Source organism: Talpa europaea (assembly GCF_964194135.1).
Source record: "Talpa europaea genome assembly, chromosome: 1".
Taxonomy (NCBI): domain Eukaryota; kingdom Metazoa; phylum Chordata; class Mammalia; order Eulipotyphla; family Talpidae; genus Talpa; species Talpa europaea.
In genome coordinates, this window is record NC_140073.1 from 146441393 (window position 1) to 146729750 (window position 288358).

The 288358-nt window shown below is 40.9% G+C and overlaps 1 protein-coding gene across 1 annotated transcript; it reads right to left on the reverse strand.

Annotated features, from left to right (window-relative positions):
* Window positions 1-33892: 33892 nt before the first annotated feature.
* EPHA4 (EPH receptor A4) lies at window positions 33893-175796 on the reverse strand (the record flags this gene model as incomplete). The annotated part of the gene is made up of 17 exons (XM_084250467.1): window positions 33893-34007; window positions 34338-34493; window positions 37669-37862; window positions 41304-41453; window positions 43324-43533; window positions 43951-44012; window positions 48336-48521; window positions 48760-48873; window positions 50562-50620; window positions 60428-60539; window positions 62673-62832; window positions 63838-63962; window positions 90579-90917; window positions 105911-106066; window positions 167783-168446; window positions 172559-172626; window positions 175706-175796. 17 exons carry the CDS (start codon window positions 175794-175796, stop codon window positions 33893-33895), a joined length of 2961 nt encoding a protein of 986 aa, XP_084106593.1.
* Between the last annotated feature and the right edge of the window lie 112562 nt (window positions 175797-288358).

Genomic DNA, 288358 nt, shown 5'->3' on the forward strand with positions numbered 1-288358 from the left:
ACAATTAATGACTGAAAATCTGTCTTGTACTCATCACCCCTAGGATTAGAACACCATTTTATCAAAAATAGAAGGGCTTACTATTTGTTGTGTCCTGAGTTGTAGAAAAGGAGTTTTAACTCCAAACAGTCAGGTCTGAATTAGCGGCCTGTAGTGATTCCACACATCTCATCCAGAGAGTCTCAGCCACAGCCCAGGAATTCAAGTACACGTGGAAGTGGGAACTCGGCTTGTCTCAACATCAATAAACGTGTCTTTATTATGAAAGACAAGACTTGTTTGCCAGACCTGTAAGGAAAACATATCTGTTTTGTGTACTGCATAAAACGAGTCCATGGACAGTGTCAGCAAGCGATGGCCTTTCATGCTGGAAAGAAAGACTTAATAAGTCCGAGGCTGTTGGCCCGGCAAAGGTTACCTGATTTTACCAAGTGCTCTCAGATGCTGCCTCCAAAAGATTACCTGGTTTTCATCCACCAGTGATTGTCCCTCTTTTAGCTGGTCCTGAAACCTATTTAAACTTTGCCAGTCACATTTCTGGGGATTGATACCAAATCAAGACTGGCTGATTGACGCTGATTTGAAGTTTATACAACGCAGGAAGAATGCATAAATTTTCCATGTGATTTTTTTTTTTTTTTTAGAAATACATCTGACCCTGCATATGTTCATTTGTAAGTGAAAGCCTGAGGTTTATTTATTTATGTTTGTCAGTTCCTTAAAGAGACAGAGAGGAGAGAGAGGGAAGCTGATTGCCTTTTCAGCATGATTTCATAAACCAGTCTAAATGGAGCAAAATGAGTTGTTTCAAAAAAACCAAAATGTTTACGTCCCTCAACTATCTTGGTAAGCTTAGTTGGCTGATAGAGAGAAAAAAAATAATTTAATTAGGAAAAGGAACTAGGAAATTACATTAATTTGGTGATTTAAGTATGAAAATTAAGGGAAAAAAACAAGTATACATCAGCCAGATGCATTTTTCTATTCATGAAATATAGTATTTTCTTGTTTTCCCTTTTGGCATTCTGGAGAGTTTACAGGGGCTAAGAAGGAAGGCCTGATCTTGTTAGAAGCTATGTAGCCACACTGAGTTCATTCTTCCCACACTCTTACTCTAGACATTCTCCACTTTAAAATGCAACCGTCTGCAATTTATGTCTTTTATTTGAGGCATGAAAAAGCAGACACCATACCCTGGAACTTAAGATAGCAATCCGTTTGCTCCTGTCGGCCAGTATAGTAGTGTCATGGTCTTCAGAGCACAAAAGTCTAAATTCTGTAGGAACTTGGGTCAGAAGTTTTCTGCTATGAAGCAGGAAAAGTGATTCCCAGCAAAGAAAGCTTCTGAAGCTTGATTTGGACTTTGGTGAACTGTTATGTAATATCTGGGGCACACTCTAGGTTCTGAGTTTGAGGATGATGGGGGGGGTGTATTTAATTTTTGCAGTTTTAGATAGGAAGAAGACAAAATTTTTATCCAATCCTGCCTTCTCCATACTACAAGTCCATAGATCTTGTGCTTTACTCCCTGTGATTTAAAGCAAATCCAGGAGGGTTGCTTCGTTAGTCATGAAAAAACTAAGACTTCTTACTGGAGGTGCGCAGAAAAAGCAGCAAGAATGTAGTAAATAGAGTAATGATTGAAATAGGAAGACTCAAAACAAGAATAACTTAAATTTTTCCCTTATCCCAACTTAAAATAATGAAGAATAAACACCAGAGGCAGATTTCTCATAAAAACAAACATACTCAAGTTTCTGATTCCTCACTGGCAGACCCCTCCAAAGTCAATATTTACCTTCAGTAATAATTTCAAATTGTTTCCCTTTAAGAGAGTCCTCAAAATTGTATCAACTTCAAGCTTCTAACTCAGACCCACCCCAGTGAACGCCTTCTCTAAGTTCCCTCATACAGCTCCTGCTCACTTCCAAACTGAACTTGGATGTAAACGTTGAATGTGAAATTTGGTATTTGATGTGCAAAAGAAAAGTGAGTGTCTGATTAACTGGACCCCCACCCTCACCCTGTTCCACAGAGAACATGGGCGATGGCTCATATTTGAGTATTTCTCACTTAGTTATGAAGCAGCACTTTAAAACAGTTTGATTGAGGGCCTCTCCTGGTGGCGCAGCGGTTGAGCGCTGGGCTGCGAAGCTGCCCACAGCCTCTGGCACCGCCGGTTCGTTCCCCGGCCGCTGGCAAGGGTCCCACCAAAAAAAAAAACAAAAACAAAACAGTTTGATTGATAAATAGTGTCTATAGAAAAGAGTACACACACCTGGAGTGGATAATTCGGTGGATTATAGAATTTGGAGGCATCGGCACAACCACAACCCACATCCAAGGAGACAGCATGGCCAGCTTGCAGAGAGCCTCCTGTGCTCATTTATTTGAAAAATTTCTTTTTTGAAAAACTTCAAACCTTCCAAAAATGAAAGAGAAAACCTCTGCCCCCCTTTTCATTAGATTCATCGGTTGCTAATATTTGATCATTTACTTGCTTTTGTAGCTCCCGTTCCCCCTGGTTTTATCATTTGAAAAGTATCAAAACATCTCACTCCAACAAATGCCATGTATTTCCTGTGGGTAGGACAATCTCCTATATAAGACCAAAACTATGATGGTAATAAATTAATGGTTGATTCAGTGCTATCATCTAATAACAAATCCATACTCAAATTTCCTTGTTGTGCCCCAGATTTCCTTCATAGTTTTCTTTCCTTTCATGTCTTCTTGTTGTCTGATAACTCCAGCTAAAACCTCCAACACTAAATGAAACAGAGGTGGTGGCAGTGGGTATCATTGTCTCGTTCCTGATCTTTAAGGGGAAGCTTTCAGTTTTTCACCAATTAGAATTATATCGGGGCCCTCCCTGGTAGTGCAAGGGGTTAAGCACCACACTATGGAGCAATCCACAGCCTCTGCAGTGTGAGTTTGATCCCCAGCTGGCCAGGGAGCAACCCACATGGGAAGCAGACCTCTCCTGACTCACTTGCTGCTCTCCTCAACAGTGTTCTTCAGTCAATCTGACTATTCTGTTCACCACTCTATCCCTGGAGAATCCTCTCATCCCCCCGTATCTCTGGCCTATACCCCAGCTCTTGTATGCATAAATAAATAAATCTTTTTAAAAATACTTTAAAAGAATTATATTGGTTGAGGTCTCGTGATATTTGTCCTTTATTACGTTAAGTTTCTTCTGTTTCCATCTTGTTTAGAGTTTTTATCATGAATATGTGCTTAATCTTATAAAATACTTTCTCTTCATCTACTAATGTTATTACGTATTTTAACCTTTTGTATTGGCATAATTATGCTATGTGTATTAAGCCATCTTTGAATAGCTAGAATACCTCCCATTTGATTATGATGTATAATTACTGTAGTGTATTATTGAATTTGATTTGCTAGGATTTTGAGAATTTTGCATCAATATTCATCAGTGATAATGGTCTACAAATTTCTTGTGCTATCTTTATCTGGTTTTGGTATTTGGGTAAAGTTGGCATCATAAACTGTTGTGGGAGCATGACTTTTTCTTGGATTTTTTCGAAAAAATTGAGTAAGATGAGCATATGTTATCCCTTTAAAGTTTGAGTTTGATAGAATTTGCTTGTAAAGCCATCTGGCTCTGGGTTTTGTTTTGGAGAAGAGTACTTATTACTGTTTCAATTTCCATGATTGTGATAAGTTTGCTCAACTCCCCTGTTTCCTCCTTGTTTAGTCTTGGAAATCCATATTGTCATAGAAATTTGTTCCATTTCTTCAAGGTAATCAAATTTATTGGCATATGGTACATAGTAATCTCTTATAATTACCATGCCATCTGTGGTGATTTCTCCTCTTTCATTTCTAATTCTGTTATTAATGTTTTCTCCCTTCTTTCCTTTGTTAGCCTCGTTTCAGATTTATCAATTTTGTTTATATTTTCGAAGAACCAATTCTACCTGGGCGCCCTGTCAAGCTGACCTGTAACATTAGCCATCATCAACCAAGTCTACTCCCTTGTCAATTGGACATACATTTCCTTACACACCTCCTTAGACTATTCTCGCTCTTTAAATAAAAATGGTAACAGCATCATAATTCTGCCTGACACAATAGACCTCTGTAATAAAACATTCTACCTCCATCCCCACAAAAGGAAGTATAGCCCTTGAAGAAACATTAGCTTCATGGTTCATTGGTAAGCTCTTTTTAATTCTGAATTCATTAACTTTCAATGTTATATATATTATTTCCTTCCTTCTATTAACATTAGATCTTGGTTGTTAATACTATTAAGATCATATTTTATGCAATGCTTAATAATAATAAAGTAAATATTAATAATAAATACCTATATGATCGTAAGATTTTTACGATTTTTATGATTTTGGTTTTCTTTTCTACTGATTTATTTTTTAGACAAACCAAATTTATACTTTTAGGAACTTTATTTTCAATCAATATTGTTAAAAGGAATCACTCTTGCAAATGAAAAATAGAAAATAATTTCTTATAAATTTTAACTTTGAGAGAGATCTTTGTGCTATTGTAACTCTAAGGGTAGACATTAAGAGAATTGTCTAGGTTGTGACAATGTTGGGGTAAATTTTTCTTAAGTTATTTTGAAGTATAAAATTTAGTACATTTAGAGCTGATTAGTTTTGAAAAACAATTCTTCTAAAATGATTTAACTCTCCATACAAATCAGCTTTGTTTAAGTCTGGATGCAACTTTAAGTGCAAATTTATACAATGGCATCTTAATGTCTCTCCTGACATTCTGAGTAGCTTGTGGCAGTCATACAAGAAACTGAAAATGGTTTCACAGTTTTTATAGAATTCAAATGCCTGTGCATTATATCATGTATCTTTAGTTACAAGGAAACTTGAATCTCAAAATTGTTTTCTTATTATTACTTGGTAAAGTAGAGCTTCATAAGAAAACAGTATTCTTTTCCATCAAATGTGATCATCTTTAAATTTAAATTCTAGTGTAAGCTCGTGGATATTTGTTTTACAACAGTGCAGTCATTTTCAAAGACAAAGATTCTAAGCTCCTGGAAAAATCCTAATGACTCGTGATGTGATGTGCTTTATTGCAATATCCATGCACACACTGCTATTTTGTAGTAATTTACTGACAGCTTACTGCCTGGGTTCCAGGAGTCCCTGCCTTGGCTGTATATAATCAAAATGCCTCTTCTGTGCAGTGCATCATTCCCTGGGGGCAGCGGGTGCCCTGCACGCCCCAGCATACACGTGCACTGGGCACACAAGCCGCACTTGCCCTCCGTGCCCATCTGTCAGTCCACGCCTGCTACCAACTGGCCTGTCTCTGCTCACATGCATGCACTTTAATCCATTATGCTTCAAAGACAACACGAAGAAGTGTTTTAAGACAGAACAGCAGAGCATCGTCAAACTCAAGTCTCTCTGACAGTGGCGCCCCGCGGGGCCACCTGTGCCACACACCCACAAAGCCACGGAAACCCAGGTGAGGAAATCATCCTGAGGAAGGTCAGAGGCGCCTGTCCACACACCAAGCCTGCAGCAGGGGCCGGGAGCTGGCCGGGAGCTGGCCAGGGGACTGGGTGGGGCAGAAGCCAGCTGCCAGGGAGCACTCGGGAGATTCTCACCCTCCAGGCGCGTCACCGTGACCTTGAAGGTGACCAAAAACCAGTTTAGTAACTGCTGTCACCGGGCCTTCCCCTCTGGGCCTGAGAGGGCCCAGGAATTTCCCTTTTCGACAAGCTCCTCGGTGATGCTGAAGCAAAACTGAATCTTGAGAACCACCGCCTCGGGGGACACTGCGCCCCGTTTGCTGCATAGCCCATGTTGATCAAGAGAACATAAATGTAGATTTTTGGTGAAACCTTCCAATTTTTAAAACCTATTTTCTTGAAAGTTTCAAAACACCAAAGAAAACATACTTGAATTGAATTTGACCTGAGTGTTCTTCGTTAATAGCTCACCCACTAGGAAGTCATGCTAAGTTAGGTGGTGGTCACACTCCGGCCCTAATGTGCAAAAGTTCAGTAGGAAATTGGGTCAGGGATACAATTTTTAAAACCTGGAAGAAGAGCTGCATTACTACCCCTGGACATCAGGGAGAAACAAAACATGAGTACTTGCGTGCCGCATGGATACTTCAGGATGACATTATCAAATTTAAAGGAAAACACATGCCACAAATTAGGTAATGAATTGCCTACTGGGGGCGGGAGCTGCAAAGCAAGATAGAAATAGATTCTTTCAGCTTATTTTCATCTGAAATGCGAAATACTTCTTTCACATTAAGCCATCTCTCTCCAACACCTTCATCTTCCTTTCTACCCACCCCCAAACCCCTTTTCACAAATACCATAAAATTGGCTGCATAAATCCAATATTCAACAATTATAATTAGGATAGGGAAAAAGGAATGAAGGCATCTTTTTTCATAAAGTGAAAAACTACAGCTGAATTCATTTTACTTAGCAGCAATTAAAACACATTTGTGAATTTATAAATATTTTGTAGCATGGTTCTGCAAGTGTTTCTAATTTGAGCAATGACAGGTGTTTGTTGTTTAAAATAAATAGCAATCCTGGGGTCTTTTACTTAGGATTCAAAATATGTCACTGTGGAAGAACAGAACTGAATACCACCTGAATTTTCTGCCAAAACAAGTTGCGATGTGGTACCCTGTTTAGCTAATTCTGACAAATGTCAAAGGAGCAAGTGAAGAAGCCCCTACTATGTGCCAGTTTCTCTTTCACCTACCTGCATTTGACCTTCTGAAAAATTCTGAGATGCAGATCTTAGTAGCCCATGCTGTGGATGTGGAAACGGAGCTCAGAACTGATAAATGACTTAGGCAAAACTATATTGCCAAGAGATAGCAGAGATCAAATCAGAACACAACCTGAATCTGGGTGGTGGCTGGTGCTGACCATGACTTCTGTGTTCTCCTACCACAGCTCAGCCACACACCTGCAGGAGATACCACACAGTGCAATGCCTGTCTGATAACACAGTTTGGGGGACATGGAAACTGTGGGTTCAAGTGAACAATGATCCAAAATGAGTGTCCTTCTATCCTTATTTTTAGGAAACAATTGAAAGATGATATCTTAGACTCTGGGGGGCCTCCCTGGTGGTGCAAGGGGATAAACGTCAGCACAAGTTCAATCCCCAGCCAGGAAGGTGACCCACATGATGCAGCAGACCTCTCCTGTCTTCCCCACTACTCCCCTCAGCAATGTATTTTACTCAATCCACCTGTTCTGCTTCCCACTCTGTTTCTGGTGAGTCCTCCTACCTCCTGCACCTCTGGCCTGTACCCCAGTTCTTTTATGCATAAATAAATCTTTAAAAAAATAAATCCTAGACTGTGAATCAGACTGTCTGTATTCAGCCCTATCTCTGCCACTTAGTAGTTTATGACATTGGGCAGGTTGGCTGGCCCTAAAAGCTTGTCCACCCCCCGGCTCCCCACCAGGTAAGATGTGAATGATAATAGCACTTAACCCATAGGCCTGGACTGAAAGCAAAATTTGATGAGTGTGATTCACTGAACACTCTACTTGATACATTGTAAATCTTCAATAAAACTTAGATCCTGTCATGTTTAATTTAAGGGGATCTTTGAGAGTGCCTCCAACCCCAAATATCTTCGCTACCCAAGAGCCACATGTGAAACCACAACAGGACAAATGAGGATATCACTAACACCTACTCTCCTTATAAGAGTCAATTCAGGGCCTCCCCGGTGGCGCAGCTGTTGAGCGCTGGGTTGCGAAGCTGCCCGCAGCCTCTGTAGCGCCGGTTCGATCCCGGCTGCTCCCCGGCCACCTGAGGAGGGTCCCACATGGCGCGCAGACCTCTCCTGCCGCCCGCTGCTCCCCTCAGCAGTGTACTTCGGTCCTTCTGCCTGCTCTGCTCCCTGCTCTGGCTCTGGTGAATTCTCTCACCCTCCCACGCTTCTGAATGTACACAGTGCTTGTATAAATAAATCTTTAAAAAAAAAAAAAAAGAGTCAATTCAGGTGTGGTTTCACCCAGGAAACTTACCCAAACTTCCCATACACCTTTGCCCAGCATTCTATCAGATTACACACTACGGTAAACCATTTTACATTATATTACGATGCTTATTTATTAGGTTTTTGCCCTACTTAGGCAGTGTGCTCCCTGAGGACAGAACTTCTTTCTGTGCCTCTTACCTTTGTGTGTATTTAGGAGTGCTGTCTCTCGCCCCACCCCCTGCACAGGTGTTACTCTGCAAAGCATCCCCTCTGACTACAAGGCATTTCTGGGAATCTCCACCAGTGTCCCTCTGGTAAGCAGCATGGTCCTACTAAGGTCTGCGGACACACCTGCCTCCCACTATGTGCTACTTCCCCTGTCCACAGAGGTGATCACCTTTTGTGTGAGGCACCATTGAAACACGCTCACTACCAAAAACTGAGCAGTGGTTCATGAACACATGGGAAAGGGGTCTCCTTTCTCTATCTTTTGCTTTGTTCTAGCATTTCCCCAAGTGGTGATAGAATAGGAATGGTAGACAAATGAGAGCAGTGTGCCTTAGGTGAAGCCAATACAGGCAGAGAATTAACAAACAATAAAATAGACTAAAAGTTGATCTGTTTTATACTCACTGGTAATTCTAACAATGATGAATGACTCCTCCCTGAAAAGCATCTTTGATTGACCTGAATACTAAGCAAGAACTCAAGTTTGATTAATAATGATGATGATAATAACAATGACAATAATAATGTAGGCTTCAAATTAGCAAGCTTCATTGCAGATCCTTTAAACACAGTATTCTACCTGTGTTGATTGAGGAAACTCCCAATTACACAGTAAGTCTCCAAACACACAGACAACTACAATAATTTCATTTGAAGAGAAAGCAGGGGTGTGGTATCAGTTCAGCTCACTTTGAGTGCATTGTATGTCTTCAATCCTCTGACTATCATATATTCCCACTGTTTTTTAACCAGGAGTTTCAGAATAATGACAGCATGGTCATTGTAAAGATGATGAGAAAGGGCTTGAGTTATATTAGCAATGTCGTTCTCTATGATCCCTGGTGTTTGACATTTAAAAACAATGAAATGGAGTGCAAATTGGGACTTTTTCTTGGTAGATGAACACTTCAATTCAGCTAGTAAATAGTTTATGAATTTTAATAACAATATCATTGAATGGAAATTTCTTTATAAATTATTTTTCAATTTAAGAATGAATCAAGAAAGTTGCTATTATTTTCATACGATTATTACTGAAAGAAATGTGTTGCGTTCACAAAGGATATATTCCAAGAGTCAAATATATTAGGTTCACCATGAAAAGTAGTGCTCCTGGATTGTGACACTTGGCAAGGAATGACCCTTCAGATACGACTGAAAATGGGTGGAGGGTGAGTGAAGCATGTGCACATCTGGACGTGCGAAGTTGTACTCCCTAAATTATACAGTTGTGTAAATGACTAACAAATTAATAATTTAAAAAGTCCACAGCATGAGCTCATATAAACAATGGATTTCAGATAACAGTCATCTCTCAATATTGGTTCTCAAATCATAACAAATACTTCTCACTGATGTAATATATTTATAATAGAGGAAAGGGAAGGGAAATATAGGACATTTCTATATCTATTCCATTATTATGTAAATCTAAAACATTGTGAGTAACATTCATTTAAAAAAGGTATTACCAAAAATCAAAAATCCATCCACAGTACAGAATATACATACAAATATATTACTGAAATACAGCTCATAAAATATGACCTAAGACTAAAATCCAGACCAGAGGCAACAAAGTCTAAGCTTTGTGGAGGTACAAGTTGAAACCCTGTTTCTAGGTCAAGCTTGGGCTGCTCCTGGCTCCCCTACACCGGCAACCTCCACCTCCAAGGTTTTTCAGGCTCTAGAGCAAAAGCTCCTGGGAAGCCTGCTGCACAGGTTCTTCCACACATCATATATGTGAGCACAAAGCCTTCCAAGCAGCTTAGCCTCAAGCTGGGACCCCTCCACCTTTGCAACCAGGTCAAGTGAAGGGCCAGAATAGAGCTGGTACATGCTCATGTTAAATGGATAAATGCAAGATGGAGATGCATGAAATGAAACCACACCGATGTGATTGTGTTTAACTACATCTATTTTCCTCTTAGCTGCATGGGAAAAAGAAAAGGAGGGTGGCTGGTGTCCAAGAGGTAGCCCGAGGGTTGAGCTGGTGCTGGGTCCTGGGGAAGCTTGGGCCTGGCCGGAGCCTGAGTGGGGTCGAGTTTCACGCTCTGCCATGAGCCAGTTGAGCAACAAGGAGAGTCCCTTTGTTGTTGCTTTTCTGTTTCCATAGCGCGTTGGGTTTCATGCTTTGCAACCATTAATTATTTATTCCACAAGGCACTCTGGAGAGATCTTACAGACTAGAAACATGCAGAGCAAGATCGAGTGCCTTGCCAGGCCTCTGGAGCACTTGAGTGAGGGCGAGGCTGTCTGACCTGATGGTTTCCACGTCTGCGCTGGGTCCCTGGGGCCCTTTTCTGCTCAGGATGAAGAAGCCCTATCTTCCAGAAGCCATTCAAAAAGTTGAATCCACTCACTTGTACTTAATCATAATTGAAGGCTTTCAGGAAAAATGGCTTTAGCCTTTAGAAACTCATTTAGAGGCTATAAGGAAAAAAAGAAGCAGCTGAGTATTAAATGTTGAGTCTTTATCAAGTGGTGACCAGTGAAGAAGTGAATTTTTTTTTTGACCCCACCATTTTAAACCCTATAGATATTTGGTGCATTGATCTAGCAATGGTTCAAACAGAGCTCTGCAGAGAGGTATTCAGGTAAGACTTCAGAGCTCCATGGAGAAGAATGACAATAGTGGGGTCACCTGGGGGTCTGGACCATAATACCACCTGCTGCCCCCATCATGCAGCCTGCACCCCCACCTCACACTCAGGGGTTTCCAGGAGGGCTCTGAAGCACCTTGGTATCCTGGTAAGGACACTTACCAGGTGGGCAGCCACCAGTCACCCACCTCACTTCTACAAACTGACCAAGAACAATTCTAAGAAAAGGCCATAAGCAGAGTCTGCGATGCACTGTCATCTAAAAGGCCACCAGGCAATTCCCATCGCGTCTTCCATTCTCTACTTCCTCAGCCACCTCCACAATTTCAGGGCTTCCAGTTTCCTGTCCTCACGTCAGTTTTTTCCCTTCTGAACTCTGTCATCACCACATCTGGCGCAGCCTCCCAGAGCTTCTTTGACTCTCAAATCTTTCACTCTTTTACTTGGAATTTACAGTCTTTTATCAGTCACATTCCCTCTACTCACATTTCCCCCCCGCAGGACTTTTTCCTTCTTTCTCTAATAGGGATCCAATTGTCTGGCAGCACTACCCTCCCACAACCCTTACCAGCCATGACAATGTTTTTCTTCTGTCCCATAGCCCCTGAGTCCTGTTCATGGCAATGTTTCCCTTGACCTGCTTGGTCACTTCTGCACAATTTTTCCTCAATTTTTTATTCTTAAAACCCCTTTGTGTCTTATCTAGCAGGCAGCAGCATCAGCCTCCCCTCTGTATATTCATCCAACATGTGTCCAATCAAGCCTCCATGTTCATGAGAAATGTTAGCACTCAGCTCATTGCCTTTGTTGCCCAAATTAATCTTGTCCTGTCATCACTGTTGGCACCTTCAACACCTCACAAAATAATCCACCATGACACTAGTCTCTTATTTCCAGCAATCTTTCCTTCAGCTCACCTTAGCCATCAACTCTTAGGACTTTGACAATCTAGACTACGGAATCCTGAAGCCATAATTATGTCACTTTTGTTATCTTGATTTTAACCATTGTATTCTCAGATGGTCAGCTGGATATTTCTAGTTCACATATGAACACCCCTCCCACCCATGATTCTTTGACTTTCATCGGCACTTCTTGTCTACTGACTTTTAATAGAATGGATCAATTTCCCAAACAAGCTCATATTCCTCCAAACTCAGATTCCATAGATCGCTTACTTTGTCTGCATTAGAATCAGAAGGTGAACAATTATTTCTGGCTCAGACTCTCTGGTAAAATTGTAGTCAAGATCCCAGTCAGGGGCCTCCCCGATGGTGCAGCGGTTGAGCGCTGGGCTGCGAAGCTGCCCGCAGCCTCTGCAGCGCTGGTTCGATCTCGGCCACCAGTGAGGGTCCCACATGGCACACAGACCTCTCCTGCTGCCCACTGCTCCCCTCAGCAGTGTGTTTCTTAGTCAGTCTGCCTGTTCTGTTCCCCACTCTGGCTCTGGTGAATCCTCTCACCCTCCCACACTTCTGACTGTACCCAGGGCTTGTATAAATAAATAAATAAATCTTTTTAAAATTAATTATAATAATAATTAAAAAAACCCAGTCAGTCTGTTTTTGGTAGAATTGTGCTGTCAATGAATTAAGATATTTATAAAAATATATAAATGTTTAATAAATGCTATGACAAATGATTGCAGTACCCAAACAAACGTATTTCCACATGTGTTCCTGGGATGGACCAATTGCCAAGCTATACAACAGCTGTTATTTTTTAATATATTAAAGCCATATTCATTGTAATTCTTAGCTCTTCTCAGTATTGTTGCTCAATTCTCTAAGTTACTTGAAATAAGGAGCCATGTCATGGTTTAGACAATGTTATTTTCTATATTTTTACTATAATATTGAAGTAACATTGATTTACAACACTGTCTAATTATCTAGGAGGATAAGTCCACAGCTCTTCAGGTATATGTTTTTTTTTTTTTTATAAAAACAGAAACAAAATGTCAAAATAAATCAAAATGGGTAAAACCTAAAAAAAAAAAAAATGAAAGTCCCAGCCAGGACTAGAGTCATTTGAAGGCTTGATCCGGCCTGTAAAATCTGCTTCCCAGATGGCACACTCACATGACTGCTGGTAATAGTCTTCAGTCCCTCCCTGTGTTTGCCTCTCCATTGGGTTGCTTGAGTGTCTTCAAAACGTAGCTGGCTTCTCCCAGAAGTTTGGGATCCAAGAGCAAGAGCAAGCAGAAAGCAAAAATATCTTTTATGTCAGTCTTAGAAATGACATGATAACACTACCACCATATTCTATTAGAAAACTAGTCACTAATTCCAGTGCACACTCAAAAGAAGGAAAATTATACTCCACCTTTTAAAAGCAGAGTTTATATACACCTTTAGTACCATTGTACTCTTATACAGATAAGGAAATTGATGTATATAGAGGACAAACAGCTTGTTTGTGGCCACACAGTCTCAAACATGAAAGGGTTCTATTTCTTGCTTCTGTAAAATTCTGATTGGTGAGTTCTTCTCCAAGAAGTAACTCAAAGACCCAGTATCCTTCCATTTAATGTCTCCACCATCTTCAATATATAGCTTCCAAGGCTAACCTTTTTCCCCACTTCAAGCTCCAGAAAAGAATATAGAGACTCAAACATGGAGAGTATGCAGTGATCAGTCTTAAGAGTGATCGAACATGTTTTTTGTCTACATTCCACTGGCTCGAACTCAATCACAGCACAAATTCCTTCAAGGAACTTGCAGTGTGTGATCTAGCTGGAAAGAGGAACTGAGTCTGATAACACACTCATGGGTTCTGCCACACACAAGTCCCATGCTAATGCCAGTAGCTGCTAGATGTGACAATACGCATATGTGTGTGTTAGTAGGGAAAGGTGACAGATGAAGGAGCAGGTGCTTCCACAAATAGAATTTTTGTGGCTTTTTAGGTTTAAATGAGAGAACCACAATGCCTTCAACATTGCTTGCATGCTTTTTGGTTGGTCTATTGATTATTCACTTACTTGATTAGAACCACCACTAGATACACATATTCATTCCATTATACCTCTAAAAATAAATTTTTAGGTCTCACTAGCTCACAACTTGTAGTAACAGATGAAACATCATTGTGGATACAAGATTCAATTGGACCTTTATTTCAGAACTATCTAGGCAACAGATACAATCTCACACTCCCTGTATGGAACAACTATGTCTATGGCTAAAGAATATGAATCTATACTGATGTTCCTTGTTCGGGAGTTAAGCACCCCTGAAAGTCTCCTGGGTATCTCTTAGATTCCTTAGGGGTAGTGGGATCTGATGTACACTGAGCACTAACTATGTGCCTACTCCAGTTCTCCAACATCTTATCAAGACAACTGGCAACTGATGATAGGTAAGAGGTCTCAGGAGAACTGATGGACCATGCTTAGCATGGAAGGTATTCTAGACCCTGGGAGTGTTGACACTGTGCTAGGTGTAAGGCAGTATTTGGACCCTGGCTCTTATAAATATTTCATGAATGTGTGTGCTTTATTCTCATGCTTTACCACTAATGGTAGATTATGATTATAATGTTCAGGAAAAATGTACTGGCTTCCTCTTCCCTTATGACAGGAGACCATGTCTCTATTCATTGATGGTAGTCTAAGTCATGAAACTTGCTTTGACCTCATAGTAGCTGAAATATACTGCCCTACTCCTTGACCTTGAACTTGGCCATGTAACTTGTTTTTTCCACTAGGATATTAGTGCATATGTTGTGTGCAGAAGCTCCAAATGTATATGGAATTTTAGGGTGGTTTGTTTGCACATTTTATGTGCCAACAGTCATATTTCTTTTGTCTCAAAACCAGTCCCTTTGGCTGAACCAGGAAGTTAGATAAAAATTCATCTATTCCAGTATTTTTATAATTCTTGTGTCCTCTTTAGAAACTCCAAGACCAAGTCACCCAAAATGAAACCAGGACTGGAATTCAGTTTAGAACACAAATCGAGTATCTTGGCATATTTAACTAATAGCAGCCTGCTAGTGTTACTCATGAGTCACTTTGTAGAATTTCTTTAAAAGACATTGAGAAATAAAAACCTCAAAAGAAGATTTCTCTATCATCTTAAAAATTCAATCTTAACATTTCCTTTCAGAGAGAAGTGATATAAAGTTTTCTCTATTCAATTAGGTTCTCAAGAATCACAGATCTTTCACATAAGTTAACTCACCCAACAAAGAGTAGTATATTTGCTGGCAAATATTTTACAAAGAGGGCATTTGTTTCAGAAATAAACATTTAATTTGGATGAATTTTAATAGCCACCGTGCTTGATTCTGATGAAAATGTTTACTAGTAACATCTCTGCTTTGGAACCATTTGTCTCTATTATTTTGACAGAAACAAAATTTGGTTGGTTGTTATTTGGGATGCGAAATGGTTTTGTAAGCATTTCAGCTTGATGCCCAGGCAGGCAGTCACAATAATTCTTCCCCAAATAATTGGGAACCACCATTTTTCTATTCATTACTTCAATAAGAAAAGTTTAACCAGTGAAAAGATTTGCAAAACACTGCACCATAAAAATCCTGAAATAAATTGTAACAAAAGTTAATACACTCTAAATATTTTTGCAAACGTTTGGGTAATCTTTTCTTTCTATAAATACTTGTCTACATAATAAAGGAAATGAAAAGTCAAAAAAGAAAAGTATGTTGTCTCATTTAGAGTTAGGAACAGTAAATATTATTGAATTCAACAGAACTTTGTTTTGTGCTTTATGCGTTCCACATAAGGTAGAGAAGTAGAGTGGAATTTCATGCCAACATATTAAGCAACATAAAAGTGACTTATGTAATTAAATCATTTTTTAATCATCAAGATTGAAAATAAGAGAAAACAACTTCTGAAGAAGTCCAGGGTCAATCAGCTAAATAAACGAAACTCATTCCGTCAACTAGCATTGATTGGATTTTAGCAAGATGAAATTGACTTTGCTCCAACTCCACCCACTTCACAAACTAATTAAAAAAGCACATCAGCAACATCTTCAATCAGCTAAGGAAGATAAGTGTGCTTCAAAGCAATCAACTACAAAACTCTGTCAAGAATAGCAATCGATCCTCAAAGAACTTAGGAGAGCTTTCTGAAAGTTATTCACATCACTCAGAAGAACAAAAACTCAGAGCCATGTGCTTGTAATTTGGGGAGACCTTTTTGGACAATGTGGTTGAGTTATAAGAGAATCACACAGCAGCAGGACATATATTAGCATCCCCACTTCGCTCAACTCCGTCCACCTAAATTCCATCAGGAAAGAGTCATAACAATGCTTGGATCAGAAGGGCTTGAAGGGTCATTGAGCAAATCATTTAAAATGTCTAAAAATGTACAAGCTCTTACAGTCCTTAAATGGAAGAGGATTATTAGATTACCTTTTGCAAGGAACCCTGGCCATGGATCAGTAAAAAGACCTTGCCTTGTGTGTGTCTCATCCTCTTTACCATCCAAACACCACAGAACATTTTGTTCATTTTTAAATAGAGGAATGAATACAAGAAGCACTTTGAATTCACTTAAGGCAAAAGGCTTTTTTTCTTCTTCTAAGTGTTTTCATACTCAAAGTCCTGGAAATCTAATTTCTTAATGAACCGTACATAACAATTTAAGGTTCTCTTCTATTGACAATCCTAGGTAAAAGATTCAAGAAAAATCTGAAAATAGAAATTTCATTACCTTAACTCTTGGATGAAAAAGTAGAAGAGGGAAAAAGTGGGGAGTGAGAGAGAGAGAGAGAGCGTGCGAGAGAGAGCGAGAATGATCCAGGAAACTACCCTTATGTTTATGGTGTCACATGTTTAGTTCAACCTAATTGACAATCAATGTTAGACCCTCTGTCTGTGTGTCTTGTCTGTCTCTCTCTCTCTCCCCCCAATGTCTTTATTTTTATTATTTCTAGTCACTCTTTAATTAGAATTATGATTACGTCATATGTGTGAAAATATTTTTAAATATTTCAAGAAATAGCAAACTTCTATGAGATCAGTGATTGTGGGGATACATATTGTGGGGATACATGACTCAGTGATTGTGGGGATACATATTGAGATAATTAGGAAACTCAGGTAACAGGAGACATTCTACAAGCTTCAGAACAAGAGTCATATATCAGCAAGATTATAACTGCTATACAAGTTTCAGTAAATACTAGTCCTATCTACTAAACAGCAGTGCTGCCATTTTTTCAGTGTCTGGGCATCAACTTCTTTGCATTGAGAAACTCATACCTAGAAATTGATAAACTTAAAGTGATCACTGTATTTTAGGGCTTTAAGATATTAGAGATAAAGAACTCAAAGTCCTGGTTTTAGACTATGGAGTCCCCAGTGACTGTCTCACAATCACAAAGCTCTTGGTAGTATAGTTCAGTCTAGATCTAGTATCCCCTAAACTGTGCAATAGTTTTTTTTTTGTTTGTTTGTTTGTTTTTTTACAACATCAAGCAGAAATCGCCTATTACACTAAGTAGGTTTTCTATCACATTAGTCTGCAGCTGGGAAAAAAATCAATTTCCAGCCATCAACCAGAGAATTAAAAGTCTTACTTAAGATGTGAGATGTTACTAGCATGAAAACACAAATTTCCTTTCCATTTCACTCCTCAATCAAGACATTTGGGCAGATAACAATAATGATAGGCAACTTATCGCAAAAGAACTCCTGAAACAAATGGAAAGCAATACTTTCACAGGTCTGTTTTGTGGAACTGCCACAGGAAATCAACCCGTGAACCATGTTCCTCTCAGTTCTGATTCACTCTGTCAAGAGCATAAAGATGTTACAGGAAGAACATCATCTTTGGTGGCAGACGGATGGCGCAAATCTCAGCACAGCCATTTTTCAAGAAGTTAAAACTTGGGCAAGTGCTGGGTCTATTTAATTCTTGGTTTTACAGCTCTAGCTGTAAAACAGGAGTAATAAATAATACTTGCAGCCTGGTTGTTGTGCCAATTAAATAAGAAATTTGTGTATAAGTGATAACTCACCAGCCTCACCTACCTGTGGTTATAAAATAGTTCCTTTTTCTTTTCTCGTTCAATTATTAACTGAACTCTTTTGAGCCAATTCCTGACACAGCCCCCTCAACATTTTCTGAGTCTTTTCCCTATCCTGCCTCCACTGCAGTTGAGAACAGATCTTTCAGATTCTTTCCCTCGGGTTTTCTTGATGCTGATGACAACCCCATGATAAAACTGCTCTTTAGAGCAGCTGCTTTTCACTGCAAATCCCATTGTTTCTCCCTAGTCAAATTTCATGAACTTATTGTTCATGCAAATTTTCCACATCACAATTGGGAAAGGATTAGGGAGGGTGAAATTTATCTTAAGTGAGGTTTAGGGATGCAGGGAATAACTCAGAACAGCTGCCATCCCACATGCCCAATTTTACCTTAGATTTCCTTATGAAACCAACACCCAGTCTACCTCCAAATCTGCCTCCTTGGTCAGGGCCCACTAATTCTCACCTCTGCAATGCTCCTATGCTTATAGTCCAGAACCCATTTCAGTTCCCAACTTTACATCATAGAAAAGAAGTCCTCCCCACTAATCCAAAAGCCAACTCACATCCAACTCTAGAACTCCTTCTTCCAAGATGCTTGAGAGTGATTAACCTTCTGTCTAGGGGAAACTGTCCATCCATCCTGTGTGGTCTGGCTTGATGACTCATACAGGGCATTCCTATGCGGTAAGGTAGGGATTTTCTTTGTATTACTCACTCCCCCCCTTTTATTTTACTAGACCCTGTGTGTGTATGTGTGTGTGTGTGTGTGTGTGTTATAGAGTCTTACCAGTGAGATAAGGTCTAGGCAGGAGATACCATTCATCCCTTCAAACAGTGTGGTAATTGTAGCTCTATTTACAATAATCAAGTTATGGAAACAACCTAAATGCTCAACAACAGATAAGTGGATTGAGAAGATGTAGTAGATACACACAATGGAATACTACTCAGCCATTAAAACAGATAAAATTTGTGACAACATGGATAGAACTGGAAGGGATTATGCTCAGTGAAATAAGTCAGAAAGAGAAAGACAAATACCATAAATACTCATATGTTAAAAATAATGAAATGCAGCAAAGGGACAGACAAAACTAAAGCAAAACAAATTCTAGAAATCTGATTCTAGAATTGAGGCTACCAAAGAGGGAGGGTAGGTTGTGGCAAGCAAAGGAAGAGAGGCCTAGTGGGCTATGGTGGAGGACTGTTGGTGTTTTGTTGGGAGGGATGGTGTGTTAACATATATTTGAAGATGGTGAACTTATACCCCTACATCAAATCCAGTATTATAAATCAAAGTTACCTCATTAAAAATTAATACCATTTTAAAAAGAAATGCAAAAATAAAGAAAATCAATAAGGGTCTGCATTGCTAAAGTCATTAACAATGTAAGCTCAGGTAATATGTGAGAAGCCACCCAGTTCAGAGTAACAGGATGACAAGACCTGACTCAGGGTGTTGCTGGGTGTACAGACATTCACTAGGTGGGTATAAGGAGAGCAAGTATCACACATAAAACTGAGGTGCCAGGAAGGCACAGAGCAGTTTCTCTATGATCCAGGCAGAGCCCTGGAGCCCTCGGTGGCATTTTCAGGCTTTTATTGAGCTTTTACCAGGTATGCGGCAGGCAGGGGTGCTGGGGGTGCTGGGAGGCTGGCAGGCTTTGCTCCTTCTGGATTCTCTGGCATTTTCATCCTTCCCCTCGCTCTCTCTGCTCTATTCTGGTTCCTTCTCTGCTGGGTCCCCATGAGCAGTCCTTATATGCCCCGTCTCAGGCCAGGTGTGCCCACCTACGCATGCCCACACCCACTCCAGGTGCCCGCCAGCGGGCATGCATGTAGGACCGTAGTAGGGCTCCATCATTTATGCTAATGGGGAGAGGATGGAAAAGGCTGATACTTTTTCACTTACCCTACAAAACTCCAAGGCATAAAAATGTTTTGGTGCATTTGAAAAAATGTAAGTCTATTTGAACCTTGGAAAAATGACACTGGTACTCTAACTCGGATTCTTCCTGTGTGGATTAGAATTAATAAAAATGCCTTTTTAGTAGAGGCAAGGCAGCTGCTTTGAGCTCAAGTAAAGGACTCCTCCGCACCATTCTTGGTGCTTGCCATAGGCTCCATGGATATGCTTTTCATAATAACATCCAAAAATATGGGTCAAATGGACTTAAACAATAAAGGTAACTTCTGGGCTTTTGATATGAAAAGCTCTGGAGTAAGCCAACTCTCAGCATGGCTCAATCTGTGAGTGGAAAGCTGGTAAATGTTTAACAACCAGCTCTTGGGTGGAGACATTGGAGGAGCAGGAAAAGAAAGAGGAGGAAATGGCAAAGGAGGGAAAAAAGAGGCTGCCCTGGTTTCTAGTGTTTGCAGATTTCCCAGGTGTAAATCCTCCCACAGTGGACAATTGCAGGCTACCTACGCGAAGTTCACCAGCTGACAAGAGTCCTGGAAATTTAACAATCAGCTCTGGAGAGCTGGGTGGTTCTAGGGGCTGCAGTGCTCACTGGGTTCCGCTCTGTTTCTTTTCTTTTCTTTTTTTTTTTTTAATAGATCTGTTTTTTTTTTTTTAAGATTTTATTTATTTACTTATACAAGCACTGGGTACAGTCAGAAGCGCGGGAGGGTGAGAGAATTCACCAGAGCCAGAGCAGGGAGCAGAGCAGGCAGAAGGCCCAATGTACACTGCTGAGGGGAGCAGTGGGCAGCAGGGGAGGTCTGCGCACCATGTGGGACCCTTCTCCGGTGGCCGGGGAGCAGCTGGGGATCGAACCGGTGCTGCAGAGGCTGTGGGCAGCTTCGCCACCCAGCACTCAACCGCTGCGCCACCAGGGAGGCCCAGGTTCTGCTCTGTTTCTTTGAGATTCTCTTCCTGACGAGTGTTAACCTTCAACCTGAACATAACTTTTCCATGGTCCTGGCATGGCTGCCAGAAGAATTGGTACCTTTTGTTCATGTGGGGACTGGGTAGGATTCTAGAAAGAGTGCTTTCAGCACCATGGAAAAGAAGTCATCACTTTCACTCTAATTGGACCGCCTCTGAAACAGTCATTTTGTCTAAGGTTTATTCAGGTTCTGCTACAACAGGGTCATGATGGTGGGGACATGGGTCATTCCTGATGAAATGACATAGAGAGGACATGGTCCTCAACTAACTCCATTATGTGCTATAAGGAAAGGAACACAAGCAAAGTGAATGTTGGGTGAGATACAAGCATATGCCCGAGACACGGTCTGGGAGTTGATAACATGACGAGGAAGATGCTAAGACCATGGGTGGGGAAGGTCACTGGAAAATTCGTCTTCCAACATCAGATGTCAATTCATGTTTAAAAAGCAACTACTGGGCCTCCCCTGGTTGGTAGCGGTTGAGCGCTGGGCTGCGAGGCTGCCCTCAGCCTCTGCAATGCCAGTTCGTTCCCCAGCCATTGGCGAGGGCCTCACAAAAAATAAATAAATAAATAAATAAATAAATAAATAAATAAATAAATAAATAAATAAATAAATAAATAAATAAATAAATAAATAAATAAAAAGCAACCACTGGCATTGTGGCTGACTCCTTCAGGGGAAGATGGGTATTATGTGAGCTCAGGTTTAACTTCAAGTGTTTTATCAACAACCAGTACCTAACTTACAAGAGGCAATTTTATAAGGATTCTTTTCATTTTACAAATGAGAATTTGTTTTGATTCTCTAAGTTCCTGGTCATTTTGAGGAGGGGAAAAAAAATGAACTCAATTAAACCTTAACTGAATGGTAAATGAGGTGGTGATTCTTTCATGTCATCTACAAAATAATGCATAAGCATGAAGAACCTGCAGGGCAATTAGTCCTCTGAGATATTCTAATATTTCAGTAATTCACAGGAATAAATTCTGAGCAATTTAAAGAATAAGACCTCTAATAATTGCAATGTTTTCTTGCCCATATTAAAAAAAAAATGTGCATGCATGTCTTGCTGCCTTTTTCTATCAAGTATTTCTTGAACTTCTTTGCAACTTTTCAGCCCCTCACATTTGCCTCTGGCTGATTTTAAATTATGCTAATTGGAAGAGGGAAAAATGCTGGTAATGGAATAAAATGGAATGCTATTTCTTATAGCATCTGGCGCAATCTGAGCCATTAAAAAGTGCATCTTATGGAATAGGGATCTGAATAAGCAATGCCAGTCTGATTACAAACAACATGGGTCTCATTAGAATACGTCAATCTGATTGCTAGGTAGTGATACACTGTAGATTACTGGGCCATAATTGCCTCTTACATATTATGTGTATAATATATAGTTTCTCTGGATGCATGTTAAAGCCACTTTCTCTCATGGCTATCTTTTCCAACTCTACACAAAGCAATGTCTATGTTCTACTAAGTTGATTTTAACTGGGTCCTTAGGTCCTAATTCTATTTTCTTCTAAGTATTCATCAAGTTTTCTGCAGCAGTGCTGTAAACAAAGAATTATGTCCAGGGCGATTGCCAGAAACAAGATATGTCAGGGGTCTATTACCCATTCGACTAGGAGCAGTCAGTGGCTCAAGGCACTTCCTCCAAAGGAAAAGGGTAAAATAACTGAGGCCAAAGACCTCCATATTGCTACAAGTCTTAATTACGTTGTTGATTTAAGTGGATCATGCATTTTTTCATTGTCAAAATCCATTTGATTCCTTACTATGACCCGAAGAATTCAGATATCTTAGTGCAGGTCGTGATGTTGGCTCACACTGTTCTGTTTATGAATTCAACCCCCACCTTGTCATGGGCTCTGAAATCAAGAACTGACTTTCATAGTTTCCAAGTCAGGCTCCCCACCTGCCATGCACCATCCCCAGACAGTATTGCAGCTACTGGCCCTCTAATAGACAAAAGGCAAGTCCCCAAGCAGTGGCAAACCTAGAGAAGAACATGGAATATGCCTTGCACTTGAGGAGGGGCGTTGTGGTTAGGAGACAGGAATTTGAGCTAAAAGTTGTGCAACAGGAGGAGCATCTACTCACCTCTCTCTCCTCCTATTTTCTCATCTGAAACCCCAACGATTACATGTTCCAAATGTGTTCCAAAGAACTTTCACTCCATGGGGATTTTATCAGGGTTTCATTTTCAGATATATTTAAAAATGCTAGAGTCTTTAATATCCCAATGTATTTTATGGATCTCCAGGTGGAGATCAATCTTATTTGGCCATAGAACCCTTCCCCTCCCAATCTACCAGCCACTGAACATCTAATCAGCCTGTTTTGTTACCTAAGTTCTTAACCACTCTCCATGGTTTTACATTTGCATGGCATTCCTCATTCACGTGGTCAAACAGGCACAGGTACCTATCATGGTTTCTGCTCCTTTCCATTAAGTTTATCACACTAAATTTTCACAAGATCCTGACAAGCTAGGGAACAGTTACTCCATTTTAAGGGTGAGCAAACTGAGTTCCAGGGAGGTTAAGGGATTTGCCCAAGGTCACATAGGCAGTGAGCAGCCCAGGCAGGATTCATTTTAAGTTTCTGTCCTTTTTAATTACATCAGCTCAGCCTCTATTTAACTGTATTTTTCTCTTGTCTTTGGACCCTTTTTTTTTTTTTTGTTTCTATTTGCTTAATGACTAGTCTCTCTGTCACAGACTGTCATCAAAGGGAAGAATGGCTTTTGAGAAGTGCTGTATGTGGCTTTTATACCTGCCACATGAAAATGGCAATTAAAGAAAATCACTACTTACTCCCCACTGTTTATCAGATGGTGGTACCTAAGTTATGATAGTGATGATTAGTTATAATAGATTACATGCTACTTTTAGTGAGAAGTAGACTTTGAAAATTAATTCTCACAAAACATAGAATGTATGATAAATATCAGGCTTAAGTTATAGTTTGCTTCACTACAGCTTCCCCAAAATAATAAACCTAGCAAATAAGTAAAAAATAATCCACCTGGAAATGGAACAAGGAAGCAGCCTTTAAGGAAGTATCCACTAACATATTGACCTGTTCATGATGGCATGTAGCCTCATCTTCAGTCTGAAATGTACCCGCCTCACAAATTATCTACTCAGGTAGGATGAAAAACTTGATCTATGATATGTGTGGATGGTATAGAGGTTACCAGAACATTGCTAGAGTCTAGCTGCTTGTGTTTAAATCCCAAACTCCAGCACTTATGAGGGGGGTGGTTGTGGACTAGTTGTCTAGCCAATCTATGCCTTAGTGTCTTTGTCCATAAAATGGGCACAAAAGTATTTCTATCATAGGCTGCTATGAGTATTTAAATAACTATAGTGCTTAGTACACATCTAGCTGTAATTAAGTGTTCAAAAATATTTAAAGGAATGAAAAACCATGCCTGGGCTTCCGGTCCAATTCAATTCTTAGGATATCTCATAAAAGATTTCAAGGTCTTACCCACTGGGCAAATGTCAAGGAGCTATGGTTGTGGGGTTCTGTGCATCCTAGTTGTATCTGTATTCAGAGGAAAAATAGTTTCAAATCTCTTTCCTGGGGTTAGGGTTTGTTCTATGTGCCTACCCTTCTCCCAACTATGAGAGACTGAGTGACTAAGGCAATTTAAATTTAAATTTCAAAAGGCAGGTGATTTTTGTGTAAACATTTGGCTAGAATATATGGAGAGTTCTAGCTGAAAAAAATTAAAAAGACAAGGTGAGAATGCAAGTAGAGCAAGTCTAAGAATTACTCAAGCTCCTTTGTGTCTTTGGGAAATGATCATAGGCTGCCTTTGTGGAGGGTCAAACAAAGCTTGCAGATGCATTGGATTTTACCTGACCTCCCCTAGGAACATGCTGTTCCTCTGCACAGATGGTCCTTGACCTTTGGCAGTTTGACTTGCAAAATTTTCAGCTTACAATGGGTTTATCAGAACACAATTTCATAAATCAAGGAAAATCTGTGTTTGTGGTAGAGACTAGCAAGGTGTTCAACAGTTTTCACTCTTCTTCCTCCAAAAGAGCTGCATTTCATTCCAGCCTCTAACTAGTTAGGGTTAGGCTGTATAGTTGGATTTTGACCCATGAGATAAGGGGAGAAGCATAAGCTCTTCTCAAGCTATTCATGAAGACTTCAACACGATTGTGCACATTCTCATCCCCTTGGGGGTGGGCATGGGCATCTCACAGGAAGGAAAGAACTTGGTCTGCCTGGAATGTTGCCAAATCTAGACCACCTGGTACTTCACCATTTTGTGATATGAGCTAGAAATAAACCTTTACTGTGCTGAACACTCAGAATATGGGTTGACTTATTGTAGAGATGAGTTTTCATTATTGCAAGTTATACAAAATTCCATGTTACATTACACTGAAATCAATCTGATATCATTGTTCAGATTATATGGAGCAATTTTGGGATCACTCTATGAGCAAATTCTAAAAAAGGTAGGGAAAAATGTTCCTGGTGATGTAATGAAGTGATGATTAATTTTGTGTTGACCAGACTGGCCATGAGTTGCCCAAATTCATTCTTTCTGGGTGCATCCATGAGGGTGCTTCTGGATGAGATTAGCATGTGAATCAATAAACTCAGCAAATGTGGGTGGCATCAATATAATCTGTTGAGACCCTGAATAGCACAGCAAACTGGGATGGAGGGATTTTTTTCCTTTTCCCTGCCTCCCAGTTGAGCTGGGAGACTCATCTCCTGCCTTCCAAGTGGGATTTATGCCACTGGCTGGGCTGGCCTCTCAGAACATTGAACTTGGATTGAATAACACCACTGGCTTCCCTTAGTCTCCAGCTTGCAGATTTTGGGACCTCTCAGCCTCCATAATTGTGTGAGCCAATTTTTCATATCTCCTATTGATTGTGTTTCTCTGGAGAATCCTGGCAAATACAGTTGACTTTCTATCTTGCTAAACAAGGGGGGAAGAAAAGGCCAGAGTTAGTCTTTTTCAGATCACAAATGCTGTCCATTATCCTACACAATAATGAAGCTAATCCTAGAGAGATGCTTTAGAAAGAAATAATACCAAATAACTAAATGTAACAGATGGTTTTCACTTCAAAGTCTGTATTTTAAAGTGTCCTGGTGATGTGAAGTACAGAGTACGTATGCCCTGGGTCCTTTAATTAATTAATTAGGTCTTGAGTCTGATTTTCAATTAGCAGGGATTTAATCAATATATATAGTTTACTTACTAAAACTTTCCCCATCAAAACATACATATGCGTACAATCATTAATATTTGCACTGTTTTAGGGACACTCCTGGACCCCTGGGAGCACCAATGCACCCTCAGGGATCCAAGGGTCACAGATTAGAAGCCTGTTCTAAGGTGCTGAGAATGGGTAGCAGGTCAGTTGGATCAGCGAAAATGTTAGGATTCAGAAACCTGGTATGTTAAGGAAGACAGCTTAAATCTCTAAAAGTTTCCATATGAGAATAGCTGGGAATAGCTACTATTTGTTGACATGTGGCTAGCTGCTAGACACTGGGCTAACATGATGTAGGGAGCTTAAAAAGGCTCTTAGCATTGTCATTGCCATTTTCCAAGTTAAAAAAAAATGGGCACAGGGATTTATGAGACATGCCATAGATTGTACCAGCAGTAAGTGGTGGAGTCAGGATTCCAGCCAGGTTCATGGTCTTAGTAACAATGGGATACATGATCTCACAGAATCTAAGTCAGATTTGCTAATGTGTGTTCTCAAAGGCAAGGATCATCCAGAAGTCAATGCTTTTGATCCTCTAAATAAGTGTGCTCAAATAGAATGTTTCATTTTGTATTATTTAATCAAATGACAACTAACAACTCATTAACTGAAAAACACCATACATATGGTAAAAATTCGTGAACAGAAACAACTAGATTCAAGTTTCATATACAGCAACTACTTTATTATTTTCAAATGCAAACTCTTTGCATTTAGTTTGCTATTTTACAATTTTACAAACTAGGTATAAAAGACCATAAATAAATGACATAAGTTATGTGTACCTAAAGTTCATGAAGGGAAGAAAAATACCTTGACAAATTAAAACAAAATAGAAAATCTATGTCTAACTCAAGAGATCATTCAAATTTTGGAACATGTATAAACCAAGCAATGTTCTGTTAATTTCTTTTTCAGTATGAACTAAATTATAATATGCCTTATACATTCTAATTTTAACCACAGTCTTTGCATATTCCAACATACTTGGAGTGATACAAAAAATAAATGCACTCTTCAGTGTGTATCAATGCTTGATGTTGTTTGGAGAATGTTAAATAAGTGAAAATATTGCTTCTAGAACTTTCCTTTACTGGTCAGAATTTAAGTTTCTTCAGACAAAGGTTGAGGCTATAAGCGTGTATGGATTAATACACGTGCCCTTCACAGATCAAAGACAAGTCATCTCAAAACACACACACCAGCCATGTGGCGAGCACGACCTGTCTTAAAAATAATGTTTTTAAACACACCAGAACATTTCATTCATAAGATTGTTAAAAATAATTTGGGGCCAGCAGACACATGGTGAAGCTACTTGGTTTGGAACAGCTGAATGCTCCCTTAGGAAGATCTGAGCACGAAGCAGCCTCTCGGCTCAGCAGGCCACACTCACTCGTGGGGCTCCATGCAGCCCCGGAAGCCGGCGGCCTGCCCTGACCTCTGGAGAAAGGTGATCCACTCAGAGGTTCACCGTCACTTCTTCATACACATTTGTTCAGGCATCAATGCATAGGCACATCCCTTTAAAAATATATTAAAGTCCCCAAAAAGGGGTGAATTAACTTTGTCACTCTGGCATAGTTCTAAGAATACAATGCCATACACCCTGTCAGAATGTAATAAATATTTACTGAATTTTTCTACTGAATTCAACAACATAGTGTTCAGAATCTTTTTTTTCCCCATTGTTCCCTGATTTGATGTCATAGCTTATATAAATGGCCACAGTGGCAGCAACCATTCCTTAGAATAATCAAGGCAGCCACTCCGATTATGAAAAATGGCAGTATGTTGGCTGGAGTTTGGTATACCTACCCTCTCAAAACTGAATTTTCACACATCAGACCTCAGATTCTAGAAGGCGGATGCAACGTGCTCAAGGTCGTACACTCTAGAAGGGCCCAAGGAGTTAACTTCATATTAATAACTGTAGGACATTCCGCATGAACTGGGAACCTGAAATCGCTTGAGGCCATTTAATCCCAACTATGCCAACCTCAAGAGTCACTGGCATGTATTTTTCTGTGACATTGGGAGACAAAGTATTAATCCAGGACACAGCACCACAAAGCTGACACACATGTCTATGTTCATCTCTGGAAGTTTATGAATTGCATATATTTGTTCGCATTCAACAAGTCCATTTATGCAGGAAAACAAAGGCTACTTGTATTCCATTTGGAGTTACCAGACACATTCCATCCCCCCCACCCCCTCCATCAAGGAACTGGTGATCCAGATGAGGAGTTCCATGGGAATTTGTGATTTGGATGATGGGCTGTCACCTGAATGGGTTCATATTCTAAAATTACTTCACCACTAAGGTGAAAATGCCTCTGTTCAAAGCTGTAGGATTACTCGTTAAGGTTAGTGTGGCAGCTACAAATACACTTCTAGATACAAGACGTGGAACGTTTCGGGGTTGCCTTACCAAGGGGACGGGCACGGTCTCCAGGCCCACTAGCTCATGCGACTCTTCACCTCAGAACTGGCAGGAAACCAGAACCCTCAGGTGCAGCATTCCACAACATTCACAGGCAGTTCTAAGCAGGAGGTTATCCACACACGCACACACAGACGCACGCGTGTACACACACACTCACACCTATATACACACATCAAAAGAGATAGTCAGCTCATATTTAGTCTAGGAAAAAAATATATTTATATCACTGCAATGGCACACCCTGGGTAAAATGTTACTTCAGCAATGCATATCATAGGCAGCTCATGGGAACTGGCTTTGTTTGGTGGGTGGCACCTGACCTGGCGTCCATAGTAAAACCTGTAGCCTTTGGGCACCTGCTGCCACACCAATGCAGCAGTGACGTACAGGAAGGAGATATGGAAATACAGATAAATAAAACCACAAGGAGTTTGGGAACAAGGGCTCTGCAGAGCTGGTGCTTCGAGACAGTACATTCCTCAGTGCAACTGGAGAACAGAGGCTGAAGCGTGAGCGTTCGCTATTTCTTTCACTGGGAAAGGGGTCTGAAAGTCACACATGGACTCTTTTCAGGTCTGAGGGTTGCTTCATCAGTGTCTTTGCTCCAGAACTGGCATAGCAGAAGCAGAAGAAACACATCTCGAAGACGTGCGGAGGGTGTGTTCAGTATTCTTCTGTGGGCTTTGTCATCAACAGGAAGGGCTGTGAGGTCAAGAGAGCAGAATCGACTCCCTGCAGAGAAAAGAATAAGGCTTTAGACAAAACATCGGTCTAAATGGGCCACCTCAGAGGTTATTCACCTCAGAAACTGGTCTGGCTTAGGGAGAAATAGTTCAGGAAGATGGTGGATTATTAGTATCCTCCTCTGAGAAATGACAACTATAGTAACAAAAAAAGTGTTAATTATAACAACTCTGAGAAAGTTACTATTCTCATCCTTATGATACGGACGAGGACACTGAAGTATCAAGCGGCTAAGCAATGTGTTCAAGGTCATGCATTCAGCAGAAGCAAGTCTGCCATGTTGCTTTTACCACTATGGCAACAGCCTCTCTTAAAATGAAAATTCTGACTTGCAGTGGTGGTTGAGGTTGTGCAAGATGAAGGGCTTAGAGTTGGTGAAAGGACGTCAAAGGTAAATTGTACCACAAAGTCCTTGATTCTAACCTCCACTCATTTCAAAGAGGGAAATTGTATATTTGGGGAACAAATCTGGAAATATCACAGCCATCAACACTCAACAGTGAGGAATGAAAAAGAAAAGCCACTGTTAATGAAGGGAAGTTTGTAATAGTAAAGGATTCACAGGTTATCTGAAGGTAACAGGAAGGATGCCAGGGCAGGGGCACAGTGAGAGGCATGGTCGGGCAAGGAGGGAGGCTGGGGGGGGCACAAGCCCCCCAATAGCACAGCAAAAACTAATCAACCACATTTGCCCATGAGCCTGGGAATCCATGAAGCGGGCATGATGCCATGGAATCAACATGATGCTCTCACTGGTCAAGTAACTAAGCCAAAGAAGCAATTTTTTTTTTTCATTTTCGACAACTGACCCTCACAGTGGCCTGTCTGACTATCCATAGTTCCCCCTACACTAGCTGCATTTGGCAATTGGCATTGAGTGTAGAGCAGGGCTGAGACCAAAATGCACCTTGGCTTGTGTGCATGCAGGCGTTTTTATTGCATGAAGGAGATAGATAAAATTTAATTTATTTGAGGCAAATGACCACTATTTAAACTTATAAATAAATCCACTTTTGTCTATTTGGAGACACAGAAATAAAGTTTTCCTTAAGATTACTCAGAAATGACTGTGTAAGCAATTTAAAATTGTAAACGTAAGGGTGTAACCACGAGCGTCTTCAAGAAGCCACTTGTCAACATCACTCATTTTGACAATCACGGAAAAATAAAAGGGATTAGATGGACATATTTTTGCAACTACATCTTCCCTGGGGATCAGGAAGTCCAACAGATACAGAGATTTCATCAGGCAGGTGTGTGCTTATATGAAATAAGTACATGAATGTGACCTGGAGACCCCAAGGGAATACAACCAGCATCACGTGGAGGATACACAAACTTTATTGAAGGTGATTTTCCTAGGCTGCTAGAGATTCTACTCCTTGAGAGGTGTCTCAAAAATACATTTGTCCCCTTTCATTCTGTCAACCCCCTTCTTCATTAATTCCCTAAATAACTGCATATATATGTGTATATATATATGTGTGTGTGTGTGTGCATATATGTATATGTATATGTATATGTATATGTATATGTATATGTATATGTATATGTATATGTATATGTATATGTATATGTAATATCATGTGGGAATTTGGGGACTTAGTACATATGTGAAAATGACTGTATACTTGAGGAGAGGTATAGACCTGTGGAGGCTGTTGATACTAAAAAGAGTAGAGAAATAGAAAATCCGTTGCTCCTTTGAATTCAGGCAGCACCTTTACATTAGGGCCTGGTCAACAACCAGAAAAAAAGTATGTGGGGAGCCATGTGGGGTTCAGGGGACAAAGTATGGCTCCTTGAGTCAGCCATGAAGGCATCAGAGAGTCTCCACCAGCTGGGCTCTCCTGGGTCATGAAGTCTTATTTGTACATTTCACTCTTTCCTCTTACACGGTAACAATTTCAGGAGTGAGTGCATTGGTCTCCTGCCTTTTATGGATCCACCTTCATCCCCAAACCCACAAACATCCATTTAAAGTGAGGAGGCTTCATCGGCTTGGCTTCCTACCACTGAACTTCACTTCACCTCACTCAGGCATGTTGCAATAAACCATTTGGGTTCACAAGTGAGAGATGGGTGAGTAAGACTTGGGAAACCTTGAGGGAAGAGTATACCTTTCTTCTGGGAAGCTCAGTGTGTTCTGCAGAAGAGATTTCATACCCTAATACAACAATGCCATGCCTTAGGAGAGGTGCCATTCAAGTGTCATTATCTGTAATTTACAGGTGGAGGGATTGAGTTACAAAGAACCATGGAGTGAATTTCTCAGTGTCAACATTGCAGTTGGGTTTAGAGTCCATAGCTGACTGGATGGGTGCCAGAGTCTGGCCCCACACCCTGGAAGGGATGTGACTTTCTATTGTCCTCACATTTCTCCTCTAGTCACAGAAATTTATGGAGGCAGGGAGTTAACACGTTTGCTGCTATTTGGTATTCGAAACTCGAAAGTCCTTTTCTTGACCATTCCATTGCATGTACTTTATCTTACGTTTGTGTTAAAATTAAATTCTGAAGACACTCAAACTTGTTATGAAATAAGATTTCATAGTCCACCTTTCATAGGGTCCTTGCTGGACTATCTCACATACAGATACCTGCTGAGCAGTACAGACATGACTCCAGCACAGTAAACAGCATTAACCAGTTGGGATATCTTAGAATTGTCACTTTCTCTCTTTTGAAATGTTTTTGTGTTGAGTATGTTCAATGCTTAGGAAAATGCCTCAGGTTTTAAGTTGTTGACTATAGGAAAGCAATACTTTTAATTATTCAGAGTACATTCTGTCACAATATACAAAGTATTGCCATACTGATACTTTATTTGGACTGTGGAGATTAAAAACAAAGTATTCCTTGGCTTTGCTGAAAATATGGACATATTTTAAAAAGCCAGCCCCCCCCCAAAAAAAAAAACCCACACCACATTTCTCCACTTTTAACACAAATATACAAATTCCCCAGACTTGAGCAAAAGAGGTGATAAAACAAAAATGGTTGCAGTAGCTTAAAAACCAAATTTCACATTCTTTCTGAGCAGAAAAGCTTTTACAACTAATGCTGCAAAAAGGTTTTTACTAACTGTCATGATTTGACAGCATCAAATTTAACATTCTCTATAGGAAATAGCTTTTAGGATAAAACCAAGGGGGCTAAAAAGGTCACTAAAATCAGCCAAGCTTTTGTTGCAAGGGGATAAAAATGAAATTGTTTAAAAAGTTAAAATTTGTCCAGTCACAAAATTTCGGCCATTTATTTCTAGGAATAAACAAAGGCATTTCATTCATTAGTTTCAAGAAGAAAATTCCAGAATTAAAATGAAGCATCTAAGGTTAATGGGGATTGAAAAGCTTGTTTTTGCTGCAGGTCACTTTCTGATCACAAGGAAGTCAGGGTGAGGGCCATGCCTCACCATTGACATCGAGATAAACCCCCCCTCCCCAGCTGACCCTGTTTGATAGGTACAGGGGCTACTAGAGCAGGCCAGAACTTTCCCACTGGTTACTGAGACCACGGGGAAAGAACTTCCAGTGCTTCTCAATGGAAGAAGTGTCTCCAATGGTGAGGCACCTGCAAGCTCCAAGGTTAGAAGTTACCACCTGGCACTGAGGAGGTGCTCAGTAAGTGTTTGTGACTTGACTGAGTGGCACAATCAGGAATGGTCTCAGTGCTCTCTTCCCAAACCTGACCTCAGATGGTTCCTAATTCCCTCCTCTTGGGAGAAGAGCACAGACGCCATACTGTTTTCAGCCACCTGTCCCTCCATCAAGAGAGGACTGAAATCTTGAAAGAACCAGACTACCTGACAGGTGAGAAAGACTATTCCTGAGCAGTGTATCACGTAATATCAAGTTAAAAAAAAAGTTCTTAATGAAGAAAGACCCATAGTGGATTCTCTTGACTTACCATGTCGATTTGGTTTTGTTTCTTCAAAGGAGGAAAGTATGAAAGTTCCCTATTCAAGATTGTCACAGTCCACTATCCATCAGGTAGTTAGGGTAAGTTTGTAGAGTCTCCAAGTAAGACATTCTATGGCACAGCCAGGCCCAAAGAAGCAGACCGCGTCTGTCCAGTGAGGGGTTGGTGCTCGAGTTGGGTACTAGTAGTATTAGTGTGGTTTGCTCCACTTTCCTTTCCTTTCCAGCCCCTAATGTCTTCCTGATCCACCAGGCGGCCCTGAAGGAACAACACTGATGAGCTAGGTGGCCCCACCTTGGTCTCCCCCATGGTATGAACCAAGCCTTAAAAGCTACAACGGAGTCCTTCAAAAATGTTCCTGGACACAGTCTTCATTCCAGTGAAAGAAGGTTGATGGTTAGTTTATGCCACAAATCAAAGAGTATGGTTGTAATTCCAAATGGAGAGATGCTCCAAGGACATCTCAGCGAAGCCCAGTGTCCGGCAGCAAGAACGGCATCAACGCCAAGGTGGTGTTCTAGTCCTATAGGTACACGTATTTTACACACGGGTGATGGGTGGAAGTACTTCTGAGAAACAATTTGTTCCAGGTCGAATTCCAATGACACTTGTCATTTCTGTAAGCCCCACGGGTTCAGCAATCTGTACACCAAGCCACGCTGCAGATTTTTTTTTTCCTTTAATTTCAGAGGGCGAAGACGAAGTAAAAAAAGTGCAGTTCTTCAATTAAAGTGCATGGATGAGGTAAACTAATTTCAAGAGTTTTGAGTTTATTCAGTACTGGCTCAGACAGGAACCATCCTGCCGTGTATCTGCTGCATTTGGGTTCTCATTGCCTGGACATTGCTCAAAATCTTATTCTGGTGTGTGACGGCCGTGATGCCAATTCTTGCCAGGTCACTGCAGGTTGGGAGTGAGAACAGAGGGAGAGAACAGTTATGGGGCTGAGCCTCTCTTTTCTGGGCTTCATGCAGACACACATTTGAATCAGCCACAATTAATACGGCACAACAGGCAGGTGTATTAAAATGTTTCATTAAGCAATTTAATGCAACAATGTAGGTGCTTTATAGAGGCTGTGTAAAATTATACTCAATCAAAATGAAAGGCATTCCGTGTTTTTTTTTTATTTTAATGAGTAGGATGATTATGCAGCTCAAAGCAAAAAATAAAAGGAAAATACTATTAAATCTAGATTTACCCTTTCGTGTTACATCGCTGAGTACTTACTCCTGGTTCATGTGCACCACAGCCTCTAGCGTGGTATAACCAGCAGCCGTGAAGTTATCCTTATACCGGTCCATTTTAATGGCCTGGAGCCAATCACCCACTGATACCACGGCAGAGAATTCAGGCGAGCTTGGATCCAGCAAGGCAGTGTTAGGTCTGAAAATGGAATGGGAAAGTGTAGACAGATAAGAACTACTGTTGAGAGAGCAAGACTCAAGTCAGATTGCCTGGGACACACAGGGGGAGCTGTAACAGCAAGAGCAGGCGTTGGCTGAAAACCCATCATTAAATATTATCACATCGTGTTTTTTGCCCCTAATTTCACAAAGCTGCTAAGGCAGATGTCAATCCCCCTATTTGTTCTAATTCCATTGCCCGCATTTGCTTTATGTGGACCTCTCAGGGCACAAATGATCACAGTGGGTCTTTTGAACATCCTAGCCTGGGGTAAAGATTGGGGTGCCCTAGTAGCTGGAACCTGTTCAGACTTTGCAGAAAGAGTCCCATCCCTGCCAGCACTGAATATTGCAGACTTTACTCCGGCAACTATGGAAACCCTAGTGAAGTATGAGTGAGCCCGTAATCTGCCAGACTTGATGGAAGCAGAGAAAACAGCAAGAGTTCAAGTCCTGCATGCTTCTAGCCAGGTCTGCAGGCAGGCTCAGTGCATTCAAACAAACTTGGGACAGCAGGGAGTTAATCCCCTCTTTAATCAGCCCATGTCTGACCAGCACGTGTGCCAAGACCGGCAGGAAGAATGGCTACTTTGATCAGTGTTTGGACTGTGGAATGTGCTTCTCATATTCCCTTGCTGGCGCGCCTAAATAATCATTTCAACAAATTCTAAGCACTTCTTATTAACTTATTTATTAGTTTATGCATTTCTTAGGCCAGGTGTTTTATATTAGGTCACCGTTAAGCCCAATTCTAATTCAAGGCAGGAATTCTGTCATTCTACGCATACTGATATATAATAAATCATCTATTTATGGAAAGCATTTATTAAAGAATGATGCTCATTGTCATTATCAATGATGCTCATTGTCATTATCTACTCCAGAAGCAGAAGGTAAACCTTCAGGGCACATTTTTTATCACCTCGGTTGTAACTACTTGTATAGCAACATTGCTAGAAACTGAAGTTATATTCTCCTGAGCAATTTTTCCCTCTTAAAATTTAAAGAATGGGGTTGATCTTAACACGTTGACCCAATTTTCATCCTGAGACTATGATACTTGAAAATAAACATTTCAATTAGATTTATATCATCACTAGTAAACTTTCACCCAAAGAAACCTTTTCTGGTAAAAACAAAATACAGTCAATGTAATGGCTCAATTAGTATTCCATATAGCAGAATTAATCCAATTTCTTTTTTTTTTCATTTAACCTAAATTAGTCTGATTTAATTTCATCCTTTTTATGTTAATATTTTAACCAAAACTTGTTTTATCAAATAATTTTGTGTCTGGATAATAACTTGATTTTGTGACCTCTTTCTATGTCCATTATTTCAAATAATGCAATTTCTGAGTAAAATTCTGCAGAATTTTGTAGCAAGAATAATCAAGATTTAATTATTTACCCATTGTTAACAACAACTATCACCATCTAGAATTGTAAATACTAGTTGATGGTAGAGATTTACCAGTAATCCTTATTATTAGACAAATACCAATCAGTTGCATTTACCTCTATCTGTAAGCCAAAAGCATTAATAGGGTGTCACGTAGCACCTAGGTAGCTGACAAGGTCAAAACGACCTTTGGATGAAAATATCCTCAACTCAATTCCAATTAACTCTAAGGGTCATTCTTCAAGCTTGCTCTGGATGTCTCTGTATTCTTGATGGAACACCATGACATGTCCCTAATTTTGTGCTGAGTTGCATACCATGTTATACTACATCCCATTATCAGTAAGCAGTAATAAGCATCAAAGCTACTTAAGCACCAGCAGTGAGAAAAATTCAGAATTGAAAAATGTGTATCCAATAACTCAATTTGTTCTGCAGGTCGGTGCAAAGTACACATTATGCAATAGTAGCTGCTGAGCAGCTTTCTAACAGGGAAAGCACCAAGTACCAAAGAACTGGCCTTGGGGAACTTCAGAGTTGATTTGGAAATGGATATGTAAAAACTGGAGGAGGTTTACCTTGGAATAGAAAGAAGCCAGCTACACCTAGAAAGGGGGCTTTAAGAGTCATCTATTTTCACCCTCTTGGAAAACAGAATAACAATAAAGAGCCCCAAAATGTTAGCTGAATTTTTAAGGTCATATAGCTACCAAGTAGCAGGAGTAAGATGTGAATTCAGCCTATTGAGGTTTCAGGAGAGTTTGACCATCAAATTCTCTGTTGAGTGGTGAATGTTAAGGTTCTGCAAATCTTTGCTATGTACTCTATATTCTTTTTCATATATTGGAACAAGTATATTCCTTCTTCAGTGACCTGTAGGCTAAGTTGCAGGAGAAAGAACGGAATGGTATTGCTCAAGATGGGAAGGGCATGGATATCATGGGAAAATGTCTTCCTAATTTTAACTCAGAGTCACGATAAAAGAAAAAAGCCTTTGAGCAGCTCTGCTTTCGAGATGAGTAGATCTCATGCAGGTCTGATTCAGCTAGCCTTATTGTACCTGTCTTTTTAAATAATTTCAGAAGGGGCTGGTATCTAGGGATCCTGAAACTTACACCCAGTGTCTATGTAGAAAAGTTCCTATTGAAGTCTAGGGCTTGCCGTATCTCTGTCTTCCTTTTGGACTGATACGTTTCTTCATTTTGCCCTTTCAAACGAAATAACTACCTCTTTTACAAGTGGTTCTGTGCCTTTGGTTTAAAAACCCTTCTCAAACATTCATCTGCACTTGATCAGTTTCCATCTTGGCCCTGTTTCCTTCTACTCTTGAAAGACTTGAAAGAAAATAGAAACTTTAAGAGCTGAAACCAAATGAATCTCTTAATACAATTAACACTTTATAAGTCACCTTTCCCTTTTAAAAGATAGCCTTTAGTAACCTGAATATCTCACAAAAGTGCATTTCATCCCTTTTCTTAACAATCAAGTCCAGCATCATAAAACATGTTTTTGGCTATTTCTTTCTGTCCCCAACCAGTTTCTTTTCATAGTACTACACAGAACCCAATCTTGGGCTTTTCAAAGTGGCAAATACGACTACCATAAATACTCTGCTAATTGAGAAAGAAGCCACCCAAGTTGTAGAGAGCTATGATGTGGCCTCTGACTAAAAGGCAGGAATTAAAGTGAGCTCCGCTTGCCTGCCATCTCCAATACAGCCTTTCATCCATCACTATTAAGCAAGCATGGCTGACCTGGAGCTCTCGGTCCCCGTTCTCTTCAAGCTGTTGGGGTTGCGGATGAGTTTGTCCAACATGTTGACAATCTGCCCAAATTTAGGCCTGTCACTTCTCTCCTTCTGCCAGCAGTCTAGCATCAGCTGGTGGAGTGCAATGGGGCAGTCCATTGGCGGGGGTAGCCGATAGCCTTCCTCGATGGCTTTAATCACCTATCGAAGAAAACAGAAAGGTATGTGAAGCTGCCAGGCAAGCTGTTGCTAGAGGTTTGCCCCCACAGGCTGCATGTTCCCTGTACGCTAAGCTGCCAGCAGGCTGGAGCATGGGAACTCCTCCAACCCCTGCAGAGACGCCAGAGCTGGACCTCAGTTTCGCTGGCAGCAGGGAAGGGGAGCCAGGTGTTGCTCTGAGGTGTTGTCAGATGGCAGGCTCTGCCAGTCTGAGCCTGCAACTGAAGATGTGTCAATCTTCATGGTGGCGAGAACCCAATTAGGTCAGCAACCTGGTGCTGGTGTGGTCTCAGAGATCACACAGTCGTGATCTTCCATGTTCTGCTATTTAGCATCAGCGAACATTCTTAGTGAAAGAAACCCAATCCTAGTGCTCAAGACCTTCCTTAGGAAGCAGGTAACAGCTGCTTCTGAGCTGGAAGCCACTTGACAGCATTGCAATTCCCCTTTTTCTGACAACTGTGGACACTTTGACCAAGTGTCTTCTTGGTCAGCAGTGGAGCTCACCTCCAGACCTCTCAATCCAGTGACACTGCCTGTCTCTGAAAAAGCACCTGCTTGGCCTCTCAGGATACCTAGCCATTTATACTTTTGAAGAACAAAATAAATGAATATAGCAACTTTTAATCTTTTGCTTGGTCTCGGTTGGCTGTTAATTAACCCTGCTCAAAGATTTAAATAAACAGACTTAAAACATTATTAGTAAAAAAATTTAGTAAATATTTTAGGTATTTATATTTCAAAGGGGCCACTTATACATCTAAGAAAGAAGTTCCAATGATAGATAATAAATGCTGTATTGTCCAGAAGTTTCCCTGCTTAATAAAACATAAGTAACTCATTTGCTTGTCTTTCTCCTAATTCTAATTTTTAAAACCTATTTTCACAGGTATTACAATACTTTTATTCTTGGATTTTCTCTAAATCCCTCTTCTTCAAGTGTGAATCCTATAATGTAATATGGGAGGACATGCCAAATGTAAAAAGGAGAATGACCTCATCATTTCTTGACATTCAAGTTTTGTTTATGGGTATCTATGAGATTCTGGAGATGCTTTTGTTTGGGGATTTTTAAAAGTTTCTTCTTTAATATCAGTTCCTTTTCCCTTTCTTAACCAAATGGTAATTGCTGGGGAGATAGCCAGTGACTGCAGTAACCTCCAGCCAGGTGGATTCACTTACTGATCAACAGTTGACCTTCAAAAAGCAAATAGGTGAATTGGGTCTAGTTTTCACGTACCAGAATGACTCGTCCTTTTGACCAGCTACTGTCTACTGTCTCTCCATCATCTCGTGATCTATTTAATCCTCTGATCATTTTGTTCTCATGTATCTCTGCCACTGTTCTATTGTATTAGTATTATCTAACCCTTCTATAGGACACTTCTCTATGCTCTCTTACTGAGCATTTTTCTATTTCTTTCTGACAATTTTACTGGGTCAGTTTGATCCCTTCTTTTGTCTTTCCAGGTACATGGTGTTGACTCTAGACTTGCTGAAAAATTTTACATAGAGTTGATGAAAATGCGAGCAAAACTGGGCTGATGCCAGGGTAACACAATTTGTTATCATCCCTCAGGCGGCTTAATACTTTTTCCTTAGTTTCCTACCCAATGCCAGCTTGGAAGGAGCCTTGTGGGCTAACAAAGCATATTTTTTCAGTTTATTGATCAATGTTTGGGGGAGGGGGGGAGGCGAGCATTAAAACAAACAAAAACTTGTTAAGTTTGACATATTTTCAACAGTTACTTTAACTCCATTCACCATATGCCAAATTGATGCTATTCGTGAAATTCTCCAGTTACATTTCTATTGATTCCTGTCCTACAGAGCCCAGCACAGAGACAAACGCTCATGAACTATAGATCAATATTATTTGTGGGGGAGAAATGCCTTCAGATACTTTCTCATAGATAAAGCCAGGCGACTGAAAGTTTAAGACAACAAAAATTATCTTCGAGTAATATAGAAACTGTCAAAATTATGTCTGAAAATACTTAAGGCAGGAAAACTGACATCTTTATTTTACTCTTACAACACTTGGCCACGAGTCTTAACTGAAATAAAGAAAAATCTAAGTATGTAAGAATTAAATAAGTAAATGCATGTACTCCTTGCTTATTTACTTTGCTTGTCATTGTCCATCTGAGTGTCTCTAACCTGAAACCAAATGTGGCTGCAAGAAGTTACGTGAAGTTGTCTACACAGTGTAGTTACACCCAACAACAGATCACACCTCTTTCACTTTACAACCTTCTTCCAGGCTGTAATTATCTATCAATTATGTCTTTCCTCCCATCGGCTGTGAACCTTCCTTTATAATTTACAGTTACTGCAATGGCAATACTACCTTTCCTCCTAATATGATTAGAGAATTCTTTTTGGTCCACTAGACATGGAGTATAGAAGCTTCTCTATGGCTCTCAACATTCTTTTATTAATAAAACAACCAGCATCCTAATTCTTAAAGGTGCCTGGTTCTTCATCATCAAGGCATCAGCAAGGTCTCTTCACAACTTCTTGCTGTTTCAAGCCAGATGATCAAATAAGTCTACATCAGAAAAAAAATTTTAAAGAAAATGTTTTCTGAAAAATAATTTTTACTGATAAACTGGAGATCCTGCATTTGTAAACACTATGCTAATATTCTAGTTCACATATTAAATTAAAAAATTAGGACAGCCCAAGTGGCCATTTGATTTTGATCTGAGTTCTAATCCTTCTAAAACTAACTAAAATCTTTCCAAAATTAGCTCATAAGAGTTCTAGGAAGACACTCTGGTCTAGGGTTTTTTCCATCTCACTGGAGATGTTTGTAATTAAATTCTATTACTCTGGAATCTTATTGGTGTCATTATTGAATGCTTTTCTGAAATTGCAGGCATTGTGGATACTCCCTTATGAAGTGGTCCAGATGGTACATTTAAAGGGATGTGCATAATTTACAAAGGGTCATTTAGTGAAGCTTTACTTTAGAGTTCTCAGGGGCAAGCTCTAATTACAGCAATGCCAGCCTTAAAACATTCCCTAGTTTTCTTCTAGTAAGCCTTTCATGTCAATTTTATCATAAGTGAAATTTGTTTTTTTTAATTTCATTGCATTTTCTTAAAATTCAAAATTTAGTTTTGTTTCAGTATGAGTTTGAAAGTGCACCAGGTAAAAACACTATTCCAATCACTAATCTATCAGCCTGTGCATCTAACTATCTTCCTATCTCCCTCTCTAAACTATACCATTTAGACCATGTAATTTTGGTCCTTGAAATCCAGGACTATAGGTTTAACTAGATTCTTAGACACATCTGTGCTAAGGAGCTGATGTTTAATGCATCATTTCAAGCTCACTCCTCACTCCATCATACACTAATGTGAGACATCCTGAATCTCAATGTAGAGACATATATTTCAGAACAAAAAGACTTACGTCTTGATTGGACATATCCCAATAGGGTCTCTCTCCATACGACATCACTTCCCACATAACGATTCCATAGCTCCATACATCACTTGCTGATGTGAATTTACGATAGGCAATTGCTTCTGGCGCAGTCCACCGGATGGGAATCTTGCCACCCTAGGAACGTTTAAGCCATAAGTTATTCCCTAAGTACAAGAGTGATGTGCCATTTTAGTTTCTGAATGTTATTGCTATTTGCCAAGCAGGACGACAGTCTTCCTGAGACAGCTCTCCAAACAATAATGAGGTTTGTTTATTTTACAATGCAGTCTCCCAGGTTGAGTGTTCTTTTCACATGTTTTCTTTAGTCACAGGGAAGTGAAGAAGTCATCTGCTCAGTCATTTTTTTATAAAAAGAAAAAAAATTACCTGTTATCTGAACTCTGCTTAAGGCAGTATTGTAGAAGTAAGGCAACCTTGGGTTTTACAAATATGTACGTTAATACATGTATATCAATGGAGGTGCAGCTGATAGTCATTTGACTTGTTTTCTTTCACCCAGAAACACAAAGGCAATACTTAATATTGCTTCAGAAATCATGAACTAAGGAAGTTAAATATGAAAATTTCGATCCAATCCTCTGCCACCTCACCTTGTATGGCATGAGAATCATGCCTGGTAGAGCAAGAATAGACTCAGTAGTCATAGAGGAAGCTAAATAATACCAGATGCTGGATTCAGTATTGACTTTAATGGAGTAAGGGCAGGACTTTGGATATTATTTACTTTTTAAAAACAACACCAGCAAAAATGGGAAAGCAATTGAATGTTACCCAGGAAAAGTCTTAAGCATCTTCTGTGTTTGTATGTTTGCTTCCAATGCCTTGTTTGAATATGCTTATGTGCAAGGTGTTTTTAATCAAGTTTCAAATTTTCCTTGGGATCCACCTGGGGAAATTTTAATTTAACTTGAATTCAGATCCTTAAGCAGTTCAAGAGGACTATTTAAAAGTTTCTTTGAATTATAAGGACTACTTAACAGGACAACAAATGGATGGAAATGGCAGTGATCACAATTGGTGCCGTTTAAAAGCCCAGTAAATGATTTGTCTGCCTATTACAGGACACTTGGGCTGCCTTCTGCCTTCCTTAAATATTTGGCTAAGGCTTTATATATGTAAATGTATCATTCCAGAAATCTCCCTTAACTGTCTTCTCTTCAACTAGTAGGGAAAAATAAAGGATCTTTAGCATTCCCAAAGATGCATCCTTTCCTAAATGAATGGACATGGAATTCAAAAGAGGATGTGTAAGAATCAAAACCAGAGTCCAAGAAACTAAACACTATAAGAAGAAGGAAAAAAATAATAATAAAACACAGCCAACAGGAAACTCCAATGCTAAGACTGCCAGAAACAAATGGTCAAGTCAAGGAGAAAAATGGCTGGTAGCTGCTTCATGTTGATTTTAGCAGTGTCAACTCTAATGGCTAATATCAGTTATGATTCTCCATTAGTATCTTAATTCAGATTGTCCAGTTTAGATAGCATAGCCATTAATGGCATTCTGCTAACTCTTAACTGTGCCCTAATCCCAGCTTATCTGCCAGATATAAAATGAAGCTCGTCACATACCAGAAAACCTGGCATAGTGCAAATGTTTCATAAATCCTTATATACATCCTCAGATTCAGTAGTCAACCAAGGAGCAACATTGTTGCATCTCATTTAAAATAAGGCCTTTAAAAAAAAATAATAGAAAGGAACCAAACAGAAAATATAAAACAGGAAGGAAGAGAAAGAACCAAGAACAGCAAGAGAGAAGACAGATTCAAAGTGAAAAAAATTCAGTAAGTCAAGTTTTAGTTTGAAGACGTTGGAAAGTGATCACACATCCAGAGCCTGGATAAAATCACTTAGAAATACAAATTACAAATGCTACATAGATGAAGGGTGAGGAAATTGGTAAAATCATAAAAGGCTTAAGCATGAAAATGAGAAGAGAGGAATACTTTCATCAGAGTCAAATCCAGAGAATCTTCCTTACCCTGGTGGTGTAAGCAGCTTCTGGATCGTCTTCAAGCACTCGGGACATGCCGAAATCAGATACTTTGCAGACCAAGTTGCTATTTACCAGAATGTTCCGTGCAGCCAGATCTCGATGCACATAGCTCATATCCGATAAATACTTCATCCCAGACCCAATGCCACGAAGCATGCCCACCAGCTGAATGACGGTGAACCTGCCGTCATTCTTCTGCAGAGAAGGGAACAGGCAGGTCTTATTAGCATCAGGCCAAATTGATTTTCCCTGCACATTCATTACTTGGATCTTTTTCGATATCTGTATCCGGTATGCAATGAAACTCAATATTATTTCCGGGCTTTTCTGACCAAAGTCACTAATTCATTAGTGGTGTGTGTTCTTGGAGCAGGGTGTGCTTCCTGGGATAAATGGACATTATCCAGCAATAATGAATCCATAGCTCCAACAGCCTCTTGCTACAGATCCCACCCTTACTGAATGTGGGTTACTAAGTCACATGCTTCCCTGTTTGTCCTCTTCCTTTCCCCCAATTAAAAAAAGTCCATAATAGGCAGAGTCTAAATTTTCTAAACCCAACAGCCTTGGGTTTAATAGAAAATTTGACTTTAATACAAAGTAGGCACATACCCTGAGGAATGCATCCAAGGAGCCATTCTCCATGTACTCGGTTATGATCATTACTGGTTTACCTAGAGTTTCCAGAAAGAAAAACACAAACCCTTGATGAGCACTGCAGTTAATGAGATAAAAATGGGCTGCGCACAATTTTACTGCCAAGACACCTGTCTTGTGTGATCTAATTTAATTAAAACAAGCCAAGCTTATGCCTCAGCTGTGGGGAGCTAGCGATGAAATATTAAAAGGACGAGTAGGTTTAAATTCCATCTGGAAGGTTAACCCTTTGGGTGGCTTGTTGACAAGGTCTTTAACTAAAGTGGCCTCTCGTACCCAGGGGTACATGAATGGATAATTGCTCTCTCAAGCAAAAGGGAAGGAAGATAAACAGGCAGGCCTGTTTAAAGGCGAAAAAAAAAAATCACTAGGCTAATTCATGAATTTTGTCCCTAGAAGAGACACTTGTGTGCTGATTACAGTGTCCGTGGACGGAAAAACTTTGTTACGAAATTTAGAGAAACCCCAGTTTCAGGCCTCAGTACTTGGGCTGGATGCTCCCTGCTCATGTTAAAGCTCAGACAAGAATAATGTCAACTTCATTCCCACTGGTCTTGCTCAGGACCAGGGCTGGATCCCTCCTTCCCTGTTTTCTCATCTATAAATGAACTTATTTTGCTTCTTTAAAGTTCCAACCTCATCAGCAACACAACCACCACAGCGAATTTCCAGAAAGTTATTTCATCTGAGACACTCATTGAAATCCCACACTAGAAACTTCTTACTCTCCTCCTCCTCTTTTCAGCCAAGGGATCAAAAAGATTTTAAGGTATGGGGGAAGGGAAACAACACTTTCATTTCACTTTACTTTTCTTTGTGAGGACCTCAGGAAATAAGACCCACCTTTTAGTTTCTTAATGGATGGCAATGGACTCAAGATCTGAATTCCTTATTTCCGGGAGGGGTGGGGGTATGACATAAATCCTCAATATTTTACTAAGGGAAGGGCTAAAGTAAAAAGGCCATAAAAGATTCCCTGAGAGGAAAATAAAATGTCTGATAAATCAAAAAATATTCACTTTCTTTGCTGTACTTATGGACCAGACAGAGAAAACGGACTAAGGTATGTACCTTCTGGAAAGTCCCCATAGTTATTCTAAACAGATTCTTCCCACCCAGGAGACCCTTTCAGAATAGACTGTTTCTGAGCAGATGAGGGTACAAGTCTTTATTTCGGAGGCAAACATTTGGGAAAACAGAAGTCTTTCATTCTCATGAAGCCCAATGTATCAATTTGTTCTTTAATTGCATTTTTGGTACCTTGTCTGAGAACTCTTTCTGAGGCAAAAATTCTGGATTAGGAAATAATACCATAGAGATTTTATTTTCAAGTGATGAGTGAGAGTTGGCAGAAGCAGCAGGAACCACTGTGTAGACCAAAGAATGAGTAAAACAAACCACTTGCAGCTTTGGCTGGAGGGGGTGGTCTCTGAACACCTTTCCATCCTCCATCAATAGAAATAGGAAGCTCTTAGCTCTCCAATTCATTACCCTCTCCATCTGCGACCACAGTCATCCCAGGAACAAATGCATCTAAATGAGTTTTAATTAACCCACCTCAATCAAAAGCTACTTTGTCAACTAATGAGAAAGGGTGACCCTTGGCAGTAGATGAACGCCTCCTTGCTTCTCACCAGATCCCCCTGGAGGTGGGTGGAAGAGAGTAAAAGACGCACAAGAGTGGGGCTGGGGGAGAGGACTTATGGTCTCCCTGCCAATCTCAAAAGTTACTCAAGTGGCTGCAGGTAATGCATCCACCCAATTCATTCCACCTCTTCACCCTCACGCTTTCCGAGTTGGAGTGTGGGCACATCCTCACCAATTTTCTACATTCCTCTTTCTGTTTATTCAAAGTGTTCATTTGTCAGAATTGTTAGAAGCTGTACAGGAGAAATAAAGATGGATGTCTCCATGAGCAGAAGGGCTGATAAAACGGGCTCAGGCTGGGCTCGCGGGTGGTGGCGGGGGCTTCTTCCCGGGAACAGGCAGGGAGGCAGTGGGGAGGGGCAGGTGGGGGAAGGGAACAGGTTCTCTGGTGGAAATTTTAAATCATTTTAATTCAGTGACAACTGCATTATGCAAATGCATCCAGTCGTTTATAACAGTTACAGCTGTAATAGCTACGGGTTTTAGAGGCACGGTGGGACTTTAATACAAAGATCCCCTGTTTCTTCTCCCTTCTGCTGAGGTGCTATGAAAATCACTGTCTGAGGCAGGAAAAACACCCCAAGCTGAACAGAGCCTCTTTTTGAGAAAATGGACCTGCAGAAGTATTTAAAGGGAATGTTATCTTTTAATTAAAGAAGGGAAGGGATCTGGGCAGCCCTGAGGCCACAGGCAACAGAAAAATATCCTGTCTGTACAACTAATCTTAAAAAGCAAATGAAGCTATTCTATGCTAATTATAGCCTTCACCTTAGATGGAAAATTACATATCCTAACCACCAAGCTTTCTTATTTGAAGGATTCTGAAGATGGGGGAAGATGCATTTCTTAAGACATCATAATACCAGTTAACACTTAAGAGGTTTTATTTTTTCTAATTTGCCAAGCTTTGTACTAAACACACTCAATATTTCATCTAAATAACTCTGTAAGGAAAGTTTTATTTTAGCTCTATTTTTCAGATGAGGAAACCAAAAGACTGAGCAACCAGTCAAGGGCACGTCCTTGACAGGGGGGCTGTAAGGTGGCACGCCACAGGTTCTCTAAGTGTGGCCCCCAGAACTGCAGCTCAGTAACCTGTTTGGAAAAGGAAACCCCTGGGGCCCATCCACCTGCCAAATCAAACCCTTGATGACTTTGCCCAGAGCACTGTTCTAACAAGTTTTCCAAAATTCTGATGTATGTTTGAGTTTGAGGATCACTGAATCTGTGAGCACAATAGGCATTAAACAGCATGGGTTTGCACTCTGTGATTTTTTTTTTTTCAATAAATAACCAGCTGGGCCTCCATTTCCACAGGTTCCACATCCTTGGATGTCAGCTGGCGGAAATGGGGAACGTGAAGCTCACAGACATGGAGGCTGGACTCTAAAAGACTTGAGCATCCACAGAGCTTGGTGGGGATGGAGGATCCTGGATCCTGAAACAATAGCTAGTGGATCCCAAAGATGACTGACATAATTTTGGGTGGAGTCAAAAGTTATGCACAGATTTGCAACCAGGGATGGGTGCACTCACCCTTAGGATTAGTTTTTAGTAAACTTCACATTTTCTCTTCTTAAAGATTCTGCATAGCAGATCCTTGATTAATGCTGCTTTAGTCAATAAACTTTTATTATAACCAACATTGATATGAAAGAAAATCCCAGCGTACTTTGTACAACATATCACTCAAGGACTTGCTTTTATTAAGAGTTGCTCAGCTTAAAGATAGCAGTCTCAAAGAAACTATGGAGGATATCAAGGGATGACTTGCAGGTGTCTTAGTGACCTGCTCCCTGCACTCTGCCAGCCTCATGTCCAATGTCTACTCTTGAACTATCTGCTGCATCCTTTACTCCCTGGAGCAGATGCTCTAGTTCTTGACTGAAGATGCTTATTACAGGTACCTTCAGTCCAATAAGAGGCACTGTGGCCATGCTGAAGACAGAGCCTCAGGCCAGGTTCACAGGCTCTTTGACCTGCAGCACTGCAGTAGGTACTATAGCTTCTGGAACAGAGCCCCTTCAACAGCATCCACTTCAGCTGTACTGTCCATGCAACACTTTATAAGCTGATCTTAGCCTTACAGATGCATTCAGGGTTTGCTTCACAAAATGCATCTGTTGAGCTGTGTCATATTTTAACTGAAGCGCGGTTCACAGGCTCAGCGAGTGCTAATGGACTAAAAGTGGAAGGTTCACCAGGTGTTACCATAAATAGATGCTGAACTGCAACAGTCATAAATCAGGCAGAGCAGACAAGCATATCCCCTGATATAATAAAGATCCCCAAGATTTTCTCCCTGAGTCTGGAAGTGAGGCTTCAAACAAGATGTGGTGAGGTTTAGTTGTATACGAAAAGTACTTAAAATTTATTTTGCTTACCATCTGCTTGAGCCTACCCTGTGACAATCCGTTTGGTCTAACAAAGATTTGAAAGATGGTGAGGCAAGCCCCAAATCTGCAATATTAATTTCCCTAAAATCTCACACAAGCTGTCTTGGAAATCAGGTATCACCCTAAACCATAGACCCATTTAGAGCTGACTACAAGATTAATGACTTGTCCTATACTGATTTTCTCCTATTAGCAATCAGTGGGTCTGCTCCATCTGTCATTTCCCTGGAAAGAAAATGTGTGTTCAATTTGCCAGTAACTTCTTACTTGGCTTTGCAAAGAGAGGGACCCACGTACATTTGGTGACGACGCCTTCCAAGTGAATTATGTTCGGATGGTCAAACTGCCCCATGATGCTGGCCTCGCTCAGGAAGTCCCTCCTCTGTTTGTCGGTATAGCCAGCTTTCAGAGTCTTGATGGCCACACAGATCTCTCTCTTGCCAGGTACTTTGAGACGTCCACTACACACTTCCCCAAATTCACCTTTTGGAGAGAAAAAGGATCTACTATGGACCAGAGACATTCAAGATCAAAAAGTAAAAGCTAACCCTTGGGAGCTTCTACTGTGCTATGCATGGCACTAGCATTTTAGATAGTTCAAAGAAATTTCACGCAATAGCTATGTACATACATGCAATACAATCCTATGCATGTAAATAATCCACATCTACAGACTGAAAATCCACGAATAAGCTTATTAGATAGACACTCAGACACCTACCGACTCCTATGACTTTTTCAATCTTAATGCAGGAGGCGTCGATTTCTTTGGCAAATTCTCGAACTGCTTGGTTGGGGTCTTCATATGTAAAAGGATCCACATAAGTTCTGACACCTAAGTAATAGACAGAAGGGGGTTGGCTGGCTGAACACTTCTCAGGAATCATGAATAAGCTTAAGTTGTCTGGAACTAAACCTACTCAACCTAGGGAAAGTTCTCTTAGCATAAGAAAAATATTTAGCATTGACATACGAAAATGGTTAAATGCTTGCTCTGCTTTTCATTAGTGGGTAAACAAAGAATTGTTAGCTACTTAAGAGGCTTCGGCTCCTTCCTAAAATGTCTTTCACACTGTAGGAATGAAATTTTAAAAACAACCCTTCCCATGGAGGAAAGGTGAATCTCTATGAGGAAATTTGAAATGTGTTAGCTGAATATCGTCCTCACGTCCTAGCCACCATCTCCGGCTAACCACCCTTAGGGAAGACAACAGGAAATTTCATTTTCAGTTGGCTATTTGTCTGTGGTGTTGCCTTTTGCCCAATATCTAAACCAATTAAGTATGTGATGAAAAATCAGGCAACTGATTTTTAAATCAGCTAATCATTTAAGTATATATGGTGTGGATCTCCACTTTCATTCAATTTTGAAAAGATACCTAGAATTGTATATAAGTACATATGCTTGTATATATTGTATGTAAGTATATGCTGTAAGTAAAGATTTGGAAGCTCCCCCTGGAAACCTCAGCTAGGGAAAATGCTGTAGCTTCATAGCGAATAGTTAGAAAATCAAAGACATATAGTTCAATCATGTACCAGTTCCTTGCAAACTTAACTTAGAATGCGAGATCTGAGGCAGCCTAGACATGTCCTGGACAAGATGCATTAGTAATTACCAGGTACTTTCTACAGCCTCTCTCTTCTTGAGCTGCTGGGACTTTGGGGCACTGATAGGGTAGGACACTAGCTGGTCCATTTCTTTTGATACTTTATGTGCATCGGTCTTGTCCTCATCTTAAAAAAATACATTATACTTGCTTTTAAAAATATGTACTGCAGGCACGTTAAAAAGCACGGTTTTAGAAATGAGGTGCACAAGTGGGAAGTGGTCAGATGCTCATAGCCTTCATCATTTTATATGTTCTAGCCAAGAAAATCTTTCTCTAGATTTCCTTCTTACCCTAGTTTCCCTCTTCTTTTGACCTCCCTGAGCTTACAGGGCAGTGACTAACCACTTGTTATTAAATGGAAATTAGTTAAAACTAAATAAAAGTTAAAATTCACTGCTTTGTTCATACTACAACACTTCTAAGGTTCAATTAACATTTCAGGCTGTGAGCTAGCACACTGGATGGGAACTATCGGACACGGCCATAATCTCAAACAGTTCTAGCAAACGATGGGAAGGAGCATCATTGGCCACTGTCCACGAAATAGTCTTTTATCTTGTTGAAGTTAGTCTATCTAATTCTTTTCTTCAAAAAAGAATTATAAGAAAAAATCACCTGTTAAAACATGCCACCAAACTACAAAAAATGAGTCAGTGAAACCAATTATCATTTCAGGGTAGAGGGCATACTAAGGGAAAAGGAAGAATCTGAAGGAAATGTCTCTCTAGCCTTACTTTAAATAATCCCAAACCGATTTTATATTGACACCCATGAAATGCATTTTTGGGACAATTTCATTAAAATAAATATGCAGTATTTATTAATAGCCGCATGACAGTTAGACATTTCTAAACTGAAAACACAAGACACACTCTAAAAATAAAATTATGTTTAAATCCATTCTTTGTACCTTGGTTCAGATGTTTCTCTTCATCTGCTTCTTGTTTTGCTTTACTGTATTTACTCCGTCTATTAAAACAATTTTTAAAAGGAAAATTATTTTCAGAAGCTTTACAAGCCATAAGACAAGTTCTTTGCTATGCTGATATAAGTCAGGCAGCTATGCTGTGCCCAATTCACAGAGGAGAAAATGGAGGTTGATAAAATAAGGTGAATGACTTGTTGCCTTTACTTGTTGCACAGTACTCAGAGTCTCTTCTCTTAACTAAGATATTAAACTGGGTTGAAAAGACAAACATTTTATAATTGTTGTATTTTCAAATCCTTAAAAGAAATACATCTAAGATTATTGGCTAGTTTTCCCATTTATATTCTGCATTAAAATGCTTCCAAAGGTGAATTCTGGATGAATCAAAAGGCAATAATGTTCAGGCTGCAGTAGCTAATAATCAGTCTTGTTGCTAAGCCACAATAAACACTCCTACAAAAAAAGTCATTATCATATTACATGATATTCTTAAAACAACAGCTTGGTAGTTATTGGTTTCAGCTGCTGCATACAAATTCCTAAATTATTAATGAAAATTTAAAAAGTAAATATTTGTTTTGTACTGGATTACATTATTACATAGGACTTGGTAGAAAATTTGCAAGTGTGAAAATGAGAAGTTTCCATTTGTAGACTAATTCTCTTTGCAAAAAATGGTGGATGGTCAGTTAGCATTCTGCTCTGAGATCCTAGTGGACTGGGCTCTGACTTCGTTATGAAAGCCTTTGGGAATCCGAAATCCTGATACGCTGAATGCACATACATGTGCACGCACACAGAGTACACATAGCGATTGACCATTGAAAAGCTGCTGGGGTTATGGGCGCAAACCCCCACACAGTTGAAAACTGAAGTGTCACTAGTCTCTATCCATGAGTTTATATCTGCTGATTCTGCATCCACAGATGTAATCACTGACATCAATAGTTGGCTGAACTTGTGAACGTAGGACCCGCAGAGAGAAAAAAAGCTGTATATATGTGGTATAAGTGGACCAACTCAGTTCAAACCTGTGTTGTTCAAGGATCAACTATCTCTCTCTCTCTCTCTCTCTCTCTCTCTCTCTCTCTCTCTCTCATACACACACACTCACACACACACAAATGAAACAGGAAAACCAAGCACAGTTCTCTAAAGTTTGGGATTGAAACCAAATTATATGTCCAATTATGTTTCTGTGGGAAATGTATAATTTACATTGGCTTATACTCATTTTGTCTTTTCTTAGCATCTTAAAGATGAGCTACGTCAAGACTCCTACACATGAGGAAACTGAAGCTCTGAGGCGAGGGAAGACTCCCTGAGGACCACAGTGTGACCGTGCAGTGGGTCCCATCGAAGAGCAGGATGACCATGGAAAAGAGGGGACAGCCGAGCACTCAAAGGAACCATGTGGTGAGATGGTCCAGTCACAGTCACATGCTCCTGGCTTCTCCCCCACATTCCTCTCCTAACTGTCAGCAGTGCAGGAACCAGCTCAGCAATCCAATCCTAGAGCCTACAGATGTTCCTCCGTGTGTATAATTCCCTTGCAAATAATAATACCTTGCACTTTTACACTGCAGTTAACTTTTCAAAATGCTCTCATCACATATATTATCTCCTCCCTTCACTGTTTGCAAAGCAGGAACCAACTTTGTAAACACAGCCCTGGTTAGTACTGTTAAAGGCAAAGTGCATGAAATTCAGTCCCAAATAATAGCTTGCATTTTACTTCGCATTTTACTTTTCATTTAACTTTTCAAAGGGCCTTCATGTCTATTAATTTAATTGCATCTTTACAACAGCCTGTGAAAGCAACCACACAGACACACACTAAGTTCCATTGTTCAGAGGAGGAAACAGAGGCAGGGGCACTCTGAGCCAGTCCAGGGATGTGTCTGCCTGGACCCGGCTTACTCTCTCGCATGCCTCTCATAGAGGGGATGTAGCTACAGGATGATCTCTGGTATGAGTGAATTATAAGTAATATTAGATTTTATATCAATCAATTCACTGCAGGTGGAGCCTACTACTTCTAAAACCATTGCTTCAAAGAAACGAACCCGGTTTAAACACCCAGAAACAACATGTTTCTACAAAAGATGTAATCCCTTCCCATCCTCTTTTCCCTCCTTTTAAATGAAAGGGGGTAGATCCAGAATGACTAAAACAACATTTTATTTGACAACATTTATTTGACAACATTTTATGTCATTTTATGTCAGGGAAACACGTGGCCAGGTCCCAAGGGTGTTATAGGTCCTGCTAGCCTGGGAGATTATATTTTATCAGAGGTCCTAAAAGCATTATCTAAAATTACTAGTATATCTTTTAAACCACTTTAGATGTCCAATGCTGATGTGAATTTCCTTCCTCTTGTTATAGAGCAACCCCGATATTAAAACGGGCTCCTGGCTGTGGGTCCTCACCCGCGCTTTAAAGGGACTTATGAATACTCTACTACACACACACACAAAAGGTTAATAAAAGGTTTATTTACAAGAGAAAAGGAAATAAGGAAAATGTACAACTCAGGGAAAAAATAGGGAAATAAAGTCTTTAATGCGTCCTACCCGATCCGATGACCTGGAAACCCAAAGTCACTCTCAGAGCTGGCCGGACGCTGCGAGATGGCGGAGAGCCAAAATGGGGTCCCCCAAAGCCCACGTGTCTGCCTTTTCTATCCACCTGGCTGCTTAACCCCACCCTCAGATCCCAGCCACCTTCCTTTGGTGGGGATGGGATTTGGAGTTCCCAGTGTCTTTGACTTTGACCTAGGGTGGGGGTGGAGTCCACAAAGTCTATATGGAATTAGCTTTGGGACATCCTTTTCCCCCTAACACTCTAAGAAAGAAACAAATGTAGAGTCTGCAGAGTCAGAGAGCTTTGGTTTCAACTTTAAATTGTCAGCGAGTGAGTCAAAGCCTGTAGTATAAACCAAGAGAAACTCAGGTCTCCGGGTGCGGGGAGAGAGGGCTTCTGCTTTGCATCAAGCACCTTGGGTGCAGGCCTCCTTCATTCCTGGCTGGCCTGCCCAGCCCACCCTCAGACTAACTTAGCAGGAGGAGTGAAATGAGCGCCATGTATTTCTAAAGAAATGTCTTTCCTTGGAGTCTTATTTTGGAGGAGAGGGCCCTATCCGAGACCAAGGATGCTGAAAAAGAAACAGCTCTCAACTGCAACTGTTCAAAGGCTAATTGCAGCCTGGTAGGTTTTAAATAACACCTTGAGGGCTAAAATGCCTGAGTCCTGCTCAGCCTTTGTCACCTGATGACCCAGTCTCCTTGCCTAGGGTAGGACAAGGTCCATGTTATTGTCCCAGGAAAGAAAGCCCATTGAAGCTTAATCGCTGGCCAGCCAGCCTGGAGGGTGCCACACAGCCTAAGGCGTTCTCACTCTTGATTGGTAGCCCTGGCACATCACAGAGTGACAGAAGGAAACCTTAGTGGGGGATTTGCTAATTACTGAGAGGTGGGCCAGCTGATGAAGGAAGCAGGGAGGGGCTTGTCAGCAAATGTTCCAGAAGGACACAGGGAACCTTTCAAGGGCAGGAGGGATGGAATAGGGGCCCCTCTTCCCGGGATCCTTTGAAGCAGTGGGAGCCAGCCCTCCCCTCTGTGAAAGGGAGGCCAGGCAGGGGATTAACCCAAATTACTGCACAGCAGCAGGAGCCCCCAACCTGCCCTCCCGACCTTGGCGTTCTTCCTGGCATGACTTGACCACCCAATAAACAAACAATCCACGCAGGGGGAGCGTGGCAGGGCCCGGTGCAACCTTCCTTTTATTAAAATACGAACTTCCCTGATCAGTGGATAGATTTGATTTGATGTGGCTCACTGCTCCAAAACTAATTAGTAAAAGATAAGTAATATATTCAGCTGAAGTGCAGAGTCCAGGAGGTAAAGTGAGATAATAACCAGCATGACTTTAGCAGGATCCATTCCAGTACCCACAGCACCGCCCGTGAAGATTCATAGACATCATCTTTCTTTCTCCCCTAGCTTAAGCTGTCATTGTTCTCACACCAAATGATGTCTAAATGTTCTCCACGCGCAACATTTTGCAATGGTTGGAATTGAACCATACGATTGCATGAAAGTTGTTTAGAAATGTTCCCTCTGTACCATCTGCCCCCTAATTGTATGAATTTACATGACTTCATCAGAGCCAATTTAGGCTACCATTTAAGTGTATTCATTCTTATGGGATCATAATATTCCAATTAGGACACCAGGGAAGACAGCATAGACCGTGTGGTAACTGTTTTAACATTATAAAAAGAGTCAGCACCAAAGTAGAAAATCTTAACCTTCACAAGGAGGCACAACCAACTTGAAAAAGTCTGACTTTATATTGTGCATTAGACTTGCACCTTCATTCACAGATTACCACATCACCAGGACGGCACTGCTGGTGATGCCATTTGGGGTCGTTTCTAAAACTGTCGACATTCGTTTTTGACATTGGTCAGTTTTTACTGTTCAGGAGTCGTGTACCTTCTCCATGCCATTGGAAGTCAGGAGAACTCCAGGTCGCCTGCCTGATCTGGTGACTGACTCTCTGTGTGAACTGCTTTTGCTGATCATTTCACCTTCTCTCCATGTCTCCAGTCCCTAATACGTAGGATGGCACATCGGTACGTTTCCTAATCCTGAGCTATCTGCATCGCTCCTTCACAAATTTTGACACAGTCACCTCATTTTCTCCCCTAAAGTCAAGTCACTGTTTTTCTTTAATTCAGGTGAAAGGGGTGCTTTACCACCCTTACACAAATGGAAACCCAGTACCGCCAGCAGCTGCCAGCAATTGGTGTAAAAGCTGCTCCCGCGTCGTTGTCAGGTAATACCTGTCTCTGAACCTCAAACTGTCCATCAGAAAAGAGAGGCTCTTTGTATTCTAGTTCTTTCTGAGAAGTGTTTATCACACTAAAAGGATAAAAAAAAAAATTGGGGGAAGACACATTAACTTAAAGCAACGTGAATGAAAACTATGGAGATAACCTGATGAAATCAATAAAGGGGGGGCACAAGAGAAATTAACAGTCCCAATCACTAGTTTGAAGGTTATGACCTCACATTGCATTGTATGATGTCATCGCTGACAGTCTTCTCCAAATTGACTTTACAAAGCAATAAAGTGGCCACCTATTGGAGATCACACGCACCCAGAGGAAAAGGAGACTTAGAGGTGCGAGACTGAGACCACGTGAGCAAGTGCTTTGGGGTAAGATCTCCAGGGACAGCTTCACCCAGGTACCTTAAACAGCTCGGGTATTGAGTATAGGTATGTGCTCTGAAAGCTCACATAATTCTGAAATTACATGCCAGTGGCAAGGAAGACACTGATCAAATATGCCTATAAAAAGGCAAATTAATTGGCTTAACATTATGTGGGTGGCTAAAACTTTTAGACTTACTTTTATAAAGTTTATTTATTTATTTATACAAGAACCAGGGTACAGGCCAGATGCATGGGAGGGTGCGATGATTCACCAGAGACAGAGCGGGGAACAGAACAGGCAAATTAACTGAAATACACCACTGAGGGGAGCAGCGGGCAAGACAGGAGAGGTCTGCCGCGCCATGTGGAACCCTCGTCCGCCGGCAGGATCGAACCGGCGCTGCAGAGGCTGTGGACAGCCTCACAGCACTGCGCTCAACTGCCTGAGCCACCAGGGGAGGCCCAAAACTTTTAGACTTTTAAAAATATATCCCAAGTCTCCCATGCAAGTATTAACCCAGCCTGACCCTGCTTAGCTTCCGAGATCAGATGAGATCAGGCGTGTTAAAAATACATCCAAGTCAGGCCTCCCCTGGTGGCACAGGCGGTTGAGCTCTGCGCTATGAAGCTGCCTGCAGTCTCTGCAGCACTAATTCGATCCTGCCAGCCTGCGAGGGTCCCACATGGTGCGGCAGACCTCTCCTGTCTCACCTGCTGCTCCCCCTCAGCAGTGTATTTCAGTTAATTTGCCTGTTCTGTTCCCCACTCTGTCTCTGGTGAATCCTCTCACCATCCCGTGCATCTGGCCTGTACCCCGTTTCTTTTGTGAATGAATAAATAAATCTAAAATAAAAAAAAAAAATACATCCAAGTCAATGTTCTTTGTATAAGGTATCCTTTTCCGTAGATATAGTTTACAAATTTTAGTAGCCTGCATCTTTCCTTGAGATTGATACATATTTACACATTCAAATTGGCCAAAAGAAAAGAGTGTGTCTGCTCACTGGAAAAAAAAAAATTCCAGCTTGCCTAAAGCTTAGGCTCCCCAGTATAAAGTGAATATAATGAAATCAATGAAACAATAGCTATAAAAAAATTCCAGCAAGATACCAGCTGTGAGCCTGAGGCCATTTCCTCTTCCTTAAAAGACAAATTAGCATCCAACAGACTTTGTCTTTAAGGTAATCAGAAATACTGAAACTTTGCTCGTGGTGTGGGGTCCCTGTCCATCTACTTCTTTAAAAATCCTCCCTTGCAGCTGGATTCACTGGAAGGGAATCATCACCCAATAAAGGGTCCTATACCCCACTTCTTACATGCATATATAAATAAAATAAATCTTTAAAAGGAAATTAAAAAGAAATAAAAATTCTCCCATGCCAGTTGGATTCAGCAGAAGGGAATCATCACCCAATAAAGGATCCATTTCTAGGATCCATTCTGCCATCTGTGCTCAGTGGCACCGAGAGAAGAGCCCCGTTTTCCAGGACATAATGTTTTATCTGTTGCTTTCTTGGTCTGCTGGCCAGTATGGCAAGATTATTTGGGGTAGAGGGGTACGATTTGCCACCTTTCATTTGTACTCTTGCTGAACCAGACTTCTGTCCTTCCTATCTGTCGCCTCTCTTCACCTGCTCTTGTCCCACTGAAACATGCGCAGTCCAACATGACAGCACACAGGCTGCACACAGAGAAGAATCAGCTGAGTGTGCATCGGCCGCTGCAGAGCCCGCCAGCTACCTGGCTCAGGCAGCCTTTCCCATGACAGCTTTATGGCCGACACTAAGGAAGAATCAATAGAAGGGCAAGGGGTTGACATTTCATTTTCTAAAAAGTGATCCATTGAGGACCAATCACCAAGCCGTGTTTATCAGCCTTGGGAAGTGACATTTTTTTTTTAATGGGGGAGAAAGGACAGGAATCATCGCTGGGTAACTTGACAGGCTCAATTCTCTAAGGTGGGGACTCATAATTGGAAATCCGATGCATCCTGCTATCAATCCTGCCTTAAATAATAAAGTGATCAATAAAAGCAGAAAGGAAATTAAGTCATCTAGCTTGCGATGCTACTTTCTATAGCTATGGCTTTTAATAAACTTGTCTTCGTGCATTACATTTTCATGTGCTTTCCTTCCTTTTCTTCAAAGCAGAACATCCAAAAGAAATTTATGATGTGGCGACTTATTTCTAATTACTCCAGTCTGACTACTGTATTTAAGGTGACTTAAAAATCAAGAAAGAAAGTGAGTCAGAAGGAAAGCTGGACTGGAAGCAGAGAGTGTTGCCCAAGAGAAGGGGGAGTCCCAGGACAAACGACCTTTATGAACAAGGATTCTTAGTGTGGCTTTAGCACCCACTATGTGAGCCTGGGCTGGAGGCAACTGAGTTTTTGAGGTGAAGGTAATTAATATTTCCCTCTCATTGCAGACTTTTAAAAATCTGTATTTTTCAATAAGAAAGGTATCTCTCAACACTAAAATTTCCAAATGCAGAAATCCATGATAATGAAAACAAAAGCCTATGTATTTTTTTTAGCAGATCCTCAAATAAGGTTTTGTTCAACACTGCTGAACATTATAATGAAAATATCAGTGAGCAGGAAAAAAAAAAAAAAAAACAATTGTTGAAGGAAATCATGTCATTGAGGGCCTTGATTTCATTACACACCATTTCATTTAAAGGTAGCTTCAAAATCTAAATAAAATACGTAAATAAAAAATAAATAAAATTTATTCTTGGTTTACCAATTATATAATCCAGTAAATTCTTTTTTTTTTTTTTTTACTTAAACAACTCACAGTTTCAAGAAACTATCGCCATTTAATGAGGACTTCCTATAATTTCTATCTACTCCCTCATCCTATTCCCTGCTCCGCACTACTTAATGCATAAAGCACCACATGTATTTATGCGCCTGGGAAATATAACACACAAAGTCAAATTGTTATGGACAAGAAAGAGGTCTGTTTTGATTTGAGTTCCAAAATCAAATGTCAGAACAGGAAAGAACACTGGGAATTCAGATTCTATTCAGGACAACATGAAGTTTCCAAAGGTTGAGATATACTTATCATTTGGGGTGCAGCGGGCATCGGTATGTCCCTATATGTGCATATTACAGCAACAGGGATGACTTTGGGGTAGATTGAACTCCATCAAGATAGAACTCACTGCTCCAATCAAACACACCTATTTATCAACTTTACACCAAAAACAATGAAGACAATGACAAAGGTGGATGTCCACATACAATGAGGGGGTTCTAGACCGTGTTAAGGCAATCATACCATAGCTGACATTGATACACCAGGACATTTTGGAGAAAGAATGGAGGCATGATATTAATACATGTGACAACTGGGACCATGCAGGTAAATTAAATCGTCATCTGCCTAATTATAACACAAACTGAAGGGAGAGCAGGGTGACTTGTTCACTCAGTGGTCTGAGCCAGAGGCACTCTGTGATAGCTCTGAAATCTCCACCAGGAGAGACAGGCAGAGAGAATGCAGCAGACTGTGGTCTACAGGCAAGTGGCTCTGGAGGTCCAGGCCGAGACCCACTTCTACGGCAAAGTTACCAGCCCCATAAGTACCACTCTTCCCCGAGCACCACTTTCTCTTCCATAACATCAAGAAGTCTACATTTAAGAGCATCATTTTGACATCCTCAGGTTCTGCTTTTTTACCCAAAAGTCCCACCTTGTGAAGTAGCTAGTGGTAGAGGAGAGGGAGGTAAGAGGAGCAGATCCCCATGTATGAGAAAGGAGGACCTGGACATGGTCACACAGGAAGGTGGGCACCCAGTGCTGCCTGCTGCCCCCTGGGCATCCAGCTTCCCATCCCTCATCTTCTGGTGTCTCCCTACAGGGTTAATTAAGTATATAGAGGAAACGAGCAAACAAAAATACTTGGCTCTTAGAACTTTGCAGCCAAGCCATTTTTAGTTCTTGCTCTCTTCTAGATGGTTCTTCACACATCAAGTTCAACTGTAAACTCTCAGAATGCACAATCTGCTGTTTTAGAGTCATCTCCATGAGCTCCAAGCTCACAGTGTTCTTATCGGGTAGCCCCTAGAAATGCTGGCGCCATTCCTGAGGCACCGACATCCCTTTAGTATTAACCAGTGTCATACAGAAGCACCTACTGTGTGCAGGCTTATCTATTTGCCTATCAAAATTCTCCTAATCATACCTTATGATTCATATTTTGTAAGAGACAAAAACTCAAGGAGCTTCAGTCAGAGAGTTGACAAAGGGCAGCACTTGAATTTGGGCCTGGTTTTTGTGGGTTTTTTTTTTTTTTTTTTGCCTTTGGCAATAAGTTGAAGCTACACATAAATGTAACACCTTAAGGCTTAAAGAATCTAGAAGTCTCCCATTAACTGGCTTTTCAGCTTGGTTTCCTGGATTAGCTGGGTGTTTCCAGGTCTCTCAGCTAGGAGGGCTGCCACCAGGTTACAGCCTGCAGCCCCAGGAGGCCTGTGAGGAGATCAAAGCAGAAAGGGGTCGGGCAATGCAAATGTGTTTATGATGCTAATCAAAAGCCTTGCTTTGTGTGGAGGAGACAAAAAGCTGCCTCATAAAAAATGGGGGAGGGGGGGTGGTGAGGAGCTGAAGTGCTTACCTCCTGCTGATGACAAAGGCTGCAATGAGAATAACCACCAGCACCACACTTCCAGAGACAGACACCAGCAGGACAGTCGAGTTGGCCCCATCCCCGATTATACGGGAAGGCACTGCAGAAACAAGAGAAAGAAGCATCACCGCTGGGGAGGGCTTGGGAGCTAAAGCTTCTGCCTGGTCCAAACTTTCAAGTATCTGAAATCATTTGGACGTGCCTTAGAAGCAACATTTTCTAAGACAGGCTTAAGGAGACACAGTCATTGTTTTTCATAGTCAGGGTAAGAGCTTCAAACAGAAGACTCATTACATTTTGACAAACATCATCACTCCTTGTGGACTTCTAGTGAGTCCAAGCCTGAACCGCGACGGTGAGGGAAATCAGACATGGGGGACTGTCATGTCCAGCATGCAGCAAATCTTTATTGTCGTAGTGCTCATTATATACTATTTTAATTGTAGCAGGTGTAACATCAAAGCATACCACATAATGATAACATGTATGAATGATTAGTCTATTTTCTTACTATTATCTATTTACTTCAGACAGTAGGATACCAGGCGGTTAGTTCTCAAACACATAATCTTATCGCCTCCTAGCCTGAGCCTGGGAAGTTCGCTCATTATTTGTTGTTGTCAATTTGTGGAGATGTACACAGCTCACTTCCAGGCTCTCAACACCAAGTCCTGTCACCCAGAGGTTTTCCTCCGAGACGCATGTGTTTTCACATGCCTTAGGGACTCAGGTCAAGGCCCTTCTGCTTACTGCGCAGGATCTCTCCATTTTATTATTCTCAGGCTCTGGAGATGTAGAAGCCCGACTCCACGCAGGTCACTTTCCAGGCTCTCAACACCAAGTCCTGTCACTCAGAGGTTTTCCTCTGAGACGCATGTGTTTTCACATGCCTTAGAGACTCGGGTCAAGGCCCTTTTGCTCACTACGCAGGGTGGCCGCCTCCAACAACTCCTGCTTTTCCTTTCTGCTCTCAGCCCCTAGCTCTTTCTTCACAAACTGATGCATCCTTAGTGACAAAGGCAGGTGGAAATTTCAGGAAGGACAGACCCTTCTGAATGTCCCTCTCCCCTACCCCCTGGAATCTATCAGCAACAAGCTTATTATTATCCAGTTCAAAAGTCACTTCCTCTTGTCACCTTCCTAGTGACAAAAGATGTCAGCCCCCCTCCGATTCAATACTAAAGTACTTTCTCTTCTGTTTTTTCATTCTTGTTTTATTTAATATTTTATGAATAAAATTCCTTGCTAGAATTGATGTCAAGATCCCTGTCCCTCCCCTTATTAAGTAGGCTCAATTTGGTTGGTTAATTATCAAGTGGATATATTTTATGTAAACCTTTGATTGTGTCAACCAGGTGATTCAACCCTCAAGTTAAAAATTGATGGATTTGTCCCAAAAATTTCTTTTAAAAAACTGATCTTGATTTAAACAGATTCCTAGAAATAGAGGAAATTTAAAGAAAAAAAAAAAAGAGGTTTCTTCTTTAATCTTCCCAGGAAGAAAATTCCCTATCTTCATGTAAGCTAGCTGTGCAACTTTCCCTTGGTCTAGCAATCCCATTTTTCATGGTTTCCAGAATGCTCAGAACAAAAGAAAAATATACAATGTTTTTCAATCATATTTGAAAGACAAGTCAGCTACTATTATGAAAAATATTCTTTTCTAAAAGTGTTACGTTTCTTTAAGTTACAGACACTGGCTATCTAATTTCAAACAACATTCTCTGCAACAACATGCTTGCCTCACCAGAAAGGACAGACAGCTCCTTGGATTGCACTGCAAATGGGGTTTACCCCAGATTATGAAAATAGCCTCATGTAGGGGCAGGATGACAAGGGCAGGTTTTCTATGATCTGAGCAGAGGTAAAGGAGAGAGTCCTGGAGCCCTCAGTGGCTTTTGCAGGCTTTTATTGGGATTTACCAGGTGCTGGGGGGCCGAGAGGCTGGCAGGCCTCCCAGCCCCCAGCAAGTCTTCACTCTTTCTGGGCTCTCCGGCCTTCTCTGGTGGTCTCTGCTTCTCTTTCGCTCTCTCTTTTGCTCTCATTCTCTGTGCTTCTGCTGGCATCTCCAGTCTTGGGCCAGGTGAATCCTATCTACATATGCCCACGCCCTACTCCTGGTGCCCACCATCAGGCATGCATTCAGGACCGCTGATCCATCATCAACCTTAATGGTGGGAGGGCAGAAAAGGCTGATGCTTTTTCACTTACCCTACACCTCAGAACTCCTTACCTGTGTTGGTGGTGACTTCCAGGGGCTCGCTGAAGTCCCCATAGCCAGCTGCTGTCCTGGCTCGGACATGGAAGACATAGGAAGTCAGGGGGTTCAGCCCTTTGATGTCCGTGTTCCTGGCAGCTGTGCGGACTATTCGGTAGCTTCGCTCATTCTGATCCTGGGTGATTGGAAAGGCACAGTGAGGAAGGAGGCTGGAAAAACCCTCCACCTACTTAAGGTACCAAGGAGCTCAGCCAGTCTACTCAAAAGTTGAAATGAAGAGGAGATGGATAAACTCTAGATCTTATTTTCATCAGCATTTTCAGTACTATGCTACTCAAGATGTCGACAGAAATTCAGAGTTCGGGTATTCATGTTGACACTTACTATATGCAGATTTTTGCTCATAATCTTTTCTTTAAAAAAAAAAAGAACATTAAATAATAGTTGGTGGTTTTCTTTATTCCACACCCAGTAATTTAGTAGAAATTAACTGTAAGAAGGTCCCTTGTCTTTTTCTATTTTATGTCTAAAAACGTCAAAAACATTGTAATCTGGTTTCAATGAGGAAAAAAAAAAAAAAAACCCTGTCCCTTTTCTGTGTTTAATAAGGAAGCCAACAAGTGATTATCTTTAAAAAGAGAGAGAAGACAATTGTTCATTTTCTAGACAACCTTGAATGCAAATAGCTCTCTTCAGAATTCTGTCCTTTAAGAGAGACAAGTTATTTGTAAAAATAATGTCTTTCTATAACTTTAAGAGCTGAAGAATGTAATTTTCCTTCCCTGATTTTCTATTAAAAGTCATGAAAACCCACACCTTGACTCTGAATAGCAGTAATCTACTTAAACAGATCATTATTTCTACTTTTATGAGTCACGCTGCCTGATAGGAGGCTTATAGATTAGAACTTCTTAGCTATCTTGATTTCCATTACTAGAAAGAAAAAAAAAAAAGAAGGCATTTTTTCATATTTTTTCAGGATAACCGACTTAAAACATAAAATTGGACTTGATTGCAAGACATAAAACATTGCTTTTCAGATTTACTGGTATCCCAGGATTTAAAACTGGTTACAGATTAGAAACAAAAATGAAGGGAAGGGATGAGGAAGGGAGACAGAGAGGGAAGGAATAAAGAAAGGTGGCGGGTAGGGGAGGGGCCTTGCTCACTCAGGCAATACCTTCTCATAATACTTGACTTCATACTCCAAGATCACCCCATTGGGTCGGTCTGGTTCCAGCCAAGCCAGAGCAACACTGTATCTTGTGACTTCTTTTGCCTGGACCAAGGCAATGGATGATGGTGCTATTGGGAGAAATAAACAAAAAAAAAAAAGACATTTCCTTTTAGGGGAAAAAATGGTGGTATCAGTCAATCATTTCATCTTCTTAAGAAAATTGTCACTGCCTTGTCTTCCCAACTCCTATTTGGCTCCTCCCTAGTACACAAGCATACCATTCTTAATGGTTCCCTCTAGTACCCTTGTGTATACAGTTTGTCTTAGAAAGTAAAAGACTGGAAGATTCACATCCCACCCCAGTACCTGGAACCAGGCTGTCAGCATAGACAACAGTTTCTGACTGTTGGGGCTTGAAAGCCCTGGGAAGATCTTTCAAGCTCGGTAAAACTACCTCTAATCCAATCCATATAAGATCTGGGGTGTAGGCCAGAGGTGTGTGTGCCAGGTGGGGGTGAGAGGATTCACCAGAGACAGAGTGGAGAGCAGAACAGGTGGATCTACTGAAATACACTGCTGAGGGGAGCAGTGGGCGAGACAGGAGAGGTCTGCTGCGCCATGTGGGTCAGCCCCCTAGGTGGGAGCTGCAGTGGCTGCAGATAACTTCATAGTGCTGAGACTTAACCCATTGCGCCACCAGGGAGGCCAGAAGCACTGTTTGAACACAGAAAAATTTTCCAGTTTGAACACAACCATGCAAATAACGAAGAATGCAATGGTGTCTCGCTAGATATATAGGGTGTTTTGCAACATTTTCCAAATGTTGAAATGTTGCTTTTGGCTGTTAAGTAGCAAGCTTTCTTTCCAATGAGAAAACACAAAAGTACGCCTCCATTGGGTGTGTAATCAGGCAGGGTCAGGTGGGGGGGTACGTATTTGAGATTTAGAAAGCCCAGCAGCCTGGTGCTTGCTTCTCCACTGTGGTGGCCACGTCTCCAGCCGGCTGTCATCCAGTTCTGCTGTGACTGACAATGGTGCAAATGTGCCATCTCCAGGGAACAGAGGGAACATTCATGAAATCTGTAATCATATAGAGCAAAGCTGGCCTGCAGAACTAGAGATTAGGGGTCTTTCTAAAGTGAATGTGGATAGTTTTTTTGTTTCTAAATTGCAGGAATATGTGAAAACAAATGTCAAAAAGGGCTACTGAGGAACAACACCACAGCATTGCATCCTCCTGTATTTCTCCAACATGCACATGACAGCTAAACCCTGATGCAGAGGAAAGAAGAGACAAAGTAGTATAAATTGTCACTGAATATGGAAGGGGTCTAGCTTCAGACCCACTTGATCATCACTTTATCATATCTGACAGAGCCTGAAGGCAAGGAGAGCAACTAGGCACACAGATCTGCTTGGGGAAGCTTCCAGCTGAAGCCAATTCTCACTGGGAGACTCTCCTGGAGCAGCCATTTGACAGCCTGGGAACTCTGTTAAGGATTCCTAGAGATCACACACACACATGCGCGCACACACTTTCACACACACACATACACACTATACCCCCCCAATGATCCCTAGAGATATCACACACACACACACACACACACACACACACACACACTATACCTCCCACCCTAAAACTGTTCCAGATTGGATCTCAGGCATAAACATAAGTGAAAGATACAGCGGATACACATGTCTGCCATCAAAGGCAACCCAAGGTTAGTAACACCACGTAGATGAACAGAGCTGCGTGCAGCAGACATATGGAAGCCACTGAACATCTGAAGAAAATGAGAACCGGAAATGTGCTCATTAGGTGTATTAAGACCTCCCCACCCAGTGTGTGCGCAACACACCACACACACACACACACACACACACACGCCCCACTTTTTCCTTTTGTGACTGGCTGACACAGAGTCAGAGTCCAACAAAATGCAAGGGGTGACTTTGGTAGCAAGGAGGCTGGCAGCTGGACTGGCTATGAAAAGCTATTTCCCTCCAAGTAATAAATACATTGCCTAACTGCACTTTAGCATACACTCCACAGAAAGGTGCTCTTTAAACTCTGATGTTCAGGGTTGGAAAATGAAATAGAAATGTGAGGCTGTTAGAAAGAGGGCAGGAGGGAGGAAAATCATAAAGTGATAAAATGAACTTTCTCTCTGAAATAGTCCAGGTCAGAACATCTTCATGGGTAGATTTCTCGGGAGGGGATGGCCTGGCCACCTGGGTGTGTGTGGATAACTTAGTCATTTCTCTGGGAGGCCTTCCTAACCTGCTGCAGGTGGGAATGAATCTGACTCCACTGTGAAAGCTGAAGCCTTGGTATCCCTGCACCTCTCCAAAGGCAACAGGCGCAGGCCTCCCTGGTGGCCCAAGGGGTTAAGCACAGCACTGTGAAGCTAACCACGGCATCTGCAGCATGAGTTTGATCACTGGCCTGGGAGGTGATCCACATGGCACAGCAGACCTCTCCTGTCCTGCCCTCTGCTCCCCTCAGCAGTGTATTTCAGTCAATCCGCCTGTTCTGTTGCCTACTCTGTCTGTGGTGAATCCTCTTACCCCCTGCACCACTGGCCTGTACCCCAGTTCTTGTACGCATAAATAAATAAAACTAAAAATAAACAAAGGCAACAGGCGCTCGACCAAAATTCTTGAACAATCTCTGGCAGGGCATGAACAATACAATCATGGTAACTAATCATGGAAACTAATAGAACATTCCTAGAGCAGGACCACTCAGAAAATCCTTGTGCACACATATGGAAATGAACCAACAGAGTATACTGACCCAGCTGTCATAAACCTGGAGGAAAATAGAATTGCTACAATTCAGAGAGAGCATGAGTCTGGACTGTCAAGTCCAGAATTGTTTGCTCCCATTCTTGTGATGCTGTTCTGGTGTCTCCAGCCACTTGTGATTCTGTTTCCAGGAATCTGTCACCCCAGATCACCGTCTTCCAAAACACCTCTTATGTCACACCTCTGTCCCCTTGATGCCTCCTTACTGAGGACCAAGCTCTCTAGCCAGTACGACAAATGCCCCACAGCCTGGCCCCTTTTCCTGCTCCTGTTTGGGTCTCATGCCTCCTCCTAAGTGGGTCTTGCCTTCAGCCAAACCAATCACGCTTTGTATTTTCCTTCTTCTCTGTCTCTCCTGGGTGTTTTCTCATTGTCTCCTACACTCTGTCTTCTTTCACAAGCCTCTACCCCCAATACCACCCAAGAACTAAGGTCAACATTTCTATATCTCAAAGTTAAACTTTCATTTCATTGATTACAATGATTGTGTATTGCAGGTATATATGTACATGCCTTAATTCATTTTTAATTTTATTTTGGAAAAAACAATAAACAGACAGAAAACAAGCCAATTAAAATAGTTACCACCATTCATTACACACACCCCCTTTGTTCCTACCCCAAAAGCTCCCAAGCTTCCATCTTCTGATGTCACCCATATAATTGCTGCCACATCCCTCCACAACTTGTGTTAGGATTTAGGTAGTATCTTCTTAAATCCACACTGTATATTTACTGGAAGAGTTATATTTAAAAAGAAACTTCCATGGTATAAGTGAAACCCTGTTATCACTTGGAGCTAAAGGCAGGTAACCATAAAAGGCAGGAAAACAATATATAAATAAAACATGGCTATCAGTTTTGGCTGGACACCTTTGCTTCCTCACTCCGCTTTGCCGAAAAGAAAGATTAGCCAGTACTGGAAAAGCATTATTTGGGCACCAACATGAGATTAATCAGAGAAACTGAGAGAGAAAATGCACCAAACTTCACAGGACAATTCAACATTATGTTCCATCTGGGCCTACCCTAAAAATAGTCTCTGATGCCACCATTGGTTATATTTCATCTTTGGTGAAACCATCAAACCCTACTCAATTTAGAAAAGTTTTGGATTCTGAGTCCCAATACCCCAAGGCTCTGTCCTTTGCTAACAGAATAAAAAGAGATAATAGACTGATAAAACAACAGCTGGAACTTTAATCCAAAATCTATGGTTCAACAGAAACTTTCACAAAAGAAGACTTGTAATCATGGTGCAATGTGTGGCCAATGTAAAAACATCAAGGAGATAAAAAGGTCCTGCTTGCTCTCAGTTCTCTACTTTACATTCTGGAACCTTGTAGAGACATGACTTCAGAAGTGACTCATCCATTCAATGTATACCAATGGAACAAGGCAAAGATGAGAAAGGACAAATAAATCTGAATCAAATATGTATGGTCCGTGTTGTTATTAAATATCACTTTATCTAGGACTGATCACAAAAATCTGCAAAGAGCTGATGAGACTCAACAACAACAAAGAAAATAATCCTGTCAAAAAATGGGCAGAAGAGCTAAAAAGAAACTTCTCTGAAGAGGAAATGCAAATGGCCAACAGGCATATGAAAAAATGTTCAACATCACTTGTCATCAGGGAAATGCAAATCAAAACTACCATGAGATACCATCTTACACCAGTGAGAATGGCACATATTAAAAAAACTAGCAACAACAAATGTTGACGAGGGTGTGGAGAAAAAGGAACTCTTCTGCACTGTTGGTGGGAGTGCAAACTGGTCCAACCACTATGGAGAGCTGTGTGGAGATTTCTGGACCTACTAAACATAGAGCTTCCATATGATCCAGCAGTTCCACTCCTAGGTATTTACCCAAAGGACACAGAAACATCAATTCCAAAGAGCACCTGCACCCCTATGTTTATAGCAGCACTGTTTACAATAGCTAAGCTTTGGAAACAACCCAAATGCCCAAAAATAGATGACTGGATCAAGAAGATGTGGCACATATATACCATGGAATATTACTCAGCATTCAAAAAAGATAAACACATGCAATTTGCAGCAACATGGATGGCGCTGGAAGGGATCATGCTCAGCGAAATAAGCCAGAAAGAAAAAGAAAAATACCGGATGGTCTCACTCATAGCAGGAATCTAGAAAACTTAAATAAGGGACCAGGAAAAAGAATAACTATAAGAAAATGAAAATCAAAATCAACAAAAAACTATGAACCAGAGACACTCTATGGGAGGTGGGCGGTGGGGAGGGGAGGGATTGGGGTCAAAATAATGGGATTGCAATTGTATGGGGAATATAAAAATAAAATTTATTTTTAAAAAGTTCACACACAAAAATAAATAAATAAATACCACTTTATCCCTCAACATCTTTTTTTAAAAGATTTATTTATTTATTTATTTATTTGTGTGGAAGAACTTGGGGTACTGGCCAGAGGTATAGGGGGCTGAGAGAATTCACCAGAGACAGGGTGGGGAACAGAACAGGCAGATCTACTGAAATACACTGCCGAGGGGAGCAGTGGGTGAGACAGGAGAGGTCTGCTGCGCCATGTGGGTCACCTCCCTGCCTGGGGATCAAACTAGCGCTGCAGTAGTGGTGGATAGCTTCATAGTGCTGACATTTAACCCCTTGTGCCACCAGGGAGACCCCTAGGCCTTAACATCTTCTTAACTGGAAAAATATGGAGACACTTTTAGAGTTGCCTAATAGAGATGGCACACTTTAATGGAACCAGAGTGCCCATTTCTAGATCTCAAGAAGAGACAACCTTGCTAACCTGCTTCTAGATCCAAATTTTCTCATGGAAATGCAGAGAAGGAAGAGGTGGTGCTTTCTCATCAGACCATGCGTGTAAACAAAATACACCTGATGAAGAGTCAGAGGCGAGGCCAGAAGGAAGCAGCGGGCTGATGAAACAAGGCATCTGAGATGGACAAACATTGCAATCTACCCACAGACTTCCCTCATGAAAGAGATGCTTAGGAACGTTATGTGTCCTGGACAGAAACAGGCATTCTTTAATAGCTACAATTTTAGAATAACACACAGTTAGGAAGGCGCATTGATAGTAATATGATTAGGCAAAAATGACTGATGGGGTCAAAGTCACAAAGGCAAGAACTACTAATGGCAAGATTGGTTTGTTCAATCAGTGCTTAAATATCAAATGTTCAGAGCACAATTTGCAATGACCAATAGAAATGCACTTCCTTGTCCTGAGATACTGGTATCTGAGACTACCTTTCCTATTATTCTCAAAGGGATGTCAGTAGTTTTTTTTTTTGATTATTATTTTATAGAGGCATGCTTATTTCTTTATTTATTTGTTTTGTTTGTTTGTTCTGTTTACACATGCACTGGGTACAGTCAGAAGCGCGGGAGGGTGAGAGAATTCACCAGAGCCAGAGCGGGGAGCAGAGCAGGCAGAAGGACCGAAGTACACTGCTGAGGGGAGCAGCGGGCGGCAGGAGAGGTCTGCGTGCCATGTGGGACCCTCCTCTGGTGGCCGGGGAGCAGCCGGGGATCGAACCGGCGCCGCAGAGGCCGCGGGCAGCTTCGCAACCCAGCGCTCAACCGCTGCGCCACTGGGAAGGCCCCGATGTCAGTAGTTTTTTAATCCAAAACATGTCCTCCACTCCCTCTTCTTTTTATTCACAAATCAGTCCAACACATATGTTCAACCATTCAACAAATATTCTTTAAGCTGTTGCTTGAGGAATTTGCAATCTAAATTAAAACACAATAGGCATTTATGATTAAAAAGTTAAACAAAACTTAGCTGAATAAAACAATACCTAGGACCAGAAGCCAGAAGCAGAGGGAGCGCATGTGGATTGCAGAAAGAAACATGGAGGGATTTGAAGCAAGGCTGGGAAAGCATGACCAAGATTTTCAGGGGCAGGCATGAGCCAGGAAGGAGAAAAGATGGCTAAGCAGAGGTGAAATGATGTATATATGACTGGAATTTTCAGGAGATCACTAACACCCTCTAGGTGTGGGGGCAGAGGGGACATTCAGGACACAGGAAATAGAGTGAAGATGAGAAATATTTGATCTACATACTTAAAGTACTCTTCACTTTACTAATTTAGTGGCGAGGGGGAAGTCAATGAATTTTGAAAGGATTTTGGATAAAAGTCCAGGTTTGACATTTATTATTTGCCACCTTGGATAAGTAGTCATAGCTTCTTGCCTCAGTTTCCTCATTTGTAAAACACTCGCCACTGTCCAGATACCTACATTGTAAACTATTAGAGTGTATGCTCCACACGTTAGGGCCCTCACTCATCTCTAGTCTTCACTAAGTCATAACCACATCAGGCGCATGATACAAAGACATTCAGTAAATTTGCCCAATGAAGGACTTTCCTGGTGGTGCAGCGGTTGAGCCCTGGGCTGCGAAGCTGCCCACAGCCTCTGCAGCACCAGTTCAATCCCTGGCTGCCTGTGAGGGTCCCAGATGGCGCACAGACCTCTCCTGCCGCCTGCTGCTCCCCTCAGCAGTGTATTTTGTCAGTCTGCCTGTTCGGTTGCCCACTCTAGCTCTGGTGAATTCTCTCACCCTCCTGCACTTCTGACTGTACCCAGTGCTTGCATAAATAAATACATAAATCTTTTTTTTTTAAAAAAAAGGATATGAACTAATTAAAAAATTGTCCAATGAAAAATTTGAACTAAATGTTAAAGTAGATCCAAAAAACATCTCTTTAGGTAGTAAAATGTTTTCTAAATATAGACTACCAGAAGTCAGTCATCCCTAAATACAACTTTTTCTCTGCACCTGTTTCAGATGACCTTTTGTGGGTCTGGTTTTCCTATTTAGGTTAACTTAGGTATTGACAATTAGGAGCAAAGCAAATGGCAATTCTAATTATAAATGGAGTCTCTGTTTTCTAAGCGATAAGAGGAGTTTCCAAACTTTTTTCAAATACACAGGTTCTAAAATGTCATTCAAAAATAAGTTAACATTAAAAGTAGTTTTCCCTGCACCTGTTACAGACAACAATTTGAAGGAATGCTCTTTTGCTTGATGAAGGTGTTGACAATCTGCTCAATACTTCTTGCATCTATGGGACATATGTAAACAGTTCTCCTCACTTCCCTCCCTCAAAGCTACAGCAATGCTGAGATTTTCCCAAAATCTTAATCCTAAATCCAAAAAGGGTCTGAAGCATCTCCCTTGTTTTGAGACTAGAATTACCCTCCAGTGATGCACTAACCTGAACAAAATCAGATGTTGCCAGGAGAAACCATTGGGACATGCCTGAAAGGCCACCAAAAGGAGAGCATCAAAGTTGAGGGTAAGAGTCAAGAACATTCTACTGTCAGGGTAAGGACACGCAGCAAGATTAATGCACATGGAACAGACATCCTCTTTCCATACATCTATTGCAAACAAGTCAAATGGTCATAAAATATCAGTTGTTTTTAAAAATGGAACTAAATCCAAAGAGGATGAAAGGAAAATGCAGCAAAACTTGGCAGCTGAAGTCATGTGAGCTTGCTTCTATGGCACCAAGAAAAATTCACCGCCCCCAAATAATTCTGTATTAGAAATTCCACACCTCCCTGAGAAATGCAGACTGCTTTCTAAACAGGATCCCCGCTTGCTCTGTACCTGTGGTACATTTGGTTTGAGAGCAGACTACAATGCGTCCGGGAGGCACATGTGGGTTTTATCTCTGCGTATGTTTTTGATAAACAGAAACAGCACAGCTTAGGACCTCTCTTGTGACTCTCTAACATGGGTATGTTTCACAAGGAAGAATTACAGGAGAGGCTTTGATGTCAAACAGAGGTGGCTCCTTTTAAGAAAATGGCAAATTTAACTTTCTTTGGCTCAAAGCTCAGCAGTTCTCCATGCTCCCCACCGATGCGAATGCTGCAATTTTCTTTTATTCACTTCCTCAATGACTTGCCATTAAACACCTACAAGTCATTTTATTGCAGCAGTTTGGGGCTTGGTGACACCCCAGACAGGCTAGAGAGGAGAAAAGGAAGAGAGAAAAGAAAGGAAGGGAGGATTCGCTACAAACCTTCACTTGTGGGTTAGAAAATTGCTTTCTTGGGTCCATTGTCATAGGCAATGAATTAAAAACAGTTTGGGGTTACTTGCAAGGGGATAACTGAAACCGACTGACTGAATTTCACGACTGGCTCAAATTAGGGGAGTGGAGCGGAGGGAGTAAGGCAGGAAATAAACAGATGCAATGAAAGGTCTCCAGCCGGTGGGCAAGAGAAAATGAAAACAGCCCCTTAGGAAAGTTAAGAAACCTGAAGCCCTGCACATCAGGGGTACACAATGCCCAGTGTCTGGAGGGAAGATGACTTCTTAACCACAGCAAGCTTCCTCTCCCTCCCAGGCCCTGAATTTAAAGAGATGATGTTTACTCAAGGGGTCTCTCATTGATAAGAAAAAATAAACCCACAGTTTATATATATCTCTGCTTAATGCAAATAGCATATTTAAATTTAATTACTTGGAACTTAAGGTGGTTTTGTTCCCTTTTTTCTTTCTCATTTCTACACCACAGCTCTGATTTGCTCTTTATCAAAGGTTTGTGCATTTTAAAATGCTGTCAAGCATCAAAATTAAATGCTTCAGAGCACTAATGATATCCTTGTGATTAAGGTTTTTGCCTTCACATGGATGCGAAGCGCTCCAGCACTGATATTAATTGCTTTCTTCCACATCCCACCGAAGAGAAGGAAGGATTTCTCCTCTGGGCTAAGCACTACCTGTGACTTCAAATCACTGAGCATTTCTTTTTTACTGTTATCATTGTATGGTCTTACAGTTACTCATGTTCTTTCATATATTTATAATTGCACTTGTACCACACTCAATAACCAGGTGAGCCCTTTACTTTTTTTTTTTTAGCTAAAATCATTAAAAAGACTCAATTTCCATCCACCTCCCTGGGTTCATCATTACCCATGCGGTACATGTATCAACTCTGCACCCACAACTTCTAGGGGTTGCAGCCTTCACCCACATAAGCATGTATTCTCATGGCAGAGATGAGAAATTATTTTTTAAACAAATAAAGACATAGAAAAATTTAATTATTCTAAAATTGATATGGAAATATTTTCCTATTCAACAAGACATCAAACCAGATTCCCAATTAAAAGCTTCAGAAGACTGAACTAAATGAAGTTCATTTATATTTAAATATGGAAATATTAATATTAATTAAACTTATAGTTAAAATGTATGAGGAATATTCTTCCCCCATAAAGTGATTTTCAAGGTCAGTACAGTCTATTTAAGCAAATACTATAAAATAAAACAGGGCAAAACAACACTTAGCAAAGGCCCCAGCAGGCACTGCTACTGATTTTTAGATTCTTCTTTAGGAACATTACTGAGGCTTTAACTGAGTAATTCAAGAGGAAAACTGCAAAGCATTTAATTCAGACTATTACTTTGCTTATTTTTCCAGAAAAATGGGTGGCAGATTCTTTAGACAAATTCTTTAGAGAGCTCCTGAACATATTTGCAATAACGAACTGTGATGCTATTCTTAGACTTCATGTTAAGTGTCTGCACAAGGAAGTTGAAGATGTTGGAATGGGCTTCTATGGATAAATGTCCAAAATCGTGAGCTCCCCTCTTATAGGAGCTCTTTCCGGAGTGGAGCTGCCCAGCCAGAGACTAAATTCCGCATACCCCTTGGCAGGTAGGCTGGTCCTTGTGACTGAGTCCTGGGCACAGGGATGTCAGTTGAGGTGGTTAGTCCTCTCTTAGATCTGAGGTGTAAATAGCTCCCTGAGGCCCCTTGTCCTCTCTAACCTACAAGCTATCAGTTTGGAGTTGGTGCACAAACCCTCATGGAAACCCTACACCAACCCTCCTCTCATCACCATCCACTGAATGAGAAAATTGTTTTCTATTGCATTATCCGACTAGCTGACATTTGGGGTTATAGCTGGTATCCCATTCAGGTAAAAATTCAACAAACAACAGTCACTTTCATATATAAAGATCCTCATATACTAACGAACTAAAACAAGAAGTAGAAGATTGAGCTGTGGTTTATAGATGAATCATCTAAAACCAAACAATGCAATTACAAAGTAAAACAATAGTATTTGAGGTTAAGGAAGGGATTGGGGGCACAGAGGAAGCTTCTAGAAATTTGATAATGTTCCATTTCTGGACCTGCTTTATGGTCACACAGGTGGTGTTTGCTTTGCAATAATCCCTTACCTATCACTGGAGTCTTGTCCATTCATTCTTTATTTCACAATAAAGAGGTTAAAAAAGCAAAATGTGAACTAAAAAACATTGAGAAGGAAGCACATAAATTATTTTATTTTTTATTTTTTTTAAAGATTTATTTATTCATGCATTCAAGAACCGGGGTACAGGTCAGATGGGAGGATTCACCAGAGACAGAGCGGGAAACAGAACAGGCAGACTGACTGAAATACACTGCTGAGGGGAGCAGCAGGAGAGACAGGAGAGGTCTAGCACACCTTGTGGATATCTCCCCGGCTGGGCAGGACAGAACCCATGCTGCAGAGGCTGCGGACAGCTTCACAGTGCTGCGCTCAACTGCCTGCGCCACCAGGGTGGCCCGCATTTAAATTATTTTAAATAACCTTTAGTTAAACCCCTGGGTATAGACCTAAAGGTGTCATGAAAGGTCTAAATTTTGGCAAATTAGGGTTTTCCTAACTATTTAATCCTATGGTTAATACTTGAACCATACAGCAACTGCTGCTCTCTACAGTAAAAAAAAAAAAACTTATTTCTTAAATGCCTGTTTCTACTTTTTAAAATAATTCACTATCTTGAATTAGCATCACTGCATGCATCTCCTTGCCACCCATTGTGACAAACAAGGGAGCAGACAGTTCATCCAGAAACCAAGGACTTTGTCCACAGTATTGACTGGGAAGGACACAGGGCACCAGAGTGTCTCTGCTGCAGTTCAAGTGTGACTTCTGTTTCGTCTGAGAGCTGCTTATTTTACTTTCTATTTGCTTACTAAGAAATTTGTTGGCAGGTTCTAACAAGGATAGCCCCATACTTGCCAACAGAAACATGGCAGGATTCAGTGTGCCTTTCCTATGAAGCAAAAATGCCAATTCAAAGCAAACAGGAAGACAAGTATTTTCACTGGAAGGCAATCAATAAGAATTTGACTGAACAAGACAACTGTTTTGATGATAAGAAAATGAAGTTAGCAACAACAGAAAAATCGAATATTTTTTTTCTCCTGAATGCCTCTAGGATGATGAAAATTCCCGTCATGTCTCAGTGTATAGAAATGTGTCTAGTCTAAATGTCTTAGTTGAAATTACTTTCCGTGTGTCATGGCGAGTAAGGACCAAGAACGATTGGGTAAGGGAACCCTTCTAGTAACAGACTACGTTCTCCAAAATTACTCTGGAATATAAGGAGAATGGCGAAAGGCAAAGATTCTATTCTACTGAGCAGAAATACAACAAAAAGAGTGGGGAAAAATTAGCTACTGTGAATCAAGGCTCTGTTTCTTTAGCTGTCAACTCCACCAGAGAGCTTCAGTCCTTCCAAATCTGGAAAATCAAAGTTATGCTGTGGGCTTGGGGTTCTCTTTGTTCCTCAGACAGCTGCTAATCGTCCTGCTGTGTTAGAAACCAATGAGACAATGCTGTCACATTTAGCTTCCTGACATCCCCAGCATCTAGATCAGTCCCCAATTAAAGATGTATTAATCACAAAGACTCTAAAAGCCAGGATGATAGATGCACCCAGTAAATCTCTGCTCCTGCCTTTCGCTTCCACATGCAGGTCCCTGCATTTACAGGCAGAAATGCTTAAAAGCCTGCTCTAGAAACTGACCAATAAAAAACCCTGTTCATTACTTTATAGCAGATGCTTGACAATTTCCTAGCCCTGCAAAGCTTTTCAGAAAGAGGTAAGACATTGATCATTCTGCTAAAAGAGCCTGTCTGTTTCAATAAATAGATCCGCTGTGCCTGTTGTCATCTGGACTTTTTAAATGTGATAACTAATTCAAGAGTGTGGCTTTGCCGCTTGCTATAGGGACACGCAAGGCATATGTGGGTCTTTTGTTTGTTTTTTGTTTGTTTGTTTAAAAGCCAGAAAATAAATCTAGGAAACTTCAGGGAACAATGTATTAATTATACCAATATTAATCTCTCCTGAGCCAGACCAATCACTCACAAGTCATTGTCCCCAGTGAGAATGCATAAACGATACCTTTTTTCCTAGATTCAGGTACTGGGAATAAAAGAAAAGACTATGTAGTGGAAGAAGCCCCTTGAATTCCATGCTTTGAAATTTTAAAAGGGTCTCAAAGTTATTTTTACACATCGGCATTCCATCCACAGCATCTGTTATGAAAAATTGAGCTGGTAATCCACCTCAAAGCAAAACAACAAACAAAACAAAAAGAAAACCAAACAGCCTGACTCATGTTATCACAGAGGCCCCCAATCCAATTTTTTTCTCCTTTATATATAATTTTCATAGGGGTCATCTAATCCCTATAATACAAAGCCAAGAGACACCATTCTGAGTTATTGGAAAGCTTTAGAAATTAGATTTCTATTGTACATAGCTGAGGCTAATGGAACCCATCCAGGACAAGTACAATATTTGTCAGGTGCCAGGCTGGTGCCAGCTCAAGGCACAGAATGTTTGGCCTTCCCTGGTGTCTGAGTATATGATGAATAACTCCACCCCCATCCCCATCTCCATGACGGTCCACCATCTTCCAAGATGAGAGACTGGGAAGTCAATTAGTGTCACTTATGATGTGGACACCTGTCGACTTAGACCTGGACTGAGACCAATTCCATTAACATAGCCACTGAACGGCTGCCAGCTGGTCAAGCCATGGATCACTTACGATGTAGACCAAATTCAAGGAGGTGACCTCGAGACTGAAAGTTCCAGAGCCCATTATTCATCTCCAGAGCCATCCAATCTCCCATCATATATATCGTTGGAACAGGATGCCTGTTTTTCCTAATGGTCATTTGAAGAAACCACATGGACTACTCAAAAGAAGAAGAAAAAAAAGTCATGGCGATCCTCAGTTGAGGCTTGAACTCCTTAAACAATGTCTCTTCACTAGTCTTCGTCATTTTTATCTCGGAGACTACTTTTTAGTTCCTCCTCTTTCTTCAACTGCACTTTCAAACACATAGGCAGAACAGAGGGAAAACACAGAAATGGAAAATATCTGACAAAGAAAAAACTGGAGCATAAAATTATAGGCTACAGATTGTCCCTGACAGGATGAGATAGGCAGAAGAGACATTTCAGTACAATTTTGGTTGCAAATCGACATGTTTCTGTGCTATTCGGAATTTTTCCAAATCCAAATATTGCTTGGCTTTACCAACAATAGCTAGAAGCTGAGAAATGAGGGTCAGGGATGATAACGTGGAATGTGAGAAGTAAGAAATGTGTGTGTGAGTGAGAGAGAGAAAGAGAGCACACAATAATTCTGGATAATAATTCTGGGTCCAGTCCTGAAACCTCCATCGTGTTCCCAGTCTAGCTTACTACATGGGAAACTGGGAAAGGTCTGAGAACAGAGAAGCAAAGGATCTAGAAGGCAACATCCATGAGCCATACAAATGGCTACTGGAGAATGCCTTCTTATTGTCAAATCTTTCCTGTCCAGTTTCTTGCTTGCCATGTAGACAGACACAATGCACACATGCGCACACATACACACACAGACTGGTAAGTGGAGAGAAGAGAAAGAGACCTTTAGATTAAATGACAAATAGCACATTTTGAAAACGCTGCGTGTACAAATGGTCACCACATGCTATGTTCTCAAAAACTGTGCCCGTGAAAGGACATTCTTACAGTCCTCAGATGTGAAACTCTATCTGATATTTTCATCCTTCTTTTAAAGGCTCTGATAGAGGTTAGCAAAAGGCATATAATTTATGAGAAAGGTTTTTAAGCTTGGCAATTTGCAACCTAGAATTATTTTTTTTTTTAATTTTGGGGTATCATCCAGAAACCAAATTGTATGTGCCAAATAATTTAAAGTCCTATAGGCATTGTAAGATTAAGGCTGAAACAACTGAGCCATTAAATTTTAAAATGTCTCTAACTGGATCTGTGCTTGAGAATTCAAGATGACTTTTGTAGTCATAAAGAATAACAACAAGGGTATTAGGAAAGCTATAACTGCTGCAGGACCTGATATTTTGTTTTTAAACAAGAAGGTTCATCTCACTAGGGTGTCCCCTTAACAGAACTTGCTGAAGTGTGAAATTTGGAATCACTAACTCCACCCAGGATTCAATCTGTAAATACCAGAAGGTCCTCATTAGAGCAACATTTCACCTGGAAATAGTCCCTCAGCATGGTCTTTAAGGAGGTAAATGGAGCAGGGCTCCAAGACACTACAGGAAGTTTGATGGAAGGGATTTTGTATGTTCTGAAAGACAAGAGGATGTGGGGGAGAGAAAGAGAGAAAGCCACCACCCAACAAAGAACACGTACACTCAAGTGCTATCCATGAAAGAGTTAGTAGTGTGAGATTCTCAAGGTTTTCTCATCTATCCTTTATTCCAAGCTGAACACTTCCATGTTATATAAAGATCTCTTAAATCACAGCCAGCCTCTCAAAGTCACATCTGAATTAGTAACCTAATCTGAATTGGTGTCTATAATGAGGTCTATAAATACAAAGTGTGCTTTTTAACTCTTTGTGGTTACAAGAAGATACTCTAATTTCAAGGGGTGGAATTCTTTTACATTTGTACTCGCTTTCAGCAGAAAAGACAGCTACAAGAACCCTCTGACATACTGTAATGACACCCTTAACCTATTTTAAATGGGGAGAAATGAGGTAGTGTTAGCTTCCAAAATTCCCAAGTCTTCGAAAGCATTCTTCTGGAAGTTTCATAAAATCATGTGCTCTTAGAGTCGTGTAGAATCAGGATCAGATTCAATAGATTTCAATACAGGCAAGGGCTCTATCAGCCACTCTTAGAATCATCTACAATTTTCAGATGAAAAAAACAAAACAAAAAACCTCCTTGATTATCTTGGAGAGGGAAGGAACACTTCATGCAGCTTTCAGCAAGTTACATTTTCAAAGTCCCTGGCCTGTTTGTATATGTGCCCCTAGATTTGATAAAGGAAACAGCTCTCATCCACCTTCACACTTATTATGCTCAAAAAACACACTTATTATGCTAAAAAAAATAAAATAGGGTGTAATTCAGGAGGCAGATTTACAGCCTGCAGTATGTTATCTAGATAAACACAAACTCTCCAGGGAGCCACTGTGAGCTTCCCCTTTCAGTGTTTGTTCTAATGAATGACTCTTCCCCAAGCTTGTCACACACAGTGCCTGGGTGGTAGGTCCCTATTGAACACCCACTGAGAAGTTGAAGCTACAGATTTAAATCTTATTTGCAAATACACATCACCCACAAAAGGTTCCTAGATCAGCATTTTATTTTAATTATCTTCCCCACAGTCTTCATCAAAGAGCTACTTTTAAAAGTCAGGATCAAGCTACCTCAGGAATTCAGGTACATAGATTAGCCTTTGGAAGATGCCAGACAAGAAAGAGTGAGTTGCTTCTCTCCCTTTCTTCCAAGAGCAATAGCAAAAGAGAACAAATCTTTCAAATTACCTCATTTTACCCATAATATATTTTGGGTAGATTATGTTTTAGAAAGTGGTCCCTGTCCTTTGTCATACAGAAAAGTAAAGATGGTTTGGGAGTGATGCTACAGAGTTCCTTTGGGAAGGGCTGGCCAACTGATCATAACAGAGGAAGAAGGAATATGATTTGAGTTGTTTTTGGTCAGGCATCTGTATTGGTGGCCATTTTGCTGACGGTTGTGGCCATTTTGCTAACTCTTCAGTTAGATTCCCACAGCATTCTGGGTACCGTCCTTGACAGATGGGACCAAATCACCACTAATGTCCCAGTGAAAAGCTTGGTACCCAGCAGACCTGTGATCACAAAAGTACCCTTGCATCATCTCTCTTTTTTGGTTATTATTGTTTTGGACCAGCCTATGGGAAGGTTTTCATTCTTCTGGCACAGGCAGAGGAAGAAATGGAAAATATTTGTGTTGGGAGGTAATGGGTAGCCACTGGGAGAAGATTCAAATAAAAGAGAGATTTTTAATACATGATGGATAGTGTTTGAGCATCCTTGACATATTAAAATATAAAACTTAGGGCCTCCCCAGTGGCGCAGTGGGTTGAACGCAGCTCTGTGAATCTGTCTGCAGCCTCTGCAGCATGGGTTCGATTCCCGGCCCAGTCAGGGAGATTCCCACATGGTGCGGCAAATCTATCCTGTCTCACCTGCTGCTCCCCTCAGCAGTGGATTTCAACCGAAATCTGCCTGTTCTATTCCCCACTCTGTCTCTGGTGGATCCTCTCACCGTCCCGCACCTCTGGCCTGTACCCCAGCTCTTGTGTAAAAATAAATAAATCTTAAAAAAAAAACTTAAAAAAAATAGGTCCTCAAAAGTCTATCTGAAGACAACATACAGAATGTCTTTTAATGTATACCCACATGATAATGCGTATGAATGCTAAGATTCAGAGAAGGCTCTGTGTGTTGGGGTGACATGGACAGGCGTTTTAATTAGACCCTACAGATTTAAGATCTCTCAATACAGGATTAGCCCTGCTGCATGGCTCTTACTTTTTCTGATGTTTCAAGGGAAAAAAAAACTCTTTAAAGACAGCAGCAGGAGGTTAATAGAAGCTTTAATAAAGTTTCTCTGGATCTTTTGATGGATGCTCAATTGCAAACTGGACTCCAGAGTCTCTTATGGCTCCTCAGAGGGGAGAGTAATTAATTTAGCCAGTTGGAGTGACAATAGACAATTGAGAAGCCCATCGAAAACCCTTGCTAGTCCCGCACTGTTCATTTCTCATCTCTGTCGGGCACTTATTTTTCAAATCTCTGGCTGGCTTCTCCAGAGGGTGTGCAAGTTGGCAGTAGTGTCCAAAGCCACACAATGAAACACGAATCAGAATTAGACTGTTAAGTGTTCAGGGCGAATGCTGGTGAATGGATTTCTCTTTTCACAGATGAACATATCTGCTTATTTATGCAGGAAAAAAGGGAATGAAGTCAGGAAAAATCATGTTCTCTGTCCTGGGTATATAAATAAAACTTTCATTTTCTTAGAGTGAAATATTCACATTTAAAAAAAATGCAACTCAATTTTTACTTATAAGCAATAATTACCACTAGGCTCTATAGACATTCTATTTGTCTCTGCTGCTCAGTCAACCTTGAAGTTGGATAATTTAGTAGGTTCTTTTGGAAGGCTTTTATATTTTTCTCCTCACTAGGACTGGGGGCACCCGCCCTGAATACAAATTTATGGTCCTGGAGCCAGACTCAAAGAGACTGGGCCCTGTCTCTGCTGGTTTATTTTATCCTCAATTATGGATCATCATTAGGGAGTGTGCTTAATAATAGTAGGGGTGGTAACAATATTGCATAAAAAGGAAATTATTTTTAGTATACATGAGAAGCGAGAGACTTCAAAAAAAAAATTGTGCTGCAGGTTTTAAAAATATACATTTCCTTGGCGTTATGAATTAAACCGTGGCTGGATCAGAGCTGTTAATGAGAAAACCAGTCTGGCTCCTCTGAAGCTCATTGTGTGCTCATTCAGGCTGATAACAACCCAGGCGCGGAAGGGACTGTCCACCCAGCCCCGCAGCAGAGGGTCCCTGTGGCATCCCCGCCACTAAGGATGTGCAAAGGACCTCTCAGCAAGACCTCTCAGTGCAGTTGCTTTCCCATTTAATGGATTTAAAATGAGTCTTCGGAAAGATTTCTGACATGGATTTCACGGACTTCATCATGTGTTTTCCTTTCAATTTCTTAGGAGTAAGAAAAACTGGTATGATTTCCTTGAGAGCCAAGGCAAAGAGGAAATCTCTAAGCCTGGACAACATAAAAATGTACTAGCACAGAGCAAATGATGATGTAAAAAGAAAATGACTGCCCGCACCTTGGAACCACACAATATTTTTTTAAAAATGCAGATTTTGTAAAGAACCAGAATACTTGCTTCATCAGAACAGTCAAACACAGTCTACATTTTACACTTAAACCCATGTGATGCTGGGGAAAGGTCGAGATAGAGGACAGACAAGGTTGATTGCAATTTTACTTATTTTTGTGAACACTTTGTGTCATAGTCAAAAATCTCTAAAATTAAAGGAGGCGCCTTGCCTATATCTCCAAATTGTTTCAAATGTGAGAGTAACCCAAACGCTAATCCACCCCCATCCCCAGCTGGGGCAGATCCAGACAAATGATACCAGCATTTCGATGCCATATCTGCCCTCTTTCTGACTGGTTCTCTTTCTTGAGTTAGTGCCCCAGAGCAGCGGAGATTGGCAACCTTTGTAAAGAGCCAGATGGTTAATATGTTCAGTTTGTGGACCATTCACTCCCTTGAAGCTACTCGACTCTACTGTGTCTGGTGAAAACCGTCTTTGACAATAGAGAAGGGAGACGGTTCCAAGAAAACTTACTGATTGACACTGAAATTCTATATGATTTCCGCATGTCACAAAATATTACTCTCTTTTGATTATTTTCAACACTTTAGAGACAGAAAAACCATTTCTAGAAGGATGTACAACCCATGAGGGATCAAGATTGGGTCCTCAGGGGCCTCCCTGGTGGCGCAGCGGTTGAGCGCTGGGTTGCGAAGCTGCCCGCAGCCTCTGCGGCGCCGGTTCGATCCCCGGCTGCTCTCCGGCCACCAGAGGAGGGTCCCACATGGCGTGCAGACCTCTCCTGCCGCCCGCTGCTCCCCTCAGCAGTGTACTTCGGTCCTTCTGCCTGCTCTGCTCCCCGCTCTGGCTCTGGTGAATTCTCTCGCCCTCCCGTGCTTCTGACTGTACCCAGTGCATGTATAAACAAAACAAACAAACAAATAAATAAATAAATAAAACATGCCTCTATAAAAAAAAAAAAAAAGATTGGGTCCTCAGGCCATAGTTTGCCAACCCTTGCTCCAGGGCACTAAAAGCTAAAAGTCAGACTTTTGTGTCTCAAAAAGACCAACAGATTTTCTCTCTCCTTCATTTTCAAAGTTACAGAAATCTCGGTCCTGGCCATCACTATCTTGGGTTTAATATCTCATCATGAGTCTCAAAATCATAAGGAGTGATTCTGCTTGTTGCTTTGAGCTTGACTCTCATCTCAGACCCAGCCCAGGGTTGCCCCTTACTCATCAGTATAGACTAGAACCACTGTTATATGACCTTGGATTTCAAGACCTTTCATGTCAGGCCAAACTAGACATCCTAGTGCCTTCAGTTTCTTCCTGTTTCTTTCTACTCTTAGGCATAAGCACCCCATTAGTCTCCTTACTTGACAACTGCATTCATTTCTATCTAGGCAAAGGCAGAATTTTATAGATTGAAGTTAAAGAAGTTTGCAGAGCCCTTTCCTAAGCTCTGTTCTTCTTTTTTTTTTTAAAGATTTATTTATTTATTTGTTTATTTACTTACTTACTTATTTATACAAGCACTGGGTACAGTCAGAAGCGCAGAAGGGTGAGAGAATTCACTGGAGCCAGAGGATATAGCGGAGCAGGCAGATTTACTGAAATACACTGCTGAGGGGAGCAGCGGGCGGCAGGAGAGGTCTGCGCACCATGTGGGACCCTCGCCGGTGGCCGGGGATTGAACTGGTGCTGCAGAGGCTGCGGGCAGCTTCTCAGCCCAGCGCTCAACCGCTGTGCCACCAGGGGAGGCCCCTAAGCCCTGTTCTTAATTTGCTATTTGTAATTCTGTAGGTTTTTTATTTTCAAATAGCATAAAAATTGTCTAAGTTTCAGACCCCATAAAACCCGGCGCCACCATGCCTACAGGACATTACCTAACTCAGTGGCTCTGAGAGTCTTCCCTATCCCCCACCATCTCCCTGAAGCTTTCCTCTTATTGTCTAGGAGACAGGTAGCAATTATACCCAGTGGGGATGAGAATTCCCACTGTTCTCCATTATCCCACTCAAATAACATAATATGTCTAATTAAAAGATGGCAGAGAAAGAAAGAACGGGAACTTTCCCAGTTGAGTAATAAGACACAAACCCTCTTGTACTAGGTTATTTTCTTTTCTCTCCTCATTATTTTAATGTTATTAAATTTATCACTAGTTGGTAAAGAGTTCACTCATTTGTTTCTACTGTAAATAAATGTGTTAATCAACAAACAGGTATTGACTATCTGTAAGGAACTGCACAGCAACATTGTAAAGAAATGGCACGTTGCTGTCGGTGAGGTATTTTCTCCAAGCTTCCGAGAGGACAAGACCGATCTAGCAGATAGCACCAGCTCACTGAGAGCAAGGCAACTGGGACAGGATTCTTCATCAGGGCCCTAGGGGGGTCTTCTCTTAGTGCCTGCCCTCTGAGAACAGAGCTGGAAATGTTATGTTCCGAGCATGGAGAAGTGGAATCAATTGAAGACAGGTGGGCCATGGAAACTTTAGAAAATGGGGCATTGCTATGAAGTCACAAGATCTGTTTTTCATACACATCACTAGAGTAGAGGTCCTCAATCGTGGTGCAAAGAACATTCTGATCCAGACAACTCCTGGGGGTTTTAGCTGCCTCCCTGTCCCTTGCCAGTCAACTACACACTGCGGCACTCTTACTGGCCCAGCTGTGACCACCAAAAATGCCTCCAGATATCGCCATGTGTATGGGGAGGGACATGGAACGAAGATACTCAAGGTGCCTCTAACTTCCTGTTATTCCCTCCAAACTAAATGCTTCGATAGGGTGGGGGGTAGTAAGGGTGGAGAGACAGGATTCAGATTCATTCTCATAATTCCGCTGAAGCTTTTCAAAAACATTTTTTCCCCAGAAAAAATTGACACTGACATGGGCTCAAAAGGCAAGTCCTTTTTAAAAAAAGGCTTCAGCAGAAGCTCAGGTCTGAACAGCACAGGAAATAAGTCCTGCTTCTTCTTGATCACTGTCCAGGGCTTATTCCTGAAATCATACAGTTTCAGAATTATAAAAGACCTTAGAGATTAGCTAGGTTTAAATAATGATGTCATCCATGAAATATTTGAACTCCTCCAAACTCAAAAGTGTTATAGATGTTAGTCCATAGGGCACTAGAGTTGTATCACATGTAAAAGGAAAATCCAGAAGAGCTATATTTGCCCTGGTACCATTTGGGGTTTGCAGAGATCACCGTGCTCAGGGGTCTACAATAATTTAAAGCAAACAAAACAACTTAATGTGGGGCTCACCCCCATAGCTGGAAGATGGGTGTGGGGATCTAGGGGTGCAAAGTAAAAACCAAGGCAGTGCTATTAAGATCTACTGCTGGCTGCCATCAAAGTACTTTTTGCAAAAATATTCAGAGTTTTGTTGCTTGACCAGAAAAATCGTGTTTCATTCATACAGTGTTTCTCTCTCCTAGTGACACATCCTGGACTCATTTGCCTGAGATGGTCCACTTCAGTAAAAGTAAACCAAAGGAAAACCGTCTAGGAAATAAACCACCCAAATCACCCGGGAGCCTGTTTACTCGTTTTTCATAAACATCAAACCATCTCCTCCTAAACAAAAGACAGAAAGCCGCTGGAGGGTGGGAGTGGAGGAAGGGAAATAGGAGATTTCAAGATGAATGTCTCTTTGCCCGTTTTGGAATGCAATGTCAAAAGGTAACTATAGGGGCCTCCCTGGTGGCGCAAGGGGTTAAGCACCGCACTACTAAGCAATCCGCAGCCTCTGCAGCATCAGTTCGATCCCTGGCTAGCCATGGAGCTACCCACAGGGCACAGCAGACCTCTCCTGTTTCGCTTGCTGCTCCCCTCAGCAATGTACTTTGGTCAGTCTGCCTGTTCTGTTCCCCACTCTGTCTCTGGTGGGGAACCCCCTGCATCTCTGGCCTGTACCCCAGCTCGTGTATGCATAAATAAATATTTTTTTAAAAAAAGGTAACTGTATGGAAAAGTTCCATATTCCTGGTTTGATGTTTTCTTACAGCGCCCCCACCCTCACACTCTTCCTGCCTCTTTCACCTCTCTCAGCAGACGGGAGGTGGGGGTGGCTGATCTCAGGAAGAGAATTTGGGAGACATACTTGTCCTCAGATCACACCTCTCTGCTCCCCCCCATCTATCTGCACTGGCCATCCATTTGGGCAAACTTATCAGCACAGGCTTTTCAATTTAGGGAGCCTGCAGTCAACCAGCAGGGCGCCACTGATGACACAGGAGTGTCACTAGAACCAGCCCTTTTGGCCATCCATATAAAATTCACATCCTTCACTCAGCTGCAGAGAAATAACCTGACATTCTGGTTTCTCCTTTGTCCTCTTCTTTGTGTCAGTGGTTTTGCACTCAGGAGTGTTCAAGGAAAAAGGTTGTTACTAGCCTCATTAAGACACCCCAGGACTGGGCCTCCCTTGAGGCGCAAGGGGTTAAGACACAACCTATGAAGCTTACTACAGCCACTGCAGCACAAGTTCGATCCCCGGCCAGGGAGCAACCCACATGGTGCAGCAGACCTCTCCTGTCTTGCCCGCTGCTCCCGTTAGCAGTATATTTCAGTCAGTCTGCCTGTTCCCCACTGTCTCTGGTGAACCCTCTGACCCCTCACACCTCTGGCCTGTACCCCTGTTCTTGTATGCATAAATAAATAAATCTTCAAAAAAAAAAAGACATCGAAGGACAGTAAGATTTCGCTCAGAATAGTTTCAACAATGCTTGTGAGAACACCAGTCTTGACTTCATTCCACACCTGCATGATCAAAACCCAGCTCAACCTCCACCCCCTGCTAAGCTTCTGGAGGCCTCTGGGAGGGAGGAAGCCAAGGGGATGCAGGCATGTCCCTGGCTTCTAGCATTGGCGCTGATATCCACTCGGTGAGTCATTTCCTCCTTCTGGAGCTGCGTTCTCATCTGTGGACGACTCAGAGGTGGTGATGATAAAACCAGGAATTTTTGGTTTTGTGTGTGTTTGTTTGTTGTTAAATACATTACTGATGAGAGAAGGATCCCTATGAAAACACTGTAAAAATGGAGAGTGGCTGAATTCATGCTCTTCAGGTAGTAAATACCAGCGTTCATTTGTTCTGTGCATTCCTTATAGAGGGAGATAGCATTGCCTATAAAGGTCCCAAAGGAATTTAATTTAATGAAATGATAGGAACAACTGCAATTAGAATATAATTGTGTATATGTAAATATGCTTAGGGGAGCTTTGATAGAGTTTATGGTTGCTACATTCACCCAGAATTTTGGCCTACATTATTAATTTGCACTACTATGAAGAAAGGGTTTGTTAATCAAAGATAAACTATCCCAATGATTTTGAATTAGTGAACTCCAAATTGTGGCAGGATAATGAGGCGATGCTGTGCTCATATACCACTCTGCTAAGCGAAAGCTTTCTGGCTGGCCACATAGGAGGTCTCCTTATTGAAAGATTTATTTTTAATTTTGAACAGCTTCCCAGCATTACCCTTCATGAAAATTAAAATAAGAAGCTGGAATTTTGTCCTATTCAGCAAACCTCCTGGCATGGCTGCTCCCCATGGCAGAGAAAACCTCATGTTTAGAGGAATTCCCTGTTCACCTTTCTCCTAGATCTGCAAGAATTACACCCATGTTTTTAATAAAACATTGACTTTTTCCCTCCCTCTCCAGACTGTATTTGCATACTCTCTTCCCTTGGAGAGATTCTGGCCTGTCTTCTTTGCATGCCTTGTGCCTTCTGACCTGGTAGGGGTTGACCTAACCCCTTGGCTCAAATCCTTAAGGATACAGAGAGTCATAGGTATCTACCGACCAAATAGCTGGGAGCTAAACTCCCATAGAGAATGACTTCACCTTGCACAGCTGAAGCCTCAATGCAGTTAAGAACACAAAGTAGCCATGTTTTAAGAATAACTGAAAAGTGACATCAGACCAAACATGTGGCTGACAGTCTTACCACCCAGGTTCCCCAGTGAGTACAAAGATGTCTCCCTAACTCAGGGACACCGGGTAGCACCAATGGGGTCCCCAAGATTTGTGCCCATTCTTTCTGAAACTTTTACTGCATTCTTTCGAAGAGAATTTTAAAAAGCTGCCAATCACAGATTATAGGTGATATTATCAAAACCTACTCAATCAGGGCCTCCCCTGGTGGCGCAGGCAGTTGAGTGCAGCACTGTGAAGCTGTCTGCAGCCCAGCCTGCCGGGGGAGAATCCCACATGGCGCAGCAAACATCTCCTGTCTCGCCCGCTGCTCCCCTCAGCAATGTGCTTCAGTGGATCTGCCTGTTCTGTTCCCTACTCTGTCTCTGGTGAATCCTCTCACCCTCCCACACATCTGGCCTGTACCCCAGTTCTTGTATGCATGAATAAACAAATCTTTAAAAAAAATAAAAACTTACCATAAAAAAAAAACAACCTACTAAATCATCTTAGTTTTTGTCAAAAAATACAGCCAATCACCACCAATGGCGTACACAACCAGAAAGTACACAATTACAAGACAATTACAAGACACAAGAATAAACAAATGATCTATTTACACCACAAGTTTTAAAAGATGGGCCACATTTGTGTGATTGAAGCTCCATTCTGGTAAGATTTGCCTTTCTAGCTCCAGGTCAAGATCTCCACCAAGTCTCACCTTTTTTATTTATTCAATAAAGTTCAGGGGAAAGTGAAAAAAATAATGAGCTTTGGATCAGGACACTGGAATACTTTTCACTGTAGGATCAATTAGTACAGATATATTTTTCTTAACTATTGAGTGCACTTACTGAAACATTCATTTAAGAGAAAAGTGCAGGAAGAGGTGATAGGATTGCTGGCAACTTATAATTCTTTTCCGGTGAAGTTTGTTGTTCTTAAGAGCTACAGTGCTTTTGTTCTGCTCCTCTTTTACTCTCCAGAAATAAATAAGAGGGAGTCTGCAATGTGAAAACTGTGACAAAAATCTCAGATTGAAAATTAGCAAGAGTAAACGTGGAAGCTTTCTGCAAAGAACGAGACTGAGTCAGATCCAGACACAGAGCTCAAAAAGTCAGACTCCACAGATCCAGAATCTGTATTTTATTATTATTTTTTAATTTACTTATTGTTATTGAAGTACCATTGTTTCACATCCTTGCCAGTGTTTTGACAGTAAAAAGCAGGTAGTTAAGTCTTCCTAACAGTTACGCATAAACTCAGCAGAAACACATCTTGAACAGAAAATGATTTCCTAGCCTGCCTGAGAAGAGAAAAATGGTATAGGAAATGAGGTAAATTAGCTCTCTCTCCCACATGTCAATTATGGATTCAATTATGAAAGTGGTTGCAAAACTACTATGTGTTTAGAAGAAAACTGTGTCAACCACACAGATAAAAGCTGTCCATGGGACCCAGCCACTGTTCACATGGTGATGACACAGATCCATGTCGATTACTTTCTAAATTTTAAAATTAATATAACAACATCAAAGCTGTAGCTGCTAATACTTCTGTTGGAAAAAAATAGCTAAGACCAGTATAACCCTCTGTAATAGTAAAGATTTAGTTCATTATCCTAAATGATCTATAAATGTGCAAATGTCCCACAATGCAACTTGTGGTAAATGGTGGCAGGGATCCCCAGCAAGAGCCCAGCGTGAGTGACCCAGCTCACAAGACTCCAGCCTAGCCCTGTCTTGGTCCTCATTTCATTTCCACAACTTAGCACAAGGACGTGCCATATGCAGTGTGCAAAAAAATACTTGCTGAATGAATAAATGTCCTTCTAAGTATCTTCTGTATTATAACACAACTCACGGGTTTATAATTAGATCCCAAAAGTTCTACTTTGGTTGTAGAACGTTAATATCATTCAGGGGTAGCAACTTAAGCCCCTCCTCCCCACCCTTAGACCATACAATAAAGTGGATCAGATTCCTACCTGCTTGGTTGGTCGTCACGGTGACAGACACAGACTGGTCCGGGCTCGGGTTATACTTGGACACTCCATTCACTGCCCAGATTTCAAAAGTGTAGTTGGTATGAGCGAGGAGGTCAGTGATGGAGACCTTGGTGGACTTCAGGCCATTCTGCTGTGGGGTGTAGTGGACGCCGCTTCCACAGGGCCGGCACTTGCTGGAATCCCCAGCTCCACACTTCTTGCAAACCACGTTGTAGGAAATGTCCTGGCGGCCACCTGTGTTCTGAGGACTGCTCCACTCCAAGTTCACCGATGTCTCGTTGACATTTGAAATCAAGTTGAGGGGAGCGGAGGGTGGGCCTGGAAACAGAAAAGCAACAACAATATTTTCACACCGAGAACGGACACCAACCCCTTGGGCTCTCTGAGCATGCGTTTGTCTCTGAAGCTTTGGGAGGTCAGGTGGACCCACTTGGCGAAGAAAGCACAAAGCAAAACACGGTATCAGAAAGATCTCTTGAAAGGACAATGAGATAGAAGCTGGGAAAAGTGTCATCCTCTCTGCTCTGCAAACAAACGCTGTGATGTGAAATCTCCACAAATGGGCCCCGAGTCCAGGCTTTCTCTCTGAAGTGGCAGGAAAATATAACTTATCTAGTTTCCATCTTACTATCTCGAAAAAATGGGTACTTGAATGTGATTCTAGTTCCCAGGGCTGTTGTGGGACTCTGGCAAATTAACAGTTAGGCACCACTTTTAAAAATAAATGATGACTCCTAAGTATACCATGTCATCAATATGGAATAAAATTAACTGAATTGTATAGCTACGCCTCTTCAGTTCAGCATGGCAGTTGAGGGTTAATTTGTTTGTGGGCAATTAAATAGGAACTGGTTTAACCTGGTTGCAGACAGGAGGGGAGAAGACAGTTGGGAGATCTCAACGCTGAGCAGAACTAGAACAAGGCTCCCGGGCCCCTCGCCTGCCCTTTGGCTGATGGTGGCTGATGAGCCCTTGCAAAGAAGTTCATTCCCACTGACACCTGAGCTTCTGAAACATACATGGTGGTGGCGGGGATTGCAAAACAGAACAAATGATTGAGAACAACAGAGTAGTTGGTTTAAAAAATAATACTAAAACCTAGTTATTAATAAATAGCTGATGAAGCATTACTAATGATTATTAATAATGACAACCCTGATGAATAAGAGCCATAATGGACCCTCACTTGCTTCTTGCTGCAGATGACTAGCGTTGATGAACCAAGAACTGTGGCCCAGACTGCCTTCCAGGAAAAGGCTCAGGGTGGTAGGAAAGGGAAGGAATTTTCCTGTTCTGAGTTGGCTCCGAAGGTTTCAAGGACATCCGGCACTCTCTAATGGGAAATATTTACTCAATGTGACAGTGGGAAAGTTCTCTTTTCCTTCCTCTTTCCCACTTTGTCTTACAATAAAAGAGACAAGTTGGGCCTCCCTGGTAGCACAGGTTTTAAAGTCTTAGAGCTATCAAGCTAGCGCCAGCCACTGTGGCATGAGTTTGCTGCCCGGCCAGGGAGCTGACCCACATGGTGCAGCAGACCTCTCCTGTCTCCCCTGCTGCTCCCCTCAGCAGTGTATTTCAGCAGATCTGCCTGTTCTGCTCCCCACTCTGTCTCTGGTGAATCCTCTCACCCCCCAAAACCTCTGCCTGCACCCCAATTCTTGTATGCATAAAGAAATAAAAATAAATCTTAAAAGAAGAGAAGTTTTAATGAAATTTTTGAGGTTTCTTGCTCATTGTATCTATTCTACATCTATTTTGTGTTTTTTTTTTTTTTTTGTAATGATGACTTTGAAGGAAATTTGCTCATGAGCCTCAAGAAAAGGAAGTTAACTGGATGCCTGCATGCACTTGGGAGAGGCGCTAGTTAGTCAATCAGAATGATGTACTGCTCCAAAGTCGAGAGAGACTTGGAAAGAGTAACCTACAGAGGAGTCATATTCAATGTTTATCACAACTCCTATGGCGAAAGACCAAAGGATCTTGGTGGTCACAATGACTAAGGGTAATTTCACTTGCCTCTTCTTTTTATGCAACTGAATTGAAGACTTTATTTGAGGAGGTTAAGCAGGGCCTCCTTATTTGCCCCCATGACTAATTACCAACAAGTCTCTTAGTATTAAGATGTGCTCTTCATTGCATTAATTTTAAAGGAAGAAATATGCTATAAAATTTGCCTTGAAGGTAAGATTCCCTCAAAACAGCCTCAGAAAGGAAGCATGAATGCTTCTCCTGTGTAGATATCACATTTGTGTTCATAGTCCTTATCCCAGAGAGATGACAATGGGGTGAAATAAGTTGATTTTGAATAAAAGAGTAGTTATTTAAAATCACAGAATCCTAGAGCAGATAAGATGATTTAGATCACTTAGTCAAATATCCTCATTTTAAAGATGAGGAAATTGAGACCCAGAAAGTGGATTTGATAAAATTTCATGCAACCTAGTGACAGAATCTGACTGAAATCCAGACTATGGACTCCCCTCTGGAGTTATTTCCACGCCTGCATGAAAGGTGCATAGTAGCAACAAATCAGTAGTTTCAAAGTTCAAGACATAAAGATAGGAAAAGGGGGTGTATCTTCAATCCCGTTGGAATTCTATAGACTTTTGCCACCGTTACGAGTCCACAGCTGAAGCCGAACGACAACCACTTGTTTACACAATGGACCAGTCCTGGTTCTTACTTCGCTGTGACTTCTGGGGTTAAATAAGAGTAACTCTTAAATCCATTAACCTCCTTGCCAAGGTTCCTAGTCCATTTTCACATGGGAAAATGCAACACAATGAATCAAGAGCTTGCAGAAGCAAAAAGTCAGTAATTAGTATGTAGGACTGGGCATGGCAGTGTCTAAACAGAGAAGAAATGGAGCAGAAAACTAAATGGTCACTGGACTCAAGATATAACACTGCCACGTGAAAAAAAAAAATACAAAAAGGCTGCAGAATTTCACAATGAAGAGTTGGCATGAAAACACATGGTCATCTAGGTGAGTCCTGTGAAGACCCTGGGGTAGTCAAAAGGGAAGGCAGAGGAACAGGTAAGTCCAAGTTCAATGCTGCCTCCATCAATGGTTGGGTGGATTATACTGTTTTGCTGCCACAATAAGCAAGTGTTGCTATAAAGCTATCCATGGCACTGCAGCATGAGTTTGATCCCCAGTCAGGGAGCTACCCACATGGTGCAGCAGACCTCTCCTGCCTCACCCACTGCTCCCCTCAGCAGTGTGTTTCAGTAGATCTGCCTGCTCTGCTCCCCACTCTGTCTCTAGTGAATCCTCTCACTCCCCGCCCCTCTGGCCTACACCCCAGCTCTTGTAGGCATAAATAAATAAAAATATATCTTTTTTTAGAAAATGCTTTAGAAAGAGTGGGGTGTAGGGAGGACTATCCAAATAATTATTCTCTATTCAAATAATTATTGAGTGTCTAATATTTGCAACTGGCTCTAGGTGGGAACAGCAGAGGGGGGAAAATTTCTGATTCATTTTGAAACGTCTCTGGGTGAGAGAAGGAAGGGACAGGGATGCAAATGAGAAAGGAGAGAGTAATGGAAGCAAAATGTGTGTTATGTGAGCATCAGAGGCTATAAGGGCACATGCTCTGCTCTTTCTGGTTTTTACAGTTTCATAACCAGCCAGTATGGCTGGAGATTGTAAAATGGGGGCCTATCACTTAAAATTTTGTTATTTGGGATTGATTATGATTGCTTTTCCCATTTTGACTTCATATGCTGATTGATTCAAGCATGAGGCTATGGAAAACCTTATCTCTGCAGAAAGTTAATTTTTAACATTTTCAAAGTGTTGGTTGACATTTTCCTTGTGGTCCTTATGCACGTCTTAATATTAAAAAATTAGTTTTTAATTACACTTTTCCTTTTAACTTGATATCAAAATTAAGACAGTGTTAAATATAAATCCATCAAACACAAAGGATATTTAAACAAAAACAAATGTCCTTCCTTTTCATATTTTGGTTTTATTTGTAAAACCCTCTTGAAAGTAATATATAAGTCCACTGGATTCTATGCATCCAATAAAGGGTCTGCGTATTAAACTATCTTAAAGTGACACTACCAGAACTGAAAGTCAAATGCAATATTTAATTTATGAACCCTTAAGAGCAGCATGCAACAAATATTTCTCTGTGAAAGACCCCATAGTCAAATATCTTAGATGTTATGGATCATTTGGTGTCTGTTGCAATTCTGCACTGTGTCTCAAAACAGCCAAAGACAATAGTGAAACAATTGGGTGTGGCTGTGCTCCAAGAAAAAATTTTTTGCAAGAATAGTTGGTAACAGAATTTGGCCTCAGGTCAGAGTTTACCAGTCCTGCTGCTGCAGGCTGGTAATTTGATGGGTGTAACAACCACCCTTAGCAGAAAGGTGATCACCAAATTTCTCATTAATTTTTTAACCTAATTCTAGGGACTTCTAGTTCTCCCTGAACTGACCTTGGTCCAAGGTGCCCTGATTTACACATTTACCATTTACAAAAGCCCAGATAACTTTGGCATCTAGTGCTCTAGTTACCTTCATTGACAAAGAAGGAATAAAATGTATGAAATATTAGGGCCTATTTCCTGAGTTCTCATTGCTATAGTGAAATGGGCACTGAATTTCTTGCTGCTGTGGATAAATTTAATGAACATCCATTCGCTTCACTGGTGTGAAATACTTTCTGTATTGCACAGCAGGTACCGGTGAAAGGTGCGAATAATGGGTAATTATTATTTTCTAGTGGAATGTCAACTTGCATTCAGTTGACAGGAGTTTGACAGCATGAAGTCCCAAAGAAACTATAGCCAAATTACAAGTGAAGCAAAGGACGATCATATCACATCATATCATAAAATATCATATCATGTAATATCATAAAAGGAATCTTGATCTTCCTTAACCTCTCATGTGTTCTCCAGTGGGAAAAGACATGTGTGCAGAAATGAACCATACACTATCACTATCTAGGAGAAATTAAGTAAATGTGGCATTGAAGAAGGGCCATGGAAGCATTAAAGGAAATTCCAGTAACTTCACAATTCTTAATTCTTCCCTTCCATGTAGAGATTAAAACCTAATTCCTGAGTAGTTTACAGTACATGCTTGTCTTATATGGGGATTTAATAGTTGCCTCATTTAGGACAACCTGATGTTTACGTTTTCACAGGACTTTGTATGAGTCTTAATAATGTCATTCAAAAAGCGTCAGCCAACAGTGAACTGACATCCTAAGAACCTCCAATGTGAAGGAAGAATTTACTAAAAACCATTCCATGGACCCACCCCTCCCCTCAAGCCTGAAGAGAACATGTCATGTTCTTATAGGAAGGCACTGGGACTTAAACAAAAGATGGTCACCAGCTGCTGATGAAATTTGCAAACTGGATTTGCAAGTGGGTTTTGTTCTGCAAAAGGGTTTAAATCCATATGAACACATGGTATAATGTGCCCCATAAACATGAAACATCTATTTCTTTTTTTTAATTAATGAATTAACATTTTTATATCTTTTTAAATATTTTGACAGTACAGGTTTTCTCCTCTTAGGTGAGGTCATCGTAGCTCTCCCCCCATCAAAGCACCCATATTTCTCCTAGCAACTGGAATTCAAGTACTAAAACTTGAATTGTTTAAAACTTACATGTTAGCAAAACTGACAATGTAACTGAAGACCAGGGAGCTCTGGCTAGAATTTTCTCCCTCTTCTCTTTCAATGTCTCTTCCTTATCCCTTCGATCTCACCTCCTCATTCCTGACTACTCAAGCAAGTGCAACCTCCCCCACTTAGAGTTATCCTATCACCTAGTCCTTTATTTTGTGCTTCTAATGTGGGTTGTAACTTATCTTGATTATTATTTATATTCCCAATAGGACAGAAGATGCACAGGAACAGGAATCCTCTCTGTCCTGGTTTCTGAGACTAAACTTTGAATAAGTCAAAGTCCACATTCACTAAGTCCCTGAATAAGTCCATTACAATCCTTCCCAAACATGGTCCAGCCCAGGCTTAGAAGCATCACTGCCACAGCGCTGTGCACATGTCCAAAGCTGACCCCCCCTTAAAGGCAATCACATGGTAAAAGACTAAAAAAAAATTCAAGTCTGGCACTAAGGCTGGGAGATTGTTGATGGGAAACCAAAATAGCTGGGCTGTTATAGAGAGCGGTTTCAGAGTTATCACAGACTTTTAAGACTTAACCGATTTTTAATCACCATTTTCAAATTCAATGTCTGCGCTATGAAATGAATTCCGAATGTGGAAAGAAGCAATCCCCAGGAGCAAGGGTAGAAACGTAACTCTTAAGTGATCAATTTCTTTAAGCACCGCTGTCACCTTGCTAAAATGGCAAGGCAACCCGCACAAGACACCGTGGGTCTCAAGTTCCATCTCATAAGGCTTCATTAATCATGTACAACTTTCGGACTGTCAATAATACTTCAGTGCCTTAGCCGATCAACCCTCCGACCCTTCACATAAGCCTCCGTTAATCTCTCTCCAGCTGAAAGACAGGTTAGAAGGCAGAGTAAACAGTTAGGGTGTGTAAGTTTTGACTGAAGGAAAGCCCATGCATCCCCCTGACAGTTGTATATGTTGCTACCACTAATTGCTTTCTCTCAGCCTCCCTGCTGGGGATTAGTTTACATAAAGACTGCTGCTCGGGGACACCTATTCCCAGATATATGGACAGCACATAACCTTTTATCAAGGAAGTCTATGTAAGTTTTAACAATGAATGGAGCCAAAGCAGAACTGCCCATTACTAAAAAACAGAAGCCTCTAGATGGACCAATCGTTTATCATGAAAAATTCTTGGCTCCCTGTACAGGTAACTCCCTGCTTGAATTCTGCTACTGTCTAGTTTTCTGGTTTATTCTCTTTTGTCTTTTCTTTACGGGATTAACTGGGGTTTTGGTTCCTTTAAGATAGCCAATGTGTGACTGAATTACTTTATAAAGCCAATGCCCCATTATCCAGGAAGAAGCCACCACTGAAAGACTGAGAAAAGTAGTATTTTCTTCAAATTATATTACTTTATATTGAGGTCACATGCTTTACAACTGTAGATGACATAGGGGCATATAGGTTCACACCTCTTCAGATGTGTATAATCATACCACACCATCACCCAAGGAGCCATCATCCCTCACCTCGTCCATCAAGGCCCCTCCACACTTGCTCCCCACTCCCCTCCCTCCCTCTCTGGAGCCTCCTTCTGCAGTCAGAATTCCAGGGTTGCTTTGGGTTTAGTTTCGCCTGTTCCTTTGTTTTGTTTCTTTATATTCCACATGTGAATGAAATCATCTGGTATTTTGTCTTTCTCCTTTCTATTATTTTTCTATTATTTTGCTTAGACCATATGTATGTATGTGTATATGTGTGTTTTATGTATATGTGTGTATATATATATATATATATATATATATAAAATCATGAGAATTTTGCTTTAGAATTAGCTAGGCTATGAATTCATGGACATGCTTACACGGAACTTTTTCACTCTTTATCTTATTTAATCCCCATACTAAAAACCTGTCAGAAAAGCATTTATTACCTGCAGCAATCTGATGACCAAAAACTAAGAAAAGTTAAGCAGCTCACCCAAATTCATAGAGACATGTTCAAAGTACCAATCAGAAATCATGACTGCAAGGTGAAGATGACCCCTGTCACATATATACATACTATTAGGAGAAAAAAATAAAACCAAACTACTAATTCTTTATGGAACCATCTGGAAAGTTCCCAATTTTCTCTGATCTCCCCAGAGTTACACTTCTCAGAGCTTCCCTGTCCATGCTGAAGGTGACTGCCTTGGCTTCCTGAAGGGTGTTCTTGTTCTGTTAAGAGTTTCTTCTCTGCCTGGTTCTTGCCTTCCACATGAGAGGGCAACTAAGGATTTCTGTTGAATGTTTGTTCTTTCGTTATCAAGGGTAAGGGTGGGACAATTATTTCTAGGCAATAGGACTCTTCCCTCAGTTCATTTTTTTTCTGAGCTGTAGTTAGCATGTAGAACAAGAGTCAACTATGAGAGGAAATCAAAATGCTGATAGCAAAGCAGGAATCCAGTTCCCGGGGGATCTCAGGGAAGTGTCTATCTAATTGACCCTGTTTCATAGTCACATGCTGTGCACAACCTCTGTATGACTTCCATGAAAAGTGTCAAAAATGCTATCCAGAAATGACAGCCCTTGGCTGATAACAAGCCACTCTTAATTATTCATGGTGGTAGGAAAATTGTAATAAACTGGCTAAATGGCTTTGGCAGATTTTTCCAGTCTTTCACTTAGGCATACATGAATGTTCCCCAAACCTATGCACTGTCCAGCTGAATGCACATGGCACTGTTAATCCAGGTGAAAAGTCTACATTGAGCTGCTTATTCATGTGATATGAGAAGTAGGTTGAAGGTCAAAGAGGAAGGCAACACAGCATTGTTGTAGAACATGGACGTCTGTGAGATGATACCTGATTAAATATCCTGAAGCTTTTAAGAAAAATTTACAAACAACCAAATAGCAAGATCGATTCCTCTGGGACATAATGCCTTCCATTAAGCACACCTGGGATCTTTCCTCTCTCTCCTTAATTGTCTTTGGACAAGAATCCTGCACTTGCATTCTCCAGAGTACTTTGCCCTGTTAATAGTCAAAACACTGACAGGTAACCAGTAGGAAGACACAAGCATGTGGTGTACTCACTGGCCAATGCCAGGCCTTGAACCACTGAGATCTGTGCAGAAACAGCCTGGCAATGGACTGGATGGAAGGCTGAATCTGAATCATCTTCTGTCTTTGGTGACTTTGATCAGTTTGTACAGTCCGGAGGACAAGCACATGAATCAGCTTATCCTCTGGCTCACAGGCAACTGCACCATATGTTCTGAACTGAAAACCATGCCATGTAATGTGGTGATGGGGGAGTTGGTGTCTCAATTTGAGTTTTTATTCTATGACCAGTGGAATGCAATATGTGGTAAAAGGCATGAAATAACACATTCCCCGGGAAATCTTGAATTCACGAATTTTCATAAAAATAGATTCACAAAAGTCACTGACTGCATGGATGATCAATGTGAAATGGCTAGAGATCAGCCAATGGGTCTTCAGGAACACTTTCATCAATAAATCAGGGGAACCTTTGGTCTTTGTTCTTACGCTTCCGCTAACCTAGTGTTTCTCCAGAGTTAACTGTGCTCCCATTGATCAATTTCATGCAATGTCCTCCCGCTCTCCATTATACTGCGAGTTACTTGCAGCTCTAAAGCAAAACGAAATATGCTTTTGGATAGAAAAAAAGTGCAGTTCAGTTGAAACTGAAGGCTGCCTTTCATCCTATGGTTTATACATCAAAGCCTCATTCCAGACATCCTTCCCCAAATCCCTTCGTCGGACTATTAAGCATGTAAATCTTTGGGGTAAAGAATTGAACTGAACATCAGTGGCACCTTCAAGGGTTTGTTTGAAAATGGATATAAGATTTCCAAAATTAAAGAACTTAAAAAAAAAAAAAAAAGCTTCTCTCTGCTCATGACCTTGGAAACAAGGAAGGAAGATGTTATTTTAATTTGCATTCAAATTTTAACAACACAGTCACACGGCACCACTGGGATCTGCTTAGGGTTCCACTGAAGATTGCTCATCATTTCATTAGGGTTCATTATGTTGATAACTGTCAGAAAGCATTAGAAGCAAGGACTCTGAGTAATAGAACTGAGATGGTAATTTTAAAACAGTGCACTTTCTGGAGGAAATACAGTGGGCCCCTAAATTCAATTAGAAAAGGTAAATGTAAAGATCCAATAAGTGTTTGGTTTGTTTTTTTTTTTTTTTTTGGCTGTTTAGAGCTAGGCTATTTCACTGTCTCAATAACCTAAAACCTGCCGAAATCTTTCTTAAGTCAGGACCTTCCGTCAAAGATTTTGGTAAATTTGCCCTCATTAGCTCTAAGCTCCTTCAGGATAAATTGTCTTAAAAGCTGCAATTTTGGAATATTTTAGGCCGTGTCTAAGTATCAATCAATCAGTCTTTGTTTGTTTGGCGCAGCTGAGTGAATTATTCAAGGCCGTTTACTGGGAGACAGATTTGTGAAGGTCCTTCAAGTTGGCAATCTAAAATAATAATCTCTTATTTACAGAGTGCTCCCAATCACCAGGCTCTAATAAGTCTCATCAAACAAGTTAAATAAAGTACCTAAAAGCGCGAGGACAGATTTTCAATTGAAAAACACAGAAACCCTGCTGGTAATGCTGTTCAGAAGTAAAGGTGGCAAAATAACAAATTAGCTATTTCTTTCTCCACACACCAAGTCAATTTACTACCTTTTTACGATATTTTTTCCTGACACATTTTGAAACACAACCAGGGGTTGGGAAGGACCTTAAATACAGTCTTGGTTCAACCTCCCAGTGGGGGGCACAGCGAGGTGGGGGGAGAGAAGACTTTTCTCACTTTATTCATTGAACCAGCTCTAAGGACTAAAGGGATCAAGGGCTTTCTGCACAAACATGTGTGACTTCTCCCAGCTGCTGGCTGCCAGCTATGTACCTATGGCAGGGAAAAGAGCCTGCTAGTGAGGGAGATCTGGAGGGGGGCTGGGTTATCTGCAGCGGTAAAGGACATTAATTTCATTAATAAAAATCACGTTGAGATTTCTCCTAAGAAATGACTCATGAAAGAAAAATCCCCTCCTCTGCTTAAATGACATCCTTGTGTGTACAGACTCCGTCTGGCTTTGACAGTGTCACCCAAAATCCTGTTGCCTTTCTTCACTGACCCCAGGTGTCTGAGGTGACAATTTACATTTACACATCCTGGCAGCAACCTAGTGGGGACTCTGGAAGAAAATACAAACAAATAAAGCTACACAGTGAGGGTATTTGGTTATGTGGCTGCAAGTTAGGTTGGATTTCCTTGATCTTGTAGACAAACGAATAGTCAATTTCCATGAAGGGAGAATGTTGAGAACCCTCGGCATATCTTTCCAGAGTCACCACTGAGCTGAAGAATAGTTCTGAAAGTTACAGGCCTGGCCTGCTAACTGATGGACAGGCTCCTGCTGTCCATCAGGGACACTCGAAGCCCTCATTTTCTACAGTGGTGCATCATAAGCGGCATTTGGGAACTTTCTGGAAACACAGACTCACAAACCTGAACTCCCTGCTCTCCCTCCCCCCCAGGTGATTTCCATGCACAGTAACGTTCAAGAAGCACTTTTCTCATTGTCCATTCTAACACATATGGATAATTTTCCTATCCCACAGGCAGTTAACCTAACCAAAGGCTCCATCCAAAGTCCTCCTAAAGAAACAGTTTATTTACCATCAAACTCTCTGAAGTCCTCAAGCATTGTGGCCAGTGTGAAGAATTTCTTAGGTGGTTCCTCCTAAATTAGCCCATGCTGCTTGTATTCACCTGGTCTAATCGTTCTCCAAGTGAACAAAAACCTGATTTTACAAGTCAGTGGAGCAGAGTCTCTCTTTGGCTAGAAGAATGAGTCTCGGAGAGTGTGTTTTATTTCTTCATTAGTGTGCCGTCACAGTGAGCGATCACTAAACGCAGGGCTGCATAAGAATGCTGGGGTTAAAGACAGCATAATGAACAAAGAAGGCCCCTCATTATCATGGCTGTCAGCACAAGGGAATTGGGTTTGTCACCTGGCTTAACCAACTGGTAAGAACTGATTAGAGGCTGGAATCACTTTGAAAGGATCCCTGATGTTTATGTTCTTTTCCATCCCCACAGCTTGTCAAGAGAATCCGATAAGGCTGGGGGTGGGGGGTGGGCTTCATTCTTTGGGTTATCTGAACAAGAGGTCCTTTGAGAAACAGCCACTGTCTTCTCTGTGGAAATGCCTTTTGCAGGGCTATCCACTAGAATTTTCTTCAATGATGGAAATATTTCATAGCTGTGTTGTCCAGCATGTCACCACTAAACCCATGTGGCTACTGAAGTCTTAAAATATGGCATGTGTCAATGAAATTGAATTTTAAATTTAATGGTAGTGACTTTATAGTTCAATAGGCAAATACGCCTTTGCTGCTAGGCTGGACAGCCACAGCTGTCAGGGAGAAATCTACAGGGAGAACCAGAGAGTAGAACAAATTCTAATTCTACTGCTTAACTTACTATTCACCAAGTATAGTCACCTCCCTGATATCCCTATCTCAAAGGAGGTCTCTTAAGAGTTGTATGAGGTTAATATTTATTATGTTTAAGAAATGCAGCTAAAAATTCAAGAGTAGTCTCAACCATGGCTGTATGGTAGAAGGTGGTTGGACTTTTGAAAATATTGAAGGCCGAGTCCTGCTCCCAAATATTCCAGGGTGTACAGCACTATTGATAATTGACTTGTGCAGTCAAGGGAAGCAAATCATGTCAGAGAGGGAGGAACATGCCCTGGTAATCGGTCCCAGAGGTAGTTGGGAGAGGAAGTAAAAAGCTGGGGATAAAAGAAGAGAACAAATATGTATTTGATCCCTACCCTGCACCAGACCGTTATCAGTATTTTGTTACTCATTTCTTGAAACAATGCCAGAGTTAGATAATGGAACTTGCCAAAGGTTAGATAATGGGACTTGCCTTTTACAGATGAGGAAACTGGGCTTGGATAGGTTGGACTGCCTGTCAAGTTTACAGTCTTGCCATCAGTATAATCAAGTGTTAAAGGCCAGTATTGCACAAGAGCTTGAGTTAATAAAGTACAAGAGAAGCAGTTCCATGGGACCGGACCAGGAGAAAAGGCCTCTCATACTGCTTTTGTCTTCTCCTCATGGATCTTTTATAAGTAGCACCAAAAGCCACCCAACTTCCTGTGTTAACACTGTCAAAAAACACTGCTAAGGGCAATTACTTAAATTTTTAAACTTTCTGGTCCCCCCATATGCTAAAACAATGCTTCCTTTTCCCCCTGGGCACCCTTAGGAGACACTCATTCCTCCAGACACATGAAGCTCCAAGGGCCGGGCCACTGCACTGACACACATCATGTCAGTTCCAGTAACTCAGGTGTGTAGAGGCCTCTGGGGTGTCCCTGAGCTCCCGTGTAAAGAGCTGCAGTGATGAGGCCTGTGGTCCATGGTTCCCTGGAATGCTGGACAACAAATCATAATCACTGCAAGGAATAGCAGGTCACCTTGCCAAAGATGAATTTTAGGAAATTTTGCAGCTCTAGCCAGCCTCTCGGCGCTGTCAGCCCACGCTGACGCCCCTGGAGTTTGCCATGATGCCTTAATTCCCATAACTGGAAAATGCCTGGAACTGAATGTGGATAGGGAAAGAGAGATTATTATCAAACTAGTCACACAAAATGGAAAATAGGATGGGAATATTTAGATTGGGAAAGAAAAAGGGTGAGAATTAAGCATGTCAAAGAACACGGCATCCAGAGAAAGTTCTTAGTCCCTGGAAAGAACAGAAAAAGAAGACAAAGAAGTCTTTGTCCATTTAGGCTGCCACCCAAGACTGGCCCTAGTGTACTCCTTAACTCACCTGGGGGGTGGGGGGTCAGGCGAGAGAGTCTCCTAGCAGATACTTAAGTCAGTCTTCTGGCTGTGCAGCCTGATCTCCAAGTGGGGGTGAAGTGTTAAGCGTGTACCTTAATATCTCTGAGCTGGCAGTTACCTGTGCTATAAACTGAAGATAATTCTCACTTATAGGCTTGTTATAATAGGAAATCATGTGATAAGGTTTATTGCAAGTACCTAATATAGTACCAGGATATAATTACATCACAGTTATTGTTATAATTGTTGCCATCTCTGGTTATGAAGGAAACAAATGTAGGTTAGAGCTGAAATCTCTCTCCCCACTCCTCTTTTTTTTTTTTAAAGATTTATTTATTTATTCATACAAGCACTGGGTATAGTCAGAAGCGCCAGGGGATGAGAGAATTCACCAGAGCCAGAGCGGGGAGCAGAGCAGGCAGAGGGACCGAAGTACACTGCTGAGGGGAGCAGCGGGCGGCAGGAGAGGTCTGCACGCCATGCGGGACCCTCCTCCAGTGACCGGGGAGCAGCTGGGGATCGAACCAGCTCTGCAGAGGCTGCGGGCAGCTTTTTGCAACCCAGCGCTCAACCACTGCACCACCAGGGGAGGCCCTCCCCACTCCTCTTAAAGGTAGTATTGACTGGGCAAGACAATGGTCTCGGAGTTGCCTCATCTGAAGTTATCTCTGGTGATCCTGTACTTCTAAATCATGTACCACATTGTAACCCAATGCCCAATGTTGCCTCAAATTAAAAAAAAAAAAAAGGAAGGAAATCATCTCTGCCCTAACCACAAAATATTTCTATTTGGCTTCAGGTAGGAGAAGACAGAATTTACGATAGGGAGCAAAATTTTATGCCATAATGTAGCCAATACTAAACTACATTTAGTAACTTCATTTTCCATAGCATGTAAAAAATGAAGTTGATGAATACGGACAACAATGAGAAAGGTGCTCTTGTTAAGTCCATTGGACAGATGTGGAGAATGAGACATAAGCAGATAAACAGTCACTCAGCTTCTAAAGGGGTGGGGTAGAAAACAAGCCCCAAACTGGAAAGTCTGTGAGCCTGGCCATTGGGCAGGGCCTCCACACACAGACTCACTGGTGGACACACAGGCAGAATAGCTGGGCCCACTGTCCCTTCTTCTGCTCCAGGTCACAGCCATGCAGGGGCTGTGAGCAGAGGGACACATATAAGACCAGAAGCATGCCAAGGAATGCTGTCCACATAAAGTATGAGAAAAGGTTTTTCTACGCCCCTGCATACCAGGGTGCCAACCCCAGCCACTCATAGCCCAGCCTTTACTAAGTGTCTATCATTAAGCAAGCATTTATTAGGATCCGGGCCCAGGTGTTACAAATACAAAACTATGAAGAAAGAAGGAAGGGGGTAATGACAGCACAAGCTATGACCTCAGTGCCCAGAACTGAAACCACTTGCCCACACGTGAGCCCATCCTCGGGACTTTGCCCTCTACCTGTTTCCCCTGCAGCTGTCAAGCTTCCCCCAGAGTCCTCGAGGAGACGGTGAAACCATTTATAAATTCCAATCTCAGCTCTAATTACACTGTCAGACAAGCACTGAATGCTCAATCTTAGCTCCACAGAGTAGTCTGTTGGCAGCTGTGCCTTCTGAAGGCAACCAGAACAGCAAGATCCTTTCTTTTCATAAGCATTTCCCCTGCTATGATTGAGAAAAGATGCAAGTTTGATCTCATTTGCCCCCTGCGTGGTTATCCTGGGAGAAGACCTGGCAGCACCCTGCTAGGTGGAAATGAAAGCTGTTGGCACTGCAGAAATGAGGGACGAGGATACAACTTACGGGTGCAGGGCATCGAGGCAGCATCATTGTCAGCTCTGAAAAAGCCACGGTCACAGGTGCATGATGTGGCTCCTTCCCAGACAGAGTAGCTGTGGGGCGGGCACTTGGCACAGGTGGCATCTGTGGAGAGGGCCTTGTAATATCCGATTTTGCAGGCTAAAGGAAAGAAGAAAAAACAAATCCATGTAAATCACTGCTCACACTGCAGAGCAAACCGCAAAGAAGAGAGACTTTTCTGCTACTCCCCAGTGACCATCTGGCTGCAGATGCAGATAAAGCAACCAAAAACATTAATTGATTCCTTAAAATGTCATTCTGAAAATGTCATCAACATTCCTGTTCAGGTGGAAAGGAGCGCTATGGAAGAAATGTCCTTAAAACTGGTAGAATCAGGTAAAATGGGTGCTCAAGTGTTTCAGGGCATGTGCCAGGTAGCCTGCATGCATGTGTGCTGTTGTTTAATCCCCACCATGCCCCTTTTCCATCCATGTTTCCAGCCTTACTTAGAAACTAGGAATACTAGGGCTTTTGATTTGCAAATTGCTAGTTGTGTACATTTGCAAATGCCAGGGTCCAGCTTTGACCCCAAGTCAAAGCCTGACCCCCAAGCTTGTACTCTTCACCACTTGCTATGCAATCTGAGCACATGGTCTTGAACCAACCAATTGGAAGAGTGTCCAAGTGCTAAGAAAAAATCGGTTGGTGATTAGATCCCAATTACAGCTACCGAGAGGCTCAAAGTAAAAGGCCGACAAAAGAAAGCAAGCATAAAAGAAGAGTTGATAAGACAAGAAATTTCATGGCAAAGGACAATAAAGTATGTATAGTAGAGTCTGGAATTCAACAGGTTAAGGCCATTTTTTTTAAGATCTGCAGATACAATTTGTGACATGTTCTCCATGACTTGACCTTACAAACCCCTCACTGACACCTAGGCCTGCTTGTACTAATGTGGACTCAACACTTCTGTGAATCCCCCCCCCCCCCCGACACACACAAAAACAACTAATTGAGACTGGCTGGCTCCACCATTTTTTTTTTTTATCTCCCACACCCTTCAGGGTCAACTCCTAAGACAACCACAACCGGAAATAAAAATTGACCAGCACCATCAGTCATAAACCCGCATAGACAAGACCATAAAAAATAGTTATTTCATAAGAGTGAAGGTGAAAAAAAAAAAATGACAGTTCAGTTACCCACAATCTTTTCAGTATGATTCACTCTCAAGTCTCTCCATTTATCATTTCCATAGGATGTTTCTATGCCATTAAGAATACCAGATGCAGAAGGACCCACCACCCAATCACCAAGAGACCACCCAAGCTGGCAATCCAGACCTTATGCAAATGAGAGGGGAAAAAAATTCTACAAAACTGCTCTATTCTTTGGGGAGATAGGGTGCCATCCCTCTGCTGTTACTCATCCATCAAGCATCTGTACTGGCTTCCAGTTGAAGTCTGTTCCACCCTCTTGCACATCCTGTTGGTATTTTCTTAATCACACTCTCTAAAGACAGGCGGAAAGGGAGTTCAGCAGAAGCTCCAGAAAAGCACCCAGTTACTTCTACCATTATTAACTAAAGTTGTTTATGGAATTTCCTTTAACGAGCTCAGACTTTATGATGTGTGGAGCACCGACAATAAAAGCACTCGGAGATCTATCTCTCCCTTATTTGCTTTCGTCTTTTCACTGGACCGGAGCATCTTAGAATAACAAGCTGCTCCAATGACTGTGATTTACGTGCCTCCAGTTTATACATATCATATCATTAGAGAAGGTTCAACATCCAAGCCACTTTTTGATCACACTTTAGATAGCCCCAGATTTGCAATGAGAATCTGAAGCCCTGGCTATGGCAGGAAGAAACACTGAGGGCCAAGCACGTCTTTCCATGGCAACACAAAGCTTCCCTGAGCCAGGACACAGCCCACTGGATCCACCTGTCACTGAGTCCTTCACAGCTGACCAAGGAAACTTGTGGAGACCTGGCAGCTTGGTGTGAGGACTGCCAAGAAGGCACGAATAGCTCTGGGGTTTTCATATCTGAAAGTAAGAGCATAATGTTCTATGCTCACGACTGACCACTGATGACCTCCATTTCATCAGGTGTCAACATCGAAAAGCTTGCAGGGGAAGGTTGGCTTTATGATTGATTCACTGCAATATGAGAGGACTTTCTAATGCTCGTCAGGAAACAAAGATGGGGGAGGTTTTGACTTTTCTCCTCAACTTCTAATCGGATAAGACTATATCCAGTTCAAGAATTACAGTCATATTCACACAAATCAAATTACAGGATGTTGTGAATTCCTTAAAGTTCAAAAGATTTTTTATATACACCTTCTGTTGGTGTATATATAGGGCACACACATATATGTTAATTTAAGGGAAAAATGAATTTGCGATTCGACACTTTTTCTACTTTTCTTTAAAGCTGCTACTAAAATGTGACCAAAAGGAAAATGTGAATTCATTTGGAGACTACAAAGTTCTAGACCTATTTGGAAAATTGAGGGTGGCTGTTCTTTAAAAACACTGTTTTAACTCTCTTTTCCTCTAGCTTTTAGTGCAAGCAGAAAACGCTAAATTGTCATTGTGCTATTTTCGGCAACGCCTGCTACCCTTCTTAACACATTCTTTTGTCTTCAACTACAGGAAGACCATGTTATTAATATTTCAGGATTTCTTAGAAAGGATCTCTTGAAATATAGTAGCGGTTTTTCATGCACACAGCCACTTTGCTGCCTACACACATAAATGACCTACAAAATTAATGGTTCAGTCCATTCGCGTGCTCTGCGTGGGTCACAGCCCTCCAGCACCTGGTGCATGTGTGAGTGAGCCCCACAATTATTCACCATGGACTTCCCCTTCCAGCTTTCTCTGCACCACTCACTCCACACACATCCCATGAAAGGCGTATTTAGTATATAGCAAGCAATGACACGTGATTTCCCAACATTCTCTTTCAGGTAGGAACTATTACACTCTATTTTTGAATGACAATGACTTGATAAGCAAGTTTGCAGAAAGACAAAGTGCACACTCAAGATTCTTCCTCCTGTCCCCTTACTGGTGAGGGGCCACTCCACAGGGACAGAATGAGGGAGCGCCTCCCTTGGGCTTTCAGATATGCCACTGTGGCTAGATTAGAATTCATTTCCTTTGTGTCACCTTGATTAGACTTTCTTTCTGCTGACTTTAAATAAAAGAGGAAGCTAAATGAGGACAAGGAGGAGGAAAATCTTTTTTCTGTCTCGGTTCACTGACTCCTAGAATGAGGTTGCACTTCAGGATAGAAGCAAAAAAGATGGATAGGAAACACCTAATTGTTTTTATAAGCATCTTTTAAAACTAATTTATAAAAATAGCTAATTATAGCAATTTCAAGTATTCATTGAGCATTTTATTGTGTTTGCAAGCATTATTTCCAACAACCCTGGATGTCTGTTGCAAAAAAACAAAACAAACAACAAAACTATTCCCATTGGCAAATGAAGAACAGAGGGTTTTATTTACCACATCCAAGAAAACAGGTGAATCAGCCTTTCATTCCGGCCCTTTGTCTTCTAGAAGTTGTACGTAGTTTCATAGGGTTAAGATTGATGTTCACCAAAAATGGGTCACTGGTATAGCAGAGCAGTGGGCAAGCATCTGATGCTGGTGCCCTTCAGTCTGTGACCCACTTTCTAGTTTAAGGCCCTTCAATGCAGCGTTGTCCAATAAGATAACTGTACTTGCCATATAGGCAGCTACTGACCATGTGAGACATGGTATGTTCAAGTGAAGATAGATTACAAGTGTAAACTACACAAGGGATTTCAAAGACTTAGAACCGAAAAAGGTAAAGAATCCTATCAATAATCTTGATATTGATTACATATTGAAGCAGTAATATCTTGAACATAAGGAATTAAATAAAATGTATCATTAAACCTAATTTCACATTTTTTTATTTTACCTTTTTTTAAATGTGACTATTAAAAAACTTAAACTTATAGATGTGACTTATATTTCTACTGGATAGTGCTACTCTAGAATCAATGCTACTCTAGATTATTGATTCTCCTGTCCACTGTGTATATGCATGTATACACGGGCAGACAGACACTCTTGCAAATGCTGGTTGGTACTGATAGCAGGGAGGGATATATTGCGATCACTCCCAAGAAGTTTTTTTTCAAAACTTACTCTGAGCTCACCTCAAGGAATCTTGACACACTTCATTTAAGTACCACTCTCAGCCAACTAACTAATTTGAAAAACCTAATTTGAGCTAAAGTACTAACAAATAGACATTAATGAGTTAAAAATTAACTTCCTAGGTAACAAATTTGCATTTTTATATGGAGTCTCCGGAAGGTCAAAGCTGAAATTCAAGCCAGTGGCTCTCTTGGGGGAGCTTGAATCATTTATGCCAACTGGTCCAGAGGGAACATTTGACTCTGGGAGACCTGCAAGTTCCTCCAACCTCTTGCTGTGGGCGTGAAGTTAGACACACACTTCCAAACACCATCTCCAGGGAGCTCTGCCTTTGGGGTACTGGATATGTAGCAAGTTACCTGTGCTTATGAACCTATTTTAGAAGCATCACCCTCCCTAAAAGGCTACAATCAAATTAGTTCTCTCATTAATTGTTCACTTACTATTTATTACAGTAAGTCATTATTCAACTTCATTGGTAGGATCTTGGAAACTGTGTCTTTAAGTGAAACGATGTCACAAAACCAATTTTACCACCAGTTAACTGATAAAAACGAATGTTAATTTCCCACAATATACTTCTGGTCACAAAAACATCACCAAACTTCTAAATAAGACCCAAAACACTTCTAATATGAAACAATCATTTGGTGGTCATTCATTTGTGACCTTCTTAATCTCATTCAAGGTCATGGAGGACTGGAACCTATGCTGGCAACTTGGGGTGCAAGACGGGACCCACCCCCCTACAGGAAGCTCTTTTATCACAAGGAACATCTCTCTCTCTCTCTTTCTCTCTCTCTCTCACTCACACACACACACACACACACACCCCCTGGGGCTGTAAAATGTCCCCAGAAAACCCACGCCAACATGGGGAGAGGGCACAATTCCACACAGTGGACTTGGGTTGGAGGCTCAATGGTTTTTCTCTCATTAACATTATAAGGAAATGACACCGGACAGAAAAGTGGTACTAGAGGAGCTGTTGTAAATTAATAATTAAAAATAAAATCATGAGAAAATAATCCATAAAAGAAAATTTCGGATCTGAGGGTTTTGTAAAAATGTGTAAACCACAGCTATCTTTTTTTTAAAAAGATTTATTTACTTATACAAGAACCGGGGTGGGCCTCCCCTGGTGGCGCAGCGGTTGATCACTGGGTTGTGAAGCTGCCCGCAGCCTCTGCAGCACCGGTTCGATCCCCGGCCACCGGGCGAGAGTCCCACATGGCGCTGCAGACCTCTCCTGCCGCCCGCTGCTCCCCTCAGCAGTGTACTTCTTCATCAGTCTGCCTGTTCTGCTCCCTGCTCTGGCTCTGGTGAATTCTCTCACCCTCCCACGCTTCTGATTGTACCCAGTGCTTGTATAAATAAATAAATAAATCTTAAAAAAAAAGAACCGGAGTACAGGCCAGATGTGCAGGAGGGTGAGAGAATTCACCAGAGACAGAGTGGGGAACAGAACAGGCAGACAGACCAAAGACACTGCTGAGGGGAGCAGCGGGTGTGGCAGGAGAGGTCCGCCGCGCCATGTGGGACCCTCGCTGGCCGGCTGGGATGGAACCAGCGCTGCAAAGGCTGTGGACAGTTTCACAGTGCGGCACTCAACCACCTGCACCACCAGGGGAGGCCCAAACCCCAGCTATCTTGGGGGACACTGTGATCATTATTGGATTCCCCACAGTAGGGATGGGAAACCAAGGCTGAGAGGGCCATGGAGTCCCGAGGCAAAGTCAGATTCCTAGTGTGGGTGGTGCTGTTTGAGCTACTGTACTCCTAGAAACCCCTCTGGCTTCTGGAACCTAGAGGTGAAGAGAGACAATTGTCACAAGGCAATGGGGCTCTCTTTTGGGGGCTCTCTGAGTCATTCTGCTCCCAAACAGCAAAGTTTGAAGAAACACTGGTAAATCCACATTGTCCCACTCATCTGTATTCTGCAGCTGAAATGTTTCGCAGATAACAGAAAGTCATTTTTTTTTTTAAGATTTATTTATTTATGCATACAAGAACTGCGGTACAGGCCAGAGGTGCGGGGGGTGAGAGGATTCACCAGAATCAGAGCGGGGAACAGAACAGGCAGACTGACTGAAAATACTGCTGAGGGGAGCGGCGGGTAAGACAGGAGAGGTCTGCTGTGCCATGTGGATTGCTCCCTGGCCGGCCTGGGATTGAACTTGTGCTGTAGAGGCTCCAGATAGCTTCACAGTGCTGAAGTGCTTAACCCCTTGCGCCACCAGGAGGCCCAACAGAAAGTCAGATTTTTGAAAGGAGCTTAAAGATATAACATTCCTATAAAGAGCCAGATTATTAAATAGCTTAGGCTTTGCAGACAAAGAGGAAGACCAAGGATATTACATAGTTCCTGACACAGCAATATAAAAATCTAACAAATTTTTATACTTTTTTTAATTGATGGAATTCAAAGTATGATAGTAAATACTATTTATAAAGGTAATACAGATTGACCTGTGAGAAGAATTCTTATCCGGAAGGAAAACATTTCACTCAAATGGGTTTTAAAGAAAACTGAATCTATTGGAAAAACCATCTATAAAAAACATGGTCAGCTTTCAGACCATCCAAAAACAGATGGCAGGCCCAAGAGCCACACTTTGCTGAAATACTTTGCCAACACTTGATCTACTTCCAAGATACTCATTTTTGAGATGAATGATTTGTCCATGTTTCCTTCCTTCTAGAGCTTGCCAGGATCAAGTCTGGAATCCAGGTTCCTTGATCTGTTACCCTGCAGTGTCTTCCTGAATTTTCCAAAGACAAAGGTTAACAAAGAACACTTTCTTACCAACGTACAAAAGAATCAACTTTGTATTAATTATTTACTAGGGAACTGGTTCCACTACACACTATTTTCAGCAAATTTACTTTTAAATTCATAGTATTGATAAAATGATGTAGCTGGATTTGAGGGAGACTTTGCTTAAACACTTCACATTTCTGCCATAAACACGATGATTAATTTTAATTTTACATTGTCTTAGGGTTTTTCTTTTGGGGAATCTTAAGCTTAAATTGTTTTCATCTATGAAATTAAAAAAAAGATAATAACTCCAATTTTTTGGTTTATGAGCCACAAAGATCACAGAACAAATGAAATAGCAGAGAAATGCTTTGTATTTACAACCGCTATACACCAGTCCTGCCTGACCTGTCTAGCAATGGGATGAGTTTACTCCCAAACCCAACTCAAGGGGCTGCATAGGCAGAAGTGTTTATGTGCTTTGAAAGCTATAGCTGGTGTCTGAGGTCATTCAGCGTGGCCTCAGCTCTAGTTTGGGACAAAGCAGGGCCATTTAAGTGACAATAAGCTGGGTTGCAGCTTGGAATGCCCAGCTTCTGTTCTCAGCAGCATTCATTCTGAGTTTAGCAAGCATCAGAAGGACTTGGAGAACTTGTTTAGAAACCAATTACTGGGCCCCAATCAAAATTTAGGATTTTTTTGATGGGGTCTGAGAATTTGCAGTTCTGAGAAATTTCCAGGTTGACAACAGTGCTCTGTCCTAGGGAGCCCACTTTGAGAGCCATAACCCAGCAAATAATAAACAGACCTTAAGTAAAACTGTCAAAGAGCAGTTTGGCTCAAATTAGCTAAAACCATCTAATTCTCCTCTTAGTGCTCAATGCTACAGGGAATTAAAGCTGAGCCTAATTATTTCAGGGGAAGAATAATTGGTTTTGGAGTCAGGAGATGGCATGCCGGAAATTTGAAATATTTGAAAGATAAAGAACGATGACTTCCTTGAAAATTTAAATTATTCTTCCAACCTTTATAATGACACCTTGTAATAACCCCCACCATTAAGAACTGATCTTGTTGTAGATAAAAATGAATTAATCCAGGGCCTCCCCTGGTGGTGCAGGCAGTTGAGCACTGTGCTGCGAAGCTGTCCGCAGCCTCTGCATCGCCTGTTCGATCCCGGTCGTTCCGCGAGGGTCCCCCATGGTGCATCAGACCTCTCCTGCCTTGCCCGCTGCTCCCCTCAGCAGTGTATTTCGTCAGTCTGCCTGTTCTGCCCCCCACTCTGTCTCATGGGTCCTCTCACCCTCCCCCTCATCTGGCCTGTACCCTGGTTCTTGTATAAAATAAATAAAATAAATCCTTTAAAAAAATGAATTAATCCAAAAGAAAGACAAATGGAAATAGACACACACACACACACACACACACACACACACAGCATTGTGAAGATAAGGTTGCCAGGCAAAGTCCAAAGGAAACTTAGCTAAACAAGTGCTGTCTCGGAAAGTAGTCAATCCCGGATGCCAGTGCTGTGACCTGACCACCATCACTGTCCCCCAGCACTGCCGTCAAAGCTATTCAGGGCGCAATTAATCCTCACTTGTTTGATTTGAAAACACCCTTCTTCTGTTATCTGTAAGTTCAGAGTGGTAACACCAGGTCTTTCAAAATTATTAAAGAAACTCGATTATGTGGGGATTTTAAAAATACACTCTGGGGGAAATATTTTCCAAAAGATCATTGTAAAACTAGAAATGCAAGTTTATCTCATTCATATCTCAAGGTGGGATTCTTCTTGGAAACAACTGAGTAACATGTAAACCGTAAGTACACTTGTGACGCCTCCGATGCCAGTCACTGTTCATTGTCAGTATCCTCACCATGCTATTTTGAAATGGATTTAGGGGTGATGAAGAGACAGAAAGGGTCAAAGAGAAGGAAAATGCTTCATTTCAGTTACCTTAATCAAGTTCATAAAAAATATGTTGGAAATCCTTTTAAAGTTTAGGGTGTTTAGGACAGAGATGTTTCATGATCAGTAACAGCAAAAGGAAAGGAAGACAAAGGCAAAAAATAAACTAGAAACAAATCATTGCTCCTCTTCTGCCTAACATCCATACTCCCTGTCTGATTTCCTTTCATGCCGCATGGAATTTATAACAGACGGCGGGGACTTGATGGGACAGGCCAGAACTCCCACCCAGAATCGTATAGAACCGAATCTGGATCTGAGCCTGACATTTATTAGACGTGTGAGCCAGAAGAAAACGCTTAACTGCTCCGACTTCTGTTTTCTCTTCTGCAGAGCTGATGTGGAATTAAATGAGATGGTACATGTGGGGGCGAACTGGAGCCCAGTGCCTGGTCCACATCAGCTACTCACTTGACAGGCCACTTGTTATTACTACAGCTTGATCCAAGTGGCTATAAGAGATGAGTTTAGTGCAGATAATCCAAGCACTAAACTTCATCCATTTTTTAAAATTCATTTTTCACATCATTTTTCATTTTTAAACAATGTTTGCTTCCCCTCCCTCCCGAGGTAGTAGTCCCCACAGAATTTCCTTCACCAATGCACCCGTGCACCATCACCACAGTCCCCTGTGCTCCTCCCTCCCTCCCTTTGGTCCCTCTTCCTCCCCTACAGGATGTCTCTCCATCCATTTTTTTAAAAGATTTATTTATTTATATAAGAGCTGGGGTACAAGTCAGAGGTGGAGGAGGGTGAGAGGATTCACTAGAGGCAGAGTGGGGTACAGAACAGGCAGACTGACTGAAATACACTGCTGAGGGGAACAGCGGGAGAGACAGGAGAGGTCTGTGCCATGTGGGTATCTCCCTGCCTGGCCGGGAATTGAACCCGCACTGTAGAGGTTGAGGATAGCTTCACAGTGCTGTGCTCAAACTGCTGCGCCACCGGGGAAGCTCTCCATCCATTTTTTAAGAAAAAAATAGAACTAAATAATTCTAAAATACTATAAGATCACTTACTCATCATTGCTTTATTTTTCTCTTACCATGATAAAGAAAATCTTGGATTGAATTCTGGCTCAGAGCATGTGTAGTTCATTTAGTGACCATAGCAAGATAGGTATCAGGTAAAAAAATTATCTTTATTTAAAAAATATGTAAACACATTTTTGAAATGAAATAAATTATTGGGTGGGGTTTTTGAGGTTTCCCCTTCCCACCACTAGTTTCTGATCCAGACCATTTCTTCACCAAGCCACACTTTCTTCTCTGCACTCCACGTCCTTCCATTGTTCCACTCACACCTTCAAGTTAGCTTTCATAACAATAGACAAAGAGAAAAATGACAGAAAAATCTATGCCAAAAATTGACTTGCTCTTTCAAGAATAGAATGCAGTGGGATCCCACAAATAGGTGGGGTGATTCTAAAATGTCAGATGGAGACAATTTTCACATAAGATGCAGAAAAGTCCTTTAAAGCAAGTTCACAGAGAGGCTGATTAATTTACATCAACTCCATAAAAATTATTGAACACAAACAAGAACACAATGGAGAAATAAATAACTTATTATTTCCCAGCTTGCTTGGAAAACAGAGAATGTAATTATTTGAGGAGCTGTTTCTATTTGGTGAGTTTGGAGGGGGTTAGCTTGGACAGCAGAAATCCCAAAGCTGACAAAGTGAACTGAAAATGGAGGAGAAGCTAGTAAATTAGTAGCCTCATCTACTAGCTCCAATTCTTGCACATCTGCAAGAATTTGAGTTATTAGGAATTGCTAGAAACTGCTTAAGTAAGAGCAGCCCTCCCAGAATAGGGATGGGGGTGGAGGTGAAGATTGTTGTGGTGAAGATTGTTGTTTTAACCTTTGTAGCACCAATCCTTCAGTCAGTAAACCTGGGTTCTCTCTCATGGACTCTGTTAAAGACTCCAACAGAGACAGACTGAACGATATGGCAAGGAAGGGCTGCTGTGTTCACAAAAAGACAGTCCATTCTGGTCTGAAGTCAGAGGTGGTTACCAGGTTATTTTGAAAAAGCAAGGTTAGAAAGTTTTACTTAGTTTCATTCATTACAGGGTTTTTTTAATTTTTATTTCTGAATAGAAGAACTGGGGTGTAGGCCAGAAGTTTGGGGGGGTGGTGGTGAGAGGATTTACCAAAGACAGAGTGGGGAGCAGAACAGGTGGATCTACTGAAATACACTGCTGAGGGGGGCAGCGGGCAAGACAGATGAGATCTGCTGCATCATATGAGGGATAGCTGCCTGGCTGGGGATTGAACTCACGGCATAGCAATGATAACGCTGAGACTTAACTCTTAGGCCACCATTGAGGCCCCTACACTTGTTTCTAAGATGAGGGTAAATATGAATTGGTAATAAATCACAACAAAGAACCATTAGAAACAAGTAAGTCCATTATTTCTATTTGATAAGAGGGAGCAATTTTAAAACCAAAGGCAGCACAGCAAACTGTAATACAACAATTGTTTTTTAATAACGATTTCTTATTCCTACTCTAACCGTTGTTCTTATTCTTCCACTTAGGATATTGAAAATTTGTTATTAAAAATAAACCATGGTTTTAACACTGCCTGGAAAAACAATTCGGGGAAACAATCTCAACCCCAGAGTACTAATACTTTGGGCCAATTTTTTACACTATCTAATATCTAAATTTCACTTATCAATGTCCAGGACTTCCTGTGGAAAACACTGAGATTAAAGAAATATTCGTTTGATTTTTTTCAATGTATCAGCCCTATGGAGGATACAAATTAGAGCAGATGAACCAGAAATTAACTGAATGTTTGCAAGGCTGTCACAAACTTACACGTATTTGTTTCTAAAATGGTAAAGTTTATATAGAAAAAGAAACAAGTGAAAGTCAAGTCAAAAATGACCACAATATAAAGAGGAAGAAAGTAAGAACAACAAAAGACTTTAGATGAGCTAAAAATTGACAGTGTTTAATCATGGTTTGAAAACAAAACCCTCAAATCACCGAACCCCTGCCTTGAATTTAAATACAAAATGACTGAACATACAGGGGAGTACTTTTGAAAGATTTAATTAAGGGCTGTCCTTAATGAACTGCCAGTCCTCACCATGAACAGAACATCTTCCCAGAGATGGCAAATCAGACGCCATTACCACAGAACTTGATGACCTCTGACATTTCAGAGTAGGGCAGGTTTATGGATGAGCAGCTACTGTTTCCTTCACCTTCTGATATTTGGGGTACATGATGTCCAGTAGCTCATTCCATGTCCACTGACTACAAATAATAGGTCATAGCACTTAGTAACGGAAGCAGCTCTTCTTCTCTATCCTCACACTACACCTCCTCCATCTGAATATAATACTTGAGTCTGTGCAATTAGAGTTATTACCCTCAAACCTTATCCTTTAGGAAGAATGTACATTTACTCATTCATCTGGCCATTCGTGTTTTAGCAAATATTGATTATGCCTTTACATAATAATAAGAGGACTAATGCTAGTATTTATTGAGCAGATACTCAGTGGCAACAGGCTGAGAAACATGAAATTTCTGGAAGTGAGCAGACCATGCAGACCTCTGACATCTTACTGTAGGAGAGCTTTCCAGCAGCAGTGCCTGCAAGCTTTTTTTTTTTTAAGATTTATTTTTATTTATACACGAACTGGGGTATAGTCCAGAAGCATGGGAGGGTGAGAGGATTCACCAGAGACAGAGCGGGGAGCAGAACAGGCAGACAGACCGAAGACACTGCTGAGGATAGCAGCGGGTGAGGCAGGAGAGGTCTGCTGCACCATGTGGGTATGTCCCTGGCCAGCCAGGAATCGAACCCATGCTGCAAAAGCTGAGGACAACTTCACAGGGTTGCACTCAACCTGCCGAGCCACCAGGGAGACCCGCCTGCAAGCTTTTAAGGGAACTTCCTGGTGCCACTTGGCAATGGCATCTAAAGGGAGACCCCCCCCCCAAGTGAAATATTCCTAAAGGAAAACAGTGTAGTAGGGAGCTGAGTCCACCCAGAAGTTAAAATAAGAGCTAGTGATTGACAACCGGAGCAAATCACCGTGAGGTCAAGAGGGAAATCTACCCAGTTGATTGCAATGGAACCCATATTAGGGAGCCTGCAGCCCAACTAAAGCAAGGGGTCTCATAAACTCTGTGTACACCCCACACTTGCTCAGTATCTCCACTTAACAAATAATGGTTGTAAGGAACACTGTAAAGATAGAATGAAATATGTGTCAATGCAGGGCCAGACCAAGAGAAACACGTGTTCAATAATTATTTGATTAACTCCGGCAGCGTGGCTAGTCATTGTCATCCAAATGACTTTATAGCCTGCGTTGTCACAAATCATGATTTATGCGGCTGAAATGACTGCAGTAATAACTGCTCAGGGCCCTGCTTCCTTTTTTGTTATGTTGATGGGCCTGAGGATCTCAACCAAAAAAAAGACTGCCTTCCCCAATGGTGCAGCCATTAGAAAGCATTAGGATTCTCTGCTGAGGTTTTTGTTCACTGTTTAGCTTTTGAAAAAGATGGTATTAAGAATTTTTGAAAAGAGAATTTTAAAATTCTGAATACTCACGATAAAAAATAAGTGTTTTATGTTTAAAGGATGTGATCAGGTGGAAACATCATGTTCTGGTGTTTTATGTAGTGGATTAATGATTTTATCTATCTGGCAGAATGTATTAGTAAATGTGTTTGATTGCCCCAGTGCTGTCTGACGAGAACAAAATAAAAATGCCCCAGGAGCTCCCTGAAGACACCTACTCTACACCAAGTGAAATTTATGGAAAACTTGCACCAGCTGCTTCAGATAGTCTAGAAGCAATCTTAGGAGACTCCAGTCCCTTCAAATAACACTGATGACTTTTTATTATGTAAAATATTGTTACTACCAACCCATCCCTCCTCCTGTGGACTCAGTTACACTCCTGATACAGGGGATTTGCTGATTTAGGCAATACATTCTGCAAGTGTTAGGCTGACAGATAATGGTTTGAAGAAATGGCTAGCTGGGGGCCTCCCTGGTGGCGCAGGGGTTAAAGACAGCCTACCAAGCTATCTGCCACAGAAGTGTGAGTTTGATCCCTGGCTGGGGAGCTGACCCACATGGTGCAGCAGACCTCTCCTGCCTCTCTGCTGCTCCCCTAAGCAGTGTATTTCAGTAGACCTGCCTGTTCAGCGTCCCACTCTCTCTAATAAATCCTCTCACCCCCTGTACCTCTGGCTTACACCCCAGTCCTTATATGCATAAATAAATAAATCTTTTATAAAAAATGGCTAACTGGACCATGCAGGGTGACACAGAGACGCCAAATGCACCTGCCTCAAGAAACTTGACCGAGCACCTTGATAGGCACCAGCTTCCTGCAGCACCACGGGGATAGGAGGAAAGCTGGCGAGGGGGCTGTGCCTTCCCAGATCTGAAACCCAAGGCGCTGAGACCCCCCTGCTGCCTCTTTCCTGGTGTGTCCCCGCCGAGTCCACCATGGCAAGGCGGGGCGGCCCCACCCCCAGGACGCTGGGCGGCTCTCCAGTGGAAAGGGCCTTGGCAACCACAGCCTCTCTGTCATCAGGCTGAATTCATGGGAAAGGGCAAGTTGCCAAAAGTGCTCGCAGGTGAATTCCTGCTCCCTTTCAAGTGCATCTGACTTACACTGATGACTTCTAAGTGTGTTTATCTTTTGCTGGAAAGGATTATCAGTTAGGTCAGTCAATCATTTCCAGGTATAAATTATAAATCACACACGGAAATATCAAGGGGAAATATCAAGTCAAAAACTGCTCGTTTGTCTGTATCTCATCCTAAATATCAAACAGGCGCAATCATGGTGATTATTGATGTTAATAAGAACAGGAACAAGAGCCTGATGCTGACAGGTTCCCACAGTGCTGGCTCCTGCAGGAAGAAAGAGTGAAGCCATGGCCCCGCGGACCAGGTGGAGGGGCTGGCAGGGGGAGCCCACTGATTACGGAAACAGGAGAGCAAGTCTGGCTCATCCTCAAACACCAAAGAACTGCCCATCATTAACATACCCTGCATTCGTGTCGGACTTGCACAAATATTTACTCACCCAAAAGAAACTTCTAGACCAATCTACACAAATGCTTGAAGTTGGCATGGAAAGTTGAAAACTTTTTCAAGGATTCTATTTACAGGATGACCCAGCCTTGTTGAAAATGGTTTAATCTCACTATTAATTGCTCTTCCTTTATATTCTTCACAAAACAGTTGAAAACCATTCATGGGCCTCCCCTGGTGGTGCAGGTGGTTGAGCGCAGCGCTATGAAGCTGTCTGCAGCCTCTGCAGCGCTGGTTCGATCCTGGCCAGCCGGTGAGGGTCCCACAAGGCACCTCAGACCTCTCCTGTCTTGCCCACTGCTCCCCTCAGCAGTGTGTTTCCATCAGTCTGCCTGTTCTGTTCCCTGCTCTGGCTCTGGTGAATCTTCTCACCCTCCCGCTTATCTGGCCTGTACCCCGGTTCTTGCATAAGTAAAATAAATCTTTAAAAAAAGAAAAAAGAAAAGAAAATCATTTCTTCCAGCCGAGCATCAAAAATACATCCCCTTTGTGTTCGGGGAACTGAGACAACACGAAGACCTGCCTTTTATTTATGAGGATAGGAAGCATTCTTTCTCGACCCCCCAGGCAGAATCTGTCTGAAAGAGACTTAAATTTGAAGAAAAAAAAATAGATGTAGTCATAAATCCTTCCCCCAGAAAAAAAAAAATAGCATTAAGAAAATTGGCAGGTGGATGATCATCTCTGTGACCAAAATGAAGCCTTTTGCCTCGGGGCTATGTCAAGGTTGCACCTGGCATGTCAAAAAACATAGGCAAGACTCTATTCTGTGCATATGAACAAATACAGGAAGTGAATCCAAGAGGCCGCCCTGGCGGGGGAGGACCAGGACCCAGGCTCCACACTTGCCAGCTGAAGCCTGCTGGGCCTCTGTCTCCTCTGAGGACATCAATGCTGTATCCGCCCTGCTATTCAATACTAGCCCGACCCGGCAGACTCAATGATTCTAAAATAACAGAACCCCAAAGTGATGTGATTTGGTTCAAATGCTAGTGAGCAGATTGGTCCCCGGCCTTTGTCCTCCCTCCAGGACCGCTGAGGGTGGATCTCAGAGCCTGGAGCTTCTCTGTGTCACTGACCAGCTGCAGAACCACAGGTGAGGCCACAGCTACGGGCTCACAGCACAAACCTTTTACCCCCATGAAGTCATAGCTTCCAATTCTTTCTTGGACTTTATGGAGACTGCATGCTCCTCACTCTGCTCTTTTTGCCACTTACTGAAATCATGAAACGAAGGAAAGAAATGTCTTTTGTCTGGTGTCAAGACCCACTCGCTGCACAGGGCTGCTGAGTGTGCATCCACTGGTCTTTGGGAAATGACTGACGAGGTCTGAGCCTTAGACGAGCAGCCAAGCTAGGGGTGGGATGTGATTCCACAGAACAAAACCAGGGATCTGAGACAGTGTGAAGGGGGAGTGGAGTAGGAACAAGGATGCAAGAGCAGGTGGTGAGGAGAGGCCCCTCCTAGGTGACTAGTCAGGCCCTGAGCTAAGAAGGGGTCAGCCAACATCAAGATTTACCTGGGAAAAGCATTTCAAGGAAAAGACAGCTTAAAGGCCCTGTGTTGAGCAGGTTTTAGACAGAAAGGGCAGTGCTGTCCCTGGGGTGTGCTTGACAGGCATGCAAGATGGAATCAAGATGGCCTGGAGCTCACTGCAGAGACTGGATTTCACTCTTATTGTGGCAATGTTATTTGCTAGTTTTTCCCAAAAAGATCATTCTGGCTACTGCTGGGACATTGATGGTAGGAAGTACTGAGAGAAACAGGGGGACCAGTGTGGAGGCTTTTGGGCCCAGGAAGAGAGGCTGGTCGCCTGCAGCGGGGAGAAGGCACCAGTGCTGCCATCAGTGACTGCATTCCATGTAAGTGACACAGAACACTAGCCCTGCTCTGCCCCACGGTCACAGGATGCTCCTGTAAGTGGACTTCAGATACCAAACAAGTGACATAAGTGCCAAGTTTTGGTTTCCCCCTTGGCCCTGTCCTTCAACATGAGTCATGTCTCCATCTTCTGAGCAGACCAGGCCATCCCGTGCTAATCACAGCACACCTCCCGGATCTTCCAACACAACAGCCTCGGGACGCTGCAACCAAGAGACCGTCTCTGGCCGCTGAGACCATCTCTGGCCACTGAGAGCGGCCACACCTTGATAGCAGTGGCATGACAGCACCCACTGACTCAAGGGAGCCGGCTCAGGGGCCAGATTCCTGAGCATGATTCAAACCGGAAGCCAAGAGTGCAGTCAACAAGAGTGTCAACAGCAGCAGAAGCAAACGAAAAGTTATAAGGTTTCTAGTTGACATGAGGTAGCTGGCTGGTCGGGGCAGAGCCCTCTCTGTTGTTTTGTGAGCGAGTGAGGTCTTTATGCTCCAGTTTCCTCACGGAGCAGACTGTCACCTAATTAGGAGATGGCAGAGAGCTAGGTGAATTCTAGGAAAAATGAGCTCTGAGAGTAGATATATTCAGACCTGGGGCTGTCCATGAGCTTTTATCTTGATCGCCCCTGTGGTCTTAGAGCTGAGTCCTTATCCTCTGGTGCAAAGTGGTCCTCCTCACCTCCAGCTTTGTAAGAAGCCGCAGGCAACTCCTGAGCCTGCCCAGCCGGGAGGAAAGCTGTTCTCTTACAGACTTTCTCTTTGCTCCCTCCTCTGAGCGGTGTGATTTCATCCTGAGCTGTGTTTGGAGGTTCATGGTCTCTCTCCCCTAGTAGAGCATACCCCTAGCTCCACGGCAGCAGCCAACGTCCCTGCTGGCTTACTGCGATCCCTCTAACACCGAGTGCAGCATCTTGTAATGGGAGCTGCTCGTGACGTTTCCGCAGACTGAATAAATGGAGAAATGAATGAGAATGTAGTTGCCTTTTGCATCTCAATCTTTTTGAACATCGCTACAAGTCTGGACACAGAAGGCAACTCAGACCACTCTTGACAGTGAACCAAGCTTTCCAGAAAGCATTTTGGGTTCATTTTCCTAGTCCTATGTTTCTTGGGCACTGAGACTTGCATTTCCCTTCGAACAGCCTGGCAAGATTACAGGCTCTGTTGAAAGTTGCCAAAAGGGAAACAGGACAATCCTAACACAAGCTGGCAAGGCCTGTTGATAATACTTAGGGAGGGAGGAGTAGTGGAGGCAGAATTTTAAGGCTCTGCCTGTGAGTACCTGCCACTCAGGAACAGGAAACCCACGCTTCAGATGACCCAACAGAAAATAAACCTGAGAGCTGATTAGTTTTGAAAAACTAAAATATTTAGCTATGAATAAATTTGGGGAGCAAAGATAGCAGTAAAGGTTGGAAGGGGTGTGGGGCTTGTGGGGAAGAAATAAGTCATATCAAAGGCAGCCTTGAGAGCTCAGCCAGATAGGATAAGAGATAAGTCCCTTTTGCTAAGTTAGTCACACCCTCCCACATACAATTTTCTTGGCAGAGAGGTTCCTTTACTAACAAAGCAGGCACATGTTTTCAACAAAACAGTGCAGTGGAAAAGCCAGGGTGCCTATAAATGTAGTTTTAACTTTTGTTAAAAGCATCAAAGAGGATTGACATATAACAAAACAGGACCCCGGGTCTGAGAATACTAGATCACTAAGATTACTAGGGTCCAAAAGCCACCGAGGAAACCCAACCTTCCTCGCTAGACATGAAATGATGCAGTTTCTGAAAAGGGGCGTTTGGACCTTGAGTCACAAGCAACAGAGCTGACATTAATCCCAACGCACCATGAGGCAGAAAACAGATGGTGACTTAAAGCAAGAATCTGAGGGAAAGAAAGTGGTAAAGCAGAGGACAACTGACATGGAGAAAATGTATTCCTTTCCTTCAACTCTTCCAGCAAATTCCACAGATCTTTCTTTGCCTCACTAACCAGAACATCATCCCCAGGAGCCTGGTCTTGGATGGTATTACTGCTGCTGGCACTGCCCCTCACAGTTAATCCTGCCACTAACTGTTCCTCCTCTCAGAGCTCAAGGATAAAAGACCATTTAAAAGACCTGTGCACAGTGGTAGAATAAGCAAGCCTTCCAAATGCAAGGCAGAGATAACCATCTAAACCCACAGTGCCAAGAAACAAAACAGGTTTCTTCCAACATGACAGAGAAGCCCAGCAAATCCCTTTTTTTGTCACTGGACTAAGGTATTTTTTTCTTTTCCTATAGTTTCTCCACCTCTCCTTTCCTCTTTGTTTCCTTTCCACTTCCTTTACTGGCCATTATCTAGATCTAAGGTTAATTTTAAGTACCCATCTTCTGTAATAAAGAAAGTAGGGTGTTCGTGTGAATCTGTCACACTGGTGTCTAAAATCTTTCAAGGGCCCTAGGTGTGTATGCCATAAAATTCAAACAGGAGACCTCAAGGGCCCCACATCTAAGCCCAATCTGTCCCTCAGATGTCCTGCACTTCAATCACTCCAGGATGCATACCATTTGTTTCCACTTGGATTATTCACACATTCTCAATCACTGACAAATAATAAAACCTTAAACCTCTCTTCAAAGGCTAAGATCAGCCACCACCTCTTCTAGCAAGCATTACTGCATTTGGGAATCAAAACTCAAGTTTATATTTTTGTACACAGCATCTTCACTATTATACTTATTTGCAGATATATCTATTTCTTATTATCCAGCCAACCCAGAGGACTATACACACACACACACACAGTGCCTATTATCTTAAATGTAATAGATGTATCTTGAGGAAGTGAGAGTTCTAAACTTATTACTCAAACATGCTCTCCAAAAATCTTTTTCTTGAAAACTCACGTAATATATTTCATTAACCACAATAGCATCTGCATATTTTTGTAAAGAGCTTATGAGAGAATGGTCATTCCATACACAGCTTGGTATGTTCCGGTGCAGACATTGTTAACCCAGGGACATTTTTAATAATTCCTTTTCTTTTCTCAACCCCTGAGACTGCGACCTACTCTTGTAAATATCAATCAAGTAGCTATTGCCTGGTGTAACTTCAAGCAGCCAACCTCACTTCCAAACTTGTTCTTAAGCGAGGGAAGGAAGAAAGCTCTATCCAAGACCAACCCACTGTTCTGATTAGATGTTGCAGGATATAGAACTAGAATTAAAACTGACCTTAAGGTTTCCAGATCAAATGCCTGAGAGTAGACACTACTACCAAAATAGAGACTTGAGGAAGGGGAGGCAGTTTTGGAAGGAAGGGCATGAGGTCAGTTAGGCAGGCATTGGATCTGAGATGTCTGAATTAAGATATTCAGGAAGCAATTGAAGATAAAGGTCTGGAGGTCAGTGCCACCAGAGACACAGATTCGGGAAACATCTACAAAGAGCACAGGAATCACGAGAGGAAGTAGAGGAGCTGTAGATTCAGCAAAAGTTCAGGAAAGAATCTTGGAAATACCATATCTCAAAGGCAATTGGAGAAAAAGGAATTTGGAAAAAGTAGAATAGTCAAGAGAACACAGAGTGAAGAGGAAATTAGCATTTACTGAGCACCGGAAGGACTCGGCCAGGCACTTTAAATCTACGATCTCACTGAACTCCTACCAACGCTCTTGACATGGGCAGTGTGAGTTATGACCACTGTGTGTATGTGGTGCCTGAATTCCAGCATCCAGTGCCACAGAGGAGTCAGAGAGTGGAAGAAGAAAGGCGGAGGAGATCATAATTCCATGTAGTCAGTAAGGGTAGCAAGGAAGATGAAGCTCAGGAGAGACTCTTGGATTCTCAATGACAAAGATACTCCTCACCTTTGAGAAGTGGGGAGTGATGTGGGTGGAAGCTAAACTGGAGGACTATCCCAGGTGGTAAATCATAATGAATCAAAAGATTAGCTAACAACACCTATGCAATGGCTGATCTAGAAATGATAAAGACGACAGATTGCTGTTACACAACATAGCTCATTACAGGAATTAAAGCATACTTTGGGTAAAACTGTATCCTCTACAATTAAATTGGCATACCAATAAACACTCATCTCAGAACAGACTCCTGCAGAGTCTCCCAAACTTCATTTACCTGTGCTCCATTTTCAGGAGTTTTCCCTTTTAACCTTTTAAGAGTTCAATCACGTGCTTATATTTTAACTCAAAAGTCAATATTATTTATTGCCATAAATTCAAGGTGATGATAAAAATCCCAATTATTATATTTGCTTAAAGCTATCACGCCTAGAGTTTGGAAATCCTAGTATCACCAGTGTGCTTCCCACACTTTTGGAAACACAGACTGATAGTTTGGGTAATAGGTGTAACAAGTAGTTATTGAGACTCATTATTTTAATTAATCCTCCCAAAACCCCTAAGAAGTAGGAGCCCTTATTAATTGAATAATATGTTCGTCAGTGTTCAGACACTAGGATTAAATCAAAAACCCCTTTGTCAATTTGGTGTAGGGGAAGTGGAGAACAAGGAGACACAAAAACAACAAAATAATAGCAATAGAAAATGCCACTGGTTAGAAGTGTTTTGAAGGTGGGGCAGGGGAAGGAAGGTGGGTGGATAAATAGTTATATTTTAATTCAGAAAACGGTGCCACCCAAACAATGTTTACTACATGTTTACTACCCGGTGGACAGGAGGTCAGATGCAGGGAGAAGGCTTCAGAGCAAAGGACCCTGGCCACTCTTCCATGCAGCCTCTTGCCATCAGCTAAATGAGCCTTATTTCTGAGTACCAGCATTCCCAACAGAGAGTACAAAACCCATCAGCTTCTGCCAGCATGCCCATTCATGCCAGGCTTCTGGATGAAAGAAAAATGAGACACAAGAAACTTGAGATGCACCTGTGTACAGTCGACAGGCAAGGGTTACATTAGATGCTACAGGTCTTTTGCTCATAGGAGAAGGCTACAGGCCAATGGTTAGTCCATGTTAAATCCTGGAAATTCCCTAAGTTGCTCTGATCCACCACGTTAGTCTTACTATGGAAAAATATTACCTGAAAGTACAGTTGCCACATCCTATTAAAGCCTTTGTTAAACTAGAAAACACAAAGAAGTATAGCTCGACCTGGCTGCACTACAGAATTTCCCAAGTATTCAACCATCCACATACACCTGAAATAGATCTAGGAAGATAACAACATAGTGATATTTGTATTAGGAGTTTTCCCCATCACTATCAACATCCCAAGTGTCAATTCAAATTCCTAAATACTAGCCAGGTCAGTTTCCTCATAATTGATCTTTATTAGCATCACACACCCAGATTTAATGTGATCACATTTTATGGCTCTTGCCAATGAATTAAAATGAACATGCACATGGTTAAGGTTTCTCCAATTCAAATATTTAAAATTAAATTTTCCAAACAGTGATCATTTTTTTATAACTCTTTAAAGTTTCTACAGTGTCCTTCCTATTGGGTAAGAGCTAGGGCAAGAATAAAAGGGCGCATTTCATAAATCTATAAATGTCATTTTACAGCCTTACTATTTCCAATACTCGCCAAATTACATGCCCATGATCAAAATTTCTATTTCATAAAAGAACGTGATAAAAATTGATGGTGTAAACGAGACCAATCTGTCAGTAACACAGCACTCACTATGGCCTCGGGGCAAAGTCGCTGCCGGCCGCCGTCCCTTACAATGTGTGCGCTGAGGGGACATCCATTATGCTGCGTGAAACTTACCATTTAGATGATGAGAACTGGCACTAGACTTAACGTTTAATGTACACGTTGAGTTAAAGGGTTCATTTTCTGACTCATGGTCTGGATATTGGAACTGTGAAGGAAAACGAGTTATCTCTGCTCCCTAAATTCCCTTTCAGAGCAACAAGATAAGAGAGGTGAGAAAGAGATGACTCCTTTTCTTAGAGCCAGCGGTGGGGATGCTCATGTCACGCTCTCCTCAGGATTGTCCCTGGAAGCAGAGCTGCTCAGTGGTTAGGCCTGACCGGAAGTCAGGCGGGCTTGAGTGACAGGTGCCAACATCCACCGTGAGATTTAAGCTGAGCTCAGCTGTGGCTTCCTCCATGACACGGGGGCATTGTGGGAGGAATGCTGAGAGACTGCCCACCAGGACCTGACATGGCACTCAGCCTCCTGTGGGCTAGTCGTCCCCAGGAAAGAAACCTGGAGCCTCCATCCTCAATGCAGACGTGTTTGTTCCTGAAATCGAGAGTCTTCACAAAAAATGTTTGCCAACAAAAACAGTCAAGAATGGACAAGGAAGAATAGATCTATTGAGCACTTGTAGGACCTCTGTCTCCAGATTCACTGTGTGATCTTCTTTACAACTCTGAATTAGATACTATTCTTCCCACTTTATTCTCTAGTGGAGAAAATGGAGGTTCAGCTAAGGTTTCAAGTAAATAAATGGTCTAGGCAGGAGTGAACTTGAGGTTTACCACATTGTAAAAATAGCTTTAACTAATATTTATTGACTGACTTATGCCTCTGCACTTTACTTAGATGATCTTACTAAATACTCAAGATGATCTTATGAATGAGGAGACATATTATGTCTGTTTTAAACTAAGGGAAATGAGGCATGGAGACTTAGCCCTTGCTTGAGAACTCATGGACAGTCAATTTCAGAGTCAGTATCGGAGCCAAGGCAGTACAATCTCAGACCCACAGGCACATGCACACACATCTCAAATCTTATTCCTGTATGTCCAGCGTCTAGGGAAATTCACACACATGCATACACACACACACGTGCACACACACACATGCACACACACATTTAAAATGAGAGGCATTCAATTCCTACCCAATCTGTGAGTTTGCCTTACGACATGAGAGAATGGGGTTGTAACTGGGTTAAGTTCAACATCTCCTGTACATTCCTGGCTCAGGAGATTCTCATAAATAACTAATAACGGCCACTCTTCCATGAGTCTCTGATTAACATCCGCAGGCACACACGTGCCAACGGTCTCTCATTGAAAAACAGTAAGAGGAAGGAAACAGAAAAAGAAAAATAAGGAAATTGTACCCCCTTAGGAAGGGGTAGCAAAGATGAACAGACAAAGTTCCCAAAAGATATCTGGGCATCTGAACCTCACCACCTTGGGACTGAGGACAGTGTTTCACACCTGCAGAAAGGAAGGGTGATAGTCAGAGGGGGAGCTGTGCACGCCACCCTATTTCCATCAAGTGTGGTCCCCTCGCCCTACAGGGCAGGTCCAAATGGGTCTGCTTGACACTTCCGTGTGCTCAGACTCCCAACTCTAGCCAGGGAGAAGATCCATGAGCACCAACACTTCCTGAGGACTGAAGCCAGTGTTAGTTAGCATGGATCAAAGGTATCACGACAGTCTTACACCGTGGGTGTTGCCATTTTACACACAAGGAAATGGACAAACTCACAAAATAATGGGAAGGACTTGAGGTCACACAGCTAAGTAACTGGCAAGGGAGGGTTTACACCCGGGTAACCTGACTCCAGAGCTCAAGAAGCTGCCCTGTAAACCCTTTTTTTTAATAGTCTCCCAACTTCTGAGGCTCATGAACAGAGACAAAGAAATTCATTCACTTATTAAAGGTGTTTATACATTTTTCCAGCCCCCCACCACTCAACCGCTACTATTTCCCTTCTTCTCCCCCTTCCTCACACACAACACAGAACTTATCTGTGGTTTAAAACATAGAGCTAGGCCTGCCCTATTCACTCTTGTGTAAATGCCGCAAGATTCCTGATAGGGAGGCCTGTAATCCCTAGTAAAAGTCTGATAAGAGTCTCTTAGGTGAGAGAGCAAACATATTAGCTTTACAGGAGAATGTACTCATTGAGTTAAAAATAGACTAAAGAAAAAGGAATGGCCAGCACAAAATAGCAAATAAAACCATCCTAATTCCAGGCTGGAGAACCCCCTTTACAGAAAGTACCTATTAACCATTCCAGGCATGAACAACAACAAACTATAAGAGTCAATTAAATAAATCTTTCTCCTGTTCACCCACCTATAACTCCCAGCCACCTTTGGTCACTTTATCCTTATTCCCTTTGAAACCACCATGGCCAAGCCTGGACATCATTTTCATTGCAATGATATGATCTGATGCTTGCAGTGCTTGTTTGCTAATCACTTTTCATAAAGAAGCCCCTCATAAGATGGACTGAATCAATATAACCCAGAAAGACAGAGTTCTCCATATCCCAGGAAGCTTACCCAGCCAGCAACAGCAGGAGATAGAGCTCCTCATTCTACATCCAGTGTAGGGAATGAAGCCACAGCAAAACACAAAACAAACTCAGCCTATTAGAAGGAAATGGTGGTCGGCAGAGAGGAAGGAGGAAGAGGGTTGGTAAATCAGGTAAAGGGAGTGAATCGTATGGTGAACGATGGAAACTAGATTTTTGCTGGTGAACATAATGTGGTATATAAGAATGTTGATTCTTTTTTAAAGATTTATTTATTTATACAATAACTGGGGTACAGGTCAGAGGCAGGGGAGGGTGAGAGAATTCACCAGAGACAGAGTGGAGAGCAGAACAGGCAGACTAATGAAATACATTGCTGAGGGGAGCAGCGGGTGAGACAGGAGAGATCTGCCGTGCCATGTGGGTTTCTCCCTGGTGGGCTGGGAATTGAACCCACACTGCAGAGGCTGCAGACATCTTCATAGCACTGCGCTCAACCCACTGTACCACTGGGGAGGCCCAAGGATGTTGATTTTTATTGCCATAACATGTATGATGTGAAAAATTAATGTATTCAATTAAAAAATGTCATCAATATTTACATAAATACACAAATCCAGTTCTGCTCCTGAATTCTACTGCTTTTGTTCCCTCCGATCATCATAGCTCCACGCCTTTCCTTTCTATCCTAGCCTCTGTGCCATCATCAAATATGCTGCATCCCAGAATTTAACTTTTCCAAATGCTTATACAACAAAAGGCATTATTATCTTAGTCTCAGTCCCCTCTGATACAACCAGATAAAAAAATCAAATAATCATTTGCGGATTCTCAAATAAATTGAAAGTAGAGAGCATTAGAGAAACTCTATCTAAGTGCCAAGAAAGGTAGGGAAATACCTCAAGGATATATATCCAATATAGTAGGTAATAGTGGTTCTCTCTGAACGGTAGGATAGTGGACAATTTTACTCTATATTTTTAAAAATTTTCTGTAGTTAATTATCAATGGCACTGTTTGGCATGGGAAAGGTGATTTTTAAAATGTTAAACAGGGCCTCCCTGGTGGCGCAAGGGGCTAAGACACAACCTATATGAAAATATCCGCAGCCACTGAAGCAAGAGTTAGATCCCGGCCATGGAGCTACCCACATGGAGCAGCAGACCTCTCCTGTCTCACCAGCTGGCTCCCCTTAGCAGTGTATTTCTGTCAATCTGCCTGTTTTGTTCCCCACACTGTCTCTGGTGAATCCTCTCACCCCCCACACCTCTGGCCTGTACCTCTGGTCTTGTATGTATAAATAAATAAATCTTCTAAAAAAATAAACAAAATGTTAAACAATGAAAACACTGAAACATAGAGTCTCCTGAGGAAGGAAGGGATGGGACACAGTCCCGTGGGACTGAAGTGCCCAGGTCCTGTCAGGAGCCTCACTGGGGTGGGGACCAGGTGGTAGCCAGCACGCAGAGAGCACAAAAGGGACATGGAGTGGACACTTCCTCTCTCATCAGGACTTCTGGTAAACAGCCAGCTCTTGGCTGCCAAGCCTCCCACAGCTACCACCCTGACTTGTACCAACAGAGAAAGCCTACCTTCTAACACGTTTAAGACTGTTTGTTTGCATCTGGGCAGTGAGGGAGTTGATTATTCTGCAGACTGAGCTAATTATTTTGAGCTCATGCTTTGCAATCCCCCTGGTATCCTCTGAGTCAAAATCGTCTCAGGTCATCACACACATTGTCTTTAAGTCTGGACTTAAAAGCACATCATGAGGGAGTCTATGGGAGGCCAGGCCATCTCTTCGCCTCTCTGTGGGTCCACAGGGACAGTCCCGAGCTTGGCCAGCAACATACCAGGCTTCTAGGCATGTTGTGTGGGGAGTTCCCAGACTCAATCAGAACACTCCCCCCTCACCTGGGAACCCCACAAGTTTTTTTTCCTCCATATGAAGACAAAACACTGGATGCAGAAAAGTGTTTTAATGTGACTATTTTCACAGGAGGAAATCCAACCTACCATTAAACAACTCCCAAAAAGGGAGAAAAACAGATTCCAAAAGTGAAATGATTTCATGGCTTATGTTCCCTGAATATCAAAATAATAAACACCCCAAGCAAACAGGCCAGGAGGAGCAGGTCATAAATCAAAATACTTGTGGGAATCAGACCTCACTGGGCTGAGAAAGGAACACAGCAACATGAGGCGGTTATTAGCACAAGGTTTTTCTCCCTCCCTCTGTCTTTTCTCCCCCTTAAAAAATATTTGGGACAAAGCCCAAATGCTTTAATACATAATTTCTTTCCTTACTGTGCATGCCTCAGCAAGTCGCCATCAGCTGTTATGAGTTAGTGAGGATCTGTGTCAACATTCAGGCCAAGACACTGACTCATGGCAGAACAGGAAGGAAAGGATGCGGTCACACTGTCACTTTCACCTGCCTTCATGTTGGCATCATCTGTCCCTTCCTAAAGCAACCGGAAGTCAACATTTGCCAGCACAAAACATTTGAGCACAATCAGAAGCAAATTCTAGAATGGGACGATGCAGCAGCAGCGGGAACCATGGCTTGTGAGAAGGCATTAGGGATGGGTAACTATCTGTCCCCATTGTGGGAATGTGGGAGCTGATAGAGGGACCAGAGGCCCATGGATAGTCTCCCCCCTAACCCCTGGCATCCTTCTCAGGAGCAGAGAAGCCATCGGGAAAATGGCTGGGCTAGGAATCCTCAAATGTGTGCAATGCATCCCAGTGCATCTACACTGGGAATGGGGGACAAGAGGAAATCTCTCCAGGCACCCTGGGTGTTTCTTCCTGTGGGACCCAGGAAGGTGAGAATTATAGCAGGGCATTGTGGTATGCAGGAAACAGCTCTTTGTGTCATCCAAAAAGCAGCACTTGGTGCACTCAGTCCAGATTCCACAGCTCCATAGTGTTGTAGGCAAATATGATTCTTTGGGCGCTCACGCCCACCCCCAAATATCCTGAAGTCCTTCAAATATCAGCTGTAAGTGGCTGGAGACAGAGCTGACACCTTGAAGGTCTGGGAATTTACTTACAAAGGCTCATCTGGAGTCCCGTGATGGGCTCAGTATATACCCAGATACAATCGAGTTAAGGGAAGCAATTAGGGTACAGGTGCTTTAATTGCAGCAAATAAGTATCTTCCAAGACCACTCAAAAAAGCCAGTCCAGCCAGCCTTGTGACTGGAAAAGGCCACTAAGAGCTTCAACCCACGCTCACTATTGAAACACAAAACTGGAGAAGTCATGTTAAACTTTCTCTCTGAGATAAGCTTAGAATACCAAAACTTTGCTGGGGAATGTTTATACTGGGGGGTTTATGACTTTAATGTAGAGGAATAGATTAACCACCTCAATGCCTCTGAAATACTGATCATGTCTTGCATTCCTCAAAGTATTAGGCCTGTTTCTGCTTGCAAAAGCCAAGTATACTTTTTAAGCTTAAAGAGTCAGCAAGCCCTGAGACTCAAAATCCTCTTTCAAAGAACTTTTTCATTGTATAATTTTGACAAAATTCCTGGCAGTCCTCGGGCAAGATTTGAAAGTCATCGTGCTGTGTTTTTTGTAGAAAATAAAAGATAGTCTAAAATTCAAGAACGAACCACGATAGAAGAAAAATAGGCAAATGCACTTGCTGTACAAATAAGCTCACTTGTGCCCAACTAGATTCTAGATGATCTCCTTCTTGTTCCATGTACATAAAAAGCTATTTTTTAAAGAATAAAATCAATATAAAAGGACATCAGTTATATGCACCTATCTGTACCATACCTATCACTGGTATAAATAATTTCTAGTATCTACATATAGGTAAAAAAGATTTTATCCAAATGTCTATTTTATATATTTGCACAACAGCAGTTCTAATGCAATGGGATTTTGTCTTCATGCAATGGCTGTGGCTTGATTTTCCTCTGAGTTCTAAGACAAATGTTTGCTGATTCAAGCAAGGAATGATGAGAAGATGCCAGATGCTGAGCTTTCCCAGTGAAAACACCTCAGACACAAGGACATCTAGCAGTATTTACTGACCCTTGCTCTTTCAAAGGGGATCAGCTGAAACAAACCAGCCACATTGGGGTGTTTGCAAGTAAAATTTCAAGCATCAGTGGTCACCATGACATTTCAATATTCTATGGAAAACTGAGAAAAGCTGACTATTGACTGGGAATTAACAGTCAAGTTCTGATGGTTGGCAGCTTTAACTTGCTAAGATTGGGGTCAAAATGGGGGGGTTGAAATTGTATGGGGAATATAAAAATAAAATTTATTATAAAAAAAATAAAGTGAAAATCAAAATCAACAAAAAACTATGAACCAGAGACACTTTTTGGGGGGTGGGGTCTGGGAGGGGAGGGATTGGGGTCAGAATGGGGCATTTGCAATTGTATGGGGGAATATAAAAATAAAATTTATTATTTAAAAAAAAAAAGAAGGCACATAATCAAACCAAATTCCTTATCACTACAAAGGTGGGATGGAGGGGGGTGTTAACTTCTACTTCCTGCTCAGCCACCAACATTTGAAGGTATTTTAGAAGGCTCCCAGAGAACAGCATGAAGTCAGCAGTCATGTCAAATTTGCCTGTGATGTGTCATCTGAGCCACAAGAGTGGCCTTGGCAGAAATACGATGAAAAAGAACAGCTCACAAACAATCTAAACACTTTGTAATACACCCACTATTTATTTCATCATCTACATTTTTTTTGTTTTTCAAAATACATTAGAGCAAGTCACATACATGTTCTGCCTCCTTTTGATCTTGTTTTTCTTCGGTTGGGGGCCCTTTGGGACTGTCTGAAGGAGGACATGGAGGCAGTGGAAATAACACCCCTGCTCCTGCTCCCCACGCGCATCCCAAAGGATACAGATGTGCTCTTGACTGTACTTATCACATACAGATGGAGGAGGGAAGCTGGTGTGTTCTAAGTATAAATCCAAAGGTGTGTCTCTGAAAGAAGAGTGTTCAAGCCTTGGTATACACCCTACTGATGACTAAAGTCAACAGTTTATAGACGCACAGTTGACAGCACACCGAATGGGCTCCAGTTGAGAGAGTTTCAAAAAAAAGGTAATTATGATGACACCTAAGACAGTACCTTTCCCATCAAAGACAATCCCACATATATGCTGTCCTTGAGTTTTGTTGACTCTTCTATAAAAACTATGCCTGTGACTTAGATTGTAAACCATGGAGCAATAATCTCTTCCCTATGAAATTCACAACCTTCTAGAGGACTCCTGTGTCCAGCTCCCAGACTCTGACAACTTGAGAGCCATCCTACAGGGGACCCCAGCAGAGTTGCCCCCAGACCCTTACAAGACAAGGGCCATGTGTGCTTCATGCACAAGAAAATAAAATACTGTGTAAGAACAGTCCTAATTCTATTGGTGTTTGGTCTGTCTGATCTGGATAAGCAGACACCTGGCCTTCCAATCCAACAATCTCTTGAAAGATAGCATCAGGGAACATTTAAATTGATGTTTTTATAAAAATAACTAAATGAATAATTTGAGATATCTGCACATCATACATCTGATAAGTGGTTAATGTTCCAAATATATAAAGAGCTCATAGAACAGTAACAACAAAACCTGTTTAAGAAAAACTGGGAAGAGAATTTGAATATACATTTCACCAAAGAAAACTTACAGATGGCCAACAGGCACACGAAAAGATGTTCATAATTACTTATTACTAAGGAAATGCATATCAAGACCACAATAAGGTATCACTTTGCACCTGTGAGAATGGCTATGAGCCAAAAGATAAGAAAAAAGTGTCAGAGAGGATGTGGAGAGAAGGGAACCCTTACACACTCTTGGTGGAAATGTAAACTGGTACAGCCACTATGGAATTTTCTCAAGAAATTAATAATTGAAATATCACAGAACCTGGCCATTCTACTTCTGGAACAAAGTATATTCCAAAGACTACACTACTTAAAAAAGATATATGTAATTCTATGTTTATTCCAACAGCATTTACAATAGCCAAGATATGAAATCCACCTGCGTGTTCATCAACAGATGAATGGACAGAGCAGATATGGTATTGATACACTATAGAATACTACTCAGCTATAAAATAAGACGAAGTCTTGTAACAGGCAAGAAGGGGGAAGGATCTTGAAGGAATTATGCTTAGTGGAATAATGTCAGCTGAAAAAAGACAAATAGCTTACCATTTCACTCATATATAAAATACAAAGAAACAAGCAAGCAAACAAAACAAAACAGAAACAAGCAAATAGAGAACTGATTGGTGGTTACCAGAGAGAAAGAGGAGCAGGAGGTGGTGAAACTGATGAAGGGGCCAATTGTATACTGGAGGATGGAAACAAGACTTTAGATGCTAGTCATGAAATGTACTGTATGCACAAGAATTACAATGATGCACACCTGAACCGTACATTTTATAAACCAATGTTACTCCAACAAAATTTATTAAAAAAAAATAAACTAAGGACAAAAAAGATGATTTGAAAAATGTCCTCAAAGAGAATAAACTGCATCCTGTTGACTAAAGAATGAATGCATACAAACCAGACCTCTAATTCATAAACAAATTGCCCACAGGTGGCTTTGGAAAACTTCTCTGCCCCATCCCAGCTCGTTCCTGGCCCTGATTCTATTTCCATTTGGTGGTCTTCATCCAGCCCTGCTCTAAACAAGTTTCCTTTTAACTGGGATGCTATGCTAACTCCAGAAAATTCTGAGACTCTTTTATCTGCAGAAGTTCCAAGTTCTAAAACTGTCACCTTGGAAGGATGTCTCTCCTGGGAAAACTGCCTCTTACAGAGGCTGCTCACCTTACATGCCCCCTTCACAGGTCTGGCAGTCCATTTTCTGGCCCTTGAGCAGGACGAGTACAAACAAGCTGCTGGAACTCCAGAACCCAAGGACTGTTTATTGGGTCTGTATAAAGTCTCAATAGTTGATCACTTTTTGGCTGGTTCTCCTGTATTCCACTGGGGCTGCCATATTTAGTTGGAAGTTTAATTTTATGGCTATTGTCAAACTGAACTTACACTTTTGTGCACTGCCGATCACTTTGTCTCTCAAGAAACAGTTTCCATTGAAATAGGTAAATAACTCACACCATTGCAGTAGATGGAAATGTTCTACATTTAAGCATCTACATGCTTTAAATTTTTAATTGGCCAGAATGAATATTATTCACAAATTCCAATCCAAATGTGCATGTATATTGGGTCTTCCTGGCGGTGTAGGAGTTAAGTCTCAGCGCTGTCTCCACTGTGGCCCGAGTTCAAGCCCCAGCCAGGGAGCTACCCACACCTGGCACAGCAGACTTCTGACTCGCCTGCTGATCCCCTCAGCAGTGTATTTCAGTCAATCCACCTGTTCTGTGCCCCACTCTGTCTCTGGTGAATCCTCTCACCCCTCACACCTCTGGCCTGTACCCCAGTCCTTGTATGCATGAATAAATAAATCTTAAAAAAAAAAAAAACCTCATATCACAAACTCAAAAGTCTTCCAATGCGACCTTATGAATACAAATTTGTAGCAAGCATTCCAAAAGATGGTAATATATAAAATTCATTTTTGGAAACACTGGGGTTTATCATCAAAGAGAAAAACCCAGGAAGCAATCACCTCCCACCAACTTATCTTATGCCATTCTTACACCTACGGAAAATAAGGACCATGTGTTGACTTTCTAGAATAGTTCCAAATTCCAAATCTAAATAAACATCATCATCCTTTGTTTACTTCCATAAATTATCCATTTATGAGGCAATAAAAGATCAGCCATGCTAAATCAAAGGAAACTTTTTTTTTGCTCTTCAAACAACGGATTTGTTACTTTCTTCTTTTTGTTTAAATAAAGTCAATCACCTTTTAAATATACCCTTCATGTCAACTTTACTGAGGCTTTCCTTATCTTTCTCTGAATGCCTGAAGAGGTAGCCTGAAGTGGTAAACATTACAAATCTTCCTATCAATGGCACATTCACTTTGGTGGCATGAAATATCTAGACTCTTCCAAAACAAATGGCTCTCAATGACTAGAAGGTAGTATGCAATCAAAGACTATCTGATGAATGACTCAAAGGAAGAGATCAAACTCCTCCTTTGGCCCATCAAAGTCTTTAAAAAATTTGGTCTTCTCCACCTCCCAGCTGAGACAGCCAAATCTTTGTCCTTAGCTCAAGACACATTCATTCCTCTCCTGCCACCTTTGTTTATCTACATTTTATCAAGGTTCCTTTCTCCAGATTAACTCTAGTCAACATAGATGGATCTTTTTGATCTCCTGGGAAAAAAGCACTTATTTTATCACACATTGTGACACTTAAGAGCTAAAAGGCAACCTGTACATGATCTAATCCAGCTAATTATTTTCTAGATGAGGAAATTGATGCTGGAAAGCTAAGAAACTTGTCCATGATCAGACAACTGGGGACTTTCAGGGCAGATTAGAAGCTTAGAGTTTTTTCACTCCAAACTACTCTTCCCTTGGAGAAAATTGTAGGCCTTTGGGAAGCTTGGGCTTTACAGATGGGAAATAACTTTGAAATAAATATACCAGTGTTTACCCTTTTGGTGAAAGCTGATCATCAGTTACTTGCCTTAGGATGATCTTCATTAGACCCTTGACATTCTTAAAATATATTTTTCCAAACTCCCATTAGTTCCTAAATTAGAAAATCTCTCAATAGAGCACAATTTGGTCAATTTCCTTATCTTTGAAAGGGGTTAGAAATGTCACAGTTTAGGATGGTTGAAGCCTAAGTTAGGATCCTAAGATTTCCCAAAAATTAAGTCTACTTTAAAGGGCAGAATTGTCCAGTACAAGGCACATGTGGAAAGATAGCATGAGATATTTGGAAGAAGGCAAGTTCCCAAGTAGTAGCAGCATTACAATTGCCCTAGCTACTTCCAAGTATTTTATTGCATGAAAATCTTTGTATTTAGTCTTAAAAAAAAAAAAAACACATTTGTGAAATTATCTGCCCAGCAAAACTGAGTGCTGGTCATGTAGCAAGCATAAAATGAGTAATTTATTGAATTGAGCTGGGAGTCTAAACATAGTGGAATGAAATAGATGTGTGAGTAGGGTTATAAGTCTTCTATTCTAAGACACAAATGAAAATCTCCTTAGGGATACAGCTCTACCTGTAATTTATTTCTACATTATTCTTGTGTATTATATTATTTTTGGCATGTTAATGTATTGTCAAAGAATTTCAATCTAGTGACATGACAAAAGCTGTATTTCATTTTGGAATGCAAAAAGTATGAAAATCAATTGAATTATATATCAATGACATGCATAAGTATAACCAGTATATTCTGGATAATGTCACTTTTCCAGAATGATTAGCAGTCTAGGGCTATTAGATTAATTACTAGAGTTTTAGTCTTGCTGTTATAATCAGTTGGATTTTCTGAAGGGAGATAGAGATTCAAAGTTCTTTTTATTTCCCAGAAAGAAAGAGTGATTTGCCAGAATCTACATAATTCAGATGATTGACTTCTTTCCTTGGCACTTGACTAAATCCATGAGTTTATGCTGGCAAATAAAATAAGTGCTGAAATTTGAAGTCACTCTTTGATCTAGTAAATAAACCCACAGAAAATTCAGCCTCAATTACACTCTTTAAATTTATGAAATATCCAGTATTGCATCAAGATGGTGACAAATACTACTAGTGTCTTACTGAAAATACATGATACAGTCTACGAGCGTCTGCAAAACCTTGGGTATTTACAAGTCAACAAACCACAACAACATGTTTATTCATTCATTTCCACACTCACATGTGGGGTGCCAGGAGAGAAAAGGACTTCTTGAGTGATATTGTTTTAGGTTCTAGAGGGGAAGCAAAGATTAACAGAGTATAGACTTAAACCTGAGAAAAGAACAGAAATTCTGGTACCGAACTGCCATGAAAAGTTGTACAGGTCGTTCACTGAACAAGAATATCCAACTGAAGGAAAAGTGGGGTCTAAGCTACAAACTCTTCTCCCCAACTTCAGAGGCCTGAGACTCGGTCAAAACAACCCAGAAATAGCAGCAGCAGCAGCAGTGATAGTCACAGTAAGAGCGAGCATTTATTGAGTGATTACTATGTTCTAAGCATGGCTGAGGTGCTTACATACAGTATTTATACAGCTAATCCACTCAATAACCTAGTGGGGGTAGGTACTGCTACTGTCTGTATTTTATATACATATAAGCTAAACACAGAGAAACCAATTAGCTTGCCTAAAGTCAACAGTTAATAATAGCAAGGAGTCTTCCAAGTAAACTACTCTATGCCCTGAAAAGTAAAAATAAGCCATCAGAAAGTGACAGTAAGAAATGCAATCAAAATACTTTGGACAATCAGAAGGCAGGAAAACGTGTCCCTTCGGCGGGGCCCTGAACCATGTGTACAGCTGTGTTGGGCAGGAAGTTCCCTGAGGCAGGCTCTGACCTTGTACCCAGCAGTAGGATGCCAAGAGCCAAGAAGGAAGAGTGAAAACAAGGGCCAAGACCACCTTTCCAGCGGGGCCATGTGTCAAAGCCAGAGGCAGTTTCTGAAGTGGGAGCATCCCATAATCAACACTCATCATTAGGAAGATTTATAATCCCAGACCACAGACACAGATTTCTATTATAATTACATAATCCAGCCGATATAATGAGGCTGGTGAGTTGGGAGGAGCACAGCAGGGGGAAGGGAGATTTGTCATTATACCCCAATACTACTTCACTTATGAGCACTTGTCTATTTTCACAAGACAATTTTCTTATTTAGTTTAATAAATTCTTTCTAGCAATATTCAGCCGCTGCTCTCGGGATTACATAAATTTGGCTGTGCCAAACAGAACAGATACACGTGCAGCTAGTGATACACAGTCGTGAGGGAATCTAATCACGTTCTCCCCAGTCTTTCTTTTTAACAGAAGTAAACAGATTCCATTAAACTTAAACAATTTGGCCAATGCAACTTAAATGACCAAATACGCCATTTTCATCCACTTTATATTTTCCCTCTTTTTATAGTGATCTGACCTTTTTAAAATTGGATTTTACATCCACTATGCATACAACAAAGCTTTCTGAACTAGTTATTTCAGCACAGGATCAGAGAAATTGTGGGAGAATTTTTATTGAATCGGTGAGTGGGAGGGGCACTGTTGAATTATAATAATTTTAAAATTATAAGGGACCAGAGGAGTTATTCCAGTCCATCTTTCCAGGGAGGATACATGCCGAAGCTTCTCTTGATTAAAGACTCCCTTCTCAGTCCTGCTCAAACACTTATATGGCATAGAACTCACTGCTTATCTTGGATGAGTTGTCTGTCCTGGTATGTGGAACTGTCACTGACATGGACAACAGCGGAGCAGAAGTAACTAAAAGAGGGTGGGATTAGATGTAATGAACTGATGTGGGGTCAGAATAGGTTCTGAAATGTAATGGGAAACTAAGTCTTGATTTGGAATCTCAAGCTCTTTGTACTTGCAGCTGGAGGGCAGAGAACATAAGAAGTGTGGGTCCTTAGAAGGCCCCCTTTGAACCATCCTAGTGATTAAGACCAAGATTCTGTGGCATGAAGAAACAGGGCACAGAGCCCTAGGGGACAGGAACAGCAAGCTCCTTCATAGAGTTTGGGGTGACAGCCAAAGGTGCTGGTTCCGGTGGGAAACTGGAATGCTGAATTGGAAAGGGACAGAAAAAATTGTGGTTTCCAGGCTGATAAAGTGAGTGGGACTCTGTTACCTGACACTCACAGGGATGCCAATATGGACCCCAGTGGCCAGGAATGTAGCCAACCACAGGTCATTCTGAGATTACCAGTGAACACTTCCCTGGTCTGCACTGGCAGCAGCAAGGAAAAGGCCAAGTAAGAGCATGCTATCCTTCAGCATGGATAATGCACATCAGGTAATCAGGGGTTAGTACCAGGATGTGACATCAGGTTTACTTTGTATGTGAAAGTGTGCGTTTCTCTGCATTTTCCAAAAACTCTGCAATGGAAAGGATCAGTTGCATGAATAAAATGTAATTCATTTGGGCCTCCCTGGTGGCGCAAGGGGTTAAGCACTGAACTATGAAGCAATCCACAGCCTCTGCAGTGAGAGTTCGATCCCCAGCCAGCCAGGGAGCAACCCACATGGCGCAGCAGACCTCTCCTGCCTCGCCCGCTGCTCCCCTCAGCAGTGTGTTTCAGTAGATCTGCCTGTTCTGTTCCCCACTCTGTCTCTGGTGAATCCTCTCAGCCCCTGCATCTCTGGCCTGTACGCTGGTTCTTGTATGCATAAATAAATAAATCTTTAAAAAAAAGTAATTCATTTAATAGAAAAAATATATAGTTTTATTTGTCTTATTACTAAAAGACGAGCTACAGAAAACAGAATGAATGTCTCAGGTTCAAGGAAATGCAGCCATGGTTTCATCATTTTTGGAGGCTCTACCCAACTTCCAAATGACAATATCTTCCAGATTGGAGCTGGATCATTCCGTGAGAAAAGGGAGATGAAAGGAGTGGAGAAATAGAAAAGAAAGAATGATGTGTTTTTGTTTTTTTTAATATTTCTGTTCATGCAACTAGAGAAATAATTTTCAAGATGTTCAATTGGTTTTCAAAGAGGGAAGGTGAAAAACTGAACTGGGAAATTCACATTCCATGGTGAAAATTGTCCAGGGAGGTAAGGGCAGGGAATACTGTTTCAGGCACTTGATGACCCAGGTAAAGGTCTGGAAGCCCTAGAGGGTAACAAAATGAATTTGAAGGTCACAGAAACAATTGATTACACAGCAATCAATGCACTGAATTCATGAACACAGAGAATCAGCCAACCACACAGCGATGGGAACTCCTGGTTTCTGTGTGTGTTGTAATTTAAAGTTCATGCACAAGGGGCGGAGCAACATGGCGGCGAGGAGACGCTGCGAGTAAGATCTCCCATTAAAAAAAGTTAATAGGGAGGAAAAGCGGCAGGTCCCAGTGAGAACTGGGACACGGAAGATAAACGGACGACTCCAGCAAACTGCCCGAAGAAGAAAGTTGCCATAAAAGAGGACGAGAAGGGAGGGAAGCGCAGAACCCTGCTCCCCTCCCCCGCCCACAGAGGCGGCACTCTCCGACCGGCAGAGACGAGGGAAACAACAAACCAAAACGCCCAACAAGAAAAACGGATGCAGCAAGCGGGACTGTGAGTGGAAAGGAACTATTTCAGCCACCACACCCCGTGAACGGGAGCTGAGGCGAACCCTGCAGGATCCGCCCGCGGAGGTGAGCTCCAGGCGCCATTAAAGAGAGCCCCGCCCCCCAGGAGGATACCAGCACCAGCACACAGCCCCGGCCGCCCGGTAAGCTTGCGCGAAAGCGGCGCTCGGATTGCAGCTGCCCAGGTCCCCGCGCCTGCGACCTAGGCTTGCGGGGAGACGGCGGAGGCCCTCCCTGAGTGAGCAGGAACAAGGTGCCCAGGCAGGGGAGCGGGATTCAAAAGGCGCCATTCCCGCGCCACTGATCTGGGCTACAGCCTGCATCCTGGAACTGAGGGCTTTGGAACTGAGACCCGGGCGGAGGCCCTCCCTGAGTGAGCAGGAACAAGGCGCCCAGGCAGGGGAGCGGGATTCAAAAGGCGCCATTCCCGCGCCACTGATCTGGGCTACAGCCCGTGTCCTGGAACTGAGGGCTTTGGAACTGAGACCCGGGGCACGAAATTAGGGGCGTGGGTTCCCCACGACGGTGGGGCACAAGGCAGACACAGCACCCCAAAGCCGTTGAGGTGTACCCTACCATCCCCGCTCTGCTCCCTGTCCCACGGGGTGGAAAATCAGCTCCCCAAGGGCTCTAGGAGAGATCTCTGGTGCCACCTAGCGACTTGACCCCAGCACAGGCTACTGAAGGAGCTAGTGGCCAGCTGGGGAGTTAGCCCACACCGGGCCCCTTCTGAACAAGTAGTCTGAGCCCACAGGGAGAGCGAGCACCCACAGCCGGGGCAGACCAGGCGCGCAGAAGAGTGTGCCTGAGACCAGAAGCCCAGGGAGTGTGTCCCACATCACCATTTTAGAACAGGGACATTTCTTCAGTAAAGACTACCTGCAGAAGGCTTCCTCAGGAGCCAGAGGTGAGCGGGGGAAGTTCGCCCACGCCAGACCCCCTCTGGCCTGCAGTCCAAGCCCAGAGGGGAGCAGGAACCCACCACCGGGGCAGACCAGGCGCACAGGGGAGTGTGTCCCCACATCGGCATTTTAGAACAGGGACCTTTCTCCAGTAAAGGCTGCTTGAAACTGACAGATGACTCCTGGAAGAACCAGAGGGGAACAGAGAAGCCCACCCAAGATGCCGGCCAGTCCCAACAACACAGTGTCCCAACGCATACGGCAAATTAGAAAACAGACAGTAGGGAGGAGAAGAACCACACGCAACCTAGCAACTCTCCAGAGAAAAAGCACACCACAAAAAGAAAGCCAGCCCCCAGATTGCAACGACAATAACTTGGAAGAATTTCTGAGCCTTCCAGAAAGAGAATTTAAAATTGCCGTGATTAAAAAACTGACAGAAGTCATAAAGGAAAACAATGATAAGGGAAAAATAATCAACGATCAGAAGAATGCAATTGAGTCCCTAGAGAGGGAAAACAATGGTCAGAAGAAAGAAATTGAGTCCCTAAAGAGGGAAGTAAAAGAAATGCAGGAGATCAAAGAATTAATGGAAGAACTAAAGAATTCTGGGAAAAGCAATGAAAGCAGAATAGATGAAATGGAAGAACGAATAAGTAATCTTGAAGACACAGAAATAAAAAGAACCAAAACAGAGAAGGAAAGAGAAGTACGAAGGAAAAAGAACGAAGAAAGACTTCGGGAACTATCTGACTCCATGAGGAAAGGAAATATAAGAGTTATAGGAATACCAGAAGGAGAGGAGAGAGATGTAGGAACAGAGAAAATATTCAAAGAGATAATTGAAGAGAACTTCCCAAATGTGAAGAAGGAGCTGAAAATTGATATACAAGAAGCAAGAAGAACACCAAACTTCCACGACGAAAGGAAAAATACAGCAAGACACATAATAGTAAAGCTCCCAAGAATCCAGGACAAGGAAAAAATAATGAAGCTGGCAAGAGGGAAGAAACAGATAACATTCAAAGGAAAACCAATCAGGCTGACATCAGACTTCTCCGAAGAAACACTACGGGCAAGGAGAGAGTGGAGGGACATAGTCAACAGACTCCAAGAAAACAGATGCCAACCAAGAATACTCTATCCCGGAAAGCTCTCCTTCCTCTTTGAAGAAAGAATATGGACCTTCCCAGACAAACAGAAACTCCGGAATTTCATTGCAACTAAACCCCCACTCCAAAAAATACTACAAGGAGTCCTAAAGCCAGAACCTCAGAGCGACAAATAACAATGAAAGAAGGCCAAAAAAAAAAAAGTTATTAAAAGAATAAATAAATAAAATCAAAGGAAAGACAAACACAATGGCAAATACAGATGTTAACATATCAATATTAACTCTAAATGTAAATGGACTAAACTCTTCAATAAAAAGACACAGAGTTGCAGCCTGGATTAAGAAACAAAACCCAACCTTTTGCTGTCTCCAGGAAACACATTTAGCTACAAAAGATAAAAATAGGCTCAAAGTTAAAGGATGGAAAACAATCCTACAAGCAAATGGACCAAAAAAGAAAGCAGGAACAGCTATACTTATATCAGATAAAACAGATTTCAAACTCAAAAAGATAAAAAGAGACCCCAATGGTCACTACATTATGATCAAGGGGACAATACTTCAAGAAGAAATAACACTCATTAACATATACTCACCAAACGAAGGAGCACCAAAATATATCAGACAACTGTTGTCCTCTCTGAAAACAGACATCAGAGAAAACACATACGTAGTGGGAGACTTCAACACACCACTATCAACAATGGATAGATCAACGAGACAAAAAGTAAGTAAAGACACTAAAGCTCTAAATAAGGATCTAGAGCGCTTGGGCTTAACAGACATCTATAGAACACTAAACCCAAAAAAATCTGAGTACACATTTTTCTCAAGCGCAAACGGATCATTCTCCAGGATCGATCACATACTGGGGCACAAGACAAACATCAACAGATACACCAAGATTGAAATCATATCAACCATCTTTTCTGACCATGAAGGCATCAAACTAGAAATAAACCATAAAAAGAAGGCAAGGAACTTTCCTACCTCATGGAGATTAAAAACCACACTACTGGAAGACCATTGGACTAATGAGGAGATCAAAGAAGAAATTAAAAAATTTTTTGAATTGAACGACAAGGAGGACACCAATATCCTAAATGTATGGGATGCAGCAAAAGCAGTAATAAGAGGAAAATATATAGCAATAGAAGCTCACATCAAGAAACAAGAAAGAACGCAAAGAAACAACCTAATCTCGAAGCTCAAAGATCTAGAAAAAGAACAACAAGAAAACCCCAAAACCAGTAGAAGAAAAGAAATAATAAAAACCAAAGCAGAAATAAATGAAATTGAAACTAAAAAAACAATCCAAAAGATCAATGAAACCAAGAGCTGGTTCTTTGAAAAAATCAATAAAATAGACAAACCCCTAGCCAGGCTCACAAAGGAAAAAAGGGAGAAAGCACAAATAAACAGGATCATCAATGAAAGAGGAGAAATCACAACGGACACAGCAGAAATCAAAAGAATAATCAGTAACTACTATGAACAGTTATATGGAAACAAGTTTAACAATCTAGAGGAGATGGACAAATTCCTACAACTCTACAATCACCCAAAGCTAGATAAAGAAGAAATAGAACACCTAAACAGACCAATTACAATTAGCGAAATTGAAATGGTAATCAAAAACCTCCCCAAAAACAAAAGCCCAGGACCTGATGGATTTACAAATGAATTCTACCAAACATTCAGAGACGAATTAGTGCCTATCCTTCACAAACTCTTCCAAAAAATTGAGAAGGAAGGGACAATACCAAACACGTTCTATGAAGCCAACATTACACTAATACCAAAACCGAACAAGGACAACACAAAAAAGGAAAACTACAGGCCAATCTCCCTAATGAACACTGATGCAAAAATCCTCAATAAAATTTTAGCTATCAGAATCCAACAATGTATCCATAAGATAATTCACCACGACCAAGTTGGATTCATTCCAGGGGCACAAGGATGGTTTAACATCCGAAAATCAATCAACGTTATCCAACACATCAACAAAAAGAAATATAAAAACCATATGATAATATCAATAGATGCTGAGAAAGCTTTCGACAAAGTGCAACACCCATTCATGATAAAAGCCCTTGAAATTCTTGGTATACAAGGAACATACCTCAACATCATAAAGGCCATCTATGACAAGCCAACAGCCAGTATCATTCTCAATGGTGAAAAGCTGAAAGCAATTCCATTAAGATCTGGAACAAGACAAGGATGTCCACTCTCACCATTGCTTTTCAATATAATACTGGAAGTCCTAGCCAGGGCAATAAGACAAGAGAAAGACATCCAAGGAATCCAAATAGGAAAAGAAGAAGTCAAACTATCACTATTTGCAGACGATATGATATTATACATAGAGAACCCCAAAAACTCCACAGAAAAGCTAATTCAACTCATCAATCAGTTCAGTAAAGTGGCAGGATACAAAATCAACACGCAAAAGTCAGTAGCCTTCCTATACACAAACAATAAATCTGAAGAAGAAGAAATCAAAAAGACCATCCCTTTTGTTATTGAAACAAAAAAAATCAAATATTTGGGAATAAATCTAACAAAAGAGGTAAAGGACCTATACAAAGAAAACTATAAAACACTGTTAAAAGAAATAGAAGAAGACACAAAGAAATGGAGAGACATACCCTGCTCATGGATTGGAAGAATAAACATTATTAAAATGGCCATCCTTCCAAAAGCAATATACAGATTCAATGCAATTCCAATCAAAATTTCAATGTCATTCTTCAAAGAAATAGAACAATTATTGATGAAATTCATATGGAATCACAAAAAACCCCGAATAGCCAAAGCTCTCCTGAAAAAAAAAGAAGGGAATGGAGGCATCAGACTCCCAGACTTCAAACTATACTACAAAGCCATAATCATCAAAACTGCATGGTATTGGAACAAGAACAGACATACAGACCAATGGAATCGAATAGAAAATCCAGAAATAAACCCACAGATTTATGGTCAACTAATCTTTGACAAAGGAGCAAAGACTATGCATTGGAGCAAAGAAAGTTTGTTCAATAAATGGTGCTGGGAAAACTGGGTCGCTACATGCAAAAGAATGAAGCTTGACCACCACCTCACACCATACACAAAAATCAACTCAAAATGGATTAAAGAACTAGACATAAGACCTGAAACCATAAAATATATAGAAGGAAATATAGGCGAAACACTACGTGATTTGCACATCAAAGACATCTTTACAGACACATCACCCAAAGCAGTGATAGTGAAGGCAAAGATAAACAGCTGGGACTATATCAAATTAAAGAGCTTTTGCACAGCAAAAGAGACAATAACAAAAACAAAGAGAAACCCCACCAACTGGGAGAACATTTTTGCACCCAACACTAATGATAAAGGACTGATCACAAAAATCTGCAAGGAGCTGATGAGACTCAACAACAAGAAAGAAAATAATCCAGTCAAAAAATGGGCAGAAGAGCTTAACAGAAACTTCTCTGAAGAGGAAATGCAAATGGCCAACAGGCATATGAAAAAATGTTCAACATCACTTGTCATCAGGGAAATGCAAATCAAAACTACCATGAGATACCATCTTACACCAGTGAGAATGGCACATATTAAAAAAACTAGCAACAACAAATGTTGGCGAGGGTGTGGAGAAAAAGGAACTCTTCTGCACTGTTGGTGGGAGTGCAAACTGGTCCAACCACTGTGGAAAGCTGTGTGGAGATTTCTGGACCTACTAAACATAGAGCTTCCATATGACCCAGCAATTCCACTCCTAGGTATTTACCCAAAGGACACAGAAACATCAATTCCAAAGAACACCTGCACCCCTATGTTTATAGCAGCACTGTTTACAATAGCTAAGCTTTGGAAACAACCCAAATGCCCAAAAATAGATGACTGGATCAAGAAGATGTGGTACATATATACCATGGAATATTACTCAGCATTCAAAAAAGAGAAACACATGCAATTTGCAGCAACATGGATGGCGCTGGAAGGGATCATGCTCAGCGAAATAAGCCAAAAAGAAAAAGAAAAATACCGGATGGTCTCACTCATAGCAGGAATCTAGAAAACTTAAATAATGGACCAGGAAAATGAATAAGTATAAGAAAGTGAAAATCAAAATCAACAAAAAACTATGAACCAGAGACACTTTTAGGGGGGCGGGGGTGGGAGGGGAGGGATTGGGGTCAGAATGGGGGGCTGCAATTGTATGGGGAATATAACAATAAAATTTATAAAAAAAAAAAATAAAGTTCATGCACAGCCCATGATGTCACGCGCCCTTCCGGTTGGTGCAAACTTAGAGGCATTCCACACACTGTAAGGCAGCAGTGTCTAGTGATTCTATAAAAACAATCAGCCTCATCAAGCTCACTTTACAATGTCTTTTTGAAAGGCAGCATTTCTCTGGCTTTTAAGAGCAATGATGCTCCTTAGATAGTGGGAGGGAAAACTCAACAGTAGATTAGAGGCAATAATTTCCACCAGCAACGAAACTCTATGATCCTTTCTATTAAAGGGTAGATCTGAACAGCCAAAGAACCCTATATTTGTTCCAAACAAGTGTAAAATTAACTGATTTTTATAATGAAAACAAAGACTCTGCTGGAAAAAACCTCAAGGAGGTAAATATGGAAAAGAAGTCTTCTCACTTGCAAGTGTTAATGAGTAAAGCAACCTCTATTTGGTAGTTCATTTCATTAATGAGGACAGTATGGGAATAACCGTATAAATGGCATAGAGATGTGATTTCTCTTATGCTTTTTTTTTATTTGTTTCAAGCTTAAGTAAGCATGTTCTCTCACAACTGAGCTCCTTCTAGTAAATAGCCAAGTCGTTAAATTATACGTTTTTTTCAGACCAACAATTACTAGAAAATAACCAAATTTATATTTTAAGATTCTGCTGTGAGGATCTTCAGTGCAATACTATTAAAAGCATCAAATCAGCAGCAACAATACAGGATAAATGAATAACCTGTGGTATATCCAAGAAACAGATAACTCTACAGCCATTCAAAAATGATATTAGGAAGTGAGTAGCTATTGATATGGATTTTTATTAATATGCGACACTATCTGTGTGGGTATGTGCGTGTGTGTGTGTGTGGACATCAAAGAAATTCTGGAATCATAGAGACCAAAATGTTAAGTCTGGCTCTCATTACTGATAACAATGTTGGTAATTCTGCCAGTCTTTTTATGTGCCTGTCTTACCACATTTTTCTGAAATGACATGACTTTATAGCAATTTTTTTCCTGAATCCACATACTTGTGTTCTAGTAGCTTCCTTGAACACGATTTAAATTTATTTAGGTCTCACCATAAGTAGGATTTTCCATGCTATAATTAGCAGTCATGCCCACAATAAATGTAGAAATAATGAGATATTTGACTGTGTTGTAGTCTAATGACATATCTACCACTAAAATAAACATATGAGTAAATGCATGAATGAAATATCCGGCTCTACCCAAAAACATAATGCACAAATAGAATAGGTATAGGAATTGCATGAGTTACACTGCAAACTTAAAAGTGAGTCATAGCATCTCCATTTCCTGAAGAAAAGAAAATGAGGATCATAAGAGGTGAAGGATTAGATGAGTTGTGCAAGACCCACAAGAAGAACCCTGGTACCAGGGCCCAAGCTCTAGGCCAACGTGTCTCATAACAAGCCCATATAAGCATAGATGGACAAATGCTGGAACCTCCAGGACATCAAGACAGAAACCTTGACACAAAGGCTAAGTCTTCACAATCTGCCATATATCCACAGTCATTAATAAAACAAGGAGGAATGTTTATTCTCCTGTGACGGAATGAACAGTGTCCTCTCTTCTCCCCATTTCATTCATTCATGGAATCCAAAGTCTCCAGGTGACTATATTTGGAGACAAAACCTTCAGGGAGGTAATCCACACTGAATTCAGTCCTAAGGGTGGGGCCCTAATCTCACAGGACTAGTGTCCTTAGGTGGCCACAGAGGAAAAGTAATGCAAGGACATGGGGAGAAGGAAACTGACAAGACGGGAAAAGAAGTTTCATCAACCCTGAAACCAACCCTGGAGCACCTTAACCTTGGGCTTGTGATCTTCAAACCTATAAGAAAATAAATGCTTGTGCTTTGGCGTGGCTGTCCATACCTTTTCAAAGCTCACTTTCCCGCTAGTATTTTAAATTCCAGAACATTAAAATTCCAGACTTCAAGTTCCAGTCTTTCTTAACTTACTAGATAATTGACTAATGAGTTTCCCCATCTGTACAATGAGAACTAAGATGCTTCCAGCTTGAATATTCTCTAGCTCCAAGCAAGATGTCTCATTTCAGGGCCTCCCTGGTGGTGCAAGCATCAGCACTGTGAAGCTGTCTACAGCCGCTGCAGCACCAATTTGATCCCCAGTCAGGCAACTGACACACAAGGCACAGCAGACCTCTCCTTCTCACCTGCTGCTCCCCTCAGCAGTGTATTTCAGTACATCTGCCTGTTCTCTTCCCCACTCTGTCTCTAGTTAATCCCCTCACCCCCCTCACCTCTGGCCTGCACCCCAGTTCTTGTATACATAAATAAATAAATCTTTTTTTAAAGATTTACTTATTTATGTATACAAGCACTGGGTACAGTCAGAAGTGCGGGAGGGTGAGAGAATTCACCAGAGCCAGAGCAGGGAGCATAACAGGCAGAAGGACCGAAGTACACTGCTGAGGGGAGCAGCGGGCGGTAGGAGAGGTCTGCGCACCATGTGGGACCCTCGCCGGTGGCCAGGGATCGAACCGGCACTGCAGAGGCTGCGGGCAGCTTCGCAGCCCAGCGCTCAACTTCTGCACCACCAGGGGAGACCCCATAAATAAATAAATCTTTTTAAAAAATAAGAATAATTTGCTCAGTAACCCACTCTAGGATAAGGTCTTTAGTCTAGATAATTGAAAAGTCACATATTGCTCTCAGCAAGGCCTTTGGAAATAGTACAAAGGGCAGACAGGTGATTGACAAATCTTGGGAGTAAGTACAGGGTACTGTTTACATATGCCTTTAGCTTAGGTGTGTTAAATATTCCTCAAACCTTATATGAACACAAGGTGGACTCCATAATATTGGTTAACTTGGGCAGAGGTTTCTTTCTTTAAAATAGTTCATACCCAGTATGGTATAGAGTTGGTAGCCATGGAGACTGGCATCAATCATCTGGTTTCAAATTCTCAGGGGTAGACTGCAAGGCCTCAGGCGCCTTTCCTTGCCTCAATGTTCCCAACTGTAAACCAGGATAATAACAGCATCTGCTTTATAAAGCTGGTATAGGACTAAAGAAATAAAGCTGGTGGAAAGGTTGGTTGCTGGCCAACATTACAGATGCTTTTGTAAAATGTTAGTTACTTCTTCAAAAGGCATTCCCATGTCTTAATGGAAGTCTACTGGGGAGACATGTTATACTGACTTTGGGATGCTCTGAAACACTCTTACAATTAAAGAAAATAAAAACAGAGAGCGATTGATATAGCTGGGATTTGGAGAGCTCCATCTTTTCTAAACTATAAAAGCCTGGACCTGGATTACATACCCTGTAGGAAAGATAAAAAATGCCTAAATAAGAGACACCAAATACCCAACTATCTTAGAATCTTAGTTGCAAGTAATCTTACAGTTTATCTATTCTATTTTTTTAAAGATTTATTTATTTTTGTTTATACAAGAACTGGGGTACAGGCCAGATGTGTGGGAGGGTGAGAGAATTCACCAGAGCCAGAGTGGGGAACAGAACAGGCAGACCGACGAAATACACTGCTGAGGGGAGCAGCAGGCAGCAGGAGAGGTCTTTGATCCATGTGGGACCCTCGCCCGGCAGCCGGGGATCGAACCGGCGCTACAGAGGCTGCAGGCAGTTTCGCAACCCAGCGCTCAACCGCTGCGTCACCGGGGAGGCCCAGTTTATCTATTCTAAATGTTTACAATCAAGATGAGTCTTCATACCCACAGCAAGATGCCTGGAAACATGAGGGAGAGGTTTTGACTTGTTACAGGGCCTGCAGGATGCCATAGGAATTTAGTGCCCAGGCACCATGGCAGATACTAAATGCTTTGCAACATGCATGCTCACACACTGTGCTCTGGCCAGGCGTGCTTGGGGGAGAGTCAATCAAAGAAGAATGGTCTTGCCCCAAACAAGAATAGGGCTCCTTTCAAGAAACACTGGATCTCCAAACTCTTACTGCAGGAATACTGCTACCTGCCCCAGCACCCTCTAGCCGGTGTGAACACCTCCTTAAAGTGGAGCTGATAGCTTCAAAAGGCCTCACTCTGGATTCCTATATAGTTCAAAATATTAAGAAAGATTTTTCTTATTTTAAGGCTATAGCTGTTATTCAGTCTTCGTTCTGCCCACTGTAGTTCATGGAATAATTTGTTGGGTTGAGTGAAAAATTAAACTTACCAATCCTCAAAACCAGTATAAAATATTTGCAAATCATTGCATCAAACTGGCTACTCAAGGAACACACAGGATGTTTCTACAACAGTGGATCGTCATTTCACATTTGCTCCCTCTCTCTCGATAAAAAAAGTGAAGCACCACAATTCAGAGGATTTGTATCCACACTCACTCTGCAGTGAAATGTAGCTTTCCCTAATGGGATATTAAATATTTTCTCAACTAGATTCTCATTAACAGCCAGGCTCCTGATTAATGAGCAGCTTAACCATGTCTATGCACTACTTTCAGGTTTAATGATCCCATTACCTTTAACTTATATGTTTAAGATCTAAACAAGTAATGAGGAAGCTCAATAACGTAATTATGGATGAGAGCTACTGGCATCTTTGCTTTTTACCATCAAGTCAGCAGAGGCTGGGAACAGCCCTAACCAAAATCAAAGGTCATGCCTACTGAATTGGACTTGAAAAGCCACTTATGAGACTTGAAAAGCAATTCAACAAGGTCCTAAAGCCAGTTTCCTTTTTGTGGCTGTTGCATTTTTTTTTTTTTGGATTTATTTATGTATATAAGATCTGGGGTGTAGGCCAGAGGTACAGGAGGTAAGGGGATTCACCAGAGATAGAGTGGGGTGCAGAACAGGCAGATCTACCAAAATACACTGCTGAGGGTAACAGCGGGCAAGACAGGAGCGGTCTGTTGTGCCATGTGGGTCAGCTCCTTGGCCAGGGATCAAACTCCTGCTGCAGTGGCTGCCAATAGCTTGATAGTGCTATGTCTTTAACCCCTGTTCCACCCAGTCTAACAAATAAATAAAAAAGTGCCTGCATCACAAGTGCATTTCAGAGCCAAATTTAATGGTGAAATCTTTCAAATTTTCAAGGAACAGTTAGTTCTGCACACTAACTTTCTGCAAAGGTAATACAAAATGCAACTAATTTTATGAACAGATAGCAATACTAACACCTGCCAACCATGAGAGAAGAAAGTGAGAACAAGTAGATTAATATCACTTAGATATATATTAGAAATGCAACATAAAACAATAATAAAACTTTTTACATTTTACTGAACATTTTACTAAATCAATGCTAATTCCTAGGTGAGACTTAGATGAATTTCCTTTTTTTTTTTAATAGAGGCATGCTTTATTTATTTATTTGTTTGTTTGTTTGTTTATACATGCACTGGGTACAGTCAGAAGCGCGGGAGGGTGAGAGAATTCACCAGAGCCAGAGCTGGGAGCAGAGCAGGCAGAAGGACCGAAGTACACTGCTGAGGGGAGCAGCGGGCGGCAGGAGAGGTCTGCGTGCCATGGGGGACCCTCCTCCGTTGGCCGGGGAGCAGCCGGGGATTGAACCGGTGCTGCAGAGGCCGTGGGCAGCTTCGCAACCCAGTGTTCATCCGCTGCGCCACCGGAGAGGCCCTGTGTTTCCTTTTTTAATCCTAAGAATACCCATGGACTGTTCTCTATATGCCCACATATGTAACTAGCTCATACTGTGACAGCTCTAAGAATAAAATTCAGTTCTTAGTCCAAGTGATTATTCTTAATCACTATTTCCAATTAGAATTCAAGAGACTATCAAAATTCACTGCCACCAAAAATGGTGTCTCCCACAAAAAGCAGAGTCTATAGTTTATTTTCCGAAAAATCTAATTCAATCTCATAAATAAGAGTCAAAAAGGTCACTTCACTTCTAAGAGATGCTTGAAATAACAAAATGTGTTCTTTCTGAGCAATGCTTCAAAATTGGAAATATGATATTAAAGAAAATATATCTCATAGCGGACAGACGAGATAAAATTGGGCATGACAAAGATGCTAAAATCTACATTATTTACTGACTGGTATGAAAATTCTGACCTATGTTATGAGATAAAACTCAAGAACAAAAGATCTAATCTGGGGAAAGATGGAAAATATATAATTGCTTGCAGCCCAAACTATTAGTTCTAGAGAAAACTCTGGAGAATTAACTGAAAGCCTATTAGTATTCACTAGTCAGTTCAATAAGGAGATAGGATGCAAGATAAACACAAAAATCAATAGCTTCCCGGTAGAAGAGTGATAACTAGCTAGAAGATATAATGGAAAATATTGGAAAAACTCAATAGATTTGTGTTTTTCAATCATTATCTGAAGTAGAAGTCAACAGTCTTGGGGAGGATGGGTCCTTTTAATTTACCTACTTTTTAAAGTTCAATAATGGTTCTGATTTTTATAAAGCCAGACATTAATTTTCTTCAATAAATTTCTTGATGTTTCCCTAGTTAAAGAAAAGGAATGATCTAACAATGAACTTTTGAAAGTTTTGGTACAGTCTCTCTGAAATCATAATGCATGGCTCCCACCATTAGAATTACCCCTTTAAAAGTTACTAAAATAGTTATTAGCAAGAACATTTTGTGAATGAGGATCTCAGAATCCTTCAGGAAGGTTGGAATAAATTATGTGGCTGGATCTATTTTAGCTGAGCACAGCAGCCATTTCTGCCGTGTGGAAGTTAACTCCCTAAAAGATCATCTGAAACCTTTTTTAAAAAATGCTTCACTTTTCATTCATGCAAAGATCACGTTCTCATTTTTCCATCAACATGAGTTCCTTTCTTACAAAAACTCCCAACTTTTATGTTGTTTTACTGTAACCCAGCATTAGTATTTTAAACTATCGGATACAAAGAGACACTTCCAAAAGAAAATGGTGAAAAGGACACCTGAAGTTCAAATATGATTTTCAGTTGCACTTGTTGGCTGGCACCTCAGCTAGAGAACAGAGTAATGAAATCTCAATTTCTCCCATTAGTTAATTAGCACCTTTGCATCTTAAGTACTGGAAGCATTATACTGTTAATTACCTACCAGTCTGCTCTCAAAAATCAGGGGCTGCTTATATGCAAAGATTTACAAAATCCTTAAAACAAAACTTTTTAAATACTATTCTCAATGCACAAGCTAAACATTACAAAATGGAGTTGCTCTAACAGCTGAAGGTTAAGTTCAGTCAACAAGTGCCCCATATTGATCTCTTACTTTCTCCAACATTTTCCTTCTAATCCTCTCCGTAATTACATGAACTGCTAGGGCTTTCCTGGAGCTGTCAATTCCTCTTGCATCCATTTGCAAATGGCCAGCAAAGCAGCAGGCTGGGCACCAGATCAAACTGTCAGTGTTCTCTACTCAGAAATCGACAGTCCTCTGGAGGGCTCCTGGCACGTCTGTCATAGACCTCCTAGGGTTCTTCAAAACTCTTCCCCTTGGAAGGGAGCAAGAAGGGTAGAGGCGCCAGCAAGGTATTGATCTATTCTTTTAACATGCTAATTTCCCTGGGGGCCACATCAGGCTTTGCCAAGCCAGACACTTCAAAAGGAAACTGTTTTTCAAAGTGGGGATGTCTTTTTCAAACACTTCAAACTGAAAACAAATGGATCCCAGCATCAAGTTCACAGTGCAATGTGAAGGAGGTAGACCAATTAGAAGTGGGATAGCTAAGAAAATGAATTGATGGTAATAAGTACTTTGAAAAATATTTATACTTCTAAAGTCTGTGTGCATCATAAACCATTAGGATGTAATCTATGGAGTTGCATTAATACTTGGGAGAAAAATTAAGACTGATGTAATTAACCTGATGTAAAACATTAATAACATTGATATTGATGAATGCTTGGTTATCTCTATAAATGAAAATGGAAAATAAAACTGATTGTTCATTTAATTATACCACTAACTGGCAACATACTATGAAAGGAGACCAAAAATCTGGGGGGCTGGAGGGAGCAAGGGTTATAGCACCATTATTAAAGTATACAGTTTTAGTATACAGTCTTTGCTATCAATCTATCGTTTTACCAATGAAATACCCAGTAAGTACAGAAAAGACTGCAAGACATAATTAAATGCATTAAGACTGCAAAATGTCACCATATTAAGTTTGCAAAATTAATTCCTCGAAAGCAGTGATTTGCTGGCAGTTTTCAATTCATGAATTTCTGGGACTACTTTGAATGGTCATTAATGGGAAAAGCCTTACAGAACAGAGGGCAGCACTCATCGTGAAGAACGCCTGGGAACCCTGGCGTCTAAAATTGGGGACGTTCTTAAGGACAAAAAGCCCATGAGAAAAGAATTCCTCCCTGAGCTCCGACTTCACTGATGCTGAGGTTGTCCCATATTTACCTGCCATGGCATTATGGGAGGAAATCAGTATTCTGTTAACCTCTGACCCCTGGGATCCGCAGCAGACAAAGGACCAATCTGGAGTCCTGGGAGAACACAGGCAAATGTCAAACAGCAGGGAAGCGATTGTTAGGGAAACATTTGGCTTGGGCACAGCCGGCTTCATTGGGGCAAACTGCTATTCACAGAAACAAGCCATGAAGAGATAACTCCATAAAATATGAACAAAATGGAACCTTTTTTGCCTTGCTTCTAAATTGTTAGCTTTTATGGGACTTCATGCTGAACAGTATGAAAAAAATCCAATTTGCTTTGAAGCGTATTAGTCTGTCTAACATCCTAATTATTGTTTACATTGCCATTTGCCTTCTATTAAGAATTGAATAATTACCCAGCACTTCATAGTTTAAAAATACAAGCAAACAGGATTATCTGGGTAATTAAGAAACTGTACCATAGCTTTGTACTGCTGCAGAAAATATCTGTACACGTAGGGGAAATGATAATTATCAATCAACTTGCTTCAAATGGTATTTTAAGGATTTCGAGCAATTTGAGATCTGTAACTTATTAAGAAGAGGTTAGTAAGATCACCTTTGAGAAGTGTGGGTCTGTTTAAATCCATCCTTAGAAACAAGAGCCAGATAAGCAGCTGAATTTTCTCATCCACTAATGACACCAGAGAACACACCAAGTACAGAGCTTTCTGCTGTTCTTTAATCCTAAATAATCCATCCCAAATGGACTTTGAACAGCATCATCAAACTTTGTCAGACCATGTGGAGCTAAACCAAAGCTCTTCCACATTTAGATGCTGTTGTAGCTGACCCTGCCTTCATTTAATTACATGGCGAAATCTGTTTTCTGCCCTGTGAAATGAGCTTGAACTCAAAACTAAAGTTTGAGTTCAAAAACATTTCCTCAAAGTCTTCTCCTTCTAGATTAAGAATACAAGCGATCAGGGCTTCCTCAAGACAGTGTGGTCTTCCAGGAGAGTGAAGTTTGCTGAGATACATATTCAGTGTGCTGTGTTACCATAACAGGGAAATAAAGCCAAGGTTAAGTAAAGTTGAAGAGGATGAATGACTACGTTGGGAATTCAAAAAATAGCGTTTAGCCCAAAGTGAATATAAGGGATAAGAAGCACAATTACACTCAATATACTTTCTAAATAAATACACCTTTAAAATAAGGGATTTTAACTGTGATTTGAATTAATAGGCAGGAAGACTGATGTATTCATTCATAGACAGAAACACAGATGAAAGAAAATATCAGAGGTGATTTGTACATTTGATGCTTTCGACATCTTTTTGTTGAGGGAATGAATGGATTCCAGGAGCAGTGACCTAAGGTCTATTTTCGGAACTTCCTGAGATCTGACAATTCTTTGTCAAAGAATTTTATGTTTTTACTTGACAATTTTTTAAGCCCATTGTTGGGCCACTTCTAAACATTCCTAGCATAATCTGAAGAATGCCACGTCTTCCCACCTCTGAATGAACAGCAAGATTCCAGCTGAAGCTGTCACTAGCAGACAAGGGAAGGATGCACCAACGCTAGGTTCTTTTCCAAAGGTCAAAATGAAATGAGCAGCAGGAGCTTGGGTGTTTGGAAGGGGTAAGGGGCCTGGCAGTGACAACCAGCCACACTGCTAGGGGGAGGGGAGCACAAAAAGTCCTGTGCAAATAATCCACTCTGCACTTCCCACCCCCAATCTCTGGAAGCATTCAAATCAAAAGCGAATTAATTTGCATGGTGTCTAAATCATTGGGTTCTGCATAAACATAAGGAGATTTTGGCTGGAGTTTCCAAAGGAAGCCCTCCTTGCCTTTGTCAGAGGGGGAAATGGGTGTGCTGTTTTGCATGAGGGTGCATACAGAATATGCAAATGAAGAATCTGCCGCCTGGAAAAGCTACCTTACGCAGACAGCTGACGACCCCATTCACCCAGAAAAAGCTCCCGGTCTTCAAAGGGAGATGTAAGCAGCACCACCACGACTGTTTCCCAGGAAGGCGAAAGAGACCTTGAATTTTGAGTCGATTATTAAAGACATCCAGATCGTGGAGCCCAGTGACCTCACCTGCTCCCCCCGCCCCCCCCAACAGCTTAGAGGTACCAGCTGTCGGGAGACACCGGGAGGAAGGGCTGTGTCCCAAGTGATAAAGATCCAGTCTCTCTGGGGCCAGGGGACAGCAGAGGCTTTCTTTAAGGTTTCTCCTAACAAGCACAATAAAACGAAAGAGAGCACTGAGCCGTGTTATTGGACACAGATAAACAGTTTCTAAAAAGCCAAGAGCTATAAATTGCTGCCTAATTTTATAGAAACACCCAAAGGGTTGAATAAATAAAACGACATCCTTCTAAGCTGCCTAAATCTCCAGATTCTGAAAAGGTCTTTGGGGCTTTCTTAATTCATTTTCACTTGTAAGTGCCTGCAGTCAGGCAGAAGGCCTTCTCTGGACCTGCCAGAGAAAAGAAGGGGCTGATGGAGTTCTACAGGGATTCTCAAACTTTTGGGGGCTCAGAACCCATATCTACTCTTAAAAATATATTGAAGATGCCAAAGCCCTCTTCTTTACGTGAGTTAAATATCTCAACATTTAGTCCTGGAAGTGGAAATTGAAAAATTTTGAAGTAGTGGTTTATTAATTCACTTTCAAGTATTAACAATGAAGCCATTATGTGTCAGCACAAACACAAACAACATTTTAACAAACGAATAACTGAATTTTCCAAAACAAAAGGAAACTAGGGAAAAGAGTGGTATTATTTTACTTTTTTTGTTATTGCAAATGTAATATCTGACTTAATCGAGGGCAGCTTGAGTCTCCTATGTGCCGCTGTATTCAACTGAATGTGCTACATCAGGGTAGCCCTACTCATGACAGAAGGGTATGGAAAAAGCAAGTAACATCTTTGTATCATTAAAGTGTTGACTTTGCCAAACAGGAGGGGCCTTCAAGAACTCCGCTGGAACACACTTTGAGAACCACTGCACTAGTGCATAACTTGGAGAACTGCAGATTTGATCGACATACAAAATACCAGCGATTTCATACCATGCCCTATCCTCACCTATGAGTTACCAATTGATTGTCACCAAAAACCATTAAGTTCTACTCTGGAAGCAAAATGGCCCATGTTTCTGATCAAGTTTGTTTCTATTTACAACAATAAAATAACCATAACAACATTATTTACACTTAACAATTCCAGGCACCAATTGCATGTGTATCACACTGATTAGTGTGCTTTCTATATGACTGTTGATGTGACTGTGAGGTTAGGGAGGTTGGTTAGGCTGGTGTCCCCCACCACACATCTGGGTAAGTGGAATAACTAGAACTTAAACCCAAATCTCAGAATCCAAAGGCAGGTCTTAACCATGTTGTACTGACTCTGTTAATTTCATGCACTGCAGAGAATTTTGAACTTTCAGGTTTAGCGATGACTCAAACATGATGAAAATAGTTAAGATCCAATTGAAGTAGGAATTATAAACATTAGTCACATGCAAGGAGTCTGATACAGCATGCTGACACCCTAAAACATCACTCCAATAAATAAATGTTTCATATGACATAGGCCACAATTCCTTCTGCATCTACTTATTCATTCAATGAACATTTAAAGAGATAGCGCTATATTCCATAATCATCACTCCCTTACTTATTTGGACTGTACTCTTCTATATTCTCATGAGGAAGTTTACTAAACTCACTTGTGCAAGATAAAGCCAGAAAATTAACAAATCAGGGCTAACCATTCAATAGTTAACAAAAAACATACATTTATGATTAAAATATCTAAAGTGTGTATTAGCAGAAAAACTAAATAATCTAAATATCTATCCAGAAGAGAAAAATGAGATAAAGTATGACATATTCATACTACAGAATGTTAAATCATCAATTGTGAAGACCAAAAAAAAGTTAGTCTTGAGCAAGGATCGCTATCCATGATGAACAGCTAAACTTCATAAAAACAAGGTGACAATTAAGAGGATGATTCCAATTATGTTATTTATTTTAAATACATGTATGTAAGTTATCCTCTCAAAGCATAAAGAATGTTAACTCACACACACAAAGTTGGAGAGTCTGCAGCAAGCGGTTCTGTGATAATACTCACATTCATCCATTAAATGCAAAAAACAAACTAAGCACAACAATATGAAAGTCAAACTTACACCCAGACCCCCTCTGCTTTGCCCAGTAGTAACTGAAAAGCCAATTTTCAGTATTCGGACAATATTCAAGTCTTTACAGAGTAAGTACCTCTAATTCATTTGTGTAAGATGCAAGGAAACTCAGCTAGCCTAAAATAAGTCATCAAATCTTACACACCATATTTAAAAATCCCTGAGATATTTCCAAGGGGATGTTTTGCTGGATCCAAAATAGAGTATTGCATGCTTCACACACAGAGAAGGAGCCTGGTCACAAGAAGGAAAAAAAAAAAAATTTAAAAGTCTAATGGAAAAAGGACAATAATTAAACCCTGCTCTTCTCTTATGTAAAGAAATGTGCCTTTCCATGATCACAGCCAGGCTTCAAAGCAGGAGATAAAAGCAGCCATGTGATTCTGGCAATTGATTCTTAAAGACCTGATTCAAAGGTAGAAGAAAAAATTCTAAAGTGGAAAGCGTATCATACAGTATCTCTCTGAACTGTTCATTAAATGCTTCCTTTTCAGTACTTCTTTTTTCTTCTAAGATCCTTCTATAGCATATTAGGAAAACAAAGTAAGCAATTTCTTAAAAACACAGCTCTCTCTCCCTCTGCAGAGCACAAATTTGAAATGTTTCTATTTTACAGCCATCAAAGAACTTCTATCTTGTTCTTTTTTTTTCAAAAGAGCTTTTAATAAAATACCTTTTGTTGATATAAAGAGGCACCATATATAAGGATATATGATATAGGTCCTAGATAACTATGACCCAAACAATTTATAAGAGTATTACGTATTCGAGCAACTCTTAATTTTGTCACAGTTGTGATTATTTGGCCTTAAACATGACTCCACAAGAATTCTCTCTTTTTACAAGTGTTAGTTTTATATATACTCTGAAAATAAGGCTTATTAATATTTCACAGAGTGAATCTGTGGCTTTCTTTTTATTTTCCAGCTTTTGAATTAAACACAAAATAAGTGAATAAAGAATTTTTTCCTCTTTTCCTTCTGCTTACTGTTGTGAGGTAATGAAAACAACTTGTAAAACATCTGGAACATTTCCTCAAGGGGGGGTGGGTACATGAGGGGCAGGGACATCTGAGATGGATTTTTTCCCTTCCTTCTGCTGTCTGAGCAGGCCTGGTAACAAGTCTAATTTAGCTTCTGTACCAATGAGGGGGCAAGTACGAACTGCTACTAAGACAGTCACACTTTCTTCCCGGAGAAGACACTTGAGTGATTAACCCTCTTTGTTGTCCTGAGACAGAGCTAAATTGTTTTAGAAAATGTTATTCCAGGGCAGAATGAACTTGTAGCTGCTTCAGAGGGCCAGCTTGCCCTCACCCCGTGCTCTCGACACTTTTGAGGCCTGTCTTCATCCTCCGGCTCCATTAGCATGTACTGCTTGGAGGTAAGGACTCCAGAGGAAGTGTAGTTCTGTCCCCAAGGTCCCTGGATGACTTGGGCAGATAACCAGGGTTAGATCTAAACAAGACAGCCCAGGCCCCCACCCGCCCTGGCCATTTCTGCCAAGGACCCTTTGTCAAACATTTAAGATCTTAATCAATCTTCACTCTGACCTCCCAGACCCCAAGGAAGATGGATGAGGAAGTAGGTGACCTTTCACCTGTTCTTCTATTTGTCCTGCCACAGTAAACCCACTGAAAAGACAATTGGGGAGGAGCCTGCCAGAGTTCTGAAGCCTTGCCTGTTCTCCTTTCAGTCCCCTCCCAAGCCCCCTTGATACCTGTCTTTCTTGTCCCACCCTCCAACTGCTTTTCTCTTACTCAAAGGAAAGTTCTCTTTCCTACAGGGGTGAAAAAAATGACACTCCCCAAATATCATTCTGAATAAGAAGTGTGAACATGGACATTATTCTTTGTTAGGAAAATAGCAATGCTTCCTATCTTTAACCTTGACTTCAAAAGAGTGGTGGGGAGATATGGACTTCCCATGTGCTTTGTCAACTCAACACCCTTAAAAGCAGCTATGACCTTGGGAAGAGCAGTGACAAAAGAAATCCAAGTGTTAACATCGGTTTGATGCTTTAAGACCTGCAAGGTGACTTCTACCAACCTTAAATCAGTGTCCTCATAGCAAGTCTGCAGGCCAAGCACGATTATTATCAACCCATTTTATTGAACAAATGAAGGCTCAGAGGGTTCAAGGAACATGGTAAAATCAGGACCTGGTATTTTGTGTGTGTGTTTTTTCTTCTGTTCTAGTTATATGTCTCTCGAAATTTCCACTAGTGATGTCAAGGATGGAGACAAGCATTTTCATTCCGTTTAAGATGGTTGTCATCTTTTCAAACTCTGACTCAGTTTTGGAATTTAAGAATCTTTAGTGATTCAAGTTTTTTCTTCCTCCCTAAATTCATAAGAAAGTCTGACTTAGTAGTAGTATGTTGTGTCAGGCAACACCACACTGACAAAGACTGGGAATCGTGGAACAGGCTACGTAATGCAGGATGCTGCTGAGAGCAAGATCCTGGCCAGTTTTATTGATAGAATAATCATACAGGATCAACTACGAGTATAAGCAAATTAATGAAGTGCAGGATTTTGTGCAAAAAAAAAGTCTGCTTGAGTTAATTATTTTATGAACAGTAAAGAAACTACCTGGGTAGGAGGTAGGGGAACATTGAAAACCCTCAAAAATAGTTCAGTCAACCTTTCTCTTCCACGAAACATCAGTCCTTGTGTTAGGAACCTTTTGCTCTGACATGGACAGGATTTGAAAGGTGGAAGCCCTTCCCTTCCATGAACCACATGATTAACTGGAATCCCAAGATTATTTCCATAAAGCAAGCCACTAAAATGTTCAATTGCTTCTACATTCACTTCCCCTTCCATCTTTTTCTCTTTTCCTTCTAATTTGGGTTGTAAAAATGTCAGGGAGTTTCACAGTATTGCAATGTATGAGTTACTGGGCTCTGTGACAATTGAAAATCAATGACATTAGATACAGAGAGATGTACTAATGTCAGAAGCATGAGCATTTGAGCAGGAAATGGAAGACAATGATTTTTTTAATATATAAAAGACTCTTGACATGTGAAGATGTGCGAGTCCTGTCTTACAAAAATCGAAAAGGCAGGATAATTTACTCTAAAATGTGATGTAGTGTCATCGCCCCGTTCACTCCATTCTTCCTGCTATGATTATTGTAATTTAGGTGCCAATAAAAATGCATTCACATATTTTCCAATATTAATACCAGAATAGATTTCAGACTTTCAAAGTGGTACAGTTTATCTAGTATTTGCAAAGTCAAGAGCAAACAAAATGGCAATGAATTAAATTTTGCAAGAGAAACTTTAATAAAAGTTCCAACTTTTAAATGTTCAAGTTTACTTTTCTACTCTAGGACAATGCAAAAGGTAGTCAGCCTTTATTCTGTTTTATTTACAATGAACTTAATAGGCATGCATTGTCAGCCACTCCTAGAAATAGCTATAACAATTCAGGAAAGTCCCTTCAGAAAAGTATAAAGTATGACACCAAATTACCAAAAATGCAATTTTCTATAGCGTATAACTGTTGATTTCCAGTCAAGTGGATCGCCCCATAGTTAATCCCACTCTGTCATTAAAATGGTTGAAATGCCAGACAAATGGTTTGCCAGTCAGTTATTTTGAGCTCTCTAATCACCAAATCAGATGAACCATGTGCAATCCAGTCTACCGCTCAACAGTCACCCTGGGAAAAGCTCAACTGATCTGCCCCATAGATGGACCAAGTTACACACTGCTTAGCATTTATCACAATAAAATCAGTAGGCGCACACTAGTGATATCCACTAAAAATAAATGCCAACCAAAAAAAAAAAAAAACAAAAAAAAAACTTCCCCAAACCTTGGGAAAACCAGATTTTTTTAAGCCTATACCCTCACGTGACACAAACTATCTTTACAAATATGGATTACTCTGGTCACTCAGAAAAAAAAACTGGTACAAAGAATTTTACAAACTCTCCAGTATACTGCCAGAAAGGGGAAATTAGGTGAAGCAGTAAAAATCACCTTGGTAATATGATAAATAGCAATTAACATGATAAACAAACCTAGATTTCTTCAAGAACTCAATAACCCAAAATGGATCACAAAGTAACTATTGCCTCTAACTACAGATCAAATAAGAAGACTCTTACTAGCTCTTTATTACCTCCTTAGGGAAATAAAGAGGTCTTTAGTCAAGATTAATTTCACTTCGACACCACATCAAGGGCACTCAGTGGAAGAGCACTCCACTGTTGGGCCAAGTCTATACTGGTCCACAAGGCAAGAAAAACTGGATTTTCCTGACACAGCTCAATTTAATAACTTCTCATTTAAATCACTCATATACACACACACTTCAGATCACAGAGATGTACCATTTCACCAAGCCTGCAGACAGGAAAGCCATGGCTGGAGAATGAGTAGGTCCTCTTTGCATAAGCTCTGTCAGCCCTCGCTTCAGCTTTTTTCATTTCCATTTTAGAGGACGAATCAAGCCGGTTCAGACCTAAGTGCCTGTTAGCAAATGTGTTTGGCCTTCTGCTGATTACAGCAGCATCATTTATTTTGTCAGTATTAGAAGCATCTTAGCCTTGCCACCTGGAGCTACAGCACTTACTCATTAGACCCCTCTGTCCCACCACATCCCACTGGGGCTGCTAATTACTGGCTTTACTCCATTTAGTCTCATCTCTGATTTAATTACGTGCACTAAGCCCTAATGAAAAGTACAATATGGCTCTCTTACCTTGGCATTCTCCATTCCGCTCCTCATGCCCAGCGTTGCAAAGGCAGTTGCCAATGGGTACCAGCCACTCACCATCTGCCCCACAGTACATTTTTGGCACATCCTTCTCTTCCGAGTTGTTGACACAGGAGCCTCGAACTTCCACCAGGGAAGAAGTATCAGCCCCTGTGATGGTGTCTGGAAACTGGGCCAGGTTGCGAACGGTGAGCGGACACTTCTTATAGAACACACGGACGGACACCAGGGCGATGCAGGCCCCCACATCCTGGAAAGCCAGATAAAACCCCTTTTTGCTCAATGGCCCTACATCCCGGACCTCGGTGTTGAGCTTCATGATGCGGTCGCCAATGTCCACCTGAGTGAAGCTCTCGTCAGCGGCAATGGTGTCAATCTTGCCAAACTGGCTCTCGCGGATAAAGCGCTCTTTGTCGTTGTCTGATTCATAGTAATACAGGTTAAACGTCTCCTTGCAAGTCCCCATGACGCCCGGAAGGCTATTGCAGTCCCGCAAGGTGAACTTAATCTCGATGTACACCCTCTGCGCCCCTTCGCGTGTGATCCAGTCAGTTCGGAGCCAGTTATTCTGGCTGGGTTCCATCACGTTGCACACTTGGTAGGTTCGGATGGGGGTATTTTTTTCATCCATAATACTCACTTCCTCCCACTGCAAAGATCCAGCAGAAATGTATCAATTACAATATTTCATCCTACAATGATCTACCAATCCTATTTCACTTTCAAGGGACCCCAACGATTTTGTTTCAATAAGGAAAACGGAGTACCAGGCCTCACTAATAAAGGTAATAGCGTGTGGGAGGTAAGGCAGTATTTATTGGGGATGTGGTCTTTTTTGTTTGTCTCATTCCTTTGCCTAAAATCCAAGGACAAGGGTGGATTTATTGCTTATGAGTTCTCAGCAGTGCCTGATGGTGGGCTAACAACCTCCAATTCACCTATTACAACAGCTACAATTTCAAGTGGCAACAGTTCAAATTTACTCATAAATGAAAAACTAGTATGTGTATTGTTTCAACAACTGAGCAGAGATCTGCAAATTAAGAGCAGGAAGAGTAGAGCTTGCCAAAGGAAGACAATTATCAGTTAATTAGTGGTGCTCCTGTCAGAACTTTGCTCTCTAATACCTAAAAAAATGTCAGTCGATTTTTTTTGGCACCATCTCTACTTTTTAAGGGGGAAAGAAAATCTCACCATTCAGGTTTCGATAATCCTGGGAAGACAGAGAACACATTTTATGGTTGAATTTCTCAATGACGCTGTCATTTATAATGACAGATGTCTTTTCAAGAGCATAAATTCAATTTTGAAGTTTCTATATTCTAACTCTTAAAAATCAGTAAATATGAATGCATACATGCTTTGCTTCTAAATAATCTGTGAACATTGAAAATAAAGTTCTAAGTGGTATTTATGATGAAACAAAATTAAAGGACAGTAGTTTTCCTGCAGTCTGCTTAACATAAAGATTCTGATGATGGAAGCATCTGAATTCAGCAAAATCCATTATGATTAGAGTCATAGTTTCACTCTCATGATAGCTTTTAAAAATGATCTTAAAGGCAACAAGAGGGTCCCGGGGTTCCTACCAGGAGGCTAGGCAGCCCCCAATACTTCATTAATATTGATAGTACTGCTATAAAAGAGCTTAAGTATCTAACACATGAATATAATTAAGTGGAAAAAAAAGATAATTCTGAAAAAATTCTGTTCAATAATAACTCTACTTAAAGCTCCATTCAATTCAATGAAGTACATGGAATCGTAAAGTATCTCTTAACGGGTTTCCCATCTGTGCATCGGAAAACTCTTAATGGATGGAAATGTTGCTATGTGAGGGACCATAAAGCATAAAAATCCTGTATCCTTTCATCTGCTACCCATCATGAAAGTTGGAACCGGGAGGGATAAGTTCCCTGTGGTGATTAGAATTTCTTTGTATCCACTAAGCAATAAATCACCAGTAATTTACTTATTTGGGGAAATTCATGTAAATCCAAAAATAGATTCTCTACCTTCAAAATAAAGCTTACTCAGCATGCTTCTCATCTCAGAACAAAGGGAATATGGAAAAACACATTTATCAATGTAAATGGAAGCACATAGGGATACCTCGGATACCTGGGCAGAGTTCACACAGGATAATTCAGGTCTAAAGGGAATTTTCCAACCTAAACTTAATGGCCTCTACACATTGATCAACCGCTAGAACAATGCCAAATCTCCCTTAGTTTTCTATTTTACAATCAGTGTCAGAAACTTAATATACTCCCTTAAATGAACACTGCCAAGAAGTTAGGGTTTTTGCTACAATGTCACCATCAGAAATCATCACTTTGCATGGTTCTCCTGTTCTGCTTAGTTGTTATTAAGGAAAATGAAAGAAGAGTAAGTTGTCTCTGGATTATGTCATATTTTCTTGGTACTATTGCCAAATAAGATTTCTTTTTTTCTTTTTAAAAATAGCAACCACAAAAAAAAAAAAAAATGCCATTATTGGACAAAACAGGTTTCCAGACAAGAAAGAGGTGAATTGCTCTTACTCCAAGTAGAGAATTCATAATAATCCAGAAACTCAAATGTTCATTTACCCTCTGCTAGAAACAACTTTCTGAGTCAACCCATCCCTTCTTGGTACATGTCCAATTTCTCCCTTTCATTTTAAGCCTGAAAAAGTGCTCTTTAATTACAAATCTAGAGATTAATTAAACTATATAATTCTTTGGCACGCAATTTCTCAATGGCCACTGTATATTTTGGAATGAGTAATTCCAAATAAAATTTTATATTGAGCCCTTCACAATCATACTTTAAATGTCGCATTCATAATATTTAAGGAAGGGGGGGGGTGCCTGCCTACACTAAGCCCATAAAAAGTTCTGGGTTGTACACAATCAACTATGCAGAGTATTTTAAGAGACTTCTAGACAACCAAAGAGAAGTTTTGTGTCTAGAAAAAGTAACCAGGTGTTCTTTCAGCAGTTCTGGCGAGTGGGGAGGGGGAGACGTCTGTAGCATATTAAATTGCAATAAAAGCTTTCCAGAAATTAGATAGACTGGAGACTGTATTCAGAAATGTGCCATTCCTCACTTTTAAATAAGTCACATATATATATATTTAATGCTAATAAGTCACTTCCAAAATCATACAAGATTTATGAAGCAGACAGTAAGAACAACAAGGCTCATTAAAATTTTTAATGCAGGGACTGATAGCTTCCACCTTCGATTTTGCTAGCAGTTCTAATCTATTCACCCTACAGAGCAACGGCCCTGGTGTAGCATGGGAAAGGCTGGCGAGTCAGTGACCTTTCCAGGGTATAGGATTAACAAGAGTCTGACTCTCCCAAGATAAAGCTGTACCTTTCTTCGCATTCAAAGGATGAGGGCAATTGCCTGCAATCAGCGGTGAATACAGCCTGTCTACACTGCCAGAGGCCTGCCAATCACTCTCCCTCCCTTTAAAAAAAAATGGTTTTGAGGGCAGACTAGGATTTTTCAGCAGCAACCCAACTGACTGCCGTCAAGTTCAGGCAGAAAAACAGAAAGGCGAGGCAATTTCTACTTTTATTTCCAATGAATTACAAATCCTGCTTTAGAAAAAGGCCTCCAGTCTCATAAAATGTTTACTTGCCTTGTCTTATTTTTGAAGCATGTCTTTTACAGCAGTGTCTATGAAGCCTTTTTAAATCATCTATAGTTTACTCGGTGGACAGGTGTGAAGCTCCAGTGCTGGGGACTGGCATTATCTATCTTTTTGTTTTTGCGTTTGTTTTTTTTAGCCTGGTGAAAATTCCTGATCTTTCATCCCATTGTTTTAAATCAATTGACTCAGTCATAGACTTTCAAGTATGTAAAGGTTGGATGATTTACTTAATTTTTAAAGAATCTGCGAGTTATTTCAATTTGGCAGAAGTCGGGGGTACATGTTGTTCTGATTTCTTTCCAAAGCTGATTCATTCTGACTGGTTATGAAGGGGGAAGGGTAGAGTGGGAGAATATGGCACTGACCTAATTTTATTTTCTGAATCTTCCTATGGAGGCAGGAATGCCAAATTTGAGAAGTGATGAGTTCTCTCATACTTTCTAATCCAGTTTCCCTGGAAAGTCACAATTCCAAATGCTTAAATCTTTTCACCTTTCGTACAACAATGAACAAGCTTGGGTTTTTTGTTTTTGTTTTTGTTTTTTCCTGCAGGTATTATACATACCTCTGGCATAGTTCCTAAGGTTTGCAAGAAAACAACCACTAATTTAAGGTTGTGAGAGCAAGGTAAGGAGCCCCCCCACGGCGCCCCCCACCGCAAAAGCACAGAATTAAGACTGTGCCTGGCCCCGCTGGAAATGTTCTCTCCCTGGTATATTTACTTCTTCATTTTCCTCATCTGGAAACAGCAAATGCTCTAAAATTAACCCTTTCAAGACGTCATGGTCATTGCAGTAATAAGCATAAATTCTAATTTGGTCCCCAGATCATCTTTCTTGTTGGTATTTTAGATTTAAATAGGCATCTAAGTCTAGGCCTCCACCAATCTCCTAATTTTGAAAGCCCTTTCTGCCCTTTTGGTTTCTAATTCTTCCAAGACAGAGCTATCCAATGGGAGTATAAGATTTCTCCAACAAAGCGTAATTCACTTCATGGGCCACGTTGGAAATCTGACCTCCTCACCACAATCAACAAGAATCAAGCCATTAGGATACTCAGAAAGTTGCTAATCACTCTTTTTCACCCTTTACATCCAAGAGTGACTTGGAACTTACCCCTCCTTCCAAAGGGCTTGCTATCCACCCAAGTTCTCCCTGAACGGACCTGGAATCCAATAAGGTAACTGGAGGGGAAAAAAAGAAAAAGAGATTAATTTCCAATTGCAAAAAGCCAATACTATAAAAACCATGGCCTGAGCACTTCCATATGTGCAAGGGCTGGTATATCCAGCCCCGGATCAAAACCTACACTTGGTCTCACTTATGTAAATAATCATTACTCACTTGATCTTCTCCCCTCTTTAAACCTGCAGGTTCTTATTTATTTAACTTGCTTAGCATTTAAAATTCCATCCCAGGACTCAGTTGATTCATTTTCTAAAAAGGATGAATAGAGAATCCCAAGTACAATTCAAAAAAATAAATATATCTGTGTAGAGCAGTTAGACTCGGGAGCAAAAATCTGCATTCATCTCTGTCTGGTATCTACTAGAGTTATTTGTTTTTGCAAGTTTCAGATGACCACATAACTCATCATCATGGTGACAGAGTCACAAGTGAATTCTATCAGGGAGTCTGCAAAGGGTCAAGGGAAGTCTCCCCCACTAGCATGCTCCACCCCCTCCACCAGCAGTCCCTGGAGGTGATATCTCGGCTTTTTTAAATATCAAAGTTTCAGAAAGGGGAAATGCCAGACGCTTAGAATTAGAATGCAAATATCCTGAAGTATTCTCTTTCCCAGGTCTTTTAGAAATACAGGACAATCGCAGCCTCGTCCTGAGCCCTAGAGGAAATCACTGGTTCGAATTTTAGGTACCGGGTGCTGCAGCCCATTCCATTTAGCCTGCTCGCTCTACCCCTGCGACTGTGCCAGCGCCGGCGCGGGGAGCGCGGCTGCAGAGGGGGGGCCGCAGAGCTGCGGTGCCTCACCCAGGCCGGCCGGTCCTAGGCACCGAGACCCCTGCAAAGGACGCCATGAATCCCTTAACCTCTTCACAGTCCCGTTCCCACTGAGATCCGCAGGCCTGGGGGTCGAAAGGCCCATTTCAAAGGAACCACTGGGTTATTAATTTGATGAGCGAAGCTGGCTCTCGGGGTGGGGGAGGGGTGGGAATAGGAAGTCTCCATTCTGGCTCCTCCGCACCCCAACTATCAATCTCCCCACACGCCCCTGATTTCTGGCCCCCTCCTCTCTCATTTCACCCCCAAGTCAAAGGAGTTAACATCGGCCTCTTTCCAGAGGAGCCTGAATTCCTGGGGTCTGTTAATTATTTTTAAAATGCAGAGCCCTCCCTGGGCAGCTCCCGCCCGCAGAGGCGCCCCCTCCCCATTTTCGCTCCGCTCGGCCCCTTGAGAAAAGCCCGCTACATCCATTTGGATTTATGTAAGGTGGATTAGGGATACAAAGGGAACAATAAGACCCAATTTACAAAAAAAGGGAGGGAGTAGCAAGGGAGGGTAAAAGGAGAAAAGGAAACGTGATGGGAATAAAAAAGCAACAAAATGAATTAATTTTTAAGGGGGGAGGGGACCGAGGGGGGATAGACTCGCCCCCCCCCCGTGTTTCTACATCAGACTACGGCTCCATCAACGCCCCCCCTTTTTTTTTTGGTTTAGGATTCCCAAGTTTTGCATCCGCCTCTCCCCAAAAAAGAAAGAAAAGGGTAAAGGAAAAGAAAATCTCCACTTCTGAGGCGAGAAAGGCATTTGGGGGGGGGGGCGGTGGGGGTGCGCGTCGGCACAAGTGTGCGAACTGGTCGCGAGAACGCGGGGTCCACGATTAGATTCAGACGAAAGACCCTGAGGTCCGAGGGGTGCAGCGGCCGAGCCGGCTCGCGGGAGCCCCGTCGGAGGAGGCGCGCGATGGGGCGGGCGGGAGCGCGCGCTGCGCTCCCCGGCGTACCCGCCGGCAGGTGTGCGGGTCTCCAGGAGCCTCCGCCCGGCGGCTCTGGGTACCGGCAGTCCAGCCAAGGCTAAGTTGGTTTTTGGCTCCCTCCTTCGGAACAGGGAAAATGATAGATTGCACAGGGGTGGATGGACGGATCCTGGAAAGCCGGACGGACGGATGGACAGACGGATGGATGGATAGGTGGGTGGGTTGATGGATGCATGGAGAGCTAGGGGAGGGGGGAGCGTAGGGGGACAGTTAAAATTAAAGCATCGGCGAGACGGATGCAAGCCGAGCTGCGCCCAGGATGGAGCGCGGGCATTCCCAGGCACAAAATCATCGGCGTCCACGCGGACACCCGCGCACCCACACGCATGCATTTGCGCGCGCGCGTACACAGATACACACGCACCCACACTCAACTCGCCCTTTTTTTCTGAGCTAATAAGAAGCTAAATGATCTGCCCCTACCTCCCAGACCCAGACACAAACCTCGTCTTTCCAGCACGTCCTAACAGACGCGCAGAATACTGGACACCCAGAAGGGGCCAGGCCGTTCCTCACGTTCCCTCCAAACTAACCCAGTTTGCAGTTCTGGGGGGGCAAAAAGCAAAAACTCGAGGACTTTCAACTTGCCCCGGCAGGTTCCCAGGGTCGGTGGGATAATCTGGGGAGCCCGAGGCCCCCCTAGGCCAGTGATCGCACCCCCGGGGAACGCGGCCCGAAGGGAGAAAGGTGTCTGGAGCTACGAATCAGGTCGCGGGGGGATCCGCGCGAGGCGCCCCAACTGCGGCGCGTTGGAGGCCCCGCAGCCAGCCGGGCCCGGGGACGCGCGGGGCTCGGGAAACTTTGCAGAAACCAGAGCTGGAACGCTTTGGAAGACAGCGCGAGCGCCAAGCTCTTGCAGGGCTCCAGGCTGCCGCCGATCCCCCGACCTGGGCTGGATGGGGGTGGTGGTGGTAGGGAGGACGAGGTCCACAGATTTTCCCCCCACACCCCCAATCCTGGCGTTGGCTTCCGTGAATCCCCTCGGGACACCCCGAGCTGGCCTCGCTGGCTGATGCTGATAAACTTTGTCCTTTCGTCGCAAACTTGAGTAGCCTCGCTGCACGGGTCACCGCCGCGGGGCAGGCTGCACCGCCGCTCCCCGCCTCCCCTGCGCAGCTCCCCCTCTGCTCAGCCCCCTTCTCCAGAGTCGGGGCGCACGGCTCCTGCCCGCATCCCCTGCACCCGCCGGCCTCGCGCTCCCGGGCACCGTTCACCCGCAGATCGGCCCCTCTCTGTCCCCGATCGCAGAAAGGCCGCCCGTCTCTTACCTTCATTCGCGGGGTACACCCTGGAACCGGTGACAGCGTCGCAAATCCCAAAGAGAAACGAAAAGAGGACGAAATAGAAAATCCCAGCCATGGTTCGCCGGTGCCAACCCTGCTCCTGCCGCTTCTATCCCAGTGGAATAAATGCTTAAGTTAGGAGTGCAGCAGGCTGAAGACATTGCCAAGGGGGTGGGCCCGGCCCGTGACGTGCGCCCGCCAGTCCGGGACCCGCGACCAATGGTGGCACAGATGGGGCGACCCGGCCCCGCCCGTACTAGGAGAGGCCCCACCCCCTCCGGGCTCCGCGGGGCGCGCGGTCTCCTGAGGTTCCCGCGGACTAGCTGTGCCCGGTCCCTGCCCCCGCCGGAGCGGGACGCCGGGGTCCCCGAAAGTCGCCTCAGGGTTTCAGTCCCCGGGCAGCGGAAGGCTGGGAGTCGGACTTGGTGCAGGGGGTGGTAGCTCGAGGAAAGGTTTGCCACCTCTGCTTCAGCCCACGGTGGTTGGAGGTGGAGGAAAAGGCTCCTTCACTGCAATAAAATAAGTATAAAGTTGACCTGCCTCTTTGCTATTGCTCTTTTCTGCTCATCGAAGTGTGCGCGTCCCGCGCGCCCTGGCTGGAGCTGCAGGCAACTCCTGCGCACCGCCCGGGCAGCCCCTGCTGTCTTGCCCTGTTTTGTGTCTTTATGCCGCATCTCCATATGAAATGCTCTGTGAGGGGGGACTTTTGTGGCTTGATTACTCCTTTCATCCCAGGCGTTCCAGCTGCCTGGAGAGCGGGGACCTCATCTGTCCCTAACGTCGAGCTCTGCGCCTGGCCTGAAGCAGGCCTCGGCCACAGTCTGTAGAGAAAGAACCAAAAACCTGCAAGCAAGGGAGGGGGCCCTCTGCTCTATCTCGGCGCCCGGGCCCTTTGGGGCTCGTCCCGACGAGAACAGGAGTCCCCACCGCGGCAAGACGCCCCGAGATGGCCTTGGCTGCAGGGAACCAGCTGCGTGTTTGCGGACGGGCGTCCCGGGAACACAGTCCAGCAATCACGGGGCGCAGGAGGATGGAGGCGAAGGCCTTCAGTGGGAGTGCGGAGCTCTGCGGCCGCCTCGACGTGGCAGCTGCGGGCTCGGAAGCTGCCCGGAGGGGTCGCTGGCTGTGCGCGGGCGCAGCTCCCCGGCGCGGACACCCACACCTTTGTTGCGCCAGCGCCGGTGGCGGGCAGCGGGAGCCGCAAAATCGGTGCAGCGCCCGCAGTCACGGTGCGGCGGTGGCTCGCCGGCCTCCCGGGGGGCACAGGAACCCGGGGACCGCGGTCGTCACCCCGTGTCCTGGCCGAGGGCGCAGCCACCTGAGCGCCTGGCGGGACCATAAGGCAGTCGCGGCCCGGGGACGGCAGCACATCTCTGATCGTTTGAGGGCTCCCCATTCCAAGCGAGGGCGCCCTCTTTCCCTTACTCTCCTCTCGGTTCCTGGGTAGGGCCGGGTTTTCCTCCGGAGTCGGGGTCCCAGGGGGAGGGCGCCCGCCGCGCGGTGGAGGCGCATTACCGACCGCTCCAGCCGAGGCGCATCGCGAACCAACCGCGCCACCTGCCGGCCAGAAGTGGGAGTGCGCGGCCGCCGCCGAGGACCGGGGCACAAAAGACCGCAGCGCGCAGCCCGCAGAGGGGAGGTGGCGCGGGGCTGGGGGCGCATCTTTGCGCCCCGCCGCCCTGGGCCCTGGCACCCTGGCCTCCCCTGCGCGGCCGAGGCGGACGGCGGTGGAGAGCAAACAGAGGCCTGTGTCGCTTCTGGACGACTGGATGATGTAAAGGGAATAGAAAAGTGTTTCGAGAAGAAACTCGGGGACCATATCCCCGGGATGGCCTAAGTAGCCCTAGTGATGGGGGAGAGCTGGAGGGCGGCGTGGGGAGCGAGCAGATCGCAGTGACCGGCCCCGGCGTCAGGTCACTGGCCTGGCTGGCTCATCGCGTCGCCTCCAGGGCTCCGGAGCTGCCCCCGCCTTGCAAAATGGGCAACTTTCGCCGGAGCGCGCAGGGCGAGGCGCGGAGCGGTGACCTGGAGGCTCCAGGCATTTTGGCCTCTTGCTGGAGACCCGCTGAAATGTCGCCCGTCTGTGCTTGCACAAGGGGATTTCAGTTATTGCAGCAACTGATTTTACACAAGTACGAAGGGAAGGGAGGTGTGCACACGGGGGATAGAGACGTATGTGTCTATATAAATTATTTAAAATAACTGCACAAGTCCCTTGAAGGAAGGTATTTCTAGGTTCTTTCATGTGTCCTTCCGAGTTTTATAGGGAAAGAAGATGATTTGGCACGCAGACTCAGAAGAGAAAAAGAGCAATGTGAATTTTTTTGTAAACGTTTTTTAAACAATAGTTACTGGTTATCCCTCTACACCAGCTTGAGTTTGGCATGTATATGTGGGGTTGAAATGGGACGTTGACTGCTCGCATTCTTTAAAATCAGTAAAATTTCTACAACATGTATCTCCCCCCCCCCCGGAATATGCATGCTGAATATTAAGCACAGGCTTTCCAGCCACAGCTGCCTGAAAGTCAGGCTTCATTAGCCAAGGTGCATCCAGCAAATTCCCTTTTTTTCTTTCCATTTTTCCTTTTGGCCCCCAAACTACCCAAGAATCTGGAGATCTGAGAGGCAGGCAATGCTGACTTGGAAAACCTGAACCGTAACTTCCTCTTTTAAGCATTTATGGACTGAAGAGCAGAAATATGGTGCTGAGAATTCTTCTGTCAGTTGTGACTACCTAGGAGAAAAGGATTCTAATCTAATAGACATGATTCCGCTTAAAAATAGGACAAACATGCAAAGATGAGGGTGTTCCACCATGGGTGCTGAACACTCCTCCTACCCCCACACACACACTTTGTTGGGAAATACCCTGGATTATACAAACCTTTGAGAATATTTATAACAAATCAAATCACCCACTGGAGCCATAACTATATAATAGAACATCAGACTTTCAAAAAGTACCTACTTTATAAATAAATTTGCTTGACTTTTGAGTAAAACAAGCCTCCCAACTGCTGTAAGAATTCAAGGATACATTGAATCCATTAAAAGACAAGTTAAAATACATGTGAAAACAACAAAGCAAAAAGGGACAATTATAAATCAGAGACATCCTGCAGGGCAGGAGGAGGGAGAGGGATCAGAGGGAGGGAGGGGGGAGCACAGGGGACTGAGGTGATGGTGCTCGGGTGCATCCGGGAAGGAAGCTCCATGGGGACAGCACCTGAGGGGGTGGGGGGAAGCAAACATTGTTTAAAAATGAACAATGATGTAAAATATATATATATATATATAAATAAAATAAAAACAAGGTTAAAAAGCAAAAAACAAAATGCGTGTGCTTATAAACCTAATGAATATAGTCATTAAGTCATTCAAATATTTGGCTAAACTTTTTCATATAGTGCCCACCACAAAGACTTGAGCTACAAAATACATTTTGAATGCTAACTTGAACTAAGATTGAATTTGAAATGTATTCCTAATTTGTAAAGACATTTTTAAATAGCACCAAGTATCCCAGAATTTCTGTCTATAAGTTGAGAGTCAATTTCTCCATAGTAATAGGGAAAAGGTCTTTGACCAGCAGACAAATAGGCAGCAATAAAGAGAGGATTAGAAGGCTAAAGAAAGGGTAAGAAGGACAATATGAATTCACTCCACCTTTACAAGATATCTGGTCAGATTTTTTTACCTGGTTCTGCTGTACTTCCTTGGAGCTCAATTTTTTTTATCAGTAATTAGAGCCTCCAGCAGTGCATGCTCCAGTGACACCCTTGCATTCCCAGGACCACAAATATCAAAGCAGACATCCTGGCTTAACATTCCCACTGGTTACTAGCTGTGTGCAAATTGGGAAACTAAGCTCTCTGATGGTTTCCTCATCCGTGAGTTGTAGATAGTTACATGATGTGATTCTTCTAATAATAGAGTGAGTTTTGTACAGCACATAATATAGTATCTGGCCTGAGACAAGCAGCTATTATTACTCAAAAATATTTCATTAGTGACTATTTAATAAATAAGAATTTAATATCATTAAACAGGAAATCAATTGTTCAGCTTGGCTCTTCCCTTCCATGAGGAGACCAGGCACCGCAACTTACCTTTTGTGCTCTGTAGGAGGATGTTTTATTTCACCAACTCCTAGAGGAAAAGGAAAAAAAAATTCTGAGTTCTTCCTTTCTTTCATTGCTGACTTGTTACAGCTTACACTCAACTCATTTTCCTAGATGATTCAACTGGACTTGAATGCAGGGATTGTACCTGTCTTCAAATATAATAGTCTCCAAAACATAAAGTGAAACAAGGTGTAAGGAATCGAAGATCCCACTGCCAATACCAACTCCAAATACTGATGATCATGAATACCCAGCATCCTGCCTAGTGGGGGAAAAGACTTCCTGGCCATCAGCTCCACCCAGAGTGTAGCACCCTGTAAGGACATGGGTGGGCCTCTCACAGCTCCAGGAACCCTACTGGAGATTTCACCCTTTGATGTCAAGACTGATGTTCTTTCTTATGCAAATAAGAAGGTGGACTCTTGTGGCTCTTGCCTCTAGAGTAGAAGAGGGTCTTATGACTCAGGCCTGGATGAGCCAGAAAAGCAGAGTAGACAGAAAAGGTCCTTTGGATTCATGGAGATAGAAAAGGGCAGGAAGGAAAGGTAGGGGTTCTCCAGGGACAAGACCTTCCTGAAACCTTGATGCCAAGCCTGAATTTCAGTTCAATACTAATAGATGTTTCCTTAGTGCAGACATTATGCCAGATCCCATGTGTTTGGTATATGGAAGGTTTCTTCTTAGCTGGGACCATGAGTGACATGCACCACATGGGATGTGGGAGACCTGGAGGAATCACAGCCATCAGGAGACACTTGTTCTCTCAGTGCCACAGGGAGGTAGAGAGACCAAAAGTCCCAAAAATAAAACATTTCGTAGAGACAATGAACCTTTGTTTAGGAGAATTCAGAGGAGATTATTTACATGCTTTGGGCTGCATTAGGACCACAAATTAAACATTAAAACTATCATTTTTTAAGCATGAAAGCCATGTCCCCAAAGAAATGATGGTGTTCAGTTATTTGAACTCCAAATGCCAACAAAAAGTTGCCTGTAACAGCCATTAAATATGCTAGCTATTAAATGCCTAAATATTTAATAGCTCTGTTGATTTATGATCATTCAGAGAGCTCTTGGAATTACAGTTGTTTTATGAAGAAAAACTAATGACAATATAGTGAATAATATAAACTGGTACATTTTTTTGGTCGTTTTTTAAGAAAAGAAGAGCTGTCTGGTTAGAGAACTAATTCATGGAAATACTGCAACAGCTTTCTTTCTTTCTTGAAAACAATGTGTAATCGCAATGAAATACTACACAAAACATAAGATGGTTCACCATTTATGATTCACTACATAATGAGGATATAAATTGGGAAACCTGACTTTTTTTTCCTTTATCATAGCCCAAAGGATCTAGAGACTACTTATACTTATTTTGTAATTTCAAAAGAGTTCAGACTCTTCTGAATATGTCTGAAATGGCAGGCGACCTATTTCTTTATGTGTAATATAAATGCCTTAAATGCTTCTTTGGTTAATGGGACAGCTACGTATACTTATAGAGGAGATGTTAGTTTGAATATTATATTTACAATTTATTCTTTTAACCTTGTCATTTATGCCAATTAAGAAACAGGAAAAGCCCTTTCCCTGCAATACATTGTGCTTCTTCACCAACTATGCAAATAGACTAAAGAAGAAACTCAGTTGAAAATGCCAGGAAACAGGGCCTCCCCGGAGTTCGATCCCCGTCTGCCAGGGGAGGGACCCACATGGCGTGCAGACCTCTCCTGCCGCCTGCTGCTCCCCTCAGCAGTGTATTTCTTCGTCAGTCTGCCTGCTCTGCTCCCTGCTCTGGCTCTGGTGAATTCTCTCACCCTCCTGCGCTTCTGACTGGACCCAGTGCTTGTATAAATAAATAAATAAATCTTTAAAAAAAAAAAAAAAGAAAGAAAGAAAGAAAAGAAAATGCCAGGAAACAGTGTAAACTCTTTTCTGCATCACATACTACTTGACCTCTGCTGTCAATTGAACAAACCTTATTAAAATCAATGGAACATAAGCACACCCATTGTATAAGGACAAGCAAACGGGAGATTTATGAGCATGGTTTGGTTAGAAATGGCATTACTTGGGGACTCTGGACACAGAATGTTTAAAAACAATAAAGAATTCATATGAAATAGGGGATAACTCTGGTGTATGTAAATATACACCCTACAACTTAAAGATGTATTAAGAAAACCTCTTCTGCTTAGTTGTATTAGGGGAACACTTTTCCTTAGACCTTGGCTATATCTGCACAAATAAACTGCCTTTTAAATTCAAGTAAACAATGTGTTATTTGAAGTAGAGAGGTTAAAAAAAAAAGGTAGTAATGGATCATTTGTCTCAAACTGACATTTAAAGTGTATCAGTTCAACCGTTTTTCTTCTTATTCAGTGCTGTGAGTACCCACCCCCGGCCTCCTTGCTGGGCACTAAGAGAAGGAGTTAAAAATTAGGCATTAAAATACAGAGAATGGCATTTCCATGCCAGCTACTGATTACATGTATGCCTCTCTATGAAAGCAATCCAAGAGAATCCTTTCGCCATATCCAGCTGGATCAGAGACTGAGTTTTCACAGTATGAGATAAATCTTTGTTCTATACTAGAGTAGTTGTACCTTGTAAATATAGGATTTCTCCTGAGATGGGTTGTCTCACTTAGACATTCAGGATTAGCAGATTGGATAGTACATGTGTCACCATCTTCAAGGCTCTTTCCTCCTTATCCTCTGCAGCTCTGAATTAAAATCAATTTGAACCAAAACACACACAGGTGATTCTAAGGAATATTCCATTGGACATTAACTTGAAGGTGAGGTCCCGTTGCGGCAACTCCAGCCCTACTTCTATAACATTAGACACCTAGCAGAGGCCATGGGACATTGGCAGGAAATTAATCAAGTCTGTTCCATTAAATGGTCAGTTTACTGCAGTTCAGTAAAGTCAGGCCCATTTCCTCTGTGTGTCTCATTATATTCTCATCTGAAACTTTTACAGTTTTCACTTGGATTGTTATCATTTAAAATACTTTGATATATGCCTCCCTAGGCCTGTACTGCTTAGTAGGTCACCCTGGTTAAGTTACTCTGAGAACTGCATTTGCAAGGCAGAAATCACTGCAAAGGTTGAACTGCAAAGTTAATGAGGAAATGCAGGAATATTGGGGTCTCTCTACTGACAGATTTCTTTCGCACAGGGCTTCTTGTGCTTTACAATCTGTACTTAGGTGTGACAGATATCCATCTATTTATGAACTCAGGTTCTTGCTTTAAAAACCTGACTTAGATTAAAATTGAGATCAGTCAGCCTTAAACATAAGTCCTTTGCATGGTTAACAATCGAGGTTTAGCTTTTAAGTCTGGAAAGGTCTGTGATTTAGATAGAAGCTTCCATGCTGCAGGCCCATCACATCTGTTCAGCTCTGTTTTTTTCCATGTCCACCTACACACAACTGTCCATCTCCCTACTACCTTGTTGCTGTCAATCAAGTGACAGCTTGGGATGGAGGCTTTGTGTAACAAGGCCTCCCAAGGCTCAGCCCCACATTTAGATGGAAAACGGTGGGGAGACATCACCCATTCTTGGAAAACTGGGGGTGGGAGACTGCTGTTGGGAGGTTTTTGTCCACAGCCCTTCAGAAACCGTTTTCTCAAACACGTGCAAAAATGCAAACACAAAGAGCAACCCCCGCATCGGCAGCCCAGCACCAACGGAAAGCAAAACTACCCTGGGAAGGCACACATTCCAAGGCTACTTGATGCAAAGAATAAAGCCCCTTCTGAATTGGATTGGGGTTTGGAACAGCAGAATAGTCCTAGTTTCTCTCCTAGGTCAGACGTGGCTAGCTCTTTCTTTCTTGGATTGACTGATTCTTAGCTGAACTGTGAGCCCTAGAAATGCTTCATCAAATTACTTGGGAACATTTGCTTTTGCTAATTGGAGAGTAGTTGGAGGAATGGCCGGCTTCTAACTTTGTACAAATTACATCCGGCATAATTTGACGTCTTCATCCTGGGAGGAAGTTGCCTCTCTCGTATGATACCACCCTATTGAGACGTTTCTATTTGTACAGTAGATCACTTCCCTGAAAAGTCAGATAGTGCAAATTAAAATTTTGAGCCCTGGAAAGAGAGCCAGAATTAAGATGTAGGCCTTATTTTAATTACTCTGTTTTTATTTGGTGCCATCTGCATTCTGATTATAAGAGTCTCTTAAATTTGACTTCATATTCCTGATCAGTTAAAGTTGCAGAATCTTTAAACAAAAATGTTCCAAGTTTACACTAACATCACTAGGAAACTGATAATCTCTAAAAATAAACAGATACATTTGATCTTGTCCCAGAAAATAAAATATAATAGCTTCTATGTTAATTAAGAGACATGTCACCTAAAGTATTTCATACAATTTAGTGCAGATATGTGTGATACTTTAGTTTTTGCATAAGCTAGACTCAAGCTTTACTTTGGTTATGTTCTATTTTTATTCTGTTTTATTGGAAAAATATAAAAGTCAAAGCTGTGAATGATATAAATGTGAGTATTATAGTTCAACTTCCTATATAAATTGTCTGTTTTGCTGTCTGTCTGGGAGCACTGTGGCTTAAAACTAATGGGTATCTTGTCTACTAGGCAAAAGGCAAACAGCAGTTATTCAAGAGCAAGAGTGTAACAAATAACTTGAGCAAATAACTTTATAACCCTGGAGCTTATTTTGTATGTTAACACAGATGGTTGGCAAATCCATGGGGAATGTTCCGCAATGTTTGATTCACCAGTGCCTTAAACCTATTGAGTGTAAAACTAATAATTACAGAGAAAATACTTTTTTTGATTTTTTATTCTGAATACTATTCATTTAAAAAAAATGTTCTCCTTGTGTTACTTATTATAGAAAAAATAGAACAAGTATAAATGCCAGGAATCCTAGGAAATTACATACACACAAATGTTGCAAAGAGAGTAAAGGCTTTAACATTTAAAATTAAAGCCATATTATAGATTCTACTCAGTTTACTTACATTCTTCTTCAAAGATAATTTACCTATTTATAATTCTGTTAATATGTTTTGTTCTTCATATTCTGATAAAACACACATGCATAATTTAAATCTAATATCACTTAGAGTTTTTGATAGTTGATTACTTTTCAAAATGATGAAATTGGTGAGAACAAATGGAGCAGTACTCAAAATTAATATTTTAAAGCTCTGGAAACCCCCAATAAATGACTCTTGGTTGTGGATAGAAATAAGCTTTTAGTAAATTGTCTTTTTAGTAAGATAATGCCAAGAATAATATTGGCCTTTACATTCAATTTATGGTGGTTTGCTATATTTCGATGCACAATATACCTGGAGATTATCTGTGCAGATATTACACACATGTGCACACACAGAGGCACAAACTTACCCAATTCAAGAAATACTCTTGGTAAGCCCAGGAGGTTTATTATCTCTAAAGAATATGCCTTTAACTGATACCATCTTGTCTTCTAGCTCAGAATAAAAGCAATTTATATGGCAGGGAGGGGAAGACTTGTGGTTGCTTATTAAAGAAAAAAACTCCTTAAAAATTGGCATCTGTATAAAATTGCCTTTTAAACCTCAAAATAAGTTATTGATTTGTTCTTTCCCATACACATTATTGAATTTCTCCTTCATTCTTTCTTCACCAAGGAAAACATACATTTTTCCATTTATGCGTGGTATATTTAATTTGGGAAATAACAACCATAACGATGAATGTCAGCAGGTATTGTTTATGGAAGGGTGTTTATGTACATATGCATTTGTAAGTGAGTTTGGTTGCAATTAATCAATGCAATTGATTAATCAATGCAATTAAATTGAATTAATTGATGGTAAAAATTCCTCCAAATGTGGAAAGTTTACTATTTTTCTGAGACCACATAAGATTTGCATTGACTCACCTTATGGAACTCATTCATTATAGCCATTTGGGGAATAAATGTAGATTTCCACACAATTATTTGCCTCCTGCCAAACCAAAATGAATGGCCTTGTGTTGCACCATATTGGACAAATGTGCCCACTTCTGTAAAGAGAGTATCTAATTACATTTCCCATTGCCTCTGCAGTCAACTGTTGACTTCAGGAGCTTGCAAATTGTCCCCAAAGCCACCAACATTTGCTTCTTCTTATAGCTGATTATTTGACTGCCTCTAACAAAGAGAGGAATAAAAACCATATCAAACACAAATCATTTAGCCAATTGTTAGTAATTATGCTTAAAATATGGTTATTTAGAGGATTCAAATTGTTGGTTAAAATGAAGTTTAGAAAAACTAATCCTTTTCAGTTTTTCTCGTGTTCTCAATTGTTTCATGAATCAAAGATAATTTAAAATCAACTGCCTTTGCAAAATATTGTCAAAAAAAAAAGCAGCACATAAAAATCTATTTCCTCATGGACATAGTAGAACCCTAAACAGATTTGAGAGTAACCTTGATTGCCCATGACATGCAGGTTTTAAGTTTATCGAAAACCAAATCAAATGAAATACTTCACAGTTAAGCAGGAGAGGGTGTCATTTTGTTGAAGGATCCTAATTGTCGAACCAGTATTCAACCTCATCTCAGCTCTGACATTTTTGGGTCTTCATTTCATACATAGTAATTCTCTTTATATTTATCACATTCTAGAATGGAAATGTGTGTTCTAGTAAGAAACCAAATTTTTTCATCTATAAAATGGGGCTAATAATAGTATGTAGATAAAGGCTGTTATAGGAATCAAGGGAAATACTCTAAATGCAGCCAAAAGCAGAGTGCCTGGCCCAGAAGAGTTGTTTGCTGTTAATATTGTTGTGCCTTAAGTTGGTGTTCAAAGGATGAAATGCTAAACAATTGCGTAAACCACTTTTTAAAAATTGGACCATTCGTTTCTATTATATAATGCAATTGCTTAAAAGATGTTTTCAAAGAGGCTTAAAGATACTTTTCTGCCAAAGAAGACTGTTTCCATTTGTCATTATTCTTAAATTCAGAAGTGGATACTCTGTTAGTCCACAGGGATTCAAATTCTTCCATGCAGCATCTCAGGCGGAGAGTCATCTGTTTGTTTATTTGGATAGTTCTTTTGTGAAGTTTCATCTGTTGCAGAACGTATGTGTGTATGTGAGTGTGTGTATGAGGGGTGTGTGTGTGTGTGGAGTGTGAGTATGTAGTGTGAGTGTGTGTGTGTGTGTGTGTGAGAAGCATGTCCATGCACATTCATGCACAAACTGCTTCTTTGCTTGGTTAACCACAAAAATGTGAATTATAACTTCTTCCCTGGACCTGAAACTTACTTGAAATACAGATCTCAGTCAAAATTTCTCTCTCCCAAACGGATGACAGATTCTTAATTAGGAATGTGGATTCTACTTATAACAAAGCAGACCATGGAGAGCCAACAATTTAGCTCGGATACTGCAATAACACATTAAACAATGAAAGCAATGTCATGTTAGAAAGTAAGGAGCTCTGGATTCTGGGCTGTTTGATGTCAGGCAAGTAACCACATCTCTTTGAGTCTCAGTTTTCAATCTAGATCATCTTGATGGTTCCATTCAATTCTAAAATAATATACCATTAATTCTAGAATTTTCACATTTTTTTCTTAGGAAAGAATAAATTTCATATTTAATCATTTCACATATATATCCTCGTATTCATAAAAAAGTAAATATAAGATGGGTCATATGCAGCTTGACATTTTTGTGTGTAAATCCTCTTTCTGAATAAATTCCTATAAGACTTCTATAAGGAAAATAGTCAAAACCTATTTTGCATTTTAGATAAATAAAAATGGTCTGTTTTCCAAAATTATATGTTTAAAAACTCAAACCTATTAAAGTAGGATATGAAATGCTCTGTATATTTAACTTTTGCTATATGTTAACCTTTACTGTGTTTATGAATGCAAACTTATGAATTCATAATCCTTACAGTTAGAGGATCTTCATAAATAAAACAAGTACTCAGATCTGCATGTTTCAAATAGCGAGGCAACAAGCAAGCCAACAGATGGATGCATTTTTAATTAGTCAATCCTTTGCTATCTTTTGGTTAGAAAATTCCCTTTCAGGTTCTAACAAAATCTTACATTGAGTGCAAAAATGAGGACAATCTCAGAATCACAGGTTTCCTAAAAGAAATACATATTTCAATACTTTGATAACCTATTCAGATTTTGTATAGTGATAAATTAAAGTAAATTACTGGTGGGGAAACAAATCAAACAAAATAATTTGAGGTTATTGTAAATCTGAGACATGAATAAAATTTCCATCAGTATCTAGTTTCTTTTATGCTAACTGATTTTAACTCAGTTAAGCAAGCTAGTATGGCCTTATTGAACTCAAAGCTGTTTTTGTAATATTGTTAGGAAGGAATCTACAATATTATGCTTTAGTATTTAATTTGCATTATACTGACAAATAATTTTGGGAAAAGATGCTTCTTGTTTTAGAAAAATTGCTATAAAAATGAGTAGATAATATTTATCAAAAGAAGCCAGATGCAAAGGTTTTCAGAGATTATATTGGGTAGGTCCCAATTTTAAATGACTGTCTTTTTCTAAAAAGAAAAAAAAAATAGTCGATCAGATTATCTCTTCATATGCACAGAGTACAGGCATGGAGAAATGAAGTAATTATTTCCATAATTTAGGCACTTAAAACTTTCTTCTGAAATATCCAAATGATTGATATGATAATTTTGACTGAATTAGTCAAATTACTCTTTCACAGTTTGCCTTCTCAATACATGCGTAGATACAATCTAAGTGTGGATGTAACATTTATAAATGCAGAACACTAAACTCATAGCTTACAGTACCTTTCAAGATTCATCCAATTATATATAATCACTTACCTTTTGGCAACATGGATAGTAACAATTTATCACCCTCTTCTTCAAAAGCACCTATTTAGAATGTTTCCTCTGGGACCCTGTAGCATTGCTTTACAAAAGATTTCAATGGGTAACCACAAAACTATTGCCAACCACTGTGGCATAGACATGTAGGACATAAAGTTAACAATGCAAACACTGAGCTGAGAAATAAAGGAATGATGAATTTGACAATATTTTATTAGTCTATTTAATCAAATGTGCTAATGACAAGATACAACTTGTTTTTGCTGAAAGGTACAAAAGTTTCAGTCCTAAATTGAAAATTCAATGGATTGTTTCTATAGAAAATCTGATGACAAATTTTACATTTTTAAAAAATCTAAAGAACTGCATTTTTTCATCTTTATAATCTAAAAAGATAGTAAAGAAATATACAAAACCTCCAGATGCTCTACTCATAAAGCCAGATATGAAACTCAAAGAGCCTCCAGGAATTCAGTTTCATTGTCTTGATGAAAATTATGTATATAAAGTGAGGTGTATCTTTTGCCTTCCAAAAAGGAATAAGGAGCAGATTTATTAACCATGCCTGGGGAAAGGTGTTTTCATATTATTAATAAAAGAAAGTAGGGCTTCCCTGGGGTTAAGGCTTAAGATGCAACCTATGAAGCAATCTGCAGCCACTGCAGCATGAGTTCGATTCCTGGCCGGGTACCCACATGGCACAGCAGACCTCTCCTGACTAGCCCGCTGCCCCCCTCAGCAGTGTGTTTCAGTCAATATGCCTGTTCTGTTTCCCACTCTGTCTCTAATGAATCCTCTCACCACCGCTCCCCCCACACCTCTGGTCTGTACCCCAGTTCTTATATGCATAAATAAATAAATCTTTAAAAAGAGAGAGAAGAAAGTAGAAGACCTGTTTAGTTTATTGTCCTTTCTTTTCTACTGAGTGAAGAAATAGACTTTCAAACTAGAAAGATAAGGAAAGAAAAAAGAAAGACAGGAAAATTCAACAGCCAACAATCAGGCCTTTTGCTAGATTACCACACTACAGGGATAAGCAGATACCATTTCCCCAGGATGGGAGAAAATAAATAGGAGAATAGAGAATTACTTTAAATAGATATACACTTCCAATACAGTTCATTCCCCCCACTCAGGAAAATAAAGAAGCTTACAGGTATAAATGTGGAGCCATAGTGATACTCATTAAGCCACTCTAAGAATAAATGGAATAAAAAAAATAGCAAATCATAAGTGGCATCCCATTATTTCAAAAGTGGAAAGGTTGTATTATTGAAATCACAACTCTAAGATTAATAATGATTTCAGTCTTATAATATTGTAAAATACACAAGTTAGAATAGATAAGAAAGAGATGACTATAGATGACTATATATCGGAATTATTTCACCAAACTAAAGTCATACCGCATGCCTCAGTGCCCAGAAAATTCTGGCACATCATGAGTACACCATACAGAGTTTTTGGTCATTATTATTTTCTAGCAGAATTGTTAGATCTAGCCAGAGTGTATCTTGACTTTAGAAAAACAGTTAACGAAATCTCCTGTATCTTGAAGGACAAGAGGCTCTGTCTAATTCAACACATTTATCCGTGATTAAAGTGACATCAAAAGAAGGTTGATTGTATCTTTGACTGGGACACCACTGAGAAGAAAAACTAATTTACTGAGCAAGAACCAGATTTAAAATTATTTTGGTACACTGGATATGTGGAGTAAAGCCCCAAAGTGAAATTTTACTGAGACAAACCTAAAGTCATGAGTTTAGAGTTTTAGAATCAATTTAAATTTGAAAAAGCAATGATGTCATTGGGGATAAAGATGCTTAGACTTCATACATATTTCTGTGGAAAAAAAAGATGTTAAACTTGATGAATGAAAAGTTCAACATGTCAACAGTGGGATAGAAGAGATGACAAAGCAAAGGCAGCCTTAGGCTAAATCAACCAAATGCTAGAATCCAGACAAAGAGGTGAGTCATTTTACTGTTTCTGCACAGTGTGCTTCATGCTGGAGTTGGATGTCCTCTTCCGGATGCCACATTTATTTCAGGGACATTGATAAATGACAAAAATCCAGAGAAGGGCAGCAAGGATGGTTGGGCCTGAGGCCATGACTTCAGGAAAGATTGTTGATGGGAACGGGTGATGTTTAACAAAGAAAAGCTAAGCTTAGCAGACCCTGACAGCCATATTCAGTCAATGGAGGGTGTCTGGGAAGAGGAACATCATAAGTCTATTTTGTTCCAAAATCAGAATCAAGATCGGAGGGTAGCTTTGATGACGAAGCACAATTCTTGGCAATGTAGGAAAACTTTCTTATAATTGGAGTTTTTCTCGATTTGCTATTCTGTAAAGTAGTGGACCTCAGGGAAATATTCAAGTAGAAATTGGTTAAGCATCTATCCACATTGCTTTGAAGGGAGTTTCTGTGTGGATAGGTAAAATCAAACTCCATAACCTCTAAGAGTATTTATGAAATGATGGTAAAATAGGCAATTTACTAGTCAATCCAGAAAGAATTAGGTGTGGAAGTTCCACCCTGGATGACAGCTATTTTGAATTCCTGTAAGGACTAAGGCAGCACTAATCAGAAGGGAGATTTAAAAGAGAAACCCCTCATCTAGGAGATTGTTGCCCATAAAATTATAGAATGGAGCATATCTATAAGTAACTTATGCCATTTAAAATGTTTTAGTGGCCATGTTTAAAAATAAAAAGAACAGGTGAAGTTAACTTTAAAAAAATATTTTATCTAACCCCATAGAGCTGAAAAGTTACTATTTCAGTATGTACACAAAATTAAGGAAATGATAGATATAATTTACATTCTGTTTTTCCATACTAAGTCTTTGAGACCCTGGTATATATTACACTTAAAATCTCAACTCCAACTATGACTGATTCTATTTCAAGTCCCCAATAGCCTCATGTGACAAGTGGCTAGTATATTGGACAGCACAGACTAGAAGCTGAAGTCCTCAAGCATGGTTCGTTAAATAAAAAGGGGTTATTAGAATAATCAAGCCAAACTGAACTGGCTACCAAGAAATACCAGAGTCATAGCCAAAATAAAAAGGGGAAGCTGTGGTATGTTTTCATCCTGGCAACCACAGTATGAATAGAGCCAGGAATACAGGTGGAGTTTGACCAAACAGAGCTGAGAATCCATTTGAGGCTGAACTGCACCTGCCCCTCTCCTGGTTGCTCTGGCAACCAGACTCCCTCCCTATGCTAATGACATTATAATGAGAACATCCACATGCAAATGAATTAAGCAGTAATTACAGCAGATCCTCCCTTGTTCTACTAGCTCCACTTAAGGGGGTGGTGGTTGAGAGGGAATTTGGGAAGAGTTTGATACTGCAAGAGGAGATCACAAAAGGGAAAGAATTTGAGTTCTGCAATCTGGAGCCTGTACAGTGGGCAATGAAGTCATGTAGTTTTAGCTCCACATCCCATATGTTTGCCTGTTCCGTTCTTAACATCACTCAGGGGGAGAGAGACCACCCACGGAAGGAGGGCAGTGAACCAGGGGGTGACAGCAACTCAGCAAGGAAGGCACAGATTTGGGGAGAAGGGCTGACCTCCCCGAACTATTTCAAAATAAATCACAAATTGCTCCATCTCCCAACCCACCCAGGAGCTGCTACATAGAAAAACATTGAAACCCTGGGAAAAGATATAAAGGAGAAAGAACGCTTGTCCTTTATTCTTAGGTCTGATTTGCCCTTAATTGCTTTTCGCGGTTTCCCCAAGTAGATCAGAGCCATGTATTAATTAATAGTGAACAAGCTGAATGCTGAACTTCAGAAACTTGATAATCCTGGCAACTACGAGAACTTTGTTGATGTGGGAACAGTGGTATACTGAGGTTTTGCATCTTGAAGGGACTTTTAGGTTTCCAGAATCTTTTAGAGGCTCTCAGGAAAAGAAAATATACTTAACAAAAAATCTGGTTGATTATATGATCAAAAAATACTCAGCAACTGATCAAATGATTAGACCTGAATTGAAGGGTACATGACTTCGGCGACCATATCAAAAAGCACAATAAAATTATTGACACTATACACCAATAATGGTTTATAAGTGTGAGTTTAAAAGGTAAAGAACTTACTACTCTTCTTTTGTGGAAATAACTGAATATTATAGTGCTTGCCGGGCACCAGGGACTATTTGAAATTACACAGCAACCCTGAGTTACACATCACTATTAGCCCATTTTACAGATTAAACAACTTGTCTAACTGGTAACTCTCCAAGACTAGAACTGATTCCAGTTAGCCTCTTGATGCCTCTAGATTCCTCAGAAGTGTTACAAGATACCTAGGATAGAACTTTTAAAAACATTAGCCAATCTTCTTAATAGTTAGATGACCAACTATTTTGTTATCTAGGGAACAAATATAATAGCATTATTTAATTAGGGCCCACATTTGGGACAAAAGAAATGGAATAATGAGTAGGCCAGTTTGACTAGAATGGAAGGTTCATGTGGCCCACAAGAAGGCAGCGGTAGGGCCCACCTGTCAAGGAACTCCAAAACAGAGAAGGTGCAGGAAGCTCCATTGAAAGTGATGTGCACAAACCAGTATTTGAGGAAACTTAATTTGAGGGTTAGGTAAGGAGGAAATGAACTGAGCTGCTGCTGACCAGTGAAAGTGCAATTGTTCCCCAAGTGCATGAAGCCAAACGGGTAGAAACAGGGATGCAGAAACCAATCAATAAGCAGAAACTTGCAAAGACAAAACCCAAATGAAACTCTGGATGTTGAATGGGCTGGAAAATGTGAGGTAAACAGGAGGAGAACTAGTGTGAACTCAAGGACGTTCTGCCAATGACCAGCGACAGAAAAGGAAAGACGACAGCGGCAAGAGGATGCAGGCAGTTTCAGCCCAGCCTCCATGAACACTTGAGGGCTGAGGCTGCTTTGCTGCAGCCACAGTCCTGGGCATCACTCTTGACCTCTGCCCCCTACTGGCCAGTAGCACCTTCCTGTGTCCGCCGACTCTGCAAAATGTCCCTAGGAGGTGGGGGCAGCAGAAATGACCCTCCATTGGGTCCACTGGTTTAGGGAACTAGAACATGAGGTTAGTGGACTTGGGGGCAGCCCTGAGAAGATGGGGTGAAAGTGTCCAGGAGACCAGGTAAACACATAACGGAAATCTAAAAGAGAGGGAGATCAAGGCGAAGATTTTGTATTATGTTGCAAAGAGGTACCCATGGATGAGACAGCTTGGGAAGTAGGGAGGTGTTAGAACAAAAAAGATTTGAGCTCAGGGAAAAAAGTCAGGTTGAGCAACGCGACCACTGATGGAGGAGGGACTACAGGGGGAGGGGACACCTGTGGTTTCAGGAGTGATGGAGCTGCCTGTGTCACAGAAACCGCTGGTTAGGGTGAGGAAGGTCTCTATGGTCCAGGAAAGAAAAATTCTATTAAAGTCTGTCTGTGTGCATGTGTGCCTATGTGCGTGTGCATGTGTGCGTGTGTGTCTGGAAGGGGGTTGATGTGGTGGTGGCGTCATATTAGACTGAACAAAGCTAAAGAGTAGGATGGTGATGACAAGATGGCAGCAACAAATCTGCATTTTTCTTTGAGGAATTTCAGCTTTGAGAGCTACAGGAGAATTAGAGTGCCCTAGAAAATGGGCCAATGGAAGAATTTTTTTAGGATAAAAAATAATAGAGAAAGTTTCCAGGCAAGTAACAGGCTGGCAGGCAAGTAGCTAGATAGCAAGATTGGCAATGAGAGACTGGCAGGCCGGGGTATTGGAGAGAGATCCAGGGATTTAGTTTGAGTCTTCCATCAAGAAGTCGAGCTTCTAAGATGAACACCCTATAAACACCACTTCCTAGAAATGCACAAGAGCAGGATGTAAAACAGAAAACAAAGATGCAGATTTACTTCTTGGTGACACTGTAAGGGAAAGGAACTTCTCACATGTTTTGCTGTTTGAATCAAGTAAATACATATTTTAAAAAAAAAAAAATTAACAGTGTGTCTTAAGAAAGACAAATGCTAGAAAATAAAATACCATTATTTCTTGGCCTTCTCTCAAAGAGAATTCTAGAATGACATTGTATGCAATTTTTGAAACATTGCTTCTTTCAAAAATTATCTGGTGGAGGGCCTCCCCGGTGGTGCAGCGGTTGGGCGCTGGGTTGCGAAGCTGCCCGCAGCCTCTGCAGCGCTGGTTCGATCCCCGGCTGCTCCCCGGCCACCGGACGAGGGTCCCACATGGCTGCAGACCTCTCCTGCTGCCCGCTGCTCCCCTCAGCAGTGTGCTTCAGTCCTTCTGCCTGCTCTGCTCCCCGCTCTGGCTCTGGTGAATTCTCTCACCCTCCCGCGCTTCTGACTGTACCCAGTGCTTGTATAAATCAATCAATCAATCAATCAATCAATCAATCTTTAAAAAAAATTATCTGGTGGATATGGGACCATAGAACATTTTTTTTAATCAATTGTCCAAGTCAATGGTTGGATGTGGGGTCAGGTAACTCCAACAGTCAGTCATACACCAGTGCAGAAGCAGGAGAAGATCATTAAAAACTGTTTTTTAAAAAAGTAGAGGGCCTCCCTCATGGCACAGGCAGTTGAGCACCGCACTGTGAAGATGCCCACGGCCTCTGCAGTGCGGGTTTGATCCCGGTGGGCTGGATAGAACCCCACATGGAGAAGCAGACCTCTCCTGTCTTGCCTGCTGCTCCACTCAGCAGTGTATTTCGTCATCCTGCCTGTTCTGTTCCCTGCGCTGTCCCTGGTGAATCCTCTCACCCTCCTGTGCATCTGGCCTGTACCCAGATATTTTTATAAATAAAAATAATTTTTAAAAAAAGAACTTTTAAATAAATAAGTAAATAAAGTAGATTTTAAGGTTTTGGAATCATCCCCTTTTTTTTTTCAAATCTGTCCAAAATATAATCTCAAGTCCCTTAGAGAAAGACTTTTTGACAACTGAACTCTCTCATTATGGAATTACTTTCCATTTTTATCAACATTCCCATCTGTCTGTGCATTTAGAGCTAAGTAGAATTAGAGGTGCTTACTACATACAAAAAAAATCATATTGTATTTAATATATTATGTTATACTAAAATTACACACATGCTCACTGAAACTTTAAAATAGTGTATCACTATCACACTCTCTGTGATCAAGAAAATCTCCCCATTCATCACTGTAGTTGCTTACCATCAGCAAATCTAATGTAAGCATAAATAATGCATCATTTTTTGGCAAACATAAACATTATATAAAATTCAGAAAATCTAAGTATAGTATTGAATACAACCTGCTGAACTGGGTTTCATTTAATTGATTTTGTGGGCTTTTATTTCTTGAGTCATGGAATAATACCTTGAGGATTTCAGAAATTTTAATCATAAAGCTTTATTATGTTTAATCTATAAGCTGCTTTCACACTCCCTTTTCAGTTGCTCTATGGAAAAGCACTTTTTGAAAATGATTTACTGAAAAAGATTATTTGTGCCATGCATACTAAAATACTCAGCGTAAAGCACTTAATTTCAATGAAATAGTTTATATTATAACTGATATTATACGACCATAATTACACACAGGCAAAGCCATCTTGGTGTTCTTCTTTTATCTGTTTGAAAAAGAACACCTGTATTCCATATATATGTTCAGACACAAGTAGTTTTTATGTGCCAGGCATTAGCTGAAATACTAGGAATGCTGTAGGGACCACAGCAGCCAAGTTCCTTTTCTCTTAGTGGTAAATTTCTAGTGGGGGAGGAGACAATACAGAAACTGAGCAAAATCATATCATCTAACCAGTAATTGGGGGAAATAGGTGAAAGTTGAGGACCTTTGCTATTGCAGAATTAAGGGTCGGAGAGGACCATTCAGGGGAGAAGTTTGCATATGTGGAAAATGTTCTTGGGTGTGTCCTCAGAGTTTTCATACATAACTGATAAATTACATTTTCACATACATCTTTTCAAAAAAGATTATTTTATTTATGCATATAAGAATGGGGTATAGGTCAGAGGTGCAGGGGATGGTGGTGAGAGGATTCACCAGAGACAGAGTGGGAAACAGAATAGGCAGAATGACAGAAATGCACTGCTGAGGGGAGCAGTGGGCAAGACAGGAGAGATCTGCTGAGCCATGTGTTTCAGCTCCCTGGCCTGGACTCAAACTCATGCCACAGTGGCTGGCAAGCTTGATAGCACTGAGACTAAACCCCTGTGCCACCAGGGAGGCCCCACATGTATCTTTATGCTGAGTTGAACCAAATCTTTTTCTCAATAGTGTTTAGATTGTCAGTCTCCAAATGCCTGATTAAAAAGGGACAGATATTTAAGTCTGATCATCTTATGTTAGCACCATTTCTTGCTTGCATTAAATCAAGTTATTTAAGTTACAGTTTCATTATAACAAGAAAACTGTTTACAGGGGGCATATTGAATTAATAGTTATTGTACTTAAGTTCATAACTTTTTTTTGATTTGGGATTTAAATGGCTTGATACACTATCGTTACTGACTCTAAAACAACAACAATTTGTTCTTAATAATTGCTAAGAGCCATGGGCTTGGTTTTGTGCTGTTATTGCTCCCAACTCACATTTTCTTGCACAACCAAACGTGGATTTTCCTCAAAGAGCATAAGAGTCCATTGTACTACCAGGTTATCTCCACCACTAATATACATGATAAATATAAAATCTTTTTATGACACTAATGCCAGATAAAAATTGTCTCAGGACTCAATATAATATTAAATGTGTACCAACTTATGGAAATCAAACAAGACAACATTTTCAGAAATGGACATAAAACCTTGATCACAATATAAATGAACTTGAATATAAAGCATCCTTAAAATCTAAGAAGGAGTCATTAACACAAATATATACAAAGGACATTAGAATAGAAACGAAAAACTGAATATTATGCCTACGTTCCATAGATTTTCCCACATTAACTTGCACTGCCAGCTTCAGGCCAAGGTTGGTGTTCTGTGGAGTTTCCACACACTGCAATTCATTCGGTCAGCAAGGGCCCTGATTATTTTATACTCAAGCAAGTTCCTGCTCTGGAGAAATGTCCTTTAATTTGTAGTTTTTATGAGTTAGTGATGAATGCCCCTGCAGGTGGGCTATTTATACTGGGATATAAACAAACCTGGACATATTGGCACAACTTTTAGGATATTAACCTAGAAAATTATTCTGACCAAAGACAAGAATTCCAGGCTACTATTCACTTCTATTCAAGTAATAAAATTCCACGGCTTAGCTTTATATTTCTTCCATTTGGTCCAAGTTAGTAATTTCCAACCTTGGTTATTTCATTGGCTTCAGTTTTCTTACATGCCTTTTGAAATATTAAAGACAAACACAAGCTCTTTTAAAATCAACAGATAAGGCATCAAACAACTAGATTATGTTTAATATTTAATTAGGCACTGTCAGGGCCAAAGGGGGCAGTTACTGTGACTCTTACTCTTGGAGTGTTTATAATTTTGTTGGTAGACAAGATAAAAACAAAGAGTAGACAGAGTTTAAAGTGAGAAAATATAATAAAATTTAATTATGACTCATTCTCGTGTTAAATATGTGTGTGGGTCTACACTGAAATGTAAGGAGGGACATAAGTGACAGGGGTATGACACAGTGTAATGAACATTTACATTTTACTTGCTCATCTCCCCCCAACTGTATCTTATATTTTTAGATAATTACTTAAAAGTGAGACCTATGAGAAAAACTGAAACAGGTGGATGGGACCCTGAGCTCAGTCTCTGTTTTGGGGCAGCTGTCAGCATGAGGGCTTCGATCAGCCATGTGTCCTGGCCTGGCCCACATTGTTCTGATCCTCAGAAGACAGTGTGGTTGTGCTAACCCGATTTATGAGCTCCAGCAACATCTGCTGGCATTGGCATCCTGGCTCAGCTCTGATTGTCATTCCCTGTCACCAGATGAATGTGTCCCCAGAGTCTGTGGGGCAGTTTATAATAAAGACTGCATTAGCTATCATTGGGTGGGGGTGGGCAGAGGCATTCTTGGGCCTCCCGGCCAGTGCAGCAAGTGGGCAACAAAAGGGAGGTGGCGGGATGCACAAAAGTGCTGATGCCAGAAGGTCTGACACGCTGCAGGCGGTATGTGACATCTTGTGGCTTTGGGCTGTTGTTGGGTGTAATGTGTGTCACCATCATGATGGATGAGTTTCAGATCTTCTCCATTATATCATATCTGTAAGAAATCCCCTTTTCCTCAAATGTCTTTTTGTTTCCCCACCCCAGAGCTGCAGATGGCATCTACCCACGCATTCCCATTGTGTGGAGCCCACAGAGAGGTCCGCCATTCTTCTGGGGATGCCGCTCATGGTTGAATTGTTACCATTCAATGAAGACTTGAAATTATGGCTTTGGGCAGCTTGACCTCTTCTAACACAGAGTAGTAGTAGTTACTGTGGCCAGTTAGGAATTTCCAGAGGTTCCCCTAATCTAGTTCATTATGATCTGAAAGGATAGAATTGTAAATCAAATAAAAACAACTGTTTTTCCGACCCATTTCAGAATTGTTATTCTTTATAAAGGAAAAAAATGTTCTCTGTGAATAACATCATTGGTAAATATATATTAATTCCTAATAAAATGTGAAGTGAGTATTGAGTTGTAAAATTCAGTCTAACAATTTAATAATTCATATTAGGTGCAGAGGCTAAACATCCCTGAGTGCCTCATAGGCCAAGGTAGCAGCTCCTTTCTCTCTCTCTTGTACAATGACACACATTTTACATGTCTGATTTATGCAGCAAATATTTTACTTAGGAAAAGTTGCAATGATAAATAATATGGAAAGGACCAGATTGGTTTATAGACTGTCTTCCCTGTTCCTTTCTTATGATGACTGTTCCAAATGTTATGTGAAAGGTATTATAAGCTATAATTATGGGAAGGTCGGTGAGTAGACACAGGAATTTCTTCTGAATTATAGAAAGAAAACAATACTGCCATTGGGTTCACCCAGGTTCAACATAGGTTTTGTGGTATATGTGATGTGTAAGTGGTTCAGATCACTCAAATGGAACACGCTGAATTTGTGTTTGCATACTTTAGGATTGATAAGATAAGTTAGAGAAGGTGAAAGCCACACAGATCCTTATAATCTCAGACTAATTTATTCTATTATTTTTTCCTCTATAATAAATTTTATTTTTTAATGCCTTCTACACTTTTTGTGCCTGGTAGTCTGATTATTAATCAAGTAATTCCATTACTTGACACTGTCAAAGCTTTTACCATAGGGAGGATATCTACACTAAGACTGGTGTGCTTCCTCTGTAGACTGCTCTGTCATGATACACTTTCTCTTGAAGATGTCCTTAAATATTTACTTTTTGTAATTGAGGTGTTATCAGTTTCCAATACTGTACATGATTTATATTAATTTTATTTTTTATTTATTTTTAAGATTTATTTATTTATGCATAAACAAACTGGGGTACAGTCCAGAGGTGTGGGGGGGTGAGAGGATTCACCAGAGACAGAGTGGGTAGCAGAACAGGCAGACTGACTGAAATACACTGCTGAGGGGAGCAGCGGGTGAGACAGGAGAGGTTTGCTGCGTCATGTGGGTCAGGTCCCTGGCTGGGGATCCAACTCGTGCTGCAGTAGTTTCAGATAGCTTCATAGTGCTGTGTCTTAACCCCTTGCACCACCAAGGAAGCCCCTGATTTAGACTGATTTTAAATAATCAGTCTCAAACTCATGTTGCAGGTCAGTTGGGCTTAAAGAGTAAGGGGATCAGGACATTAACCTTGATGGTTACCAACAGAATCTTAGCATTCCCAGGAAGGGCTCCTTGTGTGCAGAGATAAAGAATTAAAAGACTCTTTGATGAGTCTGTATCAGAGGAACATTCAGTTGAAGGAGAGATAAGAAAGCGACCAAAAGAGAAGAGCTAGTGACCATTTATGATCAAACACCTGAGTAACAGGACACAAGAAGCCATGGGCATGAACACTGGACTTGGGGCCACTGACTGAGAAGGCTAATGGTTTTTGAAGGCTGACCTAGTAAAATAATAACCCCAGTGTGCACTGAGTATGACAAGGAAAACCTCTAACATTTATTAAGACCTTCCTTTGCCACTTGGAAACCTTGCAATGCTCTGTATATCACAAACTACCTTTGGGTGGATAGCTGTCCAGGATGGTGTCGGGCATGTTCTCCCCATGAGGACATTGCCCTAAGTCATTCTTTCCCAAATTATCAAATCATGTGACGCCCTGGGTGCTATTTAAAGTGGTGGGGTCCCTGGACTACGGTGGAGGACTGTGGTGCCTTGGTGGAGGGTGTGCAGTGGTAACATAACCTGAAGAGGTATAGACCTACATACCTGAATCTTGTATGGTGTTGTAAATCAATGGTACTTCCATTTAAAAACTTATAAAGGGTTAAGTCACAACACTATGAAGCTACCCGCAGCCTCTGCAGCACGAGCTCTATCCCCAGCCAGGGAGCTACCCACATGGCGCAGCAGACCTCTCCTGTCTCATCTGCTGCTTCCCTCAGCAGTGGATTTCAGTAGATCCACCTGTTCTGTTCCCCACTCTGTCTCTGGTGAGTCCTCTCACACCCTGCACCTTTGGACTGTACCCCAGTTCTTGTATGTATAAATAAATAAATCTTTTAAAATAAATAAATAAATACAAATGTATAAAAAAATAAATTAATAAATAAAAATACAGATTCCAAGTTTTCCCTACAGTTCCCAGGGCCTGTATCTGGCTTCAATAGTGTTTCCCCGGAACAGTCCCTGGGCCCTCTTTCATCAGTCTGGCACTACCCCCAATCTTTATCCAGTCGCCACCAGGGGAACCATCTTCTCTCAACCCTTTCCTCCTGAACCAACCAACACCATTTTGGGGACTTAGATCCTATTGCCTGAAATCCATGAGTTCCTTACTAGTCGGAATGATTCCACCAAGGTGGGGGCCTCTGTCCACCACATGGTCAACCCGCCTCTGCCACCGCCTATGTGTCCCTCTCACTGGGCTGCTATTTCCACTGCTACCTTGTGGCTCCAGGGTTCAGGGGAGCCACTGCCTGAGTTGGTCAGTGAGAAGTGAGGGCATCCAGCATCTCTTGAAGATGCAAAAACTGGGCCAGCATGCTCTTTCAAAATGTCCAGGAGCCATCCCAAGATGAGTGGGGTAAACCCTGGACATCATGGAAGCCCCGTGGCCTTGGAGAAGAAACTGAACCAGGTGGATTTGCTCTGGGTTCTGCCCACTTAGAGCTTGTATCTGTGACCTCCTGGGGAGCTAGTGCCTAGATAAAGAGGTAAAATGCCTAAAAAGATGGAAGACCCCTAAATGACCACCACGGAGTGACCGCCCCTAAGCCTGGGTTGGGAGAGCATCTATCCTGAAAGGCTCACCTTCAAGAATGACTAGAAGCCTCCTCTGGAGCCCAGTGGCCTTTGAGGGGCCCAAGTGGCACCTCTCCATCAAGGACTTCTGCATGGGCCTCTGCCCACACAACTAGGCAGCTTTTAGCCCCCTCTGCCCCCTTTCCAAAGCCATGGACCACATGAAAACAATAAAGTATTTTACAGCAAAATAAATAAATAAAAATACAAAAATGCTAAGGCCCCTCCACAGTGGTCTGTCTCCAGCTAAGAACTTTTTCTTTCAATAAGTAATCCAGGTAATATTATGCTCAGGACATTTTAAAAACACTGACTCCAGGAAAAATAAATGTCTCCTAGTTTTGTTTTGTTTCACTTTTTAAGGTCACACTTCCACATTTAGAAGTAAACAAAGTGTATGTTTTATACATACCTTAAGTGATGGATACTCAAGACATATCTTTGAGTGATGGTTTGAAAACCTTGGGCAATAAAATATTACTGAAGGAATGTGGATGAAATTTCAAGGGTAGCTTGACAATGGATAAAAGGAATTTTTAGGTAAAAGTCTTGCCCGATCTGTTTTAATTTGAATTCTTAGACATAAATAACTTGTAATGAGTACATTGTACATGATAACGCACATTACACAATCATGAGTAAATCACTTCAGGACTTGCTGTGCTGTGGGTCCTGTCACAGTGTGTAGATCAGGCTGATTATGTGTTGTTTTCTGTCACTGAACTATGAAACATCTAAAAAAGGGCATGGCAACCCGCTGGCCTGCCACACTGTATTACCAAGGCAAGCCCCAAGTCTCCCACTCTATCAGCTTCACATCATCTAGAATTCTCACTTGAACCAGCAGGACTTGAGTCAAAATGACGAGGCAAGAAGGCTATTATTATTATTCGGAGGGGGGGATTTCTACCAGAGCAAGTATATTATTCAACAAAGTTATCTGAGCTCTCTGAGAAAATTGCCAGGAGTCTACTTTGTGTTATGGGAGAAAATGGAGGACAAAGGTGGTTGAAATCACTTCTTTTTTGCAAAGGCTATAATTTGTAAAATCAAATAATCTCCAAAAAAAGAATGTTATCTGAAGTATGTCTGGTTTTCCAAAAGTCCCCAACAAAGAAAAATGTCAATGTGTAATCTGTGTTGCTGAGCCATTTCTGGGCATAAGACCCTTAATCACCAGAAGGATGTAAAGACAAACGGTGTGAGAATTACATCAACCCAACCAAAGATTTAGGCTTAAGCCCAGTTACTAACATGAGTCCAAAAATCTAGGTGACTATTTATAAAACTTCAAGTTTTCAATAAATAAATTTGAAGCATCACAAAACTCATTATGATAAATGACTATGGATATGTGATTGCTATCAAAGAAAAGCTGTGATTTGATTATCCTTAAAGAAATATAAACTACTTTTTGGTTAAGAAAAACAACAACTCCCAATCTACAAAGACTTCATACAATTCAACAAAAAGATAACAAATAACCCAATGAACAGATGGGTAAAATGCTAAATAGGCACTTCTCCAATGAAGACATACAGATGGCTAGAGGCACATGAAAAAATGCTCATCATCACTAATCACCAGGAAAATGCAAATCAAAACCTCAATGAGATACCACCTTACACCAGTGAGAATTACCCATATCAAAAAGACCTGAAACAACAAATGCTGGCAAGGGTATAGAGAAAAAGGAACCCAATTACACTACTGGTGGGCATGTAGACTGGTCCAGGCCTTATGGAAAACAGTAAGGAGGTTTCTCAAAAGATTAAAAGTGGATCTTCCATTTGACTCAGAAATTCCAAGCAAAAGGAACAATCTAAGCGCCCCCAAATAGATCGGTGGATCAAGAAGATATGCCCTATACACACAATGGAATACTACTCAGCAATCAAAAAGATGAACTCATGCCATCTGTGGCAATGTGGATGGAATTGGAAGGGATTAAGCTGTGTGAAATAAGCTGGAAGGAGAAAGATAAGTAGCAGGTGGTGTCAGTTAAATGTGGAATACAGAGAAACCAAACAAACACAAACTTCAAAACCAACCCTTGACAGCTGAACATAGAACTGAAGCTTCCAGAGAGGCAGGAGTAGAGGTGTGGACAGGGTGGGAGAGAGCACAGTGGACTCTGGGTGCTTCAGTGGTGGGTGCATACTGTGACAACACCTAAGGGGAGAATCTTATACTTCCAAAACACTAACATGGATATAAAATAAACCAGTGGTATATCAATAAAAAAACATTAACTCCCAAGAATCAAAGGGTAAGTGGAGGGAAAAGTGGAGGGACTCGCAGTGTCTCTTGACCGCGACACCGTTGACATTGCAGATCAAATAGTCCTTTGTAGGGAGAATGATCCATGTATATTGCAGCCTCTAAGCAATGCCTTGGTCTTTCACTACCAGATGCCAGTAGCACTTTCCGTGCAGTTGCAAGGGTCAAAAATACCTCCAAACATGGTTGCCTGTCCTGGTGGGTAGGGAGGTTTACCCCTAGCTGATAACTGCTACTTTAATGTACCAGTCAAAAGCTGCCACTCCATTTTACCAGACCATTTAATTATCTTGTCAAGAAATGATCCTGAAGGTGTTTGTGATCAATGACAGAACAGCATTGTTCTTTTGGACTATGGGACAGTGTCCATATTTTTCCTTATCCTGATATTTCTAAAGATTCTGAAAATGGAGTCTCCAAAGCAGCCTGCAGATAGCAATGTTGGCACAAATAGCTGGATGGGTGTGAAAAGAATTTCTCTTAGAAACTCCAGCTGCTGCAGGAAGCTGACTTCCTTCCTTCGTGGTCCATGCTTATGCTTCCAACCTGCAGTACAGGAATGTTTGACACTGGAAAGGGACTTCCGTTCTCTGACAATTTTTGTTTGTTTGTTTTTCACTGTAATTGAGATTAAGGAGAAAATAAGCTCTAGTTTTTCTCTGGGTTTACTTATAACATCTTATATTCCTTTCCTCTACGCAGTCCCTTGTATGTTCTATGAAATGTAATCTTTCCTTTCATACAGTAATAACAATCGCTGTGATAAGTAATGCTATGTCCTTAAAGTGTGCTTTGTCTTATGCAGGTGAAGTCTGTATTTTACTTTCAGGTGACGTGAGCCCAGGAAATTAGTTTATTAAACCTGTAAAGACTTTTGGTCTTTAATAATCAAATGATATTCAGAATCTAGAATGATATGAAAATACAGCTCTCCATAATAATATGCAGTGTAAGAAATATCTTTAAGTGAATGTGAATTCAGGCAGTGACTGGGGATATTTCCTCATCAAGATAGGTTGCCCAAAATTCATGTAAAAAAAAAAAACTTGCAAATCTTACATCTGTATTATAAAGGTAAAAATGTATGTATATCTTAATGTATATATTTGATGCTAAAATGTTATTAGGAAATGCATTGCATCCCCAATTTTCTTTTTTACTTCAAAGTTCAGAAAATTTCCTTTCGGTGATAAGCATACCTGATCAAACATTAGCTGGAATCATAAATTTGTTTTCCCCGTAGTAAGTTAAATAGAATTATGGATTATTAACATGCTAGCTCTCATCATTCTGCAGGTACACCCTTGCATTTCTGATATCTTCTACTCTCAGGTGTTCTCTCTCTCACTGTTTCACCTTCCCTTTCTCTCTCCCTCTTACACCCCATAGAGTAGTCCAAAAGAGTCAAGTTCATTGACGTGAATGAGCTGAAAGATCTATAAGGTCAGAGATGGAGACACATTTTTAAAAGACCAAATTACTTAAAATTAAGTGCATGCAGTAAGACACTCTGAAAGACTAGTGTCTAAGAATCTCAAGAACTTTTTTCCAAGAAATCAGCAATCATTACTTAGGGTAGAGTACTACTTAATATTCACTTCAATCAATGTCCCATCTCTAATGATTGCTTCTCTAAGTGGCATCTACCCAGGGCTCCAGTGATAAATATTTAATAAAGGGAACTCCCCCTACCTTCTTTCCCCACATATGCATTAAATTAATTACTTCATTTTAACAAGCAAAGCTGCTCTCTCAAATGCTACCACATTATTTCACACTCTTGAAAACTCTCTCTGTACTGGGTTGTTTTGCATTGAAACATTTTTAAAGACTGAGGTTTGGAGTGAATTTTGGCAGAAAGAAAACATAAAAGACAGCCCAGAAAATGGAAAGGTTCTGATGTGCTTTTCTCCTTCAGACTTAGTGAATATTGCCCCATATTTGGTGGTTTCAATGAAATGGCATAGAAATTTTGCTTACTTGGAGGAGGAAAATAAAGACGTTTTACTTGCTTTGTAGAGGGCTTGATTTCCCAGAGACTTTTTTTTTCTTCCTTTTCTTCTATTTCTTTTTTGGTAGAAGTCTCTGTGTGCTGAAGACATTCTGTTCTGGTGAGCTCTGCACTTCTTATTCACGGCGATTACGTTCACATCTTTGATCTTGGATGAGATCTGTTGTGGTTGTGCATATTTTGTTCTATTTATGTCTTTGATCTGGTTTCTTGTGATTTTTTAAGGTTGTGTTTTTACTCAAAAGATGTTCAGCCTACAATATTTAAAAAGAAAAAAAGGTGAAATTTAATTTACCCATATGACACTGCCTTTTAAGCATATGGATAAATTTCTATCCACATACTGTCTCTATACCTCAACTCCTTCTTCCAATATACCAATAATTTGTGTTTTTCAGCTGTCGCAACAGTAGAAAGCTCAACAATCAGATGGATAGCAACACAGTTGATCAAATTCAGCTTAACAGTTTGCAATCTTGCTTTTCCATTTGTCATAAAAAAAATCAAATCAGCTTTCCAATGATATAGAAGGTGCTATAACTAGAGAACAGTAAGGGAACAAATTCGTAGAGATCTAACTTGTAGATGACTCAAGGAGTTTTATTTATTTGTTATTTCTATTATAATTTTATTTAATATAAATTTATTTTCTTGTTTATCTAGTATATCATTTATACTCAGGTTTCAAGAATTCACTCAGGTAGCTTAAAGGTGATAGGTATTACTAAGGGGAGATTAGATAATAAGATAACAGCTAGCGGTCGCTGTAGTGATGGCAAAGAGCAATGAATAAGGGGGCCGCACGGGACCTAAGAATGTACATGACAAAAATTGGTCACCATGGCAACATTTGAGCAGTGGGAGACAGGAGCTCAACTGAGCAACACAGAACTGCAGTGGCCTGATTGAAAAGAACTGCCTATAATTTAGCTTGACTGACTTGTTATGTAATATGTTTTCTGTACTATGCAAATGACTGTGGAAATGTGAGAATCCAAAACAGTCTATAAATTCAGAATGCAATAAAAAACATCCACCTTTCTTTGGGGGTAAGATTAGGAATTCCAATTTGTAGCTAGCCAGAGGGTGTTTTGTTGCTAATGATCTTGCACTGTGAGCATTATTGCAGGTATTTCTCTATAAAACCATGTCTATAAACAAGATTTCAATATTTTAGAGGCCTATTTATGCAAACACTAAATATCATTTTATAAAAGCAAGTAAAGCCACAACTAGAAGGCATGGAAAGGTGGCACAAATAGGAGAAATTACTCAAACAACTCAGTGGTGAGCTTCATCATAGAGGAGATACTTCAGTGAAGTTTCCCTTTTAATTTATTTCTAGAAGTGTCTACTTCTCTGTCATGCAGATAATCGCCCCTTTCCTTTTTGATTGGTTTGTGTAGACTAGCATCCCAGAGACATGAGTGATCTCAAATAGCCCTATGTTCTTGCAGACAATGTCTAAATGATATTTTTCAATTTCATATTTACCTCTAAAGGGTGCTTACAACATGTGCGTGGGTAAGAGCAGCCAGAATACAACCCATGAAAAGTGTTTTAAGAACAATGATGCCTCAATCAATAAATGTTTTAAATATGAAATCTATTCTAAGATTCAGTAGTCTTGAGGATATACTACGTGATCTAATGTAATGCAGAAATACAAAGGATCTTGCAGCTTTAATGCTCCACTAAGCCGTGTGTGTGTTATAATGAGTATTATCACAAAGTTAGTAGTAATTACAGAAATGAGTAGACCTTAAATACACTGAACAGTGTGTACATACCAGGTTCTCAATGGCTTCAAGAATCCTCATCAAATCCTAAAAGATAGAAACATTCTCCCCCTCTTGCTTAGAGAACTGAATAAGTTGCCGGAAGTTACACACAGATAGGACTTGTCCTGATAGAACCAGGGACCATCTGGTTCCTGGCCTCTTTTCTAAGCATGATTTCTTCCCACCAAGTACTCAGATTATTTCTTAAATAGTCCTTTCTTCCCCAGACCTATCTCTATCACTTTTCTCTGCCCAGACCAACTCTTATCAATTAACTGCAGCCTTTCGTTGATGAATCCCAGGTTCCAGCCATGCCCAGGCCCGGAAAACGTACCTACTTGGAGTCATGATCTAAAACTCATGAACTTGATTCTTAAAAATTTTCTAATGATAAAGTTTTCCCCGTTTTTGATAATATATCACTCAGTCTTTCCTTCTATTTTCTTTGGCTACCCTAGATTAGGAAGAATTTGTCTTTGTTTGAGTCTTGAATGTCCTCATTCAAGTGGTGTTTGAGTGTTGATATCACGAAGGGATCAGGAAGCAAAAGAGAAAAACTGGCTGGGATTTACTAGAAGCCAGAAATCTCAAAGTCAGAAGCAGTAAGTCTGGGAGTTTTTCTAGTCTTTTGCGTTTGGCTCCTGCCCCTGCATATTACACCTGCATTGCTGTTGAGCAGTGATTTGGACAGTGTCATTTCTGTATGCTATTCCCTTGTATGAACATCCCATAATTAATTCATTTGCTCTATTATTGCAGGATATTTGGATGTCACAGTTTGGGGCTAATATGAGTAATACTGCTATGAACATTCTAATGAGTATCTTTGGAGAAATACATGTACACGTTTCTTTAGCTGTTACAATTGAAACACAGGGGATGTATATGATGCACTCTTGGCAGTAAACACTGCCAAAGAGTTTTTATATACCTTCCCAACAAACAACATAGGAAAATTCCAGGTGTTTCACATCTACAGCAACATGCGGTGTTGTGGGTGGTTTTAATTTTAGTTAGCGGTTGTAAGATATTATTGTTTTGGGTAGCTAATGAGATTGAACAGTCCTTCAATATGTGTGGCCCATTATTTTCTTTTTTGAAGTGCCTTTTCAAGCTCTTTCTCCATTTTTCTCTTTGGTCATCTTTCTTTATCAGTTTTTAGAAAAGTATTGATTTTAAGTGATAAAGCAGTGAATTAATAAATCATATATGAGAAAATTTTAAATTTTCTCCTCTTTCCCCCCTTTCTAAATATTTTTCATTTTCTGCTTTCACAGCATTGAGTATTAGTTAAGAAATAATTTAATCTACTGTAATAAAAAGCCCAAAATGTAGTGACTTAGAAGAAGTAGAAATTGCATCTTTTTCATGTAACTGTCTAGGTAACACAGGATATTGAGTTCCTTTATGGATATCCATATATGGATTAATGGAAAAGGAAGATGCAACTATACATAGGTAATGGATACTTAATGAAAATAATATATATAATATGTATGGTAGAATATTATTCAGCCATGAAAAAGGAGATCCTGCCACTATGGCAGCATAGATTATACTATGTGAATAAGTTAGACAAAGGCAGATACTGCATAATCTCACTTACAGGCAGAATCCAAAATATCAGCACTCATAGAAATAGAGTAGAATGGTGGTTGGCAGGGGTTGGGAGGGCCAAAGTGGAATTAGAAGATGTTGGTCATAGACACAATAGTCCAGTTATAAGATAAGTAAGTTCTGGGGGTCGAATGTACAGCATGGTTACTATGACTAATGATATTGTATTCTGTACACAAATGTTGCAAAGAGAGTAATCTTATGTGGTCCTATCACGAAAATTATGTGTTGGAGGTGTTAACTAGCAGTATTATGCATGTGTTGTGGGGATAACTCTTTCCCCATTCTCACTGACTTCTGTGTCTTTTTGGTTGCCTGACACCGAAGGTTCTAATCACACGTATAACTAGATTCCTAGAAGAACTGCACTGCTGCTGCCAACGTGACTACCAGAACCATCTCTACTCTTAGTTGCAGGCATAGAAGTGAGAGTGGAGGTGTTTACTCATCCTATTGAATCTGCTTTGTGCTTGTTGTAGACTTGAAGTTACTGGTGGGGCTTCCTATGGGCAGACAAAGAAAATCCAGGAATAAGAGCTTATGCTCTGAGTGCAGAAACCAGGGTCGGAACTCTGGGGTGAGATGCACAATCCAAGGGGATTATGGAGGTGCTGGATGGGCTCAGGGGAGACAGCAGGGGGCCAGTGACAGCAATGAGCAGGCACAGAGGTGGACAGAAAGGACAGGGATGGAGAGACTGGGTCAGGGTCATGGTAGAAACAGAGCAGCTGTGCCCTCCTTTGCCTTCATTATTCTGCTTCACTGTTGGTAAGACAGGTATTTAGAACACTGGAGGGGGTGACTATAAAGGCTGGGAAGGAAAGTGAATTTTTAGGTCGGTACTAGCTGGAGGGACTGGTACAGAACCAGGGAAACTGCAAATTTATGTACAAAGCAGCTGGAATGGTCACCCCAGACACTCAATCCTAAATGCAAATCTCAGTTCCCATCTCAACATCATCAACCCTCTTCAACTCAATTATTTATACTTCTTCTGTGTTTTGCTTTTTCACCAGGAGCCATGACATCGTGCTCATTTTCTAACTGTAAAAACAAATAAATAAATGAGATCACAGATAAGAGCTGATTTGATTAAATTATTTTGAAATTATAAGACGCGAAACTTCTTCTGGAAATTCTATGCCTTATATTTAATTCTGGAAGAATACACATTTTAATTTGGGATAAAAATTTAAAAGCACAGAAACAGATGATTTAGTTTTTCTGTGAATATTTTTGCACACTGGATATTACAAGAAAAGAACATGAATTCATTCCGATATAAAAGTATTTGCATTCTCTCCATTGCACATACACTCTTCACATTTGCCTTTCTCTGGCCATTTAATACCTATGTCATCAAAGCAACTCCTTTCCACATGCTACTACCCATCTCCTACATACGGTGACACATTATCCAAAACAAACAACCAAGTCATTGCTTTATTTCTCTTTTGTGTCCTCATTTCTACTGTCTCTGCATGGCTTACTGGGAGAAAAGCATCATACTAATCTGGTCCCAAGAAAATCCCTTTTGCCCTTGAGCAATTTAGGAACTTAGTAGAATGACAGTCATCCCAATTCCCAGGCCATATGTCAGGGGAGAGGCCCATCATATGGCTACGTAATGATGATCACGCTGTAGAGGTTCTCTCTGCTGTAGACACAGAACAGTGGCCTGTTCAGACTCTACATAGATTAGATTTGCTGCCTGAAAGGTCCATAGCATCCAACACAGTGTGGCATAGGTCCAGAGGATCCCACGTGCTACAGTTCTTGTATCTTTCAAGCAGCTGGGCAGGTATTCGGCAGAGACCTGAAGGTGCGCATAGTGGCTAGGGTCTTAAAGATACAGGGTTGGAGATGGGAGAATTTCTCTTGCATCTGAGACTTCAGCAGAGGGGTGAGATGAAACTCATGGAATAGGAGACACAGGTGTGGGGCAGTGAAGAGTGGGAAGAAAGAAGTTCATTTTCAATAAATTAGGCATTGTTTGCACATATTTACAATACTGAGTCAAGGTGGGAAGAAAAGGAGTGAAATGGAAAATCTGTTTCTTGCTCTCATGCTTTGGAAGCAATCATTGAGAAGGCTGACGGAGCACTGGGCACTGGCCTACATCCTCCAAAGACAGCAAAGAAGAAAACAAATGCCCTGCTTTTGTTGAGCTCATGTGTTAGTGGTGAAAGATAGAAAATGAGAAAAAATAAACAAGTATGCTCTATATTACCTGAGAAGGTGGCAGGAGCTCTGGAAAACAATAAAGCAGGATGGAGAATTCTTGGAAAGAATGACATTTGAGCAGCAAATTCAAAGAGATGAGGGTGGTAGATCCTGAGTATAATGGACAGAAGAAACCTCTGTTGCCTGAGGTGGCAAAAGAAAAAGAAAAAAAAAAAAACAGTGAGGAGGCCAGGATATCCCAAGCAGGGGCCAGACGATGACAGATGAAAAGGAATGGGGAGGGCCTCCCCGGTGGCGCAGCGGTTGAGCGTTGGGTTGCGAAGCTGTCCCGCGGCCTCTGCGGCGCCGGTTTGATCCCCGGCTGCTCCCCCGGGCCACCGGAGGAGGGTCCCACATGGCGCGCAGACCTCTCCTGCCGCCCGCTGCTCCCCTCAGCAGTGTACTTCGGTCCTTCTGCCTGCTCTGCTCCCCGCTCTGGCCCTGGTGAATTCTCTCACCCTCCTGCGCTTCTGACTGTACCCAGTGCATGTATAAACAAAACAAACAAATAAATAAATAAAACATGCCTCTATAAAAAAAAAAAGAAGAAGAAGAAAAAAGAAAAGGAATGGGGAATCACACCAGGTGGGACTTTGGGCTTTACCTCTGAGTCAAGAGGGTAGCCACTGGGGCATGTGAGCCGCAGAAACTGCTCGTGAATTTAAACTTTCAATGAGCCTGAGCTTTCAACCCCATATTGAGTCAGGTACTGGAGAGTATGGTGAATGTGAACACAGTCTTTGCCCTGAAGGAATTAACAGTTTATTGGAGAATTTGGTCTCCTGGTGTCACATGATAAGGGACACAGCAGGCTGGGGGCAGGCAGTCCAAAGTATATTGGGTTGCCCAAACATCCTAGATGTCAGCAGCAACTAATTTGGTCAAAGGCTTTGAGCAGTGTTAGGAAGATAATCCAAGGGCCACCTACATGACCACCATCCCCAAGTTCTGTAGACCATCTTCTGGAAAATGTCCCATGGCTGGGTGGACTCCCCGTTCACAGCGGCTTGTTGTGTTAACAGGTGTATTTCATGTATCTCCTGTAATAAAATCAAATGCTTTGTGAGGGAGGGAGCATGGTTGCCATCTTCTCAGATATCGTGCCCAAGTGAATGAAGTTGAAATTCTCTCTCCCAACAAGTTTGAGAAGGAAAAAGAGTAGAACCTGAAGTTAAACATACCATGAGGTAGGGATGAGGGCAAGAAGAGGGAGGCAGGCTTACAACCATACAGACAAGGGACACCAACAATAAACTAATCCCAGGACAGGACAGCAGGACACGAATCATGTTACTGAGTGCAGGTCATAGAATTAAGTGGGTATAAAGGGGGTAAACTAAGCATGACAAAAGTAATGGAAGGAGTGACAGAGAAATGAGCAAATTTAGGCAATAGTCTAGAAACTAAAGCATTACCAATGGTAATAAACTTAATAAAGATATGAAGGCAAGATCCCTACTTGTTAGCCGTCTTTCCTTCCTTCTTATGAGAACATGAACCAGACCATAACATTTATTTATTTCTTCAAGAATGATCCAGAATCTAAATTTTCTTCAGGCTTTTATTTCATCAGGATTTCCTTTAGCAAATGCTCTGGTATCTTAAATCAAAATCATCCTGCATATTCGGCTATTTAAAAAAAAAAGAGCAAGGGAGCTTTCATTTTACTTCTATTGCTGCTTTGGTTAACAGAGAACATATCTAAATATTATGTATTCTGCGGTGGCAAACATTTTCTGCAAAGAACCCATAGTAAATATTTTAGGCTTTGTGATTCATGCCTTCTCTGTTACAGCCAGTCAGGTCTGCTGTTTTAATGCAAAAGCAGTCACGGACAACATGTAAGCAAATGTGTGTGACCTTGTTCCAATAAAACTTTATTTACACAGTCATTGGGCCTAATTTCACCCACAGCCGCAGTTGGTCAATATTGTGTTGTATTACCATTTTAAAATCTGCTTCTGCTGCAGATTATTTTACTTGCTACCATTTGCTGTTGAATTGCTGGGATTTATTTTCATTCCTTCTATATCATGCATTACACAAAATCTATAATATTGACAGCAGAAATTTTAAAAGGTTAATTTTTTTTCTTTCTTTTATTTCAGATTTCAGTCTTCTGTGTACCTCTAGGACAGATACAGACAGTATTTAAGCTTTTAATTGTCTTTTCCCTGAAGGAAATAAAATTCATAATTTCTTGTGTCATTTTTACGCCACAGCAGCTATGCTAGCAAGTAGTTTTCCATTGCAAATGTAATAAAAAAAGTGAAAATTAATTTTCTATCGTTTGAATCAAAGTGTCCCAATGCCTCGATATGGTGCTAAAATAAAACTGTAAAGTTAATGGAATATTATAATCTGCAAGATGCTCTTTTGTTGAAGAAGGAAAATTGGCTCATCCTCCCTGGTTTGAAAGGTTTATAGCAACAGGACCAACTCAATCAGCAATTAACAGCAAAAAACACCAGCTGAAAATGGATCCATCCCCTCTTTTTTAGTGAGAGAATAGAAATTCCTATTGAAAGATTCTTTCTGTCTCATTTGTAAGGCTTAGGTAAACAAATGCCTTTGCTTCTCTATCTTGCTTTGGAAAAAAATATTAACCGTATTAAAAAAGAGCAACATTTAGCTTTTGCCTTCACAGGAGTGATTAAATGTTGACAGCACACCAGTGTCCCCGAGCTTCGCTGCAGCTGCCACTGCTACTGAGGGCAGCCATATTGCCGGCCGGATTTATTGGTAAACTGCTCTGCTGGGCCACTGAGTCGCTGCCTCCATTTCACACTAGCATCTGGTGCCGTGTTTTAGAGATTTATACCACAAACTTTGACAAAGGCAAAGATTCCATACCACATGCATTTGCTCCTCCAACAGGGAGACTTCAGTTGTCTTACGAGACGGAGACCATAAGCTTTTCCCCCCAGAAACCTAGGCAGCATTTTGCCCCCCCCCCATTTATTAATAGCAAAAATCATTCTCACTTCTTGGAAATCTACATTTAGGAAATGGAAGTGACACTGAGTTCAGTTTTTCCTTTCTGGTGCAAGAGAGAATGAGCACTGCTGTCGAGCCTCACTAAAAGGACACCCGGCATCTTTCAGACATTTGCAGTTTGCTCTAGTTTGTGGGAACAGCCCGGTCACATGTCACCCCCAGATGACAGCAGCTTCAAACGTGGCTGTACCAACACTCCAGAGATACCCTCTTAAAAAAGAGAAACATGTAAAATCCAGATTTGAAATTCAATAAGGAATTCAGAGAAAAGTTGCACTTTCAGGCCGCCTCCTAGCTAAATGAATAAATGAATCGGCAAACTCTTGCATCAAAAAACAAACAACAAAAGAGATCTAGAAGACAAGCAAAGAAAGTCTGGCTTACTAATGTCTGAAAATAGCCCCTTCTGGAAAGGTATGCTTTTAGACTAAGAAAGCAGAAAAAACTAATTAGACAAGAAGCAACCGTGAACAAACATGTTAGCAGAATCAATAACTGGAACTGATCAGCTATTTCTTTAATTGTGCCAGCTGGGCGTCGGTGATGTGCTTAGCAGAACATAATTACCCTTTCCCATCCCATGGCAAAGATCTTTTCTTTTTTCTTCCTTTTATATAAGGAGCTGGGCATATGCCATTTAATAATAATGATATTTTTTGAAAATGGAAAAATTCATGGAAAAGGAGACAACTCGTGTAAGATGACATTTTATGAATAATTAGAAAGAGGCCAAGTGAGCATGCCAATTGTGCTAATAAGAATGCGAGCTATCAAGGAAATGTAACTAATTTCTTAATTTAAAGGCTATTATGTGCTCCATGGGCAAGGCAGCATTATTAAAAGCGGAGACCATTTGCTGTTTTCACATGTGTTCCAGAGTTTGTTCTCATTTGTAGAGCTATGATTGATTTGAGCCCAAAGCATGATGGCTGGTGCAACTTGAAGGGTCTTGCAATACAGTTGTCTGGTACTATTAGAAGGAATTAAGACAGATGATGAGTTGTGTAAGTAAAAGGGCTAGAAAAGAGAAAGGTTTCACTAGTTAATTCAAAGGGAAAAAAAAAATCCTGGCCCAATTGATTTGTACACTTTTTTCCCTCGAGTGACAGCAAAACAAAGGCTTGTAAGCATGTAATAGACTGGGAAAGACCAGTGTTTAAAAGTCCAAGTTTAGCTGTGTGTAACCAAAGAAAGCTTATCATTTCTGACATTGCTGTGGGAAACTGGCCACATTAGGACAGTTGTCACCTGGTAAAGTGACATGTCCAAGGAAATATGTATATAGGGGGGTAGAGGGCAAATTAGAATATACTGAGAGATTCTGATAAATGTAAGATGCTTATTCAAAACTTTCTGATGCTTATTCAAAACTTACCTAAGAGATCTTTTCCAGAAGGAAAATGTTTCTTTGATTTGTTTTGAGCAGAATGAAAGAACCCATACTAACAAAGGCTTTGACACACTTGTTCCCAGAGGTAGAGCTTACTAAGTAAATAAAGAAGGAAAATAAATTTTCAGATGACAAAGGCTCCTAAGTCTGCCTGTTTTCCCCCTTGAGGGCCATCCTTGCACATGAAATTAACAAGAGGGCTGTTTGCCTGGCAGGCAGCACTCACTAGCTGGAAAAATGGGGTTACATTGGGATTGTTGATACCTGAGTTGAATCAGCCTGGATGACGCTTCCTGTTTCTTCCATGAAATTCTGGAAGGAGGATATCTGCACCATCTCCCTTCATTACCAACAATTTAGTTCAACTCAATTGAATTTAGTTCAGTTTAGCCCAACAAATCTTTATTGTGCAAATACTATCGTGCAAACCTATTGTGAGACTCTAGTCATGAGAGAGACCAGTCAATGTCTGCAAGTCTCCCAGGGAGCCATCTGTTCCCATTATTGGAGGCTTTCTACAGGCAGAAGACTAGTCTAGTCCTGCTTGGCAGCAAGGAAGAAGAAAGTTACTGACTCTAGAACTTTGCACTTTGGAGTTGCTAGTTGACTGAGTGTGAATACGGGTAAGGGAAAACACATTTCTCACATTAGTAATTTGGTTTATGACTTGATATTTTTATTAATGAAAATGGACAGGGGCCTCCCTGGTGGTGCAAGGGGTTAAGCACAGCACTGTGAAGCTACTTGTAGCCTCTGAGACACAACTTCAATCCCTGCCCGGCCAGGGAGCTACCCACCGCTCAGTAGACCTCTCCTGTCTCGCCCGCTGCTCCCCTCAGCAGTGGATTTCAGTCAGTCGGCCTGTTCTGTTCCCCTCTCTGTCTTTGGTGAATCTTCTCATCCCCCACACTTCTGGCCTGTACCCCAGTTCTTATATGCATAAATAAATAAATCTTTAAAAAAAATAAAAAAACATGAAATCCCACTTTTATGTTTATTTGGCCATCAAGATTTCCTTTTCTGTGATTTCTTGTATATAACCTTTGTCCATTTCACTGGTTGTTATCTTATTGATTCATGATAAACAAATTGATTTTAAGAAAATACAATAAAGTTTCTTAACATTAATAATAAATTTCTTAACTTTAAATAATTTTAAAATGACCATAATTAAGGTGCTCAAAAAGTGAAGGAATAACATTGACCCAAAGTACAGTATTCTCTAGTATGACTTTAACATAAGTTTCAAAACAATTGAATGTGAAGAGATAAGAACTGAGGATTAGAATTAAAGAGAAAAAAAAAATCTCAAAACAGAGGTATACTTTGAATATTAAACTAGATAAGTCAAAATAAATTCATAACTGATTAACAAGGAAACTTACCAATCTTTTATTGGCTTTTGTTCCTTATGACTTCTCACTGTATTGCTTTTCTGTATACAGTAGCAATAACTAATTTAAAATGTAATTTTTAAAGTCATATTCACAAAACTAACAAAAAAACTATAAATTACTTAAAAGAAAAAATGTGTGAGACTTTGTGGAGAAAATAACATAACATTTACAGATATACCTGAACACTCCCAAGGGTAATCCATGATCAGGGACATATATATTCCTACATACTCAAGGAAATATGTAATAAAGACATAAACTTTCTAAGTCCCTTCAATCCCACACTTTTAAAGTAGAATGTGGAAAGCTTATAAGTATAATAGAAGAACTAAAAGTGAAAATTAAGACAATTATGAAGAAGAAATATTAAGATAGAGAATTTATTTTATATAGTAAAAAAAACAGATAAAGCATATAATTAAGAGAATGTGATATTAGCAGAGAGACTGAGAAACTCACACAGCAAAATAGAAAACCTATTTTAATTTTATTATCTGTCTTTCTTAATATTCACATTCTTTTCATGTTTAAATATCTGCTTTGTGAGTTCATTTTGAGTGACATGGTTTAGATTCTGTTTTATTTTTGTTTTTATATTTCTTTGTCTTTATTGACATTGTAATTTTGAGTTCCTTAACTGAAGCCCTTGTGCCCTATTTAGAACAAGGTCATACAATTCAGTTTGAGGGTAATTGCTCTGTAGTAATTTCAAGGGTGTCACTTACCCAGTCTAGGGATTCATGATCCCTGGCTACAGGAATGTCAGGACACACTTTCTATTAAATCAGGTCCCTAAATAAATAAATAAATAAATAAATAAATAAATAAATAAAGCGCAAGCCTTATTTAATCAGTCTCTCTTTATAAGTCAGCAAACCTCACCTCCAGCACTTCCCTTCAGATGCTGAGTTCTAATCTTCCACTGTGTCATTTTGGTCCTCACCTCCTTTCATAAATTTGACTCTTCATACCACTGCTGGCTTCCAGCAATAGAGCTCATCAGACTAGGGTTTCTAGTGTATTCACTGCAACCCCGCTTTTTGATTTTTATCAGTCTTTTATGAATACTTGGAACAGAGATGGTGCAAGGGTGCTTCAAATTATGAATTTCTAGAGCCATTTTAAGTAGCAGTAACTTGGATTACAATGATTAATTCTTGTCAGAATGTATTGCCAATGAAATAAGAGTTTAAGAGTTCATGTTTGTGTTGTAAAAAACAGATATGATTTGAGAAACCATAGTAAAGGTCAGGAAAAAGACAAAACTTGCAAGCAGACCACAGATCGGAGGTATCCAGCAAGGGGGAGAGAGAGATCAAAACAGGGGAGCACAGTTGATGGATCACGGGTGCTATGGTGGTAGGAGAACTGTGTGGACAACACCTGAGGGGAGAAACCAATACTCTACAAAAATGAAGAGTGATGTGAGAAAATAAATAAATGTAATTAAAAAATCTAATTTTAGTAGGAATGATATAAATGCCTAAGTGATAACCTGAGTTCAATTTAAGGCAAAGTTTACAAATTCTGCTCGTAGCATCTCGCAAATGAAAATACTCAGTGAAAATAAAGAGTACATGCTCATGGAACATGTCTGTCCACTGTAGGGTCCTGCCTGTCCCCTACCAGAAACACAGAAAATTAGTAGCTGCCCTTGACCTGTAGTGATGTTTTCAAGCTATGTTCTATAAGGTCTACAGGGGCAAAGTTGAAGAGCTCTGTCCTTTGCTTTATGTTTTGGGATTCCAAGGAACATTTCATTTCATTTCATTTTTGCATATAAGAACTGGGTTGTAGCCCAGAGGTGTGGGGTGGGGCTGGGACAGTGAGATTTACCAGAGACAGAGTGAGGAGCAGAAAAGGTGGATCTACTGAAATAACTGGAGCAGCGGGTGATATAGGAGAGGTCTCCTGCACCATGTGGGTTAGCTCCCTGGCTGGGAATCAAACTCAGTCCATAGTGGTGATAGTGTTGAGACTTAAGCCCTAGTCACCAAGGGGGTTCATTTTAGATAAAGTTCTATTGTTATAAATGTGTATGAAAATACATGATCAATGGTAGCATGAATCTATCAGTTACTGACTTTAATAGAACCTGGATCTTTTCCAGGATTTTATCCTGAGACCTTCACAATTCTCAAAGTATTATTTGCAGATCATCATTATACAAGGATTGTTCTTAGTTTTCTGATCTACAACGTGATAATAATAACCATCACATCACCAGTTGTTATGGAGTTTTGATGGGCTCTTATGTTGGATAAAGAGATCAGACAGCTAGCTTGAGAGGAAGCTTGGCTGATGAACAAGTCTCTCTCAGCTATGCTTCTTTCATACTCTTCTTGAAACACATGATTCTAGCACATACCAAAGTAGAAAAATGTTTAAAACACAGAAAAGCCCAATGCCTTTCTATGAGTCTGGTCCTCTGTGGAGAAAGCTAAGTTGACTGGCGTTTGGTAATAATTGTTCCTTCTGGTGAAATGAATTAGCTCCTCTGGACTCTGACTCATTAGTAGATAATCAGAACCCCAGATGTCCACTTGGAAACAGCAAGAGCCTTCAAAGTTAGAGGTCCCTAAGTCATCAAAACACCATGGCTTAGATCTCTTGCCTTTTTTAGGAGATGCTTTTAATGCTATACTCACTATTTGCCCCAGGTAAACGCATCCCAAGGGATACTTCCATTTTTAATAAAATACCCATAGCTTCAATAACTCCAGGAGTTATAAGAAATCAATGAAGAAGTCCATCTTTAAGAATTTTTTGAGCACAGTGATGTGTTTATACTCTTGCCAAGAAATTTTGAGTAAGATTTGTAGCATGCAAATGTTGTTTAACAATGCAAGACAAAAATCTTTAGTGGTGATCTGTAGGCAGAGGTAATCACCATAGGAGACCTCACAGTGGTGGCTCGGGGCGAGTCAAGGGTGCTTCAGCGAAGCTGGGAGAGAGCACTGTTCTTCAGTAGTGAGAGATGCTGATGTGACCTAGTGGTTCAGGGTTTTGGCTCAATCCAGGCTTCCTGAGCACAAAGGCATACTGGTGTATCTAGGGAAAATCACTTAACCTGTCTGTGACTCAGTTTTCTCATCTATAAAATGAACTTCAATAATAGTACCTACCCTAATAGGCTGTTGTGAAGATTAAATATTTTAATTGGCCAATTGCCCAGAACAGTGCCTGCTATGCAGGTGAGCACTATGCCAGTGTGCATTAAATAAAATAAGTAAAGATCTGAAAGTGGGGCCTCCCCGGTGGCGCAGCGGTTGAGCGTTGGGTTGCGAAGCTGCCCGCGGCCTCTGTGGCACTGGTTCGATCCCCTGATGCTCCCGGCCACCAGAGGAGGGTCCCACATGGCACGCAGACCCCTCCTGCCGCCCGCTGCTCCCCTCAGCAGTGTACTTCGGTCCTTCTGCCTGCTCTGCTCCCTGCTCTGGCTCTGGTGAATTCTCTCACCCTCCTGCGCTTCTGACTGTACCCAGTGCATGTATAAACAAAACAAACAAACAAATAAATAAAAAAAATGCCTCTATTTAAAAAAATAATAATTAAAAAAAAAAAGATCTGAAAGTGCCGGATGTTACCTGAATGAATCTGTTTTTGTTTTTGTTTTTTTCTTTTCCAGAGCTCTGCTCAAAGCTCTCAGTGATGACAAAGGGGTACATTTTTGAGTCTCCAGAACAGATGGACTTGATTCTTCTCCTGCTAAGATTATTGACCTATTTCTAGACACATATGAGAACAGTGAACTACAGGATGGTCTTAAACTCATCTTGCTTGCTCGGTGCTTTATGCAAGTTAAATTCTTGTCAAAGCAAATGTAGATTAAATTCAGTCTTCTAGAAAGCCCAATGCCTTTCCGTGAGTCTGGTCCTACGTGGAGTGAGCTAAGTCGACTGGCCTTTGGTAATAATTGCTCCTTCTGGTGAGATGAATTAGCTCCTCTGAAGTCCCAAGGTATTACTGAATATGTTACTTTTTTCCAATTAGGAGCTCTGAAAGAAGTTGTACTTTTTGGAGATCATGATTTAAATGTTCTGTTCCCTTGTACCAAACGTAATTTGGCATAAGTAGAATTAGACGAGCTACCTTGTCCGCCTAAGCTGCTATCACCGAAGTGCTGATTTGAAACAGCAGCTAAAGAGAAGAGGAATATAAATCTGCCGTGTCTGTGTGAGCCACGAGGCTCAGAGGTGGGGAGACGTACGGTCGTGTAATTGTCAGCTGAAACAACAATGCTCTTCGAAGGGTTTCTTTCTAGCACCAAATTGCAGTCTGTCCAAACAGAGCAAATTAAATTAGACTGCTTATAAATTAAACCTCTTCCAGAGCAAGATTGCTCTGCCCTAAAGGAAGCGTTGCTCACAGGCAGTAAGCAGCTTCAATAACGTGACAGCTGGATCTGCCACAGAATTTAGAAAGTCATTCCAAAAGGTCGTCTCCTCTCTCCTCAGCTCCTACCACACTCAGGGAGAATGGAATTGGCACCAGCAGGCTGTTTGGAATTAGAGTTAGTGTAAACTGATCTGGGTATCAGATGTTTGGCACGCTCTTGCTTTTACAGCAGGATTTGCAAGGTTGGCCTCCATATTTGTAGAGGCCCTATTTGTGGTGTGGAATTAGAAGCACTGCCCAGAGGGGCTGAGCTCAGTGTCTTCCCTACTGCTCCTCCGTGAGGTCCAGAATGTGTCATTCTTGTCAGTTAGGTTCGGGGTCAGGTGAGCCAGCTTTTCCTCTGAAGGGCCCAGTATATACATGTTAAGTTTTGTGTACCTTCCAGTCCCTGTTGTGACAACCCAACACTGCTAGTACCCACCACGTGAGCTCTGATAGATGATGTGAAAACACATGGCTGTGACTTTGTCCCCATAAAGATTTATTTGCTGAAAGAAGTGGAGGGCCTGGTTTGGTTCTTTTTGTAGATGGAAAAAAAAAACTCAGAAAATCAGAGAAGTATTAGATTTCTCTTTTGCAAAATCAAAAGTTAAGAAGATGGCGAGACAATGTGCTTATGCTTATAAATCCAAGACTTCTGTCATCCGTGCAAGTATCTTTCACCTGAGGCAAAAGGAGGTGTTTTTCAGGCATGTGGAGATTCAGAAAATTCACACACTAGACACCTAAGGAATCAGCCACATGAAAATTATATCTGATCAAAAACTCAAGATGAGGGAAGACAGCAGAAGAAACAATGATGAATAATAACATGTAACATCTTGAATAAAATTTAAATTAATAAATTAAATGTGTTGAAAATGAATTTTGTAAAAGATAGGCTATAGTTTAGGAGGAAAAGTCACAAATCCTGGATAAAAGCAACTGTTAACAAAAAGAGCTTGATATTAGTGAATTATTAGCAAAGTAAATCATTGAAATCTATATATCAATAGGTATTATTGAAGTTTAAAGTATAGATATAAAGCCAAGTTCACATGGAGACCTATGATACAAGCAACCTTACCGGTCAATGGAAAAATAATGGATTATTCAATCTAGTGTTGGAAAAACTGACTGACTGAGAGAAACTAGTGAAGGGCTTCTGTTTTATTATATATACAAAAATAACTTACAGAAGGATTCAATATCCCTGTGAATTTTAAATAGCAGAGAAATATATAGGCAAATATTTGTAAATACTTGAGGTAGAAGGGGTTCTCATAAACAAAACAAGTAATCCAGTAATTTTGATGAAAAAATTGGGAGGTTTGAAGGAATTAAAATGTAAAGTATAGATTAAAATTATGTTAGAAGAAAACTCAGAAGAGTGGCCTGGGGGACCACAGCACAGAACAAAAGACATAAGAAAAACCTTCTTCACATAAGTCCTGCCAGGTCTGTCTCTGGATATAGCACAGTTTCATCCCTAAATATAACTCTGCTTCAGAGAAATAATTGTCTATGCAAACAAATAAACAACACATGCTACAAATGTAAATGTTCTCTTTTTTTCTCTTAATTAAGCATAAATAGCCTTTTTTTTTTAAATTGAAGCAACATTGGTTTATAACACTGGGTATGTGTTAGGACTATAGATTCACGCTTACTCATATGTGTGTTTCCACATCATGCCCATCATCAAAGCACCAGTAAACTACCAATATTGATCATTACACTATCTTATGGACTCTATGAAAGAAACTATCTGAATATCTAGAATTGACTATAAAGAAATAATACCCCAGATATACATATGTGTGTATGTGTGATTATATGACTACAGATATGTACTAAAATATACTTCATATAGATACATACTCAAATACACTCCACCACCCATAATTTAAGACTATAGGGGGAAAAAATTACTAGATATCTAAAAATACACCAAAGGACAGCATAAAAGGACCAGTCTGAAGAAGGAGATAAATGCTTCTGTATGGAACTAACTTATAAGAAAAAAAATAGAAATGATCAAATATAAATTTATATTAGCAGTATAATTTCTTAGGGTATTGGGCAATAAAAGAGAAAGAAGTGAGATCAGAAAAGTGTGGATTTCCATAAAAATATGATTATTGAATTTTCAAATTAAGTGGGGGTAGTGAATAGAAAAATGGCTTGTGCCAAATGCTAATTCTTGAGAAATCAAGAAACTCTCCTATTCTGGGGCAAGCAAGCACTCAGAAAATATAGCTCCCATATGTCTTTCCTTACTAAACTTTAGGAAGAAATTACTGCTGATTAATTAATCAAAATAATGCACTAAATTTTTAGGAAAGATATGTGAAATTATGATTAAGTCAGTAATTCATAACATATAAGTAAGAACTGGAAAATAATTATACAGATTGATGATGCTAAAATTTTTTGAATTTTTAAAATTCTTGGAATTTTCACGTTTTCTTGAAATTTCTGACTACGGAGGAATAAATTATATCTGTATTTGTCCATAATGATATGTTTATCCCTATACAACTTGTTTCATCCTATAAATAGTTTATTCCTATAAAATATGGTTTGTAAATTCAGGGGGTATACCGCAAATTTAAAATTTTTTTTAAAGTTATGAGCCTCTATGAAAAGTACTAGAAGATACTTTTTACCATTTGTTAGAAAAACAGTTTTGTTTTGTTTTTTACCTTAAAGGTAAATAGAAGGAAAATGAACTATATTATTCTAAATCAGAGAATGTGTCTTATTTCCAAAAAAAAAACAAGTGAGATTAGAAGGAAAAACATAATCAAATAAACATAGAAAACAACAAAATAGGGAGCTAGAAAGCAGAACAATACACTTTATGTGATCTGGTCAAACTTTCCTATTAAAAACAATAATGTCACTTTGGCTTAAAATGCAAACTTCAGATCAAAAAGAGATGAACACAGAAAACTCAAGACAGAAGGAAACAAAAAAAATAAATATTTGTCTACAAACTTTTATTACTTTATCATTAAAAAAATCTTTTATTATTAAAAAAAAAAGTCTGGCCCCAAAGTGGGAGCAATTTGGTACCAGCTCCAAGGGACTGGCTAAATAATTTATGGTGTATTCAGAAAGCAGAATGTTGAGAGTTAAAGATTCAGTATCAAGTTAATAAAATGGACGACGGAGCAATGTTACACTGACATTAATGTGAATGTCTTTTTAAAAATAGATCTCCTCCTTAGAGCCTGTTCTTCCAAGAAAAGTGGCCTGAATTAGTTCTTGACTTCATAAATGGCAGCTAGGAGTGGCACCCATCACAATGCTCTCTCCAGGGCTGATGGAAGCCCACTGTGCAGAGCCCACGGTCAATAAATACACAGGCTGGGTGCCAGAGAGGAAGCAACTCTGGAGATGGTGTGAAATGAGTTTTATCTAGAAGTGAGGTAGAGGAATTCCATATGGAGAGTAACAACTAAGCCAAAAGGAATCTTTCAGGAAGTAAAAATGCTAAAATCATCTGACAAGCTAGGATGAGATGTTTAAAGCAAGCACCCAATCTGCTTCCCCATTTGGTCTTGTTAAATCCTGTCTTGGAAGCTCTTGAACCTGGAATGACTATATTGCTGCAACAGCTTCCTAGTAATCTCCCATCTCTATGTACCCAGGAATCCTTGTTATCAAAAGTTATCTGTGATGTTTCTTCTCTAAGACCTATAGAGCTTGATCTGTGTGTGTGCACAATATAATCTTACTGTTTATGTGTATAAAGAACGATCTGAAAGACTATGCATTAAGATGTTGTGTAGATAACTGAGGACTAGATTGCTCTGCTTTTTATTTCCTTCTTGTTAAGTATCTGTATTGTCTAATGTTTTCCCTAATGATTGTGTACTATTTATGAAGTAGAAAAACAATAAAAGATACTTCAAAATTAAATTTAATTTAAAGGCAAATTAATTTTATAAATAAGCAACATTGCTTTCTAAGCAATTTGGTAATGTGCATATATAAACTTTAAAGTTGTTCTTGTTCTTTGACCCAGTCATTCTACTTCTGGGAATCTATCCCAAGAAAATTGTCCTTGATATAGAAAAAGCTTTATGTACAAAGTTGTTTATCAAAACATTATATATAATGATTTAGAATTGGAAGCAACCTAAATATTCAGTACATAAATTATAATAGTAATATCCCACTTAATGGGATATTACAAAGTAAAAGATAATAACAAGGGTTTATAATAACATGGGAAACTGTTTATAAAAAAGTAGATCACAACTAAGAGTAAGTACTATTCTTATAATGAAACATTACATGAATTACACATTCAAAAAATGAAGGTAAAAGCATGTAGCAATCCTAAGCATTAAAGCTTTTATTTTCCCTTTCATGAAATCTGATGATAACAGTTCTCTTCCCCAATGGTGAGATCAGATGTGCCTTGAGTCACTTAATAACATGACTGGTCCATATTCAGGTATCTGCACAAAGACAGTCTTCAGACCAAAAGCCAAGCACTGAAATGCCCAGGTCAGCTGTGTTTGATTGGTGGACACTCCTTGTAGATATCCAGTGCTTTTTGAGAATGGAAAAGAGAGAAAACTGGGAAGAATTCCCTCCTAGAGCCAGGAAGCACCATGTCATCCATTTGTCTCGCTCCAGTGTGAGGGCAGGATATAATAAGCTGGACAGCAAAACTGAGGCTCTGAGGCCCATTATGTCTCTCTAAGGTGCAAGAATGCCACCTGGTTCCTATGGACTGAACAAGAGGTGGCCATTTGCTTCTGTAGCACTTGCTCCCCAGGTGTCCCTGACCTCCTGTGTCCAGTTCAGTTCTTTAACGTTTATAAAGCAGTGACTCATTCGTTCAGTCACTTATGCAGTGGTGTTTATTGAGTATCTGCTATATGGCACCTGCTCTGCTGGGCTGTTTGTCTATGTTCCCTGTATGATGGGAAATCAGCCTTAACTAAAAGTCTGATGCCATCTCTGAATGCTAACAGGATATTTGATTATTTTTTTAATTTTATTTTATATATTTTTACATCATTTTCATTTTTGCATAATGTATGCATTTTCATATTGATTATAGTCCCCATACAATCCCCCCCTTATTTTGACCCTAATGCCTTCTCCCCAATGCTCCCCCCCTCCCCCCGTAGTGTGTCTCTGGTTTATAGTTGCTTGTTGATTTTGATTTTTACTTTATTATAATTAGTCTTTCTCCTGGCCCCTTATTTAGGTTTTCTAAATTCCTGCTATGAGTGAGATCATCTGGTATTTTCTTTTTCTTCCTGGTTTGTTTTGCTGAGCATGATCCCTTCCAGCTCCATTCATGTTGCTGCAAATTGCATGAGTTTATACTTTTTGATTGCCCTGTAATATTCCAGTGTGTATATGTACCACATCTTCTTGATGCAGTCATCTATTCTTGGGCATTTGGGTTGTTTCCAAAGCTTAGCTATTGTAAACAGTGCTGCTATAAACATAGAGATGCAAGTGCCCTTTTGAATTAATGTTTCTGTGTCCTTTGGGTAAATACTTAGGAGTGGAATTGCTGGATCACATGGAAGCTCCATCTTTGGCAGGTTGAGAAATCTCCACACAGCTCTCCATAGTGGTTGGACCAGTTTGCACTCCCACCAGCAGTGCAGGAGAGTTCCTTTTTCTCCACAACCTCACCAACATTTGTTGTTGCCATTTTTTTTAATATGTGCCATTCTCACTGGTGTGAGATGGTATCTCATTGTAGTTTTGATTTGCATTTCCCTGATTACAAGTGATGCCAAACTTTTTTTCATATGCCTGTTGGCCAAGGATATTTTATTATTTTGAGAGATAGTAATTTTTGATTGATGTTGTGGATTTTTTTTTTTTTTTTTTAGAAAGAGTCCTTATTTTCCAGAGATACAGTCTAAATTATTTAAGGATAAATTGTGATATTTGGGGAGGAAATAGGGCAGCAAAAACGATTTGAGATTTAAAAAAATGTTAATTTTTAAAGCTGAGAGAAGGAAACTGGTATTCATCTTGTTCTCTGCACTTTGGGTATGTTTGATAATTTCCATAATAAAATGTTGTTTTTCTGGGAATGCAAAGAAAGCTAGATGCCATTAAACAAAAATAATTGCCTAGAAAAAGGAAACATTAAGAACTAAGTTGAGGGGCCTCCCCGGTGGCGCAGCGGTTGAGCGCTGGGTTGTGAAACTGCGCGCGGCCTCTGCGGCGCCGGTTCGATCCCCGGCTGCTCCCCGGCCACCAGAGGAGGGTCCCACATGGCGTGCAGACCTCTCCTGCCGCCCGCTGCTCCCCTCAGCAGTGTACTTCGGTCCTTCTGCCTGCTCTGCTCCCCGCTCTGGCTCTGATGAATTCTCTCACCCTCCCGCGCTTCTGACTGTACCCAGTGCATGTATAAACAAAACAAACAAACAAACCAGCAAACAAATAAATAAAGCATGCCTCTATAAAAAAAAAAAAAAAAAAAAAAAAAAAAAAGAACTAAGTTGAGTGTTTTCATAGAAAAGAACACAGATCTAGGAAATCTAGGACGGACCTGGACCTAGGTTGAGGCATCAAGGGACTTGAACTAAGGATTCCTGGGATGATATGAGGAAGAGCTGCTGTCAGAGAAATAATGACAGGGACAAAGCATTCTAAATAGCGGGAACTGCCTGTGTTCTTGTCCTAAGAACAATCAGCATCAAAAAAGTTTAGGACCATGGTCCTATTTACATTTTGCAAAGGTTATCATGTGGTATTAACAACAAAAGAGGGTGGTAGGCAAGTGAGAGGTCAAGCAGACATAAGAAGGTGCAGTAAGAAGCTACTAGAACAAAAACAAAAACAAAAAAAACAAAAAACAAAGAAAAACAAACAAAAAAGAAGCTACTAAAACAGCACAGAGATGCTAGCCTTCTGGTCTGAGTGGTGACAGAGAGGGGTAGATGCTGTTGAAAGTTGTGTAGGGGTAATAGCCACATGTTTCAGTGGTGGATTAGGGATGAGAACTAGGAGAGATTTCCAAGGATGATTTCTAGTCTTTATGCTTGCTACAAAGATTAGCAACAAAGAATCCATCTTAAGAGATATAAGAGTCACAAAGGGGGAGGAAGCAAGCATTTTCAAACTAATATGGTAAATGTAAGTCCAGAGTTGCTACAGGAGCACAGAGGATACGAGTCAACTTAACCCTACCTCGGAATCAGGAAAGGCTTCCCAGGAAATACAGAGGTAAGCCAACGCTAAAATACATGGATGAGATTTTGTATATTTTCATGACAATTATCATTGAAAAGGTGGAAATGGTGTTCCAGCAGAAGGAAGAGTGTGAGCCATAGAGTGGAAGATACAAAACAGCATGGTGGAAAGCAGGATGAGGCAAGCAAGGCACTTCGGGTGCAGGATTCAAGGCATCAAGGCATTCACTCTCAAGCATGCTCCTTAGACTCTGCACTCTAGAGCCCTTGTTTGCATCACCCTAGTCCCTACACAAAAGATATGTCTACTTACTGGATCATGAGCCTGAGGCAGGGAGTAGTAGGAGGTAGCAGGGGTGAGATGATGCAAAACATTGTTTTGTATACTAAGTAGGGAGTTGTCATTCTACATGAATAACAAATATTGAAGGGTATCATGCATAGGGGACTAAGGTCAGTTTTATATTTTTGATAGATCTTTGTGATGTAGATGGACAGGAAAAGAAGGCTGAGAGGAGACAGAGATCTATTAAGATACTGTTGATTCAGAATCCAAGGAGCAGGTGGCAATGGCTTGGTTGGGATGATACAATGATAGAGAAGTTTACACTTTCAGGGATATTTAGGAAAACTTGTGCAAAGATGAGTCAAAGATAACTATCAGGTTTCACAGTTATGTAGAGCTTCCATATGATCCAGCAATTCCACTCCTAGGAATTTACCCAAAGGACACAGAAACATCAATTCCAAAGAACACCTGCACCCCTATGTTTATAGCAGCACTGTTTACAATAGCTAAGCTTTGGAAACAACCCAAATGCCCAAAAATAGATGACTGGATCAAGAAGATGTGGTACATATATACCATGGAATATTACTCAGCATTCAAAAAAGAGAAACACATGCAATTTGCAGCAACATGGATGGCGCTGGAAGGGATCATGCTCAGCGAAATAAGCCAAAAAGAAAAAGAAAAATACCGGATGGTCTCACTCATAGCAGGAATCTAGAAAACTTAAATAAGGGACCAGGAAAATGAATAACTATAAGAAAGTGAAAATCAAAATCAACAAAAAACTATGAACCAGAGACACTTTTAGGGGGGCGGGGGTGGGAGGGGAGGGATTGGGGTCAGAATGGGGGGGCTGCAATTGTATGGGGAATATAACAATAAAATTTATAAAAAAAAATAAATAAAAAAAAATAAAAATTTCTTCTATACATACAAACACACACACACAAGTATGCACATTCATGGCCTTGGAAAATCACTATGTTATTTACTGCATCCCACCACCACATATTTCCTAATTATGCTGCTCTGCTTTGGGGAAAAAAAAACACCAGAAAACCAAAACTCAGCAGATTATCATTTCTACACTGTAGCTTTGTTCCAGAAATGTGATAACCGTGAATATTTCTCAAGACCCGAGTTTAACTTTAAAAGCAGTTGATGATGAAGAGTAATGATTTGCAGTCTGAAAGATTTTTTTTTCTTTTTCACACAAAGGATGATAGGTTTATAACTGTACACTCTGTGAGATCAGGTAGCATGTCCATTTTATTTACAATCATATCCCCAGCAGGTTCCTGGTATAAAGCAGGTACACATATATTTATATAATAGTATTTTAGGTTAGAAGGATCGATTAGGATGTCAGTGAAATATGCTGATCCCAAATCCAATGTTTAACAACAACCCTTTATTCTTGTTCATATTCCCACAGGTCAGTGGCTGACAACATTCCAGTCAAGGGCACCAACTGATTTCAAGACTCTATTTGGTTTGTATTTGCTAATACTCCACTCACAAATGAGAGTCACGTGGCCAAGACTGAAGCCAATCACACAGGGAATCCTTGACTCTACAAAAAAGCTAAAAAATCACCCAGCAAAAGACACACATATAGAAAAGAGTGAGTTGCTAAAGCTAATCATTATCTACTAGTGTCCACCATCTTGGTCACAATTACACATGTTGCTCCCACTTGAAAAACAGCCTCATCCTGCTCCTAAGACAGCAAAACATAAGAGAGACATTGGTATAAACTTTGAATAACACCGTTAGTTTCCTCTGCATCTGCTATTGTCCACCTCCTTGATCAGGGCATTCCTGATCAATGCCTTCTGCAATTACCATTTTATCAGCCCAGGGCACACCATCGAAGCATTCAACTAATGCTGGTAGTATTGAGCTGTAGCTGAATCCCTGATGAAAGTGTCACACAAATCTCTGAACCCACATACTGCCCCTCATAATTTTGTGACCTTGAATAAGCGACGTAACTTCTCTGAGATTCAGTTTCCTTGTCCATAAAATGTAAACTGTAATACCCATTTCATGGGATTCTGGTAATATGCAGTGGCAATATTGTGTCAAATACCCAACATAAGTTGCTAGATAAAGTAGGTACTCAAATCACCTGAGCTGATGTGTAGTGCTCATGATGTTAGCTTAATCTTAACAAGCAGAAAAAAAAGAGCTGTGAAACAAATAAACAATAATGAATGAGAGAATATATTTTCCAAAATAAATATTACTTGCTCAACCTCAAATATCAATAGTATCCCTGAACAGGGTACAATTGAGGTCTGCTGTCCATCTACCAAGAGTTACTAACTTAAGTCAAAAAAATCCTGTTCCCAAAACTATATATGAAATGGAAATCACAAGTCTGCTCATATTTTCTAAGTTAATTATGAATCAGATATAATCAATGATGTTATGGGGAAAATACTCGCAATAAAACAAATGTTCCTGGAGGTATAGGCTTTAAAAGAGGCTGAGAAATGGATACCAATAAGGTCGTTTTTCTCTGTCCGTTTTGGTGAAAGCATTTTAAGATGCATTTTTTCCAAGGCATATCATTACATAAGAATGATAACATGAAATAACTCCGCTCTGCAGCATAGAGCATCTGAGCAACATGTGCAGCCTTCTGTTCTGGGTACAGGCGGGACATCTGCGGCTGTGTCCTGGAAGGCCCTTCCTCAGCCTGAGCCCAATTCATCCTGAGATAGCCTCACCACCACCCCACCACCCCAACAATGAGGGCCACCCTCTCCATAGTAGCACATTCAGGCCAGTCTTTACCTTGAAACCCTCATTTTAAAAGTAGTTTGTGTGAATCTACATCACAGCAGTGCTGGCTGGGCCACAATTTCAAGCACATCTCAGGCCCCTGTTTCCAAACCATTGAAGGCCATTTCCTATGAGCACGCCTGGCACCAGGAATCTGTGTCTGCAGGGCCTGCTCCTAGAAGCGACTGTCCACTGAGAACAATGGGCTGCTAATACTGAACCCCCAAATTAGAGAGACTCATCCACTGAGGTTCAGGTGCGGTGGGGCCTCAGACCTCGCCCAGGCCTGCACTGTGAGGTTGCTGGTGTGGAGGAGTGCAGCTGAAACCTTTGACACTCATTCCCAAAAGAAGGGGCTGGGCCTTATCCGCACAAGTTCTCATCTTGCCGGCAGCCCCTGCTGTGTGGGGGACCAGGCTGTAGCTGTCAGGCTGATGGGTTGCTCTCCAGGGAAAGAAAACCTGCAGCTTGACAGGCGCCCTCTCTAACAGCCTATGCCAAGTGTCCCAGCGCCAGCACCACTGACACCTGGGCCACATCTGTCTTTGTTGAGGAGTGCTTAGAAGCTAGAGCATACAACCTCCACCCCAAATTGTAGCAACGAAAAATGCCTCCAGATGTTGCCAAAGCTCCCTGGAGAGGGAGGGGCCAAACCACCGGCAGTGGAGTACCAAAGGCCTAGACTCCAGGTCCATTTGCTATAAGTGGGTTCACTCAGAGCACTTCTGAGAGTGCTCCCTCTGTGAGAGGCTGGGATGAAACGGCCAAGGAAATCTGGTTCTGGCCTTAACTAGCTTCTGTCTACTGGGTTCACAGACCCATGTCTAATGAGATATTGGGGTGCACATGGGTGTCTTGTTCCACAGCAAAAGGCCTTGAAACAGAAAAACTCAGTTTCCCAACTGGACCTTGATCTGTTATCCCTTCCCTGAAGAGCAGGGAAAGACATTTCTCTGCCGGCCCTTTGGTTTCTGTTTTGAGCATGACTACTATTCCCAGGCCTGACATTCAGAATAGATGCCTGCAGCCCATGACATTTGTTTTCTCTCTGAGTAATGGGGCTCCTCCACCCTGTGTCTCCATGGCATCTGGGAGATCAAAGGCATTTATTTCACGGCAAATAGTAAGACCTGAACAACTTAATCTTGACAGAAGGCGGAATCTCAAGGGAAAATGCAGAAAGTTTAAACAAAAATAACTCACTAATGCTTCATTCCAGTACTTGTTGGTTTTATATGGCAAATATATTGAACCATTTCCTGACAGGATTGTCATTCTGATGATATCATGTCAAGAAGTCTGTCATTTTGAAGAAGTTATCTCCCATTTCCACTACCAGTATTCCATGGCAGATGTTGGTGGCCAAATGTAAAGACACCAAGTTTTCTATGGTACCTTTTTGGCAAAGGTGTCAGTTTTCAGGGAGACAAAGAATAGGGCTGTTGGTGGCTGGCTTTTTAACCAATAGTTTTAGAGGAATAAGAAGGAAATAATCTTTTATGATGGTGGGTCACACGTTTTCTAGGACACAGGCCACTTACATGAAGGATTTCTCTCCCACTTCAACATCACCAAGTGGGAATATGTCTCTTTTTTAAACAAAATGCTAAACTCAGAAGAAGGGAGGATAAGAAACTCTATGGAAGTCAGGACATTGGAGCTGTAGACCCAGATCTACGTATGTCTGTGACATGATCTTTTAGGTAATTTCTCTCTGATAATATTAGGGCTTAGAAAAAAGATTCCCAAGATTGAGTTCACTTAATTTAAACTGGGTTTGAGCAAGATCACCTCTAAGTTATCCTGAAGTTATGAAATTCCATGAGGTTAAACAGGCAGCATTTATATTAGCACTCATACCAGAACAACTTTTTTCACTCATGGAATTCTTGATGATCTTGCATTATGCTCAGTTTCAGTCACTGGGGCTGTAACTAAAGACTATTGCTAATTTAGATAAGAAAGTATAGTCAGATACTTTCTCACCATAATCGTCCAGGCTTAAAAGGGCAACTTTCAAGAACTCATAAGGGTGTCTGCATTATTTTTGTTAAGTCATCTCCATATTTAAAGTGTAGGAATCTTATCTACAACTCTGAGACGTCTTGAAATATGAAAATAGATCCTCTCCTCACCTTTGATAGCAAAATCACTAGAATGAGGTAGAATAAACCCTGGAAGACAAAGGAATGGAGCAAAGTAGGACCAAGCCTGTCATGATCAGGGAAGTCCAAGGGTTTGCTCCTTCATCTTCACCCCCATATGTCCCAACAGTCCTCCTGCTCATTTGTCTAGCGAATACCAAAAATCTCCCCCATCAAACGCTAGATACACACACACTCAGCATAAATGCACATGTGAGTCTGAGTTTCCAAAAGTGACAGATTAAATCTATGAAGAAACTACAGAGAAGACAACCCTTTTCTGAACTCAAAACTCTGAATTTTATGGGCTATGTAAAATAACACTTGAAATTGCACACTCCAAGAGTTTTGGCAGACAAAAAAAGCATGCTGCACTTAGTATAAAAGGACAGTCAGAATGATTCTCCGTCAGTGATAGTGAATCTTTCTTGGGAATCTAAGTTGATATTTTGGCTGATTAGACAATCCTAGAATACAACATGATTTTCAGTGTTGAGCACAACATTATCAAGTTGTGACTAAAGCTGATTTTTCCTGTTTAAAGACAGAGCTTGGGGGCTCAGAGTGGAGGAAAAAAATGTTAATGTTCTAATTTCATCTGCCATATAAATTAATCTCCTTCAAATGTTGAGATACTTGAAGCTCCTCCTAAGTGACATTTTTTAATGCTCTTTATTCTATTCAGGAAATAGTAGTACTAACCATGGGTACTTCTTTTCAGTGGAATGAGACAGAGGCACATAAAGAGTTTGTGGCTCTACTATGAACAGGGATTCCTGAAGACATTGGGATGAACCCATTTACTTTGCAATAAGTACTGAGGATAATACATTTTTGAGTTTTTACTTAATCTGAACTGCTAGCTCTTTTATCTATCTCTGTCAGTTTACCCTGTAATTACAATCATCTTAAATTTCAAATAGGATATTGTAGACTTATTTCTTTATTTTTTTAAAAGATTTATTTATTTATTTACACAAGCATTGGGTACAGTCAGAAGCGCAGGAGGGTGAGAGAATTCACCAGAGCCAGAACGGAAAGCAGAACAGGCAGACTGACGAGGTACACTGCTGAGGGGAGCAGCGTGCGACAGGAGAGGTCTGCGCGCCATGTGGGACCCTCACCTGCAGCTGGGGATCGAACCCACGCTGCAGAAGCTGCAGGCAGCTTTGCAACCCAGTTCTCAACTGCTGCGCCACCGGGGAGGCCCTAGACTTCTTTTAGATTTTCATATTAGGGTTTCTGAATCCCACCAAAAGACTGAAAAGTGGAAGCAAGGAATCACGTAGATTAGACGTGGGTTGGGGTGGGATGGGGGTGGTGAGAATGCTCTGGGATCAATGCACAGACACTGCCCTAGGCTGCCTGCCCTCCCTGAGGCATATTGCTTCTGTGCCTCTACCCACTGCCTTGTGAGCGTAAGCGTAACTTCACAATCTTGCAATCCAGGCAACCAAAATCACTAGATTATCTTGGGCTCTAGAGATGAAACCTTTTTTGTACTTTTTGGGGTAAGATTTGTGGGATAAAGGACAAAAAAAATCACAGACAGCTGAATCAAACATATTTCTGAAACCTCACCAAGCAAGTGACCTACAAGGTCTGATCTGAAAGATGTCTTGGGCATAAATTTTACAAATGAGGAAGCGAAGTTTCTGAAGGCTGTTTCTGACAAACACTAATATAATTGATGACAACCATAAATACTATGTTTCAATGGCATGGCCATGTACACCATCCCGCCCATCCATCAGAAGCATGCATCTGCATTTTAAAATATGCTTATAATTGCTGATTATTCAAGTTTACTCTTGGAAAAGCACTCTTGCTCCTGTTCTACGAGTAATTGAGTCTCTACTAGATATTGTTAAGTGATTTGCATGATCTGGACTCTAAAGTCCTAGGATGACATGTCCCTCTTTTCCCATTACTGGCTATTCACAGCATCCGAATATGTGACAGAAGCACCAACTGTGATGCTCTGGACCACTGCCAGGACCCAGGCATTGAAGCTATGCTTGCCGCAAATCTCTTTGGCTAAGTTAGACAATTGCTAAAACCGACACAAGGGTCCCAAAGCAGTTGCCTTGTAGGACACTTAGATGAACGCAACTGAACACAAGGTGGAGAAGGGAAAGCTTTCAAGAACCTGGAAATTGAATTTGGAGTCATTAATACAGCTGGGACATGATAGCGCTGAATGTCTCAAGGTCACTCGAAACAGAGAAGGGGGCTTTATTTCAAAGAAATTGCCCTGTCTGACAAGATAAAAAGGAGATGTATAAGCAACAAAGAAAAAGAACAGCTGCTACCAAGCACTATCTGGGAGAGACCGAAACAAATCATCAGTGGAAAAGAAAAGGAGGCGGGTCACACATTTCTCCCAACACCGGCAAGGAGAGCTCTCCTCGAACTCCCAGCACCAAGAGTAGGCCGAGTTTGACAGGCAGTTTAGGCCCCTGAAGGTGTTTGTAAGGATGGGAAAGGTGAGAGGATAATGTGATTTTCTCCACTGAGCCAAATCAACAGAGCTACCACACCTGCTGCAGCTGGGCTAGGCAGGCGTAAGCATGTTTGTGGATCCTTCTGGACCACAGTCCCCAATGTCAGAGGTACCCCTAGAAACACCATTTTCTACCACCTGTAGATCAGGCACCCAGTAAATTCCAGGAAACAATAGGAGTAAACTGAAATCTTCTTGGTTTCTCCCTGGTTTCTGGAGGGGATATTGAGATACTGCACAGCCAAAGTTTTCTCCTATGTTTCATCATGATCTTTCACTTTTAGATTATGTTGTATTCATTTGTTTTAAAAGCCCAGTAGGGCTTGAAGGGAGTGAGAGTGTCTTAGAAATAAAAAAGTCTGAACTTCTTAAGAGAAAGATGTCTTAATGCACAGTAAATAGCAGGATTACTGGGAAAGGCAATCTGAATAAGAACAGTAACAAAAATCAAATATTAAAGTCTCCTACAGTTTTCCACACAGTTTTAGAAAGATTTTATAAAAATTCTACTACCAAAATATTTTCCATACTGAGCCATGCTTCATGACCCTGTTTTATGAAATAAATAGCATCTCATTTACTAGAAGGGAGAAAACTTCCCCACTTTCATCTAACTCAATTCTTTTTTTTTTAAAGATTTATTTATTTATGCATACAAGAACTGGGGTACAGGCCAGCGGTGTGGGGGTTGAGAGGATTCACCAGAGACAGAGTGGGGAACAGAACAAGCAGACTGATTGAAATACACTGCCGAGAGGAACAGCGAGCGAGACAGGAGAGGTCTGCTGTGTCCTGTGGGTATCTCCCTTGCTGGTCGGGGATCCAACTCATGCTGCAGAGGCTGCAGATAGCTTCACAGTGCTATGTCTAACCCTTTGTGCCACCAGGGAGGCCCTAACTCTATTCTTCATCACCACTCGAGAGCAAATAAACTGAGAATATCTTAGCCTTCATAGACTGAATGGCTCCATGTTTTCTGCCAGCCCCCCTATTTATGTGTTACTCTAAATTTTATCTCAGCACTATGATGGGATTCTAATTTCTTAATTCCTTTGGGGCCATAATTGACCAGAAACACTCTTGACTGTATAGGGAATTGAGAGGGAACTCTTGATAGGTCTTCGGTCAATCACTTAAGAAAATCTATTTCATTTAAGTCCTTCCTGGAAATGTTTTGTATTACTTAATCAAGTGGTGCACCCTTTTACTACCCTCTCCTGGTATAAGGATACACAGGTTAATGTGAAAGAAGCATATCCAGTTGCTAAAAAAAAAAATAAGTTTTTTTAGTGATAGGCATAAGAGTTAGCTGAAATATTAACACTGAGTCCTTAAGTTCTTCCCTTCTGACACCTAAGTAATACATTATTTGCATTCATAAATTATTTAAATTGTATGTGATTAGTAACAAAGTTCTCATTAGAAAAATAATGGTAACAAGTATTCCACTTTAAAACCATGGAAAACATATATTCCCTTAGTCAAACAAAATGGAAAGTTGTGTATACTGGACAGAATACTGGACTTAGTGCCACAGGCCTGGATTCAGACCTTAGGTCTGTAACTCACAAGTAAGATACTATTGGGTGAGTCATTGAATAGATATCCTTGAGCATTGACTTCTGCAGCTTTAAAATAGAAATAAAGGGCCTCCCTGGAGGCGCAGCAGGTTGAGAGCAGCACTGGGAAGCTGTCTGCAGTCTCTGCAGTGCAGGTTCAATTCCCAGCCCGCCAGGGAGAAACCCACATGGTGCAGCAGACCTCTCCTTTCACGCCTGCTGCTCCCCTCAGCAGTGTATTCCAGTCAATCTGGCTGTTCTGTTCCCCACTCTGTCTCTGGTGAATCCTCTCAACCCCCGCACCTCTGGCCTGTACCCCAGTTCTTGTGTGCATAAATAAATCTTTAAAAAAAAAACAGTTCTTGGTAAACAAGAGTATTTTGTAATTATAACCCCCATTTATAGCTGCTTATAAAAATCTAGATCTACTCTATTTGTCCTGAAATTCCCATTTAGACTATGTTGAAGAACCTATTTTCATGCTGCCAAAACAGCTGTAATTGGTCAATAAATGTTGTCAGTCTTCCTATGTGGTGAGAATGACTGGCTTGTGTGTGACCCATGTTAGTCCTCCAGGGAGGACAGGGGAGCTGTGCAGACAGTTATCCCTATAATCAGCAAATCATGCCCCCTTCCAGGCCATGATAGCTTCCAACATTGAAGATTATCCAGCCAACTCTTCAGCGCAAGATATTGGCTGCTTTAAGATTATGGACGTTATTTATATGGTTGAGAGCAGAAACGATCATACACACTAATATATTTTCATCAGCTTTTGAAAGCAACCCCTCCATCTATACCTTCCCTCCCACATACCCCTGCTGGTTATGTATCAAGACATGTCATTAAAGAATAAGTTTTCTTTTTGCTGACAAACAAAGTCAGATGCTAATCAATAGAATTCAGCTGGCAGGGATGTCTTGCTCATCAGTGAAATTACATCTGGATCTTGTTGGCTTGATGGTAGGAAACCCTTCTCATGGGAAGCTAAAATGAAGAAAGATATGTCCTCTGTCACTTATCAGAAGAAAGTGTAAACAGCCACAACACTCAATCAATCAAGGGAGCAAACAACAAACCCTCAGTAGAGTGTTCCAAACCTATTTTATCACTGGGTGCCACTTCCAATAAAGCATGAACAAATAAGATTTAATATTTGCTTACTTAAAATTTAAATGTTCTTCCTAGGTGATTACTCTCAAGAACAGAGGAGTTCAAATAGAACTGTCCTAGTGCTTTTGTGACCACCTTAACAAGCCTGTGTCAGTTAGAATTGACCCTGTCAGTCATATGCAATGAGGTTACACCCTAGTTCTGTAGCTATTGTCTACCCCGAAAGGAAGCACAGTAAACACTAGCATTTTCTAACAATAAATCTCCCCAGGTAGTGTTACTTAGGCAGAAACTCTTCATCAATCAGTTTAGAGCCAATAGCCAAGTTGTAGATGGAAGCTGGGTTGACATTTTTGTCATTAAACAAGCTCTAAGACATGAAAATGAAGTTGCTTACCCCCTGTTCTCTCCACCAAATGTGAAGACAATAGGGTGAGAAAAAAAAAAAAAGAACAGCAGCAACCCAAAGATTTAAGCATAGAATATAACTTAAGATGGCCATTAACCAGGATATAGTAGCTCTACTAGAAATAGTTCTCATCTCACTATAAAGAATATTTTGATCCCTTTGGGTATGTACCCAGAAATGGAAGTTCTGGACTGTATGGCAATTTTATTTTTAATTTCTTGAGGAACCGCTACACTCTATTTTTCAGTTACTGTACCAGTTTTCATTCCCACCAAGAGTGCACAAAGCTTCCCCTTTATCCATGTCTTTAATAACAATAGTTATCTCTTAAATAATAGCCATCCTAACAGGAGTAAAGTGGGATCTCATTATGGTTTGATTTGTATTTCCCTGATAATTAGGGATGCTGAGCACATTTTGTTGTACCTGTATGTCTCCTTTGGGAAATGCCTGTTTAGATCTATTACCCCTTTATTATTATTATTATTTGCCATTAAGTTATAAAGATTCTTTGTTCATTTTGGATATTAACCCTATATAGAATATGCAGTTGGCAAATATTTTCTCCCATTACATAGGTAAACATTTCATTTTGTTGATGCTTTCCTTTGCTAAGCAGGTTTTTAGTTTGATGTAGTCTTTATCTCAAAGAGAAGGCATTCACTGAAGCATTACTCTCAATAGCAAAGGTATGGAAACAATCTAATTTTCCATCATTGGGTGAATGAATAAAGAAAAGGTTATCTAAATGAGGATAGTTACAGATATTGATAGAGATCTAGCAATATAGAGATATAGATATTGATAAAGAGATATACATTCATAAAGATACTGATATGGAAGTAGATATATAATAGAATATTATTCAGTCTTTAAATAAAAGGAAATCTTGTCATTTGTGACAACAGGATGAAAGTGGAGAGCATTTTCTTAAGTGAAATAACTCAGGTGGAGAAAGATAAACATCACATGGCATCACTATATGTGGAATCAAAAAAATGAAGGTGGATTTCAAGGTTTAAGAGGGTGAAGGAGGGCCTCCCCTGGTGGCGCAGGCAGTTGAGCACCTCACTGTGGAGCTGTCCGCAGCCTCTGCAGCGCGGGTTCGATCCTGGCGAGGGTCCCACATGGCGAAGCAGACCTCTCCTGCCTCACCCGCTGCTCCCCGCAGCAGTATATTTCAGTCGCTCTACCTGTTCTGTTCCCCATATGTCTCTGGTGAATCCTCTCGCCCTCCCGCAATTCTAGCCTATACCCTGGATCTTGTATAAATAAATAAATAAATAAATAAATAAATAAATCTTTAAAAAAAAAGAGGGTGAAGGAAATCGAGAGATGAGGAGGCTGTTAAAAGGTTAAAAACATTCAGTTATAATAAGAAATGAGATCTAAGTATCTAATTTATAACATGTGGGCTAGTTATTAATGCTGTATTGTATGATTGAAATTTGCTAAGAGAATAGAGTGTAAATGTTCTAACAACAAAACAAAACAAATAAATATGTGAAGTGAAAGATGTAACTTGATGGGGGAATTCCTTCATCATGTATATGTCTATCAAATCATCATATTTACACTTTAAATATATCACAATTTTAATTGTGAATTGTACCTCAATCATGTTGAAAAAGTATTTTGAATTAATTGGTGAAAACTTTCATTTTTTTTAAAGATTTACTTATTTATACAAGACCTGGGGTACAGGTCAGAGGTGCAGGAGGGTGAGAGAATTCACCAGAGACAGAGTAGGGAACAGAACAGGCAGGCAGACCAAAAACACTGCTGAGGGGAGCAGCAGGGGAGGCAGGAGAGGTCTGCCACACCATGTGGGTATCTCCCTGGCCAGCCAGAGCTCGAACTCATGCTACAGAGGCTGGGGACAGCTTCACAGTGCTGAGCTCAACCCACTGCACCACCAGGGAGGCCCAGTGAACTTTTAAATGAATGTTGTATCTCATAGTCTGTCTGCTCACTCATTTGTGCCCTCACGTGCACTCTCTCTTGCTCTCTTGCACTCTCTCTCTTTCTCTCTCTCTCTCACTCTCTCTCAGCATAGTACCATATCACTTTATCTTGCCTTCATAGAAACCCTGAGAAACAATCAGGACTACACGAATGCTGAGAAGGATATTTCAATATTACTAAGATCAGTGGCTTTTTTAAGGTCAACAAACAAACAAACAGTTGCTATAGCTAAGGTTCAAACTCATGTTTCCCAGCACCTGATACAGAGCTTTTATTTAGTATCTCTAACCTTTCCATTGTGATTTAACTTAGGTATTAAGTGCCTATTGGTCAATACAAACCTTATGGATGCATTCAACAGAATCAGTTATAAGTCTAAGCCAGCAAAAGTGCATATTGAAAACAGTTTCAAAATTCTGGGAGTACTACTAAAAATATCAACAAGAATAAGCATTTTCTAGCTTAATCCTTCACATAAATAGATGCTACTGCTGACAGTGTTTCTTCCAGAGCTGGACTTCCCACTGTCAGCAAGATGCATGCTGAGATATTTAGACTGATGGTGTTTTACATCACGCCACCTACATCCTCTCTGGCTTTCTCAGCATTCTCAGAGCAGGGTGGGATAAAAGGCTGCTATGGTAGGGATGACCTCGAAAGCCCCAGGCTGGGACCTGTCAATATGGCACGTTCTGTGGCTTCCCAATCTTGGAATCCCAGCTCCCACAGCCAGATGGATTGTTGTGCACTGGCTTGTGCAACTCGGCTGCCCATATTAAACTGTCCACCTTTAATCTCCTAGAGACACGCATGGAGGACTCATGTTAAAACTCAGTTTATAATTGTTTTCCCTCTGCATATTCAGAGTTGGCGATCTACTTGTCTGGAACGGCACAGGAAGGGCTGTTCCTCTGGTTCACTGGTAATATAGATTTACTCTGATAACTACCAAGGAGTGTGTATGTGTGTGTGTGTATTGGGAGAGATGTTGCAATACTTTCAAGAACCTGAACTACAGACATATTAAAGCCATTTCTTAGGAAGGAGAAATAGTAAAAAAAAGCAGAAAGCAAAAAAGACTGCCAATGTGGGCAGAGTTGATTGGTTTCACAGAGTTAAGAAATTAGCCAACAACAAGTCTTGAAAAGTCAGATATTTCATCTCAGACACTGCGCCTTCCCATCTTTTCTCTGCTTTTGCTTATTTTGAAGCTCAGTCTCTCTGCAAAAGTTCTCACTTACTCAGTTTCCCAAAAATCTACCCTTCCTAATATCTATACTAAAATTCAACTTTAGTGGTGAGTTGGTCATGGGCCAGCAACTGCTTTTTTGCTCTCCAGACTGAGGCTAAAGTCAATTTCTCTTTCTGTGTTGCATTGAATGCAACCACCACTTACCAAATCCTGATTATTCCTGCTGTGCTTCAAAGTCTTGGGTTTATGCTTCTTTTATAGCTTTCATTTGCTTTGGATATGTTTTACAGGGATTAGCTTACACATTTGCTTGTCTCTCTAACTTATAATGTCCCCGAGGTAAGGACTATGTGGTTCTGACAGGGCAATTTGGTCCCTGTCTTGGGAACAAGAGGAGAGGAGGACATTTATCTATGTCTAGAAATGTAAATACACACACACACACACACACACACACATATTTTACATTGTTGTTCATTTTGAAACAATGTTTGCTCCCCCCACAGGTGTAGTCTGCATAGAATTTCATTCACCAATGCACCGTGCACCATAACTACAGTCCCCTATGCTCCTCCCTCCCTCCTATGTTTATTGCAGCACTATTTATAACAGGTAAAACCTGGAAACAACCCAAATGCCCAAAAATAGATGACTGGATCAAGATGTGGTATGTGTACATAATGGAATACTATTCGGCAATCAAAAAAGATTAAACTCATGCCATTCACAGCAACAAGGATGGAGCAAGAAGGGATTATGCTCAGTGAAATAAGTCAGTAGGAAAAAGAAAAATAACGGATGGTTTCACTTATAGGAGGAATATAGGGGAACCAAATAAGACATCAGGGAAAAAAGTAACAACACTACAAAACACAGCAAAACAAAACAAACATTTTTTTTTGTTGTCACAACTGGAGGAAGGTGTCACTGGCATTTAGTAGGTGGAGGCCAGGGTTCCTGTTAGATAACCTACAAGGCACAGGCTACTGTCCCACTACAAAAAAGTTCACAGCACGAAATATCAATTATACTGAGATAGAAAACCCTTGCTAAAAAAACAAACAAACAAAAAAAACCTGCCATCTCCAAATAAACAAATATGTGTATATATATACATATATATATATATCTCCAAACTGGTTTTCTTGGGTAGAATTGACCTGTCTATAGGAATAGCATCTTAATAAAGCTAATGATATTGCCAGCTTATAAAGTCTTCCTTTAATATTTTTATTTTTTAAATTTTTTTTAAAGATTTATTTTTATTTATACAAGAGCTGGGGTACAGACCAGATGCACGGGAGGATGAGAGGATTCACTAGAGACAGAGCGGGGAACAGAACAGGCAGACTGACAAAATACACTGCTGAGGGGAGCAGCAGGTGAGACAGGAGAGGTCTGCCAAGCCATGTGGGATTCTCGCTAGCTGGTCAGGATTGAACCCTGCTGCAGAGGCTGCAGACAGCTTCACAGGGCGGTGCTTAACCACCTGCGCCACCAGGGAGGCCCATCCTTTAATATGTTTAAATGAGCACTAGTTCATTTCATCTTGAATCCTTTGTGAAGCCTATTGTAAAGTAGATATTATTCCCATATGACAGTTAAGGAAATTGAGACTGAGAAGAGTTAAGTGGTCTGTACAGAAGTGTTCATACCTAAAAAGGTGGCTATAGAATTTTAATTTAGAACTTTGGGGTCCATGGTCAAGAAAAAGCATACATAAGGGCACAAAATCATAAAAATTCAGGGCATGTTGAGGAAATAGCCAGTAATACAGAACTGTTAGATTCTAGGGTACAAAAAGGCGACATTGCAGCTTACATTAAATAAAGCTAAGTTGACTTGGGGTCAGATAGTTGAGACCCTGAAATGCCTTCTTAGGCCATTTGAACTGAATGAAATGGACTCAAGGGATAGATAGCAGAGTAGATGGCTGGAAATGTTGAAAAGGTACAATCTGGTGGACTGCCTGGAGAAGGAAGATCACTTAGGAGATGACCCACTTTTTACCAAGAAAGGTGGAAGACAGAAAGCAGACCACAACTCTTCTGAGTTTCTGGAAGCTGCCATTGTCCACTCCAAAAAATGTCAAAGACTGGTTGGGTGACCAGCTACCCCTGAAGGTCTTTGTATACATGTTATATCTGTGCTACCACACACTGAACAAAAGCCACAAGCCCTTGGTGTTCACATATCAGACCAATCATCAAGACTCAGGTCACCTGAAGTCCTATAGCTGAGGCTCATGGTGAATAAACAATTAACTCATTTCCAGAACTTGAAGTCAACACAACAAAATCTCTTTCCTTTTAAGCTACTTGAGCCATCACTGGAGGGGGTGGATCAGAAAGCATATCACACATGCTGGATATGGAGGGGTTGCTTCTCAAAAAATCGGAGAGTCTGATTTTTCAGGTTTGAGATGAAAATTATTCTAAGCAGCTAGAATTTCAAGGAGTATATACAGGGCCTCAAAAGAACAATATATAAGCACATCCCAGAAACCCCCCACCAGTTATACCTGGAGGTGAAGTGTATTCTTTGGCAAATGTCTTTCTTCTTAACCTCCCACAGATGAAACAGAAGCCAGTGTCACCTGTGATCTATTCCTCAAGTAACTAGTGGAGGCAGCTTGTTTTGCATATTTTTTTTTTTTGCCTTCCATTTAAACATCAGACTAATCCATCATGAACACAGACTGCTTTCATTGTATAGGCCTTTGAATTTCAGAATGCCTAATTTGTTTATTTAAATGAAAAAGAGTTTCACAAGAAAGCAGGAAAGCTAAGAAGAGGTTTCGCTTCTCATTTGCAGCCACATATTCATTGTGCCTCTGGGATCACCATTTTCAGCTGTCAAAGCCCAGATATCCTATGAAAAGGCTCCTTGAAAGAATACACTTCCCTGAAGTGACCAGGAGACACGTCCGAAGGCTGCAGCCATCTTGACCTCCCAGCCTTTTAACCACCTCCATGACATAGTGTGTCATGGAGACTTGGTGAGAATTTTCATGGAGACTTGGTGAGAGACTTGGTGAGACTTTTCATCCCAAATATCTCCATAAATGAGCAAGTGTACCCCAGGAGCCCTGTCTCTGGTTCTGTGCTACTAGGATAAAATTGGCAACCATCTTTGACAAAAGAGTTGAAATTCATCAATGAATATGCCTCTTCCTTTTGAATTATAAAAGTCTTCAGCCCTCGTGCACTGGTGTAACAGTGTAACGCCCATAGAAAAGGGAGGTTCCATGTCCTCTGTCCCAACTATTGAAGGGTAGAGCCGAGTGACCTGAGGGGATGTTCAAAGGCCTGGGGACAGCAGGCTGGGGAAGAAGGAGACTAGAAAGGGAAGAGCTGGAGGCAGCCCATGGAGCGGTGGGGCACATGAAGAAAAAGCCGTGCTTGCTTCTCGGCCTTAGACTTGTACAAGGGACTTGGGAGACATGGAAGGAGACCCTTGAAAGAGACAGAGACGAGGGTGAGAGACCTGTGGGGAGGCTGACAATGGCAGCCTTCATCTTGACTTGTACTTTTACTTTGCTCTTTTCCTTCCAGCCTTCCCTGGTCCTCCTGCCCCTTTCCTGTGGGTCCCCTCCAGAAGGAACCTTAGACTTGTGGCAGGCTTTCAGGCCTTAGCGGCCCTGCGTTGGGCCAACCCTGTGTGGCTGGACATCTACCCATGAGGGAATGGGTAACTTTGAGTGGTTTGTGGGGAAACTATTTTAACTGCACAGGCCGTCAGAAGGGAGTTAGAGAAATGTGGTGTAGCAACGAGGACCTGTGCTCACTTTCATTGAACAGCAAGGACAAAGACAGGGACAAATCTGAGACCCATCCGAAGGCTTGGTGACTGATGAAAGGTGGGAGGAGTGGACATCATTAAGGCAATTTCATGATAAGAGGGTGGACTGTGTATCCCCAGAAAGAACATCTTCCAGAGGTATAGGGAGGAGCATCTGTCTTTTTTCAAAGAAGAGATTCCCTGCTAGCTCTCCTTGTGAGAACTGGGGATGAAAAAAAACAAAAACGAAAACAAGCTATTTTTCTCTCAAAGTTGGTAGAGAATTGGTGTTTCTGAAGAATAATCCTTTCAAATATGAAGAGTTATTGATTTGATGAAGGGCTTTATTTAGTCAATTTTTTATTCTATTATAGCAATGTCAGTGTATGTATTTGATGAGAAAAAAATCAATTGAGGGGAAAAACATAGCTCTCTATCCTTGTTTTGTGTTCTATCATACAGGCTCTTGAATCCCTAGGGAACCCAGACAGCTCCTTCATCTATGTTGACCTGATCTTCCATCTCTTATAATTCCTGACAGCAAATATGAAATCTTCTTGTACATAACGTCCCGAGAATCAAAGACTTTCTCTTCCTTTTCAATTCCCATGCTCAGCTCTCTACTTTTCTTCCAAGAACGCTTCCCCCAGGTTCTCAACTCAACAGGGACAATCTCACTAACTAAAAAAGTAAGTTAACATACAATCATATAAGCATAATGTTATGCTTTATTTCAATTCTTTTTGCTCCAAGTCAAGGAAGCCATCTTTCTAAAGGAGTAGGAATAAAATACCCAGAACCCAATACCGTGACATTTCATGAAATATAAACAGTGGAAAATAACTTTGGAAATAAGTATAGCTTGACACACAGAGCAGAACATATTAAAATAGTTACATGCTTCTACTAATTTCTTATTTTTAATGTTAAGTTAAAATTGCCTATCGCATTGTTCAAACAATCTCATATGGAGTCTTTTAAGGGAATACTTTGACTCTAGTGAGTTTTAATTTATAGGCTTTCAAATCAAATGAATGACTTTTTTAATAGACGTAGATGAGCAGAGTGAGTAGGGCAGAGAAAGAGTGTTGGGTTTGGTGCAGAGATTGATCCCGGGAGAAGATGAATACTTAAGATAAATCTGCCTTATATTGATGATGCTCTCATCTGCATCTCTTGACTTAGAAATTGTTTCTTTCTGATTTAGTACATGAGAAAACTGTTGTTAAAAGTTTGACCAATTCCTGTCTGTAGATGCGGTAGCTTAACTTCTTTCATATGCAAACATCATTATCCATTTGCTCACATAGACCTGATCTTCAACTGCTGAAAGTCAAGGTGGCAGCCAGAGCAGAGAAGTTCAGAACAGGGCCCCAGGGACCAGTTAGGAAGATCACTGAGATGTGAATTCTGCCTCTACCGTTCACCAAGCTTGTGACCTAAATAGAGTCACTTATATTCCAAGCCTTGACTTTTCTATAAAATTTAAATATTAGAAACTACTTGCTTGTTGTGAGAATTAAATAAGAATGTATGTAAAATGCTTAGAAAGCACTTGATAAGATATTTAGCAACCAAAAAACACTTAGCACGGAAATATTACTATTTGCCTCTGTGTCCTACAGTCACTAAAGGAACCTGAGGGACATCTTTATAATGAGTAGGTGCGAATATCTTCAGATCCTTCTGTATACAAGAGAACTTGTTTTACTTTCCAACAAAGCTCCTCTTCTCCCTCTTCTTATTCTTTTTTTTTTAATTTATTGATTTATGCATACAAGAACTGGGGTACAGGCCAGAGGTGTGGGTGGTGAGAGGATTCACCAGAGACAGAGTGGGGAGCAGAACAGGCAGATCTACTGAAATACACCGCTGAGGGGAGCAGCAGGCGAGACAGGAGAGGTCTGCTGCGCTATATGGGCCAGCTTCCTGGCAGGGGATCGAACTCGTGCTCTAATGGCTATGGATAGCTTCATAGAGCTGCAACTTAACCCCTTGCACCACCAGGAAGGCCCCCCCTCCACCCCTATTCTTATTTAATAATATCACCAGTCTCCCAAATGAATTCAGGTTGGGAACTATTTTACTATTTTTCCCAATCCCTTACATTTCTCCTTCCCCAATTCAATTTATCATTCTTCCACCACTGCCAGTTTTTCCTTTAAACAATGATTTTCCAACTCATTTGTGCCTTGAAGACATTTTTGAGAATTTGTAAAATCATGAAACTTGTCCATAGAATAATTAACTCAAAGGCCTCCCCTGGTGGTGCAGCAGTTGAGCAAGGCTGCCCCCTGCCTCTGCAGCACCGGTTTGTTCCCCACCTGCTGGCAAGGGTCCCACAAAAAAATAAAATAATAATTAACTCAAGTGTATAAAAAGTTTATAGAGCAGGCCATTTTTAGGGAAAACAGACCCCTCCACCCACATCCCCTATAAGTGTCCTGTAGGTGTCAGCAATTCCAGGTTGAGAGCCCCAGCTCTAAAATATTTTTTCCAGACTAGACAACCCTTCCCATTTCTCTGACCTCTGTTCTAGATTCATCATTTCTTTGCCTAAATCTACCATGGTATCCCCATTCCAGAATACTTTCTCCAGCTCAGATTCTAAAACACCACTTTCATACAAAAATTCTTTGAAACTTTTTATTGATGATACAGTGTTCCTTAAACTTAATGTTGCAAAGTGAGCCAGGGAGATTCTGAATATAATTCTGGAATGAGTTTCCAAAATTCATATACTGAAAAAAATTTCCTAGGTGATTCAAACACTACTAGAGTCATACCGCTCTGAAAAAAATAGTATTCTCACAATGAGATGGTCTCTCACAACTAATTTCCTCATGCATTACTTTTTTTTAACACGGTTTCTATTCTTTCACAAACTGGGTATGTTTAGAAGTTTTCCTTGTTTTATTTGACCTTCAAACTAGGAAACTCTTTACTTTCACAACCTTGTTGACAAATTATGTGTTCTTTATTGCCCAGTGCAACAACTAGCCTTTCTGTGGATTGTTTCTTCACCAATTCCTCTACTATAAATGTATTCACACCCTTTCCCAGTGTATTCCATTATGGCACCTGACAGGCTGTGCCCTGAATTATTCTTGACTGTGGGCAAATTTCTTTCTTTTTTTTTTGAAAAGATTTATTTTTTTTTTATTTATACAAGAACTGGGGTACAGGCCAGAGGCATGGGAGGGTAAGAGGATTCACCACAGACAGAATGGGAAGCAGAGCAGGTAGATGGACCGAAAGCACTGCTGAGGGGAGCAGTGGGTGTCATAGGAGAGGTCTGCCCTGCCATGTGGTAGCTCCCTGGCTGGCCACGATCGAACCCACGCTGAAGAGGCTGCGAACAGCTTCACAACACTGTGCTCAACCCACTGCACCACTGGGGAGGCTCCAAGTCTCTTACTTTCACTAAACGATATGCTTCTTGATGGCAGACCAAATCCAGCTTACACCTTATTTCATCACAGTGCTCAACACAGAGTCTAATATGTTTCCACTGTTCTTAAGTATTTGCCAGATGATATTTGCTATTTTTCATCTACATGGACATGTTTAGAAGCATCGTATACGTCCTTGAGGCAACAGGAATTAGAGGAGCCTCATTTACAAAGGTGAGGTGCTGCGCTGCTGGACTGAAGGTGGTTTCCCCGCCTTGTGCCCATGTCTTCCCAACTCTAAAGTCAGTGATTTGTTTTGGGGAAGCTTGAAATCAGTCATGGTGATCCTACTGGCAAATGCTACAAATCAGGTTTGTATTTTTGTCCTTTTTTGGGAGAATGGTTCACCAGTATACTACTGATAGCAATCGAAATAGTCAACAGGCATAGAATTCCTGCGCGCCTTCATAGAATCCACCCAAATAGGAATCTAGGGAGCAACGCTTTATAAGAAAAATAGCTACATATAGACAACAGCTCTAGAAACTTCCCAGCCTATATAGGCATGGAGTATAAAATATCAAAACACACCAAAAGTTAAGATTTTTCTAGTTCTTCCATTTGCAAACTCTGAAACATTAAGCAAATCACTTGAAGTTCTTCTGGGCCTTAGTTTCATAGTCCATAGAGTAGAAAAAATATTGCTTTCTTCCCCTACCTGTCTCAAGAGACACACTGAAGAATAAAGGAGAGAAACCATGTGTGCAGACACATTTTTTTTAAATGTAAACTACTATCAAAATATGTTATATCTATTTCTGAACTCAAATAGGAGATACCAGTCAATAAGATAGTGACATTTACTCATTTTTCTTCATTAATCGATATAAATTCATGAAGTTAGTGCATGTTTTAAATACTCCACCTATCATCTATTTCCTGCCCTCTATAACATCAGCTAGAGTATGGATTTTATCTCTTCTCCTAAGATTTTCCCTGTAATTGTTTAGACTTCCCCATCTCCATAATGAGTGCTGCAATAACCTGATCTTTATCACAAAACTTATTGAAACACAGACATATAGTTAACCACCCTCCCTACTCCCCATAATATAAAAATAAATGGAATTGATTAGTGATTGACTTCAAAGTGAGTAATTGAGCTTTAATGGGTTTATAAAAGGGACTGAAATCAAGGCAATAAATTAAAAGCAAAATAAAAGAGTAAACAAGAAAGGATGTTTTACAACTTGGTTCCATTACAGTCTATGCTAACCAGATTAAAAAGTAATTGCCATGTCAAGAAAAATTATGGTGGCCTCTGCAAAATGAAAGAGCAGAGGGCTTTCTTTGTATGGAGGGTGTAAAGTAGACAGAAAGGAAAGGCAAGGAGTGCAGGGGGTAGGGAGAGGGCAGGCTATTTTTCCTGGTGGTCATTATGCTTTTAATATCTGAGACCTCTTCATAGAAATAGACAATCATCAACACATGCTAATGAGCTGCTTGATTTCAATTGAACTCTCCAATGTCCTCTATTATCTTTGTATAACATATCAGAGCATATTTATGACTGCATGGTTTATCCATTTTAGATGTCCCTAATTCAAGGACATTGAAAAGGTACTCTCGGGCCTCCCCGGTGGCGCAGCGGTTGAGCGCTGGGTTGCGAAACTGCGCGCGGCCTCTGCGGCGCCGGTTCGATCTCCGGCTGCTCCCCGGCCACCGGAGGAGGGTCCCACATGGCGCGCAGACCTCTCCTGCCGCCCGCTGCTCCCCTCAGCAGTGTACTTCGGTCCTTCTGCCTGCTCTGCTCCCCGCTCTGGCTCTGGTGAATTCTCTCACCCTCCCGCGCTTCTGACTGTACCCAGTGCATGTATAAACAAAACAAACAAACAAACCAGCAAACAAATAAATAAAGCATGCCTCTATAAAAAAAAAAAATAAAAAAAAAAAAAAAAAAAAAAAGCATTTAAAAAAAAAAAAAAAAAAAAAAAAGAAAAGGTACTCTCAATAATTTGGGGGACTTTATAAAAATATTTTTTAAATAAAGAGGACCATATATGATCTAAAATAAGAGGCACTTGTGATGGGAGAATCAAAAGCTACCATAAAGTAGGGAGAGTCTGTAAGTAAGTTAAATGTAGCTATTGTCTCTGTGAGCCTTGAAGATTCATCACAGGGCACTTAAAGAATTGAATGCACAGAACCACAGCTCATTATCTCTTGAGAATTCATGGATAGCTGGGGGAAGCCTAGAGAGTGGTAAAGGGCATATGCGGTAGTAATATTTAAAATAACTTTCTAGAATCTTCAGTCTGCAAACCTGCTCTAAAAAGCAACCAAAAAGATGAAAACATGTAGACTCAAGATGAGGTATGTATTAATTAATCAGATAAGCAAAGTCATTGTGACTTAAGTCTTTGTAGGAAAGTGGAGTAAGCACAATGTCAATGGCAAAGAGTAGAAATAAACATTAGTCAGGATTTCCAACTTGGAATGGAGCTCTCTGATTGGATTCCTGGGGAAGTCAAGGAGTCCCAATAAAGAATCTGTTATAATAAAAATGTTTTCCAGGAATGTTGATATCAATCCAGTAAGTAAAGAATACTGACTTCTGAAAAAAGTCTTATGTATTACAGAGTGGCTGTCTGGTAAAAAAAAAGAACAATTCTGTTCACTTTCATTGAAGACTTACGTTGATTTTTTTGTGTGTGCATTTACTTTAAGAATCTTTAAGTTTTGCTGCACTGATGTCAAAAAAATAAATAGGCAGATTTTCATACATTTACGTAAATAAGCACCCCCTTAAACATAAAAGTCACTCACCTAATATTATTTACATTTAAAATCCTTTTTACAAGTTCTTCTGTGAGTAGATCTGGGATGGAAATGACATGTTGATTAAACCTGGGAGATCAATTGTTCCTCTGAGTTATGTGATAGATTTTGAATAAAAAAGTGCTTCCTTTTCCTAATTTTCCTCTTAAATTTTTTGTGTATAAAATGTTTTCCCTCTTCAAACTGTGCTTTTAAAAGCCCATGATCACAAAAGAAGATGCAAAGTCCAAATTGATTTTAAAACTTGGAAAGAATTTTACGTCAAATTGAAGAACTGTTGGGCCTCCCTGGTGGCGCAGGCGGTTGAGCACTGCACTGTGAAGCTGTCGGCAGACTCTGCAGTGAGGGTTCGATCCAGACCGGTGGCGAGGGTCCCACATGGTGCGGCAGACCTCTCCTGTCTCTCCCGTTGTTCCCCTCAGCAGTGTATTTCATCAGTCTGCCTGTTCTGTTCCCTGCTCTGTCTCTGGTGAATCCTCTCACCCTCCCGTGCATCTGGCCTGTATCCCAGTTATTGTATAAATAAATAAATAAATCTTTAAAAAAAATTGAAGAACTGTTTATCTTCATTTCTATAATGCTCTTGTTTTTAGTTTGAGTTATTTTAAGCAAGTTTGCTCCTGCAAGTTAGCCCAGTTACTTAGAACTATTTCAGGACTAAATATATGTATGTATATGTATGTATAGACACACATACATTAATTTCATCTATATACACATACACATATATACTCATGTGTTTATATGTGTATGTGTATATCTACATATATATAGCTCTTAATTTTGCATATATTATAAAATAATGCACTGATTAGAAAAAGTGATTTAATTCAAAGTGGAATAGTATAAAATATGACAGGAAAAAATGCAAATGGTCCTTAAGCATATTAAGAGATAGTTGAAGTCACTAAAGATAAAACAAAAGCAAAATAAACACAATAAATACCTTTTTTTAATATATCACAGTGACAAAAAGCCAACAGTTTAATTTGGATTTTTGGAAAGTTATGGGGAAAAAGAAACACAGAGCTATTTAATAATGTCTAGAAAAAGAAGATAAGTCATTATTTACAAGTCTTGCGGGTTTGTACTATAAACTCATGGGTGAGCATTAGATATTTTCAGATAATTCATTGTGTCATGGTTATAGCAGTCAAAGAGTTACAACACAATCAATGTCCATTTAGAGAATAATAATAAAATAAATTATTGTAGATTCATATAATGGATGACTACACTGTTGTGAAAAGAGGAAAAAAGGTAGAGAATGAAATTGATCTCCAGTATAGACTGATAGGTGCAAAAAAAGGACTTTCCAAGACAGTTCATATAGTATGTTAACTTCTGTGTACAGAAGAGCAGGAATAAGAGTGTGCATTTGCTAGTATAAACCTTGAAACTCTGAAAAGATACACAAACATTAATAGCAGTAATTACCTCCAAGGTTGAAGAAGCAAGATAGGAGAGCAGTTTTGAAAGTTCTAAGGAAGCATATTTTAAATAAAAACCCAAATCATTTTGCAATCACTCCTATGATGATTAGAATGCAGAGACATTGGGGAGTTTTAAATGAATAATAACCTGTTATTTCTGAGGCTATTGGGGTTTGATACTCTGCAGAGTTTTCATTTGCTTCAACATGTACTTAATTGGTTTTATTCATTGTAGACCCTGAGCAGCTCTAAAGAGCTAAGTTCCAGCCCCTTATTGTTCTTTCATAAAGTCAACTGAATGTTTCTGAGAGACCACGCCATACAAGGCATATATGGCAGACACATGTCCTTTATGTGAGGGTGTGTTCAGGAGCCATGGTGAAGCTTACCTTTCCCAGTGTAGAAGTGTGTACATGGGTTTTTGCCTTGTTCCTGTGTCACATTTCCATTGAGAGTCTCCTGTGCCCTCATCTATCTTCATACCACAAAATAATCACCTTTTCAACTCCTGGTAGACATTAATCTTGCCTGTCATGACCATGTCTCAGTTTAAATTACTTCCTGCAAGAACTGGTCCAACCATTATGGAAAGCTGTGTGGAGTTTCCTCAAATTACTACAAAAGAATTTACCACATGACCCAGCAATTCCACTTCTAGGAATCTACCCAAAAGACACAAAAACATTAATATGAAAGGAAACCTGCACTTCCATGTTTACTGCAGTACTATTCACAATAGCTAAGGTATGGAAACAACATAAATGCCCCCAAATAGATGAACGGATCGAGAAGATGTGGTACATATGCACAATGGAATACTACTGAGTGATCAAAAAAGATAAACTCATGTCATTTGCAGCAACATGGATGGAGATAAAAGAAATTATGCTCAGGGAAAAGTCAGAAGGAAAAGAAAAATAGTGGATGGTTTTGCTTGTAGGAGGAATATAGGGAAGTCAAACAAAGGGTTAAAAAAAAAAGACAGAACTTGCAGGCAAACCATAAATCTGATGCATACGCATGGGAGGGGAGAGATGGATCAAAACAGGGGAGCGAAAAGCACAGAGACCATGGTGATGTGTCATGGGTGATGTGATGATGGTAGATTTATGGGGGCTATAGCTGAAGGGAGAAATCAAATATTGTACGAAAATGAACAATGTAAGAAAGTAAAAAAGTATTAAAAAATAAAAAGGAAAAAATGAAATCAGTAACATTGAAAAAAATATATAAAATGTGGTGCAAGGGGTTTAGCACCAGCACAATGAAGCAACCCACAGTCACTGCAGCATGAGTACGATCCCAGGGCAGGGAGCTGGCCCACATGGCGCAGCAGACCTCTCCTGTCTTTCCTGCTGCTTCTCTCAACAGTATATTTCAGTCAGTCCACCTATTCTACTCACTACTCTGTCTCTTCTGAACCCTCTCACCCTCCGCACCTCTGGCCTACACTCCAGTTCTTGTATGCATAAATAAATAAATCTTAAAATATATAAATATATATAATAATGTAGTGAAATAAAAAAAAATTAGTTCCACAAATTAACTTCATAGAGACCACATATTTTCCTTGCTAGCACTTGTATTTCCAAAGCTAATTCCATGATTATTTGTTTAATGCTAGCCTCCCCAGATATGAACCCTCTGAAGGCAGAGAACATATCTAGCTTGGTTTCTATTGTCTCCTTTAGGCTAGCACAATGCAGGTCAATGACTGAAATACTGTTATAAATCCACCCAATTTTTCCTTTTTTTTTAAAGATTTATTTATACAAGAACTTGGGTACAGGTCAGAGGCATGGGAGGGTGAGAGGATTCACCAGAGACAGAGCAGGGAGCAGAACAGGCAGACGGACTGAAAGCACTGCTGAGGGGAGCAGCAGGCAAGGCAGGAGAGTTCTGCTGTGCCATGTGGGTTTCTCCCTGGCCGGCCGGGAATCGAACCTGCGCTGAAGAGGCTGCGGACAAGTTCTTAGCACAGCACTCAACCCGCTGCACCACCGGGGAGGCCCACCAGTTTTTACTTTTAATATTATTTGAAGTAAGTACATTTTTATCATTAGTACATAATACAGATGACAATAAGGAGCGTTACAGGCTTGCTTTGCAAATTCACCTGGTTACTCAGCCCTGATACTCATTCGTTGCTGTCCTTAGAAAATTTGACTTTCCAATCCTCAGCTGTTTTATCTACAAAATAGAAAAAGAAAATAATTTCAAGGATTAAATAAAATGGATAACGCCAACACTTAACATGATGTCTGGTCCAGTTCAAGAACCAGTGTTCTCACCGTTGCACTGAGCAGTGGAGACTGCAGTCAGCTGTGATCACTCAGTAGCTGTCTTTGCTCCTAAGCATCATCGTTAAGTTCATGTGATTCAAATTTATGACACAACAAAAGTGAATTCTTCAGGCCTCTGACCCTTCTCTTAAATTATCAAAGTCAAGAGTATTAAGTATATACATAGGCAGGGTTGACTGGGGTTATCAAGCACATGATTGGTGATTATATCTTAAGACCTTTGATGCTAAACAAATGCTTTGTCTATCTAGGGTGAGAATTTTCTACAGGAAAAACATCATTTATCTATAAGGAATAAATACCATGTATTCCCTTTATCAAAGATTTAACTCTTGTATTTCAGAAATAAACATTCTATACCATTCTCCACTAGAGTATATAAAAGTAGACTGTTAATTTGGTATTAATATTTGCATTGACCCTTTTCAGGAAATCATAAAAACTGCATCAATAAAAGAGTTGAAACCCAGCTTAAGATTTTTGGGAACCTGTGAATTTTTTTTTATATGTTATTGCTTGAAAAGCAAGACAAAGCCACAACTGCTAATGCTTTAAGCCTTGAAGTGGTGACAAAATTCAGAGAACTGATTCAGATTACTGAATCTCAGCTTCACTCCACTTTCTAGCTGTGAGGCATTGAACAAGTTTTGTTTTTTTTTTTTTTAAACACCTCTATGCCTCAGTTTCTTTATAAAGTAGAGATAATATGAAACTCATTGGATTTTTAATTAAATGATGCAAAAACACCTAGAGACTCCCAGTTCTAGGAAGGTCAAGTGCAGACCCTTATTTTATCAAGTGAGTGAAATATAATTGTTCTTCCTATTTCTGTAGCCAGATTTGAACATTCAGGAACCATTTATCTAGACCTGCACACAGTTTTTTTCAGCCCAAGGCTCTTGGGTTTTTTGCTTGTTTGGTTATTTTTCACAAGTCTGTTTTTTGTTATCCCAATTGCTTCTCAGTCTAAAGTGCATATTCTCAGTGGGATTAAAATTTCCCCAAAGATGGTGAAAATTGAGTCTTTGAAAGGAACCAAAACATCTTCTACTTCTTTTGAGTTTTCACATATTCTTTTTTTTTTTTTAAAGATTTACTTTATTCATGCATACAAGAACCAGGGTACAGGCCAGATGTGCAGGAGAGTGAGAGGATTCACCAGCCACTGAAAGAGGAACAAAACAGGCAGACTGACCGAAACATACTGCTGAGGGGAGCAGCAGGCAAGACAAGAGAGGTCTGCTACGCCATGTGGGTATCCTGCCAGCCGGCTGGGATTAAAACTGCGCTGCAGAGGCTGTAGACAGCTCCATAGCACTGCACTCAACTGCCTGAGCCACGAGGAAGGCCCAGTTTTCACATATTCTGAGAAGAGAGAGTTGCAGATATCCTTGGGGTACTGGGATGAGGCCCCCGCCCATAGCAGTAGGTCTGGGTACAAGGCCAGAGGGCTCAAGGGGCCAGGCCCAGCCATGCTGCAGACCAGTGCATATGCAGCGTAAAGGTTTGGGGGTTTTGTTTCTCTATCTGCCCTTGCTGGAGGGGCAGAATGCTTCTCCACAGTGCTTAACCAGTTCCCAGCATCCCTAAGATTGATCCCGATGTCTAAAAATTAAAATGTATATATATTCACATATGCTTACATAAACATATATTTGTGTTATGAAAAACATTGCTTTCCCTAGAGACCAGATGTGTTTTTCCCCTTCATGTAAAATGCAAAATTATGTAAGTGATCGTTCTTCCTTCTGGGCTTTATCCACCAAGAAGACAGGATCCAGTATTGCATCCCAACTTCAGCAGTGCAGGAGCTGGTCCTGCTCACCTGCATCCCGATTCCAGCCTCTGCTGCCCCCCCATACCCTCATTCCAGTCCCTTTCTGGGGCTCTATCCTGAGTTCAGCATGGTTGTCTTTACCTTCCAGGCATAGAGAGCATGTGAAACTAGTCACCTGCATCCCCTTTGGGGATATTTGCTTGTCATTTTGCTGTTAAGCATGACCCATTTCCTCTAATTGGGTCCTCCTGCCACTTGTAGACCCCTTGTCTATTTCATTTTCTTTTTTTTTTAAAGACTTATTTATTTACGCATACAAGAACTGGAGTACAGAGCAGAGATGTGGGGTGTGAGAGTATTCACCAGAGACAGAGTGGGGAACAGAGCAGGCGGATTGACTGAAATACACTGCTGAGGGGAGCAGCGGGCAAGACAGGAGAGATTTGATGCACCGTGTGGGTCAGCTCCCTGGCCGGGCATCAAACCCCTGCTGCAATGGCTAAGGATAGCTTCGTAGGTTGCATGTTAACACCTTGTGCCACCAGGGAGGCCCTGCATTCTCTTTGTTTGCCCACTACTTGGCTTTAGTGATTCATGATTTGTATCCACTTCTATCTTCCCATTTTATAAGTATTCATATTAACCATCAAAGCCATTGGTGAAATATGCTGAAGCATTAACAATATGTTAAAATGTATTTTAATGTTTTATGAAGGAACATTTCAAATTCATATAGAAGCAGTGTCCATGTGTACCCAAATGCATAATCAACAATTAGGAGTTCATGTTCAGCCACTACACAGTGCCCACCCCACTCCAGGTTACTTTGAAGCAAATTCTATTCATCGTACCATTGTATTTGTAAATATTTTAATAAATAACTTTAAAAGAGGATTTGCTAAAAATAATGTTTTAAACAGGAAGTTGATAATGATTAGACAGAGAGAAAATTATAGGTGGACTTTTTGTTTAACAACTAGTGATTCCAGAACCACAGAGAAAACACTGATATACTCCAGATAAAAAGAAAATTTCAGGGTGAATTTCTCGCTCACGTAACTGGGGAATGAGAGGATTATTCTAAGTAGTGATTAATAGCACCTGGAGTTTGAATTTGTAATAAAGCAGAGAAAATTTAATTGCTTTTATAGGTAGTATCAGAATTTCTCCTTGAACCACAGTGAGACACCACTAAATAGACTCTAGATGAACAGAATTATGAAAACAGATAAGACCAAGTGCCGGTGAGGATACGGGACATTTAGACCTCTCTTAGATTGCTAGTTTGAATGTAATGTGGTACAACCATTTTGAAAACCTGTTTGGTTTTCGTATAAAGCTAAATATGGGGCCTCCCTGGTGGCGCAAGGGGCTGCAAGGGGGCTGCAGCCTCTGCAGTCGAGTTTGATCCCCAACCGGCCAGGGAGATACCCACATGGCACAGCAGACCTCTCCTGTCTTGCCCGCTGCTCCCCTTAGCAGTGTATTCCAGTAGATCCACCTGTTCTGTTCCCTACTCTGTCTCTGGTGAATCCTTTCACCCCCTGCACCTCTGGCCTGTACCCCAGTTCTTGTATGCATAAATAAATTTAAAAAACATAGGCATCGGTACTAGCACCATTAAATCCAAATCAATAATTGGTTAGTATATAACTTGCACAGCAGCCCATTTTCAGAGTCTTTGACCCAAATCAGCTTGTATGGAGAGCAATTCAATAGACTAAGTTCCTAAGCTATAGTGACCATAGAAAGCCTCAACAGTTCATGTGGACCAAACAAATATTTAACATGGCTCTTGTTTTGGGGTACAGTGGGTAGAATTAGAATTATTTCTCTTTTTTTCAACTCGATTGAGGTAGATTTCATATACAAAAATTGCACGCAATTTCCATTTATTTTTGATGAGTCTGGACATAAGTATACATCTATGCAGCCCACCATGCCCAAATATGTCCACGCAGACATATCCAGCACCTCCAAAAGATTTCTTGTGTCCCCTTGCTCTGTGTGTGTGCTCAGTAAGAACACTTAGCATAAGACATACCCTCTGACAAGTATTTAAATGCACAACACTGAATTGTTGACGATAGACCCAAGTTGGAGAGCAAATCTCTAGAACACTTTCATGTTGCATTATTCTAACTTTGTACCCACTGAAAGACCCCGTTCCTTCCACCTGCCCTACAACCACCATTGTATTCTCTGCATCTCTGAGTTGCTCTATGTTTGATCCTTCATCTAAGTAAAATCAGCTTGGTGTTTTCTTTAAAATTGCCTCCCTTTTATTTCTCCTGGTCTTTCATTTTTTAGCTACTTATAGTCTGATATCATGAGACAGCCTGGCTGGGAACTGAATTTCTCACAGGAAGGCTTTTACACTCATTTAATTAATTGACCTGGTGAGTGCTACTCAAAAAACAGGGCTGCTCTCACTTTCCTATTAGATAATTGCATGGTGCCTCCATGACACTGCGAGTTCATCATTTGCAAGATTGGATGTTAAGGGTGGAAACTCACAATGAGTGATGTCTGTATGCTTAGCACCCACTGATCATTGTATCACTTGAAAACACAAAGAAATACAAAGAAAGCAAGTGTTTCAAGCCTGTTGTGGCCATTCATTGACCCGTTGGTTAGTTCCTCCCATAAAGGACATGATGACAGTGACCCCAGGAGCCCACTGCAGCTAGAGATCATGGGCGCTGCCTAAGCCTTTCCTACTTGAAGTTAGCGATACTGAAGGGCATATTAACAACAGTAAATCTCAGCCCCTGCGACTCCATGGCATCTCAATAAAAGAGTGGAAATGATTTTTTTTTTCAGAATGCAAGTAAAAACTGATCAGAGACCATTAAAAGTTAATTCCACCACCACCACTTTTTATTGTTTCTAAAGCTCTTTTCTTGGCATGTTAACCATTAACTAAATGAATGCATTTCAAATATTAGACAATTCTGTTCACACCAAAGAGCTCATTCTTACATAAAATTTAAATTGAAATCATCTTATGTTTAATAGAAACAGACATGTATTTAAAATGAGAAGTGGTGGAAGCAGAAAACCTATAAAGTGGATTTTATTTTTATGGAAAGTAGAAGTAGTAGAAAGTCATTTTAAAAGAAATTTCCTAATTGATGGGATTCTGCATGATTTTTTATTCACTTCTTTACACTTATCTGCATTGTCCAATTTTCCCCCAATAAATATTTTACTTTCATAATAAAAAAAAAGTCTGTGAGTGGACAAATCATGGTAAATTTATTTAATGACTATGGAGTTAGACCAATGAAGTTTACTTATAAGTCAGATCCTTTCTCATTTGGTTGGGAAGAAACCGGACCAAAAAAGTCCTTAAAATATTCAGCGGCTGGGGTGGGGGTGGGGGGACAGGAGTGGAGGCAAGAGTCAGGTTGCCATGGGTCAGAGGGATAGCCAATGGGGAGGAGAAGCCTATGTGGAGCAGAAGAGAGGAGAGTCAAACGAGGACCCACATCTTTAACACCAGAGATGCCTATGACCTACAGAAGAAACCCAAGCTCCTCACCTGGAGAACCTGAACCAGGAGGTACAGGGGAGACTGGGCAGCTGCCTCTGCCTGCTGCATGCCACCATGTACCAAGACTTTAATGGCACTTGACATCTGACTGTGACCTTCAGAGACCAATTGCTGCTGTCTCACATCAGCCTTCCCACTTGTATGCATAGTCTTCTCTCAGCCTGCCCTAAGGCAGCATCATACAGGAATGGGGCTCTTGGACAACATGGCTTGAGCTTCACTAAGCTGACACTGCACACGGCAGCCCCAGGTGGCCTGTTGTTTAGATGCAGTACCTTGTGGGTACAAAGTTCATTTTGATCCAAGTTCGGCTGATGCTGCAACATTTGACTCTAAATTTAATTAGCAAGATTTAAAAAAATGATTTCTTCTTTTCCGGGGAAACACCTCAGATTCACTGAAATCTAGCACACCTTTCTGAAATCTACCAAAATCTTAGTGGACAGTTCAAGGTCTGGAGGAGTGACCAATGGGTAGTTAGTGCCTCTGCTCAGTCTCTGACATCAGTGGTTCGCAAACAGAATGGCCTGGAGGTAACTGCTGGCCCCCAAGAGAGTCTCTAACCTATTGGCCTGGAGCATGGGCCAAGAATTTCCATTTCCATTAAATCCCAGTTGATGTTGATGTTGATGCAGAAGCCCCCCTTGAAAGCCACTGCCCCCCAATAATGCTTAAGAACCCTATGAGGACCCTAAGGAGCAACCTAAAATTCAGAAAGTCATGTCTCCTCCACATCATTGAATCAGTATCTTGGTTTGAGATGGAGAATGGGTATTTTTTTCCCCTTTATTTATTTATATATAAATATTTTTTTCCTCAGGTGTAGCCCCCATAGAATTTCCTCCATCAATTCACCAGAGCACCATCACCACAGCTGCCAGCGCTCCGCCCTCCCTCCCTCTGATCCCTCTCCCTCCTCCTCCTCCTCTGCAGGATGTCTCTGATTTATAATTGTCTGTTTTTGTTTTGTTTTGTTTTGTTGTGTCTTGTATTATTATTTTTCCTCCAATGTCTGATTTGGTTCCCCTATATTCCTCCTATAAGTGAAACCATCCAATATTTTTCTTTTTCCTTCTGACTTATTTCACTGAGCATAATTCCTTCTAGCTCCATCCATGTTGCTGCAAATGACATGAGTTTATCTTTTTTGATTGCTGAATAGTATTCCATTGTGTATATATTCCACATCTTCTTGATCCAGTCATCAATTATTGGGCATTTGGGTTGTTTCCAGGTGTTACCTATTATAGTGCTGCAATAAACACAGGGGTACAGGTATTCTTTTGAATCAATGTTTTTATATCCTTTGGATAGATCTTTACGAGTGGAATTGCTGTGTCATATGGTAGCTCCATTTTTAGTAGACTGAGGAGGCTCCATACAGCTTTCCATAGTGCTTTGACCAGTTTGCACTCCCACAAGCAAAAAAAGTTTTACAAGTGATTGACACATTTATTTAAAAACTACATTTTGGGAATTTTCATACAGCTTATTTCCAGCCTATTAATTGCTATTATCAGAGAGAAAGGCAGCTTCTGTGATGAAAGATGGTGTGACATACAGAATTCAATGTTGTTGGACTGCTACTGTGCAGGTCTATAGGTGATACTTACGTAGCAGCTGCTGGTGTCAGACATGGTGCATGATGGGTCAACCTGAAAAGCAAGGCAATGTGGAAGGTACTGCTATTTTTATTCTTTGCAGATGAGGACATGAGATTGAAAATGATAACATGCCCAGGTCACACAATCAGTGCAACTGACAGGATAAAACCTAGGTTCTTGGGCTCCAGATTTTGGGTTCAGACACCATGTTACACTGATTTGCCCAAAATCTTTGCAGCAGAACATACACTGGGAGTCTCCAAGAATAACACATGGCTTTTACCAAACTTGGTGGTTTCTGGACCCATTTCCCCGATCCCCCTTGTTTTTCTGGAGGAGCTTTCAGACTGTTCCTGATGCCTGTTCTGGGAAATGCTTTGCAAACTCTAAAATCCATTCTTGGATTAAAGTAAGGTTGGTCCTGAAAGTCTTCTATAAAACTTAATTATGAAGTACTGGGCTCTGGTGAGGAAGCAATCGCTTATATCATGAGCTACCAAGAAAGCACAAGTCCATGCAAATTGAGGTTGTGTTTGTTGTGGGAACTTGCAGTTTTTACACCTCACTCTGCCCTTGATCGTGTGGCTCCAGGTTTTGCCCCATAAAGAAATGTGACTTTTCAAATCTGAGCCAATGAATTGCTTTTAATCTCAGGGACACTATGAATCATATAGTTGATTGTGTTTTGCTCAAAAAATAGAGTTCCGCCCATTCAAGTTTTGGGGCATAGGGGAAAATCCCCCACCCCTCTAGGTAATTCTCAGGCTGATGAGTTATCAAAGTAGCATCAGACAGGCTAACAAAGAAAACTTAGTAATTTAATAACATGCACAGGGGACTACAGTGTCACAGGTCCCATCATTAGTTAGGTAGAAAGGGGTATCAATTCCCTATTGAGGGGCCAAGGCACCAAGGGAAGAGAGGGGGTGACTTCCCCCTTACTCTGAGTAAAGTTGAGAGTATTGGGTTGAGAGATTGGTACAAGATTTTTCTAGGTCATAAAAGAGGGAGCAGTAATTGCTTCTTTAGGAAAAGTTCCAGAAGCTTAGGGCATGACATTTTCTTCTCAGATTAGGGAAGGGTAAAGGATTTAGGCAGGGAGAAGCTACTCCTCACCTTCAAGAAATTTTATTGCTCTTAGCTCAAAATATTTTGCATGTCAGAGCAAGGTTTTTTGAGACTAGTTCTGAGAATCTTGGTCTTGTCTGATTAGGACACCTTTATATGCATACATTAAAACACATGTTATTGGCAATAATATTTTTCAAAAAGAACTTTTAAATCAGAGACCAAAAATTTTGAGTAAATAATTGATTGTGCTGAGGGCACTGCAGATGGAGGTGGGTAGGAGAGAGGGAGGGTAGATAGGGTTGATAGAAATTTTATCTTAAAAAGCAAAATTTAAATCATAAGGAACTTTATTTTCTCTGATATTTAACATACTTAGAAAGTATGCACTAATTTTTCAAGCATAAAGCACACTTTATGTTGATTATTTGGCTTTTTATTTCATAAAGTTTTATGATTAGTGAGACATCATTCACATTGGGCTTGCACAGAGAGAGAAGGTCACTCCTGCAGAAATTGATTTTCCCAAGGGTCTTCCTTAATCCTTTGATATTCAAATCTTTTGCCTTTGAAGCATACTCAGTAGTGTCTTCCTCATCCATTTTCCCTTATTTAGTTGTTAACTCACTTAATACTGCCAGATCCTCATTTGCCACTGGCTTGTGATTCCAGCAAGGGTGCAATCTGACTTGCCTTAACACTGTAAGCTCCACATCTTTTTCCAGATTTGATTTGCAGTTTCAGTATGTGATGCATGGTGTTTGCTTTGCACAATTGCAACAATCAGGGGGATTGATAGAGGACTCAACTGGTGAGGATGGATGTTAGTGATGGAAGCTTCGAGAACAAAATTTAGGATGGAAGTTTCCACAAGGTCAAAAACCAAAGGTAGGTATGATTAAACCAGCTATGGAAGTTTCCAGTAATTAGAAAGTAGGGTCAGAAAGGATTATCTTTACAGACAGCCAACCCAACCTGACTCCAAAGTGATAAAATTCTTCCAAAGATTGAGTTCCCCCAAAGTGTTACAGAGCAACCCCGATACTAAACGGGTTCCTGGCTGTGGGTCCTCACCCGCGCTTTAAAGGGACTTATGAATACTCTACTACAGACACACACAAAAGTTAATAAAAGGTTTATTTACAAGAGAAAAGGAAATAAGGAAAATGTACAACTCAGGGAGAAAATAGGGAAATACAGTCTTCAATGCGTCCTACCCGATCCGACGGCCTGGAAACCCAAAGTAACTCTCAGAGCTGGCCGGAGCTGCGAGCTGGCGGAGAGCCAAAAATGGGGGCCCCAAAGCCCACGTGTCTGCCTTTTATATCCACCTGGCTGCTTAACCCCACCCTCAGGTCCCAGCCACCTTCCCTTTGGTGGTGATGGGATTTGGAGTTCCCAGTGTCTTTGGCTTTGACCTGGGGTGGGGGTGGAGTCCACAAAGCCTAGATGAAATTAGCTTTGGGACATCCTTTTCCCCCTAACAAAAGGACACTCTATAAGGATATGCCTTATTTAGCAAAACACAGGGCTTGTCCTAAGACTAACTGCCTGACTATGCAGATGTCTCTTTTTCTTATTAAATGTCCCCATTTCAAAATTCAGCTCCTGCTGTTGTTGTAGAGCAACCCCGATACAAAACGGGGTGCCTGACTGTGGGTCCTCACCCGCGCGCTTAAAAGGTCTTATCAATGCTCTACTGCAGGCACACGTGAAAGGTTAATAAAAGGTTTATTTACAAGGGAAGGGGAAATGAGGAAATGTACAGCTCTGGGAGAAAAGCGGGAGACAAAGTTTTAAATGAGTCCTACCCGATCCGCCGATCAGGAATCTCAAAATGGCGCTCTGAGAGCTGCCGCCAGCCAGGAGCCGTGAAGCCAGGAGGCGAGCGATCGCGAGCCAGAGAGCCCAAGGCCCACGTGTTTGGTTTTTATATCCAACCTGGCTGCCCAACTCCACCCTCAGGTCCCAGCCACCCTCCCCTTGGTGGTGATGGGATTTGTCTTTCCCAATGTCCTGATGGCTTTAGTCTGGAGTGGGGGTGGAGTCCACAAAGCCTGTATGAGATTATCTCAGGACATCCTTTCCCCCTAACACTGTTTGTGTCTTAATAAACTAATGGTGTTCCACTGAGCAGGAAAACACTCCTGAAATCTTTCTCAGAGGACACCCAAAAACCCCACTCCCTGAACCCCAACATTACAATAAAGCAGGAGACGATTTTCAAGTTTGTACTCCTCAGTGAAAATCTTTGTGCTAACTTGACTTTCCTTATGCAACCCGTGGAACTTCTGGGACTCTGCTAATAATAAATTCAGCTCATAACAATCCCCTCTATGTAAAATTTCATGGTTGCTTGTTTGTACACTAACTTCATCTGGGTTTTCATCGTTTTCATCGACAACCTGCCCCTTGTATTCTTCTGTTTCTTTCTCCACTGATTCTAGTTTATGTCATTTTGCTCTTTTTTTTTTTTATCTTTATAAGTTAAAGCATAACCACCACTTTTTGGAAGAGATGCAACTAGAAAAAGAGGACTAAGTCAGTAAATATCACACATTTTTCATACTATGCCATGTGTCTGAAGGCTTTGACTGACACCCTTCACATTGCATCGCCTTTGAGTCGACAAATTGATGGTACACCATTCAAGTTTTATATCTCCAGTTAAACCTTATAACACTTGGTTAAAGAGCCTGTCTGAACTCTCATCCTTCTGCTTCTGTTTTCCAAATATTTACATGGATCTTTCTATTATTGAGATGTAAGACAGGTCCAGCTGTCAGCAATTGGGACGTCCGTATCTAGAGGAAATGAAGTCTAAAATGACTCACTTAGATTCTTTGTCTAAAAGGCAAGTGAGACACATTTTAACAAATATATGTAATCCTCACAGCTAATTATATTTTTTCTCATTGCAATTTTAATTATTTTTTTAAATCCAAACTTTCTTTCATCCCTCATGGCAGTTTCATTGTCATTAAAAGTATTCCTCTTTTGTGTGCTGCCTCTATTCATATTCATGAGGTCAGGACCATTCAACCACAGTAATTGAGCAGTCTGATTGGCTGAGAGTCCCACAGTGGTTTAGAGAGATACTGATTAACAAAAGGCACCAAAGCCTCAGCCACGATAGGAAGTATAATTATGTAGGACCCTAAATGGAGACTCCAATCATCTGACAATGCCCATTGGACTCACATAATATTAATACATTATCTATCATCCCACTATGATTAAGTAGTATTTAGTTAGTTTTTCTTTTAATGGGGATTATCCCCAATAAATCTGCCTCATCTCTACCAACTCAAAACAATTTCTTTTCTGGATTGTCTAAAAAAGATCTTTTATCTTTTATGTAGTATGGAAGTCAGATATCAGCATATCTAAACTGGCCATCACCTTAACTGATAAGATAGTTTCAAGAACATTCTGGCTCAGAGAATAGCTATAGATAAGGATTGTTTTTTACTATAGGCTGGGGAATTGGGGGGAGTCATCTTAGACTGTCTGCCACACCAGACAGTGAGTGGATCTTAGGAATCCTTTCTTTGAGCTCCAAAGGAGATTTCTTCTGTTTCTTCCAGTATTTTGGGTCAAGGGAACCTCTTGCATAGCCCTTGAGCTCTCTGGATTTTGGATTTCTGGTCAGAGAGGTGAGGAAAAATGGCTCAGAAACTAGCCACCAATCTAAGGATTCTGTGATTTTATATAAACCAATGTCTATTATACTTTATGGGATTTTTTGTTAGGATTCCATAACCTGCGTGGTAAGTTATACAGAAGTCTTCAAAGTGAAGTCTGTGGACTAAAGGAGGCATATAAAATTATTTCCTGGAGTGTGGGAAGAACTCATTAGAAGTTTATTTATTTAAAAATTACCTTTAAAGATATCTTACTATGTATTTACATTTTATATTCACTAAGATTTATGAGCACTTAACGTGTGTTAAGCGCTATTCTAAAGGTTATTTTAAAAGAGTCGAACCTCTTCATCGCTCACTACACAATACTAATGCAGTTATGGAATTCAAAATAATATTAAAACCATTAATATTTTTAACCCTCATAGAAAATCTATGAAGTAGATATTCTTCCCATACTGATTTTACTGATAAGAAAATTGAGACACAGAGATCATGAAAATTGCCCAGGATCACACAAAGTTGGAACTGTTGGAGCTAAGACTTGAACCTAGTCACAAATTGAAACTCTTCACCACTCACTACACAACATTAATGCAGTTATGGAATTCAAAATAATTAAACACAGAAATAAATCAATCCTTAAAATAGAAGTGGTGTGGCAGACAGTCTAAGATGAGTCCACCCAACTCCACGATCCCTGTTCCCTGATTTCTTTGGTTTATATAATCCTCTCCCCTCAAGTGTGGGCAGGACCTGTGACTTGTATTTAATGAGTAAATTATGCTAAAAGGGAGAATTTTCACTCTTATGATTACATTTACTAATAGACTTTCTCTAAAAGTTTCTTTTTTTGGTGGCTCTGATGAAGCAAGCTTCCATATACGCTGTGAGCTATCGAGTTGGGGGGTCGTCAGATATTCAGGAGCTGTGGAGGGCCTCAAGAAGCTGGAGGTGAAATCCAGTCAACAGTCAGTGGCAAAACACTGAAGTTTTCCTTCCCACAATCACAAGGAACTAAATTCTGCCAACAGAATCACATGAGTGAGGAAGTGGATCCTTCCCTAGATAAGTTTCCAATGAGACCACAGCACCATCCACATTTCAATTGCTGCCTTGCAGAGAACCTGGCTAAGTTGCACTCGGAATCCTTACCCATCAAAACCATGAAATGATAAATGTATGCTGTTCCAGGACTTTAAGTTGGTGCTAATTTGTTACACACCAACCTAGAAACCAATACAGGAAGTACCTGCTCATGTTGTAACCCTAAAATGATGGGCATTTAAAAATGGCTCTCTCTTTAGTTCCTCTCCCTAACCAGTCAGGTAGAAGCAGAGAATTGGTTTCAGCCTACTCACTTTCACCACTGACAACTCAGCTTTCCCACTTAAAAAAAAAAATCTTAAAAAAAATTCATGTATAACTATGAAAAGGACCTAATTCAATTAAATCTGGGATTTTTCTATTCCTCTCACTTTACACATTTTTTAAAGCATTTGTCCTAAAGAGAAAGTAGTCTGCTCATATACGTTTTTTAAAATGGACAAAGCTGTTATTTGGATATAAAAAAGATCTTTCTCCTTCTCCTATATTCTTCCCATCTCAAAAAAAAAAAAAAAAAAAGCTGACTTTCAAGTATATTTTATTTACTTCACACTGTTTTCATAATGCAGAAAATATTTTTAATTATGATCACCTATGTTATACAAGACAACTGCCCTCAAATATTCTTATGTAAACATCAGTTGGTTGAATCATTGATTTCACAGAAGAGAAACTACTTAACATCAACCTTCATTCAAGAGGAGACAGGGGATTCTGGGAAGACGGAAGTTTTTTGTCTGCTTGCTGCTTTCAACTCCATTCTAACTCATCTGTCTCTGTTCAGCCAGCAGCTCCTGAGGCCAGAGTCAGGTGAGCTTGGAAAGCACTAGTAAAAGAGCTGTAGAGGGCCTCTTCCTCTCTGGTCAGGAGAGAGCCAGGAAGCTGAGGAGCATCTTCTGCCTTCTCAGGTTTTCCTCTATACACGGGAGTGTGACTGGCCATCCTAGCCCATGTGGACTTAGGTGAGTGGGCAGGAGGGCAGAGTTCTTCCCACCCAGGAGGCTGGAACAGAGATCACACCTAGAATTCTGAACACCTGTCTGTGGCTATACCATTAACGCACAGGTACAGGTGACTACACCTGGAGGTCTCTTTCTTGCTGGAAATCTGACATTTTAGGAGCACAACATAGAGGAAAGAAATAAAAGACATATCAAAGCATGACTCAAGAGCCAAGGGAGGGAAAATAAATAGACTAGTCTTATAACAAAACTGACCTATGTAAAGAGACAGGTGAGAACTTGCATAATTATAATGCTTGAGTGGATTAAGACTAACACAAAATGTCTTTCTGGATGAAAAGCATTATTTTCAACATAAAAAAACATAAGTGGGTTTTAAAAAAGGATAGTCATAAGCGACTAAAAAGATCAAGTGGAAGAAATTTCTCAAAGAAAGAGATCAAAATTGGAAAAGGAGACATAAGAGACTTTGGGGATGGCCAGATGAAGCCTTGTGTATATATAATATCCATTGCAGAATAGAAATAAGGAACAGATGGAAGAGAGAGCACATATAATCTGGTAATAGAAGAACATCTCCTTGAACTAAAGAATGGAATCTGTCATTTTAAAGGTTTCATCCAGTAGGATTCATCTCTTTATCCTTGGATAAAGGATAAAGGATAAAGAAATAATCTTGCACTTCTTTTGGAGAAAGGACAAGTCACTTACAATGATAAAGGCTTAACCTGGCATCAGATTCTGTTAAGGGCACGCCAGAGTCTAGCTGTACCAGGTATGCCATTCCCAACCCATGTGTGAACATTGGCCTCAACAATATAATATCCACACTGAGTAAGCTACTAGCAGAATATCACAGGAAGCCACTAGGGTTTTCTCCCTGGTGGGCTGGGCTGGTCACTGGGAAAAAAAAAGTTTCCAGAATTTATTTATTCAAGAATGTCTTTAAAGAAAGAATTACTTTTAAATGGTGCAGTCTGCAGAATTGGTTATCTATATAAAAGAAAATAAAATTGGGTCCCAACCAGACACTGTAGAACAATACATTCCAGATGTTTATATGACAGAGGATAAAACATGCAGTGATACAAACCTTTCTACTATCTTTGCAACTTCAAGAAATAGGTGTAGAGGAGGTGTCGTGAGGTGATTGCCTTTGTATGTCTTTGGATGGCATGAAATAACTCATGGAAATAAGTATACTCCAAATTTCAGTTTGAAACACATTTTATAAAAATTTAAATGGAAAGTACAAAAGCTCTATTTTACTTTCTGATTGCTTTAAAATTTTTTACTTGTTGATTGCTTTAAAAAAAAAACACATACCTGGTTCTCTTTTCATTTTGTTTGTACTGTTTTTATTCTCTTCACTGAATTTTTAAATTGCAGTAGTGTTTGTTGACTGCAACAAGTCAATCTACATACAGGTATTCTCCTCCTTTGTTCAGCACACTATGCTGCCCATTTGCTCCACTCCATTATCAATGCAAGCAATTTGGAATATATTTTTTCAGCTTCTCTATAGCCATACAAGCACAGGCCATAGTGGGGGAAAGGCACTAGGGAAGCCAGAACTAGGCATCAAGTGTGCCCATGACCACTAAGCATCATTGATTCTTGGGCATTTAAGTGGACAGAGTTGAGAAGGAATAATTATATATATTTTTTTTTTCAGTCAGGTAAAATTTATTTATTTATTTTTTTTATAAATTTTATTGTTATATTCCCCATACAATTGCAGCCCCCCATTCTGACCCCAATCCCTCCCCTCCCGCCCCCGCCCCCCTAAAAGTGTCTCTGGTTCATAGTTTTTTGTTGATTTTGATTTTCACTTTCTTATAGTTATTCATTTTCCTGGTCCCTTATTTAAGTTTTCTAGATTCCTGCTATGAGTGAGACCATCCGGTATTTTTCTTTTTCTTTTTGGCTTATTTCGCTGAGCATGATCCCTTCCAGCGCCATCCATGTTGCAGCAAATTGCATGTGTTTATCTTTTTTGAATGCTGAGTAATATTCCATGGTATATATGTACCACATCTTCTTGATCCAGTCATCTATTTTTGGGCATTTGGGTTGTTTCCAAAGCTTAGCTATTGTAAACAGTGCTGCTATAAACATAGGGGTGCAGGTGTTCTTTGGAATTGATGTTTCTGTGTCCTTTGGGTAAATACCTAGGAGTGGAATTGCTGGGTCATATGGAAGCTCTATGTTTAGTAGGTCCAGAAATCTCCACACAGCTTTCCACAGTGGTTGGACCAGTTTGCACTCCCACCAACAGTGCAGAAGAGTTCCTTTTTCTCCACACCCTCGCCAACATTTGTTGTTGCTAGTTTTTTTAATATGTGCCATTCTCACTGGTGTAAGATGGTATCTCATGGTAGTTTTGATTTGCATTTCCCTGATGACAAGTGATGTTGAACATTTTTTCATATGCCTGTTGGCCATTTGCATTTCCTCTTCAGAGAAGTGAGAAGGAATAATTATAAATCCATAATGATCCTTTCAGAAGTCACACAGTAGGGATATTTCTGATCTTTCTCCTTTTCCCACTTATGCCTTCTCCCACAGTTGAAATGCTGATTTCTAACAACTTCAATATATTTGATTATTTGTTTTGTCCAAAAATACATGCAAATATGTTTCATGTCAAGGAACTTATTGTCTATGTTTTCTTCTATATATTTTATGGCTTCAGATCTTAAATTCAAGTTTTTAATCCATTTTGAATTTTTATGTATGATGTAAAATGGTCTAGTTTCAGTCTTTTGCGTGTTGCTGTCCAGTTTTTCCAACACTATTTATTGGAGACATTCATTTGTGTGTGTGTGCTTTTAGCTCTTTTGTCATAAATTAGCTGTCCATAGATGTATTGTCTTATTTCTAGACTTTCAGTTCTGTTCTGTTCCATTCACCTTTTCTTTACAATTTTTTTCTCATTTCTGTTCTAATTATAGCTCATGTGCAAAGGCACTAACTACATCCTTCCTTTTTTTTTCCCCTTTTTTACAAAATTAGGACATGCTCTCCTAAACGAACTACCTTGCAAATTATTTTCCCATGTAACTATCACTCCCAGAAGTACTCATCAATAGTTTCAGTGTCAATGGTTACAGATTTTCTCATTCTTTTAAACTACTTAATAATATTCACCTTCTTGATGAATATGAATTTCTCAAGATTTCTGAAACCTGTTATTCATTCATTCCAACTAGTGCCTGCTGCCTGCCTGCCATTCAGGGTCTAGAGATTTGAAGTAAATATGAAGACAAGTTCCCTACACTTGAGGAGTTTACTTTGAAGTTGGAGGAGACAGATCATAAACAAATTAACAAAGTATTTCAGCTGGTGATAAGTGTGCATCACGGAACAGGGAAATGTGACAGAGCAGCAGACTTCTGGAGAGACTTAGGTACTCAACCCAAAGGTGAGGAGCAGCCAATTCTACATGTATTATGGGAAAGATATTTCCAAGAAGAAGGCATTTATGGGCAAGCTTGCCATATCTGAAGGACAAAAAGACCAGTATCATCAGAGTGCGCTCAGTGAGGAAGCTGCATGGTACAGAATGCTGCCAGAAAGTCCTCCCTGGTGGCACAAGGGGTTAAGACACAACCTATGAAGTTATCCATAGCCACTGCAGCACGAGTTCAATCCCCGGCCAGGGAGCTACCCACATGGCACAGCAGACCTCTACTGACTCTTCCGTTGCACCCCTCAACAATGTATTTTAGTAGATGTGCCTGTTCTGTTCCCCACACTGTCTCTGGTGAATCCTCTCACCCCCACACACACACCTCTGGCCTGTACCCCAGTTATTGTTTGCATAAATAAATAAATCTTTAAAAAAAAAGACAAAGAGCTTAAAAAAAAAAAAAAAAAGAATGCTGCCAGCAAAGAAGGCTCTGATAATGTGGAACACATAGTAGGTGCTCCAAAAATGTAGCTGATAGATTTTTCATTATATAACATTTACTATAATTACATAGGTAAAACCCTAATAATTATGCAGAATGGGAAAAAATTTAAATCTTTAGTTGTAATATTCCATAAGACACAGAATTCAAAGGCTGATCAGAACCCTAGAAAGTTTCAACTCTTTTATAAGGCACCATTAGGATGGTCATAAACTGTTTAGCCTTTAAATATACTTTCTACAGCTCGACAGTATGTCTGAGATAACTTTAAATGCTAATGAAATGTTTCGTAAGTCCACTCTTTTTTACGGCTGTTAGGAATTTAAAAAACTCCTTAAATACCATCTCATAAACCAAAAAAGAATCTAACTTAAGTTTAACTTACATAGAGAAAATATGTCACAGCAGACTTGCTGTAGACTTGAATTCAATTATTATTTTCTTCTGAGAAGGACAAGGATTGATTCTGTATTGACCTCAAGTAGTTTTTGAAAAGATCTATTCCTTTCCAAATGAAAACATATCAGTGGAAATAAAACTCTTTATAGCCTGTAATTCAGAAGTGAACTTTTATGAAACACTTGGCATTGTGGATATATGTCCAATGGAACCACATAGACTGAAAGATCTAAATTATTTAGCTCCTGGTGACCCATAAGGATTAACTTCTGAGTCAAGGAAACCTTACTTTTTAAAACAGCCTTCCTTCTATTCCACTTTCCACAGGTAAAGGAAAATAAGAACATGATGTGCTGATAGGCAAGTTTTTGTTTTAGTTCATGGTTTTTTAATGTGCTTTTTAATTCACAGTGGTGACAACATTCTGCAGCGACACTAGAGAAACCGCAAGAATAAGTTATAGAAGTTGGACCCAGGATATTAAAGAATAGCAGCTACAAGGCAGTAAAATACACTTACCTTCAATTCGTAAAGATCTTTCATTTCTCTGTGAGAAGTTTCATGTGGATTTGCCTTGCTTAATTAACTTCCTGTGATATACTTTACATCTCTCACACTGGGAGATATATGTGAGTTAAATCAGAACAGCAGGACTGTATTTTTGTCAATGCTGGAAAAGCAAATTGCTCCTTTCAATTACCCTGTTCCTTTCTCACTGGACCAATACATACAATCCAGTTAAAACTTACAGGAGACCAAAAATGTCATTGCTCCTTCCCCAAAGGACATTCTGACCAAGAACCCTTATTTCCCTTTTGGGATGGTTTGGTTTTGCTGTTACCACTGAAGCAATGAAGGTGACATTCATTGTCCCTGGTCATTTCATAGAGGTCATAATTGCCAGCCAGCCTGGGTTGTGATCCTAAAGCCAAGAGAAAACCTTTTCAATCACAGCCCCTGCATTTCAATCCAAGCCCCCGCTGTAGAACACTGAAGAACAAGGTGTAAATCAGTTTAAGAACATAGTTCTGCATTCAAGTCATTGTGGTTTACAGCTCCCAAATGACCCCCATCTATCTTTCTTAGCTGTAGAGGTGTATAATTGAACTAAAGAGAGTCTTGAGTAATGAGGTTGAGAGTGGCAGTTCCATTGCTGTGGCTTAATAGTGTAACTGCTGCGTGAGTTTTTATCCCCTAAAATGTAACAAAATAGTCTAGTAGGCCCAATTCTTCAGGGTGACACTTGCTGAGAGTCTATATTTTAAAATAGAAATAGGTTTATATAAGCAAAAAACTATAAATCTCTCTACAAGAGAGTTTCCAAAATACAATTATATAAGCCACTCTCTGCTGGTGCAGAAACTAATATGGATCTGTGCAATAACTTTACTTCTTTTTGTAGGGAAATAATTTTTAAGCCTTTATTTTTTTATGCAATGAACAGCTGCCTTTTCAGTGTCCAACGGGTCCAGGGAGTGATAGCTCACGCGTGTCATGGACTGCTGGGAGTTATTGGCAGAAGACACATATTATTTCAAGTTTTATTTTCTTTTTTAAAAAATTGTATTTGGTTTGGTCAGTGAAACTTGGGGAATATTGCTTTTAGAGAATTCCTTTTTCCAAGAAGCCATTCACTTGCAAGTGACTTTTTCTTTTAAGGATAGATTTTGCATTCATATATTAGACTTTGGCTAAGTGCAAATTGCATAGTATAAAAACTGCACAGACAGCTACCTTCTCATAGGCTTTTCTGGGAGGATAGTAGTAGCCAACCACTAAGAATGTGCCTATGAACACAGTCATTTAATTGAGTCATGAGGGCTATATAAACAGTGTCAAGGGCTCTGAAATCTCTATCCTTCCCCAAAATGGAACCTTAAGAATTAAAAAGACAAACTGCTGACTGCTTGTCTATCACTGGACATTCAATCCTATTGCACAAGATATTCCTGGCTAACATGTCAGTCTCACTAAAAGGAGAAAATTATTTCAATAACAGTAATATCAGCAACTAGCACTTCTTGAGAGCTTACAACTTTCAGGAGAATCCTAAGCACTTGATCTTATCCCCAGCTTTTCATCCCCAATGCAACCTATTATTGTCCTCATTTTAAAACTGTAAAAACTGAAGCCAGAACAGAGATGTTCATTTACCTAAGATTATAGTTAATATAAGGTAGGGCTAACATTGTCTGATTCAGAGCCCTTGGTTTTCAGCATAGATACTATCATAATGTACATTAGGGGAAAGAGGGAACTAGAAAGGTCCAGAAGGATTAAGTTCACAACAGGAGGACTCACACCTCCCTTCAGAACTCACATCTTCACCTGGGATCAGAAGCCTAGTTGTTCAACTACACACCTGGAGATGTCATCAAGTTCTCCTTAACACAGATACCACCTCATTTATGCCATTAGGGCCTCAGTCAAGGTTAGTTTTATAATAATATATGTTATTAGTCATTTTTATTTTGTTGGTATTTGCAATGAAGGTGCAAAAGCAAATGGTGGATAAAATGGCTGGCAACTCAATATGAATGAAGGCAATGACACCAAGAATCAAATTTTCTGACTCACACTTGTAATAAAAATATGCCTGCAGCTTATATATCTAATAAAAAAGAAATGCCTAAGTAAATTGTAGTGTATCACCTTGATCAACCTACATCATGAAACAACTCTAAATCCTAATGAAAATTCTAACATTATGAAAAATATTTAAGATATGATGCAGGTCTATGGAAAATAGTTAAGATGTATTAATAGTTGATGATAAATACTATGTTATTTCCTATACTGCCCAATATTTTTTATGCTATTCAGAATAACAAAGAGACAAGAATAACTAATGATTTGGAAGGCAGAATCTCCTAAAGTTCCACTGCTTAGAGAATCCATCCCCACTGTGACTATCTTAATTCAGGTCTGTTTCCTACTGTTCCACCAGTCTCCCCCAAAGCGTCAGATAGGTTTTCCTCTAGATGCCAGGAGTAGGTCTTTTCTAATGTATGACACCTTGCTATATGGAACTAAGATCAATTAAGGCCCTTGAGAGAACCTTGAGAGAAACTGCTGCCATTGCTTAACAAATGCAGATTATTTTGACTTGAAAGCAACCAAAGCCTTGGAGGCTAAGGGGAAACTCATGTCCTTCCCCTAAGTTTTTACCCTTTTCCTAGTTGAAGAAATAATCTGCTCCCTTTTTATCACCTAGAATACAGTTTAGGGGTGTCATCTAGGTAAGGCTTCATTAGTGAACAGGTCTTCTCTGAGAAATTCATCTTCTTCCTCTGAGTAAAGATGAAGTGATTCCCTCCTTGTGAGAAAGTCCCTGCTCTCTCCTCAGTGCCCAAGCTCCCCCAGCACAGGGGGGACTGTGGTTTGCTCTACACCCTTGGTTACTTTAGGATTTGCAGTCATGTGGCTTTTTTTACACACCTTATTAAATTTGTACATTTTCTCTTACTCATTTCTCAGTTCATTCACCTGTCCAGCCTCAAAAGACCCCAGAAAGGGTTGGGGGGGATTTTCCCTTGTACCCCAACACTGTCTACATTACTGTAGCAGTTCCTCTTTCATCCATGTATTCAACAAAAAAGGTTAGTCCCTAGAGATATAGAAATGAAAGACTTATACCTGCCCCTAATTACTTAGTCTAGGTTCTAGAAATTACTTCTTAATTGGTCTCCTGGCCTCTGGCCTCTACACTATTTCTACGAGTGGTCTTTCTAAACTAGTTCTTTGATCTTGTTTGAAATCCTTCAGAGGTTAGTCATTGCCTCTGGATACAGTCCAAAGTCCTTCGTGTAATGTACAACACCCTTCTCATGCGACTTCTATTTGCTTTTCTAATTACATCTGCTCCCACAATTTTCATGCCAACCAATGTACATTTTCTGCTCAACCTCACGCCATTCCATGAGTGCTCACCACCACCTCCTTCCCATTCATGCTTGTGCTGCTGTTTATTTTTCTCCTAAAGTGAGCCCTGCTCACTTGGCCAACAAACTACAGGCTTGTTCCAGAATTTACATTCCAGGAAGCCTCCCAGACTGGATCAGCTCTCCCCTCCCCCATCAGCCATTCGTCCCATTAATAAGCCAATAATCATCACTGTTATGTTAAACATTGCTCTATGGGCTATCTTCTATTCAATGATGAACTTTGGGACAGGGACAGTAACCCAGTTTCAGATAATCTAGTGATTATGCACAAGGATTTTAGTGCCAAAGAGCTTAAGTTTGCATCCCAACTACATCATTCAATTACTTAAAAAATTGTATTTGGGGGGGCCTCCCCGGTGGCGCAGCAGTTGAGCGCTGGGTTGTGAAGCTGCCCGCAGCCTCTGCAGCACTGGTTCGATCCCCAGCTGCTCCCCGGCCACCAGAGGAGGGTCCCACATGGCACGAAGACCTCTCCTGCCGCCCGCTGCTCCCCTCAGCAGTGTACTTCGGTCCTTCGGCCTGCTCTGCTCCCTACTCTGGCTCTGGTGAATTCTCTCACCCACCCACGCTTCTGACTGTACCCAGTGCTTGTATAAATAAATAAATAAATCTTAAAAAAAATTGTATTTGGTTTGGTCAGTGAAATGAGACAACAGTACAGCCATTCATCTGGCATATGTTCACCGTGTGTATCTCCCCTCTCCCAGGAAATGTCTTCCTCTGCCACTGACCAGATTGATTGGTTTGAGGTGGATCCCTGACCCAAAGTGAATGAAAGAGCACACAGCTATAGCATGAAAGTCCATGAGGGTGCATCCCTGGAAAAGTGTAAGATCACCCTTCTGGAAGCAAACAGAGAGAAGTGGCTATGATGCTAGGGAGCTGTTTCTCACTGTTTCTGAGGTTTAGCTGTCACCATGTTCTCTCTGTTATCTGAAATGAGCTAGTATATTTCCATTTACATCTTTTTGCTCACACTAGTTCAATTTACATTTTGATCACCTGCACTCAAAAGAGTCATAACTAAGCCTTATCCCTTTGTCTCCATTTTCCACTGTATACCACTATGCACCTAATGTTCTACTCATGTTAAGCCAACTCAACAGACCCAAAAAAGGATTCATGCATTTTCACGTGGCTTTGGCTTCTTCTAAGCTGCTATTTCAGGGCAGAATCCTTTCTCAGTCTATCAAAATCTTTTCATTTCTTAGTCCTTAGGTCTAATACCACTGAATTAAAACTTCCCTGGCCCACATACCCAATCACACGTCTCCAAGCTCATCTAGGTTTTGCTGTGTATTTCTTTATTGTTTTTCTCACTCAGCTGTGTATTTGGGTTATTTTACCACCTGTCCCTCTCACTAGATCGTATTTCCCTGTGGAAAGGCCCACATCATCATTGATGTTTTAAGTTCCTCACTCACAGCACTGAATTGCCTCAATTAAAGGTTTGTGTAATAAGTGATGTAGATTAAAAGGTATTGTAGGGCCTCCCTGGTGGCACAAGGGGTTAGGCACAGCACTATTAAGTTATCCAGAGGCCTCTGTAGCATGAGTTCGATACCCAGCCAGCCAGGGAGCAATCCACATGGTGCAGCAAACCTCTCCTGTCTCGCCCGCTGCTCCCCTCAGCAGTGATTTTTCAGTCAGTCTGCCTGTTCTGCTCCCCACTCTGTCTCTGGTGAATCCGCTCATCTTCCTGCACGTCTGTCCTGTGCGCTAGTTCTTGTATGCATAAATAAATCTTTAAAAAAAAAAGTATTGTAAAAAAATGTCATTGGCATCTCTCTCCAGCTGCAGGTAAGTGTCTTCATTCTCTGTATTAAGGCCCTATTTTTGCTGATTCATATTCACTCTTATCCAGTCTTGGTCAGGCACCTTTTTTCCATTATAAAAATATTTCATCTCAGAGCCAGAAGCTGCATTCACCTGTTCTTTAAATATAACACTTTATCTGGATAATTTCATTCCCCCCTTATCTCTTATTTCTCTTGTTATTATCAGACCTTCCATTTACACCATTCAAGGTGTTTCTTCAGAATAATCAACCTCATCATTATATTCACATGAGCGTAAATTTATATAAATCCAGCATATAGAATCTTTTGTATCTGTATCAAATGGTATTCCTTCTTATCTTATATTTTATGCCACAAAATCTGAGGGTGGGCAGCTTACAGTCCACCTGTGCCTATGCAGGCATTTCTCTCATTTCCTTAATTAACTTGCCATGTGCTGATGAAAAAAACAAAATGGAGGGTGGAGATTGACTGAAGGTGATAGACCCACACACCGTCACATATTAGTTCATTAGAGTAGTTTACAATCAAAATATAACAATCTCATAATAAAGTTTTGCCAAAGATCAATCATAAATCTTGGATCATGGGAACCAAATATATAATTCAGGGAGACATGTTGGCAGTGTGAGTGCAAAAGACATTGACGTCTCAGACTGAATGGAGCTCAAACCTCAGTGATCTCACTTCCTAGCTGCATGACCTCACAAAGATGATCTTGCATCTTCCCAAATCTTTCCTGAAGCTAAGTCATAACTACCTGGTGCCAAATGCCTTCCATAGATTTGGCTACCTGAATGATTAATTTAAATATCAAAAAACCCATTTGATGGAGGACAGGAATGGAAAAAAAAAAAAACTGAAAAGGAGGTGTGCCACAGGAAGAGAAATCTCACTCACACAAGGAGGTGGGGGTAGAAGAGATTAACATAGCCATTGACACAGCTATGGAAACCAAGATCCTTCACAGTTATGGAAACTAAGATCCCTAGGCACAGATGACACAATTAGGGAAACTAGTATCCTTAGGCACAGACTAATATCCTTAGGCAGGACAAGGATGCCTAGATTACAAAGCATAACATCCAAGCAGGTATCAGACTGTTGTGGAGCATAGGCCCAAGGGTAAAGATTTGTAGATTGAGCCCAACAGACCCCAAAGGTAAAGATATGGAGATTGAGCCCATTGTAGAATCTCCCATCCCTTTCAGATTCTACATAGTTATCCAAAATTAGCAACCAACTGACAGCTCACAAGGAGTGAGCCCTCCCAAACAGAAGACTTTATCAGTTCATTGTCTGCAAAGACTTGGGGCAGCACTCCCTCTGCCCATTTGTGACTATGCAGGTGCCTCTTTTCACCAACTCTTTCCTGCAGGGCAGCAGCCTCCTGCCTGCCAGTGACCTGCGCCATGCCGGGACTTCTCTTCACTGACCTCCCTCAGCTGAGGCCACTCTCCTCCACGCCGCCCGCCTGTACCCATGCAGGCCTCTCTCAGCAAACCTGTCCCTTTTGGGGCAGCTCTTCTGCCTGTTTGTGTCTATACAATTGTCTTTTACTCTTCTGTCCCTGTCCCTAACAAACCTGTTCTTTAAATATAACTAATGCCTCTGTCTGGTGCAGAAACTGGCCTGGGAAACTCACCGCCTGTCGCTGAAACAGGAGCTCTGGTGACAGCTTTCCCAGAGTGAACTCAAGGACCCGCTCTCCAAACCCACTGACTCCAAAAACGACAGCACATTAATGAAAATAATTAAGGGAAATTTGTAATGTGTAAGTGGTAGCATTTAGATATATTTTATATTTAATTGCATTCATATATTAAAAAGACCTCACAAGTTAACAAGGAAAGAGGAAGCCCTATGCAGAAAAATGGAACAAATCACATGAATTTTAAAAATTCACAGAATGAAAATGCACATTATCAACAAACCTTGAAAAATTATAGAATTATCTAACAATAGAGCTACACAAGTTAAAAGTTAAGAAAATACCAATATTTTAGAACATTTAGTTATAAATGATGATCATATTTTAGTCTGACCATCAGATGGAGAGAGTACAGGAATTCTCATAGATATGGTGGAATAAAAATTAAAAGGGGGGATTGTAACAGGGTGGTCCCCAGGAAAGGGGGAAGTTCCAGGTTCCCTGCCCCACCCAAGGGAGGGTGGAGCTGAGCAGGGGGAGAAGAAGCTGCAGAGGAGACTGAGGAAGGAGGCAGGATGGAGGCAGAAGGAGACCTGGAAGAGGTGCATGGAGCCTAGAGACGCGTGAAGAAACTGCGCTTGTCTTTTGGTCGTGGACTGGGTGACACAGATGTGGGTGAGACCCGTGGGGAGGTGACCATGGCAGCTTTTATCTTGATGTTGATTTTGCTCTTTTCCTTCCGGGCTTGTCTGGTTGTTTCTGACCCTTTTCTGTGGGTGCCCACTGGAAGATGCTTTAGACTTGTGGCAGGCTTTGGGGCCTTGTTCTGGGCCAATCCCGTTTGGATGGACTTTTACCCACGAGGGGACAGGTCACTTTGGGTACTTCATTTAGAAACTAGATTCTTTGCCTTTCCTGGATTGTTTCCTAATTGTATTAAAGTCCTTCCCATTAAAGTCTCATATGTTTTGTGTTGATGCAGCGGATGGCAGAACCCATTTAGAGTAGGCAGGTTTGCGGGGTTTGGGCTGCCCCTCTCCCTGTCCTATAACAGTCGGGCAATTTCTGGGGGGAATGGGCACTAAAGCATCCAAACTGGGTAAACATTATACTTTTTGACCTAGGAATTTTACCCCTATGGGTTAATACTAAGGAAATAATTGAACAAGTATACACCTGATGGCACAGCGGGTTGACCTCAGCCCTGTGGTGAAGCTGTCTGCAGCCTCTGCAGCGCGGGTTCGATTCCCGGCCGGCCAGGGAGATTCCCACATGGTGCAGCAGACTTCTCCTGCCTCGCCCGCTGCTCCCCTCAGCGGTGCTTTCAGTCAATCTGCCTGTTCTGCTCCCTGCTCTGTCTCTGGTGAATCCTCTCACCCTCCCGCGCTTCTGGCCTATACCCCAGCTCTTGTATAAAAATAAATAAATCTTAAAAAAAAAAAAAAACAAAACAGAATAGTACTTCTCAGCAAGAAAATATACTGGAGACACAAAAATGTTTAGTAAAGAAAAATCTGCAAAATGTAGAATTTGAAAAAGTGTAGATAGAATGATATTAAGATGCTGGTCAAAGATTTGCTCTGGGTGGTGAGAGACATGTTTGTGATTAAAACAAAATCTTTGCCAATTTTGTGTTTTCCAACATTTCTACATTCAACAACATCAGACACCTCTTTGACCTGCACTAAGTCCTCTTTGGCTCAAACCACCACTGCAATCCTCCCTGCCTGCAGGAGCAGCTCCACCCTCTCTCTCCTGGGACCTCAGGCACTGGAGCATTAACACCCCAGGAGGTAATCCTTAACCAGGGGTGGAGTCTTTAGATAAATCCCCTAATTGCCCCTCCCTCCACCCCCCACAATGCTGGGAAGCATTTTTAGGAACCCCTGCAGATCCCAGCAACTTGCCCCTGGCTGCTGGCAGTGGGGACCAGAGCAGGTTGTGCCCATTAACTCCAGCACAGGGACAGACCTTTGCATTGCTGTTTTTTTTCTTTTCCCCCCTCTTTACTCTTTCCCATCTCCCCCTCCTTCTCCCAAATAAACTTTCTGCCTGCAAATAAACCTTATTCCAGTCTTAGCCTTTGGAGGCACCTGGGCAAAGACATGCATATATTCATTTCATCACCATAAAATACAATGCTACCAACTCTTCATCTGATTTTAATACAAATAACCTGAGGCCCAAAGTTCTCAGCACACGGATGCCAGTGCCTCCAGCATCAGAGGTTTGTTTTAGTAGGTCTCCTGAGTTCCTGGGGCCACGGGGAGCGCTCTGCTGCCTCTGAGGAAAGTTCAGTATGTTACAGGGCAGCCCCAATATGAAATGGGTTGCCTGACTGTGGGTCCTTACCTGCTGGCTTAAAAGGGATTTATAGTGAGACTCAACTGCAGGCACACATAAAACAATTAATAAAGGGATTATTCACAAAAGAAGGGGAAATGAAGAAATGAATAACTCGGAGAAAGGGACATAAATTGGGGAATATGTCCTACCAGTTCCGCTGAGCTGGAACCCCAATAGCATGCTGCAAGACGCCATGAGCGAAGAAACCCTGAGGTCCACGTGTATCTGGTTATATCCCAAGCCTGGCTGATTAACTCCACCCTCAGTTCCCAGCAATCCCCCCTTCAGTGATGATGACATTATGGGATTTGTAGTCCTTGGTGTCTTGCATCTCTTTGGGCTGGAATGGGGGTACAGTCCATAAAACCTCTGTTTGTAGAGTTGGTTCAGGGCATCCTTTCTCCCCAACAGGTATGACAGAGGTTTCTTCTTCGCTGTTTTAAACTCAGTCCTTAAAGGTGGTAGGAAGCAGATCTGCATTGCAGGTCGGAGAGGTGTCCAGTTGCCTGAGGAAAGCAGAGAGTACAAAAATGCCAGCCCTTTCAACATGCCTACCTACTATATTGTTTCAGATGTTGGGGTCACCTGAAAGATGTGATGTAGTGCCAGGAAGGCACTAAGCAGGTTTTCTAAGATTCGAGCAGACCAGGTAAAGGAGAATCCAGGAGCCCTCGGTGGCTTTCTCAGGCTTTTATTGAGCTTCTACATGTAGTGCAGCAACCAGGCACATGGCAGGCAGGGGTGCTAGGGGCCAGGAGGCCAGCAGGCCTCCAAGCCCGCCGCAAGTCTTCAATCTGGGCTTCTCTGGCCTTCTTTACCTGGTCCTCTCTCCTGCCTCCCACCATTCCTTCTCTACTGCTTGTGGTGGCCCACAGAAGTCAGCAACATAACTTACAACAATGCAACAAAATGCAGATGCCCCATCAGGTAGGGAAATCCCAATGGCAGGAGGGCAGAAAAGCCTGAAAAGGATTTACCCTACATATGACTCACACTGCCTGCCCTGGATGGAGCAGCATTTCACTAACAGCTAAGAGGCAGAGTAAGAAGAGCTTCCATAGAGCGCACTGGTCGCAGAGCCAACAGTTTTCGGGGGATTGCTGAACACACCTGTCTGTGCTGCAGGCAGAGGATCCCATTCTCTCCCTGCCAGGAACAGGTTTATCAGTGGGCTTGGCAGGTGCTATACCATCACACACTCAAACAGAGCGAGGATGTCTATGGAGTTTAGAACAGAGTGAGCTATTCCCTCCCGAGGGACATGTCCATCAGAGGTGTAGGGGCTCCTTCTCTTTCTGTAACGACATTTGTGGGAATCAAGGCACAATCTTGGTTGATGCAAAACTGAATCCCGTCAGGGATTCTGTGGTTTGAGAGGTGATATTAACAAGCAGCAATTCCACAGCAGCCATGGAATAAAACTGACCTCCAGGTGGGGTGTTCTGACTAGCTGAACCTTTTTTGTGCAGGTCAGCAGAGTTCATTCTCGACAGAAGTACCTACCTTAATGGGATTAGAAAGTTCTATTCCTTTTATAATTACCTCCCCTTTCTGGCAGGCCTTGATAACCTCACTCAGCGCTGCTCAGTGGGGTCACAGAAATTACCATTAAAATTGATTGATGGCAGTCATTTCCCACGTTTCAGGAAAAATTAACTTTGTAGATACCATCTTTTCCATTTTTAGTGTTGCTGCCACCACTATGGTAAGCCTGCGACACCCAGCTTCCCTGGTCCCTTCCAGGACGGAGTTGAGGGTGATGCCTGATTTAGTACAATCACTTATTTATTTTTGCATTGTAAACTTGACAACCAGATGGCATTCTTCAAAAATACCTTTCCTTTGGGTGATTCTGCCACCTCTCCCTCACCCCCTGCCCATCCTTGCAAACACTCTTCCAATGGAACATGGCTTAGCTGTTCACTCTGTGGAGCTTCCTAAATGTCCAGGTGAGTGTTTTACAAGAATTGCCCCAAAGTGAAATGGGAATCAAAGGGGCAAAATTTAGAATCTGGTCAAGATTCTAATGAGCAGATATGATTCCAATCCTATTTTGTTCCCCTTCCCTCTTGTGGCCTCTAGCAGGACCTCTAAAGGAAAATCTGGGAAGAATTGGCATTTTTCTTTGGGTGCAGGTGCTGCCTTCCAAAGTCAACTTCTGAGCCTCGACTGATGGCCTTATTCACAGCCAGGTAATTATTAGAAGTGATAATATCAGAAGACAGTGCAAATTTTAGGGCAAATGCTGCAGCAAAATTTTGCTCTAAAAGATGAACTGATGCCTTTTGAATGAAAAGCTGTGTCTTAAGAAGTCCCAGGCCAGGCAGGGAGGATGCACTGTAAGACCTAAGAAACCCAGAGCAATTTGCATGGCAGGAAACGCCAACTGAGTGAGTTGGGTGGAGCAGGTGTTCCACAGCAGCAAGGGTGTGTCTAGGGGGATTGTGAAAGCAAGCAAAGGGCAGATGGACCCTTACCTGCAAATCATGTAAATGCTTGGTGATTTGAACTCTACAAGTGCCCTGCAGATTTTTCATTATAGAGGCCTTTCTTCAAGTCGAATCTCAGGGGAAGAGCCAACCAGAGCTCATCTATTTGAAATGTGAGCATGGAGACCTGGAGTCCCTGTGATGGTTAATTTTGTATATCACCTTTACTTCCCCTGAATGTAGAGTGCTCATATATTTAGTTAAACATTATTTTGGGGTGTGTCTATGCAGGTATTTTCAGATGAGATTAGCATTCGTAGCAGTGGGCTGAGAAAGGCACATTGCTCTCCTCGTGAAATTGGGTCACATCTGATCCATTGAAGGTCTCAATAGAACAAAAAAGGTAAAACAGATTTCACTCTGTTTCTACCTGTTTTTGAGTTGAGACATCAGTCTTCTCCTCCCTTCAGACCAAACTCACACCGGAATTGAGACCATTGTGCCTCTTTTTCTTAGAACTTCAGATTCAGACTGGAACTAAACCATCAGTGTTCCTGGGTCTCCAGCAGATTTCTGGATTTCCCAGTCTCCGTTATCATATTAGTCATTTCCTTATAATAAATCACTTATCATATTGATTCTGTTTCTCTGGAGAACCCAGACTAATATATCCTCTAATCTCCCTTCTAATTCCCTCCCCAGCTCATCCTCTCCAAGAGCTAGTAGGGTGTATTTAGGCAGATTTTGGATGGAGGCTCTAAACACACCCCCCAAATGTGATAAATCCCTAGACCATAAACCGGTCCTTCGTGTCAGTGAAGCCTCTGGCATGAGGATTACACTGCGATTTACCGAACTTGACTCATCTATCTTCCCGGATTGCCTTTGACTGCCTGTCAACCCTGGAAATTATTTACCTCCCTGGAGTTTAGACTAATCCCTAGTTTTCTTCCTTTCTTCCTTTCATTGCAACACTGCTTATTCACCTGTCAGATGGCAACTATATTTCTTTTAGCTCCAGGGAATCTACTTGCTTTGAACCTACTGGGTAGA